The sequence below is a fragment of the Aethalodelphis obliquidens genome, unplaced genomic scaffold (genome assembly GCF_003676395.1).
Source record: "Aethalodelphis obliquidens isolate GAN/ISIS:26980383/991018 unplaced genomic scaffold, ASM367639v1 scaffold3, whole genome shotgun sequence".
Taxonomy (NCBI): domain Eukaryota; kingdom Metazoa; phylum Chordata; class Mammalia; order Artiodactyla; family Delphinidae; genus Aethalodelphis; species Aethalodelphis obliquidens.
In genome coordinates this window covers 8,880,650-9,169,007 of record NW_020837947.1, presented here as the reverse complement: position 1 = coordinate 9,169,007, position 288,358 = coordinate 8,880,650, and the positions used below count along the sequence as shown (strand labels likewise).

The 288,358-nt window shown below is 42.0% G+C and overlaps 4 protein-coding genes and 1 pseudogene across 20 annotated transcripts in view; 3 read left to right on the top strand and 2 right to left on the bottom strand.

The window, feature by feature from the left end:
* The window catches only part of SYNJ2 (synaptojanin 2), a 99,550-nt gene extending 57,770 nt beyond the window's left edge, over positions 1-41,780 (top strand). For 3 of the 6 annotated variants that reach the window (XM_027082488.1, XM_027082452.1, XM_027082493.1), the window contains 22 exons: positions 4,551-4,612; positions 7,330-7,426; positions 9,925-10,097; positions 11,464-11,545; positions 12,260-12,409; positions 12,490-12,655; positions 15,323-15,514; positions 16,801-16,882; positions 17,516-17,656; positions 19,311-19,503; positions 21,558-21,716; positions 23,431-23,587; positions 24,542-24,659; positions 28,049-28,267; positions 28,354-28,432; positions 28,990-29,158; positions 29,550-29,723; positions 31,630-31,764; positions 33,582-33,694; positions 34,825-34,933; positions 36,553-36,704; positions 38,260-41,780. In XM_027082488.1, the coding sequence (XP_026938289.1) occupies positions 4,551-4,612; positions 7,330-7,426; positions 9,925-10,097; positions 11,464-11,545; positions 12,260-12,409; positions 12,490-12,655; positions 15,323-15,514; positions 16,801-16,882; positions 17,516-17,656; positions 19,311-19,503; positions 21,558-21,716; positions 23,431-23,587; positions 24,542-24,659; positions 28,049-28,267; positions 28,354-28,432; positions 28,990-29,158; positions 29,550-29,723; positions 31,630-31,764; positions 33,582-33,694; positions 34,825-34,933; positions 36,553-36,704; positions 38,260-38,985 (3,648 nt within the window). In that variant the 3' untranslated portion in view covers positions 38,986-41,780. Of the gene's footprint in view, positions 1-4,550; positions 4,613-7,329; positions 7,427-9,924; positions 10,098-11,463; positions 11,546-12,259; positions 12,410-12,489; positions 12,656-15,322; positions 15,515-16,800; positions 16,883-17,515; positions 17,657-19,310; positions 19,504-21,557; positions 21,717-23,430; positions 23,588-24,541; positions 24,660-28,048; positions 28,268-28,353; positions 28,433-28,989; positions 29,159-29,549; positions 29,724-31,629; positions 31,765-33,581; positions 33,695-34,824; positions 34,934-36,552; positions 36,705-37,185; positions 37,336-38,259 lie in introns of all 6 variants that reach the window. The other 3 variants (XM_027082479.1, XM_027082461.1, XM_027082470.1) reach the window with 3 other exon arrangements.
* Positions 41,781-49,388: 7,608 nt separating this feature from the next.
* On the bottom strand, positions 49,389-50,047 carry LOC113606310 (40S ribosomal protein S6 pseudogene; annotated as a pseudogene).
* A 5,404-nt stretch (positions 50,048-55,451) lies between these two features.
* On the bottom strand, positions 55,452-141,569 carry SERAC1 (serine active site containing 1). 5 transcript variants are annotated; one of them, XM_027082422.1, is made up of 17 exons: positions 141,452-141,569; positions 99,327-99,425; positions 96,788-96,824; positions 94,050-94,186; positions 91,393-91,482; positions 90,007-90,138; positions 88,166-88,287; positions 87,041-87,169; positions 76,000-76,113; positions 74,001-74,163; positions 64,963-65,113; positions 63,516-63,657; positions 62,368-62,462; positions 61,038-61,135; positions 59,684-59,866; positions 58,403-58,546; positions 55,452-56,728 (listed from the first exon to the last, which is right to left on the bottom strand). In XM_027082422.1, the coding sequence occupies exons 2-17, from the start codon at positions 99,415-99,417 to the stop codon at positions 56,592-56,594; spliced, it is 1,965 nt and encodes a 654-aa protein (XP_026938223.1). In that variant the 5' UTR covers positions 99,418-99,425; positions 141,452-141,569; the 3' UTR covers positions 55,452-56,591. The 5 variants fall into 5 exon arrangements, with proteins under 5 accessions (XP_026938223.1, XP_026938228.1, XP_026938234.1 ...); XM_027082427.1 differs by lacking the exon at positions 141,452-141,569 and adding an exon at positions 116,809-117,053; XM_027082429.1 differs by having other exon boundaries at positions 56,611-58,197.
* Positions 141,570-141,766: 197 nt separating this feature from the next.
* Positions 141,767-161,087, top strand: GTF2H5 (general transcription factor IIH subunit 5). Its single transcript, XM_027082420.1, has 3 exons — positions 141,767-141,785; positions 142,587-142,659; positions 160,633-161,087. Exons 2-3 carry the CDS (start codon positions 142,625-142,627, stop codon positions 160,811-160,813), a joined length of 216 nt encoding a protein of 71 aa, XP_026938221.1. The 5' UTR covers positions 141,767-141,785; positions 142,587-142,624; the 3' UTR covers positions 160,814-161,087.
* Positions 161,088-194,191: 33,104 nt separating this feature from the next.
* The window catches only part of TULP4 (TUB like protein 4), a 224,290-nt gene continuing 130,123 nt past the window's right edge, over positions 194,192-288,358 (top strand). For 3 of the 8 annotated variants that reach the window (XM_027082407.1, XM_027082412.1, XM_027082358.1), the window contains exons 1-2: positions 194,192-194,291; positions 251,320-253,548. In XM_027082407.1, the coding sequence (XP_026938208.1) occupies positions 253,297-253,548 (252 nt within the window). In that variant the 5' untranslated portion in view covers positions 194,192-194,291; positions 251,320-253,296. Of the gene's footprint in view, positions 194,292-207,730; positions 207,952-210,018; positions 210,146-220,373; positions 220,540-251,319; positions 253,549-288,358 lie in introns of those variants that run through there. The other 5 variants (XM_027082380.1, XM_027082365.1, XM_027082371.1 and 2 more) reach the window with 5 other exon arrangements.

The window sequence follows — 288,358 nt, the reverse complement described above, 5'->3', positions numbered from 1 at the left end:
TCCCAGTTACATCAGCACGTCTGCAGGTGGGAGCAGGCATCAGTACTGTTCTGAAGACCCTTAGATGACTCCAATGTGCAGAAGGCTTGGGAATCACTCAAGGTTATGCTGGTAAAACGGTTTTTTGGGGGCCAGGAGGGAGAAGTTTTGGTTTGTAGCATTTGCCCGTTTCCGTGGTGTAAATACTCCCATCAGAGCTGATTTCAAGCCAACAGCTTGAACTCGGAGCTGGGAAGAGGTGTGCGTACCATGGCTTGTGAGCCGGGAGGAGCTGGCTCTGCGCGCTCCGGACGCTGCGCCAAAGGGTTCAAGGGGTGGGTGATGAGGCCTAAGTAAGCTTTGGAGTTTGGAGGAAGAAGATGGAAGGTAAGGGCACCAGGTAGGACGCTGGCATGGATCCAGGTCAGAGATGCTGCCGGCTTTAACTAGGGGAGGCCGTGGAGGGGGAGGGAGAGGTTCGGAGATGCCGTCTGTGGCCCTGGGACCCTCTCAAGCGCTCAGGGAGGCTCTTGTGGACTCAGCCAGGCCTTCTTCTTCCAGCCACTCCCTCAGGCTCAGGCTGGAATCTTGGGATTGAACCTCTGACTTTAGGGACCAGACAGGAGTGAGTGGCTGATGTCCACCTGGCCGGGGGAGGAGGGAGACTAAAAAAAGCAGCGTGTCAGTTCCTGAGTGCCGGGGCCAGCAGCGGTTTCATTTCAGCCCTGCGTGAAGCTGCTCCCTGAGGCTCTGACAGACTGTGGCCTCAGGACTAGGTGACACCAGAGAGGAGAGATTCAGGTCAGCGTCGGGACGTGCGGCCTTAGGCAGCTGGACTAACGGGTTGTCGAGCTGATGGACGAATGACCTCCCGGAGAGTGTCCGAGGCCCCCCTTCTGCCCACGCCCCGTCCACTTAGGAGGCGGGGGGACATGGCTGTGGGCAGGGTGCCCTGTGTGCGGGTGTAGACACAGACCCCCGGGCTGCTCTCGTCCCGCTGCCTTGTCCCCTCACAGGCATTCAAACCCCCAGCAAAAAGGGAACGACGACGATTAGGTAGAAACCAGCACCTCTCAGACTGTAGCATGGGGGGCGTGTGTGTGCATATGTGAGCTACCTTGTGCAGGAGTCACCTGGGTACTTGTTAAAACACAGGTTCCTGGCCCCACCCCCGGAGACCTTCATTCAGTAGGTCTGAGGTGGGCCCTCATATCTGCATTTCTAACAAGCTCTCAGGGCACACTGACGCTGCCGGTCCGGGGACCACACTTTGAGAACCACTGGAGTCAGGGATCCTTTCTGCCCATTTACTGCCCTGGTCATTCACTGTGGGTGGTGCCCTTAGTGTCATCAGCAGTGACGTTGGACTGACTGCTGTGGGGATGGGAACACGCCTCCAAGGGTCCTTCCTTGCCCTGTCCACGCAGAGAGTCTGGGTGAGGGAGAAAGGGCCGAGGCATCCGAAGGGCCGTGCCCTGTCCCGGGGCTGGGCCGTGTCCTCTCCTGCTGTGGGCTGCTGCCTCCTGACTGGCCCCCAGCTTCCCTGAGTCCTGCAGATGCAGTCGTGCAGACTCGTTAGAAACACGTGTGTTTTGGGGTCTTTGCACAGCGACCCAGTTGGTGGGAGTCAGCCAGGGACGGGAATTCAGGGTCTCCCGTCCCTTTGCCATCTCCACAGCACCTGGTGCCGTGTGGACCCAAGGTGTCAGGCTCACTAACTCAGGCCTGCATGGGTTATGCAGTTCGTAACAGGACTTAGGTAATTCTTATCTCAGGGGAAGTTTAGAGCCAGAGATGAAGCTTCTGAGCCCCGAACCATTTCCTGATTCTCTTACTTGCTCCCATGGGAGTGAGTCTAACAACAGCCATACCTTCTTCCTGAAGCCAGGGGGGGTTTCTTGCGGTGACTGACAGGCAGACGTGGAGCAGGTGGCCCCCGGGGCTCAGGGTCCCCTCAGAGGGTGTCTGGAGGAGCGTGGACTCGCTTTCCACCGGCACCTTCCTTGTAAGTTCAGAAGAAAGATGGGCTGACCTGCCTCGGGTGCAGGACGTGACCGTCTTCTGGGAACTCAGGGGCTGTGATGGTTTTGGGGGTTAAGTCACTGGCATTTCGTCAGCCAGGTGTCAATGGCCATCAGGAAGGGAGGGCAGAATACACACAAGATGAAGGTGTTTGGGTTGAGCCTTTCTTAGGAGCACCCACAGTTAAGAGCAAGATGCCTCCTTTTCGATGCCTTACTTTACTGGCTCATTTCCTTCGTGACCAACGTTTCTTAGGACCAGAAGGGACTACAGACTTTATTTGTAGAGTCATTTATGTGGACAAACCCAATCCCAGTAATTTCTAAATCTATTGCTGAGACACTAGTTTTCTAGATGGGTACTTTCCTCACGTATGGAGAGGGACAGAGGTATTATCTGCAGTGTTAAGGGTCACAAAATAATGCTTCTCCCATGTTCAGTAATATCTACATCTGATGGTATGGATGAATCCAAGGACACCACTTTTACAACCTTCAATACCAAGCAAAACTGAGCAGTACATTTGAAGAAACTTTTTATCTTGAAATGATTTCAGACCTACAGAAGAGTTGTAAGAACGGTGTTGAAAGGACCCTTACACATCATTACCCGGATTCACTAAATGTTAACATCTTGCCACACACACCTATGCTTTATTTATTTCTGAATCATTTGAGAGTAGGTTGCATACATCTATTTAGTCTGTTTACTTGTTAATGTTTCAGGATGTTTTCCCAAGGAGCAAATATATTCTCTTACATCACCACAGGGTAGGTACACATTCAGGAAATTTAACGTGGACACAGGACTTTAATCAGATCTGCAGCCTATATTCCAGGTTTATCAATTTTCTCAGTAATTAGTGTCCATCGTGGCTCCTTTCCCCCTTCAGTCCGGGATCCAGGCCAGCATCACATCCTGTATTTAGTTCTCACGTTTCCAGTCTCCTTTAATCTGGACCAGTTCCTCTGCCTTTCTGTCTTTCCTGAAGTTGATGTTTTTGGAGAATGTAGGTCTTCTTTTTCTGTAAATTGAATGTTCCTCATTTGGGGGTTTCCTGATATTTCATTATGACCAGGCTCGGGGTACTGATTCCTGGCCAGAATGCCGATCGACCGTGTCCTTCTCAGAGGTCCTTCCCATCTGGAAGTCCCCAGTGTCCCTCTGCCCCTCATTAGTGATGTTAGTTTTGAAAACTTGGGCAAGGTGTTCTTCAGTTTCTCCACTTATGCTTAATATGTGTTGTTGTTGTTGTTGTTTTTGTGGTACGCGGGCCTCTCACTGTTGTGGCCTCTCCCGTCGCGGAGCACAGGCTCCGGACGCGCAGGCTCAGCGGCCATGGCTCACGGGCCCAGCCGCTCCGCGGCATGTGGGATCTTCCCGGACCGGGACACGAACCCGTGTCCCTTGCATCGGCAGGCGGACTCTCAACCACTGCGCCACCAGGGAAGCCCAATATGTTTTACTTTTCAACTAACAAGTGATTTATGGAGACACTTTGAGACCATGCAAGTGCCCTACTCCTCATCAAATTTCCCCCCAAGATTTATGGCCAATGGATGATTTTTGCTGAATAATTTTTTACTATGATTGATATAAGATGATGATTTTCCACCACTCCCTCCATGTTTATCAGTTGGTATTTTCCGTAAGGAAGAACCCTCTCTTCTCCCTGTCCCACACATGCCCCCCGGCTAGCCATCTACCCAGGCAGCCACCTACCCAGGCACCTGCCCACCCATCCATCTGTCCATCCACTCATCCACCCATCCATCCAGCTCTCATCTGTATAGATTCATGGATTCCTATTTTATTCATCAGGTTATAATCCACTGCTGTCCTTACATTATTTATTTATTTTTTAACGTTTTTATTGGAGTATAATTGCTTTACAATGGTGTGTTAGTTTCTGCTTTATAACAAAGTGAATCAGTTATACATATGTCCCTGTATCTCTTCCCTCTTGCGTCTCCGTCCCTCCCACCCTCCCTATGTCCTTATATCATTCGATGTTCAGATTGTCCCAGATCTGTTCAGAGAGAGTCCCCTCAGGCAATAACAATAAGTAGTTTTAAGTTTGTTTTTTAAGCTTCCAGTGTTAAATAGGTAGTTCTAAACAATAAGGCAAGGTCGTTTGCAGGTAGTCATGACAGCTCAGATTTTAGGGGCAGTCAAGATCCCTGGAGTTGCAGAAGAGGCTGGAAGCGGTTTCTTTCTCCCGGTTGGCTTAGCCTTACCTCTGTACCACAGAAGGGTTTGTGGATCTGATGTGGGCCTCATGGTCTTACCCTGAAGTTTGTCTTCTGTTTGTAGAAGAGCCCAGCCGGCGTGGTCCATGCTGCAGTTAGGACGGGGCTGAAGCAGAGCTAGACGCAGGCTGCAGGACCTGCGTTCAGGGCCCGGCCGTCCTGAGCTGTACATTGGCCATGGAGGGGCCGAGTGGCTCCTGCTTGTGGCCTGGCTGGCAGCAAGAGGGCGAGTGGGAAGGCCATCGCGTACTGGGTTCGCAGGGCGGGAGGAGTCACCGGTGTCCTTTCTCTTTGATTTAGGTGGGTTCCCATCATCTGAGACTCAACAGAGGCCTGGAAGCCAACGCCCCTGCTTTCGACAGGTAGGGTCCTCCGGCCGCATCCGAAGTCTGTTGTCCTTCCTCCCATCAGACAGTAGTACAGGAGCCAGGGTGCCATGGGAAATGGGAGACCCCAAATCTGGAATCTGAATCTGCTTTTTACTTTGGTTCTTTATACAAAAAGGCAGCTTACAAAATTGAATGTTTACTTGCTTTCAGTTTTCCGTGAAGGTTCATTCATAAATGCTCAGGTAACACTTTGCAATTATTTTATCTTATCAGTTCCTTCTGCATTGAAGCTTTATCCATTTGTCCTGGTTAATAAGGGATCATCTAAACTGTAGGATATTTCTAAGCTGGTTTGTTTGTGTTTTTAAGGTAACATATTCCCAGGCTTTAAAAAGTCACAGTGTGGAAAGGTATAAAGGAAGACGTAGAAGTACCCTAACTCCCAATTCCCACTGTTAGTTAGTTTTCTATGTATAGTTCTAGAAAAGATTCTGACTTATACATAGTTCTTTTTTTTTTTTTTTTTGCTTCATTGGGTCTTCGTTGCTGCGCGTGGGCTTTCTCTAGTTGCGGCGAGCAGGGGCTACTCTTCATTGCGGTGCACAGGCTTCTCATTGCGGTGGCTTCTCTTGTTGCAGAACACAGGCTCAAGGCGCACGGGCTTCAGTAGTTGTGGCATGTGGGCTCAGTAGTTGTGGCTCGCAGGCTCAGTAGTCGTGACGCACGGGCTTAGTCACTCCGCAGTATGTGCAATCTTCCCGGACCAGGGCTCGAACCCGTGTCCCCTGCATTGGCAGGCAGATTCTTAACCAATGCGCCACTAGGAAAGTCCCCATAGTTCATTTTTTAAAACACAAATTGGATCATTAAACACTTACTGTTTTACAACTCGCTTAAGAAAAGCCATCGCTAACCTGAACTCTTGGTAATTTGTACTTGAAATAGTTAATAGCTTTTTAAAATATTTGTTTTTTTACTCTAAATGTTAGTTTTAAAATAATCTTAATGGGTATAAAATACTTGTCAAAGTAATTTTTTTTAAATTTACTTTATTATTTATTTACTTTTGGATGCGTTGGGTCTTCATTGCCGCGCACAGCCTTCTCTTGTTGAGGCGAGTGGGGGCTGCTCTTCGTGCGGTGCGCGGGCTTCCCATTGCGGTGGCTTCTCTTGCTGCAGAGCATGGGCTCTAGGTGCGCGGGCTTCAGTAGTTGTGGCTTGTGGGCTCTAGAGCGCAGGCTCAGTAGTTGTGGCGCATGGGCTTAGTTGCTCCGCAGCATGTGGGGTCTTCCCGGACCAGGGCTCGAACCCATGTCCCCTGCATTGGCAGGCGGATTCTTAACCACTGCACCACCAAGGAAGTCCTCAAAGTAATTTTTTAAAATGTTTGAATCATTCTAGCCGAAGCTTCATTTGGACTTTAAATTTGCTTGCAGCCTTCTTATTTACCTTAAGATTGGTGACACCAGCCCCCCTAATTAGCATGTTACACACAGGGCACACTCAGTGCTGAGCAGCTCAGACTCCCCACCTGAGCAGGGCCTGCTCTGTCTGCACCTGTCAGACCTCAGGCCGGGATGCACCTTCTCGGGGAGGCGGAACCAAAAGAGCCCGGAGGGGCCAGGCCACACACGTTGTTTCTTCTGGCACCTTCCCCCGGGGCTTCCACATAGCATGGCTCCAGGGGCCGTGCACAGCCTACCGGCTGTGAGGAGGCCCTGATCTCCCAGATTTGACCCAGCCCTGCATCCTCCCCCTGGGAGGGATGGCAGACAGGGCAGGGCTGCCAGGAGCATGGCCCTGGGAGAATGCTTCTTCATGGGGGCGGAGCTTGTCTTCAGCTGTCTGCAGAGGGACATAAACTGCCCACTTCAGGATCCACATTCGTCTGCGCAGTGCTGTCCCTCCGAGTTAGTAAGAGAGTCCCTTTTTCTCTTATTGGGCTAAAAATGGTTCTTTTGTGATAATTAACTTTAAAAAATTCCATTTATGGGACAAACATGTTACTGTAGAAATTTGGAAAGTACAAAAAATGTTTAAAAGAAGGAAAGAACTTAAAATCACATAAAATTCTACCACTTTTAACATGGTGGTGTGTTATTTTTTTCTCGTGTTAGATATTAAGATTGTAGTATTAAATTAATTTTACATTTGCTTTTTGCATTGTGTATTTCCCCTTTTTAAAAAAACTACATTTAAATATTTCTAACAGTATTAAAATTATAAAGTTACTTTTCAAAAGCTGCTGGTAAAAGACAAATATTAGAGTCTCTCCCTGCTATTTCAATGTATGTATTTAAAAATAGTCTCTGGTATACAAAGAACTTTCCTAAGACCGAAATTTCATTATACCTTCTGGTTGAGGTTAAACATCACGAAATGCAGCACTTAGATGAAAAAATTGGACCCTGAGGTTGATGCTTCTCCCACCAGTTTTTCTAGTTCTTAGGAGGTACCAAGTGAAGTGGATTAACTTCAGAGATACGCACGTCACATTTCTAAGGCCCTGTTAATGAAAGGCCAGGTTAGCTGTTCTGGGTTTAATGGAGGACTTTACAGAAAGTCCAGCGTATCCTCCACCTGATACCACGTGTGTTTAGAAGTTTGATGTGCTGTGTACTCTTGGCCAGTGCCTTTCGTGGGGAACAGCTCATCCAGGACCTCCAGTGCCTGGCAGGTCCCCTCAAGGGCGGGGCCGTCAGCGTGTGTCGCGGGGACATGGCATCATGCGTGGCCCTGCTCTGTTGCAGGCACATGGTGCTTCTCAAGGAGCAATATGGGAAGCAAGTGGTCGTGAACCTGCTGGGGAGCAGAGGCGGAGAGGAGGTGCTCAACAGAGCCTTCAAGGTACCTGGCTTCCCCGCCTGGGAGGGCAGGGAGTGAGGGAGCCGAGGGGCCCCTGCTCAGGGTGGGCTTCCATGGGGACTGGGGACAACAGCCCTGCTTTCCCCACGTCGGGGGAGGCTTTTTCCATCAGAGCTTCCGCATCAGGTGATTTGGGCTACTGACAAATGCAGTTTAATTTTTGTACAGCAATGGTTGGGAGAATTTGCTCAAAATGAAAACAGAGCATCTCCCATCTCCAGCTGCATTTCCTCCACTGCTCCCCACTGGGGCATCGACCACTCAGGATGGCCGGGCCTTTCCCTGGCTCTCTTGGACGGACACACACACGTGTGAACGCACACATGCATGCACGTGCACACGTACGTTTGGGCTTCACCCCACGCATCCCTGACCTGCTCGGGGAGCCAGAGTTCCCTCTTCCCTTGTTGGTCTGGCCCCGCTGCTGGCCAGCACCTTGTGGCACGTTCACACAGACACCCTCAGGGCACTTGTGCCCACGTGGCTCTTCAGAGCCCCTGCTCGCTTTAAAGCAGGCAACCCTAGATAATTTCCTCCGGGGAACATGGAGCCTTCAGGTCATCCATCCTTGTGTGGGCTGCCCCTGAGAGCTGCTTCCTGTGTCCAGCTTTCCGTGGGCTCCCCGCGGCTTCCGGCACACGTTCAAGGGAGATGCGTGGAGAAACCCTGGGCGGGGAGGGAGCCGTGAGCAAAAGGCTCCGCCCACCTCGCCTGCATCTCTCCGTTCCCAGTGCTCCCACGTGTATTCGGTCTACTGTAGGCCAAGCTGCAGAATGAGCTGTGGGCTGTGGGCCTCCACAGTCCTTTCCCAGCAGTCCATGTTCCCTGCTGAATGGGAAAAAAACCCTGTGGTTGTTCAGAGCTCAAGGAAGCCCCTTACGGAGAGAGTTTGAAGTCACACCTCCCTTCACGGGAAGAGTGTTCCCTGTGGTCCTGGCCCCTGGCCAGTAGAAGCTGAATCCAGCTGGGCGCTCATTTCCCTCTGTTTAGGGAAGCCATGTGCTTGGAGCTGAGACTTGCTGGTGGCCAGTTTCACTTGGCCAGACCTGCTTTTCCTGTTTGGTTTGTTGCTACTGGCAACAAGCTCGGGAAGCATCTCCGCTGCCACCCATCTTGGCAGCCGTGCGGGCAGTTTATTTTAAGGAAGAAGAAGGGGAAAAAAAACCCTCAAGAATTTTTCCCCTTTATGCCTTGATTTTGGGGAGAAGGTGTCCTCAGCACGCCCCCATCAGCTGGTGGGCCCCTGCGCTGGAAAGGCAGGAGGTGACTGCAGGCCTCTGGCCCAGCAGGGGAGACCAGACCCCTGGGCAGGTAGGAGGTAAGAGGTGGACCTTACCTGGAGAGACCTGGGTCATGGTCCCAACTGGGGTATCACATAGAAGGCGCTCCCTCAGCCTGTCAGCTCTGCCACGCTGAGGGCCACGCACAGGCAGCCGGCCTGTGACCCGTGGTTATCAGGCCACAGGGGCCCAGGCACTTGCTCCAGATCCTGAAGCCACCGAGTGTGAATGCTTCAGCTTGGCCGACTGCTTCCCAGCAAGACTTTCTTGATGACGGCAGCGGAGCGCTGACTTGCGTTCTAGCGCAGGAGGGACGGGCGCTCAGAGTCCTCGGGACCAGATGGCCTGAAGCCCTTCTAGTCCTTCAGAGTCACTCGTCTCTGGCTGGGCAAATGCTGGACAAGGCTGACCTGAAGCCGCATGGGAGGGTGTGGTTGGCAGCCCGAGGCTGGGTGCGCTGGGAAGGCAGTGGTTCATCCCTCGCCCCGGGGCTGCCTGGTGAGGGTGCTGAGGAGTTGCTGGCTGGGGCTCCTGGTGTGGAAGGCAGACCTCGGCCAGGGCACCATGCCTGCCAGGCACCCACCGGCCGTGCTTCCTCACGTCTGGCTCCGCCTTCAGTCCAGCTCACGTGCTGGCCCCGGGCCCGAGTGGGCCCTGAGCCCCTGTCTCCCCCACCCTGGAGTTTCACTGGGCTGCGCCTCCCCTCACTGGGCGGCCTGGAGGCCTTGCCGAGGGACCTGGCCGCCTCTGAGCACACCCTCGCGGAGTCTTGCCTTGTCAGGGCGGGACTGGTTACCAGGGCAACAGGAGCTGGATTATGAGCTCCGCAGCCTGCTGTGCTGCCCTGTACCTGGTGTGCCTGTGGCACTCGGGTGCCTGCAGAACAGAACAGTCCTTCCCCGTGGGCATCCTCCAGAGAGCCCCCTGGGAGGTGATGTTGGTGCAGGGCCCTGGGCTGCCCCGGGGAGCCACACCTACTCTGGCTGTCTTTTGTCCAAGGTGGACCTTGTGCCCTTCTGCAGGCAAGAGGCTCTTTGTGGTTTTGTCCCCAGGGCCTTTGTTCTGTGCTGCCCTTTCCGGGTCGGGGCTGGTAAACCACAGGGTCCACCGTAAGCCTTCAAGCTAAGCCCTGCACCGTGTCGAGTGACACAGTTGGCCGCTCAGATGCCCTGCCACCCTCTCCCTTCCGTCCCTTTTCAGAAGCTGCTCTGGGCTTCTTGCCACGCTGGCGACACGCCTATGATCAACTTTGACTTCCATCAGTTTGCCAAAGGCGGGAAGCTAGAGAAATTGGAGAACCTGCTGAGGCCACAGTTGAAGCTGCACTGGGATGACTTTGATGTGTTTGCCAGGGGCAAGAATGTAAGTCCACGGTGAGTCTCACCTGCATCTTGTCGTCCCGCCGGGTGAGCTGCTGAGTGGCAGGGGCTCTGCCGGGAGCACGCCCTCCCTCGCCGCTCCTACACTTGCAGTTTCTGGGGCCGCGGGCTCGGTGATATCGGGCACCTTGGATTCTGGCCTTCTCCTTTCCCTTCCCACAATCGGAGATGCTTGTGAATTTTGTGAGCAGATGATAAATCATGGTTTTCTGGCAAAATGTACTGATGGCGGGGACCGGGTTAAACGGTGGAGCCGTGGTGACCGTATAACTTATCATCCGAACTGTGATGAAAATTAGCAGGAGTGAAGGGGGGCAGCTGGCATAAACCCGATTGCCTAAGGGAACTGGGATGTGGATTCCCTGCTCAGAGTGGAGGAGAAGGAAGTCCGGTTTCCGCGATTCCATATTTGCAGATTTGCCCACTTGCTGAAGTTTATTTGTGACCCCAAAGTCAAACTCCTGGAGCGTTCACGGTCACTCACCAGGCCTGCTCAGAACAGTGAGAAAGTCGAGGCGCCTGCCGTGCACGTTCCCGGCTGAGGTGGGGCCGGGCCCCGCTCGGCCTTCTTGTTTCAACTCCCCCTGCAAACAGGTGTTCCCGTACAGTCTGCAGGGTGCCACGTCTTCGCTATTTTGTGCATCTTGTCGGAGATTTCACTGTTTAAAATGCCCCCCCAGGCGTGGTGCTAAGTGCTGTCCAGGGTCCTAAGCCCAGGAAGGGTGTGACGTGCCTCAGGGAGAGAGTACGTGTGTTCGTTCAGGCACGAGTTACAGCGCTGATGGCCAAGACTTGATTGTGGATGAATCAACAATATATATTAAATTAGGTGTCTTTAAACAGAGACACACATAAAACAAGGTTATGTATGGATTAGTCGATGAAAATACGCGAGCAGTGGCTCACGGGAACATAGCCCCCCAGGAGCAGTGGCTCCGCGGCTGCTGCTTTGCTGACAGTTCAATTCGCTAACGGTTCACGCAACTTTCTAGAACGTAACTAGGGTGACGAGATTTGACCGTCTTTGTGACGGCCCTGGTGTGCAGGCTGCCGAGAGCGCGCTCTGGACCCGGCCACCCCTCCAGCAGCGCTGGGACCCACCGCACCGCGTACCGTTGGGGAGCCCCCGCTGGGGTTTCCGTGGGGAAGACAAACAGCTTAGGATCCACCGGGCTGAGTAACTCTGGTGGCTTTGGGCTGCCCGGGTGGGCTCTAGTTGGCAGGCGGCCTCCCAGGGAGGAGGTGAGGGGTTCTTTCTCAGGACGAGGCTCCTTGGGGGCCTGCAGTCAGATGGGCCGTTGTGCCACGGGCAGTGCTCCTTCCAGCAGAACTTGTAACTTGTGTGTGTTGTTTCCCGAAGTTTTCAGAAAGGCACTTTGCGGATGAACTGTCTCGACTGCCTGGACCGAACCAACACGGTGCAGAGCTTCATCGCCCTCGAGGTCTGTCTCTCGGGCCATCTGTGTCCTGTCCTGTGCCTTCAGGGGGATGGGCTGGGCTCAGCACCCTTGTCGGCAAGATGAGGGAGGCCTCACTGGGCTGACGTTCCCACTGTGGGGAGGGGACAGTGACGTGTCCGGCATCTAGAGAGAGGTCTCCCTGGGTAGCTGGCTTGCCGATGCCGTGAGATGCCTTTGGCCTATCACAGGCACGCTTTCGCACACTCTTTGGAATGCACCCCGGACATGGTGGCCCAAAGGTGCTACCATGGCCCAAAGGAGAAACGGTAGCCATGGGTAGTGATTATCGTGAACGTTCCCTTAGAGGAAGGCAGGGTGAGACCGCCTGAGATGAGGCTGGGTTTGAAGCCTGGGAGGGAGTTTGAAGCCTGTGGTCTGCTGCCTGGGTGGCCTGTCCTGGCTGACCGCTGGGAGGAGGAGTGGGGTCCGCGCTGCCTGCCGTCCATCCCTTGCTGTCCTGTTTTGCGGGTAGTATGGGGGAGGGAGGGGGAGGGTGTCAGAGGAGGGCTGGGTGAAGTATAAAGTTGGGTGAGCCGTAGAAGCCCCATTCTCTGCTGCGAGGGTGCCCTGTCCTCTGGGGGGCACAGAGTCACCCACAGCAACCCTCATGGGGATGGTGCCTGGTGGTGTCCCCTGGGTGTCTGTGGGGGTGCTTTCGGGTGAGAAGTTAGTGACCACTGTCCGCTCCTCTCCCAGGTCCTCCACCTGCAGCTTGAGAGCCTAGGACTGAATTCAAAGCCCATTGCCGACCGCTTCGTGGAGTCCTTCAAAGCCATGTGGTCTCTGAACGGGCACAGCCTGAGCAAGATGTTCACGGGCAGCCGGGCCCTGGAAGGGAAGGCCAAGGTAAGGGCAGGCCGCGGGGGCGGGGGGCGGGTGGTGCCCGTGCGGGCCCCTCTCACGGCCTGTCGTCCGGCCTGTGGCAGGTGGGGAAGCTGAAGGACGGGGCCCGGTCTGTGTCTCGCACAATCCAGTCCAACTTCTTCGATGGGGTGAAGCAGGAGGCCATCAAGCTGCTGCTGGTCGGGGACGTCTACACTGAAGAGTCTGCGGACAAAGGAAGGATGCTGCTGGACAACGAGGCCCTGCTGGGTGAGGGGCTCCCGCTCTGCCTGGGGAGATCCAGAGGGCGGTGGTTGGGGGGTGCTAGCCAGCCTTCCCACCCCTCACGTCACCCCAGATGGTGGGTGGCAGGCGCCCCCCTGAGCTGCGGGGCAGCGGGAGGGAGCTGCTGTGCTCAGATCTGATCCTTGACTGTTCTCAGAGTGTCCACGTCTTTGAATGTTAACCCATCCAGGAATCTTTCTCAGCTTGAATGCGTTCTTGGTCCCATTGCCAACTCTCATTTGTGGGGAGTCTTCCACGAGGGTGGCCTGCTGTTTGTATTACGGCCCCAGCGTGATCAGTCTCATGGTCTGACCAGCTGATCTAAGCAGCTTGCCGCTGTGTTTCGTATTTTAGGAGATGCTCAGCTGGGTGCAGCCCCACGAGGAGGCAGAGGAGAGGCTCAGGAAAAAACAAAGTTAATACACTCACAGGTCCTAGAAATGCCACTCGGGACCACATGGAAGATGCCAGGGTGGTCAGGAGGCAGAAGGGCACTTAGGCCACAGCCTTGATTGGGGTTTCCATAGGGAAGGCCGGGCAAGGTGTAGGACTGGCTAGTTTGAGTAACCGTGGGGGCTTTGGGCTAGGGATGGGCTCTAGTTGGATGGGACGTGGTCCTAGGATGATTGAGGCAGAGGAACGTCCCCTCCGGGGTATGCGGCCAGAAGGAGGCGGTACGGCTCTGGGTGGCTTGTTTGCGTGTAACAGGCTCTGGCTGGGTCTGAGAGTTGGCTTAGCCCCGGGAGGGGCAGTCTCTCCCCAGCCAGAAGGTCAGACACCACAACATACAGAAGATAAAAACGTGTCCCCAGGGCTTCCCTGGTGGCGCAGTGGTTGAGAGTCCGCCTGCCGGTGCAGGGGACACGGGTTCGTGCCCCGGTCTGGGAAGATCCCACATGCCGCGGAGCGGCTGGGCCCGTGAGCCATGGCCGCTGAGCCTGCGCGTCCGGAGCCTGTGCTCCGCAACGGGAGAGGCCACAACAGTGAGAGGCCCGCGTACCTCAGAAAAACAAACAAAAAACAAAAAAATGTGTCCACAATACCAGCTGTCACTGTGGTTCCCGGTGCTTTCTGGACTCACGTGAGAGCTCACTCTTCTACTTTCTTAATTTGCACCATTTCCAAACCGAGAGGCGGGGAGAAGTGGAGAAGGGTCCACTGGGGTCAGAGTCGATGTCTTTGAGTGTTAACTCATCCAGGAATCTTTCTCAGCTTGAAAGGGTTCTTGTTCCCATTGCCAGGTATCATTTGTGGGGAGTCTTCCATGAGGGTGGCCTCCTGTTTCTGTTCTGGCCCTAGAACCCTGTAGAACTCTCCCAGGGATGAGGACACCTTCCACTCTCAGGGGCAGGACTGTCATGATTCCCTCAATAGCTAGAGGTTTCCTTTTTTCTTTCTTCTTTACTTGAGATATATTTGATGTATAGCATTACATTCGTTTCAGGTATACAACATAATGATTTGATATTTGTATATGTTTCAAAACCATTAGCACAGTAAGTCTAGTTAACATCATCACCACACACAGGTAGTTTTTTCTCTTGTGATGAGAACTTTTAAGAACGACTCTCTTAGCGCCTTTCAAATATACAACGCGGTATTGTTAACTGTAGTAACCACGCTGTACGTTATATTCCCAGGACTTGTTTAACAGGAAGTTTCTACCTTTTGACCACCTTCACCCACCTCGCCACACCCGCACCCCAACCTCTGACAACTGTTCTCTGTATCTATGAGTTCAGTGTGTGTGTGTGTGTGTGTGTGTCTGTGTAAGATTCCACATATAAGTGAGCTAGAGGTTTCTTTGGGGACATTTTAGGGGCATCTTATCCCGTAGAGCCTGTAAACATTAAAGGGCTCGTGGAAAAGAAGGGGAGACCCGGCATTTTTCCTTAGAAAAATGTATAACTCTTGGTTTAGAAATTTTTGGTGTTTTTGAAAAATTAGTTTGCCCGTGCTTAAAATGACTTCACACCCCTTTTCTACTTTTTTTACTTTTTATTATTTTATTGGGGGAACTCCTATTTGGCTTCTGGCAGCCCAGGTGACATTTGTGTCAGCCCTGGAAATAAGGCCAGCTCAATAACTGTGGAAAGAAGCTCTGAGTAGGACAGTGAGTCTTGTTTCATAGCAAAGTAAATGTGATAGATATTTGGGCTAAGCCCCTAGTGTAAAAAATGGACTGTATTTCGGCCATCTAAGAGGATGGACTTGGCTCAGAGTCATGATTTTTTAAAGGCTTAAGTCTGAGGTAAAACATTTCAGGCATGCGGATTGGTCGGTGGAAAATGCAAAGATGGTTGTCAGACCCTTAAAGTTCCGTGTGTGTATTTAATATGGAAAGTTGCAGTGTCCCCTTGATTAAACTCCCACGGGATCGTGCGTGCCCGCCGAGGATGAGATTCCCTGTGATCTGATGTCGCAGCCTCTGTGGCTCTGTTGGGGGAAGGGTGCGGAGGGGACATTATGGCAGAAGTGCTACAGGAACGTGTTCGTGGGTGGCTTTTAGCCTCTTAGCACCTTTATAAGGAGCACCCATTGGTCCATATAGATGGGATCGTGCATCCCCCTCTGATGGAGAGCCTGGCCATGTTTCGGGGGCAGATGCGTGGGGATAGGGGTGCAAACATGGCCTTTCTGTGCCCCCAGCAGTGACTCCCAGGATCCTGCAAGCCATGTCGGAGCGCCAGTCGGAGTTCACGAATTTCAAGCCGGTGCGCGTCGCCGTGGGCACCTGGAACGTGAATGGAGGGAAGCAGTTCAGGAGCAACCTGCTGGGCACTGCCGAGCTGGCTGAGTGGCTGCTGGACGCGCCCGTGTCTTCCGGAGTCTCTGGATCCCAGGGTGAGTGTGGCCGGGACAGGGCGACAGGTGCAGACCCCCGGCCGCCGTCTCGCCTCGTCCGCAGGTGGACTTGGCAAGTTGGGTATTTGGCCTTCTCACTCCTTGGAATGTTTAGAAAGCTCTGTGGAAGGTTAGATCACAGACACGGTTGGTTGGTTTTTTTTTTTTGGCCGCGGCTTGCACGATCTTAGTTCCCCGACCAGGGATCGAACCCAGGCCCTTGGCAGCGAAAGTGTGGAGTTCTAACCACTGGACTGCCAGGGAATTCCCTGTGTACCTTTTAAGAATAAAACAATTCCAAGGTTGACACCTCACCTTTTGTCTTATATCGTGCAAGGTAATATTTAGTGGCCTGAGAACTCAGGATTTGAACGTACTTTTTCTCCAGTCAGCGTTTGCGTAGGGGTTTCGCTTTTTCCCCGCTCGCTTGGATTCTGGAAAGACTCGTGGTCCGGTTCCCTGCCTGTTGATGTGCGCTGGAGGGCGGGGTCAGCTCTGCTTAGGTACCTTGATCGACAGCCGTCCGGGTCGGTGCCCAGAGCCCCGTCCCCGCTCTCTGTGCGCTGTCCGCATGTGGCAGGGGCTTGGGGGCAGCGTAGCTCGAGGACCTTGTTCCGAGTCCCTGGGATGCCTCAGGCAGCTAAGCATCAGGACACATCGGCAGGCAGGCAGCAGGTGGCTGCAGGGCTTCTATTAACCTAAGATTCCCTGTTAAAGGGGACAAAGAGAGAACGGATGAGCAACCCTTCTGCTCGCTGTGCTTCCTGTAAACCAGGCATTTCTGGGGCAGATTTCATCAGAGCGGGTCCCAAGCAGGGCTGGATGTCCCCTTCTCTGACCACCGGGACAACAGTGCCCTGGGACAGGACCACGGTCAGACATGATCCCAGCAAGGCTGGCCCAGCGCTGTGAAAAGTACTGAGGGACACAAACAAGTATGAGCCAGTTCTGCCCCCTGGCAACTTAGGGTCTGGTTGGGGGGGGGGGGGCGGTGTCTGCTGCGTGTGGGAGTTATTGGTCCAGGCACTCTACACGTGTTCTCTGATTTACGCTTTACGACCACCCTGCGAGGTGGCCGCTACCGTCCCTTTTGCAGAGCAAGCAGCAGAGTTTGGAGAGGTTAGTGATACGCCCAGGATGTAGCCAGGGAAGAGCCGTGGGCACAGTGGGAGCTGGAAGGAGGTTGGCGCGTGGAGCTCACCACGTGGTCTGAGGGGTCCCCCAGGCCGTGGGCCAGCACAGGCCTCCGTGGGTCTGACTTCCCTCGTCTTCTGCTTGTTCTGCAGATGACAGCAGCCCAGCTGACATATTTGCCGTGGGGTTTGAAGAGATGGTGGAACTGAGCGCAGGGAATATCGTCAATGCCAGGTAGGCGGCCAGGCGCGGTGGGGTGGGATCCTGAGCCGGGAGCCTCTGCATTCTGACTGTGCTCCCACCACGACCTCACGGACATACGCCTCTCCCTTCCTCTCTCTTTGCTGATTAAGGAAATAGAAGGAAGGGTGGGATAGGCTCAGTGCTCCCTGGGTGCTGCTGCCTCAGGCTGATTCATGCTACGAGGTGGCATGTGTGAGCCCCGAGGGCATGGGCCGGGCTGGGCGGGGGCTGACTCACGTTTCCTGTGTGTGAGTGTAAGAAAGAAACAAAGGAAAGAAAACCACTGGATTAACATTAGGTGTGAGGTCAGCAGGACTCTCTCTTTCCTAGTCCATTTCAAGGTACTTTCTGAACAAATAATAAAACCTGGTTCTATGGAGGTCTTATGAGCAAGGCCCTGTGCTGGGGTTCAGGTGGCAGGGGTTGGGTGGGGCACATGTTTGATGTGTACAACACAACCAGAAATATGCGGATAGCCCATTGCGGGGATTAAGGCTCACATGGCACTAGTGCAGGAGCGCAGGCAGCATGACGTCAATAAAGACCCAACTAAGGGCTAGAGGAGTTTATAGGTGGGAGGGCCTGCTTCCAGCTCACACTCAACAGCATCCTTCTTCTCTCCAGTACCACCAACAGGAAGATGTGGGGGGAGCAGCTTCAGAAAGCCATCTCACGCTCTCATCGGTACATTCTCTTGACTTCAGTACAGCTGGTGGGCGTCTGTCTTTATATCTTTGTACGTCCGTACCACGTCCCCTTCATCAGGTAAGAACATTGCGCTTACGAACATCTGGGGGAACACGGGATTGTTTGATTCTGACTTCCTTCCCCCCACCCCCTTCCTGCAACAGGAATCAGGACCTGCCATGATTTGAGATAAATGTAGCAAAACCCCCAAGGAAAAACCAAGCTGAATAGAATATTGTCCAGCATTTAAAAAGCCACAGTGGGAACCTTCTAGCTCAGGAAGCTGGACCCTTTTAGAAAGACTGTTTCATGATCGTTGTTACCCAGGCTCAGTTTTGCACAAGGAAAGGGATTCCTTGCTGAAATGTTAGACAGGAAACCTCTGACCAAGAGCTGGGTAACTCAGCAGGAAATGCCAATTCTTTTGTCTCTTTTTAAAAGAATTCTAAATAAGATGTGTGGGCAGAAAGCTTCTACCACTGTCACCCCATTATTGGGTCTCCAAAGTGACAGTTTTGTGAATGTCAGAAAGGGGAAAAGCTTAGGAAAAGCGTGTCTTTTAGGAAAGCCCGTGTGTGTGTGTGTGTGTGTGTGTGTGTGTGTGTGCGCGCGCGTGCGTCTGTGTGTGTGTGCGTGTGTGCGTGTGCGTGTGCGTGCGTGCATGGGGATTTTAAGGTTTGGGAGGAGCACGCATTGCTCCCTGGTCTCATTCATGTTGTTGGAACGTCCTCTGGTCTTTGTCTGCCTGCACCAGACAGAGAGATACTTGGAGAGCAAGACCGTGCTCCGTGCTCATAATCCTCTTCTGTGGCCTTTGGGAAACGTTAAAGTCTTTGTGCCCCAACTGTTCGCTGCGACAGTCTGGCAGTGTCCACAGTGAGTGGCTAAAGTCAGTTACGGTCAGAGTAGAGGAGAGGTTAGGGTCGAGGTCAGAGATACAACATGAGGAAGGGAGTGAGGCCGAGGGGCTCCGGATTTCCCGGGTGCCAACGAAGGTCCCAACACCTGTGTCCCTTTAGCCTCAAGCTCGCACACTGTGGCAGGTTATCCCCATCCCTTGTCTGTTGGGTGACAGTCGCTTCGGCCCCTGGTCCCGTGGACCTACGCGCTCACCTGTGTGCATTGTAAGCTGGCATTTTAATGCCAGGCGTCTGCTTGGAAACCACCCGCCCAGCCCAGCATCGAGAACTGGGTGGTTCCTGTTGTTTCAAATGCGTCGATTACCTGATGGCAACCCCTGTACTTTGCAGAAGAGCCGTGTGGGATGGGGCTGGGGGCAGGGAACTCCACGCTGCTTCTGCCGCAGCAGCGAGACCGGCGGCGGATGGCCGTGTGGGATGGGGCTGGGGGCGGGGAACTCCACGCTGCTTCTGCCGCAGCAGCGAGACCGGCAGCGGAGGGCCGGGGTGGAGGTGATTCAGCTGCTTTGTGGGGTGCTCATGTGAGCACCTCGGAGCTGGGGCCGTGGAGAGGATGCTCCAGCCCCTCCCACGGGGCAGCTGCCCACGATGAGAGGAGGGTCAGGAGTGACGCGGAGCTGATGGCAGCCGCGCTGTCCCTGTGCGGCCTGGCCGCTGAAGATGGGATGAGCCAGCCTCTGAGCCGATGCCTTTGAGGCTCTCAGATCCGCAAGCCTCGCGCTGCCGCCCGGATCTTCTCTGTAGCAAAGCTGCTCGTGCTTTGCCTTCGGAGCCACTGAGAGGCCCCCCCGCGTGTGCATTCTCTGTTCCAGGGACGTGGCGATCGACACAGTGAAGACGGGCATGGGGGGAAAGGCGGGGAACAAGGGCGCCGTGGCCATCCGCTTCCAGTTCCACAGCAGCAGCTTCTGCTTCGTCTGCAGCCACCTGACGGCCGGGCAGTCCCAGGTGAAGGAGAGGAACGAGGACTACAGGGAGATCACCCAGAGGCTGAGCTTCCCGATGGTGAGCAGCGAGGCAGTGGCGTGTGAGGGCCCCCTGCTCGGGTCCGCCCCCCACACGGTATTCTGAGCTGCTGATACGGGCAGGCGGTGGCGATACGACCGTAGGAGGGTCCCTGCCCCTGGGGGCTCAGCACTGGTGGCAGGGAGATGACCAGGGGCGCTGCAGTAGCGGTGAGCAGGGAGTCCGGCTCAGGAGCGTTCTGCCTCCTGTAACTCTGTGCGTTTCCTGAATGTCCCGACGTGCCCTGCGTTTTCTTATTCTAATTCAACTGTATGCAATGGGGAAAGAAAACCAGTGCGTCCATGCTTTGTCCAAGTTGGTGAAGAACATTTGAATCCAACCAGTATAAGACTTGGTTTTCTTGAGACTCACGCATACATTCTGTTGTGGCTCAGAAGAGAATACACGTTTTTGAAACCAGTGAATTCTTGGCTCGGGAGCTCTGGGTCCCGGTACGGTCTCGCGGTTGCCAGTACCATGCGTCGTGCCGCCCTCTAGTGGTGGTCCAGAGGCTTTCATTCTGAAGCCGGGGGATCTTTTTGAATTCAGATTTGAATGTTTTCCTTTCTGTGCAAAGATGATGGTCCCGCACACCTTCACCCTGGTGCAGACACCTATTTCCCAGCAGTGAGGGTAGACTTTAGCCGTTCCTGCCACACATTCTGCACGTGCCTGAGACGAGGTTGGCTGGGTCACGGAGCTCTTCCCTGTGAGGCCAGATCCCTTAAAACTGACACCCTGTTCGTTGGGCTGCCCTCAAGGCAAAAATTCCTTAGTTTTCATTAAGAAGTGCTGTAATCCTTGTTGGGGGTTTTATTTCTTGGATTATAAAATAAATGAGTTGGGAAATTTGCAATTGTAGTTTTCCAGATTATGTAGGGCTAATATTTTCTTTCTGGGTCTATGTAGTTAAAAAAGAAAAGTCCAACCCTTCTCACTTAAAAAGTGCTGTTTCAAAGTAGCAAACATGGGACACATTTAAAATAATTAAAGGGTTTATACTATAGCTATTTTCCACAGAAGTATTGACGGTACCTATAAGTTAATACTCTGTACCTGTTCAGTAGAGTAGCCACTAGCCACAAGTAGCTATTTAAATGAACTCACATTAAATAAAACTAAAAATCCCTCGGTCACACTGGCCACATGTCAGGTGTTCGATGGCTACATGTGGCTGGTGGCTCGTGTTCTGCACAGCACGGGTAGAGAACACGTCCATCACTACGGAGTGTTCTGTTAGGCAGTGATGCTCTGCACATTCATTTTATTGGGCTGTGATCATTTCAGCCTTTTGTATAACGGAAACAGATTTTGGAGTTTGGCAGATCTGAGTTCATGTCTTATCTTTATCATGTACTAGCGGTGTAACCTTCAGCAAAGTTTCTGCACTTCTTTTTTTAATCTGTAAGAGCCATTAGTGTGTGCCTCACAGGGCTGCTGGGAGAACAGTGTGCCGCAGAACAGAGCCCAGCATTGTAGACAGCTGATATCGTGCTGCTGCTGTTGTCGTGATTCCTGGGGAAGGGAGGGGAAGATGCCACAGCTCTCCAGGGCTGCCCTGGGCAAGGTGGGGGAGGGGGAGAGAGAGAGGTGGAGGGTCACAGGATGAAAATGTATGAAATTCACCAGGTTTTACGAAGTTGCGTGTCCCGAGCGTTTATATTTATTTTCTTAAACCGCGTTCTCGTAACACTGAATGTTTGGGTAATGCGTCTTAGGATACAGACATAACAAAGCAGGGGTACATCCTGATGGCTGAGATCCACTCGGCAGAGTGAATACCAATATTGGTAGTCATGCTTCCTCTGTTACAGTTGGAGCTTTCTCCAAACCACTCGAAAACACTATTTAAAATTTGAAAATTAAGCCAATGGAAAGTCCCGCAGTAAGTTTATGGGATTAGTGAAAAATGAGATGCTCTAGCAGACTTTTCTTAAGTAACATTTTAAGAAAAACACATCTGCTTATCATCTGTAGGGTGAGTTTATTTTTCTCCCTTCTCCCACCTTCCTTGCAATGGGCCGAATCAGCTTTTTTTTTTTTTTATGACTTAGGGAAGAAACATTTTTTCTCACGATTATGTGTTTTGGTGCGGAGATTTCAACTACCGCATTGATCTCACTTACGAAGAAGTCTTCTATTTTGTTAAACGCCAAGACTGGAAGAAGCTCCTGGAATTTGATCAGCTACAGCTGCAGAAATCAAGTGGAAAAGTAAGTTGTGCTTTTAAAATAGTTTTTAACACCTGCTCCAACATGGAATAGCTTCTGCTAAATGTACACGCTAGCATTCGCAAATTAAGCTTCATGGGTGAATTTAACTGATTCTGATAATGGTAGAAAAAGGTGTCTGGCGTAAGAAGTTAGAGAAACGTGAGCGTCCATCCGCACTCACGTCCTGTTCCTCCTTTCGGTGGCCACGGTCAGGGTCTGTGTCTTCTCATGCCCAGAGGGGCCATTCCTCTATGAAAGGACACTAGACACACGTAAGCCACCGCAGGAGCTCAGGGTGACAGGAGCCTCTCTGCCCACGCTCTGTGGTTGGAGGGGGAGCCAGCTGTCCCTTCCTCCTTCGCACAAGCTGAGCCCTGGTCCAGCTGTGCTCAGTTTGAGTCCAAGCTGCTTCAGACAGCCCCATGTCAGCATCTGAGCACATGGCCGGTGAGGCTGGTGGGTGTGACGTACGCAGTCCACGTGCCCGGTACGCAGGGTGACGCTCGTAGGGACGGCTGTGTGTCAGGTACACTAAACCAGCAAGTGACACGCTAGATTCTGCTCAAAACATTTTATTTTGGTGATATCTCTGTTTCTTGTTAGTGAACATACTAACAAATAAATTAATACACTAACAAGATCTAATACACTTTACACACCAATTTGTACACATAATCCTTAAGACCATCCTACAGATTAGGTATCACACCCATTTTATAGATAAGAAGACTGAGGCCAAGGTCAAACACCGTGTCCAAGGTCACACAGTCAGTAAACAGAGGCATGACAGAGCCCAAGACTGTCATGCTTCCGATGAGACTTCCCCTCCCTGACCTGGTGTGGTCTTCTAGTGCCTCCTTAGGCCATGATGTAATAGGGAAGATTCAACTATAGAATCTGTCCTCAGTTCTTCAGGGTCACACTGGCTAGCCCCCACATGACTGAAAACTTATCTTCTCTCCCACCTGAAACTGTTTGTTGTTTTGGTGCCTGTTTGCTTCCTAGCAGGACAGGCTGAGGGGAGGGAGGCACAGCTAAGTTCCATCTACCTGGTGAAAATGCAGCGGGTTAGATGGTGCAGGCAGGGAGGTTAAGGCTCCTCCTGCAGTGAGACCTGGATGTTCCTCGAGGTTTTCTGTCGTCCCCCCTCAGTGACACGGGTCGCTGGGGGTGGCCAGAGGGCAGAGTAGCCACACCACTCCTTCCTGCAAAGGGTCTCTCTCCCTCCTGCCAATATTCTCCACACCCTTCCCCTCAGGCGCTGAGTGAATGTCTGTTCCTGGGTCTTCCTGCAGCATCAGGGCTGGACCAGGGCTAAGTGAAGACGGAGGAGGGCCGGACTTCAGTTCTGGGCTGCTTTTTACCCAATTGGTTTTGTTAACAAATACGGATCAAGGCCTTGCCGGGGCTGGGCCAGGCGTTCCCCTCGGCCTGTGCCTGTCAGTGTCACCCGGGCGCTGACAAGCAGGCGTGTGACAGATGGGGTGCTGAGGTGGTGGGAGACCCAACGGTGTGCAAGTCAGCAGAGCAAAGTGATAATCATCATCATTTTTGCCAATTAAAAGGCACATATGTCCAGTTTTTGACATATTTGCAAATACGATACAGCTTCTGTTACTTTAGGAATAAAAAACACTCTGGAACGTGCCTTCTATTTGCATGTAATGTACATGATCTAGGAGAACTAAGAGGGTCCTGCGACTTCTTCCAACAGATTTTTAAAGACTTTCACGAAGGCACCATTGACTTTGGACCCACCTACAAGTATGATGTTGGCTCTGCTGCCTACGACACAAGTGACAAATGCCGCACCCCGGCCTGGACGGACAGGGTCCTGTGGTGGAGGAAGAGGCATCCTTTCGACAGAACAGGTGCCTGAGATGTGTGCGCTTTCAGAGCTGGAAGAGGGCAAGTGATCAGTACCATAGAAGGAAGATCACTTTTCTTTAGTCCAGCGCTCTTTGTTATATAAATAACAATTCTCTGGATAACCCAGAACTACTCAAAAGTCATCCCAGATGTTAGCCCTAAGCTTTGGGAGTTGCTCCTGGCTCCCGCAATCCCTGCCTCACGGCTGTCCCCCTACACCACCCTGCCACCTTCTGTTCCCGGCAGGGGTGAGGAGAGAGGCTACAGCTCTTCCTCTCCGGCGCTTCTGCCTCTCACACTCATGCCTTTTCTCCAGCCCATTTTGTTCAGCTGAACTCTATCTGCTTAAAGCCCTGATTCCAAACCAAATATGAGCGAGACACAGGAAAGATGAGAGGTTTTTTGTTTGTTTTTTTAATCAATTAGTGGTCTATCATGTTTTGAACAATTATTGATACCCAGCTAGGAAGTGCAGTTTGTTTAAAATTCGAATGCCTATAAACTAATACATAAACAACTAAGCTTTTCTGGCGAGATGGATGCTGAGATTTCAAGGCCCAGAAATCTCACCTGCAGATTGAGAAGATGCGTTTTTGTTCAGATCACTTTTGTGGACATCTGTGCAAGAGGCTGGATGCCCTCAGGTTCTTAGTCTCTGCATCTCCTGCTGTACAAAGAGCTGCACATCTCCTGTTTCCCATGGGCCTGAGGCAAAATCCCCGCAGCAGCGGTGTCTGTGTTCTCACCCAGTTTGCCCGCTGGGGTGGAGTTTTTACCCCAGGCCCCAAAGCCACTTTGACAGGGTTTCAAGCCCAGGGGGTTAGAACGACGGAGTCTGAGACAGGAGGTGGTCCGTTATGCAGCTCCCTGGTGCATGTGTCTGTAATCGGCATTCATGAATGTTGATACACTTTTGTGTTGTATGTGTGTCTCTTGATTGGAATCCCCGTGAGTAGCTGGAGAACTCAACCTTCTGGACAACGATCTGGACGCTGACACCAAAGTCGGACACGCCTGGTCTCCTGGTGCCCTCAAGTATTACGGCCGAGCAGAGCTGCAAGCGTCTGACCACAGGTACGGTCCTGGCTGCCGTGGGCACATCCTCTGCTGAGGAAGGCGGGGTCAGCCGCTCCCCGCAGAGAACGGCCCTGCCTTCCCTATCCGAATGCGTGTGTGTGCGTGTGTGACACACAGTAGAGAGCAAAGAACAGTATGACAAGTAGCTGTGTACTTGCCACTAAGAATTAATCACTGTTAACACTTTGTCATTGCTCCACGTCACAGGTAACATCTATTATGAAAATTGCGAAGACACAACCTGTGGTATTTTACGTCTTTTAAATTCTGATACATTATGTCATCGTGCAACTCGCTTTTTTTGTTACGTACCATTTTTGAGATACAGTCACGTCATTACTAGAGATCTGACTCTTGCATTTGTAACTGCTGTCCGGTATTCCGCTAACTCTATCCACGTGATTTGCCCATTCATCTACCGATGAATATTTTTCCCAATGTTTCATTGTTACAAACACCATAGGGTTTTACAGAGTTGCATTCAGGGTTTTGGATGCTCTGAGCTGTTGCTTTGGCCTAGTGCCTTGTGGATTAAGGATGGAACACAGCAGCAGAGGTCTGTCAGCTCGCCATGCACCGGGACTGGCCACAGAGGGAGGTTATTCTTGTAGAACACCTTTAAAGACAGAAGATGGCATTTGACCTTCCCACGGCTGCTACCAAAACTATCATGTCAGTTTCAACTTTTACAAGCAAAGAAATTAAGAAAGAGAGTTGGTGGTGAGCAGCTGGTCAGTCACTAGGTCGAAAACTTTCCATGCTTCTGATTTCTAGCTGCTGTTGCAAATACACACCTAGAGATGAGCGTGGGGAAATCTACAGATGTATGACTTTCAGGTTTGCTAGTTCAGCGAGTATATTTAGAAGCATTCATTTAACCAGTATTTATTGGGGGGCCTTATATGGATATATAGGCCCCGTTCCTGGCACTGAGGAAAAGCAGTGAACAAAACAGATGATACCGTGCTCTCAAGGAATTTTCTAGTGAGGACAGACAGACAAGAAACAGAAGTGTCATGAATGAAAAAAAAAGGAGTGGCCGGGGTCAGTCAAGGGGTTGGTGCTATTACACACCCGGTGTTCAGGGAAGGTGCCTCTGGTGACCTTGGAGCCGAGACCTGAAGGAAGTGAGAGTGGGAGCCGTGTGGGTATCAGGGAGAGAGCATTCCAGAGCGGGAGTGTGGAGTGAACATCTAGGAGTTCGGAGAAGAGAGAGGCTGGAGAGAGAAGAGTGAGGGGAAGAGTCATAGGAAACGAGGTGAGATGAACAAGAGTCAGCCTGCGTGGAACCCTGTGGGCCATAAAAAGGACATCGGGCTTCACTCTGAGCGCGGCGGCATTGTGTGGCCAGGTTAGAACAGAGTCACCTGAAGAAACTCCAGCAGGGCCAGCATGGAAGGAGGGAGGCAGGGAGGAAGCTAGGGACGGGGTGGCTTTGGGCCAGGGTGGTTGTGGGTTGCCATGGTGAGCAGTGGGGGGTTCTGGATAGGTTTTGAAAGTGGAGCCTGCAGAACTGGCTGATGGAGTGGATGTGGGGTGTGAGAGAGACGAGGTGAGGATGAGTCCAGAGTGTTTGGCCTGAGCAGCTACAAGGATGAAGTAGCATTTACTTAGCTGGGAAGACTGGGCAGTGCGGATCTGAGCATCCTGCTTTGAGACGCATCTTAGACATTTATTGATTTTTCTAATTACAAAACCAGAACATCTTGGTTCTTGACAATTAGGGGAAATATACACAGACAAATCATCCATAGTCCCAAGCCCTGAGACCATGTCTGGTGACAGTTCGTTATGTGTCTTTCCACTGCATTTTCCACGTACATTTTGCACCGAAACGTTAACCTGTGTGTAGTGTGTGCTCACGTGCATGCAAGCTTGTAGATGTTTAAATGTGGATAAGAAAATTAGGACTATGTTATGTGAACTGTTAGCATTTGCTTTCTTACTTGCTACATTAGTTTTTTTAATTAAGCTTTTGACTGTGAGGTAGTTACAGACTCGCATGCAGTTATAGGGAATAATGTAGGGATCCCGTGCACACTTCACCCAGCTCCCCACAGCGGTAAGGCCCTGTAATCTACAGCGCAGCCTCACACCCAGATGTTGACTTCCATATGGTCGGGACAGAACGTCTGTCACCACGGGGACCCTCGTTTCCCTCCCTCCCACACTCCTTCCTAACCCCTGTCAACCACTCGTCTTTTCTCCTTTTCCAGCATTTTGTCATTTCAAGAACGTTATAAAATGGAGCAGAACTGGGGCACCGGCTTTTTTCTCTGGAGCTTCTTCCAGTTGCTGGTGTGTCAGTAATTGATCCCTTTTCATTGCTGAGTGAGTGAGGCTGCCTTCCCGTGTCCGTACCCACTTTCATCAGAGATGCTCCGCTTCTAACACATGAGGCTCCTCGGGAAAGTTTTTCTCCCACAAAAAGTTTTTAAAAAACCCTCAGCGCATATTCCTGTGTCAGATTTTTCTCCGTCTTCTTTTTTCTTGCTTCTAGAGGCAAAAAAAAATCTAATAGTAGTAATATGAATTTGGGGGGGTACGACGGATTTACCACCCATATCTCTTCATTTTTTCAATGTTCCCTGGCTTTAAAGGTTGCCACCGTATTCTATGCTATTTTGTATTATGCTTTGTTTCCACCTGATATTGTAAATGTCTTCAATAAGATTACGTAATCTTCATAAGAAAGGATTTTCTAAATTTTTTGTAGAGTAAACCCATCCCTGTATAAAAATTACAACAAGGTTTGCATTATTTCCTGCTGATCTGTTTTTCTGTGTATGTCAGATTTCTACAACATTATTCGTAATGAGTGCATGGCATATGGTCGTGTGGCTGCATCGTAACCTAACGCATTCCCTATCCTGGGACAGTTAGATTGTTTCCCCTTTGTCCCTTCCATCAGCAGTGCTGTAGTGATCAACCTCGTGTATAAATCTTTGTCTGACCGTCTGGTCATTTCCTTAGAACAAAGTTCTAGAATTGAGAGTCGTTGGTCGAAAGATGAACATTTTTGAGTTTCCTAACACAGGTTGCCAAACAGCCCCCCAAAAAGCTTGAACCCCTAGCCCAGGGAGAATCCCCTCTTCTCGGCAGTCCTGGGGCTGCACGTAAAGAAGCTTTGCTCATGGCTGGTGTGGTTTTCTCTCACATCATCCGTAGATAGAAATGCCGAGAGAGTAAGGTTGGGGAAAGACAGACTGAAACCCCGGGACCGGAGAGCTTAGTTCCGGGGACCGTGGCATGGGGAGGGGGCCACATACACAGGCTGTGTCATGGTGTAGGTTTACTGTTGACAGTGGTGTCGGGACGGAGCCAGGGCTGGGGGATGTCTTGTCCCGAGTTAACGGTGCCCCGTCTTCCCTCCGTGTCTGACGCAGACCCGTGCTGGCCATCGTGGAGGTGGAAGTGCAAGAAGTCGATGTGGGTGCTCGGGACAGGGTGTTCCAGGAAGTGTCCTCTTTCCAGGGCCCCAGGGACGCCACCGTCGTCGTCAACCTTCAGTCGCCAACCTCCGAAGAGAAAAACGAATTTCCCGAGGACGTGCGCACGGAGCTCATGCAGACCTTGGGCAGTTACGGGACGATCCTGCTTGTCAGGTAGGGACGCGCGCATGGCGGGGCTGGTGCGCGCCTCGCTGGAGGGCACACTCCCGGGCTGACCTGGCGAATCTCATTTCTCCCAGGATCAACCAAGGGCAGATGCTGGTGACTTTTGCAGACAGTCACTCGGCGCTCAGCGTCCTGGATGTGGACGGAATGAAGGTGAGTTGTGCTTGGTCACCCGGGGAGCGGGGCTGCTTGTCCCCGTGGGCTTCTTGTGCTTTCACGTGGCCGGGTCTGCGGGTGTAGACGCCACAGGAGGGCGGGAGCTGGGCCTCTTCATGCCGGCATCTGATTCTGGTAGCTTCGTCGAGGTGTCTACTCTCCAGCCCTGGCTCCTCGCAGAACTGGGGAGAAAGAGCAGGTTTGGGAGCACAGCCCCGCCGTGTTACTGGGTCTGTCTGCGCTCGCACCCTCCCATGGGAGTGTTGTGAGCCTTCTCTTCAGAGCACGTGGTTTGGGACATGCAGCTCATAGGTAGTTTCCATTTTGATAATATCCTGGTTTTAAGTTCACGTGGAATGAAAAGTGACAGTTCAACTTTTCTTCGGGCCAGACGTGAGCTGTGCTGGGCCCGCCTGAGGTCTAGACCCTCGGCCTTCCTTGGCAAAAGTGAAGGTGGGCCAGGCTCCCGATGCATGCGTTGGAGCGAGAAGCGCTTTGGGGTCAGAGGGTCTGACGTCTGCGCTCATTCACAGGCGGCCTCTCTGTCCTCACAGGTGAAAGGCAGAGCTGTGAAGATTCGACCGAAGACCAAGGACTGGCTGCAAGGTTTGCAAGAGGAGATCATTGGAAAGCGAGACAGCGTGGCCTCTGCGTCCCCCACCGCCAACTCCTGTCTGCTGGAGGAAAACTTCGACTTCACGAGTCTGGACTATGAGTCAGAAGGTGAGTCATCCTGCGAGTGAGGACTTCCCGGTGCGTGTGGGGTGAGGCGGGCAGGCGAGACGTTCTCCCAGCAGCCAACACGAGAGCCCCAGGCTCCGTTCTAAGACCCGCCCTGGGGAAGGTCAGAGAGGATGCTTAAGTTCAGGCTGGCTCTCCATGCCAGAGCTGGGTGGTGTTCACACGTAGGAGTGGTGCACGCGATGACAAGTAAGATGGGAGGCGTCTAAAATGACACTGAAGGCAGTCTGGAGACGTCAGGGCTGTGGGCTTGTCCTGTGTCTCAGGCATCCGTGGAACTGGGGTCCCAGCCGTGCTGCCACGTGGGTGCCCTGGGCCGCTGGCGGCTAGGCCCTTTCCCCTAACTGTTCGCTGTGACGTTTCCTTCTCCGAGGGGATATTCTCGAGGACGACGAGGACTATTTGGTGGATGAGCTGAGCCAGCCCGGGGTCTCAGATAGTGAAGCGGGCGCAGACGAGCTCACCGACGCCCCCAGCTCCATGGCAGTGGCGCCGCCCAGCCGGTCACCGGCACTCACCAAAAAGAAGCAGCATCCAACCTACAGAGGTAGCTTGGACCTTCCTTTTCTAAATCGCCTCTGGTGTAGCGATCACTCTCTCAGCAGCCGGGCATCACGTAATGCCGATCAAGTATGCATGGCCCACGAACCAAGGGGTGAAAGAGGTCACAGCAAGGGGTGAAAACTGGGCTCGGAGAAGGAATCCAGCTGCCGCCACACTCATTTCCTCTAGTGATCTAATTTTTTTCCAACAACTGGTACCCCTATAACATACCGGATTCATGATCATTAGTTTCCTCTGTGCAATTTAAATTGTCATAGCTCTGAACTGGTTTTACATTTGTGATTTTTTTCCCTCTCCAAAACTTTTCTGATTCAATCCCATAAGAGACATATTCAATATCTATGTCCTGAGCTGCTGGTGTCTGGTTATATTCATATAACATTATATTATTATACAGTAATAGTACACCTTAGCATCATTATGTCATTTTAGACTTAAGAGGGACTGAAAGTCATTGGGATTGAACTCCAGGTCCCTAGATAATTAGAGTAGTTCAGATTCCACATCAGACTCTTCAGCTCAGTTTCAGCCACAGCCACGAGTGCCTTCCAGCTGCTGGACATTGTGTCTCCCCCTTGGAGGAGAGCAGGTGCAGGGGCTTAGCCACGTGTCAGGACCCTTTGAGCTGCGGCTGAGAACAGAGAACAGAGTTGACAATAAGATGCTTCCCAGGAAAGGTACTTCACTGGGACAGGTACAAAGAACCCCCAAGCGTTTTTGACTGTATTTGGTCCCAAACCCGGTCAGTAGCCTGGCTGCATTGAACCAGAGGGGCCTTTTAAACTTACAAGTGGCTGAGCCCCGTCACAGAGATGTGGGTTTGGCAGGTGTGGGCTGGGACCCTGGAAATCTGGCAACTCATGAAGCTCCGCAGGTGATTGGGAACACATGTCCAGGTTTGGGGACTGGATTCATCAGCAAATCCAGGGGGTTCTGCACATTGCACGTCCAGAGGGCTCCTGCCCCGGAGTGAAAGTGGCTGGAGGGATGTGCTCTTGAGACAAGAAGCAGTCCTCTTCTCCAGCGTGGCCATCATTCAGGCATCCTCTCAAGGGCTGGGCAGATGCGCCCCTTGGAATGAAGAATTCATAGAGCAGCATGGGGCTCTCACATGTGAGCAGCCTTGCTCCCTGGTGGACGTCAAGGGAACATCTCCTCAGTGCTGTAGGGCGTTCAGGCACTCCCTTCAGAAGGAGAAATCCTGCCTGTCCCCAACAGAACGCCAGAGACACATGAGGTTGAGTTATTGGATTTGAGGGATGGGGTGTATGAGCCAAAATAAAATGAATCAGAGTGTGTTGTAGTGTGGGAGAGAAGACCTACAATCGTCCTGAATTTAAATGTAACAAACGTACACGTAATAAAACAGAAGCCGTCACCTCCCCACACCCCTCTTAGCCTTAGAAGGATTTTGCAGGGCGAGTCAGGACGGCGAATGCTTGAGCAGTAGCTGGCATGGGCTGGAGGATTTGGGGTTGAATGAGCAGGGCCGCTCCATGCTGGGCCTTGGCAAGGGAGTGGCAGGCTGCCCTGCTGGCAGAGAAGTGAAAATATTCTCAAGTTCAGAACTCTTGTCCTGTTTCAGAATGAGGTATTAAGAGTGAGGGGCTCTGGTTTTCAACTGTCTACTCTGTGTGGAAGTCTTGTGGATTATTTCAGAAGGAAGCATGCCTACACTTTAAAATATTTCAGTGTCTCTCGTGTCTGGACAGCACACCTTGTCCACGGTTCACTGAATGTTCCAAGCAGGCATTGGGTACCCTCCCCCCGTCCCCCATGCCAGCAGAGAGGGACCCTGAAGCTGTCCTGTGGGAGGAGTTCCTGCCACTGCCGGGTCCCTGCAGACCTGAGTCTGACTCATCTGACTCACGCCCTGCCATGTCCTCCAGATGATGCTGACCTGGTGGTGGTAAAGCAGGAGCTGGAAGCAGTTGGGGACTTCCGCCACCGCTCTCCAAGTCGGTCTCTGTCGGTTCCCAATAGGCCTCGGGCACCTCACCCACCGCAGAGACCCCCCCCTCCAAGTAAGACTTCGCTTGCTTTCCGCTCACCACGATGCCTGCTGGGAATAATTGCGTACTTCCTGCTACTGCACAGATGGCTCTAAATCTAGCCTTTGAGTTTCCACAGTGCTTTTTTCCCCTCCTCGGGCTCCTTTTTGTCTTAAATCCATGGCAAGTTTGATATCAGAGATAGCTGTGTTTCTCACGGCAAATCATGTGAGTCCTTTAGAAAGCTGTTCTTCGTCCTCCCGTAGCTGTGCTTTTGCTTTAAGCTGCTTTCAGTTTGAAACCTTATGGGATGGAAAACTTGGGGCCACACACAAGCTAGGGACATTTTGAGCTCCTTCATCCGCCACCCACCATGGCTTCTTTCCACGTCTTCTCTCCTGGACTGCTGCCCACCCTCTCTCTGCATATGAGGACTCGAGTAAGCCCAGGTGCTCTGACCCATAAGGTGACCACACGCCCACCTCTAAGCAGGAGCCGTCCCGTCTGTGAGCCCGAGCCTGCTGAGAACAGCACTTCCTAGCCCGGGTCTCAGGATAGCACTTTTCTTCCTGGCTCCTCAAAAAAAGCAGTGCTTTGTCCCTGAGACATTCCTTGGCAATCTGAAATAAAGTCATGCCGTGCTTTTGATCAGTTTCTGTTTACCTCCACTGTTCACTTCTCCCCCTCCCCCACACCCCCAGTGTGACCGTAAACATTTTTCTAAGACTGTACTTTCAGAATTGGGTTCATCTTAGCTTACATCACAATAGTAATCAATGGCAAGCCAGAAACACGTGACTCGTTAAGCATGTTTTTTTTACTTTTCTGAGTTGATACTCAGAAAAGAAAATATTAAATAAATAAAAAACAAATTTACGTCCTATATTATTGTAGAGATTTACAAAGAGATAAATCTAAACAATAAAAGTTTTAATTTTACCTGTCTAGAGATAATAGTTGTTAACCAAAAGATTTCCATCCTTTTTCCAATTAGATATATCTACATCTACACACAATTTTTAAAAATTAATTTCTGGCTGCATTGGCTCTTTGTTGCTGCGCGTGGGCTTTCTCTAGTTGCGGTGAGCGGGGGCTACTGTTTGTTGCGGTGCGCGGGCTTCTCATTGCGGTGGCTTCTCTTGTTGCGGAGCATGGGCTCTAGACGCGCGGGCTCAGTAGTTGTGGCTCGCAGGCTCTAGAGCGCAGGCTCAGTAGTTGTGGCGCACGGGCTTCGTTGCTCTGCGGCATGTGGGATCTTCCGGAGCAGGGCTCAAACCCGTGTTCCCTGCGTTGGCAGGCAGACTCTCAACCACTGCACCACCAGGGAAGTCCTCTATACACAATTTTTCTTTCTTTCTTTTTTTTTTTTTAACGAATTAGTGTCCATTTTGTTTGGTCATTTGTGTTTCATCTAATGTCTCTGAATTAACTGTTGTTGTAAAACATGACTTGTTAATGGCTGCAGGTATTATTTAATCTAGCTTATTCCCCTGCTTTGGGATTTTTTTTGTTAGATTTTGCCCACGAAGTCTTTTAAAAATTTGGTCCTAATAATAGTAGTGTATTTTAAACCACTTAAAAATGATTGATCAGAGTTTATATCAGATTTAACTCCTCCAGGATGTTAGATTAAAATTTTCATTCAAACAGTGCTTCTCCAGAGAATCTACATTAAGAAGCCCAAGTTATTAGAGAATCACAAGAGAAACTCAGTAGCGCCTCTGAATCCCCAAAAGCCATGGATGTACTCAGACCCTAACTGTGACCTTGCTCTCAGTTGGCTGGGAATTTGCATCGAAGCAGCTGCGACTTCACTGAGATTGAGACTCTGCCCTCCTTGGTCTTTACAGCTGGTCTAATGGTGAAAAAGTCAGCCTCGGATGTGTCCATCTCCTCTGGCACCCACGGGCAGTATTCGATTTTGCAGACAGCAAAACTTCTGCCAGGAGCACCTCAGCAAGCAGTGAGTTCTCCTGTATTCAGATCATAGTGAAATGGGTCAGCATTTCAAACCCAAGAGATTTGCCCCGTGGTTCATCCTCAGCCCCTAACATTATGCGGGATCACCTCTTTTCAGTGAATATATACATGTCTGTCTCTTTAACCCTCTGCCTGTCCACCATTCATCCCCAAACCCCATAACTTAGTACCAGGCCCTTTATAGGGTTTTTAAATGGTCGTACAGAGCACGAGAGAGAAAATCACGTTTGATGAAAACTCCCAAGTGCCCCTTCAGGGAGGGACTGTTGGTTTCCAGACCCACCTGCTTCTCTCCCCTCCGATGCTTGCCTATGACCTTGGTGTATAGAGCAGGGGCTGACAGAAGGGGAAATAAGAGAAGTTCAGATCAGTTGTCTTGAGAGAAGAGGCTAAAAAGAGATCTAATGGGGCCTAAATAACGCAGTAGGGACATTACTAATCATAACAGTCGTGTAGGGTTCTGGATGGCTGTGAGACCTAAAGAAGACGGTAGGTGGTCAATGGACTAGAGGTGAGGGAGGGGGGAGGTGCAGCAGGGGGCTGGGTGGAAGCTAACGTGTCCCAGGACAGTGTGTAGAGCTGGGCCAGCCGATGGTCACGGTCACTGCAGGAGTAGGCGGTTGACTCCACCTCAGTGGTTTGTAGTAATGAAAGCAGGTTCTCAAAGGCGACCTAGAGGTCACAGTTAAGAGGCGGCAGAAAAGCGAAGAATCGTAGAGAGAGCACTTTTGAGAAAACATCTGGAAAAGTGTTTTAATGACTTCGCTGGACCATGGAAGGAGTAGCTTCTGACTGTTTTCTGGCTTTTACCTGATTATTGAAATAAAGATAGAGGATGGTTCGTTCACGTTGCAAAATCCTGGAATCGTCCAGTTTAGGAGACGAGGGTCATCTAAACTTTATTGTGTTCCCCCCACGCTTGATATGTGAGTGCTGGGCGGGGGGAAGAGGCTTGAGGGATGCGGTTTGGGTTGAAGTTGTGTTTTAATCACCGTCTGAAGGAGCTCTGTCAACTTCACGCTCCTGTACAGATGGGTAGGCAGAGAACTCACCAGGTGAGGCTGTTTCCTACCTGTGCTAATACGCTTTTTTTTTCCTGATTTTGTCCTCAAGCCCAAAGCTAGGACTGGGATAAGTAAGCCTTATAACGTCAAGCAGATCAAAACTACCAACGCTCAGGAGGCGGAAGCAGCAATCCGCTGTCTCCTGGAAGCCAGAGGAGGTGGGTGTTCCCCTGGGGCTCTCCTGCCAATTCTGCTTTTCTATTCATCTTCCTACTAAAAGGGGCCTAGAAGAGAAAAACACTCTTTTTTCTGGAGGCAGTATTCAATGAAAGTACCCTTGAGCAACATTTTATAAAATTCAGCTACTAAGACTTATTGTCCATTTAAAACTATATATTTAAAATTCAGTAAGTATGTAAAAATAATCCCAAAATTATTAGGCAGCACTTAAGGGAGAGACTGAAATAAACAAGGAGAGACTGAAATAAACAAAAACGAGTTTTAGAAGAGGTTGGTGCCCCAGGCACTAACTCATTCTGCTGGCTCTGTAAATAGAGATAGGTAGGTAGGCGTCCTCTTTCAGGCAAAACATCTGTTTTTTTAAATGGCCAGCAATTGTAGATTCTCTCAGGCAGGGACACTGTCAGGCAGGGACCTATTCGTTGCCGTACTGCCTATTAATTTTTTGTTGCTGTTACTTCACCTAACCCATGTTAACCATGTTTTAACTTGGAATCTCCTCTGTGCATTCAAAATCACTGGTTATTAACATATTTTGGTTTTTTGTTCCGATTTTATACTAGAATCTCTTTTGCAGAGGGAAAATTATGCCCTCTGAAAAGCCAGGTGCAGTTACAGTTGCCTGATTTGCTTATAGCGCAGGTATTTAGTTTATTTGGAATTCCCAAACAACATTTAAGGAGGGCATGGATTAAGAGACTGAGAAACACTGTTGTAGGATTAACACCGTGGTTTCTTTTTTATTAAAAACAATAACTCAAATTGTATGGATGTAACAACCCAAGTGTCCATCAACTGATGAATGGATAAAATGGGGTCTATCCATACCATGGAATATTATTCAGCCATTAAAAGAATGAAGTACTAACACATGCTGTATCATGGGTGAATCATGAAAATAGTGTGCTAAGTGAAAGAAACCAAACACAAAAGGCCACGTATTGTGTGATTCCATTTATGTTCAGTGTCCAGAGTAGTCAAGTCTATACAGAGAGAAAGTTATAGTGGTTTCCAGAGGCTGGAGAGAGGAGGGTGTGGGGAGTGACTGCTATGGGAATGTGCGGGGTTTCTTTCTGGGGTGATGGAAGATATTCCGCTGATTAGATAGTGGTGATAGTTGTACAACTTTGTGACTACACTAATAACCACCAAATATATCCTTAAAAAGCGTAGATTTTATGGTATGTGAATTATGTTGTAGTAAAGGTTTTTTGTTTTTTGTTTTAAAGTCTATAGATGCAGAGGTTTGAGGTTTGAAATCTACCCAGGGTCCGAGCTTAACATTTTCGTGGTCATGGGCCCTGCTGAGATTTTGAGTTTTGCATCATCTACCCTGAGAAACACAGGGACACGTTAAACTTTGCACGTGATGTCAGGGCCTCACTGCTCCTCCCCTCCACAGACCCTACATCACCATCCCTGTTGAGAAGGTGGGAATGAGAAGCTGGGGGCCAAACCTAGCTGGTCAGTCCTGACAACCTTGAAAGATTTATTTTTAGATAGCAAAGAAATACATTGCATTAGTAAATTATCCTTAGAATAAGGATAATTCGATGCCTTGTCCTTTACACTTTAGCCGTGCAATTGTATGTTTCAGGCGCCCCAGGAGAAGCCCTAAATGCCACAGCCTTGACGGACCAGGGATCTTCCAAACCAGAGCCCACAGCGGGGGTGGCCCCACTCCTGCCCCGTCGGCCCGCACCCAGAGTTCCTGCCATCAAGAAGCCAACCTTGAGGAGGACAGGAAAGGTAAGAACCTGGTTGCACAAGCCTGTTGCTCCTGGGTTGCTCAAATGTCTTGTTAGGTAAGAATTCCGTCTCCGATGGGTCTGGCCTCTTTACACATGTTCACGAGTCCCAGACACAGCCCCATCCTTGAGGAAAATGCCCAGCAGTTGCTTTCTTCTTCGCATTCCTGCTGCTTCTTGGCTCAAGCTGAGCAGAAACATTGGGAATTTCTCACCAAGACAGGAAGAGCTTGGTGGTATCACGCCGCCCAAATGTTCCATTTCAGTTCGCAAACCGAACCACCGTGGGGTGCTTTATTCCAGGTGTCCCAGTGATTCCCATTTGTGTGTGGTCTGTGTCCTATGCCCACGGTTTGACTTGTACAGACTTTTATTTGCATTAGAAAAACGATCACCGGTGCCTGGATTGGCCGTGTTGACACGCGCTCGTGCGGTCCCGGACCCTGGAGGCTCGACAGCTTTTCTTGCCACTTTCCTTGCAGATTGTTTTCTGCTCTCGCTCTCAAGCTTCTCAGCCTTGCTTGCTGCTTCAAAGACATGAGTTTGTCAGGACAGTAGCAGCCCAAAGACTGGCACCTCTAGAGGCATCTGGATCTTCCGTGTGAGCTCAGTGTGCTAGTCACGGACACCCGGTAATCCCTCGGCTGGTCATTACAGAATGGCTGCTTTTCCACCTGTACAAAGCATGAGCGTGGTTTGGGCGTGTGGTTCCTACAGAGCCTGCTCTGTGTTTTCTGGGTTGCTCGCTGTCCCACGTCTGCACATGCATCTGCCTATTTTCCATGCCTCCTTACACAACACACCTCTTTCCTCCTCTTCTCTATTCTCGCTTTGTCTTCAAAGCCAGGGGTAGAAACGGATTCAGTTTCCCCACCCACTGCCCAGGAGCTGCAGTTAAAGGCCGTCAGAGAAAGGGTTGTTTCTGCAGCTAGTTTTCTAAAGAACCAGCGGAAATACTGAAATGCGGATGCTTAAGCTACCGACAGCCGTGTGTGTACAAAAGCTTCCTCTGGCCTCGTGCAGTTGTTTTCTTTGTGATCCTTTTGAATCAGAACCAAGGAAGTGAAGTTCCTGTATGAAATTTTCCATTCTTCTATATTTAAATATCAAAGATTCAAGGAGCAAGTGTACCCATGAGTCCTTCTGTTAGCTTAATGCCGTGACAGAAGCTACTTCATCTTAGTGTGGTACAGACTGAATTATCAAAGCTGCGGCCTTGAAGAAAAGTTTTCAGAGGTTCGCTGTTAATAAAGGAAGAGCATCACCCCGTTTCCTAGGTAACAGAAACTTGTTTCAGATTGTTCACGGTGGCCCTGGTTTGAAAGCTCCCACTCATATTTCATCGGACCTGCTGGTCCTCCTTGATACGTGTGTTTCTCCCATGCTCCTTCCTGCCTGGTCACACTCGCGCATCCCAGACATTCTCAAATCCCGAATTTGCTAGAATGTCCGCTTGTCCCCTCCTCTGTTCGCCTGTGGACAGCGTCTGTGTGCTCTGATTCCCAGCTCCCGGGGGCGGGCTGCTTATTGACGCTCTTTGTCGTGCCTTTTCTTAGCCCGCGTCACCAGAAGAACAGTTTGGGCATCAAGCTGTCCATTTTACAATCGGGCCCCCGGAGACGAACCTTGACACCCCTCCTCTAGCAACAGTCCCTCCCGTTCCCAAACCGAGAACACTTCAGCCCGGGAAAGGTGCCGCTGCCTCCGGGAAGCCAGCGCCAGATGAGGCCCCGACCGCGGCCGCCCCGCCCCCTCCGGAGGCCCCGCCCCTCGTGCCCCAGGTGCCCCCGCGGAGGAAGAAGTCGGCGCCGGCAGCCTTGCACCTGCAGGTGCTGCAGAGCAACTGCCAGCTTCTCCAGGGGCGCCCCTGCAGCAGCCCCAGCAGCGACTGTCCGCCCGCACCCCTGCCTGCTGGGGGCGCGGTCTTCCCCCAGCCGGCTTTCCTTGGCCCTTCATCACTTGCAAGCCCTGAGGCTGATGGCACCAAGGACACGAAGTCGGAGGCCACGCCCCTCCTCGGTGATTATCAGGACCCCTTCTGGAGCCTTCTCCACCACCGTAACCTGTTGAATAACTCCTGGCTTCCCAAGAGCCCTGACCCCCTGGACTCGGGGAACAGGAACCTCGGAAGAGCACACGCAGCCCCTCAGCAAGTCAGTGCCTCACCTGCCCAGGAGCCGCCACTGGAGCACAGAGAAAAAGACTTCGGTCACTGGGTGACAACCAGTGACAAGGACAAGAGGACGGTGCTGCAGGTGTTTGACCCACTGGCGAAATCATGACTGGGAAACTCCGACAGCAGCTCTCCCACAGGATGTGTGCCTTCTCCCCCTGGCCTCACCTTAACAGGGGAAAGCCCATTGGTCTCAACTCCCCAGTTGAAAGAGACATCTAGTTAAAGGCACACTGAAAAAACATTGATACTCTTGTGTAGTTTACAAAAATTGCGTCTCTTATTCAGTAAGATTATTATTCAGTCACCAAAATATGTTTTATTCCAGACTTGTGCATGTTAAGTTTCCTCTCAGGGTGTGAGAAACCTCCGGGTAGATTCAGTATACGGATTTTAGGAAAGAGAATCTAGCCGATAATGCTCAAGAGGTTCCCTCCCATTGAATTTTAAACGGTTGTTCAAGTTATGTTTGTATGTGGTGAGTTTGTTTTTAAATATTGTTTGTATTTTACAGACTTGGAATAACTTTTTGGTGACCCACCTGAAGGTTGATGCATAATGTAAGGATTCCACTAAAAGGTGGTTGGGACCACTAAGAGCTGTACCTGGCCGCTGACACCAGGTTAAAAAAGATATCAGAGTAGGAAGCAGCAAATAGGTCAACCAAAAGATTAGACTGTACATTCCTGGGAGCCCTTGTGTTTATTTATGTACGTGTACATTAGCCGTGATTATGTGTGCGTCCTGGGGGAGATGGTGTCATTCCCTGCTTTGGTTCCGGAGCATATACCATTAGCTTCACCTGAGCTCCAACTGCCTACGTCTCCTGTACCATGTCTTAGACTTTGCATGTCCCGTAAATGGCTACAGTCCTGAGCTCTGGTGTGCTACCAGTTTTTACACACTGTCTGTTCCCTATTAAATAAAACCTCATGGCTTTCTTTTTCTCCTTATATTCCATATTCAGAAAAAGCATAAAATGTGAAAACTCATACTGGTACATACAAGTACTGATTTTCATTATTATAATTTGAAGAATATCTGTTCTAGTCTGGTCTACCTAGCTGTGGCTTCAGGAAGGAAAGTTACCACATGTCCCCATATATAAGAAACCTCAGGCTATTCTGAGTTAGCTTATCTACATTTTTATTAGGTTTTGTTTTCCTGTACATTTCCAACACCACTTCTTACCTATTCAGTCTTTAAAAAAGACATCACCATACTGCTTTACATTTTTAAAAGAATGTTATAAGGCCTAGAACTCATTTGGAGCAGATATCATAATTTTGCTGATAAGAAATTTACTGGCAAAATCTCAGTGTGCCACTTACTATGTTTAGGAGTCTTTCATGTCATAGAATCATACAGCAATGGTTCTGTGTTATCCCTAATGTGACCAGCGAACTCCTGTACTCAAAGCTAATGGTTAGGATGGCAGGCTCCTTTTACTGATCAGACCTCTGGGATTTCAGAATTAACTCTCATTGCCACTATCAAGATACATTACAGGTTATACAAAAACAAAACTGTATCTCACTTCATCTGAAAACTAATAAAAGAAAAAGATATTAGTGACCCATAGAGATAAATAGATAATACGAGTAGTTAACCAGTAGTAAAAGATGGTGTTTTTAGCCTTAGCTGATTAGGACACCTTCTCTAGCACTTACATGCTTTATATCATTTTTACCTCTCTGAGAAATGCAAGAAGTAAACAGCGTGATCCTTGAAAGCGTTAGGAGGAGAAAGGAAGCAAGATGGGTAAGAGGCTCTGGAAAGGTAAATCATTTACTAGGATTCGCGTCACTTCTAAAGGGCATAGTTGGGAATGGAATCGAAGATTTCTTAATTTAAACACTCTTTTCTCCATAACCTCTTTTCCTACTAAAAAGGAGGTGAATTTGAAGGCATATCTATGTAACAGTGAGTCAGAAAAGCAGGGGGAAAGTAAGCACCACAAAAGTTGCTTCCAGTGCTTAATTTTCAGGTTTCTTCTTTGTTCTAGATAGCGAATAGCCAATAAATGGTACACAGAACAGAATTTCATTTAAGATAGCTGTTCATCACACAAATAGTTCTTAAGAATCTGACAGTAAGTATTAACACACAGAACTGTATTGAGGCAGGTCACAGGAAAAATTACAAGTAGTTTAACATTAAGAAATGAATATTATTTGCTCACGGCTGTTGAGGTTTAATGAATAACAGAGACTGGATTTTGAGTTGATAATATGTAAGGTTCTTGTACTAACATTCACTTTTTTTTTTTAAAAAAAAAGGACAATTGGAATTGCCTTATTTTTTTAAATCAGTGCTTAACAGTGGGTATCTTTCCTAGGTTAGCAGTAGAGTTGGTTGAATAATCTCGACAATGAGCAGCTGCTATCCTGGGGATTTCATTCCGTGGTTTTTATTTTTAATCTTTCTCTGATGTTCCCACACCAGCCTTTTTATTGTGACCTTGCAGTTTATTTCATTACTGTTGTGTAAGGTGTTACAGTTCACCACAGTATTTTAGGCACAGACTTTACAATTCGGCATTGTCTCCCTGACCCCAATTAGATTCTCTTTTTACAGTATAATCTTCCTGGACTTCTTGCCAATTTAAAAATATTTGTTCCAGTAAATTATTGAAACAAGGACATCTGCCCAAGAAAGTCCTGTAAAAGTTTAAAGGTGTTGAAGTTCACGACACTTAAAATTCTCCTGACCCGTGTATAAGCAAGGTAATGTATTAAAACATTTGCTTTATAATGAAGTAATTCTATTAGAAAGGACTGCAGAAATTACTTATTGGATCTTACTGGATGACTAGCAATGAATAAAAACCCTTATGTTTATTTGAAGTGATAATTTGTACTGAAATTGTAAAAAAAAACATTAAATGTTTTATCTTTTTTTTTTAATGTGGCTTATTTCTTTTCAGATATGAAGAGAACCTTGGGATATCTTCCTTGGCTAGCCTTTTATTCTGGATGAAATGCGATTACTAGTTATTCCTCTGAGTTTTTGGTTTTGTTTCTTTTTTCAACCATCCAATTAAGTTGAAGCAACATAAAAGTAATAATTTGGTTCAGAATTTATGAGTTGAAGGCTGCTGGCAGGGACCACAGCCATAACATATATAATAACTTTATGCTATAATGTTGAGAGATGCTGGGATTCATTTTCTATAGGATCTTATAGCAAACTTAGATTGCTGGGGTGGCTTGAGTACATTACTTCATAGAAGACTGGAGAAAGGAGTAAACAATCTTCCAGTTCTGTCTAGGTTTGTTCTTAGCTAATTAATAGACAAAATTTAGGTCATAAATGTTCTCTGATGCCTTTCAGGAATAAGAATATACTGACAGTCTCCACATCATAAAGATGCCCAGTCCTTCCTGACCAGTAAGGACTATATTGAATTCATTTAATCTGAGTGCCTGGGACTTGGATGGAGAAGAAGGAAAGGGCTGGTTACGGTACCTTGCTTTCCCAAGGTCATGGATTGAAACTCATTCTCATACAGGGCAAACTGTTTGCAGTTATATAATCAGCTCTATCTCGATGAGGTAGGAGAGTACAAATGAGAGAGTGATTACTTGTGAACAGAGGGCCAGGGGAGATTTGAGAGAAGAGGATTAAGAATATGACATGTAGTAAAGTGGATTTATGTACATGGAAAGAATGAGCCGATGGGAAAGAATTTCAGAGGAATGGTGTCCGTACAGGGGATGCAGCCTGTCACGGAGGGTCAGAGTCCAGAGGGCGGTCCAACATCCTCCTCAGTGATAGTTATACTATACCATTTATTAAATAACAAACCATTGCTCTCTCTTTCTTAATTGGGTTTCTCTAGGTGTTACCCAGTTTTTATTGACATTTTCAAATAACAGCATTGGTAATTTGTATATCCTTTATATTGTTTATTTTTATTTTGTTATGTCGGTTTTTAAAACATTTTTCATTAACTTCAACTTATCTTTAATTTGCATCCTTTTCTACTTTTTGTTTAGTTTTGTTATTTTCCTAATTTCTTAATTAAAGCTAGCACCAGGTTTCATTATTTTTAGTCTTGCTTAACAATAAAGACATTTAAAGTTATATATTTTCCCCTGATTGTAACTTTAACTGCACCCTACACATATTAGCATGAAATAGTCTTTTTCATTAATCTCTAGACTGTAATTTGCTTTTAGTCTCTCTTTGATTCAAGGGAGACTGTGCAATTTTCCGATAGTTAAGAGTTTGTTTGGCATTTTAAAATTGTTTCCTCCTAATTTTATTGGATTATGACCTGAGAATATGGCCTAGATAAACATCTGCTTTCTAAAATTTATTGAGGTTTGCTCCATGGTCAAGTGCAGGATTGAGTTTTCTAGTGATTTCATCAATACAAAATAAAAATGTTTCTTAGTTGTAGGGTAAAAAAGTGTGTGGTGTGTGACATACAACGTGTTCGTTCCACTGTCCCCCAATGGAACAGGTCTTTCTGGAAGGCACTTCTGTCAGGGGATGGGTGCAGGCTCTAGTTCTAACTCTAATACAGTGGCCTCCCATTGTTCTTACTGAGAATCCTTACTTAGATTTTGTTGAATAAAAGGCTTCTCAATTTGTTGTAAGTCTTTTGATCAATCTTTAGACATCTGAATGATTGCCTTTGCTACCCTTGACTAGTTTAATAGATCTCTTTCTCTGGGGGAGAGGTTTCCTTAGCTGCTCACACTGCCATTACAGTCTCTGCTTCCTGGGCTCTCTGTTCTTGTGCCACTGGTCTACCTGTCAATCTCTGTGTCAATATCATGTTGTATTATTTCTTAGATATCTGGTAAAACAAGCCTTTCTATTCTTGATCCTTAGCATTCTCATATAAAAATTTTGGAATCAAGTCCTATTTAAAAACTAAAACCTATTGGAATTTTTTACTAGGACTTCACGAAATAGAATGGACATCTTTACAGTATTGACCCTTCAATCTAAGAACATGGTATATTTCTCCACTTAAGTATTTCATTAATGTTTCTCAAAGTTTTTAACTTATAAAATTTTTCAAACATACATGAAATCAGAGTGAATAATTTGAACTCTCATATATCCATCACCAGGATTTAATAGTAATTTAACATTTTGCTATATTTGGTTTATTTTTTTCCTTTGCTGAAATTTTTTTAAAAATTCTGCTATCATATTTGACTCCTAAATACTTTCTTATCTCTAAATAACATTTTCTTTTATAACCTTAATACCATGGTTTTATCTAACAGTTAACAATAATTCTTACTTTAAAATTCATTTGCTATTTTTTGCTAGTATACTTAAATATAAAAGTTTGTGTATTGACTGCATCAAACAACCTTGCTTTTATATAAACTGTCATAAAAATCTAACAATTTACTGTATTTCAATATACCATCAATTATGAGATACACATTTACATGCTATTTTTTAAAATTTTTATTGGAGTATAGTTGTTTTACAATGTTGTGTTAGTTTCTGCTGTATAGCAAAGTGAGTGAGTTATACATATATCCACTCTTTTTTTGGATTGTTTTGCCACATAGGTCTTAAGAAAGTGCTATGGTCTGAATGTTTGTTTCCTCCCAAAACTCATATGCTGAAAACTTAACCCCTAAAGATGATAGTATTAGGAGGTGGAGCCTTTGGGACGTTCTAAGTCATGAGGATAGAGCCCTAACGAGTGGGATTAGTGTTCCTATTAAAAGAGACCCCATGAGATCCCTCACCCCTTTCACCATGTGAGGACACAGTGAGGTCCCAGCTGTGAAACAGGAGGAGGGCCCTCACCAGAACGTGACGATGCTGCTGTCTTGTTGTTGGACCTCCAGCCTCCAGAACTGTGAGAAATAAATGTTTGTTGTTTGTAAGCCACCCAGTCTGTGGTGGTTTGTTATAGCAGCCTGAACAGACTAAGCCAGAAGGCTTCCAACTTAATTATGACTCATCTATTGTGAGAGGTAGCCCACCCACAGAGATGTTAAATGTATTCAATGTATCTTTAAATTGATAAAATATGGTGTATGTGGATTCTTTGGATTTCCTTTGTAGACAGTTACCTGCAAATAATGAGTTTTGTTTCTTCCTTTCCCATCCTTGGAACTTTTATGTCTTTTTCTCGCCTTACAGAGCTGGCTAGGACATTTAGTACAACGTTAAATAAAAACATTGGTAATAGGCGTTCTTGTGTTACTCTTCTTCTCTAAGGGAAAATGTTACTATTTTTGCCATTAAGTATGATGTTTATCGTTTTTTCTTTAGACACCCTTTACTATATTAAGGAAGTTCTGTTTCTGGATTACTAAATTTATCTCATGAATGGTGGTTAAATTTTATCGAAGACATTTTCTACGTGTACTGACATGATTGATTTTTTTCTCCTTTTGTTTGTTAATATGGCAAATTACACTGATCAATTCTCCAGTGCTAAACAACCTTGCATTCTTGGTATAAATCCAACTTGGACAGATTACCTTTTAAAATATTGCTGCACTTAGTTTGTCAATATTTTTGTTTAGGATTTTTGCAACTATATTATTGAGATTGGCCTGTAACTTTCTCTTTTTTCTGCTGACTTTGTATGGTTTAGGTATCAAAGTTACACTAACCTCAAGAGTTGGGGAGTACACTCTTTTCTATTAATTGAAAGAATATGGTAACATTGAAATTATTTCCTCCTTAAATTTTTGGTAGAGTTCACCAGGAAAGTAAACTGTGTCTATAGTTTTTATTTTGAACCTCTTGGTGCCCTCATGCTTCAGATGGTCTCTTATAAACAGCATATAACTGAGTGTTGTTTTATTATCTAGCCTGGCATATTTATCTTCTAACTAGGGTATTTAGTCCATTACATTTAATGTAATAATTGCTATATTTGGGCTTAAATTTAACATCCAATCTTACGCTTTCTCTTTTTACTATCTGTTTCTTGTTTCTTTTCCTGTCTTTTCATGCCTTCTTTTGAATTTTTGTCATTCCTCTTTTTGTCCTCTCCTAATTTGGAAGTCATTATACCCTAGTTTTGTTGGTTACATTTTTATTGGTTATTTTAGAAATTACAACATGTATTATTAACATTATACTTTCAGAATTTAATCATTATTTTTACCTTCCTCCTGAATAATGTGATGACTTTGGAAGACTTTAACTCCATTTATACCATCCCAACTGTAGTTACTGTATATTTTAATTTTACATATTTTAACACCTACTCAAGACATTATTATTGTTTTATACAATCAGTGTTCATTTATTTTATCCAAATAGTTGCCTCTTTTTTCACTCTACATTTCTTGAATCTCAGCATCTCTGGCTAGATCATTCATTTACCTTCTACCTGAAGTACATCCCTTAACATTTCCATTAATGAAGGTCTGCTGGTAGTACAGTTTTAATTTATATAAAATATCTATTTTATTTTAATATTTTAAATGACTTATTATTTTTACTGAACGTATTATTCTAAGGTGGGAGTGGTTTTTGGCAATACTGCAGGTGGTGTTCTAGCTTCCATTGACTGATGACTTCTCAACAGTAGCAATCTTAACTGTTATTCCTTTACACTTTTTTTACTCTGACTACTTTTAAGGTTTTCCTCTTGTGTTGGCTTTTCTGCCGTTTCACTGTGCTGTGTATAGATGTGAATTTATTTTTATTTGCTCTGCTTTGAATTAGTTGAACTTTTTGAATCTGTGGATTTGTGCCTTTCATCAGTTCTGGAAACTTTTTAACCATTATCTCTTCAAATATTGCCTCTGGGACATGCTTTTTTCTTCTCCTTTTGGTACTCAAATGAAACATAGAATTTGTTATCATCTTACTTGACAATATCCTTAGTCTTCTGTATTTTCCATCTTTTTTGTCTCTCTGTGCTGCATTCTGGATAAATTTTTCTGACCTCTCTTCCAGTTCACTAATTATCTTTGGTTGTAGCTAATCTAATTTCAGCCTTCTTTTGAGAAGCTATTTTTGGCACTTTCTAAAATCTAAGTCACTGAATATTTTCTTATTTCTGAAGATATTTCAACCTTGTATTCTTTTTTTTTTTATTTTTATAAATTTATTTATTTCTTTATTTTTGGCTGTGTTGGGTCTTCGTTGCTGCATGCGGGCTTTCTCTAGTTGCACTGAGCAGGGGCTATTCTTCGTTGTGGTGCATGGGCTTCTCATTGCGGTGGCTTCTCTTGTGGCGGAGCACAGGCTCTAGGCACACGGGCTTCAGTAGCTGTGGCTCGCAGACTCTAGAGCGCAGGCTCAGTAGTTGTGGAGCACGGGCTTAGTTGCTCCGCGGCATGTGGGATCTTCCAAGACCAGGGCTCAAACCCGTGTCCCTTGCATTGGCAGGCAGTTTCTTAACCACTGTGCCACCAGCGAAGTCCCTTTTTGTCAGTTTTTAAAGTTAATGTGTGAAACTTTCTGTGACTATATTGCAATGCACATGCATAGGTTTTAAAATAAAACCTGGGTTTAACCTTAACTCTCACTAGCTTTGAGACTTTGGGCCAGTTTTATGAATTTTTTTTTAATGCTTGGTTTTTCTATCTCTGAAATATGGCTAATAAAGCTACCTTGTATTCTTCTATAAAGCAACACTTGGTGTGTAAGTACTCAAAATGTGTTCACTGAATTACAGTTCTGTTTTATCATTAGGATGAGGAACCAATTAGGAGGGTATTACAGTCCAGGCCAAATGTGAAAATCTGAACTGGAGTCTGAGCAGTAGAAATGGAAAAGCATTCTGGGACCTTTGGAGTAGAGTGGACAGCATTTGGTAATTAATCATATGTGGGGAGGAGAAGTCAAAACTACTGAAAAAGGTCCTGCTTGAGTGAAATGTAATGAATTACCTGAAATAGAGGAGAAATGGACTTGAGGGAGAATAAACAGAATACAATTCTTAGAAGCTATCAATGTGTTAAATTTTTTTAATTAAAATTTTAAAAATTTAGCTTCATTGATGTATATAAAACTAAGATATTTAAAGTATACATTGTGATGATTTGATATATGTATATAGTGTGGAAGAATACTTCCCATCTAGTTAACTAACACATCAATCACCTCACACATTTTTTCTTTTTCTTTTTTTGATAAGAACATTTAAGTTTTATACTCTGCTAATTTCAGTTATACAATAGAATATAGTGTTATCAACAATAGCCACCATTTCACCATGTTTTACATTAGATCCTCAGACCTTATTCAACTTCAAAGTTTTTGTACCCTTTTATGAACCTCTCCCCACTTCCCATCCCGCCCCTCACTGAGGCCCTGGCAGCCACTCTTTCTGTTTCTATGTGTTTGACTTTTTTTTTTTTTTTTTCCAGATTCCGCATATAAGTGATACTATGCAGTATTTGTCTTTCTCTGTCTGGCTTATTTCACTTAGCACAATGCTCTCAAGGTCCAACCATGTTGCAAATGGCAGGGTTTCCTTCTTTCTCATGGCTGAATAATATTCCACTGTATGTATATACTACACCTTCTTTATCCCTTCATCCATTGATGGACACTTAGGTTCCATACCTTGGTTATTGTGAATAATGTAGCAATGAACATGGGAGTGCAGATATCTGTTCAATATCCTGTTGGCATTTCCTTTGGATATATACCTAGAAGTGGGATTGCTGAATCATCTGGTAGTTCTTTTTTTAATTTTTTGAGGAACTTCCATACTGTTTTCCATAGTGGCTGCAACAATTTACATTCCCACCAACGGTGTGCAGTGTTCCCTTTTCTCTACATCCTTACCAACACTTAATATCCTTTGTCTTTTTGATGATTACCATTCTAACAGATGTATTGGGGTATCTCATTGTGGTTTTGATGTGCATTTCCCTGATGATTAGTGATGTTAAGCACTTTTTCATGTACCTGTTGGCCATTGTATATCTTGTTTGGAAAAATATTCAGTTCCTCTGCCCATTTTTAAATCATATTGTTTGATTTTTGCTATTGAGTCGAATGAGTTCTTTATAGTTTTAAAATATTAACCCCTTATCAAATATAAGATTTGCAAATATTTTCTCCCATTCTGTAGGTTGCCTTTTCGTTTTGTTGATGGTTTCTTTTGCTGTGCAGAAGCTTTTTAGTTTGATGTAGTCCTACTTGTTTATTTTTGGTTTTGTTGCCTTTGTTTTTACGGTCAAATCTAAAAAATCATTGCCAAGACTGGTGTCAAGGGGCTTACCTTTGTTCCCTTCTAGGAGTTTTATGGTTTCAGGTCTTAAGTTCAAGTCTTTAATCCATTTTTAGTTGATTTTTATGTGTGGTGTAGCATAGTTGTCCAGTTTTATTCTTTTGCATGTGGCTGTCCAGTTTTCCCACCCATCCTTTTCCCACTGTGTATTCTTGGCTCCTTTGTCATAAATTAATTGACCATATGTGCATGAGTTTGTTTCTGTGCTCTATATTCTGTTCCATTGATCTATTATCTGTTTTGATGCCAAACCATAGTGTTTTGATTACTATAGCTTTGAAATGTAGTTTGAAATCAGGAAGAGTGATGCCTCCAGCTTTTTCTTTTTCAAAGTTGCTGTGGCTATTCAGGGTCTTTTGTGGTTCCATACAATCTTCTTCTGATGTCTGATCTTATTTATTCATTACTCTCAGAACATTGCATTTTTGACTGGACTCAAGACTTAGAGGTCAAAACTCTCAGAGACATCAGCTTCCATCTCTTGGCAATCTGTTCCTGGCGTTTTGCTTTGGCTTCCTTCATTCTCTTGGCCAAAGGCATAGTGTATCCTGCAGCCTCTTTCTTATTTTCCTTAGTACACTGTTTCTTCAGAGCAATACACCAATGTGTGTGTTGCACAACATGTGGAGTAACAAGACACTGAATCTTGGGTGCTTTGGTCCCAGGTTTCTCACCTTCTTTGTTTAAGGGCTTTCTCCCAACATATGGGCAAACGCTATCCTCTTTAGACAGACTGAAAAGTTTCTGGATTCCACCAACTCTTTTGGGCCCCAGGTGACAAGGCACAGTAGTATTAATGAGTCCAGGAATATCCTTCTCCCTATTTTTTTATGATGACCAAATTGAGAACACTCAGATTGACAACTGCAGTGCAACCCTGTACAGATCTGTGCTTTCTTTCTCCAGTCCTCCTTGATCTGTAATAGAAATGCCTCTTACTTAGTAGCAGGCCAACATGGCCATGGGTCAATGTATGATGGGGTTACATCCTGATAAATCCATCGTAAATTGAAAATATTGTAATTTGAAAATGCATTTAAAACAGGTAACCTGCTGAAAATCATAGCTTAGCCTAGCCTACCTTAAATGTGCTCACAACACTTACATTAGCCTACAGTTGGGCAAAATCATCTAACACAAAGCCTATGTTATAATAAAGTGTTGAATATCTCATGTAATTTATGGAATACTGAAAGTAAAAAACAGAATGATTGTATGGGTACAGAACGGTTTTAAGTGTATCAGTTGTTTACCCCTGTGATCATGTGGCTGATAAGAGAGTATCGTACCATATATTGGTAGCCCAGGAAAAGATCAAAATTTGAAGTACGGTTTCTACCGAATGCACACCACTTTTGCACCATCATAAAATCGAAAAATCATTAAGTTGAACCATTGTGAGTCGGAGACCATCTGTATTTACATTTGCTAGTGAGATTTATGCTTTCATATGTTTTCCTGTTACTAAATAGTGTCCTTTCATTTCAGCATGAAGAAGTCCCTTTAACATTCCTTGTAAGTCTGGTCTGGTAGTGATGAACTCCTTCAGCTTTTGCTTGTCTGAAAAACTCCATCCCTTCTTCCACTCTGAAGAACAACTTTGCCAGGTAGAGTATTCTTGGTAATATATCAGCACTTGTAATATATTGTGTCACTCCTCTCTGGCCTGCAAAAGTTCTGCAAAATATCTGCTGGTAGTCTTATGGGGTTCTCTTGTACATAACAAGTTGTTTTTCTCTTGCTGCTTTTAAGATTCTTTCCTTGTTTTGACAGTTTAATTATAATGTGTCTCAGTGTGGGGCTTTTTTTTTTTTTTTTTTGGCCCTGCCATGCGGCTTGTGGGATCTTAATTCCCTGACCAGGGATCGAACCTGTGCCCCATGCAGTGGAAGCACAGAGTCTTAACCACTGGACTGCCAGGGAATTCCCTGGGGCTTTGTTTTTTTGTTTTTCTAAAAGTTTTTATTGGAGTATAGTTGATTTACAATGTTGTGTTAGTTTCCAGTGTACAGCAAAGTTTGTGGGGCTCTTTGAATTCATCTTATTTGGAACCCTTTGGGATTCCTGCTTAGGAAAGATTTTACCCTTTATTTCTTTGAATAAGCTTTCTGACCCTTTTTTCTCTCTTCTCCTTCTGGAACCTCTATAATGCAAGTATCAAGTCTGCTTGATGGTATCCCATAGGTCCCTTAAGCTATCTTCATTCTTTTTCACTTTTTTTTTGGTCCTCTGGATGCATTCCACTGCCCTCTTTTTGAGTTTGCTGATCCTTTCTTCCCCATGATCTGGTCTGCCATTGAACCCCCTACTACGTTTTTCAGTTAGTATTCTTTAGCTCTGTGATTTCTGATTGATTCTTTCTTATATTTTCTATGTTTTGGCTGAAATTCTCATGCTATTCATGCATTACTCTCCTGACCATGGTGAGCATCTTTATGACCATTATTTGGAACTTATTTATCTCTATTTCATTAAGGTCTGTTTTTGGAGTTTCATCTTTTTGTTTGCAACATATTCCTCTGTTTCTTCATTTTCCTTGACTCTCTGTGTTGGCTTCTGTGCATTAGATAAAATAGCCCCTCTCCCAGTCTTTTTTTTCTGGATGGGGGTCTTCATTACATGCAGGCTTTCTCTAGTTGTGGTGAGCGGGGGCTACTCTTTGTTGCAGTGCACGGGCTTCTTATTGCAGTGGCTTCTCTTGTTGTGGAGCATGGGCTCTAGGCACACAGGCTTCAGTAGTGGCAGCATGTGGGCTTCAGTAGTTGCAGCGTATGGGCTCTAGAGCGCATGGGCTTCAGTAGTTGTGGCACGTGGGCCCTAGAGCACGTGGGCTTCAGTAGTTGTGGTGCATGGGCTCAATAGTTGTGGCACGCGGGCTCTAGGGCATGGGCTCAGTAGTTGTGGCACACAGGCTCAGTAGTTGTGGCACGTGGGCCCTAGAGCACGTGGGCTCTAGGGTGCGCTGGCTCAGTAGTTGTGGCACACGGACTCAGTAGTTGTGGCTCACAGGCTGTAGAGCACAGGCTCAGTAGTTGTGGCGCACAGGCTTAGCTGCTCTATGGCATGTGGGATCTTCCCAGACCAGGGATTGAACCCGTGTCCCCTGCATTGGCAGGCGGATTCTTAACCACTGCGCCACCAGGGAAGTCCCCAGTCTTGACAGAGTGGTCTCCTGTAGGAGATGAACCTAGGATTCAGCCCATCAAGCTCTTGGTTATCTCTCAAACTCTGTGACTGTCTGAACCTCCTTCTTTGTTCTTAGTGGCTCCCGGGAGTTGAGGTTCTGCTAGGACCTCTCAGTGTTCCAAAGGGAACATTCTCAGTCAGTACCTAGATGCAGGCTGATTGGAAACTGAACCCTCAGGCGGCAGCTTTTCAAGTATACAGATAGACCCTTCCAGGGAAAGACTGGAAGATGGGTGTTTCTGTCTGCTCCCTCTGTGCTGAGCAATAGGGGGATGGAACTGTTTCTTTGTACAGTCCTGTGGGATCCACAAACACAAGGCTTGCTGGCCATCAGAGGCAAGTAATCAAGCAGTGCACTCCCTGGGTAACAGCCACAAAAGACAGGGCGCTAGAGATGTGTCGAAGCTCCTTCCAGGAAGACACCAGCAACCTCGAGTGGGCAAGAGGGAGAATGCAGAGACAGAACCACCAGCCTCCCTGGTCCCCAGGGAAGATCACAGTCATCCTCTAGATGTGTGCTAAATTAGAAGCCTGACCCTCAGGCCGCAGCTTTTAAGATAAGCAAATGGGCATCTTTCAGGAAAAGGCTGGGAGATGGGCATTTCTGTCTGCTGCCCTTGTGCTGAGCCATGCGGGGAGAGCCACTGTGAGTCCTTGCAAGCCCATTTAGAGCTGTTTTTTTCTTTGCTGTAGACTTGCGGGTCTTGTGGATGCAAGCCCTGCTGGCTTTCAAAGCTAGGTGTTTTGGTGTGGCGGGGGAGGTCCATCCTTCAGGTGGAAGACTTGAAAGTTGGGGCACTGGATGTTGGGCCCAAACCCTTCACTCCTCAGGCAGAAGCTGGGAGTTGTGTGTTCCCTCCTGATTGTATCTCACTGTGCCAAGGGTGAGATTTATGGTGACAGTATGTCTGTCTTTCTTATCCATTTCAACATGGGCATTTTCTCGTTCACCCAATGTGTAAGAGTTGCTCAGCTAGTTTCTGAACTTCTCTCTGAGGGAACTGTTCCGTGTGTAGCTGTAAATTTGGTGTCTGTGGAGCAGGTGAGTTCAGGAGCCTCCTATGTCACCATCCTGGTCCAGAACTCTCAAAAATGTTTTAATCTGGTAATCCAAGATGTCAAAATATTCTAAAACCCATCGATGTATACATACCCAAAGCTTTTTATAGAGATTACATTCATATCCAGCACTCTCTAAGGATCATAGGAATCAGTGCGTGTCCAGCTTTCAATACAAACTAGCTTTAACAATCCTGAAATAGTTTGGATTAAATTAAAAATCAAAGGTTCTAGTAAGCTTAGTGTTTTCAAACTTTGGAACCAGGTGTTGAATTCCATGACACTGTTTCTAAACTCCAAGGCCAAGCTAAAAGCGGATTAAGAACTGGAATTTTTACAAGAATGGCTTTTTCTAAATTTGGGAACTTCTTGGATATTAAACTGCCTTTTTATGTCTTCTGCTTTATTAAGGCAATTTATAATTATACAATGAATTTCTAATAGATTTTAAGTGATTAGCTTTGGGGAGTGTTCAACATCCAATATAAGGGCACAATCAGTTTTACTGAGTACGTTAAAATTGCATTTATTGAACATGTTTAAATTTTTTTCATGGACATAATTTTTATACCAAATGTCAATAAAAGCGAAACCATACATTAACATATTTAATATAACAAAGAGATGAAAATTCAGGAGGGTATGCCTAAAAGTCAAATTCTAGGACTTAGAAATAATTTGAGGGGCACTGTAAATTATGAGCCAAGCTCAAAAGAGATACACGTGTACGTCACTCTGTGACTGTGCTGTCTTTCTCAACAACAGGAAACCAGTGCTGGCATCCACTACCATGGGCGCCCCGACCTGAGCAGAGGGCCGCGTCCTCCACCATATTATGCCTGTTGCTGTGACCTTGGGTGAATGGTTGAGATGGAGTCAAGAAAGGCATCACGATCCTCCATTTGTAGTCTGACTCTCTCTATGGTGACATTTAAACAGTGGAGTAAAGGGGGGGACTCAGTGCCCTTAACTTTTAGGGTTGACAACGTAATCAGAAAGAAGTAAAGGGCTTATAGATAAGGATAATTAATTTTTCATCTGAATTTTATTTACAGCTTGCTTTCAGTAGTCTGCTAACACCTGTATTCTGTTTATTTCCTTCCTGGATAGATCATTTAGAGACTTTTCCCATGAGGGGAAAGGTAATAGGAAGCTTCATTTGAAATTTTTTCCAGAAAGGGTATTTAAACAAGGCTGATTGAACTAGGAGAACCATTTTACTGATGGTCTAAGTTTAAAACTATTTCAAATGTGTATGTTTTCATACTTTGTGTTCTTAGAGTTTTTCAGGTGATGATTATTTTTAAAACATTATTGACTTAAATCTTGCAGGACTGATGAAGTGAATCTGTATACATCACATCCATTTCATAAACAGAATGAACAGAAATGGTAAGTGACTTGCCTGAAAAGCTATAGTCATTCAGAAGTACACTGGATCTCTCTCCCAGACCTTATTTTCAAAGCACAGCTATAATGGCTATATTGAGATTTTATGAAGTGGGGTTTCATTTCATTACTCTAAGTTAATGAACAGATATTCCAGCCATGGTATATCTGCCATGGTTCACGGAAAACAGAAAAAGAAAACAAACCAAGCCTATCTACACCCCTCTCCCCACGTGATCCCATTAGCTAGAGTTTATTGTTGATAGCTAACTAGCACACTCTATAGCTACATAACAAAACAGGTAGTTAAGTCACTTGTTAGGTTTTTGCATAATTAAACAATTAGATGTTGTTAAGGTTCACTGATGCCCCCAGTTTACCTTCAGATGCTGTACTCCATTCTACAAATGTCCATCATTTTCAAAATGGTAGACATAAGCTTAACATGACCCAGCAATTCCACTCCTAGTATATACCCAAGAGAATGGAAAACATGTCCACACAAAAACTTGTATGTGAATGTTAACAGCAGCATTAGTCATAACAGCCCCAACATTGACAGAACCTAAATGTCCCTCAAATGATGAATGGATAAACAAATGTGGTACATCCATACAATGGAATATTATTTGGCCATAAAAAGGAACGAAGTCCTGCTACATGTATACATGCTACACCATGGATGAACCTTCAAAACATTATGCTAAGAGAAAGAAGCCAGACACAGAAGGCCACGTGTTGTAATTTTTTTAAAACTTGTCATTCATATGAAATGTCCATAATAGGCAAATCCATAGAGACAGAAAGAAGATTAGTGTTGACCAGGGGCTGGGGGAGAGAGGAGGAGGAGTGATTGCTGATGGGTGTGGGGTTATCTGGAGGGATGATGAAATGTCCTGAAACTAGATAGTGGTGATGGTTGCACAACTCTGTAAACACACTAAAAATCAATGAGCTGTACATTTAAAAGGGTGAAGTTTATGGTATGTGAATTATATCTCAATAATGCTGTTACTTAAAAAAAAAGTCATCAGTATGATTTCCTATTTCTCACATGCTGGAGACCAATTAATACCATTTCCTAATGAGCAAGAAATAATGGTATACTTTAGCTAAAAAGAATCTGCGAATCTTGATATTAAGTATTGCTAATATATATATAATAGCTTAGAATAGTTTTAGTTCACACTCTGATCAATAATGGATTTATTATTCTTATCTGGGAAAAATTAAAAGTATAGGTAGCTACAGTCTGGAAAGAATTATTATAGGCTAGGAATTTTTTTAAAAGAGAAATATTTGTTCTCAGCAATATGAAAATAAAAACTTACAAGGAAATGACCCATGGATGGCAAGGCGTGTAACAAAGCTAACATGTTACACAAAGGTTTACACTGACAAGTTTTAAAAACTTACAGCACATGGAAACCCTGACCCAAAACAGAGTCTTTATGTTCTAGTTCATTCTCTCTCCATTTTAGGCACCCTCCAACAGGCATTTCTGTGGTAAACTGGTGATGGCTCTCCCTTCAGAAGCCATCAGCGCTGCTCCCAGCATGAGCCAGGGACAGTCACAGATGACAAACGTCACAGATCACATCCTTTAGCCATAGCAGCTTGCTCCCTATCACCAGGGACAACACTGCAAAACATAAACTGGCACATATGGAAGTTTTTTAAATCAGAAGAATCCAGTCTAGCCCTTCTTTCTTTGATTGACACTTCTGGGTTTGTGTTTTACAGAACAATATTCTGTTGCCTGCAACATACTCCAGGCCACATTAATGCCATAATGACTACATTTGCATGATTGCGTAGAGCTTAAAAAGAGAGAACACCACGTTTCTTGCACTGTGTTCATGTGTGAAAACAGAAAAAGACAATTGTCAGTTTTCCAGGTCTTTGGCTAAAGTGTCACGGATGAATTGTAAGGTACGTTGGTACAAAAAAGCATCCTTTTTCTTTGGCTTACAAATGTTCAAATGGTTAACATCCACAGGAATTAGATCTCCAATGCCTAGATCTGAAGAAAACAAAAATGTCAATAAAATTTAAGTAAAAATATAAGCTGCCCCCTGTCAACAGTGAAAGAGGCCAAATGCGTAGTGGTAAATGTTGATTTGGTCGTGATCGAGAACCGCTTTTCAGAGATAAAGGAACTTAAAGTTTGACTGTAACTAAACTGCATTTGACTAATCACGTGAGAATGGAGTCTCAGTAGGTGTAATTATAACTTTATGCTTTTCTCATATATTCTGTGTGTGTGCTGCCGATTTCCTAATTCAATAGTGAACAGAGCCTGAGCACTGTCACCTTCAAAACGTTTACACACTGCAGGTTATTACTAAGTTATTCCACACTTCTCTGAACCACTTCTATTCCTAGAGCTAATATTAGAAACTTGATAATGAGCTCCCGTGCCCTGATGAAACGAATGGGAACGTCTCACATGGAATCCCTTCTATACCCGACCCTCCATGCTCACTCTACCAGGGAAGGAGATGATGTGGTGCTTGAGAGAGCTGGTTGAGTTTTTGATGTTTCAGCCTAACCAAGTCCACCTAGATGGAAGTGACAGGAGGTACTAGTGAAGCCAGCCAGGTGAGGAAGTGCAGCTGGTGGTTATGAAGGAAGACAGGCCACCTGGTGACACAGAAGAAGGGGTGGACAGAATGATGACAAGGCTATGTCACTACCAGCAGCTGGTCCACAATATTAATTTTGCTTTAAGCTCCCAAATTCATCTTAAAAGAAAACAAAAAACAGGCCACTGTTCTTTGAACTCTTCAGGTTCTTCAACTACCAAACAGCAGTTCCTCACCCTATGGCATATTGCTTTAAGGTAAAGTCTCTTCAGATTCCACTATAGGATATCAAGCCTTTTTCATTTTATATAGATAATAATGAAGTAGAACAAAACTTGTTACACAGACAGAAGAACCATCTGGCAGGCGCTCCAGATATGCACCATGCCTGGCTGCCAGGAGCTCTCAGTAATGGCAGAGTGCTACCAGGACAGCACCTGACCCAGCCCCCGAAGTGATCAGAAAAGGGTCTGACAAGCAAACTAAAGAGTTAGCCAGGTTGAGGGGAAAGCCTTTCAGGGAGTGAAATGTACGGGCTCTTTACTATGCTCAGAGTAACACAGGAGGCTATAAGGAGAACTGAGATGTGGGCTCTGCCCTCAAAGAGCCTACAGTAGACTACAGTGCTCTGCAGTAGCAGGTATTGGTCATTTCCCTCAGTCCCAGGATTAGGAAGACACTGAACTTTAACACTAGTTTTTTCCTTCACAATCTCTGTTGCTTGAATATTACTAAGCTTCCACACCTTTAGCTGATTTCTTTAAGGTTCCTGCAGGCGGCTATCAATCTGTGAAATGAAATGCTCCTTTTAATCTAGCTGATGATAGAAAAGCTCTGATTCTTACCTTAATGCAGCAGATTTCGCTGTTGAGAGCTAATGCAGAGTTAGCCGATTAACCTTTGCTGTCTAATCAGTTAAATAAAAGGAGGGAAGGGGAATGCCAAGGTTAAATGTTTGCAGAGAAGTTTTAATCTATGGCTTAAAAGAATAACAGAATCTAAATCTTCATAAAACTGTCCCCTAAAACTGAGAAACTGGATATCAAAGTTGACGTTTATGATTACCACCAACCAGGAAACTAAGGACAAACAAGTTTCAAAAGAGTGAATACCTGCTGATTCCAGGGGCACCACGTGGAGTTTAATCATGCTACCAATGTAGGTTGGTAGTGTTTCTACAAAACTCAGCACCTGGAAGTTTCTATCTTTTGCAAACTCCAGAAAGTCATCCTGTAGTGTTTTAAGTGCAGGAGAATCTGTAAAATTATAGAGAGCGAGACTGTAACAAGATCTGTTTATCTAGTTCATAATAAAATGCATCAACCTTCCAAATTTAGAGAGGAAATTAGGGTTCTGATTCAAGATGGTGGCTTGTTTATTTTCTCTTCTTCCTAAGAAGCCATTAAGATGAGAGAAAAGGGCTAAAACCAATCTAGAACTCAGAGGCCAGTGTCAGCGGGAGAGTTTTCTCACATTGCTGGCTGACCAGAAGCAGTACCCAGGGCAGTTTGGTGTGTGGGACTGAGGGGTCCCTCGGTGTGCTGGCTGGCACTTCCACGTCCACTCTGAAGCACAGCCTCCCATCAGCAGAGCCTGTCTATAATCACAGAGCACCCATCCCCTTCCTGTCCCCCATCCTCAAGTATCAAAGGGCGACCAAGAAGCACCAGGTCTGAGAGCGACAGACCAGGTGAGCAAACAGAAAACCTGGGCACAGAAGACACTTTTTTTAAAAAAAAAACCTCTAGTTAGTATCTTTAGAATGATTTCAAAAGAAAATGGATCACAGAACAAGAAAGAGCTTGTGGAAGATAAAGTTTGACTGCAAAAAAAATCAAATTCAACAAAAGGTTTGAAGATAAAGTCCAATTACTCTCCATAAAGCAGAACAAAGAGCATATGAGCAAAAAGACAATGGTATACTAAAGCTCAAGCCAAGGGTCCCAAAATTCTGATTAACAGGTGTTCCAGAGAAAGAGAAGATGCTTATTAACCCCAAACAAATATAGTGCCTTATAATTAATATGAATATCTGTAAAGCTCGTGTATATTTTAACAGTTGATGATTTTCCAAACTTGTGGAAAAGAGCAGTTCTTTGGTAATTTGGAATAATACTTAACGCAAAACATTATGTAACTTTAAAAATTTTAACTAAGATAGTGTTAAAATTATTGTTATATTTCTTAAGCAGATAATGGCTTAAGAACAAAAAGGGAATGTATCAAAGAAAAGTTAACCCCAAACTAAAAAGTTTCCATGATAGTCTAAACACAATTGATGTACAAATAGTAAAATGAGGTAATACAGCCAAGTTAGTCAAAACTGTTCTCCTCCTTCTCCTGTATAACTGGTGTTAATACAATGCCAATTCCCTTTAGAAAAAAAGTATTACCCTTGCTGAGTTCTTTGACTTCCAAAGAGGGAAAGAGAAGATAACGAATATTAACAGAGTATTCAGCCAGGTGGGATCCATGATGAGGGACACTATAAAAAATTATTCCTCTGGTATTGTTTATAATAGTACTCATTTCTGGCTTCTTAGAGGCTTCCAACAGCATCTTTTTGACAAGAAGACCTAGCCATAGAGAAGAAAAACAATGCATAAGCTATTTTCCTTCCCTTATTAAAAAAAGAAAAAAAAGGCAAACAAGAAATACAGAAAAAGAGATGCTTTCTTTAAAAAAGTTTAAACAATAATTCTCTGTAGTCCAACAAACAGGGCCTTAAAATATTAACACTTAGTAATGCGCCCAATCCTCTAAAATATATAGCACAAGACTACAAACAGGTAAGATTCTAGAAACTCATTTATAAAGCAGATGTTACATCACAGGATGCACTCTCCCGGAGAAGAGAGTTAGGCACTGCATGTTGGGTGTCCATCAATGACGTGCATAGGCAGCAGCCAGCCTCCCCACCTACCCGCAGCAGCCCACTAACGACCACTCCGTTAGGACAGTACTAATATTTAAAAAACACATAGTCTCACATATCCACTGGGGAGAAAACAAAGCTGCTGTGGGAAAATCCACCTAGGAAGGCACCTTCTTTTCTGTCCCCCAACCTGGGCTTGGAGCTGATAGGGAAACACAAAGGTAACATGGATGGTAACAGTCGGTCTCTGAGGATATAAAGGGCTACATCCACCTTTCTCTCAGCAAAAAGCCCAGACTCAAGAGTCAGCAGTCCTGAGCATTTCATCAGCTAAACTAGGCCAAGGGCTGCTGAAAGGCCCTCTGCAAGGTGGATGGTGAACATTTAGCACTGGACTGGGAGTGGGTTGGGAGAAGCAGGGGATGTGGCTTACTTAGCAAGCAAGCACTGGGACCAAAGAGGGGACACCTGTGATCACACCGCCACTTCTGCAGGCCTTGGGCGAGGGGTAAGCAGGCATGCTGGGGCTGTGGGCACAGGAGCAGTGACGGACTCTGTGGTGGTTGGAGAAACAGGGAAGAAAGGGGGGGGGCCTGGGACCAGCCAGGAATGCTGAGAGATTTTTACAAGCTGGGCTTACATACGCCATGGACAGCTTCTGATATTTACTCATTATCAAGCGTAGTGCTTAACTCATTTTCTTTTTATATGGTTTTTTACTAGTTGTCCCCTCTTAGAAAAACAAATAGCATGGAAGGAGCCATAGCCAAAAACATTAATTTAGGGGGAAAAGGGCTACCAGTAAACAAAACAGAGAGCTCCATGGCTGACAACCTCACAATGCTTGCTTGGCAACAGTGAAACATACTTACCTCCCATGCTATGTGATACCCAAATCATTGGCCTATCCCCAACACCAGCAGCTCTGAGCTTCCTCAAAAGTTCGTTGCTCCTGAATGCAATGGACTTTCTGAACAAAATGAAAACAGCGAGTATGACAGAAGGCTACTGATTCCCCCTGCCCCAATTTTGCTATCCACGTTTTAAGGCAAGATCTTTTGTTTATTGGACCAATTCTACATGCTACATTTTGGAGTCAGGAATACCTCAATTCTCTCCGGTTGATTCCTGCAATTGCTCATTCCCCATTTCTAACTTAGTCACACTGGCATAGGTGGGAATATTTATGAAACAAGCATTGTTTAGGCATCTAAAACGTTATTGGGCAATTTTCACGGGTCAAACTTGGGTCTTACCCCATTGCCTCCACCACTTAGGGTGTGCGTCCCTCCTCATTAGGTGGCCTGAGAAGACAAGGATCAGCGGAGACCATGCTGTCCTTTGCGAGTTCACCTGTCGAGTCAGCTGTCATTGCTGTTTAGTTCTATTTGTATTTATGTTACACTAAGCTTTCATCATTTTGGTTTGTTACTTAGAAACAGCACAAAGCTATTAGAATCAGACTTCAGATAAGTAATTTTCAAACTAAAAGGGAACTCTAAAGCTGTCTGGTCTGGTAGTTTTAAACTGTGTATGTGGAGAATCCTTTCTTTGAAATAAAGGTTTATGCGAGCTCCTCTGGGTGACCTGGGGAAGGAGCCCTGGGGTCTCGCCCGCTGACCCTCAGCACCATTCCTCTGGCACCTAGGTGGGGGTCATTCATATATAACAGTTTGATAACACAGATCAGATCAACTCCCTCCATTTGCAGACCAGACTTCCCAGACCAGTTTAATGACCTAAGATGGCTAGTGAGTCAAAGGCATAATTGGCTATAGTCTAGGTCCTGAAGTCCAGAAATTGAGCGCTCTCTCCTGTATATACAATTGGCACATACGATGTACAAGTGACATAAGGAGCCTACGTTGCTCAGCATCTCTCTTGGCTTCCTTTAGGTGGTATGCTTGTGAACACAAAAGCCAAAAGCCCCATGTTTACTTCCAGGAATTAAGGAAACTTTGCTCTCGAATCCATGGTCCTTACTATGAGAATAGTTTTAAGCGAACCATGTTAGGAGCCCAACATTGACACTATATCTAAGCCTTATACAGTTTCATTATTTATAGCTAACTTCCTCTATAAGGAAGAGAAGAAAGGTTAGGTTAGTTTTCCATAAGAAAATCCTGTCTGTGGCCTCAAAGATAAAACCCCCCTCCATCCCAGAGGGCCCACTTGTGGCCTGGACCCTTCCCCCTCTGTTACCTTTCCATAGGGCACCTTGCTCTCCAGTCGCTAAGGCTGGTGTCATACTCCACAGATATAATTCGGAGAGCGGGACAGTCTCTTGCTAACCACGACTACGTAAAATAAAAGGTGCAAAAGGGAAGATATGAATTTCCACTGTTCCACTTATTTCCTAGCAATTGAAATTCGTAACTAAAGGACCTTTGTAATACTGACAACTAGTAAAAGACTGCATTGGAGTAAAGTATAAAGGTGACTAGAAAAATAACTCCAGCATTTTATCTTTTTATATCTCTGCTCATAAGGTGATATTGCATAAGGTCTATGCAGGTTTCAAGAGAATATTCTCAATTTTAATCTGCTATAGCCAAAAGCAGGGCCTGTTTTTGGAGTCTAGATCAAATTGGCTTTTTGAAAGCATTTAATAGAAAGCTGTGATTTCAGGACAGACAGAAGAGTGTGACGGAGGTTAGAGATTTGACCTGAGAGCTCAGATACTAATTACAGTTACAGTTCTGTCTCTGTGGAGCCGAGGTTTATCGTCATCTCCATATTTCAGTGTCACCAGAGAAAGAGTGCCAGCCACTCTTTCTGCTGATACGCCCTTGTGAAGGTGGATAAGCGGAAGTGGGACAAAGCCCCAGGAACTATTTATACATATTTACAGCATCAGTTTTCACTGAGCTTTAGATAAATTTCATTCAATAAATTAATGCCAAAGTTTAGGCTCTTTAGAAGAAATAATGTCAAAGAAATCCAAAGCAGAATTACTTCTTCAAAGTCTTTCCATTTTATAATTATTAAAATCACAGAACTAGCCAGCTGTTATTAATATATTATTTATTGAATTATATATATATGTTTTTTGAATTATATTTTTAACGGAAGTGGACTATTTTACTGGCCCTTGCCCTTTGCCCATTTTTTACTTAACAGAATACTCTTTTAGAGTCATAGAATGTACCGTAAATTATACAACACAGAGTGATAAGCCCAGTTGTTCATGTAACATATTATAAGTGTCCCTAAAGAAAAGAAAAACTGCATGGAAAAAAAATCCCAGTAAAAAGAGAAAAGTAAGCATGTCACAGTGAGGACTCTAAAGGCCGGTGACACAGCAGTGTGTCGGGATAAGGGTGGCCTACCAGAGGTAGCCGCTTCCTTACCTTGGGCCAACATGTTGTATACTTGGTTTCATCCTCTGAAACCTTTCCAGTTAAATTCTGATCATTGTCCTGCTGGCGCCACGTTTTGAATGCTGCTCCCATAAGGCCATGAATAAACAGGACATCTGCTTTAATGGGCTGACTAACAGGGGAGAGAGTTTTTAAAAGAAGCAGAAAAAATGCATTATTACTTTGATAAGAATCTACACAGCACTCTCTTTGGATGGTGCTTATTTTAGCAGGTTTATATGACATAAAATAAACTTAATTAAGGCAAGCTTTATAAGCACAGGTTTGCTGAGGAGCCCTAAAGGAGTTCTGGCAAAGACATATATGCAGTGTGCTCACTGCTCTCTCTGTAAGGATGGAAACACAACTAGGCAGGCAGACCAACCAAAATCAACTGTAATGCGCTTAGTGATCAATGAAGTGACAGATGTCATAGATTACCCTCCAAAGAGTTCCATGAGAATATTACACAAATCAATAAAAGTATTTAAGAAATTAAATCATATGCTAGTGTAGTTTCAAACTCAGTATGCATGAAAAAGATTGTTTTTATCAAGGAAAATGATGTTTATCAGAAACAGAGCAAATGAGATTTTAAAGTAACATTCTTTCTTTGTATATGCCATTTAAAAAAATTGCAATAGTATATTACTTGCAAGCTATTTATAATACACACCCAATTATGTAACACATATAAAATACATTACCATATTATTTTATTTACAAATTAGAATTAACCAGGAAATCTATTTTTCAAGTTAAAAAAAAGTTCTTGCTATTTTCTGAGGTATTAAAGTGCCTGACAAAAATCTAAGAAATGTGTAATTTTTTCATTGTGGTATATTTATTGTCTTAGCAACGATACGACTGGAAATAGTGACCAGAAATAACCTTAAGAAAACAAACAAACAAAAAAAGAAATAACCTTAAGAAGGAGTATGAGTCAAATTTATTACAACTTATTCCTTCCGATACATGCTTTTATAACCTCGCCTAAGCTTTCTCTAGTCCCTTGAGTTCTAGGCCCAGGCTGATTTGGTCGCCTGCATGTAATAATGTCCTAGCTCCTTCTCATCCAGATCAACCTCTACAACCCTAATCAGTTAATAACTTAGATTTACATGAAAAATGTAATGAAACAAAGAAGAAATATGCATTACAGAGTTTATGTGAGACATGTTATAAAAGGTGAATGCAGCCTTCCTGAAGGTAAGCCGCTAGTATAAAATAACCCTGGTAATTTAGCTAGTTCCATACTTTCACGACAGCTTGCAATTCTTCTGAGGTTATTAGGGGAAAACTGTTTCAGTAAATAAGGTATCTGACTTATTTGTAAGGTATTTAACTTATCTAAATTATGCAGAAAGAAGTTAGAATATTAAGCCCTTGAAGCATTACGTCCCCACAGGGACAAAGCGGCTCTACCCTGCCTTCTTACCTTGTGCGGTACTGGGGGTGCAGCACGTACACGCCGTCCTGGTACTTATCTTGCACAGTCTCTCGGTCTAGATTAGCCAGGGTTCTGGCGGCGTGTGAGGCCTCCATAATGTGGTGGGACTTTATTGCTTCTACCAGTATGGAAACCCAGCCTGGTGAAAAGAACACATTCCCTAAACACCAGCACTAATCCGTCTCAGACTATTGAGAGGTTTTCAGGCTGAAAATGATGGGAGGAAGGCAAACCTCAGCATCTGTCTACGAGAAAAAGCCCTACCACCACAATTACATTCTTCCCTAAGGCCCCCTGGGTCCCACAACACAATGCCATGATGTCCCCAGCCAGGTACTCCTTAGGGATCTCAACGAAGGTTAAGAGCCATTTTCTTTATTTAGAAAATCTAACAGAAGTTGTAATTACTAGAGATGAGGCCATAAATGGTAAGAAAATGTCATATTTTGCTTTAGCAAAAATTATTAAACTCAGTGAGTTAACACTAGTTATTTCATTCTGATTGGCATATTAGCAGCCCTTAATAATACACGAGTGAGTAGTTTCTTAATAATTAACTTGTTTGACAGACAAAAAACTTACAAAACCTGAGGTTCAGGAAGGAAAAACTCATTTTTTTAAATTGAAGTATAGTTGATTTACAATGTTGTGTTAATTTCTGCGGTGCAGCAAAGTGACTCAGTTATACCTACATATACATTCTTTTTCATATTCTTTTCCATTATGGTTTATCTCAGGATATTGGGTATAATTCCCTGTGCTATACAGTAGGACCTTGTTGTTTATCCATTCTATATGTAACAGTTTGGAAGAACTACTTCTTAAAGGGAGACAAAGAAATACTTTGTGCAGTACAATTTCATTTATTTTTTATGTTTTTGTTGTTTAAAACAGTGTATTGCTTTATGAACATAAATATGTAGGCAAAGTTTATGCTTGTGCGTGCATGCACACACACACACACACACACAAACACACAAAGATCTAGAAAGAGGCACCAAACTATTAAAGTCACTGCCTCTTAGGAGGGAGTTGGGGTTGTGGAGGGCTCTGTATAAAGCTGGGTTTAATTTTTTGCTATATCTGTGTTCTCCGAAGTATTTACAATGAGAGTCTATTCATGTATTATTTAATTTAAAATAAAACAAAATATGGGCTTTGAGGTCAGAGAGACTTGAGCTCAAATTTCTGTCCCTTGCTTACTTGCTATGGAAACTCAGTAAATAACGTGGTTCATTTGACCTGAAGGAAGGTTCTAATAAATTAATCTATATAAAAACTGCCATTTCCAAGCACAGCAGGTGCTCAACAGAGAGCAGCTTGTCCTCCCTCTTTCATCCTCCCACTTTCTGTGGCAAAAGTGTTGAGAAACACTGTGATGATAGGAGGCCATTATTTAATAATCCAAAAGAAATTTCAGACCCAATAATTCTTTAACAATACTCTAATTTGTAATATTAGAAAATCCCTCTTCAAAATCTCTTATAGAATGCTTTACAATACTTAATGTTTTAAAATTCTACCTATAGAGATATACAAGTATGTTATTGGTATGTACAAAAATATGGCTTTATTTTTAACGGAGTCACAAGAAAGGAAACGCAAGAGAAAGCACGGCACAAGCCATTTCTACAGCATTTTTTAGTTGGCAAAGTATTTTTACAATGCCTGAGATGCTTCACCTAATGCTCCTTGGAAAACTTGTGTCTTTCTTAACTATTTACTCTTTTTTAATTACATAACTTCTGAATACATTTTAATTGTAAAAATAAACAAAAATAGCACTTAATAATGAACATCCCACTTTAGCACTCCCATCATTTCCCAATTCCCACTTATATCCTCAGAAGTAATCAAAGTTAAAAGTCTGGTGGACACCCTTCCAAACCTTTTTAAAAATTCAGTTACGTACCTATAATTTATACATATACACTATAGCTCCATATGCTGCTTTTTTTTTTTTTTGCCTAAATGGAATTATACTATTCCTACTGGCCTGTGACTTGATTTTATACTTCAGCCATGTACACAGACCAGTTACCAATAATGAAATTGAATCAGTAATAAAAAAAAAACTCCCAACAAACAAAAGTCCAGGACCAGCTGGCTTCACAAGTGAGTTCTACCAAACATTTAGAGAAGCATTAACACCTATCCTGCTCAATCTGTTCCAAAAAATTGCAGAGGAAGGAACGCTTCTGAACTCAAGCAAAAAGGCCAGCATCACCCCGATACCAAAACCAGACAAAGATATCACAAAGAAATAAAATTACAGACCAATATCACTGATGAACACATAGAAGCAAAAATTCTCAACAAAATATTAGTAAGCTGAATTTGATGACACATTAAAAGGATCATACACCATGTATCAAGTGTGATTTATCCCAGAGATGCAAAGATGGTTCAGTATCTTCAAATCTATCAGTGTGATACACCACATTAACAAACTGAAGAATAAAAACCATACGATCATCTCAAAAGATGAAGAAAAAGCTACTGACAGAATTCAACAGCCAGGGGACTTCCCTGGTGGCGCAGTGGTTAAGAATCCACCTGCCAGTGCAGGGGACATGGGTTTGATCCCTGGTCCAGGAAGATCCCACATGCCGCAGAGCAACGAAGCCTGTGTGCCACAACTACTGAGCCTGTGTTCTAGAGCCCACAAGCCACAACTACTGAAGCCCACATGCCTAGAGCCCGTGCTCCGCAACAAGAGAAGCACCTCAATGAGAAGCCCATGTGCAACAAGACCCAACGCAGCCAAAAATAAATAAATTTATTTAAAAAAATAATAAAAATAATTCAACATCCATTTATGATAAAAACTCTAAAAAATGGGTATAGAGGGAACATACCTCAACATAATAAAGGCCATATATGACAAGTCCACATCTAACATCATACTCAATGGTGAAAAGCTGAAAGCATTTTTTCTAAGATTAGGAAAAAGACAAGGATTCCCGCTCTCTCCACTTTTATTCAACATAGTTTTGGAAGTCCTAGTCACACCAATCAGATAAGAAAAAGAAATAAAAGGAATTCATATTGGAAAGGAAGAAGTAAAACTGTCATTGTTTGCAGATGACTTGATACTTTATACATAAAAAAATCCTAAGGTGCCACCAAAAAAACTACTAGAGTTCAACAATGAATTCAATAAAGCTGCAGGATACAAAATTAATATACAAAAATCTGTTGCTTCTATACACTAACAATGAACTGTCAGAGAAATTAAGGATTTACCACTTACCACTTACCATTTACCACTGCATCAAAAAGTATAAAATACCTAGAAATAAACCTACCTAAGGAGGTAAAATACCTGTACTTGGAAAACTATATATAAGACACTGATGAAAGAAACTGAAGATGACACATACAGATGGAAAGATATACTGTATTCATGGATTGGAAGAATTCATATTGTTTAAATGACCATACTACCCAAGGCAATCTACACATTCAATCCAATCCCTATCAAAATACCAATGGCCGTTTTCACAGAACTAGATCAAATAATTTAAAAATTTGTATTGAAACACAAAAGACCCTGAATAGCCAAAACAATCTTGAGAAAAATAAACAGAGCTGGAGGAGCCATGCTCCCTGACTTCAGACTCTACTACAAAGCTACATTAATCAAAACAGTATGGTACTGGCACAAAAAGAGACATACAGATCAATGGAACAGAATAGAGAGCCCAGAAATAAACCCACACAATTATGGTCAGTTAATCTACAACAGAGGAGGCAAGAATATTCAATGGACAAAAGACAGTCTCTTCCATAAGTGGTGCTGGGAAACTGGACAGCTACATGTAAAAGGATGAAATTAGAACACTTTCTTACACCATATACAAAAATAAACTCAAAATGGATTAAAGACCTAAATGTAAGACTTGAAACCATAAAATCCCTAGAAGAAAACATAGGTGGAATACTCTTTGACATAAATCATAGCAATATTTTTTTTGGACCTGTCCCCTAAGGCAAAGGAAACAAAAGCAAAAATAAATAAACAGCACCTAATTAAACTTAAAAGCTTTTGTACAGCAAAGGAAACCATCAACAAAACGAAAAGACAGGGCTTCCCTGGTGGTGCAGTGGTTGAGAGTCCGCCTGCCGGTGCAGGGGACACGGGTTCGTGCCCCGGTCCGGGAAGATCCCACATGCCACGGAGCGGCTGGGCCCGTGAGCCATGGCCACTGAGCCTGCGCATCCGGAGCCTGTGCTCCGCAATGGGAGAGGCCATAACAGTGAGAGGCCCACGTACCGCAAAAAAAAAAAAACGAAAAGACAACCTACTGAATGGGAGAAAACATTTGCAAATGATATGACCCATAAGGGGTTAATATCCAAAATATATAAACAGCTCATACAACTCAACATCAAAAAAACCCAAAACAACCTGATTAAAAAATGGGCAGAAGACAGCAATAGACATTTTTCCAAAGAAGACGTACAGATGGCCAACAGGTACATGAAACAATGCTCAACATTGGGAAATGCAAATCAAAACCACAATGAGATTATCACTTCACACCTGTCAGAATGGCTACCATCAAAAAGAACACAGCTAACAAATACTGGCAGGGATGTGGAGAAAAGGGAACGCTTCTAAATTGTTGGTGGGAACGTAAATTGGTGCAGCCACTGTGAAAAACAGTATGGAGGTTCCTCAGAAACTACAAACAGAATTACCATATGACCCCACAATTGCATTCCTGGGTATATATCCAAATAAAACTAAAACACTAATTTGAAAAGATACATGCACCCCAATGTTCATAGAAGCACTGTTTACAATAGCCAAGATATGGAAGCAACCTAAGTGTCCATCAGTAGATGACTGGGTAAAGAAGATATAGTGTGTGTGTGTGTGTGTGTGTATATGTATATATATATATATATACATATATACACACACACACACACACACACACACACACACACACAATGGAGTACTACTCGGCCATAAAAAGAACAAAATTTTGCCATTTGCAACAACATGGATGGACTTGGAGGGTATTATGCTTAGTGAAATTAGTCAGATAAGAGAAAGACAAACACTGCATGATACAACAGAAAGACAAACACTGTATGATATCATTTATATGTGGCATCTAAAAAATAAACTAGCGAACGTAACAAAAAAGAAAGAGACTTACGGATACAGAGAACAAACTAGCAGTTACCAGTGGAGAGAGGGAAAGGGGGAAGGGCAAGATAGGGGTATGGAATTAAGAGGTACAAATTACTATGTATAAGATAAATAAGCTACAAGGATATATTGTACAGCACAGAGAATATAGCTGATATTTTACAATAACTATAAATGAAGTATTATCTTTAAAAATTGTGAATTAGTATGTTGTATACCTGAAACTTCAGCTATACCTCAATTAAAAAATACATTAAAAAAAGAAAGGTAAAGCACAGAGAAAAAAAATTTTGGGAAAGACATGGACAGAGTCTCAATGACCTGTGGAACAGAATCAAGAGATTTAATATACATAATTGAAGTCCCAGGAGGAAAGAAGAGAGAAAAAGGGACAAAAAAAGAATTCTAAAGATAAACAAGCTGGAAAGTTTCCAAATTTGCTCAAAAACATCAACTCACAGATTCAGTCAGCTCAGTAGACCCCAAGCAAGATAAATATAAAAATAGACTAGGCACTTCATAGTCAAACTGCTGACAATCTAAAAAGAAGACAGGAAAAAAGACACATTTCATATAAGAGAAGAAAAGTGGACATAAGAAGAGACTTCTCATCAGACAATACACACACACACACACACACACAGCATGGGTACAGAAGCCTGCTCTTGGGTGTCTTGGAAACATGCCCCCAAATTGCTGCTTTGTTATCAATAAAAGGTTGATGTTCGGCTTGGGTCAAAAAAAAAAAAAAGAGAGAGAATGGAATGATATTTTTTAAGTGCTGACAGAAGAAAATAACACACTGTCAACAAAGTACTCTTTATCCATGGAAAATAACCTTTCCCTGGATAATAAAATAAAGGCAAAGTCAAGACATTTTCAGAAAATGAAAGGTGACAGAATTTGTTGCCAGCAGATCCAGGTCTTTAGGATGAAGTGAAATAATATCGGACACAAATTTAGATAGAAAAGAAGGAAGAGCGCTGTATATTATAAACATGTAAATAAAAAGTTTTCTTATGTTCTTTAAATACCACTTGACTGTTAAAACAAAAATAACAACAATATATTGTGAGGTCTATAACATGTGGTCTATAACATATTACGGTCTATAATTATGACAATACCACAAAGGATGGCAGAGTGTATAAACTGAATTATACTGTTGTGAGACTCTCACGTTATATACAAAATGGTATAATATGCATTTAAGATAGACTGTAAAGGAGAAAAAAAGAAACAAAAACCAGAGAGGGGACAAATTGCAAGAGCAAGACAACAGACACATCCAAACTATCAATAATTACATTAGAGCTAAAGAGACAAAACACTTCAATTAAACGGGATTATCAAGCTGAACTTTTTAAAAAAGACGCAAGTATGTGCTGTCTTAGAGACATACTTATTTTTAGTCGCAGAAAAATGAAAGCAAAAGAAGGGAAAAAGACAAAAGATATGCAATGCAAACAGCAAGCATAAAAAAAAAGCCAGTATGGCTATTTTAATACCTGACAAAGCAGACTTGAAGAAAAGGAGTATTACCAGTAATAGAGACAATACTTAATAATAAAAAAATGAACATTTCACAAGGAAGAAAAATCTGATAGAACTAAAGGGAGAAACAAATTCACAATCACAGTTGAAGAATTTAACACGTCTCAGTAATTCATTAAACTAGACAAAACTCGGTAAAGATCTGGAGAAGATTTGAATAATATGATCAACCAACTTGGTTGAACTGTTATGTATAGAACACTTCATCCAACAACTACAGAATATTCCTTCATTTCAAGTGCACATAGAACATTCACCAAGATAGACCATAAAATGGGCCATCAAATAACCGTCACATTTCCAAAAACTAAAATCTTACAGGGTGTGTTCTTTGAATGCATGGAATATTAAACTAGAAATCAAAGACATACGACATCTAGAAAGCCATTAATATTTGTAAGTTACGCAGCACACTTTTAAGTAACCCATGAGACAAAGAAGAAATCATAAGGGAAATTAGAAAACATTTCAAACTGAATAATGATGAAAATACAATATATCCAAAATTTGAGGGATGCATCTAAAGCAGGTTAGAGGAAATTTACAGCTCTAAATACCTATATTAGAAAATAACTGTAATGACTTTAAAACACGTCTTCAAATTCTTTTGACACCATTCTCATCAAGAGGTGATGGGTCTAAACCCCTTCTAAATCCCTTCTCCTCAAATATGAGCTAGCCTTGGTGACTAACTTTTAATCAATAGATCATGGCAAAACTTACTTCCAGTGCTTGACTATAAAAGGCAAAAGAGCTTATACCTGTCTCTCTCTTGGAACATTTGCCCTTGGAACCGAGCTATCAGGCTTTAAGGAAGCCCAAGGCGAGTGTTGAAAGAAGCCAGTGCCCCCAGCCCCGGCTGAGCTCCCAGCTGAGAACCAGTACCAATTTGCAAGCCATGTGCACGAGCAATCTTCAAAATGTATCCTCCATCTCACAGCTGAGCTGCCCAGCTGATGCTGCATATAGCACATAAAGGCCCTCTCTACTGAATCTTGCCCAAATTTCAGATTCATGAACAAAATATATGGCTGCTGTTTTAACCAGTGAGTTTTAGGGTGGTCTGTTACACAGCAACAGATTAACTGAAACAAGAAAAAAGGTTAAAATCAGTGATCTAAGTTTCTACCTTAATAATCCATAAAAAAAGAGGAACAAATTAAACCAATACAGTAAGTGGTTCTTTATAGAAAAGTCTGCTGATCCCCGAATCAGATTTCAGCAAGTTAAAAACTTCTGCTGATCAAGACACTCTTAAATGTAAATTAAAAAAAAAAAACAAAAACAGAGTGATACAAGAAAAAAAATGTAAATTCATCGTTTCTAATAAATATTGTTGAACATATGCATGTATATGTGCACATAGGTATGTATATTTATTTGTGTATATGCATACATATATTTGTATATATCACCCTGCTTTTTCCACTGAAAGAGCCCAGAAGCAAAGACACCCCAGGAGCAATAAGCACAGCTAGACAGTACCCAGATCTTGGTCTCTAAAATTCATTCTCTACTGAAAGGAAACAGCATTCTTTGAACAAATGAGCCTAGAACATCTTGTTATACTGGAAAGTAAGGAATGCCTCCCAAAATGATGTGGGCATATCAAAGGACACAGGAGCCAATTTGCCGGGCTCCTACTAACCAAAGCTGAGACAATCTGGCATCAAATTTTTAAGTACAATAGTAAGTTGTAAACTATTAAAAAATAGGAAACCATGTGCCCATACTGATAGGGAGGGAGGGAGGGAGAGAGAAGGAAAGGAGGGAGGAGAGGGAAGAAAGGAAGGAAAGAGAGAAGGAAGGAGTGACAGGGAAGAGCTCTTGCTTACAGTAGAATGCCAGATGCTGAAAAGTAAACGAGGAAGGGATGCTGCAGTTGGAAAATCACCATTGTGCAACCATCATGATAAAGACTGGATCAGGCAGGAATTTTCATCTAAAGTACTTCCCCACAGGTGGTTTATTAGTTGCAAGGGGGAAAATCAATTATACAGTGGACTTCTTTTTAGTCTTACTATGCCTCTTGGTTAACCAGATCATATAAAAGATACTATAAACAATTAGATGGTCATCATGGCAAAAACTGCTCTCCTGTGACTGTCCACACACTGATTATCTTAGGTGTGGACTACCCACGTCTCAAGCAATTCCTTGCCCTTCTAAAATGACATGCTCTAAGGACCCAAAACTAACCCTAAGCAAAGTCTTAAGCCTATTGAAAAATTAGCGTAGCATGAATGGGGTGGAGGTGGGAGAAAAACAAAGGACTGGATCCAAAATACTCGGTATGTAAAGTTGTTACCTGAGCGAACTATAGTAGAATGAAGATGTTCATTCAAAGCCATATTTCCAAGGATACGCATTATATTTCTCTGTACTTTAGGACAGTCCTTGTGAAGTTGGTACAGCCTCTGCAGCAGTTGTAAGCCTCCATTTGCTTCAATTTTATCACAATGTGTGGGTATCTAGCACAATAAATTAATGAAAGCTCACTTTATGTTGCACAAATTCACTAACCAGGTGACACAGCATGCTGGGGGGCAGCCAGGTGGCTCCTGCTCAAGGAAGAGACCCAGAGAGACCCCCCCAAAACTCTCAGCTCAGCTCAAATAAATAAGCAAACCCCTATCTGTGTGGGAAGTGCTTTAAAATCACTGAAAAATTAAGGCCACTAGGACTTGTGACATTTTTATTCTTAAAGTTATTCTGCTTAGTTCTTGGTTGGATGTAACTACAATGTCATTATTACAGAATTGTTTCAATTTATACTGATACTTTGACTGGCTTGAAACTACCTTAAAAGGTTCTCTACCTTGAGAAATCTGCCACCTGATAACAGGAAATAATCCCCCTGTGTAAGTGGCACATTTTGCTTCTGCCTACAAGAACTCCCATATAGAGATAAGCAACATCTGTGGCCCTACACACTACCCCACACAAGCCCACAGCTATGGGGCTCTCCTAAAATCCAAGAGTTGGAATTTTCTTTTAAAGAGGAAGATCAAGTAAAAATTAAAAAGAAAGAAAGAGGGATGTGAATTTTTAATGGAGAAAAGAGATAAAAGAAAGCCAAAGGAAATATATACATTAAGGTAAGGTGACATAACTGATCAACAAGCCATTACAGTCTGCCAGCGTCACCAGCACAGCCTTGCCTCTCCCCAGCACTTAGTTTTATCACTTATATCACTTATGTGATACCATGTCATGTATATGCAATGATTTTCACTCTCTAAATTTTTATTAGATTTTACCACATTTTATATGCATTTAAAAAGTATGCCTTTTAGACATATATCAAGTGAGATATTAATATGTTGAGAAGTTTCTGGAAAGGTAACTATTACATTCCATGCACTGGATATTCTACTGCAGAGGCACCTATTGTTTCGGAAATCAGTCGTAAGTCACAAAAAAATCAAGCTTACTTTCCCACATTCCCTTTTTAGTGTGTTACCACACTAACGACTCTGCTTTGTGCTCGATTCCTGATTCCACCCGAGGGAACTGAGATGACCAGAGAGCACCATGCTTTTGTGCCATGTCTAATGGTTCCCAATTAAACTGGAGCGTTTAGAACCTCTAGGATGGTGTTTCTCATGATGTGGGACGAACCAACTACATCGGCCTCACCAGGGATGCCTGTTACAAACGCAAGCTCCTGGACTCCACCTCACATCTACTAAATTACAACTGCTAACTGTGAGCAGGAATGTGCATTTTAACATGCTTCCTGGATGATTTCTATGCACTGATGCTTGAGCACCACAAAGTTTGTTGCTTTTTTCTTTTTAAAATCAAACTATGATGATAGAAAAGTTGTCATAATGCCAATTTTTTTTTAATCATTGACATATGTATGCTGTGGTTAAAAATCAAGACTATGGTCAAATAAATACTTTTTCCAAGTATTTACCTTTTTTCTATCTTAACACATCTTTTGCAGATATTTTACTGGAAATTAACTCCCTGGTAATATTACTTGTAAAAATTATCTGAGAAAGGTAATGCAAGACAGCATAACACAAAGGTAAATGCCATATTTAGACAACAGGTTGCTTTATGAGCAATTAAGATTAAATCCATTTTTAGAAATACTTAGCAAAAGTGAAATTCATGTATTGGTGCTAAATCATGATTATCAATTCTGACAATTGAGAAAAAAGCAGAAATTTAAAAACAAGCGAAAAGTTTTTTTTCTTTTATAAAAAATGAGAATTATTTCCCTTGAATGAACCAACATGTATAATTTTTTCAATGTGATCTTAAAAAGTAAACCATATTTTGAAAATGTAAATTACCTCAGAATGTTTTACTAAAGCTTCCAAACAGAACATTTCCACTGTAGCTGAAGGAACTTCTCCAAAACTTTCAGCATAAGGAAGTCCATTTCCTCCAAAACACCATAAACCACCCTGAAAGTGAGATAATTAAAATTCTTAGTGAAAAAGGTGTCTAATATTTTTTGTTTGACCAAAAAAAAAAAACCTCTGTACTATATACAGTATTAGAAAGAACTAATATGTAAGACTCAAAATATTCTGGAAACTTACAGGGAACTTTCATTATGCAAACTGTTGCTAGACTAGAAAACATATGGAATTATTCTTAGAAGAGAGCAGTCTTTGAGACTTTCTCAATTCTTTCCTCTGTGTCCTCTTATCTGAAAGTATGGAGACTAACACATAAATCTTGACCAGAAAGAAAAGCCCAGAGCCAAACAATGTTCTAGTGTCAGATTATGCCAGTTGAGTCTACTTAAAAATCTATCAATCAAAATAACAGAAAAGGCATTACTGGAAAAATTTAAAATAAAGACAATGATAACAATGATCAGAGAGCTTTTAATTTAAAAAAAAAAGGGAATTCCCTGGCAGTCCAGTGGTTAGGACTCGGAGCTTTTGCTGCCATGGCTTGGGTTCAGTCCCTGGCTGCGCAGCGCGGCCAGAAAAACAAGAGAGAGAGCTTTTAATTTTTCTTAAATTGAAATTCAAGTTCACATGGAAGAATAAACAGAAGAGTTAGGAAAATTATGAAACAGAATAGTGGGGACTAGTCTTAATAGATGTTAAAACATATTATAAGAATAAATGGGGAAAAGAAAATTTCAACTATTAACCACAGGTCAGTAACATGCAATAATCTCCTAAAAATCAGTGAAAAATACCAACAAGGCTATAGAAAAATGAGCAACAGTCATGTTGCTCTAAATGCCTCTAAAATAGATAAGAAAGGATATTTTACATCTATCAGACAGATGGGGAAATAAGACGTTCTCATTACCCTGCTGCTGGTAATATCAACGGGCTACTTCTATGGAGGACAATTTAGCGACAGCTGTCAAAATTACAAGTGCCCATGCCCTTCAACAATTTATCCTACAGGACACTCACACACTGGCAAAGTGATATAGGTACAAGTTTGTTCATTGCAGCTTTGTTTGTAAGAACAAAAGATTGAAGCTCCCTAATGTCCTTCAATAGGGGGTTGGTTAAATAAAAGATGGTACAATTATACAATGGAATGCTATGTGAGTCTCTTCATATATTGATATACATCACTCTCTAAGATAAACCCTTAGGTGAGAAAAAGAAGGAGCAGAGAGTGTGCACCATATGCTACCATTTGTGTAAAAAGGTGTGTTAACTACATGTGTATATTGGGGTGGGGAGATACAAGGGAAGATTTATTACTGTATCTTCTTTTGAAGCGCTTTGTATTTGAACTAGGGGTCATAATTGTGTGCACACAGACCACCTGCTGGCAAAAGAGGACAACTACAAGGTAGTGTCTTTCAAAAATGTATATATAAAGCCCAGTGTTTCCTGTAGGAAATACAGTCCATAAGTTTCTGCATTCTGAGTTAATTTATAGGGTTCATGGTTCAGTAAACCTAGTAAATGTTCAAAATGTTTGGCCACTCTATAATTCTTATTCATGCTGTCTTCTCTGATATAATAATCTTCTTTTTTTCTGAGTTTAAACATGCTTGGATCTCAAAGATTCATGCTATTTAAATGGAGGACTGGGGGCTTCCCTGGTGGCGCAGTGGTTAAGAATCCGTCTGCCAATGCAGGGGATACGGGTTTGAGCCCTGGTCCGGGACAATCCCACATGCCGCAGAGCAACTAAGCCCATGTGCCACAACTACTGAGCCTGCACTCTAGAGCCCATGAGCCACAACTACTGAAGCCCACGTGCCTAGATCCTGTGCTCTGCAATAAGAGAAGCCACCGCACTGCAATGAAGAGTAGCCCCTGCTTGCCGCAACTAGAGAAAGCCCGTGTGCAGCAACAAAGACCCAATGCAGCCAAAAATAAATAAATAAAATAAATAAAATTTTAAAATAATAAAATAAAATAAATGGAGGACTGGGAAGGACTAACTCACTGACAGTCCTTGCCTCCTCCAGCAGAGATAAGGGTAGAATGTGGACTGGTGGGCTTTGGGGGGTGGGAAATTTTTCTTAAAAACCTACCACCACAACCTGCCTCCCCCAAACCCCTCTCCTTACATCACAGCTTCAAATCATCTGACCTCTTTCCAACCTAAATGTTCCAAGGAAAGAACAGGGAGAAGGAAGAGAAAAACGATCCAGGATTTTCCTTTTTCTTGATCATTTTTAAAGTGGGATATAAGAGTGCAGTTCAATTTTATCCTTGTTGGCAAAGCTTTAAGTTATTTATGAACTGCCAAATTGTGTGGCAGTAGGAAGCATACGCAAAAAGCAATAAATAAAATGTATAAATTCATAGTGTGATCATACAAAGTATTTTCTAACTCCTAACACAAAAGTCAATATACATGGGTACTGCTTCTTTATCACTGGATTAAGATATACTGAAAAACAATTTCTTAAGGATCAAAGAAATCCAGAGGAAGAGGTGGAGAGAGTGACAATGTTAAAAATAATAATAATGGGTAAGGCATAAAAATTAAAAGGAAACGATAATAATAAAAGCATAAAAGGAAATGTCAACTAATCAAGTTAGTAAAGAACTTATATCCATATTATATATGAATTATAGGTGTATAACAAAGCTTTTTACGTATCATTTTCTTATTATGATACTCAGAGACACAACGTTACTATGAGTTAATGTGGTATTTTTCCAATGCATTTCAACAGGTTTATACCAGCCAAATAATTTAATACATAATAGGTATTTTCTTACCATATAATCTACCTTCCAATTAAACATAACCCTTAGAGCTATCTCTGTTTTTTCTTTGTCATACACAAATGCTTTGACTCACAACAGAAATGTGCCAGTTGTTATTTAAGTATATATAAGTTTGTGTACAGCTGGCTCTTTTAGCAATGTCATGATTCATCCATTCATTATTCAGTAAATATTTATTGAGAGCATATTGTGTCTGAGGTACTGTACTTGGTACTGGGGAGATTATAAGAGAAATCAGAAGAAGAAAGAGAAAAACAGAAGAGAAAAACAAATAAGCAAGCAAATAAATATATAAAATAGTTACAGAATGGGAATAATGCTATGAAGGGCAATAAATGCAACAAACATTTGAGATAAAGAGGAAGGTCTCTCTGAGGAGCTGACAAGCAGAGATCTGAAGGACAAGAAGGAGGCAGCCATGTGACAAGCCAGTGGCAAAGCAGTCCAGGCAGAGGGAACACAAGTAGATACACAATGAGCAAGTTTAAGGAATGGAAAGAAAAGGCCAGTGTGGCTGGTGCAGTGTGCATGAGGGAGGGAGGGGAGGGGAGGGTCAGAAAGGTGGTAAAGAAACAGAGTCAGGCAAGCTGACGCTGAGGGCTGCTAAGAGACGCAATGTCTGAAAATAATGATCTATTCTCCTACAAACACTTAGAAATGAGCTGGGTTTGCTTTGTCTCTGTACTTACACCTGATGAGCAGATTTACCCATAACCAAAGTCGGAAGGAGGGAAGGTACAGGGAGTTCGCAGATGACAATGATGGGTTCATCCCAACAGAAGGAATCCTTGATCTGCGCAGCTGTACATCATGAGGAACTTGCAGAACCTTGGAAGCCTATCCATCCCTCTGAAAGCAAGCGGCATAGTCTCCTGTTTTGTGTAAGCATCTCTGTAGGTTTCCAAATCCTCTGGCATTAAAGAAATCTCCCATCCTTAAACCCCATCTATTGGCATCTTCCTCTCAATCACAACCCATTGCTATACTTATGCAGATGGATGTTAGAAGTGTCTTGATGCAAGGACTTCAGACCTTAATGGCTTAGCTGATTTCAGAGAGACTCTGGGAAATTACAAGGGAAGATGATAATACTAGAAATGCAAGATTTTAGCTGGATTGTCCTTAGCCAAGACCACAAAAGCTTTATGATGGGAAATCATTTCAATGCACCATACCCACTGTTCTCTTGACTCCAGGCAGTTTGCCACATTAGATCAAAAAGAAATCACAATCTAAAATGTCCAAACTTCTGCATCCCTGGTTGCATCCTTAGGCTCTAGGTCACGTTCACCTGAGGTCCTCTAACCAATGTTGAAACTGGAGACAAGCTGGCTGATGGGGAGTGTCCAGATGGTAACAAAAACCAAAACAAGACTGAAACCCGGATCCTGACATCAAAGAAGGAGCAATCTTGATAGTTATATCTGGGATAGTAGAAGACCAAGGACCACCCTGGCCTGTCCCCCGACCTCCCACCAGAACTGCAGTCAACAAATTCCCAGGCAGATCTTGGACAGCTACCAAGGCTTTAGATGTGGGAGGAGGTGACAGATGTGGGAGAAGTGCTTTCACTCTCACTGACCCAGTTCTCCCAATGAACAGAAAGAATAAAAGGAGGGAAGGCAAATCACTGCCAGGGTGGGTGGGGCGCAGGGAGGATGGGGAGTTTTGATACTGCTTCTAGCTGTGGTTGTGGGTCCCTTTGTTTTAATATGTGTGAGAGCTAATCTCTGCGTTTCTTCATAAAAAATTACAACCTTAGAGCTCTGCAACTTGTGCAAACTAACGGCGTAAATGACGTTCACTGTAAAGCATGAGTTTGTAACCCAAGTCATCCTTAAGGGTCTCGGTAGATAGAATTCAGGGGAGAGAGGAAGTAAGCTTGGCTGGGAAAAAATTACATCTTTATCTTCCTAACACTTAACTAAAATTTTTCATTGTATTCAATTATAAACACAGACAATAAACCACAGAAACAGCTGCAGTCTGTGTGACTCTCAACAGAAAGCGCAGCTATTTCCCCACCGCATGTCACTTGCTGCAGCTATCTGAAAGGAACATTATGCTCATCGTTCCTTTGCATGCCAACTGCACATTCTCACACTGGTGACCTAAAATCGACACTGCATCTAACTCTCAAAAGGTTCAGGGTGGAAACAGCAAATGTGTGTAAATAGACATATAAAAATATATCTATAGAAAGAGGGAGAGTAAATGGGGAATGATAAAACAAATGGGATAAAATATGAATAATTGGCAAATCTAGTGAAATGTATTATTGTTGCAATTCTTTAAGTTTGAAATTGAAGTACATGTATTAATTATATTACAAGTTTTTTATTTTGATAACAATATTTCAATATAATTGGTCTCCCACGTAATGCTATGAATTGTATTTTATGCATCTAGAAATGCGTTCATAGACTTTACCAAATCACCAAAGGGATGCAACTTTGGGAGTACAGAGATTAAGAAGCCCTGCTCTAAACCCGATCATAACTGTAGGCTATCTGCCAAAGCCCAGAGGAAGCTCTTCACGTGAGCAGTTTTGTACAGAAGCAGCTCACTCCACTTGAAGGGAGCCTGGGGATTATCACGGGACAGGTTTGTCATAAACTGATCAGATCACTAAAAGCCAGATGGATGCCCCTCCCACTCCTTCATCCCCAACTTACTGGCATATAAAAAAATCCAGAGCCTGACTCAACTGGGGAGGGGGTGGGGAAATAAGAGTAACTACGATGGAGTTGCTTACTGATCTGATGAGATGGAACCTCAGAATGGAAATTAAACATTTATTTCAATATTAAACTAACTAAAGATGTGCTCCTTCTTTAAACTGCAGGCTGAGGCCATGACTTCTGAGCAGAAAAGAAGTGGCATAGTGTATTCAACCACTCTCCTCTTCACTTAGCAAAAGGTACGGAAACACTGTAGAAGGTGACAGAACACTATCAAAGGCAGAGGGATGGTAACTGAATAGTAATGAGCAGAACATCTTCTGTGCTGAAAATGAGGAACATCAGGCCAGGTACCAGGAGCTCTGGCACGGGAGTGAGGAGAGAAGTGAGTGACAGCAGTGGGAGAGGGCAGTGGGTGGGATGCCTTGCAGGAGCAGCGGACGCTCTTTGCAGGGCAGGAGAATCAAGAAGAGCCAGGGACATCTTACTCTCAGAAAACAAAGGTGCTCTCACTGCCACCTTGGGGATGGAATTTAAAAGGATAATGAGGTCAGCCTAAGGAACAGGTTCTGGTGGCCAGGCAGTGGCGCTCCGAGCATCAAAAGGAAAACAATGACTACACTTCACTGGAGCGACTCCAAGACATGGTCGAAAGGAGGAATTATAAAAAGTGTACTAGAGAAGTCATATCTACTGATATGTCCCGAATTTTTCATAAAAACAGAGATGAGGAAAAGATAAATCATTCTGTTGACTGAAAAAAATGAACAACGTGAGAGTTGTGAGTTACGTTTTATTTGGGGCAAAATGAGGACTATAGCCCAGGGAGACAGCGTCTCAGACAGCTTGGAAGAAGTGCTCCGAAGAGGTCGGGGGAAAGGTCAGTATTGTGTATGATTTTAGAGAAGGGGGACGTGCTGTCAAGCACACATGTTGCCCGAGGCTTGCTGCTCATCACGAGGAGCAGTTGTCACCAATAACGATTTCAGTGCTTTTCTAGATACGAGGAGATGCAAGAACCTGGGCTCATAAAATCTTCTCCTGAAAATGTCTAACTATCTGAAGGCCTGTTCTGCCAGTTTTTCCCAGAGCACCGAGCACCTCATTCCCGATCTCCGCCCTGAACTCCTTTCAGGGTGTGTTGATGGTCAGTGGCTGCAGTGGCCAGTGACTTAATCCTTGTAGAGGCAGATGGTGAGTGCCAATTTTTAGTTGGCAATTCAATTGGTAAAAGAATGTAAAATACTATGATTTGTTTTGCTGATAAAATACTTTCTCCTCACTGAGTTGATTAGTTATTATAGTAATAGTGATTATAATTTGTTTTGATTTCTCTTAGAGATATAAGAGATATTTTACGAAGACAAAAGTCTTGCTGAAATGGTACCACAAGAATAATGGCATTCAGTAGTCACCCTCGGGCGGGCCGGAGTTGGAGTCTGTTTAGGATGCTACGCCTAGGACGCTGCTTTGATTCACTCAGAAGCCCTCTGCTGTGTGTGGGTAGTTGTCTGCCAGGTATTTACATCTAGTCAATGGGAGTAAGAGATGTGGGGAGAGAACACCAACACCTCCATCAGAAGGGGCGCCTTTTCCCATCTGAAGGCAGCCTTATTCCAAAGGAGTGGAGCTTCCCCGTGGAGCACTCAGAGCTCTGATGACACTGCAGACACTGCCTTCCTCACCTAATGCATGGTTTCCTTCAGTTTTCACACTCCTTGCCACCAAACAAACTTTACACTCTGTAACTGTGCCTAGGGGCACCTTCCTGTCAATCTTCTCACCACCCCCAGGGGCAGGCACAGCAGTAAACAAGGGCCAGTCCATGCCTGGATCACAAAAAGTAAAGGGCTCAGACTTAACATGTAATGGGAAGCCATTGGAGGGCTTCAAGCAGGAGTATGACTGGATCTAACTTGTGTTTTTAAAACGTCACCCTGGCTGCTGTGAGGACACAGAACTGGAGAGGTAAACTGGAGGCTAGAGGTTGATGTGGTGTCTGCAGCTCACAGAGGTGATGGAGACGCGATAAGGAAGCTTTCTGGATCCAGCAAGATGGTGAACTTGGCTTCCAGTTGTGGACAAAGAACGTAGCCTGCCATTACAGAAAACAAACAATGCGCCCGCCATCAAGCCTTCAGCCACGGCAGCACCCCCACCCGCTGTGTGCCTGAGGGGAATTCAGGACGGAGGGAAACGTGAAAGATTCTGTGCTCAATACTGGCCCTAGATGGTTAAGGTACATACCTAAGGAATAATTTCAGTGAGCCCAGATTCTTGCATCTTCCCCTACATAAAATCATTAACTTGAGATGTCTGTTCTTTGTGATTAGCAGTAATCTATGATGTTCAACTACGTGGCTTTTTTTTCCAACAAAATTCAATATTTCTGGCTCCTTCCTTACCTCTATGGAGCAGTTCCTCAGAGTTATATGAGACGCTGTTTCCTGGGCTACAGTCCTAAGTAAGGTCCCCTGAATAAAACTTAACTCACAACTTTAGGTTGTGTGTTTTTCTTTAGTTGACATGGTGAGCACCTCCCATGACAAACATGTTTAATAAAATATAACAAAAGCTGGGCTTCCCTGGTGGCGCAGTGGTTGAGAGTCCGCCTGCTGATGCAGGGGATGCGGGTTCGTGCCCCGGTCCAGGAAGATCCCACATGCCGCGGAGCGGCTGGACCCGTGAGCCATGGCCGCTGAGCCTACGCGTCTGGAGCCTGTGCTCCACAACGGGAGAGGCCACAACAGTGAGAGGCCCACGTGCAGCAAAAATAAATAAATAAATAAATAACAAAAGCTATTTTAAAACAAAGTCAAGCGCAGGGACTTCCCTAGTGGTCCAGTGGTAAAGAATCCGCCTTACAATGCAGGGGACGCGGCTTCAATCCCTGGTCAGGGAACTAAGATCCCACATGCCGCGGGGCAACTAAGCCCGCGCGCCACAGTTACTGAGCTCGTGTGCCTCAGCTAGAGCCCACATGCCACAAACTACAGAGCCCATGCGCCCTGGAGCCTGCATGCCACAACTAGCGAAGAGAAAACCCGCACGCCACGACTAGAGAAGAAGCCCACGCACCTCAATGAGAGATCCTGCATGCCTCAACGAAGATCCCGCGTGCCGCAACTAAGACCCGATGCAGCCAAAAATAAACAATAAATAAATCTTTTAAAAAAATGAAATAAAACAAAATCAAGCTCTAAAGAAAATAAAAATAAATAAAGGGAAACCCTTGGGTGCTAGAATTGAAAACAGAACATTCAGCAGAAGCGATAAGCACATAGCTGATGATGTAAAATTCCTGCAGGCACCTCAGGATAGGCTTTTAACACTTGTTCAGTGCAGAAGGTGTGGTTTTGAGTCTCACATTCTATGGGAGCTAGATTTGAGATCCCTATATAAAGGCAGAACCTTGGAAAGATTGCCTCCTTGTTTATAAGAAAGTCTAGAAAAACTCTGCCTAGCAGCCCATGAAAGCAACAAGAAGCCTGTTTCTGCTTGGGGCTTTGAGTGAGAAATCACAATCCTAAGACTCTGCCATCCATAGATATATCTGAATTTATACTACCTATGTGCTACAGAAATTCCAAACTAAGGAATCAATATAAAAAACTAGTCCCTAACAGTGAACTCCTAGGGTATCCAAAAGAAGCAAACACAAAAACTGCTCTGTAGAGATAAATTTAGAATCTGAGGTGCTTGGGACTCCCATAGAAAACAATCAATCTGGCTAAAGATAAGCTCACAGTAAAAATGATTAACACATGTTAATCTACAATGTAACATAAGGGGGAGTCTGTGCCACCACAAACAGGAATTAACCCCCAATAAACTGAAATAATAAAAGACTATGAAAGAGACTCTAAAATTATTTTTAAATGAAAGGAAGAAGAGAAAGCAAGATGAACAGGACACTACGAAGAAAAGATGATGGTGGCCAGGAGTAAGTGGCTACAGTGAAGGTGGTGAGACAAAGGGATTCAAGGTATACTTGAAGGAACAGCTCACAGTAACTGCTGATTAGGTGAACCTGGAAGAAAGGAATCCAGAATTCCTAGGCTTTAGATTAAGCAACTAGGTGGGTGCTCTGCCCTCTACCAAAATGAAAAAGACTAGAGGAGGAAGAGCTTTGCAGAGTGCGGTGGGTTTGGCATGTAAAGTTGGGATGCCTATTACACATCCAAGTAGAGACGTCAAGAAGGAGGTTGAATATTCAAATCGAGAGCTTAGACGAGAACACAGGGCTAGAGATACTGAATTTAGGTATCACCAACATAGAGGTAATATTTTAAAGCCTTGTCAATTACTATTCATTCTTCAAGATGCGACTTCAGAGTACTTCCTATGAAGCCTTTTTTTTTTTTTTTTTTTGTGGTACGCGGGCCTCTCACTGTTGTGGCCTCTCCCGTTGCGGAGCACAGGCTCCGGACGCGCAGGCTCAGTGGCCATGGCTCGCGGGCCCAGCCACTCCGCGGCGTGTGGGATCTTCCCGGACCGGGGCAGGAACCCACGTCCCCTGCACCGGCAGGCGGACTCTCAACCACTGCGCCACCAGGGAAGCCTCCTATGAAGCCTTTTTAAAATGGTCTTTTTTTTTTTTTACATCTTTATTGGACTATAATTGCTTTACAATGGTGTTGGTTTCTGCTTTATAACAAAGTGAATCAGTTATACATACACATATGTTCCCATATCTCTTCCCTCTTGCGTCTCCCTCCCACCCTCCCTATCCCACCCTTCTAGGTGGTCACAAAGCACCGAGCTGATTTCCCTGTGCCATGCGGCTGCTTCCCACTAGCTATCTACCTTACGTTTGGTAGTGTATATATGTCCATGCCACTCTCTCACTTTGTCACAGCTTACCCTTCCCCCTCCCCATATCCTCAAGTCCATTCTCTAGTAGGTCTGTGTCTTTATTCCTGTCTTACCCCTAGGTTCTTCATGACATTTTTTTTCCCTTAGATTCCATATATATGTGTTAGCATACGGTATTTGTCTTTCTCTTTCTGACTTACTTCACTCTGTATGACAGTCTCTAGGTCCATCCACCTCACTACAAATAACTCAATTTCATTTTTTTTATGGCTGAGTGATATTCCATTGTATACATGCGCCACATCTTCTTTATCCATTCATCCGATGATGGACACTTAGGTTGTTTCCATCTCCTGGCTACTGTAAATAGAGCTGCAATGAACATTTTGGTACATGACTCTTTTTGAATTATGGTTTAAACAGAGTGATGGGCTCTGAGAGTAACCTGTGTCTCTCTCACACACTCTGTGACTTTGTTTATTTACCTGTCTCCCCATTATCCTGAACACCTAGCCCATTGTGTGGCACACAACCAGGAATCAGTATGTTTATTCAGTTCATGGATGAATGACTATTCTGAAGTTCTAAGTGTGAGTCCCTGGCACAATATCTTGGAAAAGTGGGCACTCAAAACTATTTACTGAATGAATAAATGAACTAACCTTCTGAGCAGCTAGACTTTGACTGCTTTCACTCAGAGCCAAAGATGTAAAATACTGGATACACTCATCTAGGTCTGTTTGAGGTAAAGAAGCCAGCAACTGTCTGAGCTCTTCTTCAACGGAAGAATCCTGAAATAAAGGAAAAGAAATTCTTCATAATTAAACTCCACAATTGAGTATAACAAAAAGTACCCAAAGAATAAAGCCAAAACAAAACAGGAGAGGTAAATCAGTGCTTTTAGTCTTGAAAACAGTCACCACCCTGGTAAGCAGAGAATCATTTAATTTTGAATTCTATACTTTCATGTCTGCTAACTCAATCTGAAAGACCTATTGCAAAGCATAGCTCAAGATTTTCACCTCATAGGCTACTTCACATCTTGACTCAAAATGAATTATTACATTCTTTCTAACTAAAGCTGGCTTTTTAATATGCAGAACTTGTTCCTATCTGATTTTTTCTAATAACTAATATCTAGAATAATTTGTTTTTCTATTTTTCAAAAACGCATTGCAAGTTTTCAGATTTTCATTTTCTAGAAAAGTCTGAGAAAAGCACTCAAGGAACATGCTCTAATATCTATATTAGTAGTTAACAATTAATATCCATGTATATTAGTACATTAATATCTATATGTAGTAGTTCTCCAGAGACTGTTTTGCACCCCAGGAAATATTCAGCAATATCTGAGACATTTTTGGTTGTTACAACTCAGGGGTGCTACTGTCATCCAATGAGTAGATGCCAGGGATGCTGCTACAGTGTACAGAACAGCTTCCAACAACAAAGAATTATTTGGCCCAAAATGTCAGTAGTGTTGAGAAAAACTGTTCTATAGCAACCTTAGAACAAAGGACCAATTTATGGATGCTGATATGCTAAGAAGCCACCCTCTGGTGTATAGAGACTCCCGACTCCACATAGGGGAAAATAATTTAGGAGAAATAGCACCTCCTGTGGAATCAAGAAATCTTGGAATGGAAACTACAATTGCAGGTTTAAACCCTAGTTTACCTGCTTGTGACAAGTAGCCAACAAACTGCTTTTTGAATGGTTATTTTGCACCCAAAGTGAAGATGATATATTAAACATTTTTTACTCACTGGATTATTTTATTTACTTACTTCTTTTAAAGATGGCAAAGGAGGTGGGCAGAGAAAAAAACGAAGATCACTATCTTTGCTTCGTGCCAGACCAATAAGAGTTCTCAGATCACAGGCTTGAGCAATTATCCTATACTGGTAATCTATTGTAAAAGTATATTGCGAGTACCCAAATTAGCTTATGGCTGTTTCAAAGGTTAAATGAACAACTTAACTTTTAAACGACAAGTTTGTAATTCAAAATTTCCCAGTTTTTTTTCTAACTGCAACTGCATTTACAATACCATAAGCTAAATAGCCAACATTTCCATGACTGATCTCATAATCCTCAACCTATATCTAGATATATCACAAACTAACCTTTTTGAGAAAAATAAACCTCAAATGTGAAAACTGATAGGTCAGAACCAATTTAACTTCTCCTTAAAAAAAAATTTCCATCATCCAAAAGCTATTTTGATCACTACTCAAAAAACCTGAGTTCTGTTTAAATCTGTCATCCTCTGGTACCTACATGGTGCTTTGACATTCCATGAAGCCCATGAATAATCTGAGGTTCCAGACAGTAGTACTTTGTTTTAGCCTTCATGATTTCACCATTCCATTCTTACGTATTGCTATAGACTGAATGTTTGTGTCCCTCCCAAATTCATGTGTTGAAACCTAATCCCCAATGTATTTGGAGGTAGCACCTTTGTGAGGTGATTAGGTCAAGATGGTGGAGCCCTCATGACTGGGATTAGTGCTCTTATAAAAGAGACCCCAGAGAGCTCCCTCAGTCCTCACCAGACACAGAATCTTCTGGCACCCAGATCTTATATTTCCCAGCTTCCAGTAAACTGTGAGAAATAGATTTCTGTTGTTTATAAGCTACGCGGTCTAAGGTATTTTGTTATAGCATCCCAAATGGACTAAGGACATGTATCAAAAAAAAACTGCAGCCACTGAAGGAGACATTTTTTAATAATAGCACTATATAACTTGGGTGAGTTCTTCAGAATCAAGTGGGGAACTTTTAAAAAATCTACATGCCAGGGCTCCAACTTTGATTTTTCTGATACAGTAGAAGTCTGAAATGGAGTCCTGGAAGGCAGATTTTGAAACAGATCAGATTTTTATTCTAAGTCTCCACTCGCATTAAATAAGCTTATTTTTACATTACAAATTATTATAGCCACCACTCAATCAAACTAATTAACTTGTATGAAGACAGAGATCTTATTCTGAGACTAAATTTTTCTTTGAAAACATTCTTTTTTGTTTACCCATTTTTACAAGATGACTCTACTAACAAAGTGTACTTTAGCCCCTGTACTCAGAGCAGATCTGATCTCTTGCTCATGTACTTTTACTGCAGAACTTGCGATTTTAAATACAACTAAATATTTAAAATCTTCCTTAAAAAACAAATATACACACGCAAATTAGGCACATTTGACCAAGTATTAGTATTAAAGCCAAACAGACTGTCAAAGTGAATGCAAATGTAACTTTGATGCAGCCAGCAATTAAAATATATTTTATTAAATAGGAACCAAAAAAAACACAGACACATTAGGCCATAACTATCAGAATCAAGAGTTTCTCCAATCAAGTAAAAGTTCATTCTGGTAGAAAGTTATACAAATATATCTACCTCAGTTTTGAGGGTGTTCTTACCAAACACAATATGACTACCAGGCCAGCAGGTTTTACACTTTCTCTATCACTAGAGTTTCTTTTAAATTTTTTTGAAAATATTTTTTACATATATTAATATTTCCTGAATTATTTTCCTTCCTTAGTATCTCCTTCCCTTCTCTTTTACATCAGAAATCAAGAGCTAGCTGACGGTGTGCCATGTGTTCAGATGGTTTCATTACCATGCCAGTGACGGGTCTCTGCCATTTCCTGCACAGCCTGCAGTCGTGCTGCTCTGTCATCGGACTTACTTTTCCTCAGGAGCAGCCACACAGCACATTCGTGATCTTCTATGTCAATTGTACTAAAGGTGTCTTTGTTAAAAAAAAAAAAAAAAAAAAGACAATGTGAACAGTTAAAACAACATTTTCATCCTCATGTTTAAGACAGTAATTTATAAATATTTTAAATCTACAATAGGAAAGTTATATCCATCTCCAGGTGTTGATAATGACTGATAGGTTTGTTCTCAGTTCTGTCATATTATTTTGTTTTATTTGTTACATATATTTTGTATGTGCTTTTGTTTTATATATTATGTTGCTTTCACAATGAGATCTTTTTTTTGGCTCCTTTTCCCTAAAAAACTTTTTATTATGAGAAATATCAAGCATATGGGATAGATTAAAAGAATAATTGACATCCAATTGACATTGACATCCACATGCTTACCACAACTAGATTTAATAAATGTTATTATTTTGCCATATTTGCTTAATCTATATGGAAGTGTGTGTTTTTTTTTTTTTTGCCATGCTGCATGGCTTGTGGGATCTTAGTTCCCCAACCAGAGATCGAACCCAGGCCCTCAACAGTGAAAGCGTGAAGTCCTAACCACTGGACTACCAGGGAATTCCCCAGGATGATTGTGTATTTTTTTCTGAACTATGTGAAAGAAAGGCGCAGAAATAATGACATTCCACCCTTTCACAGTTCAACATGCATCTCCTAAGAATAAGCCTACATTCTCCTATATAATCACAATGCCATTTTAACACCCAAAAATACTAACAAAAATCTGCCAAATCATCTAAAATTCATTCCAACTCCATATTCAAATTTTTCCAATTGTCTTCAAAATATCTTTAGAGCTGGTTTTTTATAAAGCAGGATTTGATTAAGTCTCTTTAGTATCTTAATTCTAGAAAGTTTTCCCACCTTTTTTTTTCATGATGCCAACTTTTTAAAGAGATCAGGTCAGCTCTTTTATAGCTAGCTTCACAATGCAGATTTGCCTGATTGTGAAATCTACATTTTTGATGCAATATTCTCATTATGAGAAAGCGTGGGAGTGATTTTCTAACAAATTTTAAATTTTGAAATATTCATCAAGAGTCTCAATATTTATTTACAACTATCTAACAAACAACAATGCATCCATAAAGATAGAAGGAAGAAAACAGTCCAAGGCATCAAGCTCTTAAATATAGCCCAACAGAATAATGTTCCTCAATTTTCCATAGGTATAATAAATGTTAGTATAAGAAATGGGAAAAAAATCTCAGGTTGATCATCAAATGACTTTCAGATTACTGATAAGGAGTCTCAGTTAAATATGTGATACTTACCAGCAAATGGACCCCGTAATATCCTGGCTGATGTTGCCAATACTTTTCTTACTGCTTTGTGAAGCTCTTTTCTTGCCTGGTAGGTGATTCCTAAAATGATTACAAATTTAAATAATACCAGGTAGGTACTCTTAATGCTAAGTATGCTCCAATACTTCAAAGAAAAAAATGTATAAACTAAACCCCCATTTTTTCAAAAAGAAAACATAAAACAGCATCTTTCTCTTTTTACTGTCACTATTTAAAGCAACTAAAACCATTATGGGAACACAGAACTCTAGATCCCCCAAAAAACACTGCTTTCCTAGTCAGCGAAAAAGTAAAAACAAATCAGAAGCAAAAACACTAACTAAAACTAACAAAAATCCTCATATACAACATAGGATTAACTACATTCAGGAAAATGTCACTTAAAAATACCACTCTCAAAGTGAAATTTAGAGATACCTTACTAATGAGATTAAGCTTTACTATATAGGTAAATTATATGCTATAAAAATTATCTGTGTAATTGAAATTGTAACACACGATAAAAGCACGTTGAAATAGGAAGGTGAAATAACAATAAACACAAACAGGAGAGAGTGGTGATACATATAGCTGTAGACAGGGGAGCAGCAGAACCTGCCCACTCAGGGAATGTAAAGTGCTCACAGGCATGCTTATTCTGGCTGACAGTGTAGAACAGGCAGCTGTAAATCTAGTGTGATGACTCCCCAAGCTACCCATATCCTGATGAAAAGACACTCCTCTGCCCCAAAATCTCATGTTCACCAAGCAATCATCTGATTACTAATTGGGTTTCCATGTGACCAAAATATGGAGAAGGGGAGTGTTCTGACTAGTAAAGACAGGTTTTCCAGCCTTAACGACAGATTTTTTCCCTCTGTAAATAAGTTGGTATTCATACTTGTGAATCCATCTCATGAGTTTAGTGTGCATGAATAAATGCCTTAGAGCAAAAATACCTCTGAGCTAAGTGACAAAATCATGTTTTTATGCTTGCTAAACTGAGGACAAGCCTCCAAACCGACAGGTCTCATGAAGGTGAGGAACTCCAAGTTTAGATTAAAAAAGCTGGCTAGGGCTTCCCTAATGGCGCAGTGGTTGAGAGTCTGCCTGCCGATGCAGGGGACACGGGTTCGTGCCCCGGTCTGGGAAGATGCCACATGCCTCGGAGCAGCTGGGCCCGTGAGCCATGGCCGCTGGGCCTGCGCGTCTGGAGCCTGTGCTCTGCAATGGGAGAGGCCACAACAGTGAGAGGCCCACGTACCGCAAAAAAAAAAAAAAAAGCTGGCTAGTCTTCACCTGACTTAGTTATAGGAGAGCTGCAAATACGGGTTAAATATGAAAGTCCAAAATTTTATCTTCAATTAATTCTTTAGGAACTTGGTTCTCATAGGGTTTGGTGATTCGTAGAGTTAGCTGAACCTATTTTATTAATATTGTGCTTTAAATACTCATTTTTTATTTTTCATAGTTTTTTCCTTCCAGTTTTCCTGAAATACAATTGACATACAGCTCTGCATAACTTTAAGGTAAACAGCGCAATGATTTGACTTACAAACATCATGAAATGATCACCACAACAAGTTTAGTGAACACCTATCATCTCACATGGATACAAAATCAAAGAAAAAGAAAAAAAATGTTTTCCTTGTAATGAGAACTTCTTAGGATTCACTCTCTTAACAACTTTCATATATAACATACAGCAGTGTTAATTACATTTATATTTATTAATATTATACATGACATTCTTAGTACTTATTTACCTTATAACTGCAAGTTTGTACATTTTGACCCCCTTCATCCAATTCCCCTTCCCCCACATGCCCCACCTCTGGTAACCACAAACCCGATCCCTGTTTCTATGAGTTTGTTTGTTTTTGAAGTATAATGACCTACAACACTGTGTTAGTTCCTGGTATACAACACAGTGATTCCATATTTCTATACATTTCAAAATGATCACCATGCTCAGTCCAGTTATTATCTGTTACCATACAAAGGTATTGCATAATTATGGACCACATTCCCCACACTTCATACCCATAATTCATTTATTTTGTAACCAGAAGTCTGTACCTCTTAACCGCCCTCACCTATTTCTCTCCTCCCCTCACCCCACCCCTCTGGCAACCACCTCTTTGTTCTCTGTAGAAACGATTCTGTTTCTGTTTTGTTATGTTTATTCATGTTTTATTTTTAGATTCCACATATAAGTGAAATAATACAGCATTTGTCCTTCTCTGACTTATTTCACTTAGTATAATATCCTCTGGGTTTATCCACGTTGTTGCAAATGGCAAGGTTTCATTCCTTTTTATGGCTGAGTAATATTCCATTGTATATATGTACCACATCCTCTTTACCCATTCATCTACTGATGGGCACTTAGGTTGCTTTCATATCTTGACTATTGTAAATAATGCTGCAGTGAATAGAGGGGTGCATAATCTTTTAGATTGTCTTTGGATAAATACCCAGGAGTGGCATTGCTGGTTCTATTGTAGTTCTATTTTTAATTTTTTAAGGAATCTCAATACTGTTTTCCATAGTGTTTGTACCAATTTACATTCCTAAATACTCATTTTTAAATTCAATAAGTAGCTTCCATTTTTCACGAAGATGGGATTACTTTACCATAAACTTACCGTGATTTTCTCTTTTATCTAAAGAAACTGTGTGCACATATATATATGACTTCATTTTTTCTTTTTCTACCACTTGAGTATCTAATGTCAAAGACTTCTTCAAGGCCAGAACTTCATATGTAATAAATAAAGAACCTCTTAAAAAGAAACAAAAAATTCATCATAAATATATGCTCTAAATATAACACAGGAGCCACTCTTTTTTTAATTAAGCTTTTTGTAGAACTTTTTCTTTCTTTTTTATTGGGAAACATAACGTATATACAGTAATGTGCATATAACATACATTATACATATATATGTATAAATGTATACACACATTTCAGCTTACAAATAATAATAAATAGCTGCAATACCATACCCAGGCAAAAAAAACATTAATAGTACCTAGAAGCCCACAGTGCATCCCTCTCTGATCCTGACCCACTCTCTCATCTCTATAGCTAACTATTATTCTGGGTCTTATTATAGTAATATCCTTGCTATTCTTTACAGTTCACCACCTAAACATGAACCTTTAAACAACAGGGCTTAGTTTTGTCTGTCTGTGAACTTCACAGGAATGAAATCACACTGTATGTATTCTTTAGTTCACCTTCTGTTTGTGAGATTCATCCATGTTGTTACATGTATCTGGAGTTCATGCATTTATATTTTCACATGGTATGTGATTCATCCATTGTATAGCTATACTACAACTTATTTATCCATTCTACCACAGACGGGCAATTTAGGGAATTTCTATCGATAGCTTGAGTCTATTACAAATAATACTGTTACACATTGTATACATCTACACTGTATGCATGTGTATATGTTCCTCTAGGATACATATCTAGAAGTAAAACTGCAGACTTTCTGAAAGTATATATATATTGTTCAACTTTACTAGATAGTGCCAAACTGTTTTTTTCCAAAGATTAGCCAATTTGTACTCCTTATCACCAGCATATGAAAATTTCTCCTCTCCTAAGAGTTATACCTAAAATCAAATATTAAAAGTGAAATACAGGGGACGCAGTGGTGTCTCAGTGGTTAAGAATCCACCTGCCAATGCAGGGGACACGGGTTCGAACACTGGTCTGGGAAGATTCCACATACCACGGGACAAGTAAGCCCGTGCGCCACAACTACTGAGCCTGTGCTCTAGAGCCTGCGAGCCACAGCTACTGAAGGCTGTGTGCCTAAAGCCCATGCTCCACAACAGGAGAAGCCACCGCAATAAGAAGCCCCGCGCACCACAAGGAAGAGTAGCCCCCGCTCGCCGCAACTAGAGAAAGCCCACGCACAGCAAAGAAGACCCAACACAGCAAAGAAGACCCAACACATATATATTATTTATATATAAATAAATAAATATTTTTTAAAAAGTGAAATACAGGGAATTCCTGTATTACTGCACTGTAATTCCATGCAGTGGTTAGGACTCCGCACTTTCACTGCCGAGGGCCCGCGTTCAACCCTGTTTGGGGAATTAAAATCCTGTTAGCTGCAAGGTGCAGCCAAAAAAAAAAAAAAAGAAAACTGGAAAGAAAAAAAAAGTGAAATACAATGTTGTGTATCCTAAAATGAAGGATTTTCCCCTAATCAGATTGACCTACACTAAATCCAGACACAAAGGCTGCACTCTGTCCGGATTCACAACTTAGAAACACACAGTTTTATGAAGTCTTTTTCTGAGCCTCCCACCCTAAAGCAAAAGCAAGTAAGACAGAAAGGCCAGACACTGGCCAGTACCAGAAGAATAGAGAGAAAGCTCTCAAGAATCATCACCTCTCCTGGGGAATCTATCTGAGCAGCCAAAAAGAACAAATCTATTCAGTATTTTTATCATGCTTTCCATGAAAGACAAAACTCTTTACCAGAAATTGTGATTAATTTTCACTATATTCCTGAATATAACTGTGATATAAACAAAGAAATTGCACTATAGAAAAGAATATACATTTATCTTTTGCCTGGAATGAGTCAAAAGAAAAAATCTTCTAAATATATTTTGTCTTACCTTACAATGTCATGGAGAAATGTACGTATTTGGATAAAATGCCAAATATATTTCCTTTATCATTTTAGCATCTAAGAGTTGATTTTATATTTATACTAATGAAAAAGAATATTATTAACAAAAACACTAGAACAGTATTAGACATAAACTTAACATATATATCCTCCGCCCCCCCAAAAAAAGGAAAGAAAAGAGAATGAAAAATAACGATTTTGGGGAAGACAGTCACTCCAATCATTAAGCATGTGCCTCTGAAACAGCATGAGATGAGAGTGTCAATCTACTGGTTTTCTCAGTCAATCTCAATTTCCTTTCATAAGAGCTTTATGGTGACTTAAAGGATGTTCAAAAGTAATTCTGACTATAGTTGATTTTTACCTTCTTCACCCTCTTTATAACCTAACACAAGATGTGATTTTAGGTGTGTGAAAGCTAATTAGTGAGTGCCTGCTCTGTACATGCCAAGTGCTTCCCTCAGAGAAACAGTGCCAGATGGGCAGAATCCCCATCGTACACCTCGATCCAAGAGAAAACACTCCTCAGGAGTTAGAGTAACCGGATCAAGACAACACTGAAGTGGTAGAACCAGTGATTAACCAGGGATGAATCCATATGTTTATAGATTCCAAAATCTGTACCCTTTCAGTGCCCCATGCTACTTGTAAATCACTTCCACTGAGATTTCAAACAGTAGTATCATAAAGCCAGTTAATATTTCACAGTTGACACTTACCCTAAAATAAGTGATCCAGTAAACTTTATTATATTTCCTTCAAAAAGAAAGGGGAAAAAAAGTTAATGTGATGAATATCAATTGGAAAAATTGATATCTTTCCGTTAATATAATCATTTACTATCAACACATGGCTTCCTATTCCCAGATACAAAAAATGAACCAATAAGCACTGAGTCCAAAATATAATCTATATTTCATACTAATTCTCCCCTTCCTCCACCTCTTCTTATTCTGCCATCCTCCACACTAAATCAGTAAGAAACCCTCGTTTTGCTGCACTACTGATACTGCCAGGCCTAAAGTGCTTTCACTGAATGCAATGTCCAGGGAGCTAACTGTCCTGACTTTTTTTTAGCTCACAACCAGTTAAATAAGGGAATGGGAAGAATTCTCCATATCACTACCTAAGACTATATTAAGGGATTATGTTTGTGAAGTGGGACACAAAGTGATTCTTCCCAAAGAAATTATGTTATAATTGGTGGTTAAGTGCCATATATATATAGGTAGTCCCATTTAAAATATAGGTTAGGGACTTCCCTGGTGGTCCAGTGGTTAAGACTTCTCCTTCCAATGCAGGGGGTGCGGGTTTGATCCCTATTCAGGGAGCTAAGATCCCACATGCCTCACAGCCAAAAAACCGAAACATAAAATAGAAGCAATATTGTAACAAATTCAATAAAGACTTTAAAAATGGTCCACATCAAAAAAACCTTTAAAAAATATTTAGGTTACTTTCTACAAGTTTATTTATAAATTTTTTGTTTGGAACTTGGAAAAAACTTTTTAATATTAAAAAAAAAAAGTCCTAGTGGCAGACACAGCTAGCTGCCTATTCAATACACATAAGCCCCTTAATTCTTACTAACACAACCTGATTACTACCTAAAGATATTCAAATTTCTTTACTACCTAAAGATATTCGAAGATACCTGATTACTACCTAAAGACTCCTCTGCAGGTAGGGCTGGCTGTGCAACACAGCTGTAGCCAATATATATATACACATAGAGAGAGAGAGATGTAATACATCTATATAAACATATAGATGGAAGTCTATAGGGAGAGATCCCTCCCCAAATAAAAAGACAAAGCCTCGTAACATGGCTTTTGGTCTTTCTGCCTTCTTGATGTCCTGGGATTCAGCAACAACTTGTGACCATGAGGACAATAAGATAATAGAGCAGGAAGACGAGAGAATTGCTAAACTGTGATTCCTGCCCTAAATTGTCTCCATCTTGACTTCCTGTTATGTAAGAAAAATGAAAACCTTACTAATTTAAGCCATTATAGTCTAGTTTCTGTTATATGTACTGAACACAATGTTAACTAATATTACCCATGACGGTTAGGGACTGCAGGCAGCTCATGAATATCTATGTAACCTATAATTTGTTGGATGTATAGAAGTAGGTAGCCCTTTGTTCAGACCTTCAACTTATGCTGCCAAGAACACACTTCTCCTCCATACTGAGGGATAAGGAACTTTCCTCCGTCAACTTCCCTATGCATCAGCCAAGGGAGATGGAAATTCCTCCCAAACTCTAGGACCCAGTGGTTCCAGAACAGGAAAGAGGGCAGTTCCAGAACCTCTGCAGGGATGAGATCCAAAGTTGTGACACACAGAGTTTCTTGACTGTGCAGCCCCTCTGGGACCTTTTTCATTCCAAGATGGCTTCCTGGACTTCCCAGGGAACGGCCAGTTTATTTCCTCCTATACTGCTGCCATCTGTTTCTTCTTACTAGGATGTTTCCTTTTCACTAAGCCCTGGAAACAGAATACAGACTCACAGCCTTTTCTCCTACCTCAAACAGTATTTACTACTCTTGAGTGTGTTTTGCTAGAAATGATGAGAGAAGAAAAGCTCCCTTCTCTGTCCCACTCCTCTTTTTATTTTTAAAATACAAAATCACAGAATTTTCTAGATGAAAAAGATCTATCCTAAAAACTGATCTTTCTTACCGATCAAAAGGAAGCTCCATGAGGACAGAGACTTCATCTTATTCAATACTGTATCCTCTGGGCCTAGTAATAGGACCTGGCACATAGTAGAATGAATGAAAGATGGCCTAGGCCAATATTCTCATTTTACAAATAAAGATTAGTAATAAGTAATGTAAATAAAGATTTACAAATAAAGACAGTAGATTAGTGCTAAATCCTAAGTTCCTGTAGGGCAAGCAAAACATCTTCCTGGTTCACCACTGAATTCCCAGAACCTAATACATGTGTCTGGCACCATGTTTTACAGAAGCTTAATAAATGGCTGCTGAAAAAGAATGCAGTGACACTTGAGTTTAAAAGGATGAGTATGAATCTGACAGGAAACATAGGGGAGGGAAAAGATTCCCAAGAAAAAGGAGTATGCATGGCTCTGGGCGTACAAATTTGGGGTGAACCTTTAGTACAGAAAAGACATAAACAACTTTGAGATTTATCATGGATTAAGTAAGTTTTTGTGGACAACCCTGGAAAGTTAACCACAATTCTATCACTGTTTCTACAAGAAGATATTGTTGTTTAAACTGTACTCACTGACATCTCTCCAATATGTGTTGCTTTTTGGTGGAGGAGTTGAGGTTCCCATTCTTCTGCAACAGATGACGCAATAAGCAGCCAGGGACATTCTGTGTGCTTAGAACAATTATAACACGTTTAATTTAGCATCTAATTAAAAACATTTCTCTTAACTATAAGAACATGTCACAATCACAGTAGACTGCCCACAGAGTTAGATTTTTCAAGACCTGGAAAAAAAGTTTTCAATTAAAGAAAAAAAATTTCTCCCCTAAAAATTTAAAGCAGACTTATTAGAATAGTATTTTGCTAGTACCTCAATGATTATTCTTCAAACTGTGTCCAACTGTGAACAATGATTAGTAGGAAAAAGGAAAAGAGATTATTAATCAGAATATCAATACAGGAATCAAAAAATGTTAATGCCTTCTAAAAATATATATATGCATATAGATAGATATATTTATCTTTAGTGACTGAAGTCCCTACAGAAATGAAAAGCAGCTCTGAATGGAAGATATACTTAGGACCCATAGAAGTATTTAGCTTTTCTCCAAGGCCTTCAAGAGGGTACCCAACATTGTTTAAAATCTTTGAAATGTAATCGTTACTTGTTGGCATCCTGTCAAAGAAGGAGATGTTGCCCAACTATTTAATCACTATTCTTTTGCTCAACTATTTCATCAACTGAGTAAAGATGATCTAAATATGATGCAATGGTTTCTAGAACAACTCAGTATTCTAGAATCATAGATTGTCTTTGGATGAGACGTTTCTTTCTTCTTTTTTCTTTTGCAATAAGAGAAAAGAAAGAAGATGCCTTGAGGAACTCATGTGAGAAATGGTCTTTGGTTTAATACATTAAGAACTTCTGGCAGCTTTACAGGGATTAAGGGGAAAATTGCTTGGTGTACATGTGTAAGAAAATCTGTTAGCAATAACACAAAATAAAAAGCTTAAACATTTTTTCTTGTAATTCTAGTACCTCAATTGATGACTAAGCAAACTAGTTTAGGCAACAGATAAACTTGTAAAGGTCACTGTTTTAAAGGTCATTGTATCTTATTTTCTCACTGTTTAAAGGGTTGCTGCTACTTCTCTATGAGACACAGGATAATGGTAAAAATGATACAAAGACAGCAACGAAGTAGGTGCTTATAAAACCAAGGCAGAATGCGATGTAAACTAAGAGTTTACGTATAGATTTTCATTTTAGTTACTACATGAAAACTTCTGACTAAAACAAAAATGCAGAGCAAAAATATACTGCTTCCTTCAATCCCAACATCTACTATGAAAGTGGTCAACTATAAAACATTATACGAATATTGTTTACTATTACTTCTCTGGCCTAAAAACCTTCATGGTATTAACTTAAACAAACCACCTGCCAGCAGGTTCCCCTCCCACCAAGTCCTAGATCTGAATGAGTATAGTGGAAATATACTTCCTCATCTTATTTCCCTCTAGATTTCCTCAAATGACATCACTGGCTCTTTCAGCTTTTTCCAGAATAAACTAACTCTAACTCTCTTTCAACTCTCTCAGCGTCTTGACTATTTCCAGCTCACTGCTCTCCAGTCTCAATAAACCATCCATCCTTGCTTTCTGGGGGTGAGCATCCATCCCATGGTTGTACTTCCTTCCCCACCCAGCCTCGACTCCAGGGTGTATCACTGCAACCTCTCTCTCTACCTGCTTCCTCAACATACCAGAGTCCTCCTCCTACTATCCTGCAGCCCCAACCTGAAACATGTGTTTTCTCTGTTCTTACACTTGGACAGCCAAAATTGGGGGCAGGGGGACAAAAGGCAAACTGGGAGTGTGCTCTCAGAATGCCTTTGCCTGTCCTTAATCAGTTTTCTTCTCATCCCCATGATGACTGCTCTAAATACCCACATACTCTGCCAAGCATCCTACCCTGCCTGCATCCTTTTCAAATGATCTTGTCTCTTATTTCACTCAGAAAATTACGACTCTGAACCCCCTCAACTTCTGCCCCCATACCTACAAGCAGGGATTGATCCAGGTATTGAAGGAATCAACATTTATTCAAATAGTGGGGAGAGGGGAGGTTCCTTTAAAAAAAAAAAACACCACAAAACCACAAATATCAAATTAGGTACTAAAATGAAAGTGATTCAGAATGAGAAAAGATATCACAATAAATTACTGGAGTCTTAGAAATTTTGATACCTTTCTTCTGGGATTTCATTAGCTAATTTGTCAGAAATGCTTACATAGAAATACTTCAGGATTACACTCTGGTGTTCCTCCCTCCCTAAGACATTACAACTCCTAGTAACTCCTAGCACTCACAGGGGCCCATGCAAGTAAGGCACCCTCAAGCCTACGCTTCCTAATATCACAGGAAATCTATGCTGGCCGACTTGCATATCTTTATCTGCATCGCCTTTTCCAGATTCCAAATGGATTTTTATCTGCACTGTTCTTTCCTGTTTCTGAGGAAAAGGTCTCATCCCTTTTTCAAAGGGAAGTGTACCATCTATGTTCTAGATATCATTTTTTCCCTTCCATGTGGACCTTGATTCATTATCTGTCTTTCTCTTCTTAATTTTCACACACGCCCTATCAGTTCTTTCTACTCCTCCCCACTAAATACTGGATGTCCAATATGCTCCCATCAAAACACAAAAACAAACAATTGGAAAAAAAAAAGTAAAACCTCAGTCTACCCAAGTGCCCTCCAGCTATTGCCACTTCTCTCACCTCCCTTTCCTAAGATTCTTTCCCCAGTGTGTCTTCCTCCAGCGCTGAAACAGCCCTCCCCAAGGTCACCAGTCAGTGACATCTTTGCTGCTAAATCCACTTTTCAGTCACCATCCTACTGTCTTTGTCTAAAGCATTTGACTACTCCCTCCTTGTCTCCTCTAGCTACTATGACACCTGGTTTCTAGTTTGATTCCCCTATTACTGGCTGCTCCATCCCATTACTCATTCAACAAAGAGTTATTCAGTTATTGAGCACCTACCACCTGTCAGTGATGGACACCTGAGATGTGAATAAAGCAGCACAACTCCCTGCTCTTACTGAGCTTACAGTTGTCTCTGCTGCCTCTACCCAGCCCTTAAATATTAGTGTTTCAGTGGGTTCCACCTGTGCTCTTCTTTTTTCCTCATGTTATATTCTCGTGCTAAATAATTTCAGTGTTTTCATCACAAAGCTTTACCTGTAAGCTTTTGATTCCCAAGTCTCTATAACTAACTCAAGTCTCTCTGCTAAGCACATATATTCAACTGCCTAATGCATATTTGCACCTTGAAGCACCACAAACACCTAAAACCCAGGATGTCTAAAGTCAAATCATCATACTCTAGAAATCAAATATCCCAAGACCATTTATTACTAAACCATAGTTTCCCTATTGATTAGAAATGACTTTTCCCTACACCAAGGTCTAATCTACCTAGGGTCCCTTTCTGGAGAATTCTGTTCCACTAACACATTTGTCTAACCCTGCATCAATAATATAACACCTTTCTTAATTATTATACCTTTAAAATAAGCCTTGATAGGTTCTAGAGTGAGTACCCCTGCCCCCATTCTTGGCAGGATTATCTTGGCTATTGGGAATTATTTTTTTTGGCAATCTCCTACATTTTTAATTTTTTTTAATTTTTAAATTTTATTTTACTTATTTTTTTATACAGCAGGTTCTCATTAGTTATCCATTTTATACATATTAGTGTTTATATGTCAATCCCAATCTCACAATTCATCACACCAACACCAACACCCCCCCACCGCTTTGCCCCTTTGCCCCTACATTTGTTCTCTACGTCTGTGTCTCAATTTCTGCCCTGCAAACTGGTTCATCTGTACCATTTTTCTAGGTTCCACATATATGCATTAATATACGATAGTTGTTTTTCTCTTTCTGACATACTTCACTCTGTATGACAGTCTCTAGATTCATCCACGTCTCTACAAATGACCCAATTTCATTCCTTTTGATGGCTGAGTACTATTCCATTGTATATATGTACCACATCTTCTTTAACCATTCGTGTGCCGATAGGCATTTAGGTTGCTTCAATGACCTGGTTATTGTAAATAGCGCTGCAATGAACATCAGGGTGCATGTGTCTTTTTGAATTGTGGTTTTCTCTGGGTATATGCCCAGTAGTGGGATTGCTGGATCACATGGTAATTCTATTTTTAGTTTTTGAAGGAACCTCCATAATGTTCTCCATAGTGGCTGTATCCATTTACATTCCCACCAACAGTGCAAGAGGGTTCCCCTTTTTCCACACCATCTCCAGCAGTTATTATGTGTAGATTTTCTGATGATGCCCATTCTAACTGGTGTGAGGTGATACCTCATTGTAGTTTTGATTTGCATTTCTCTAATAATTAGTGATGTTGAGCAGCTTTTCATGTGCTTCTTGGCCATCTGTATGTCTTCTTTGGAGAAATGTCTATTTAAGTCTTCTGTCCATTTTTTGATTGGGTTGTTTGCTTTTTTTAATATTGAGCTGCATGAGCTGTTTATATATTTTAGAGATTAATCCTTTGTCTGTTGACTGGTTTGCAAATATTTTCTCCCATTCTGAGGGTTGTCTTTTCGTCTTGTTTGTAGTTTCCTTTGCTTTGCAAAAGCTTTTAAGTTTCATTAGGTCCCATTTATTTATTTTTGTTTTTATTTCCATTACTCTAGGAGGTGGATCAAAAAAGATCCTGCTGTGATTTATGTCAAAGAGTGTTCTTCCTATGTTTTCCTCTAAGAATTTTATAGTGTCCAGTCTTACATTTAGGTCTCTAATCCATTTTGAGTGTATTTTTGTGTATGGTGTTAGGGAGAGTTCTAACTTCATTCTTTTACATGTAGCTGTCCAGTTTTCCCAGCACCACTTATTGAACAGACTGTCTTTTCTCCATCCTATATCCTTGCCTCCTTTGTCATAGATTAGTTGACCATATGTGTGTGGGTTTATCTCTGGGCTTTCTATCCTGTTCCATTGATCTATATTTCTGTTTCTGTGCCAGTACCATATTGTCTTGATTGATGTAGCTTTGTAGTATAGTATGAAGTCAGGGAGTCTGATTCCTCCAGCTCCGTTTTTTTCCCTCAAGACCGCTTTGGCTATTCAGGGTCTTTTGTGTCGCCATACAAATTTTAAGATTTTTTGTTCTAGCTCTGTAAAAAATGCCATTGGTAATTTGATAGGGATTGCATTCAATCTGTAGATTGCTTTGGGTAGTATAGTCATTTTCACAGTATTGATTATTCCAATCCAAGTACATGGAATATCTCTCCATCTGTTTGTATCATCTTTAATTTCTTTCAGCAGTGTCTTATAGTTTTCTGCATACAGGTCTTTTATCTCTCAGGTAGGTTTATTCCTAGGTATTTTATTCTTTTTCTTGCAATGGTAAAAAGAAGTGTTTCCTTAATTTCTCGTTTAGATTTTCCAGCATTAGTGTATAGGAATGCAAGAGATCTGTGCATTAATTTTTTATCCTGCAACTTTACCAAATTCACTGATTAGCTCTAGTAGTTTTCTGGTGGCATCTTTAGGATTCTCTATGTATAGTATCATGTCATGTGCAAACAGTGACAGTTTTACTTCTTTTCCAATTTGTATTCCTTTTATTTCTTTTTCTTCTCTGTTGCCGTGGCTAGAACTTCCAAAACTATGTCGAATAACAGTTGTGAGAGTGGACATCCTTGTCTTGTTCCTGACCTGAGAGGAAATGCTTTCAGTTTTTACCATTGAGAATGATGTTTGCTGTGGGTTTGTTTTTTAATTCTTCTAGGTCTCTGTTAAACATTTCTTGCATCTTCTCGATCTTTGCCTCCATTCTTTTTCCAAGGTCCTGGATCATCTTCACTATCATTTTTCTGAATTCTTTTTCTGGAAGGTTGCCTATCTCCACCTCATTTAGTTGTTTTTCTGGGATTTCATCTTGTTCCTTCATCTGGTACATAGCTCTCTGCCTTTTCATCTTATCTATCTTTCTGTGAATGTGGTGTTTGTTCCACAGGCTGCAGGATTGTAGTTCTCCTTGTTTCTGCTGTTTGCCCTCGCTATTGGGTTTTTTATTGGAACTGAATTGAATTTACAGATTAGTTTGGAGAGAACTGGTATCATGTGGGGTGCCTCCATTCATGAAAGGTGTATCTTCAATTCTTCTTTTAGATCTTTTGTAATTTTCTCCACAAAGGTCATGCATGGTTTTTCTTTGTTTCTTCTTTTCATGGAAAATTTCAAATATATACAAATAGAGACAGAATAATAAACTCAACCCCATCACTCAGCTTCAAAAATTGTCAACACATGGTCAATCTTGTTTCATCTACACCTGCTCTATCCAATAGAACTTCTGCATGATAGATATTTCCTATTTATACACCACTAGTGTGAAAATATGCTAATGTGACTGAGGAACTGAAATTTCAGTCTTTTAAGTTTTAATTAATTTTAATTTAAATACCCACATGGTTAGTGGCTATGGTACTGAACAGTGAAATCTATACTGTAACCCACATTCACTTTCCACCACCATAACACTCAATTATTTTGAAGCAAATCCATAATGTCATGTAATATATAACCTGTAAATACTGTAGAATGTTACTGATGGTTAAAAAAAAATTAACCATCATTATGTCCCCCTTGAAAAAAATTCCTTAGTATCATCAAATATCCAACAAATGTTTCAATTATTTCATAAACTTCTGTTATGCACTATTGGCCTGTTAGAATTAGGATCTAAACAAGGTCCACATATTGCATTTGGTTGCTAATGTGCCTCTTTTTTTTTTTCTTGCGGTACGCGGGCCTCTCATTGTTGTGGCCTCTCCCGTTGCGGAGCACAGGCTCCGGACGCGCAGGCTCAGCGGCCATGGCTCACGGGCCCAGCCACTCCGCGGCCTGTGGGATCTTCCCAGACCGGGGCATGAACCCGTGTCCCCTGCATCGGCAGGCGGACTCTCAACCACTGTGCCACCAGCGAAGTCCAATGTGCCTCTTTTTAGAGTCACTTATTTTTACTTTTATTTAATTAATTAATTTATTTGTTTGTTTGTTTATGGCTGCATTGGGTCTTCGTTGCTGTGTGCAGGCTTTCTCTAGTTGCAGCGAGCCGGTGCTACTCTTCCTGTGGTGCGCAGGCTTCTCATTGTGGTGGCTTCTCTTGTTGCGGAGTATGGGCTCTAGGTGCGTGGGCTCAGTAGTTGTGACTCGTGGCTCTAGAACACAGGCTCAGTAGCTGTGGTGCACGGGTTTAGTTGCTCTGCAGCATGTGGGATCTTGCCGGATCAGGGTTCGAACCCGTGTCCCTTGCATTAGCAGGCAGATTCTTAACCACTGTACTACCAGGGAAGTCCCAGAGTCACTTATTTTTTAAATTACTAGTTTAGATTTTCTTTTTTCTTGAATTAGTCTTGATAATATCTATTTTTCAAGAAAATGGGCATTTAAGTTTTCAAAATCATTAGCATAAAGCTGTTCATGCTATTCCTATGATCTTTTTATCCCAAAATTGCCTACCATTTTGTTCCTAGCATTATTTGTGCCTCTTCTTTTTTACTCTTGAGCAGTCTTCTAAAAGCTTATTAATAGAAAAAAAATCATTTATTAATTTTTATCATCTACTGCTTTTGCTGAGCATCTCTATTTTATTTTGTTTTTTTTTCTATTTCTGCTCTTCACTATTTTCTTCTTTCTTTGGATTCACTCTGTTCTTTTTGCATCTTCTTCAGTAATACTTAACATATTATGAGCATTTCCTGCTGTTTCATAAATGCATTTAAGACCATAAATTCCCCTCTAAGTTTTGCTTTACTTCAATTTCACAAGTCCTGATACTTCCACTGTGATTTTCTCTAATCCACGGATTAGTTTGTTTTTAGTCTCTAAACATACAAAATTTCTAAAGATTATCTTTTTATTGTGCTATATGACATAGATTCTTTGGAATTATGGAGACTTGCTTTGTTACCTAGTTGCAATCAATATTTATAAATGTATCATATAAACTTACTCTTCGTTATGGGCAAAATTTAGTAAATCCATTATATCAAGCTTGTTAACTATGTTGTATAAAAAGGGATTCAACCCTACCCATTTGGAACCCAGAATGCGGCTGGTTAATAACCAAGTAAAGGTTTTGATTCCTGAAAGCTTAATGGAAGAAGTGTTTAGCTCTTTCCATCAGAACACCCACTATGGGAGGGACGCCACCCTATAATGGATACAAGATTTTATGCAAGGACCTATTATGTCCAGGACTGTTCAAAGGGTTATACAGAAGTACTTGACTTGTGTTAAAAATAACACCAGAAATAGGCCTCCTCCCCCTCATATGGAATTCAGGAGGTTGGGGGTGGTGAGGGGGGAAGCCCAGGGAAAGACTGGCAGGTAGATTTCATGGTTATGCCCAAGACTAAAGGAAACTTTCATTATCTACTGGTAATGGTAGACACTTTTACAGGCCGAGTGAAAGCACTCCTGTGTCAGACAGAAAGGGCTTCTGAGGGAATGAAGTCCTTACTTAAAGAAATAATTCCCAGGTTTGGACTCTCCAGTTCAATTCAGAGTGACAACAGATGAGCTTTTGTTGACAGTAGTACACAAGGGGTTTCAGAGCAACCTGGAATAAAATGGAATTCCCAGTCAACTGGGAAAATGGAGAAGAGGAATTATACTTTGAAAGGACTGTAGACAAAATCTGTCAAAAAACTGATTTAACATGGGACAAAATATTGTCACTTGCACTGTTTAGAATCAGGGTGGCCCCTAGAAGCAGACTCCAATTGAGTCCTTATGAGATACTGTACAAGAGACCATTCCTCTATTCTGAGTTGCTAGGCAGACAAATTTCTGATCAGAAGTAAAAGAATTAGATACTATGAGGTATGTACAAACACTGGAATTAGTTTTGAATGCTATTCATAGATTTGCCAATAACAGGATGAAGTACCCTACAGATTTCCCCCATCATCAGATAAAACCTGGGGAAGAGGGAGCTTTGAAAAACCTGGAAAGAAGTACTCCCAGAAAACCAACCACAACCCCAGTGGGTGGGGCCTTATCAGGTTTTGCTAGTAACTAACTCTTCTGTCAAACTTGAAGATGTTAAGCTTTGGATACACTCCCCACTGAAGGGGCGATCCCTCTTGCCCATCACCACAATAAAGGAGAAAACTGCTGCTAAAAGCCATTAACAGATCTTGAAGTCCTCTTTAGAAGAAACAGTAAGAAACAAAGGGGATGGCTCCTTACATTAAGGTAAGGACTGTAATTTTTCTGTTGCTGGAGGAAAGTCATATTATCTGTGTACCAAAACCCTGCCTTTGTTTGATCCTGGAGGCTAGTTCTGACTCCTTCTCAAGATAAAGTTACTTTACTCCTTCACTATAATTACACTACTCTGGAACTGAAGTACCCACTTCTTTCACACTTGCATTCAGACCCAGAAAATAATGGCGAAAAGGCCAAGTACCTCCTCTGGGAACAGGCCTATGTAAACCCCCAGCAAAGCTTGTTGAGCATGCTGATCCAACTGGAAGCCAAAGTGGCAAGTAAGCAATGGTCCACTATACTGGGGTGCAGAAAGCCAGAAAGCCAAGCTTTGGAAAACCTACGGCCCCACCCTGGGCGATGGGATATTTTGAGCAGTAACTGTAAGTTACACCACTGCGCCTTGATGGCCTCAGCTCCCTGGATTAATAAAAAGGGGCTATATCAGGTAGTACAACTGGTAGGCAAAGGGGACAGGAACATTTTCCAGAGACAGCACATACTGCCTATGGGAAGCCACTGGGCCCTGGTGAATAATGAAGCTGTGCCCCACATTTGGACGCAAGTCTCAATGTTGAGCTGCACTTTGAAAAGCAACATTTGGTTCTGCCCTCAAACCCAGTGGGACTCAGAGACCACTCTGACTTGGCCTACAAGAAAGACCCCCATACAAGATAACATATGGTGGGCTTCCCTGGTGGCGCAGTGGTTGAGAGTCTGCCTGCCAATGCAGGGGACACGGGTTCGTGCCCCGGTCCGGGAGGATCCCACATGCCACAGAGCGGCTGGGCCCATGAGCCATGGCCGCTGAGCCTGCACCTCCGGATCCTGTGCTCCGCAACAGGAGAGGCCACAACAGTGAGAGGCCCGTGTACCGCAAAAAAAAAAAAGGTAACATATGGTATATGGGAAAAGGAACGTTCCGCTGAGAAAGAGTCAGTAATGAGACAGGCGTTCTATCTGATGGGTATTGTAACAATAACACCTTTAGTATGAATGACACAGGAATTTGGTGCAATTATGGTACAGTCAGGAAACTGTAATGTAAAAAAATAAATGTATGGTAACACTGATGTAGGTGACTATATATACAGGAACTGGAACTAACTCCCCCACCCCCCACTCTACTGTGTAAGTTGAGGACAGTTGGATTGGAGGAAAAATCTGAACTAGTCCAGCAGGTCTTGCAAGAGAGTGCTAAAGAATTCCACTGAGTACAGATAATGGTAGACAAGGGAGAAAAGAGAATAGTGCAACGAACAAGAGACTATGCAAACACCGTTCAGGAATCATCGGTTGGTTTTCTTCCTTTCCAGTCCGTGGGAAATTTTTATTACATTAAAGAGAAAGCTGCTCTCTTTCTGACAGTCGTTCTCTCATTTTTCTTACAGAAATGTTATTGTAAAAGAAGGATATGGCAAGCTAAGAAAAAGAAATTTTAATGTTAAGCCCTGAGGCATCACCTGGTCACCTCACCACCTACCAAACAGAAAATTGTGCACAAGCTGATCACATTTCCCAGGGCCACCTCCCTCACCTTGCCTTTAAAACCCCCTCCCTGGACTTCCCTCGTGGCACAGTGGTTAGGAATCTGCCTACCAATGCAGGGGACACGGGTTCAAGCCCTGGTGCAGGAAGATCTCACATGCCATGGAGCAACTAAGCCTGTGCACCACAACCACTCAGCCCACGTGCCACAACTACTGAAGCCCACACGCCTAGAGCCTGCGCTCCACAATAAGAGAAGCCACTTCAATGAGAAGCGCACGCATTACACTGAAGAGTAGCCCCCGCTCGCCGCAACTAGAGAAAGCCCGTGCGCAGCAACAAAGACCCAACACAGCCAGAAATTAATTAATCAGTTAATTAATTAATTAAAAAAAAACTTTTTTTTTAATGGCTTCCCTGAAAGCCATCACAGAGTTAGGGTCTTCTGACCATTAGAGGCGCCTGTACTACTTTCTTGGTATCTCACAATAAATGCTGTACTTTCCTTCACCACAACCTGGGCCAGCAGACTAGGTTCGCTGTATGTGAGGTGAGTGGACCCAAGTTTGGTTCAGTAACACACACTTAAACAGCACATACAAAATCTCATGCCCTCTGGGACCCAGGGCAGAAGCAGTAATTTGAAGGGAGCCTGGGTCAGACCTACATGCTGATCTTGGAGAATCTCCCACAGAGGCAGGAGAAATATAATATAATATAATAACCAGAAAATATAAACCAGCTTTACAAAAAATGTTAAAGTGACTTCTCTAAGCGAAAAAGAAAACTCCACAACTAGAAACATTAAAATTATGAAAGAAAAAGCTCATTGGTATAGACAAATATACAGTAAAGGCAGCAGATCATCCACACAAAAAGCTATAGGAAGGTTAAAAGACAAAAGTAGTAAAATCATCTGTATCCACAATAAGCAGCTAAGGGATACACAAAACAATTGGATGTAAAATATGATGTCAAAAACAGTAATCATAGGCACAGGGGCCTATGATTAAGCCCTGGGGCGTCACCTGGTCACCTCACCTCCTACCAAACAGAAAATTGTGCACAAGCTGATCACATTCCCCAGGGCCCCCTCCCTCACCTTGCCTTTAAAACCCCTTCCCTGGACTTCCCTGGTGGTGCAGTGGTTAAGAATCTGCCTGCCAATGCAGGGGATACGGGTTCGAGCCCTGTGCTTAATCATAGGCACATCTCTTGAAATGAAGAGATCAGCAACTTGAAACAATCACACACTATATATAGATTGTTATACATAAACCACATGATAACAACAAACCAAAAATCTATGATACACACACAAAAAATGAGAAAGGAATCCAAGCAAAACACTAAAGACAGTCATCAAATAACAAGAGAATAAGAAAGGAACAAAAAACAACTACAATAAACAAGCTAAAAATAATTACCAAAACGGCAATAAAGACATACATATCAATAATTACTTAAAATGTAAGTGAACTAAGTGGTCCCATCAAAAGACACAGAGTGGATGAGTGGATTCAAAAACAAGACCTGTATATATGTTGCCTACAAAAGACTCATGGCAGATCTAAAGACATGCAAAGACTGAAAGTGAGGGGATAGTAAAAGGTATTCCATGCAAATGGAAAGAAAAGAAAGCCAGGGTAATGATATTTAAATGAGACAAAATAGACTTTAAAACAAAGACTGTTACAGGAGACAAAGAAGGACATTACATAATGAATAAGGGAATCAATCCAAGAACATTTAACATTTATAAATATATATGCACCCAACATAGGAGCATTTACATACATAAAGCAAATATTAACAGACATAAAGGGAGAAATCAACGGTAATAATAGTAGGGGACTTCAACACCCCACTTCCATCAATAGAGAGATCATCCAGACAGAAAATCAATAAGGAAATACTGGCCTTAAATGACACATTACACCAGATGGGCTATATATACATATATAAAACATTCCATCCAAAAGCAGAAGAATGCACATTCTTTCCAAGTATACATGGAACATTCACCAGGATAGATCACACACCAGGCCAGAAAACAAGCTTCAGTGAATTTTTAAAAAGATCAAGCATCTTTTCTGACCACAACTCTGAGACTAGAAATCAACTACAAGGGACTTCCCTAGTGGTGCAGTGGTTAAGAATACGCCTGCTAATGCAGGGAACATGGGTTCAAGCCCTGGTCCGGGAAGATCCCACATGCCACAGAGCAACTAAGCCTGTGTGCCACAACTACTGTGCCTGCGCTCTAAGAGCCCACACAAGCTACAACTACTGAAGCCCGCACGCCTAGAGCCCATGCTCCACAACAAGAAAAGCCACTGGAATCAGACACCCGTGCACCTCAATGAAGAGCAGCCCCTGCTCGCCACAATTAGAAAAAGCCCACGCACCTCAATGAAAAGTAGCCCCCGCTCTCCACAACTAGGAAAATCCCGCATGCAGCAACAAAGACCCAACACAGCCAAAAATAAATAACTAAGTAAATTTATTAAAAGAAAAAAAATCAACTATAAGAAAAAAACTGCATAAAACCTCCACAAATGTGTGGAGGCTAAACAATATGCTACTAAACAACCAATGGATCGCTGAAGGAATCAAAGAGGAAATCAGAAAAATACCTGGAGGCTAATGAAAACAAAAACACAATGATCCAAAATCCATGAGAGGCAGCAAAAGCAATTCTAAGAGGGAAGTTTATAGCAATACAAGATTACCACAGGAAACAAGAAAGAAAACAAATAAACAACCTAACCTTACACCTAAAGGAACTAGAAAAAGAAGAACAAACAAAACCCAAAATTAGTAGAAGGAAAGAAATCATAAAGATCAGAGCATATTTAAATGAAATACAGACTAAGAAAACAATAGAAAAGATCAATGAAACTAAGAGCTGGTTCTTAGAAAAGCTAAACAAAATCTATAAACCTTTAGCTAGACTCGTCAAGAAAAAAAGAGGGTCCAAATCAATAAAATTAGAAATCAGACGCTACAACTGACACTGCAGAAATACAAAGGATCATAAGAGACTACTATGCACAACTGTATGTCAATAAAATGGACAACCTAGAAGAAACAGACAAATTCCTAGTAATGTACAATCTCCCAAGATTGAACCAGGAAGAAATAGAAAATATGGACAGCCCAATTACCATTAATGAAATTGAATCAGTAATTTTTAAAAAAACCTCTCAATGAACAAAAGTCCAGGACCAGATAGCTTCACAGGTGAATTCTACCAAACATTTAGAGAAGAGTTAACACCTACCCTTTCAAACTATTGCAAAAAACTGCAGAGGAAGGAATGTTTCCCAACTCATGCTACAAGGCCAGCATCACCCTGATACCAAAACCAAACAAAGATATCACAAAACAATGTTACAGACCAATATCACTGATGAACACAGATGCAAAAATTCTCAACAAAATATTAGGAAACCGAACCCAACAGTACATTGAAAAGATCATATACCATGATCAAGTCGCATTTATCCCAGGGAGGCAAGGATTTTTCAATACCCACAAATCAATCAATGCGATACATCACATTAACAAACTGAAGAATAAAAACGATATGATCACCTCAATAGATGCAGAAAAAGCTTCTGACAAAATGCAACATCTATTTATGATTAAAAAAAAAAACTCCAGTAAGTGGGTATAGAGGGAACATACCTCAACATTTCCTCTAAGATCAGGAACAAGACAAGGATGCCTGCTCTCTCCACTTTTATTCAACATAGTTTTGGAAGTCCTAGCCACAAGAAAGATAAGAAAAAGAAATAAAGGGAATCGAAATTAAAAGGGAAGAAGTAAAACTGTCACTGTTTACAGATAACATGACACTTCAGACATAGAAATTACTAAGATGCCTACTAGAGCTCATTAATGAATTCAATAAAGCTACAGGATACAAAATTAATATACACAAATCTGTTGCATTTCTATCCACTAACAATGAACTGTCAGAAAGAGATATTAAGGAGACAATCCCATTTACAATAGCATCAAAAAGAATTTAAAACCTAGGAATAAACCTGAGGTAAAAGACCTGTACTCAAAAAACTATAAGACACTAATGAAAGAAACATAAGATGACACAAACAGATGGAAAGATATACCATATTCATGGATTGGAATAATTAATATTGTTAAAATGACCATACTACCCAAGGCAATCTACAAATTCAATCCAATCCCTATCAAAATACAAATGGCATTTTTCACAGAACTAGATCAAATAATTTAAAAATTGTATAGAAACAAAAAAGACCCCAAATAGCCAAAACAATCTTGAGAAAGAAAAACAGAGCTGGAGGAATCACATCCCTGACTTCAGACTATACTACAAAGCTACAGTAATCAAAGCAGTATGGTACTGGCACAAAAGAGACATAGATCAATGGAACAGAATACAGAGCCCAGAAATAAACCCACATACTTACAGTCAAATAATCTATGGCAAAAGAGGCAAGAATATACAATGGGGAAAAGACAGTCTCTTCAATAATTGGCACTGAGAAAACTGGACAACTACATGTAAATGAATGAAATTAGAACATTTTCTAACATCATATACAAAAATAAACCCCAAATGGATTAAAGACCTAAATGTAAGACTTGAAACCATAAAACCCGTAGAAGAAAACACTGACGGAATACTCTTTGACATAAATTGTAGCAATATTTTTTTTGAATCTGTCCCCTAAGGCAAAGGAAACAAAAGCAAAAACAAACAATTGGGACCTGATTAAACATAAAAGCTTTTGCACAGCAAAGGAAAACATCAACAAAATGAAAAGACAACCTACCGAATGGAAGAAAATATTTGCAAATAATATGACCTATAAGGGGTTAATATCCAAAATATATAGACAGCTCATACAGCTCAACATTTTAAAACACTCAATTAAAGAATGCAGAAGACATGAATAGACATTTCTTCCACAGGAGATACACAGATGGCCAACAGGCACATAAAAAAATTCTCAACATCACTAATTATGAGAGAAATGTAAATAAAAACCACAATGAGATATCACCTCACACCTGTCAGAATGGCTATCATCAAAAAGAACACAAATAATAAATGCTGGCAAGGAAGTGGAGAAAAGGGAACCCTCATACACTGTTGGTGAGAATGTAGATTGGTGCAGCTACTGTCGAAACAGTTGGGAGGTTGCTCAAAAACTAAAACAGGGGCTTCCCTGGTGGCGCAGTGGTTAAGACTCCATGCTCCCAATACAGGGGGGTTGGTTTCGATCCCTGGTCAGGGAACTAGATCCCACAAGCATGCCACAACTAAGAAGCCCATCTGCCGCAACTAAGGAGCACACGGGCCGCACCTAAGGAGCTGGTGAGCAGCAACTAAGGAGACTGCCTGCTGCAACTAAGACCTGGTGCAATCAAATGAATAAATAAATAAATAAATATTTTTTGTAAAAATCTAAGAACAGAACTATCATATGATCCATCAATTACACTCCTGGGTATATATCCAAATAAAACTAAAATGCTAATTCAAAAATACATGCACCCCAATGTCCATAGCAGCATTGTTTACAATAGCCAAGATATAGAAGCAACCTAAGTGTCCATCAACAGATGAATGGATAAAGAAGACGTGGTATATATACAATGGAATAATATTCAGCCTTAAAAAAGGATGAGATTTTGGACTTCCCTGGTGGCCCAGTGGTTGGGAGTCCGCCTGCCAATGCAGGGGACGTGGGTTCGTGCCCCGGTCTGGGAGGATCCCACATGCCACGGAGCAGCTGGGCCCGTGGGCCATGGTTGCTGAGACTGCATGTCTGGGGCCTGTGCTCCGCAACAGGAGAGGCTGCAACAGTGAGAGGCCCACGTACCGCAAAAAAAAAAAAAAAAAAAAAGGATGAAATTTTGCCATTTGCAACAACATGGATGGACCTGGAGGGTATTATGCTTAGTGAAATAAATCAGACACAGAAAGACAAATACTGCATGTTATCACTTATATGTAGAATCTAAAAAACAAAACAAACTAGTGATTATAATAAAAAAGAGACTTACAGATATAGAAAATAAACTAGTGGTTACCAGTGGGGAGAGGGAATATGGAGAGGCAATATAGGGGTAGGGGATTAAGAGGTACAAACTACCACATATAAAATAAATAAGCTACAAGTGTATACAGTGCAGCACAGGGATTATAGCCAATATTTTATAACTATAAGTGCAGTATCCTCTAAAAAATTTTGAATCATTGAGACTGGTTCAAGTTGGTGGAGTAGAAGGACGTATGCTCACTCCCTCTTGTGAGAGAACCGATCACAACCAACTGCTGAATAATCATCGACAGGAAGACACTGGAACGCACCAAAAAAGATACCCCACATCCACAGACAAAGGAGAAGCCACAATGAGACGGTAGGAGGGGCACAACCACAATAAAATCAAATCCCAAAACTGCTGCGTGGGTGACTCACAAACTGGAGAACACATATACCACAGAAGTCCACCCACTGAAGTGAAGGTTCTGAGCCCCACGTCAGGCTTTCCAACCTGGGGTCGGGCAACAGCAGGAGGAATTCCTAGAGAATCAGGCTTTGAAGGCTAGCGGGATTTGATTGCAGGACTTTGGCAGGACTGGGGGAAACAGACTCCACTCTTGGAGGGCACACACAAAGTAGTACATGCATCGGGACCCAGGGGGAAGGAGCAGTGACCCCACAGGAGACTGAACGAGACTTACCTGCTAGTGCTGGAGGGTCTCCTGCAGAGGCAGGGAGTGGCTGTGGCTCACTGTGGGGACAAGGAAACTGGCAGCAGAAGTTCTGGGAAGTACTCCTTGGCGTGAGCCCTCCCAAAGTCTGCCATTAGCCGCATCAAAGAACCCGGTAGGCTCCAGTACTGGGTCGCCTCAGGCCAAACAACCAACAGGGAGGGAACCCAGGCCGACCCATCAGCAGACAAGCAGATTAAAGTTTTATTGAGCTCTGCCCACCAGAGCAACACCCACCTCTAACCACCACCAGTCCCTCCCATCAGGAAACTTGCATAAGCCTGTTAGATAGCCTCATCCAACAGCCAGCAAACAGCAGAAGCAAGAAGAACAACAAATCTGCAGCCTCTGGAAGGAAAACCACATTGACAGAAAGATAGACAAAATGAAAAGGCAAAGGACTTTGTACCAAATGAAGGAACAAGATAAAACCCCAGAAAACCAACTAAATGAAGTGGAGATAGGCAACCTTCCAGAAAAAGAATTCAGAATAATGATAGTGAAGATGATCCAGGACCTCGGATAAAGAATGGAGGCAAATATCGAGAAGATGCAAGAAATGTTTAACAAAGACCTAGAAGAATTAAAAAACAAACACCTAGAAGAATTAAAGAACAAACAGAGATGAACAATACAATAATTAAAATGAAAAATACACTAGAAGGAATCAATAGCAGAATAACTAAGGCAGAAGAACAGATAAGCGACTGGGAAGACAGAAGGGTGGAATTCACTGACATGGAACAGAATAAAGAAAAATGAATGAAAAGAAATGAAGACAACCTAAGAGACCTCTGGGACAACATTAAATGCAACAACATTCACATTACAGGGGTCCCAGAAGGAGAAGAGAAAGAGAAAGGACCCAAGAAAATATCTGAAGAGATTATAGTTGAAAACTTCCCTAACATGGGAAAGGAAATAGCCACCCAAGTCCAGGAAGCGCAGAGAGTCCTAGGCAGGATAAACCCAAGGAGAAACACGCCGAGACACACAGTAATCAAATTGACAAAAATTAAAGACAAAGCAAAATTATTGAAAGCAACAAGCAAAAAACGACAAATAACATACAAAGGAACACCCATAAGGTTAACAGCTGATTTCTCAGCAGAAACTCTATAAGCCAGAAGGGAATGGCATGATATATTTAAAGTGATGAAAGGGAAGAACCTACAACCAAGATTACACTACCCGGCAAGGATATCATTCAGATTCGATGGAGAAATAAAAAGCTTTACAGACAAGCAAAAGCTAAGAGAATTTAGCAACACCAAACCAGCTCTACAACAAATGCTAAAGGAACTTCCCTAAGTGGGAAACACAAGAGAAGAAAACAACCTACAAAAACAAATCCATAACATTTAAGAAAATGGTAACAGGAACAAACATATCGATAACTACCTTAAACATGAATGGATTAAATGCTCCAACCAAAAGACACAGGCTCAATGAATGGATACAAAAACAAGACCAATATATACGCAGTCTACAAGAGACCCACTTCAGACCCAGGGACACATACAGACTAAAAGTGAGGGGATGGAAAAAGATACTCCACGCAAATGGAAATCAAAAGAAAGCTGGAGTAGCAATACTCACATCAGATAAAATAGACCTTAAAATAAAGAATGTTACAAGAGACAAGAAAGGACACTACAAAATGATCAAGGGATCAATCCAAGAAAAAGATATAACAATTATAAATATATATGCACCCAACACAGGAGCACCTAAATACATAGGGCGGGTTTCCCTGGTGGTGCAGTGGTTGAGAGTCCGCTTGCCAATGCAGGGGACACAGGTTCGTGCCCCGGTCCGGGAAGATCCCACATGCTGCGGAGTGGCTGGGTCTGTGAGCCATGGCCGCTGAGCCTGCGCTCTGCAACGGGAGAGGCCACAACAGTGAGAGGCCCGCGTACAGCAAAAAATAAATAAATTAAAAAATTAAAAATAAATAAATACATAGGGCAACTGCTAACAGTTATGAAAGAGGAAACTGACAGTAACCCAATAACAGTGGGGGACTTTAACACCTCACTTACACCAATGGATAGATCATCCAAACACAAGCTTTAAATGACACAATAGACCAGATAGATTTAATTGATATTTATAGGACATTTCATCCAAAAACAGCAGATTACACTTTCTTCTCAAATGCACATGGAACATTCTCCAGGATAAATCACATCCTGGGTCACAAATCAAGCCTCAGTAAATTTAAGAAAACTGAAATCATATCAAGCATTTTTTCTGACCACAACGTTATGAGATTAGAAATCAATTGCAGGGAAAAAAACGTAAAAAATACAAACACGTGGAGGCTAAACAATACGTTACTAAATAACCAAGAGATCACTGGAGAAATCAAGGAGGAAATCAAAAGATACCTAGAGACAAATGACAACGAAAACATGACAATCTAAAACCTATGGGATGCAGCAAAAGCAGTTCTAAGAGGGAAGTTTATAGTTATACAAGCCTACCTCAAGAAAAAAGAAAAATCTCAAATAAACAACCTAACCTTACACCTAAAGGAACTAGAAAAAGAAGAACAAACAAAACCCAAAGTTAGTAGAAGCACAGAAATCATAAAGATCAGAGCAGAAATAAATGAAATAGAAACAAAGAAAACAATTGCAAAGATCAATAAAACTAAAAGCTGGTTCTTTGAGAAGATAAACAAAATTGACAAACCATTAGCCAGACTCATCAAGAAAAAGAGGGAGAGGACTCAAATCAGTAAAGTTAGAAATGAAAAAGGAGAAGTTACAACAGACACTGCAGAAATACAAAGCATCCTAAGAGACGATAACAAGCAACTCTATTCCAATAAAATGGACAAAGTGGAAGAAATGGACAAATTCTGAGAAAGGTATAACCTTCCAAGACTGAAGCAGGAAGAAATAAAATAACAGAACAATCACAAGTAATGAAATTGAAACTGTGATTAAAAATCTTCCAACAAACAAAAGTCCAGGACCAGATGGCTTCAGAGGTGAATTCTGTCAAATATTTAGAAGAGCTAACACCCATCGTTCTCAAACTCTTCCCAAAAACTGCAGAGGAAGGAATACTCCCAAACTCTTTCTATGAGGCCACCATCACCCTGATACCAAAACCAGACAAAGATACAAAAAAAGAAAATTACAGACCAACATCACTGATGAATATGGATGCAAAAATCCTCAACAAAATACTAGCAAACAGAATCCAACAACATATTAAAAGGATCACACACCATGATCAAGTGGGATTTATCCCAGGGATGCAAGGATTCTTCAATATACGCAAATCAATCAATGTGATACACCACACTAACAAATTGAGGAATAAAAACCATATGATCATCTCAAAAGATGCAGAAAAAGCTTTTGACAAAATTCAACACCGATTAATGATAAAAACTCTCCAGAAAGTGGGCATACAGGGAACCTACCTCAACATAATAAAGGCCATATACAACAAACCCACAGCAAACATCATTCTCAATGGTGAAAAACAAACCATTTCCTCTAAGATCAGGAATGAGACAAGGACGTCCACTCTCACCACTATTATTCAACATAGTTTTGGAAGCCCTAGCCATGGCAACCAGAGAAGGAAAAGAAATAAAAGGAATACAAATTGGAAAAGAAGAAGTAAAACTCACTTTGTAGATGACATGATACTATACATAGAGAATCCTAAAGATGCCACCAGAAAACTACTAGAGCTAATCAATGAATCTGGTAAAGTTGCATGATACAAAATTAATGCACAGAAATCTCTTGCATTCTTATACACTAATGATGAAACATCTGAACGAGAAATTAAGCAAACACTCCCATTTACCATTGCAACAAAAAAAGTAAAATACCTAGGAATAAACCTGCCTAGGGAGAAAGAAGACCTGTACGCAGAGAACTATAAGACACTGATGAAAGAAATTAAAGAGGATACAAACAGATGGAGAAATATTCCATGTTCTTGGATTGGAAGAATCAATACTGTGAGAATGAATATACTACCCAAAGCAATCTACAGATTCAATGCAATCCCGATCAAATTACCAATGGCATTTTTTACAGAACTAGAACAAAAAATCTTAAAATTTGTATGGAGACACAAAAGACCCTGAATAGCCAAAGCAGTCTTGAGGAGCTGGAGGAATCAGACTCCTTGACTTCTGACTATACTACAAAGCTACAGCAATCAAGACAACATGGTACTGGCCCAAAAACAGAAATATAGATCAATGGAACAGGATAGAAAGCCCAGAGATAAACCCACACACCTATGGTTAAGTAATCTATGACAAAGTAGGCAAGGATATACAATGGAGAAAAGACACTCTCTTCAGTAAGTGGTGCTGGGAAAATTGGACAGCTACATGTAAAAGAATGAAATTAGAACACTCTCTAACACCATACACAAAAATACACTCAAAATGTATTAGAGACCTAAATGTAACACTTCTCCAAAGAAGACATACAGATGGCCAAGAAGCACATGAAAAGCTGCTCAACATCACTAATTATCAGAGAAATGCAAATCAAAACTACAATGAGGGAGGGGGGACCTTGAAGATGGCGGAAGAGTAAGACGCGGAGATCACCTTCCTCCCCACAGATACACCAGAAATACATCTACACGTGGAACAACTCCTACAGAACACCTACTGAAGGCTGGCAGAAGACCTCAGACCTCCCAAAAGGCAAGAAACTCCCCACGTACCTGGGTAGGGCAAAAGAAAAACAAAGAAAAAACAGAGACAAAAGAATAGGTACGGCACCCGCACCAGTGGGAGGGAGCTGTGAAGGAGGAAAAGTTTCCACACACTAGGAAGCCCCTTTGGGGGCGGAGACTGCGGGAGGCGGAGGGGGGAGCTTCGAAGCCGTGGAGGAGTGCACAGCAACGGGTGTGGAGGGCAAAGCGGGGAGATTCCCGCACAGAGGATCGGTGCCGACCGGCACTCACCAGCCCGAGGCTTGTCTGCTCACCCGCCGGGGCGGGCGGGGCTGCGAGTTGAGGCTCTGAGGCTCGGGTTTCGGTTTCGGACGGAGTGCACGGAGAGGACTGGGGTTGGCGGCTTCAACATAGCCTGAAGAGGTTAGTGCACCACGGCTAGCCGGGAGGGAGTCCGGGAAAAGTCTGCACCTGCCGAAGAGGCAAGAGACTTTTTCTTCCCTCTTCGTTTCCTGGTGCGTGAGGAGAGGGGTTTAAGAACGCTGCTTAAAGGAACTCCAGAGACGGGCGCGAGCCGCGGCTAAAACCGCGGACCCCAGAGACGGGCGCGAGCCGCGGCTAAAACCGCGGACCCCAGAGACGGGCGGGAGACGCTAAGGCTGCTGCTGCCGCCACCGAGGGGCCTGTGTGCGAGCACAGGTCACTCTCCACACCCCCCTTCCACGGAGCCTGTGCAGCCCGCCACTGCCAGGTTCCCGGGATCCAGGGACAACTTCCCCGGGAGAACGCACGGCGGGCCTCAGGCTGGTGCAAAGTCACGCCGGCCTCTGCCGCCGCAGGCCCGCCCCGCACTCCGTGCCCCTCCCTCCCCGCCGGCCTGAGTGCGCCAGAGCCCCCGAATCAGCGGCTCCTTTAACCCCGTCCTGTCTGAGCAAAAAACAGATGCCCTCCAGCGACCTACACGCAGAGGCAGGGCCAAATCCAAAGCTGAGCCCCTGTGAGCTGTGAGAACAAAGAAGAGAAAGGGAAATCTCTCCCAGCAGCCTCAGAAGCAGCGGATAAAAGCTCCACAATCAACTTGATATACCCTGCATCTGTGGAATACCTGAATAGACAACCAATCATCCCAAATTAAGGAAGTGGACTTTAGGAGCAAGATCTATGATTTTTTTCCCTTTTCCTCTTTTTGTGAATGTGTATGTGTATGCTTCTGTGTGAAATCTTGTCTGTATAGTCTTGCTTCCACCATTTGTCCTAGGGTTTTATCCGTCCATGGTTTTTTAAAAAAATTTTTTCTTAATAATTTTAATAACGTTATTATACTTTACCTTCGTTCTTTCTTTCTTTCCTTCCTTCCTTCCCTCCTTTAGACAATGAATCATCCCAAATTGAGGAGGTGGTCTCTGACAGCAAGATTTATGATTTTTCCCCCTTTACCTCTTTTAGTGAGGGTGTATGTGTATGCTTCTGTGTAAGATTTTGTCTGTATAGCTTTGCTTCCAACATTTGTCCTAAGGTTCTATCCGTCCCTTTTTTTTCTAAATAAGAATTTTTTAATTCAATAACTTTCTTATACTTTATTTTATTTTTACTGTATCTTCTTTCTTTCTGTCTTTTTTCCTTCTTTCCCTCCTTCCTTCCTTCCTCCCTCCCTCCCTCATTTCTTTCCTTTTTGCCTTCTTTCCTTCTTTGCTTCTTTCTTTCTTTCTTTCTTTCTTCCTTCCTACCTTCCTTCCTTCCTTCCCTCCTTTCCTTCTTTCTTTCCTCCTACTAATTCCCTCTACTTTTTCTCCCTTTTATTCTGAGCTGTGTGGATGAAAGGCTCTTGGTGCTCCAGCCAGGAGTCAGGGCTCTGTCTCTGAGGTAGGAGAGCCAACTTCAGGACACTGGTCCACAAGAGACCTCCCAGCTCCACATAATATCAAACGGCGAAAATCTCCCAGAGACCTCCATCTTAACACCAGCACCCAGCTTCACTCAACGACCAGCAAGCCACAGTGCTGGACAACCTATGCCAAACAACTAGCAAAACAGGAACACAACCCCACCCATTAGCAGAGAGGCTGCCTAAAATCATAAGGCCACAGACACCCCAAAACACACCACCAGACGTGAACCTGCCCACTAGAGAGACAAGATCCAGCCTCATCCACCACAACACAGGCACTAGTCCCCTCCACCAGGAAGCCTACACAACCCACTGAACCAACCTTAGCCACTGGAGACAAAAACAGCGGGAAAACAGCGGGAACTATGAACCTGCAGTCTGCAAAAAGGAGACCCCAAACACAGTAAGATAAGCAAAATGAGAAGACAGAAAAACACACAGCAGATAAAGGAGCAAGATAAAAATGCACCAGACCTAACAAATGAAGAGGAAATAGGCAGTCTACCTGAAAAAGAATTCAGAATAATGATAGTAAGGATGATCCGAAATCTTGGAAATAGAATGGACAAAATGCAAGAAACAGTTAACAAGGACCTAGAAGAAATAAAGATGAAACAAGCAACGATGAACAACACAATAAATGAAATTAAAAGTACTCTAGATGGGATCAATAGCAGAATAACTGAGGCAGAAGAACGGATAAGTGACCTGGAAGATAAAATAGTGGAAATAACTACTGCAGAGCAGAATAAAGAAAAAAGAATGAAAAGAACTGAGGACAGTCTCAGAGACCTCTGGGACAACATTAAACGCACCAACATTCGAATTATAGGGGTTCCAGAAGAAGAGAAAAAGAAAGGGACTGAGAAAATATTTGAAGAGATTATAGTTGAAAACTTCCCTAATATGGGAAAGGAAATAGTTAATCAAGTCCAGGAAGCACAGAGAGTCCCATACAGGATAAACCCACGGAGAAACACACCAAGACACATATTAATCAAACTGTCAAAAATTAAATACAAAGAAAGCATATTAAAAGCAGCAAGGGAAAAACAACAAATAACACACAAGGGAATCCCCATAAGGTTAACAGCTGATCTCTCAGCAGAAACCCTACAAGCCAGAAGGGAGTGGCAGGACATACTGAAAGTGATGAAGGAGAAAAACCTGCAGCCAAGACTACTCTACCCAGCAAGGATCTCATTCAGCTTTGATGGAGAAATTAAAACCTTTACAGACAAGCAAAAGCTGAGAGAGTTCAGCACCACCAAACCAGCTTTACAACAAATGCTAAAGGATCTTCTCTAGGCAAGAAACACAAGAGAAGGAAAAGACCTATAATAACGAACCCAAAACAATTTAGAAAATGGGAATAGGAACATACATATCGATAATTACCTTAAATGTAAATGGACTAAATGCTCCCACCAAAAGACACAGATTAGCTGAATGGATACAAAAACAAGACGCTTATATATGCTGTCTACAAGAGACCCACTTCAGACCTAGAGACACATACAGACTGAAAGTAAGGGGATGGAAAAAGATATTCCATGCAAATGGAAACCAAAAGAAAGCTGGAGTAGCAATTCTCATATCAGACAAAATAGACTTTAAAATAAAGACTAATAGAAGAGACAAAGAAGGACACTACATAATGATCAAGGGATCGATCCAAGAAGAAGATATAACAATTGTAAATATTTATGCACCCAACATAGGAGTACCTCAATACATAAGGCAAATACTAACAGCCATAAAAGGGGAAATCGACACTAACACATTCATAGTAGGGGACTTAAACACCCCACTTTCACCCACGGACAGATCATCCAAAATGAAAATAAATAAGGAAACACAAGCTTTAAATGACACATTAAACAAGATGGACTTAATTGATATTTATAGGACACTCCATCCAAAAACAACAGAATACACATTTTTCTCAAGTGCTCATGGAACATTCTCCAGGATAGATCATATCTTGGGTCACAAATCAAGCCTTGGTAGATTTAAGAAAATTGAAATTGTATCAAGTATCTTTTCTGACCACAACGCCATGAGACTAGATATCAATTACAGGAAAAGATCTGTAAAAAATACAAACACATGGAGGCTAAACAATACACTACTTAATAACGAAGTGATCACTGAAGAAATCAAAGAGGAAATAAAAAAATACCTAGAAACAAATGACAATGGAGACACAACGACCCAAAACCTATGGGATGCAGCAAAAGCAGTTCTAAGGGGGAAGTTTATAGCAATACAAGCCCACCTTACGAAGCAGGAAACATCTCGAATAAACAACCTAACCTTGCACCTCAAGCAATTAGAGAAAGAAGAACAAAAAAACCCCAAAGCTAGCAGAAGGAAAGAAATCATAAAAATCAGATCAGAAATAAATGAAAAAGAAATGAAGTAAACGATAGCAAAGATCAATAAAACTAAAAGCTGGTTCTTTGAGAAGATAAACAAAATAGATAAACCACTAGCCAGACTCATCAAGAAAAAAAGGTAGAACACTCAAATCAATAGAATTAGAAATGAAAAAGGAGAAGTAACAACTGACACTGCAGAAATAAAAAAGATCATGAGAGATTACTACAAGCACCTCTATGCCAATAAAATGGACAATCTGGAAGAACTGGACAAATTCTTAGAAATGCACAACCTGTCAGACTGAATCAGGAAGAAATAGAAAATATGAACAGATCAACCACAAGCACTGATATTGAAACAGTGATTAAAAATCTTCCAACAAACAAAAGCCCAGGACCAGATGGCTTCACAGGCGAATTCTATCAAACATTTAGAGAAGAGCTAACACCCATCCTTCTCAAACTCTTCCAAAATATAGCAGAGGGAGGAACACTCCCAAATTCCTTCTACGAGGCCACCATCACCTTGATACCAAAACCAGACAAGGATGTCACAAAGAAAGAAAACTACAGGCCAATATCACTGATGAACATAGATGCAAAAATCCTCAACAAAATACTAGCAAACAGAATCCAACAGCACATTAAAAGGATCATACACCATGATCAAGTGGGGTTTATTCCAGGAATGCAAGGATTCTTCAATATACGCAAATCTATCAATGTGATAAACCATATTAACAAATTGAAGGAGAAAAACCATATGATCATCTCAATAGATGCAGAGAAAGCTTTTGACAAAATTCAACACCAATTTATGATAAAAACCCTGCAGAAAGTAAGCATAAAGGGAACTTTCCTCAACATAATAAAGGCCATATATGACAAGCCCACAGCAAACATCATCCTCAATGGTGAAAAACTGAAAGCATTTCCATTAAGATCAGGAACAAGACAAGGTTGCCCACTCTCACCACTCTTATTCAACATAGTTTTGGAAGTTTTAGCCACAGCAATCAGAGAAGAAAAGGAAATAAAAGGAATCCAAATCGGAAAAGAAGAAGTAAAGCTGTCACTGTTTGCAGATGACATGATCCTATACATAGAGAATCCTAAAGATGCTACCAGAAAACTACTAGAGCTAATCAATGAATTTGGTAAAGTGGCAGGATACAAAATTAATGCACAGGAATCTCTGGCATTCCTATATACTAATGATGAAAAATCTGAAAGTGAAATCAAGAAAACACTCCCATTTACCATTGCAACAAAAAGAATAAAATATCTAGGAATAAACCTACCTAAGGAGACAAAAGACCTGTATGCAGAAAATTATAAGACACTGATGAAAGAAATTAAAGATGATACAAATAGATGGAGAGATATACCATGTTCTTGGATTGGAAGAATCAACATTGTGAAAATGACTCTGCTACCCAAAGCAATCTATGGATTCAATGCAATCCCTATCAAACTACCACTGGCATTTTTCACAGAACAAGACCAAAAAATTTCGCAATTTGTATGGAAACACAAAAGACCCCGAATAGCCAAAGCAATCTTGAGAAAGAAAAAAGGAACTGGAGGAATCAGGCTCCCTGACTTCAGACTATACTACAAAGCTACAGTAATCAAGACAGTATGGTACTGGCACAAAAACAGAAAGATAGATCAATGGAACAGGATAGAAAGCCCAGAGATAAACCCACACACATATGGACACCTTATCTTTGATAAAGATGGCAGGAATGTACAGTGGAGAAAGGACAGCCTCTTCAATAAGTGGTGCTGGGAAAACTGGACAGGTACATGTAAAAGTATGAGATTAGATCACTCCCTAACACCATACACAAAAATAAGCTCAAAATGGATTAAAGACCTAAATGTAAGGCCAGAAACTATCAAACTCTTAGAGGAAAACATAGGCAGAACACTCTATGACATAAATCACAGCAAGATCCTTTCTGACCCACCTCCTAGAGTAATGGAAATAAAAACAAAAATAAACAAATGGGACCTAATGAAACTCAAAAGCTTTTGCACAGCAAAGGAAACCATAAACAAGACAGAAAGACAACCCTCAGAATGGGAGAAAAGATTTGCAAATGAAGCAACCGACAAAGGATTAATCTCCAAAATTTACAAGCAGCTCATGCAGCTCAATAACAAAAAAACAAACAACCCAATCCAAAAATGGGCAGAAGACCTAAATAGACATTTCTCCAAAGAAGATATACAGACTGCCAACAAACACATGAAAGAATGCTCAACATCATTAATCATTAGAGAAATGCAAATCAAAACTACAATGAGATATCATCTCACACCAGTCAGAATGGCCATCATCAAAAAATCTAGAAACAATAAATGCTGGAGAGGGTGTGGAGAAAAGGGAACACTCTTGCACTGCTGGTGGGAATGTGAATTGGTTCAGCCACTATGGAGAACAGTATGGAGGTTCCTTAAAAAACTACAAATAGAACTACCATATGACCCAGCAATCCCACTACTGGGCATATACCCTGAGAAAACCAAAATTCAAAAAGAGTCATGTACCAAAATGTTCATTGCAGCTCTATTTACAATAGCCCGGAGATGGAAACAACCTAAGTGCCCATCATCAGATGAATGGATAAAGAAGATGTGGCACATATATACAATGGAATATTACTCAGCCATAAAAAGAAATGAAATTGAGCTATTTGTAATGAGGTGGATAGACCTAGAGTCTGTCATACAGAGTGAAGTAAGTCAGAAAGAAAAAGACAAATACCGTATGCTAACACATATATATGGAATTTAAGAAAAAAAAATGTCATGAAGAACCTAGGGGTAAGGCAGGAATAAAGACGCAGACCTACTAGAGAACGGACTTGAGGTTATGGGGAGGGGGAAGGGTGAGCTGTGACAGGGCGAGAGAGAGTCATGGACATATACACACTAACAAACGTAGTAAGGTAGCTAGTGGGAAGCAGCCGCATCGCACAGGGATATTGGCTCAGTGCTTTGTGACAGCCTGGAGGGATGGGATAGGGAGGGTGGGAGGGAGGGAGACGCAAGAGGGAAGACATATGGGAACATATATATATGTATAACTGATTCACTTTGTTATAAAGCAGAAACTAATACCCCAATAAAGATGTTAAAAAAAAAAACTACAATGAGGTATCACCTCACACCAGTTAGAATGGGCATCATCAGAAAATCTACACACAATAAATGCTGGAGAGGGTAAGGAGAAAACGGAACCCTCTTGCACTGTTGGTGGGAATGTAAATTGATACAGCCACTATGGAGAACAGTATGGAGGTTCCTTAAAAAACTAAAAATACAATTACCATGTGACCCAGCAATCCCACTACTGGGCATGTACCCAGAGAAAACCACAGTTCAAAATGACACATGCACCCCAATATTCACTGCAGCACTATTGACAATAGCCAGGACATGGAAGCAACCTAAATGCCCATCAACAGACGAATGGGTAAAGAAGATGTGGTACATATATACAATGGAATAGTACTCAGCCATAAAAAGGAACGAAATTGGGTCATTTGTAGAGACGTGGATGAATCTAGAGACTGTCATACAGAGTGAAGTAAGTCAGAAAGAGAAAGACATATATCGTATATTAATGCATATATGTGGAAACTGGAAAAATGGTATAGATGAACCAGTTTGCAGGGCAGAAATAAGAGACACAGATGTAGAGAACAAACATATGGACACCAAGGGGGGAAAGTGGTGGGGTCATGGTGGTGGTGTGATGAATTGGGAGATTGGGATGGACACATATAAACTAATATGTATAAAATGGATAACTAATAAGAACCTGCTGTGTAAAAAAATAAAATAAAATTCAAAAAAATTTTTGAATCATTATGTTGTACACCTGAAACAAATATAATATTGTAAATCAACTGTACCTCAATAAAAATAAATAAATTAAATGTTTTATATTTCACTCTGTCCTAAAATATAGTTAGCTGGGTTTAGAATTCTAAATTAATAGGTTTCCTTAAGCATATTCATGCTACTTCTAGTGACATTTCATCTGATACTTATTGATACTCATAAGAAATCTGTTGTAAGTCTACTTTTTGTTTCTTTGCAGGCAAAATATAAAGAGGTTTATAATATTCTTTGTAGAACCACACTGCCTAGTTTCAAATCCAGTTCCGCCAACAACCTATATTAGTTGTGTCTTTTATGATGCTCTGACACCTTGGGGCCTTGAGGACCCAGGAGGTGACTTCCCCTTCCAGGGTTACCTAATTCTTAGAAACTGTGAAGAATTTTGCTTCTAAGCACACCTTTCACATGCAAACCAACCAATCCTTAGGCTCTACTCTGCAATGCCTCCTTTATTTATCATACACCATGCCAATATTCCCCTTACCCTGAATCAACCCAGGGCCAGGTATCAGACAACTAGGGACCTCCCGTACAGCCCAGAGGCTGCCAAAATTATTCAATCTATCCAACCCTAAACTTGTTCAGCTTGCCTATCCTGTCTTATCCATTCCTTCCCATGAAAATCACAACAAAGGCTCTGGCCCATGGTTTCCCTCTAACTCCTTCTACACCGGGGAACCCTAATGTTTCCCCAGGTGGCTGTGCATGGCATGGCACATCCCTCCTCTTGGAAACAACACTAAACTTTTCTTTCAAGGCAGCTGTCTTTGTGTCACCTTACCATCCATGATTAAAAAGAAATCCTGAGTACATTTTAAAACACAACTAGACATATGATTATGGACTAACTAACCTCTCTGTGCCTCACTTTCCTCATCCACAAAATGGCAGTAGCAATAGGACTACTTTAAAGGGTTATTATAAATATTATATGAGTTGATACATGTAAAACACACAGAATAGTGTCTATTCCAAGTTAAGTGCTCAATAAATTTTATCATTATCATGATTATTTTATTTCGTCCACCAGTTTTAAGATCTTTTATTTCTGATGTTCTTAAATGTCCCTATTTTATGGGTGTTTTACATATACTGCTCAGGATTTGGTGTGCTCCATTCTATTTTTTCCTTCTGGTACTCCTATTAGATGTATGTTAGACTTTCTTACTCTGTACTCCAAATATCAGTTTCTTCCATATTTTCTACCTTTTTCTGTCCCTGACATGCGTTATGGATTGTTTCCTCAAATCTATCTTCCAATTCATCCTTTATTTAGCTGTATTTAGCTTGCCATTCAATCTATCTACTGATTATTTCAGTTACTTTCTTTTATTTCTAAAACTTCTATTTGGCGTACTTTCACACTTGTCTGCTCTTTTTACACACTATTCTGTTTCTGTCTTAAATTATGACAGATTGTAAAAATGGCCACAAGTTATTCCTTTTCCTGTGTGAATGTTCCTTGCTAGTGCCTTCCCATACTGACTAGGGACTGGCCTTACAACTGACTTTGGCCATAAGACAACAGAAACATGATGCAGGCAGAGACTTGAGAAGCACTTGCACACTGAGGCTTCTGTCTTTGCTGCTCTTGGGAACTGTGTGACCTCCACCATGAAAAGATGCCCAGCTTACTCTGCTGAATGAAAAGAGAAATGCTGCTGAATATCCCCATTTGCCCAAACACCAGTACAAACTGACAGCCAGCACCAGCTGACAGGCATATGAGGTAATCTCTAGCTAACTAGCCCCTAGCTGACCCTACAAAACCCATATTCAACCCTTAGACTTATAAGCAATAATAAAATGGTTGTTTTAGTAACTGAGCTTTGGAATAGTTTACAGTGCAGCAAAAAGCTAACTGGTACATGTGGTTTCTAAACCTTCCTTTACACTTGAAACATACTTATTTTAAAGTTTCTCTGTTGTACCACTATTTGTCATAATTAGGGCTGGCTATCTTTCACAGTGGTTTGTCTATATGCTTTGTAATCTTTGAGAGCTCATCTTCAGTGGGAATATTTTCTGTGGGAGTCCTATGTGCTCTGGGTCAACTGTGCACACAGCAGTTTTAAACTTTCTTGGTCAAAGTATGACAGGTATTACAAATTTCTGGATATCTCAACCTGGGTTCCCAGCACTATGAGGACAGTGTGAATTCAAACCCCACAACCATAAGTGGTTTTAATCAGAGTTCCAATTTCCACTCTTTAATGCTCTTGGTAAAAGAAAGTTTTCATGCTGTTTCTATAGTCTAATGGAAAAAATCTGCTAGTCCCTATTTCCTTGAATGTGTACACCTTCAAGACAATCACCTTTAAGCTAGGCTGACTTTAACTCTGTTGCACATAAGGTCCAAGTAATTAAGGTCTCTTATCAGTTTCTGATAATCCAATAACTTGCTTCAAGCTTTCCCTCAGTGCTACAACTTTTCCTGAGTTTCCTCTTCTCTTCCTTCTCACAATTCCAAGTTCTTTCACTGCATCCTAACTAAAAGGTTTTATATGTATGGAAGGAGCAGAGGATGCTGCCTGGAAGTAAAAGTAACTTCTTAAATCTGAGCACGTTATTCCCCTGCTTCAAATCTTTCAATAATTCCCCATTGCCCACATCAGTGTTTCTTAATATCTAGAAAATTAGTGGTCCTAAGTTGTCTATTAAGAGTGCTACAGGTTTGCCTCTCAGTTTCAGAGGAAAAAGTGATAAAATAATTTTTTTTTTTTTTTTTTGGCTGCATTGGGTCTTCAATGCTGTGCATGTGCTTTCTCTGGTTGCAGCGAGCGGGGGTTACTCTTTGTTGCGGTGTGCAGGTTTCTCATTGTGGTGGCTTCTCTTGTTGCACAGCACGAGCTCTAGGCATGCAGGCTCAGCAGTGGCGGCACACAGGCCCTAGAGCACACGGGCTTTAGTAGTTGTGGCATGTGGGCTCAGTATTTGCGGCACACAGGCTCAGTAGTTGTGGCTCGCAGGCTCTAGAGCGCAGGCTCAGTAGTTGTGGCACCTGGACCTAGTTGCTCCATGGCATGTGGGATCTTGCCAGACCAGGGATTGAACCCATGTCCCCTGCACTGGCAGGCAGATTCTCAACCACTGTGCCACCAGGGAAGTCCCTGATAAAAAAATTTTGTTCATATACTTTTTTTTCCATTTTTAAGGTGTTTTAGACATAGTAATATTAACCCTTTAAAGGTACAGCTCTAAGGTTTTGATAAATGCCATCAAATCAAAATTTAAAACAGTCTTATCAACCCAAACAATTCTTTCCCCTTTTGTAGTCAAATCTCTTCCACACCTAGCTCTTGAAACCGCTGATCTGTTTTCTGTCACTATAGTTTTGCCTTTGCAAAGATGCCATGTAAACAAAATCATACAGTATGTAGCCTATGAGTCTGGTTTCCTTCACTTAGCAAAAGGCAACTGAGAATCATCCGTGTTGTTGTATTAGTAATTTATTTTTTTTATTGCTTAGTACCATTCCATCGTATGGATATACTAGTTTGTTTATACATTCCCCAGCTGAAGGATATTTGGCTTGTTTTCAGTTTCTGGTGATTATGAACAAAGTAGCTATAAACACTTGCATACAGATTTTTTTGTGTTAATATAAGTTTTCACTTCACTTGGGTAAAAACCTAGATGTGAGTCATAAGGTAATGTATTTTAACTTTATAAGAAACTGCCAAACTTTTCCAAAATGGATGTACCATTTTGTATTACCACCAGTAAATTATTAGAGATCCAGTTGTACTGCATCTTCATTCACACTTGACAGGGTCAGTCACTTTAATTTTATGCATTCTAATAGGTGTATAATATCTCATTATGGTTTTAACTTGCATTTCTGTAAGATATATTTTTTTATGTGGATCATTTTTAAAGTCTTTACTGAATTTGTTACAATACTGCTATTTTATGTTTTTGGTTTTTCGGCCACGAGGCATGTGGGATCTTAGCTCCCCAACCAGGGACTGAACTTGTACCTCCTGCAACAGAAGGCAAAGTCCTAACCACTGGACCACCAGGGAAGTCCCACTTTCATTTTTTTTAATGACCAGTGATGTTGAGCATCTTTTCATGGGTTTATCTGCCATCTCTATTTATTCTTTGGTGAAGAGTCTGTAAAAAAATGTTTGCCCCTTTTTTTGGCTGCACCACATGGAATGCGGGATCTTAGTTCCCCGACTAGGGATCGAACCCTTGCCCTCTGAAGTGGAAGTGCAGAGTCTTAACCACTGGACCACCAGGGAAGTCCCTGACCATTTTTAATAAGGTTGTTTGTTTCCTATTTATTGAGTTTTGGGAGTATTTTATATATACTCTGGATAAAAGGTCTTTGTTAGACATGTGATTTGTAAATATGTTCTTCCAGCCTACAGCTTGTCTTTTCATTCTCTTAAATGTGTTTTCAAAGAGCAAAAGTTCTCAATTTTGATGAAGTCAAATTAATCAACTTTTAACTTTATGGATCATGATTTTGGTGTGTCATAAAAGAAATCTTTCCTTCATCCAAGGTCACCAAGTTATTCTCCTGTACTTTTCTCTAGGAGATTAACAGTTTTAGGTTTTACATTTAGGTTTATGATCCATGCTGAGTGGATTTTTGTATAGAGTGAAAGTTATAGATTAGGGTTCTTTTTTTTGCATATGCATATGCAATTGTTCTAGAATCATTTGTTGAAAGGACTGTTTCCCCATTTAATTGCCTTTGCATCTTTGCCAAAAATCAGTTGACTGACCACATGTATACATGTCTATTACTGTTTCATTGATCTATACGTTGACTCAATCTTTGTTCCAATGCCACATTCATCCTGACTACTGTATATTTACAGTAGACTTGAAATCAGGTAATGTGTATCTTTGAACTTTGTTGTTTTTTTGTTTTGTATTGTTAATTAATTTATTAATTAATTTATTTTTGGTTGTGTTGGGTCCTCATTTCTGTGAGAGGGCTTTCTCTAGCTGCAGCAAGCGAGGGCCACTCCATCACAGTGTGCAGGCCTCTCACTATTGTGGCCTCTCTTGTTGTGGAGCTCAGGCTCCAGACACGCAGGCTCAGTAGTTGTGGTTCATGGGCCTAGTTGCTCCGCGGCATGTGAGATCTTCCCAGACCAGGGCTCGAACCCGTGTCCCCTGCATTGGCAGGCAGATTCTCAACCAATGCACCACCAGGGAAGCCCTGTTGTGTTTTTTCAAAATTGTTTTTGCTACTCCAGTTTGCCCTTCCATATAAATTTTAGAATCAGCTTGTCTATTTCTACAAAAAAATTCTTCTGAAATTTCGATTGAGTCTTCCAATCCATTAATATGGATTATCTATTTGTTCAATCATCTATCATGTTTTTCACATATGTTTGGTAATTTCCAGCATACAAATATTGTATATACTTTTAAAGAGTTATACCAAAGTATTTTATGATTTTTAGTACAATTATAAATAATTATTTGGGTTTTAATTTCAATTTCCAGTTGTTCACTACTAGTATATAAAAACGATTGAGTTTTGTGTATTTCCTTGTATCCTGTGACCTTGCTAAGCTCACTTATTAATTTTGGGACCTTTATTTGTAGATTGTTTTGGATTTTTCTACATAGACGGTTATGTTGCCTGTGAATAGAGACAGTTCAATTTCTTCCTTTCCAACCAATATGCCTTCTATTTCTTTACCTGGCTTTACTTCACAGGCTAGGACCTACAATACAATGCTGAATAAAAATAGTGAGAGCAAATATCCTTGTATTGTTCCTGACCTTAGGAGAAAAGTATTCAGTCTTTCACCATTAAGGATGATATTAGCTGTAGACTCTTTGTAGCTGTCCTTTTTCTCTTTGAGGACATTCCCTTCTATTCCCGAATTGCTGAATTTTGTCAGAAGCATTTTGTGCATTAATTAAGGGGAACATATGATGTTTCTGTAGTCTGTTAATATAATACATTTCCCCAATTAATATTTCCAGAATAAACCTAAGTCACGATACAATATCCTTTTTAAATATCATTTTGGATTTGCTAATTTTTTTTTTTTTTAATTTTTGGCTACATTGGGTCTTTGTTGCTGTGCACGGACTTCCTCTAGTTGCGGTGAGCAGGGGCTACTCTTCATGTGGTACGCAGTCTTCTCATTGCGGTGGCTTCTCTTATTGCGGAGCATGGGCTCTAGGCACGCAGGCTTCAGTACTTGTGGCTCGCAGGCTCCAGAGCACAGGCTCAGTAGTTGGGGCACACAGGCTTAGTTGCTCCACGGCATGTGGAATCTTCCCAGACCAGGGCTCAAACCCATGTCACCTGCATTGGCAGGCGGATTCTTAACCACTGTGCCACTAGGGAAGCCCCTGCTAGTATTTTGTTAATATTTTTTGTGTCTATGTTCACAAGAGATACTAATATCTAGTTTTCTTGTGATGTCTTTGGTTTTCACGTCAAGGTATTGCTGGTCTCATAAAATAAGTAGGCAAGTGTTCCATCTTCTTTTATGTTCTGGAACAGTTTATGTAGAACTGTATTCTTTCTTCCTTAAAAAGTTTTAAGTAGGATTCCCACATTATCTTTTTAAGGTCTTAGGGTCTAAAGTGACATGTTCTCTTTCATTCCTGAGTTTTGACAATTTGTGTCTTATTTTTCTCACCATTTTCTTTTTTTTTTTAATTGGGGTATAGTTGTTTTACAATGTTGTGTTAGTTTCTACTGTACAGCGAAGTAGAGTTCCCTGTGCTATACAGCAGGTTCTTATTAGTCATCTATTTTATATATATTAGTGTATATATATCAATCCCAATATCTCCCAATTCATCCCACCACCTCCCCAACCCCTCTGCTTTCACCCCCTTGGTATCCATACATTTGTTCTCTACATCCGTGTCTCTTCTCTCTTTTTTTTCTGGCAGTCTAGCTAGAGATTTCTCAATTTCATTGATATTTTCAAAGACCCAGGTTTTAGTTTCATTGAATTACTCTCCTGTTTTTCCATTATCAGTTTCATTACTTTGTGCTCTTAATAGTCTCTGCCTTGTGCTTATTTTGATTTCAAATAGCTCTTTTTTCTCAAGCTTCTTAAAACTGAAGCTTAGATCACTAATCTAAAATTTCCGTTTTCCTAATGTAAATATTTAATGCCAAAAATTTCCCTCTAAGTATTGATTTGACTGCATCCTTCACATTTTGATATGCTGTTTTTTTTCTTTCATTCAATTAAAAATATTTTCTAATTGCACTGTGAGTTCCTCTTTGACCCATGGGATATTTAGAAGTATCTTAATGTCCAAATATTTGGGAATTTCCAGGTATCTTTGTTATTGATTTTTAGTTTAATTCCATTGTGGTTGGAGAACAGGCTTTGTATACTTTCAATTCTTTTAAATCTTGGCTTGCTTTATGATACAGAATATGGTCTCTCTTGATGAATATTCCATACTCACTTGAAAAGAATGTATATTCTGTTGTTGCTGGGTAGAGGGACCTACAAATGACTATTAGTTGATGGTGCTTTTCAGGTGTTTTCTTTCTTACTGATTTTATGTCAAGTCATTTTGTTGATTACTAACAGAGGAGTGTTGAAGGCAGGGGCCAGTCAATCATGAAAGTCCTTTTTAGCTAAATTAAGGAGTATGAAGCTTACCCTGAGTTATGGAAGCTGACAGGGAGATTAACTTTAAGAAAGGGAATAATAAGATTAAAAAACTTTTTTTAGAAAACTTGACAAGATTGAAAATAGGTTGGAGGAGAGCTAAAGTAGAGACGGGGAGAACCGGGGAGGCTTTTAACAATAATCAAGGAGAAACATGTACTTGAATTAAGGCAGTGGCTCTGAGAATAATCAAGAAAAAACAGACTTAAGGAGATAATAAGAGAGAAGAATCTGATAAACAACTGGGTGAGAGATGGAGAGGAATGGGTAAAAGGGAAGAGGCAATTATGATTCTCAGTTTCTGGTTTGGATTAGTTAGTATATAAGGGATAACATTTACCAAAATAGAAAAATACAAGAAGAGAAATGGATTTGAGGGAAATTCCCAATTTCAACATGCTGAGATGAAGGTTCTTGTAAAATATTCATGAAAGATGTCAATTAAGCTATGTGGGCTCGGCAGAGAGGTCTACACTATAGATATAGATTTATGTCATCTATTATAGATTTATGTCATCGGCACATATTATTAATTGAAACCATAGTTTTGGATGAAGTTATTGAAGATCAGCATATAAACCAGTGTTTCTCTAAATGTCACCCTAAAATTATCTGCAGATTATTAAAACTCAGATTCCTAGACACCATTTTAGATTAAATTTATCTAAGACTCATAGGCTGAAACCAAGGTGTTAGCTGGGCTGTATCACTTATTGAAAGCTCTGAGGGAGACTGCACTTCCAGGCTCATTCAGGCTGTTGGCAGAATTCAGTTCTATGGAGCTGCAGGACTGAGGTCCTTGTTTCCTTGCTAGTTGTTGTCTGAGTGCCACCCTTCACTCTCAGAGCCTTCCCTCTAGTCTTTGCAGGTAGCCCCTTACATCTGAGAACCAGCAGCAGCTTATCCTTCTCACGTTGCCACATCTCTTGACTCTTCTGCTTTCCTCTTCCACTTTAAAGGGTCTGTGTGATTACATTAGTCTCTCCTAGAACATCTAAAATAATCTCCCTACCCTAAAATCTGTAACCTTAATTCCATCTGCAAAGTCCACTTTTCCTTGTAATGTAACATATTCACAGGTTCCAGGGATTTGGGAATGGACATCTTTGGGGCGCCAGTATTCTGCCTACCACAAGCGGTCTGATACAAGTCATTTTGTAGACATATATTTTCATTTCTCTTGGGTAAATATCTTGGAGTAGAATTGCTGGTTCATAGTGCAGATACATGTGTAACTCTATAAAACACTGGGCACACAGCTGAATAAAGACTACATCACCTATCTTTCCTTCTTGTTAGTGTGTCACTGACTAAGAACTGGTTAATGGGTTGTAAGTGGATGTGTCATATGCAACACCTGAGAAGTGTCCTTAAAGAGAAAAGTATGTGCCTTTCCATCAAGCTTCCCTCTTGCTATGAGCAGGTGGCATTTGGAATTAAAGCAGTCATCTCAATCATGAGGTAGCATGCTAAGGATGGCAGAACAGCAAGACAGAGGAATCTGAATCCCTGATGATCACAGAGCTGCTGCCATACCATCCGTGGTCTGCCTACCTATAGAATCATATGCATATTTAAGCCATTATTATATTTTCTATGTAATGAAACCAAATCCAATTCTAACACATCACAGTTTTAAGTATCTATATGCTAGTGATCCCAAAGTGGTACCTTCAGCCACAATCTTTCCAGACTCATGTATCCAACAGCTACTGGAACATTTCCACTTGGATGTAAAACAGGCCTTTCAAACTTAACTGTCCAAAACAGAATTCTTTATTTTTTCTCCCTGAACTCTTCCTCCTCTCATTCTCCTTATCAGCACCAAACAAATAGTAAATGGTTTTTTATGATAAATGGTGAATGATCTACCTCAGAGCTCAAGCAAAAAACACATATGTTGGCCTTGATTCCTTGTTTTCCCCTCACCTTGTATCCAAACCATGCACAATTCTTGTTCTCTGCCATCAAAATATAACCCAAATCCTGCCACTTTTTTCCATCCTCACTGTTACTACTCTAGTGCAAGTCACCATCATCTCTCATTTGCAATGGCATCCTCAACGGTGCTTTTGTAGCTTAAAAAATCCTTCCCAGAGAGATGAAAAAGTTCTGGAGATAGGTAGTAGTAATGGTTGCATGATAACATGAATATCACTGAACTGTACACCTAAAAGTGGCTAAAATGGTAAATCTTATGTTACATGTATTTAACCCAAATAAAACAAACAAAAAAGAAATCTTTCCTAGAGACAACATAGCCTCCTATATTTCCTTTTTTTTTCTAAGTATTTTTCATGTGTGTCTTTCACACTTAGGTCTTCAATCCATTTGGAAATTACTATTGTGAACGGTGTGAAGTAGGAATATAATTTGTCTTCAATCTATGTGGATATCACATATCTCAGCATCATTTATTGAATACTCTGTGCTTTTGTAATACCAAAGCTTACCAAAGCTAACCTTATACTTAGCTTCCATATGTATGCGGACGTGTTTCTAAGCTCTCTATTCTGTTCCATGAGTCTACTTACCTGTCCCTAAACCAATACCAGTAATTAAGACAGTAGTCTCAATTATCATGGCTTTATATTGTTTTGATATCTGGGAGGAAGAGACTTTATTTTTCTTCAAAATTGAGTTAGCAATTCTGGGTGCTTTGCCTTTTCATATACATGTTAGGTTCAGCATATCAAGTTCCATGAAAAACTATACAGCAATTTTAATTGGAATTGCAGTGAATCTGTAGAATTGGAGAAAACTGACATCTTTATGATACTGAGTCTTCCTATCCCTGAATATGGTATATCTCTCCATTTACCTGGGTCTTCTTTTATGTGTTTCAGTAGAGCATTATAATTTTCTCCTTAAAGGACTATGCAGCTTTAGTCTGATTTATTTCCAGATACCTTCAGTTTTTAATACAGTTATGAATAGTATCTTTTTTATTATTAAAATTCCTAGTTAGTTATTGCTGGTGTGTAGAAGTTACTGTTTTACTCAGAAATCTGCTTGAACTGAAGGCCATTTCTGATGACCTCCTAACCAAAGAAGCCCTCCCAGTCATTCTTTATAACTTCACATCAGTTACCCCTTCTTGTTAACTGATTTTTAGTGTCCCTCTCCCCCACTATAATTAGTTGCTTGTTCACCATTGTATAGAATAGGGTCTGTGAATACATAATTGTGCAAAATCTCTGCTGAATAAATAAATGAGGTCTTAAATCTGGATGATTTGGAAAAATACAGGAAGAAAAGGAGATTTTGAAGTGAGGGTGGAGTGAGAACTAGTTCAGTTTGAGAGGCGGTGTTTAGAGTTCTCACAGGTCATTAATGTGCAGGCATCAGGCCAGCTCCTGGAGCACAAGAATGGAGGTTTGATGTGATGGAAGTGATGAGACCGTCAAGGAGGAGAATGCATTCAAGAAGGAAAAAAAGAAAATATACTTGAGAAGAACTATACCTGGGTCAGATTAAAGAGAGAGGGAGCGAGCATGCACAACAACATGGAAACCAACCGGACGGGAAAGATTTGAAGCACAGGAAGAGGGAAATAAATGGAAGAGCTAGGTTCGTAAATCACATGAACACACAATTAGAGAAGTACAATTTCATCTAAGGAACAGAAAGCAAGAACCTCATTTCTCCATTGGTAAAGCCAATTGGAGAAAGAGACCGCTCTATTAGACCACAGATCCGAATTTGGGGAGGAGAGTAATTTTACTTTACTCTGGGTCTTTCACTTTAATATGACAATTACCGGGCTTGGAGGACCTAGCAGCATTCAATCTATTCAACCTCTCGGGTCACAGCTAGACGATGCCTTCTGAAAGGTTCGGATTTAAACGAGGAGACTGTTTCCTCCTCATTTTCATCGTCTTGCCGTGACCACCGCGCCCGGGCTAATGGTACCGGCAGGTGCTCTTTAGGCCTTGGATTGTAACTAGAGAAGAGTGGCAACCGGGAAAGAAGAGTAGGGCTGCCGAGGCTGCGAGAGAGGCCCTCACCTCACGCCCAGCGGCGGGTCAGCGGGTCAGTCAGGGGCCGCGCCCCGTCGCCGCCCTCCCCACTCCCCGCCGTGCCCGGCTTCGCCAGGGCCCCAGCCCGCCCCCACGAGCCCAGCCTTCCCTTCCTACCTGCCGGCACGCGGACTCAGCCAGCCCCGAGCTGTTCACCCGGGACCTGGTCGGCAGGGAGACCACCACTCTCCGCCGCTCCCTGCCCGCGCGCGTCCCCAACCAGCGGCTGGCTGCACGTGACCCCGCCCTCACCGCACGCCGCCCCGCCCCCTCAGCCGAGCCCGCGCCCCGCCTCCCGCCGGCGTGCTCCACCCACGAGCCCGTCGCTGTCGCGATGACGTAATCGGCGCAAGCGCACTCTGTCGGCGACGCTGAAGTGCTGCTGCATCTGTGGGCGGAGGTTCGTGGCTTTGGCTCTTGGCGCAAGAGGGGAGAGTGGGGTGCCTGGAAGGTAGAGGGGTCTCAAAGAAAAAGAGGAGGAGGGGGAAAGTCCCAGAAGCTTGTCTTTCAGGTGCGGGGGTATAGGGCGGTGTTCTGCCCCCTTTCTGGGCCCTTTCTGACGAGGCCGGGCGGCTGCCCCGCGGGAATTGAACGGTGGATTTCCTTCGGGGAGGCACTGCCCGGTACCCAAGTGTAGAAATTTAAGAAGGGTTAACTTCGCGTGCGCTGAGTGGTTTCTTTTCCTTCAAGCGCACATCATTGGGGAACATATTTTGTTTGGCAGAGAAACACAAGATCTGGAGACATGGATTGTACTTTTTTTTTTTTTTTTTTTTGTCGGGAGCTGCGGCTTAATCTTTCGCTCCTTTTCGTCTACAAAACGAGGTGGTCGGACTCACCATGTAATTTTTAGGTCCCCTTTCAGAGCTACCATCCTGTGATTCCTGTCTCCAAGGATATTACCTTTTATCATACTCCTGAGTAGGAAAAGAAATCGTTTGATTAGTGGACATGTTTTAGACCTGGATTGGGCACACTGCTGTGGAGTTAGGGCCCATGCTTTCATTAGGTTTGACAGCGGGCAGAATTTTTTGCAAGTAAGATTTATGCGTTGTTAATATTCCAAATAGACTCATTTTAATTTTGCTAAAAGATCAGAATATCTGTATGTTTTCCTAATGTTAGCTTTATGTCTTTCATAGACTTATATGTTTAGTCTTGGCATTTAATTTTTTGCCTCTTTTCAGAAGTAAATCACCAAAGGATATTGAAGTTGATGCTTTTGTGTTTTGTCACCTTATCCTTTTATTAGCATTTTTAAGGTCATCTGCACCTTCTGACTTGGAAAAGATGGTCAACGTCTTGAAAGGAGTGCTTATAGAATGGTTAGTAGTTTTGATACTTAACAAATTTTAAATCTGCACATTGAATCTTGATTTGTATGTGTATCCCTTACAAAGTACATTTTTTTCTTTTGTTCTTAAGATTTGAATGAATCAAGTTTTTCAGCTTTCTCAACTGCATTTTTCTTACTTAATAACAAGTGGGACAGATGGTGGGTTTTTTTGGATTTTTAGAATTTTATTTTTTTATACAGCAGGTTCTTATTAGTTATCCATTTTATACATATTAGTGTATATATGTCAATCCCAATCTCCCAGTTTCCCGGTTCATCAAATGGGACAGATTTCGTTGCTAAGTTTCTTCCTGGTGCCAGATTTCAATGTTTCTGTTGAATAGATGCAATTGGCATTATTTCCAAGAAGTTTTGGTCAGCGGTAGCATGTTTGTTACATTAACCCTCTTTAGGGGAACAGTGCTTGTATTCTCAAATCGTCAGGGATTGACTAGAATTTTAGGGTCTGCCTAAGTCACACAAACTTTGGTCTTTAAAAAAGAGAAAAAAACAAGAGAGCGAGTTGAAGGTTTCTTAAACTAGGCACACATTCCAAAGGAGAAACTAGAAACTATGGGTAGAGTTGAGCTCCTCAAAGCTAATGTAGGGCTTAATTATCCCTAGTCTGAAAATCTGAACTGTTGGACCAGTCTTGCTCAGTCTCCACTTGTTTGTTTGCCCCACCAAACAATTCTGTCTCATCTGGGAGTCCTGCCCAGTGGACACTCGCATTGTTTGAAATTACTACTGTCTACATTTCTCTGCCTCTAATGTGAGCCATTATGTGGATGACCGTACTGTTTCTGTGATGGCAAGGCTGGGGGAGGAGCAAGACCAAACCCTGGGGATCTCTGGCATTTAGAGTAGCACTGTCCAGTAGAAATATAATGTGAGCCACGTATGTAGTCTTAAATTTTCTAGTAGCCACACTAAAAGGTAAAATGAAACAGGTGAAATTAATTTCTTAACTCTATACCCAAAGTATTTTACCAGGTACTAAAATACACATTGGATTTTGAAGCTCTAGTATGAAAAAAGACAATACAATAAATTGTATTGTCGGTGAAGCCAGTGAAGTAGGAGGGAAACCAAGGGAATGGTTGATGAAAGCGAGTTGGCTGTGTCAAGTGCTGATGAGAGGTGGGGTAAGATGAAGACACACTGGAGGTCATCGGTTTTTTATGAGAGCTTTTTAATGGAGAGGTGGGACAGATGCCAGATTGGAGTACTTTGGAAAGGGAAAGGGGGGCAAGGAAGTGTAGAGACCAGGTGGAGGAGTTTTGTTGTGATAATCAGCAAAGGAATAAAGAAGTGGGTCGGTAGCTGAAGAAGGATATGTTAAGGAACTCTGGTTCTTGTTATTTTCATTGTTTTAAAGTGAGAGACTACAATGTATGTTGATAAAAATAAACCGCTAGAGAGGAGAGAGGTGTTCACTTGGGAAAGCCAAGAGGCGGATTGAGATCCCAGAAATTCTAAGCATGCTGTGCTGTTGTCTTTTGGAAAACACTTCTAAGCTAATTTTTGTATTTTATTTTTCTTATTACTTTGTCATAATTAATAGAAACATTTTCCTGGTTGGTCTTTTTTTAATTATTTTATTTATTTATTTACTTATTTTTGGTCAAGTCGGGTCTTTGTTGCTGTGCGCGGGCTTTCTCTAATTGTGGCAAGCGGGGGCTACTCTTCGTTGCGGTGGCTTCTCTTGTTGTGGAGCGCGGGCTCTAGGCGTGCGGGCTTCAGTAGGTGTGGCTCGCGGGCTCTAGAGCGCAGGCTCAGTAGTTGTGGTGTACGGACTTAGCTACTCCGCAGCATGTGGGATCTTCCCGGACCAGGACTCAAACACGCGTCTCCTGCATTAGCAGGCGGATTCTTAACCATTGTGCTACCAGGGAAGCCTCTGGTTGGTCTTTTAACATTATTTTTAACACAGAGGATACACACACACACAGTGTCGGCTATCAGTTTTTTCCCTTTTGTTTCTTCTGATTTTTCTAAAGTTAATCTTCATTCTGGATTTGATCAATATTCACCTCTGTCCTAGGGTTTTCATATTTTTATTTTCATTGATATTTTGAGTTTCATTCATCTAGAATTTATTGAGAGGAGGGGCATATTATGAGGTGAAGATCTAAATTAGCTGCCTTTTTTTTGGTCAAATAGCTGAACAATTGTCCAACACCATTTATTTCCTTCCCTAATGATGTGTGATGACTCCTTTATCACAGAGTTTCACTCCCCTTGCTACTCTCCCTAATCCCATCCCACATCCATTTTTTTCTTTGTCATTGTTACCTATTCGAGAATATCCTTGGAATAATTTAGTCTAGTTCCAAAATAATCCTTTTGGAATGATGGTTGGGATTGTATTACACCTATATTTTATTTTTTTTTAATAATGCTAGGCTGCATTTTAAGGAGCAAAACTTTGGGAAACTCAAAATTTTGGTGGTAGACTTTCAATTTAGCCATAAGAACAAAGAGTACAGATTTGTAAGAGGAACTGAGGTTTAGTTTTCTTTCCTGATCCGGCAAGGTCTCTGCTAGTTTGCTTGTTACCAGCCTCTGAATTCTGCCTGGGTGCTAAACAACTTGCTTTTCCATGTATTCTCCAGACTAGCAGCAGCAGCAGCATCTGGAGCTTGTTAGAAATGAAAATTTTCAGACCTCACCCCATTTCTACTAAATCAGAATTGTGCATAAAAAAGGATCTTGACACAGTGCATTTTAAGTTTGAAAAGCACTTAATCAGCTTAAGTTTGATAATTAGTTCCCGTATGGAGAATGGTTTTGCAGCAAGACTACAGTGTACTTAAATTTTATTTTGCAGATGGATACTATCCTTGCAAAACTATTTTTTCCCTTCAAAGTGAAGTCTAAAGTGTAGCCTGCACAACTTTTCAAAAGGGTAACTGTCTTCCCAAAGATACAGATCTTCCAAGAAGACTCCAGGCCTAAGCAATAATAGATTCATAAAGGGCATGGCCAGGGCCTGTGGGTCCTCCTTCATGTGTAGGTGCACATGTTGGGATGATGGTAACTAAAGTCCTTCAGTTTCCCTCATGTCTATATTTGATTCCAAAGAGAAGAGTGTTAATAATACAGTATCAGCATAAGTCCGTTCTTATCTCATAATATCCATAGATTATACGAAGCATTTAGGTGTATTGGAATGCAGATCTACATTAAAACAAATAAACCAGAGTATAATGTTGGCCATTTAGGCCCAACTATCAGTGAATTGAAAAATCAAAGTACTTGGATATAATAAGGTTCTCTCCTCCCAAGGCTTATCAAATACCACAAACTAAAGTTTTTTGGGGGTTTTTTTGTGGGTTTTTTTTTTGCGGTACGCGGGCCTCTCACTGTTGTGGTCTCTCCCGTTGCGGAGCACAGGCTCTGGACGCGCAGGCTCAGCGGCCATGGCTCACGCGCCCAGCCGCTCCGCGGCATGCGGGATCTTCCCGGACCGGGGCACGAACCCGTGTCCCCGGCATCGGCAGGCGGACTCAACCACTGCGCCACCAGGGAAGCCCAGTTTTTTGTATTTTTATGTCAAAATGAGATTGTTGAAAACTTCCTCTTTGTTGGGATCCACCACTATCGACTGCCAGCCTCACACCAAGTGTTTTCCCGAGTCTAGCCAACCATAGCAGTTACCGAAGCAAGCAGCATATGCTCAGCAAATGTCTGCGTCCAATTCCAGGTGCTAGAGCAGACCTCTGGTGTGACATTTATCACAGTTGGTTTGGCAAGTGCTTCAGCCAGGAAGATTTGTTGTACAGCTGCAAATTGCAGCCAGTTTATAGCACAACAGCAAAGAATCTGGAGAAACAGGTATTATTAGACCAGTCTTGTCCTTATGGGTTTGGCTTCCAAACCTCTACTGTATATGAAAAGCAAGTAAGAACTAAGGCAAAACCAGTCTAACTGCTGTCCTGTTCTTTAACAGCATTTATATATCTTTTGTGAGCCTTTGCTTCTTATTCTTTGCAGGGCTGCATTCACTGAAGTTTCTTGGGCACCCAGAACAGTGCCTGAGATACATATAGAGGTGCTTAGTAAATATTTTTTACTGAAAGAATTTTGTTAATAAAATTGAACCAAGGAGTGTAATCTCACCCTAAATTCCAGGTTATTAGTTAGAGCTCTACTACCACAGTGAGAAGCAGAGTGGATAAGAAGAGATTCTTGATAAATTGAATTCAAATTTCAGTACAGAAAAGGTTCATACACTAGGCCTCCTTTTTGGCAAGTTACATCAGAGTAGCTTTTATTTTTTACTTTTTAAATTTTTATTGTATATAAAATAGGTGATTTACAATGTATTAGTTTCAGGGGTACAGTAAAGTGATTTAGTTATCCATGTATCTATTCTTTTTCCGATTCTTTTCCCATATAGGTTATTACAGAGTATTGAGTAGAGTTCCCTGTGCTCTATAGTAGGTCCTTGTTGATTATCTATTCAGTATTTTGTATATAGTAGTGTGTATATGTTAATCCCAGCTTTCTAATTTATCCTTCCCCACCCCCAACCAGAGTAGCTTTTAAATGAGGTGACTGTTATCTTCCAGTCCGTAGCTTTTAAAAAGCAGGCTCTCACCAAGCTGCTGACATGGATGATGGAAGTGCAGTCTTAAGAAGCAACTGATCTAGGGCTTCCCTGGTGGCGCAGTGGTTGAGAGTCCACCTGCCGATGCAGGGGACACAGGTTCGTGCCCCGGTCCGGGAAGATCCCACATGCCGCGGAGCTGCTGGGCCCGTGAGCCATGGCCGCTGAGCTTGCGCGTCCGGAGCCTGTGCTCTGCAATGGGGAGGTCACAACAGTGAGAGGCCCGCATACCACACACACACAATAAAGAAGCAACTGATCTAGAAAGTAATTTGTGATAGGTCTTTTGAGCTTTTATATGCTTTAACACAATAATTCCATTTCTAGATGTTTATCTTAAGGAAGTGATCCAAGCTGCAGATAAAATTGTAGGTAGTTGATTATTCTAATTAAACAAAGTGTTGTGACATTTTTATCATCAAACAATATAGCTATTAAAATATTTGAAAATATTTTACGTGATATGAACAAAGGCATTTTCACATTCAGTAACAATTTTCTAAAACATTCCACTATCAGGACATAACAGTATTTATGGAGAAATACTTGTAAATTTTTAAAGTAATTATATCTGTTAACTAATTACTATCAGGAAGGATAGTTTATTATTGACTAAGACAAGATTATCATTCTGATTGGATAGACAGTATTGACAACTTTATCCAACTGACCGATTAATTTTATGGTCTCTTTCATAGCTAACTGCATCATTCTAGTAGGCCTCTCATGGTGTAATACTTTTTTTAACAATCATATTTTATAGGAGCTATACCAAGGTTCTTTTTTTTTTTTTTACTAGATCTTTATTGGAGTATAATTGCTTCACAATACCATGTTAGTTTCTGTTGCACAGCAAAGGGAATCAGCCATATGCATACACATGTCCCCATATCCCCTCCCTCTTGAGCCTCCCTCCCACCCTCCCTATCCCACCCCTCTAGGTCATCGCAAAGCACTGAGCTGATCTCCCTGTGCTATGCTGCTGCTTCCCACCAGCCAACTATTTTACATTCGGTAGTGTACATATGTCGATGCTACTCTCACTTCGCCCTCCCACCCCATGTCATCAAGTCCATTCTCTATATCTACCTCTTTATTCCTGCCCTGCAACTAGGTTCATCAGTACCATTTTTTTTTCTGAGATCCCACATAAATGCGTTAGCATGCAGTATTTGTTTTTCTCTTTCTGACTTACTTCACTCTGTATGACAGACTCTAGGTCCATCCAGCTCACTACAAATAACTCAAGTTTCTTTTCTTTTTATGGCTGAGTAATATTCCATTGTATATATGTGCCACATCTTTATCCATTCATCTGTCAGTGGACATTTAGGTTGGTTCCATGTCCTGACTATTGTAAATAGTGCTGCAGTGAACATTGTGGTGCATGTCTCTTTTTGAATTATAGTTTCCTCAGGGTATATGCCCAGTAGTGGGATTGCTGGGTCATATGGTAGTTCTATTTTTAGTTTTTTACCAACAGTGCAGGAGGGTTCCCTTTTCACCACACCCTTTCCAGCATTTATTGTTTCTAGATTTTTTGATAATGGCCATTCTGACCAGCGTGAGGTGATACCTCATTGTAGTTTTGATTTGCATTTCTCTAATAATTTTTGACATTGAGCATCTTTTCATGTGCTTCTTGGCCATCTGCATGTCTTCATTGTTGAAATATCTATTTAGGTCTTCCGCCCATTTTTTAACTGGATTGTTTTTTTTTTGATATTGAGCTCCATGAGCTGTTTGTATATTTTGGAGATTAATACTTTGTCTGTTGTTTCATTTGCAAGTATTTTCTCCCATTCTGAGGTTTGTCTTTTTGTCTTGTTTATGGTTTCCTTTGCTGTGCAAAAGCATTTAAGTTTAATTAAGTCCCATTTGTTTATTTCTGTTACTCTAGGTGGTGGGTCAAAAAAGATCTTGCTGTGGTTTATGTCAAAGAGTGTTTTTCCTGATTTCCTCTCAAAGTTTATGCTGTCTGGTCTTATGTTTAAGTCTTTAATCCATTTTGAGTTTATTTTTGTGTATGGTGTTAGGTAATGTTCTGATTTCATTCTTTTACATGTAGCTGTGCAGTTTTCCCAGCACCACTTTTTGAAGAGGCTGTCTTTTCTCCATTGTATGTTCCTGCCTCCCTTGTCGAAAGTTAGGTGCCCATATGTGCATGGGTTTATCTCTGGGCATTCTTTCCTGTACCATTGATCTATATTTCTGTCTTTGTGCCAGTACCATACTGTCTTGATTACTGTAGCTTTGTGGTACAGTTTGAAGTCAGGGAGGCTGATTCCTCCAACTCCGTTTTTCTTTCTTAAGAGTGCTTTGGCTATTCGGGGTCTTTTGTGTTTCCATACGAATTGTAAGATTTTTTGTTCTAATTCTGTGAAGAATGCCATTGAAAGTTTGATAGGGATTGCATTGAATCTGAAGGTTGCTTTGGGTAGGATAGTCATTTTCACAATATTGATTCTTCCAATACAAGAACATGGTATATTTCTCCATCTGTTTATGTCATGTTTGATTTCTTTCATCAGTGTTTTATAGTTTTCTGAGTACAAGTCTTTCACCCCCTTAGGCAGGTTTATTCTTAGGTATTTTATTCTTTTTGTTGCAATGGTACATGGGAGTGTTTCCTTAATTTCTCTTTCTGATTTTTTGTTGGTGGTGTATAGGAATGCCAGAGATTTCTGTGCATTAATTTTGTATCCTGCAACCTTACCAAATTCGTTGATTAGTTCTAGTAGTTTTCTGATGGCATCTTTAGGATTTTCTATTTATAGTATCATGTCATTGGCAAATAGTGACAGTTTTACTTCTTTTCCAATTTGGATTCCTTTTATTTCTTTTCCTTCTCTGATTGCTGTGGCTAGGACTTCCAAAACTATGTTGAATAAGAGTGGCAAGAGTGGACATCATTCTCTTGTTCCTGATCCTAGTGGAAATGCTTTCAGTTTTTCACCATTGAGTATGTTGCTTGCTGTGGGTTTGTCATATATGGCCTTTATTATGTTTAGGTAGTTTCCCTCTATGCCCATTTTCTGGAGAGTTTTTATCATAAATGGGTGTTGAATTTTGTCAAAAGCTTTTCCTGCATCTATTGAGATGATCATATAGTTTTTATTCCTTAATTTGTTAATGTGGTGCATCACATTGATTGATTTGTGTCTAATTTGGTATCAGGGTGATGCTGGCTTTGTAGAATGAATTTGGGAGTGTTTCTCCCTCTGCATTTTTTTGAAAGAGTTTGAGAAGTATCAGTGTTAGCTCTTCTCTAAATGTTTGATAGAATTCACCTGTGAAGCCATCTGGTCCTGGACTTTTGTTTGTTGGAAGATTTTTAATTACAGTTTCAATTTCATTACTTGTGGTAGGTCTGTTTATATTTTCTAAATCTTCCTGGTTCAGTCTTGGAAAATTGTACCTTTCCAAGAATTTGTCCATTTCTTTGTGGTTGTCCATTTTATTGGCATATAGTTGTTTGTAGAAACCTCTTATAATCCTTTGTATTTCTGCAGTGTCAGTTGTGATTTCTCCTTTTTCGTTTCTAGTTTTATTGATTTGCATCCTCTCCCTTTTTTTCTTGATGAGTCTGGCTAAGGGTTTATCAATTTTGTTTATCTTCTCAAAGAACCAGCTTTTAGTTTTTTTCGTCTTTGCTATTGTTTTCTTCGTTTCTGTTTCATTTATTTCTGCTCTGATCTTTATGATTTCTTTCCTTCTACTGACTTTGGGTTTTCTTTGTTCTTCTTTCTCTAGTTGTTTTAAGTGTAGGGTTAGATTGTTTATTTGAGATTTTTTTCTTGTTTCTTAAGGTGAGATTGAATTGCTGTAAACTTCCCTCTTAGAACTGCTTTTTCTGAGTCCCATAGGTTTTGGGTCGTCCTGTTTTTGTTGTCATTTGTTTCTATGTATTTTTTATTTCTTCTTTGATTTCTTCAGTGATCTATTATTTATTTAGTAGCGTTTAGCTTCCACGTATTTGTGTTTTTTACAGGTTTTTTTCCTGTAATTGATTTCCAATCTCATGGCGTTGTGGTCAGAAAAGATGCTTGATACAATTTCAATTTTCTTAAATTTTCCGAGGCTTGATTTGTGACCCAAGATGTGATCTATTCTGGAGAATGTTCCTTGTGCACTTGAGAAGAAAGTGTATTCTGGCACTTCTGGGTGGAATGTTCTATAAATATCAATTAGATCTATCTGGTCTATTGTGTCATTTAAAGCTTGTGTTTCCTTTTTTATTTTCTGTTTGGATGATCTGTCCATTGGTGTAAGTGGGGTGTTAAAGTCCCCTACTATGATTGTGTTACTGTTGATTTCTCCTTTCATGACCTTATGTATTGAGGTGCTCCTATGTTGGGTACATAAACATTTATAATTGTTATATCTTCTTGAATTGATCCTTTGATCATTATGTAGTCTCCCTCCTTATCTCTTGTAACACTCTTTATTGTAAAGTCTATTTTATCTGATACGAGTATTGCTACTCCAGCTTTCTTTTGATTTCCTTTTTCATGGAATATCTTTTTCCATCCCTTCACTTTCAGTCTGTATATGTCCCTAGGTCTGAAGTGGGTCTCTTGTAGACAGCATATATATGGGTCTTGGTTTTGTATCCATTCAGCCAGTCTGTGTCTTTAGGTTGGGTCATTTAATGTCTTTACATTCAAGGTTATTATCGATATACATGTTCCTGTTACCATTTTCTTAATTGTTTTATGTTTGTTTTTGTGGGTCTTTTTCTTCTCTTGTGTTTCCTGCTTAGAGAAGTTTCTTTAGCATTTGTTGTAAAGCTGGTTTGGTGGTGCTGGATTCTCTTAGCTTTGGTTTGGCTGAAGAGCTTTCGATTTCTCCACTGAATCTGAATGAGATCCTTGCTGGGTGGAGTGATCTTGGTTGTAGGTTTTTCTCTTTCATCACTTTAAGTATATCCTGCCACTACCTTCTGGCCTGCAGAGTTTCCACAGAAAAATCAGCTGATAACCTTATAAGGATTCCTTTGTATGTAATTTTTTGTTTTTCCCTTGCTGCTTTTAATATTTTTTCTTTGAATGTAATTTTTGTTAGTTTGATTAATACGTGTCTTGGTGTATTTTTCCTAGGGTTTATACTGTATGGGACGCTCTGTGCCTCCTGGACTTGGGTGATTATTTCCTTTCCCATGTTAGGGAACTTTTCCAGTATAATCTCTTCAAATATTTTCTCAAACCCTTTCTTGTTCTCTTCTTCTCTGGGACCCCTATAATTTGAATGTTGTTGCGTTTAGTGTTGTCCCAGAAGTCTCTGAGATTGTCTTCAATTCTTTGCATTCTTTTTTCTTTATTCTGCTCCTGAGCAGTTATTTCTACCATTTTGTCTTCCAGCTCACTTGTTCGTTCTTTTGCCTCCGTTATTCTGTTATTGATTCCTTCTAGTGTATTTTTCATTTCAGTTTTTGTGTTGTTCATCTCTGTTTGTTTGTTCTTTAGTTCTTCTAGATCTTTGTTAAACATTTCTTGTATTTTCTCACTCCGTGCCTCCATTCTATTTCCGAGATTCTGGATCATCTTTACTTCATTACTCTGAATTCTTTTTCAGGTAGATTGCCTAGTTCCTCTTCATTTATTTGGTCTTATAGGTTTTTACCTTGCTTCTTCATCTGTGACATATTTTTTTGCTGTCTCCTTTTTTTTTTTTTAAATTAGTGGGATTGTTTTCCTGTTTCACTGATCGTTTGGCCTGAGGCAGCCAGCAATGGAGTTTGTAGGCTGTTGGGTAGAGCTGGGTCTTGGTGCTGAGATGAGGACCTCATCTGATGAATATTCATGAGACCTCACTCCTATGAATATTCCCTGGGGTCTGAGTTTCCCTGTTAGTCCACTGGTTCGGACTCGGCGCTCCCACCGCTGGAGCTTCCGCCTGACCCCAGGCGCGCAAATCAAGATCCCTCAAACCACGTGGGTGACAAAAAAAAAAGAGAGCGAGAACACTAACAAAGTAAAAAATAAAATTAGACTAGGAAACTAACAGATATGTTAAAAAGAACGTAAAAATAGAAACATAGAGAATCAACAACCGGAAGGTACATCAGTACCACAATAGTAAAAAGAGGAGGAGGGAAAAGAAAAAAGGGAGGGGGGAAGGCCTTGGATGTGGAGAGCAGGGCGTAAGCAAGGGCGAGGTTTGGGTGGTGGGCAGGGCCAATGCTCAGGACCCACAGGTCTGGAAAAGGCCCTGGGGACTGTGGGGGGTGGGGCTTAGGCTCAAGGAACAGAAGGGCTCCAGGCGTGCCTCCCATCCCTGGTCTTAGAGGGCAGGGGACCTCACCTGGGAGCTCAGCAGGCTCCCTGGGCCTGAGTGGGCAGGGCAAATGCCCTCTGCTCCTCTCACACTCCTCCTGCAGGGCCCCTCCTGCAGGGCCCCTCCCGCCTGCCTCTCCTGATCTCCCTGGCCTCCCTCCTATGCCTCCAAGCACCCACGCAGCCTGGAGGGGGCTTTGGATCGCAGGGGACCAGCCTGGGAGTTCAGCAGGCTCCCCAGGGCCCAGTGGGCAGGGCAGTCGCCCTCCATTCCTCTCCCACTCCTCCTGGATGGCCTCTTCTGCTTGCCACTTCTGGTCTCCCCAGCCTCCCTCCTATGCCCCCAGGACCCACATGGCCTGGATGGGGCTTTGGTGGGGGGGAAAGTGGTTTGGGAGCTCAGCAGGCTCCCCAGCTTGAGTGGGCCAGGCGATTGCCCTCAGCTCCTCTCCCGCTTTTCCTGGAGAGTCCCTCCCTCCTGCCTCTCCTGATCTCCCCGGCCTCAGGGACCCTGATCTTGTCTGGCCTCCACTTTTCCTCCCCACCTCGGTCCCCCTATGTTCTACCGGTTCACTCTGGGATTCCTCCTGTCTCCTTGGGGGTCAGAGTCCCCCACCAGCGGCCGCCAGGCGTCCTAGTTCTATACTAAGTTTCTTTAGGAGGGGGTTAATAATACCTCCCCTTTACGTTTCCAGGACAGAGACATTTTTTCTTGCTCACTAGCCCTGATCCCAGGACTTTAACCAAGTATGTACATGGGCACTTGGTTTTGGTTTTTTTGCTGCCAGCAGGTTCTCCCAGAGAAACTCCCATGTAGAATAGTCCTGTATTCAGGCAAGATATTCTAGGCCCTCAACATATGCTAGCAAAGTGCCCCTTAAACTTTGAGTGTCTTTTTGAATCATTACAGATTATATTTCAAATACATGCTTGAGAATTCATTCTCAAATTGACTGCTTTCCATCTCCTTTCAAAAACTTTAATTGAAGCAATTGATATTAGAAGCAGTTATTTCAGTGTGTCACGGACCGTTTTCTAAGTTCTCATCTCATTTGTGTTAGCAGTGTTTCCTCAGGTATAAGGAGTACAGTTTGTGTACCTGATGATTTGGAGTAGCACAGATTTTGCAGCAGTAGAACACAGAAATACTTTTTCTATGACCATCTTAATTTATCTGAGAAAAAAATAAAACTAACATCAAGATGACTGGTGATTTTGTTCCAGATGAAGTTAAGGTGAAAAGTTAATTTAAAGGCAATTTAAAGAAAAAAATTGAGTAATATGTAGTGCAGATGTTACAAGAGATGGCTAAAATGGCAAGGGTAGTATGCAAATGGTAAAAATTTTGAAAGCACTGACCTGTTGGTTAAAAGCACAGGTGTGAGTCCCCTGGCACTTCTTGGCTTCAGTTGTTCAGCTTTTACTTAATTGAAAGTATGTAAATTTATTTTATTTAGAGAGTTGCTGGAGATAAAAGTCTTCATAACCACTTAACCCTTGCTATCTCTAATACCTCCTAGTAGCAGCCAATTACTAGAGTAAATTGGTGTCATCTGTGAACACACTGCACTCAAACAGCAACAAGATAACATATCACAGTTGGACAGCAGATTTTATAATGTCCTTGTTTTTTGTCATTATTGTTCCATTTAAACCCAAAATTTATATTAAAGGGTTAACAAAAAAACTATCATTTGTCCTGTCACCTAAAGTATATGTTTCTAAGCAACCTCTCTGAGAGTGTGATTTTTGTAGAAAGTATTGAAATTCTTGTGGGGTCTAAGACAGTGCAGCACAATAAAGGTTGTGAGGGTAGAGTGGGCACCACACGAGAGTCAAAGGCAAGTCCCTCCTTGCAGGGAAGGGAGGAAGCAGCGTGGTTGTAGAACAGTAAAGCAGAGGGGTTTTTTCTGTCCACCACACCTGTGTACTGTTAAATTGCTCTCCTTTTATTCTCCACCCCTGTCCCACCCAACCCCCTTTTATTTGTATAGACACGGAGCAATATAGGGAAACAACTGAGGTTTCAAAAAGAAACCTTTGAGAGCAGGAACCTGTTCAAAAGAACCTGTTTGAGCAGGAAAACGATAGTTTTAAAGATGCTGAAGCTTTGTTTTCCTGTCCTATGGGCCTCCCCATTTTCAGTTCTGTAATATCTGAAAGAACCCTGTTCAGCCTGCTTCATTACCCCCAGATTCTTTCTAGAATTGCTCTTTAAACTCTTTTTCTTGGCTGCATTGGGTCTTCGTTACTGCACGTGGACTTTCTCTAGTTGCTGTGAGCAGGGGCTACTCTTCGTTGCGGGGCGTGGGCTTCTCCTTGCAGTGGCTTCTCTTGTTGTGGAACCCAGGCTCTAGGCATGTGGGCTTCAGTAGTTGCAACACACTCAGTAGTTATGGATCGCGGGCTCTAGAGCACAGGCTCAGTAGTTGTGGCACACGGGCTTAGTTGCTCCATGGCATGTGGGATTCTCCCAGACCAGGGCTTGAACCCGTGTCGCCTGCATTGGTAGGTGGATTCTTTTTTTTTTTTTTTTAAGTATTTATTTATTTATTTATTTTTGGCTGCATCGAGTCTTAGTTGCAGCATGCGGGCTCCACAGTGCATGGGCTCTCTAGTTGCAGCACCTGGGCTTAGTTGCCCCGTGGCATGTGGGATCTTAGTTCCCTGACCAGGGATTGAACCCATGTTCCCTGCTTTGGAAGGTGGATTCTTAACCACTGGACTACCAGGGCAGTCCCTGGCAGGTGGATTCTTAACCACTGTGCCACCAGGGAAGTCCCTCCATCGACTTTTAAATTCACCCCTACCCCATCATGTCACACTTTGCCCTTAGAACCTAGTAAGATAGCAGCAGAATGCCTTATATCCTCAGCCTCTTCTCAGAACCTTCCCTCTATCTTCCCCCAATACCCCTTTTTTGTTGTTGTCATAATAAAAACCTAGCTTTCCCCTGAGCCTGCTATGTTGACTTTTCTCTAATACCTCTTGTACCACTGGGCCAAGAAGTGGGATGGGTATCTACCTTGTTCCTCATTGCCACTTCCAGAAATCCTCCCTCCCTCTTCCACAGAAACCCCCCAGTTCTGAATCTGACAAGACCACCCACTAATCCTCCTCTTTGTAACCATCTACAAACACCCAAGTCTTTCCTTGAAAGTTATTCTTTGAAGGCTACTTGTCACTCTTTAAGAGTTCTCCACAAATTCTTAACGATTTCGTATGTATAGTCCTTTCAGTACCCTGGCCTTTTCTTCCAATGAGCTTTTCTCTGTCCTGTCATAGTCATTCATTCACATTGTCACACCTACCCACATCCCTACCAATACTGCCATCTCTTCAAAATCTCCATTTTAGGCATCTAACTGACCACTACCTCCTCTTTCCAGTTCACTCCCTCTAATACCCTACCTCTATAATTCCTTTGATTCTACCAGACCTGCAGTCTGTTGATTCTCCCAGCATTTCCATCCTGACTCATCCCAGCATCCTCACTTTCCTCCATACCCAGTCCATCAGTATACTCATTCTCTTAAAGACACTCAACTCCCTGCCCATCTCAGTCACACCAACCAGGTCGGGTTCAATCTGGCTCTCTACCTATTCTGAACCTTTACCTCCACAACTCTAATGGCTGGAGAAAAACATACAAACATACTGATTGGTCTCACTTTAAATTCATGACTATTAAATTCATGTGAGCCTTAATGCTAGCCTGCAAACCAGCTAAATTTCCTAGTCCATTTATTGTCCCACTTTCCTAATAAAGCTGTTAGATTTCATCAAATTAAGATTTCATCAGTTTTAAAACTTAGCAGTATTTTATGTACCTATAAGAAAAATCACTGCCAGTTGTACTGTAACATGCCATGAAATGTAAGACCCATCCCAATTTTGGAGATGGTAAGATGTGGGGGGAATGTGCTTCTTAGAACGGGTGGAATATGGTATTCCATACCTTCACCTTCTCTTAGCTCAGAAAACGTCCCTGTCCTCACTTCAGCTGATTTCTTTGTTCCTCGTTTCCCTGAGAAAACAGAAGCAACCAGAAGAGAACGTCCACAGTCTTCATCGCCTGGACCTGGGCCCATACACTCTTCCCTTCCTCACACTTACTGTGGGTGACTCGTCTATTCTCTTGTCTCAAGCCAGCCTCCCTCCTTGGGAACCGGATCCCAGCCTCCCTGGCCTATTTAAAGACACCTTTTCAGCAGTTTTCCTCTTTTTCTCCCGCATTATCCACTTTTCTTTCTCTACTAGATCATTCCCAGCAGAACTACAAACATGCTGTAACACTACCCCTCCCCAGGTGGGCGGCCCTGTGGGGCAGAAGCTCTTGCTTCCACATCCGTCTCCAGCTCCCACTTGACTTTCCTGCTCTTTGTAGCAGGATTTCTCAGATGTGTATGTAGTCACTTTCTCCGATTTCACTCCTTGCAGTCTGAAAACCACTCCAGTCAGGCCCTGTCCTCTGTAGTCATAGTCCTGAAGCTGCTCTTGGGAAAGTCCAGTAACTTTCTGAACCCAGTAGTCAGTTCTCAGTCCTTCTCTTGCTCTTCCTCTTAACGACATTTGGCCCAGCTGATCTCTTCCTCTTCCTGGAGATCCTTCATTTACTTAGCTTCCGGTCTCTTCAAGTTCTCTTCCGACCTCAGTGGTCATTTTATAGGCTGATTTGCCGGTTCATCCTTTTCTTCCTAACCTTTTGATATTGGGGTATCCAGGGCTTGGTCCTTGGACTCTCCTCTGTAGCTCTGCTCACTCCTTTGTCATGGCTTTAAATGCCGTCTATACATTGATGACTGACTGACTCCTCATTCTGGACTTCACTGCTGAAATCCAGAATTGTATATCCAGCTTCCTGCTCAACTTCTTCACTTGGGTGGCATCTCAGATGTAACTTGCCTAAAGCCAGACTCTCGATCTTAACTACGCACCTGTTCTTCTGTGTTCCTCCTCATCTCAGTGAAAGACAACTCCATCCCTTCATTTGCTCAGACCAGAAATCTTGGCGTCTCCTTAATTCCTCTCAAAGCTCAAGTCCAGTCTCAGCAAGTTATGTGGGCTTTACATTTGGTGTATATCTAGTGTTGAGCCACTGCTCAACTTCCCTGGTACCACCTAGGTCCAAATCATTGTGTCTTGTCATTATTACTGCATTCACCTTCTAATTGGTCTCCCTGTTTCCACCATTGCCTCCACCACCCACCAGCCTCCTCTCAACCCAGCAGCCAGTGTGATCTTTACATTTAAAATTAAAGTCATTTTGTAAGTTAAATCAAGATGGAGTTCTAACCCATATCCCACTGCTCTCCCCTCCACTTTCCCCTCTCCAGCTCTGTGGCCTTGCTGTTCACTCTGCGTAGGATGTTCTACCCCACGTCACTTCATGGTTTGCTCACTACCTCCTTCTGATGTGTATTCAGACATCACCTGCTCAGTAAGGCCTCCCCTGAGTCCCCTGCTTAAACTTGCAAGATCATATCACTGTCCTCACTGCCATTTCTCATTCGCTTCCTTTGTTTTCTGTGTTTTTGTCATAGTGTTACCACTAGAATGTAAATTTTCTTCACTGCTGAATCCCCCAGACCAGAATAGCACCAGGCACATGATGGGTACTCAGTTTATTGAATGAGTGAATAAAACTTAACAGAGCAAGTTTACCACTGCTGAACAAATCAATTTCCCACATTAGTATGGTCATTATAATGCTGCAACTATAGAATTTAACTGAATTTTGCCAAACTTAAGTGGATCAATAGAACCTAACTTTTCTGAACCTAAGATAACAAGCATATTAGAAACTAAATTTAAAATGTGTCCCTTCTGGGCTTCCCTGGTGGCGCAGTGGTTGAGAGTCCGCCTGCCGATGCAGGGCACACGGGTTCGTGCCCTGGTCCAGGAAGATCCCACATGCCGCGGAGCGGCTGGGCTCCTGAGCCATGGCCACTGAGCCTGCGCGTCCGGAGCCTGTGCTCCGTAACGGGAGGGGCCACAACAGTGAGAGGCCCGCGTACCGCAAAAAAAAAAAGTCATTTCTGACATGGGCAGACCTACTTATTTATTCACATTATTTTATAGCATAGCAAATTGTCAATAAAATTATTTTAAAAGTAAGCTGTTGAAAGTAAGACAATCGTTTTTTCAGGAAGGCTTGACTTTATTCATAGTTAATATATACCATAAACCATACTCATTTAGCTATTGAAATAAATCCTTTACTTTGTTAGCTTCACTTGTACCTATGTTTGTACTTGAAAGAAATAAAATGTATATGGTTTTCAGTAAATTACACTGACCTCTTTTGAATTAAATTATTATCTTTGTAATTGATGTTGACATCCCTCAAGAAACCAAAAGATTGTGTAAGATTATGTTTTCTCTAAGAATTAAAAATATCTGTATGCAACTTGACATTTTTATATTCATCTTTTGCTGAACACAGTATTGTATATTAGATCTAAAGTGTGCCTTTGTTATGATTCAGGTTTTTATTAAAAAGACTCATTTCTATAAATCTAGGAAATTTTATCTCTTTCCCCTATGGCTGTCCTATTCATTCCAAACTAAAAACCACAAATAAATAGAATTGAATTTAGATCTCATTTTGAACTCACTGTTCTCAAAGAGATTTGGTTAGAATTTCCTTTAAAGATTCTGAATGTTAGGAGGTTCAGAATTTTAAGGAAGGGAAAAAAAGTTGAATATTTACTGCAAGCCAAAGACTATTGTTGGCATTTTTAAAATCAGTTAACAGGGCTGTGCTTCGAGTCCCTATTACAAAGCTGTGAACATTGCTTTACTTTTTCACTTGTCGGTGACAAATTATTCTTTTAAAATCTCATCATTGGCCTCTTTCCTCTAAACTTGCACTAACAGTTCTAAAATGAAGCTGTTAATCATCAACACTGTGTCTGTTAATCATCAACACTTGAGGCAGAGAAGGAGTGAGGAATTGGTTAACAGTTTAGAACTTTTAAACTTATCCTAAAACTCTCCATGCTCAATTCTAATTGTTCAGGTCTCTGGTAATTTGACAGTAAGGTGTCTCATCATCATGTGTTTATCTCGACAGTGACCCTGCCATGAAGCAATTTCTGCTGTACTTGGATGAGTCAAATGCCCTAGGGAAGAAGTTCATCATTCAAGACATTGATGACACTCACATCTTCGTAATAGCAGAGTTGGTTAATGTCCTCCAGGAGCGAGTAGGTGAATTAATGGACCAAAATGCCTTTTCTCTTACCCAGAAGTGAAAATATTAGATAATAACCACTTAGGAATTAAAAGTAACAAATGTGAGAGACTCACCATTCGATGTCTTGTGTGACTGATTAGATTTACAGAATTGCTCGGAAGCATGTGACAGGGAAGACTGTGATATCATTTGTTTATAAGAAAGCCCCTGAACTGACTTTCTTGTTCTGTTTTTTTCAGTGTGTGTACCCTAGAATTTAAAAAAAAAAAAAAATGCTTTAACAGTTGGCTATAATTTGGCTTTTATTAACCTTTATTAAAATATAAATGTAATTGGTTTTCCTACTTCTTAATGCCAATTTAATACATTAAGAATATAATGGAATATGCTTTTAAATCATCAGTCTAACCTACATACCACCTAGATATTTATCTTTGCTTATTCGTATTAGTAATTGGGGGTTTGCTAGTGTAGGTATGGTTTGTTTTGTTTCCACTAGAAACTTCACAGACAGACTGTTTAGATAAATATGCCAAGGTGGGAACTTTAGTAATATTTATACCTTACAAATAGTATCTGCATGCCAGCCAGCTCTGTTGGTGAAGAAGATGTGGAAGAGAAAGAACCCTGTAACATTAACATAAACTGCAGTTTGCATTTCCCTAAAAATGCAGTTTTTTAAAAGCACAGAGGGTTAGAAACAACCAAATGGGAAAGGTACGTGCTGCTTTGCAGCTTTCATCTTTCCTTGTTCAGGCTTTGTTGGTCACATTTTCCTATCAAGGCAAGTGCTCTTTTATTGAGAAGTCAGTTTTCCTTGGGCCTTATTCCCTATGAGAATCCCTGTTTAAATTTGTCTAAAAAAGAAAGGTAGGAACAGATAGAAGCAAAGTCAATCTTGGGGGAGGTTAAGATGTGTTGCATCTATGGTTGATCAAGGCAGAAACAATAACACTGATGGGGGCTTTGCTTCCCTTCCTGAACATAGTGGTACTAGGATGGGTTCATGGGGTGGGAATTTTCCAAGAGAAAAGATAACTTTCATGATGTTAAGTGGAATCGTATCAAACCCACTTTACCTGCCTCCTTATGGTGTGTTTATTCAGAGCATCTGTGTACCATAGTCACTTACTTACACATGCGTTCCCTAAAGCTGGAAATTTCCATAGGTATATTTATCATGGTTCCCACCCATGTAACTCAAGCCACCCAATTTTGATTTTCACATAACAATGCAAACAATTTTGATGAGTTATTGGTACATCTGGTACTAAAACTTGCTCAATACAGTACATTTCTTTAGGATTTCCAGCGGTACTGAAGTGTTACTGACTCTTGTATTTCAGGCATGTCTAAATCAATTTCTAACATGCCTCAGGTGTTTGTCACCTAATACCTTTTAACATGAAACTTAGAGAAAATTTTTCTTACAATCTCAGAGTTTAAGAGGTACTGGCAAGACTATTGGACAGTGAGTACAAAGAGTGTTAAGTGAAGGAAAATCTTTATTTCATTAGCCCTTATTGTTTAAAAGTTGAGTTAGGGCAAATGTTCGATATCTTTTTCTGGAAGTACATTAGAAAGATGGGACAGTGTGGTGCTGGGAGCCGCACTTGGAGCCACTGAGTTGGCTCGTCCAACTATGAGAGAAGCTGGGAGAGAACAGGAAATATCCAAGTGACATTTTCTCCAGGCTCTGCTGCTTGGCATCTGCTTGACATTATTCCATTTAGCACACTTTAGATGTCTAGAACAAGATATGTTGGCTGCTGAGTACTGGAGAAATTTACTACTGTCTTTTTATTTTTAACAAAGTCCTTAATACTGTGAAAAGCTAGTATTAACTTAAATTTTCCTAATTGCATAAAAGAGTCTATTTTAATTTATGAGATAGTTGACCAGTCACAAATATCCATGTACTAAAATTGTGATATTTAGAATTATATTAACTTCTTGAGAAAGGTTTTTTTTTTTTTTTAATACCATATAAGGTCAAAACTTCTGTATTCGGGCTTCCCTGGTGGCGCAGTGGTTGAGAGTCCGCCTGTCGATGCAGGGGACACGGGTTCGTGCCCCAGTCTGGGAAGATCCCACATGCCACGGGGCGGCTGGGCCCGTGAGCCATGGCCGCTGAGCCTGTGCTCCACAACGGGAGAGGCCACAGCAGTGAGAGGCCCGCACACAGAAAAAAAAAAAAAAAAACTTCTGTATTCTTTGAACCCCAATTTCCTTGTGAAATTTAATGTGATTATTTTAAAATTCCAGGCATCCTAAGTATGCATAAGAGTTAATGTAAAAATGTTTATTGAGACATCGTTTTTGATGAACACTAACTAAACATTACTGATAATAAGCAACAAAGGCTACTCTCTTTTATTTCTGATAAACACTATAGGTGGCAGTCAAAGTTATTAATGATTATATTGCTCTTAACATTATGTATAATAGAGGTGATTTGACATAATTGTACTTCTTTTCTGGAAAGATGGTAAATAATGTGCTTACTCTATTTTGTAGTTACACATTAAACCTCACTTAGCTCTAAAGAAACTAAATAAAACCTTTTTTTTTTTTTTTTTTTTTTTTTGCGGTACGCGGGCCTTTCGCTGCTGTGGCCTCTCCCGTTGCGGAGCGCAGGCTCAGCGGCCATGGCTCATGGGCCCAGCCGCCCCGTGGCATGTGGGATCTTCCCAGACTGGGGCACGAACCCGTGTCCCCTGCATCGGCAGGCGGACGCTCAACCACTGCGCCACCAGGGAAGCCCTAAGTAAAACCTTTGATATAATGCCTTCTGATTTAACTAGTATACTGGGATCATTCTACCTCTTAACCATCTTAACAGATAGGAAAAGGGTATGTTTTAAAAATGAAGAAATGGTGCAGCTTGCAAATATAGTCAATAAATATTCTCAAGTGTGCATAGCTCTGCTTCATTTGTAGCGGAGGTCACTGAAAGATCTGTTGGTAAGATTATTGGATAAGCTTTTGAAAAACACTGTTCTCACTATAGAAAAGTGATTAAGAGCCTGACTGAGTCCAGACTGCCTGGGTCCAAATGTCAGCTCCCTGCTTGCTAGCTCTGGGATCTTGTACACGTCATTCAGTTTTTCTGTGCCTCTGAGCTTTCATCTGTGAAAACAGGAATAGTTACCCTCAAAAATTGTGTGGATGATTGTAAGTTAAAATATGTAAAGCAGATGGTTCTGAAATTTAGTTACCTTGAATCTAGAAGAGCACAATGAAAAAGGGAGAAAAAAGACATTTCAGCACACACACACACATATTTTGTTTTGTTTTGCATGATCACAGTCCAGTGAGAACAAGCAGCTGAGGGAGGAAGGGAATTCCTTGTAAAAGAATATTAGGTAGATAGTTTAACAGGGAACCCCTACCTTCATTGATCTCAAAACTGTCTCTGAGCAACATTGTCAGGAAATACCTGAATAGTTAGCTTTTCTGAGACCATTCCTTTCTCCATTCTTAAACGATGATTAGTCTTATATAGAATTCCTGGGTCACCATCCATTTGTATTAAAACTGAGCCATTTTTCTCATCATCCTCAGGCATTTACTGAGACCAGTTTGGATTTTATTCTTTTGAATAACTTTTTCCACTTGGTTTGCAGGAGTTTCTTTGAACTCCTCTCTTTCTTACCCAATGTTCTTTTTCTACTTGGCTTTCATTCTTAACCAATCCCTCCCTCCATCCTTTTTGTTTGTTTGTTTTTATTTTGTTCCGCTATAGTGTTTATTATTTCTTTGAAATTTTAAAAGTTAACTAAGGTGTATATCCCTTGTTAATTTTGCCTGGAATATGTGTGTCTTCCTGAGCTCTCAAAATTCAGGTGGTTTGTTTATTTACGTTGTGGAGGATTCTGTTTAAGTTTTTAAATGAACAGATTTTCTGTAGGAACTTTCATACCTCTATTCTGTTTGTTCTTTAGAAACACCTATTCATTAATTGATTCTCCATGATTAATACTTGTTGTTTTCTCATCATTTTCATTGCTTTTATTCTCTGTTACAGGAAATGCTTTTCAAATTTGTCACTAAACTTGATTTTACTTTAATGAAAACCTAAACTCGATTTCACTTTATGGAAAACCTATTTCCTGCTGCTTCCAGCTTAGACTTTATCTTGGCTGCTGCATTTTTGGTTACATTATACTTTTTTTTTTTTTGGTACGTGGACCTCTCACTGTTGTGGCCTCTCCCGTTGCAGAGCACAGGCTCCGGACACGCAGGCTCAGTGGCCATGGCTCACGGGCCCAGCCGCTCCGCGACATGTGGGATCTTCCCAGACTGGGGCATGAATCCGTGTCACCTGCATTGGCAGGCGGACTCTCAACCACTGCGCCACCAGGGAAGCCCTACATTATACTTTTTTAAACTATTCCTTGTCATAGCCTGTTTAATGAAGATAAGGTCCACTGGTATCTTTATTTTTAATTGAAGTTACCTTTTTTATGAGCGATACACTTTCATTGCAGGTAGACTGGAAAAGGGAAGCAAAAGAAGAGAAATATAACTCGTCCACAATCCCACCATTCAGGAATAACCACAATTAAAATTTTGATGACAATCTTCAAACCTTTTTCTGAGAGTATAAAAAATGGTCTCCACTCTCCCATCCCAGTGAGATCACACTGCTTTTACACTTGCTTTTCCACTTAATCTTTTTTTTTTTTTTAAACATCTTTATTGTAGGGCTTCCCTGGTGGCACAGTGGTTGAGAGTCCACCTGCCGATGCAGGGCACACGGGTTCGTGCCCCGGTCCGGGAAGATCCCACATGACGCGGAGTGGCTGTGACCGTGAGCCATGGCTGCTGAGCCTGCGCGTCCGGAGCCTGTTGCTCCGCAACGGGAGAGGCCACAACAGTGAAAGGCCCGCGTACCGCAAAAAAAAAAAAAAAAAACTTTATTGGAGTATAATTGCTTGACAATGGTGTGTTAGTTTCTGCTTTATAATAAAGTGAATAAGCTATACATATACATATATCCCCATATCTCCTCCCACTTGCATCTCCCTCCACCCTCCCTATCCCACCCCCAGGTGGTCACAAAGCACTGAGCTGATCTGCCTGTGCCATGCGGCTCCTTCCCACTAGCTTTTACAGTTGGTAGTGTATATATGTCCATACCACTCTCTCACTACGTCCCAGCTTACCCTTCCCCCTCCCTGTGTCCTCAAGTCTATTCTCTATGTCTGCATCTTTATTCCTGTCCTGCCCCTAGGTTCTTCAGAACCGTTTTTTGTTTTTGTTTTTTAGATTCCATACATATGTGTTAGCATATGGTATTTGTTTTTCTCTTTCTGACTTACTTCACTCTGTATGACACACTCAAGGTCCATCCACCTCACTACACATAACTCGATTTCTTCTTATGGCTGAGTAATATTCCATTGTATATATGTGCCACATCTTCTTTATCCATTCCTCTGTCGATGGACACTTAGGTTGCTTCCATGTCCTGGCTATTGTAAACAGAGCTGCAATGAACATTGTGGTACATGACTCTTTGAATTATGGTTTTCTCAGGGTATATGCCCACTAGTGGGATTGCTGGGTTGTATGGTAGTTCTATTTTTAGTTTTTTAAGGAACCTCCATACTGTTCTCCATAGTGCCTGTATCAATTTACATTCCCACCAACAGTGCAAGAGGGTTCCCTTTTCTCCACACCCTCTCCAGCATTTATTGTTTGTAGATTTTTTGATGATGGCCATTCTGACTAGTGTGAGATGATATCGCATTTTAGTTTTGATTTGCATTTCTCTAATGATTAATGATGTTGGAGCATTCTTTCATGTGTTTGTTGGCAATCTGTATATCCTCTTTGGAGAAGTGTCTATTTAGGTCTTCTGCCCATTTTTGGATTGGGTTGTTTGTTTTTTTGTTATTGAGCTGCATGAGCTGCTTCTGTATTTTGGAGATTAATCGTTTGTCAGTTGCTTCATTTGCAAATATTCTCTCCCATTCTGAGGGTTGTCTTTTGGCCTTGTTTATGGTTTCCTTTGCTGTGCAAAAGCTTTGAAGTTTCATTAGGTCCCATTTGTTTATTTCTGTTTTTATTTCCATTTCTCTAGGAGGTGGGTCAAAAAGGTTCTTGCTGTTATTTATGTCATAGAGTGTTCTGCCTGTGTTTTCCTCTAAGACTTTTATAGTGTCTGGCCTTATATTTAGGTCTTTAATCCATTTTGAGTTTATTTTTGTGTATGGTGTTAGGGAGTGTTCTAATTTCATTCTTTTACTTGTGCCATCCAGTTTTCCCAGCACCACTTATTGAAGAGGCTGTCTTTTCTCCACTGTATATTCTTGCCTCTTTTAGCAAAGATAAGGTGACCATTTGTGCATGGGTTTATCTCTGGGCTTTCTATCCTGTTCCATTGATTTATATTTCTGTTTTTGTGCCAGTACCATACTGTCTTGATTACTGTAGCTTTGTAGTATAGTCTGAAGTCAGGGAGCCTGATTCCTCCAGCTCCATTTTTCGTTCTCAAGATTGCTTTGGCTATTCGGGGTCTTTCATGTTTCCATACAAATTTTTTGTTCTAGTTCTGTGAAAAATGCAATTGGTAGTTTGATAGGGATTGCACTGAATCTGTAGATTGCTTTGGGTAGCAGAGTCATTTTCACAATGTTGATTTCTTCCAATCCAAGAACATGGTATATTTCTCCATCTGTTTTATCATCTTTAATTTCTTTCATCAGTGTCTTATAGTTTTCTGCATACAGGTCTTTTGTCTCCTTAGGTAGGTTTATTCCTAAGTATTTTATTTTATTTTTTGCAATGGTAAATGGGAGTGTTTCCTTAGTTTCACTTTCAGATTTTTCATCATTAACGTGCAGGAATGCAAGAGATTTCTTTGCATTAATTTTGTATCCTGACACTTTACCAAATTCATTGATTAGCTCTAGTAGTTTTCTGGTAGCATCTTTAGGATTCTCTATGTAGAGTATCATGTCATCTGCAAACAGTGACAGCTTTACATCTTCTTTTCCGATTTGGATTCCTTTTCTTTCTTTTTCTTCTTTGATTGCTGTGGCTAAAACTGTCTAAACTATGTTGAATAATAGTGGTGAGAGTGGACAACCTTGTCTTGTTCCTGATCTTAGTGGAAATGCTTTCAGTTTTTCACCTTTGTGAAAGATGTTGGCTATGGGTTTGTCATATATGGCCTTTATTATATGTTGAGGTAAGTTCCCTCTGTGCCTACTACTTTCTGGGGAGTTTTTATCATAAATGGGTGTTGAATTTTGTTGAAAGCTTTTTCTGCATCTATTGAGATAATCATATGGTTTTTCTCCTTCAGTTTGTTAATATGGTTTATCACATTGATTGATTTGCATATATTGAAAAATCCTTGCATTCCTGGGATAAACCCCACTTGATCATGGTGTATGATCCTTTTAATGTGTTGTTGGATTCTGTTTGCTAGTATTTTGTTGAGGATTTTTGCATCTATGTTCATCAGTGATATTGGCCTGTAGTTTTCTTTCTTTGTGATATCTTTGTCTGGTTTTGGTATCAGGGTGATGGTGGCCTCATAACATGAGTTTGGGAGTGTTCCTCCCTGTGCTATATTTTGGAAGAGTTTGAGAAGGATGGGTGTTAGCTCTTCTCTAAATGTTTGATAGAATTTGCCTGTGAAGCCATCTGGTCCTGGGCTTTTGTTTGTTGGAAGGTTTTTAATCACAGTCTCAATTTCAGTGCTTGTGATTCATCTGTTTATATTTTCTGTTTCTTCCTGGTTTAGTCTCAGAAGCTTGTGCTTTTCTAAGAATTTGTCCATTTCTTCCAGGTTGTCCGTTTTATTGGCATAGAGTTGCTTGTAGTAATCTCTCATGATCCTTTGTATTTCTGCAGTGTCAGTTGTTACTTCTCCTTTTTCATTTCTAATTCTGTTGATTTGAGTCTTCTCCCTTTTTTTCTTGATGAGTCTGGCTAATGGTTTATCAATTTTGTTTATCTTCTCGAAGAAGCAGCTTTTAGTTTTATTGATCTTTGCTATTGTTTCCTTCTTTTCTTTTTCATTTATTTCTGATCTGATCTTTATGATTTCTTTCCTCCTGCTGACTTTGGGGGTTTTTTGTTCTTCTTTCTCTAATTGCTTTAGGTGTAAGGTTAGGTTTTTTATTTGAGATGTTTCTTGTTTCTTGAGCTAAGATTGTATTGCTATAAGCTTCCCTCTTAGAACTGGTTTTGCTGAATCCTGTAGATTTTGGGTCATTGTGTTTTCATTGTCATTTGTTTCTAGGTATTTTTTGATTTCCTTTGTTTTCTTCAGTGATCTCTTGGTTATTTAGTAGTGTATTGTTTAGCCTCCATATGTTTGTGTTTTTTACAGTTTTTTTCCTGTAATTCTTATCTAGTCTCATAGGGTTGTGGTCTGAAATGATACTTGATATGATTTCAGTTTTCTTCAATTTACGAAGGCTTGATTTGTGACCCAGGATATGATCTATCTTGGAGAATGTTTCATGAGTGCTTGAGAAGAGAGTGTATCCTGTTATTTTTGGATGGAATGTCCTATAAATATCAATTAAGTCCATCTTGTTTAATGTATCATTTAAAGCTTGTGTTTATTTATTTTCATTTTGGATGATCTGTCCATTGGTTAAAGTGGGGTGTTGAAAGTACCCTACTATGGTTGTTTTACTGTTGATTTCCCGTTTTATGGCTGTTAGCATTTGACTTATGTATTGAATTTCTCCTATGTTGGGTGAATAAATATTTACAATTGTCATATCTTCTTTTTGGATTGATCCCTTGAACATTATGTAGTGTAGTGTCCTTCTTTGTCTCTTGTAATAGTCTTTATTTTAAAGTCTATTTTGTCTGATATGAGAATTGCTACTTCAGCTTTCTTTAGATTTCCATTTGCATGGAATATCTTTTTCCATCCCCTCACTTTCAGTCTGTATGGCTTTTTCACTTAATCTTTCATGACCTTTTGTTTGTTAAAAACTTGAAGCAGAACTTCTATTTCAGAGGAAGGTTTTTCTTCTGCTTTCTTGAGCAGAATAGAATTACATGGGGAGCTTTCAAAAAATACTGATACCTGTCCTTAGTGCCCCCCTCCTCCCTTATTCAGATGTAATTGTTCTGGCATGGGACCCAAGTTCAGCATTTTTTAAAGGCTCCCTTCTGTGGTGTGTCTAATGCAGTCAGAGCTGAGAGCCCCTGGCCAGTGTGTATGAAAGCGACTTTGGGTAGGAGGTTTTGTTTTTGTGTCTCATTTGGTTTTCAGTAGGCTAATCACCCAGCACAGCTGTTTCCTTTTACTGCCAAGGAAATGGCTCGGCCTATCAGCAAGGAACCAGCCTTTGTTAAAATCCACTCATTAGATTCCCGAAGTAGTTGCAGAATCTTACTTATTGATGGTAGTTCCTTTGGTTTAGATCCTTTGGTTGGATTGAGGAAAGTAAAGGCAGCATTCTTAATTGGTTAAATATAAATTCTCTGCAAGATATTTTAGTCATTATTTACATTTACATGTGGCAGAATTTTTTTAGTGAAACAAACTATTAAGCTGTGTCAGTGTATCAGCTCTCAGGACGCATCTTGCTGAGGGGGAACTCCAATATTCAACTTTATAATAGTCACTCCTCTGTCTCCCCAAAACCTTTAATAACATCTTCACCTACCACAAGCTCTCTGGATGTATATAATATATATTTTGTTAAATTAAGAAGAGAAGTTGAGTTTCTCATTCAGAAAGGCAGGGAGAGCAGAGGCAGGACTGTGAAAGATGTGTAAACAGAATTGATTTAGTGACATGAAGAAATCACAGAAATCTTGATGAACTTCCCATAGGAGATATTTCAGTCTTATAAAGCCATTACATCATACGGTATTTACAGCTACAATTTGCAATTAATACATCTTGGAAATTTTAGTAGAAGCTGCCTTTGTCTAAAAGTAAATGTTCTTTGAGTGCTTAAAGCTTTAACTATGGCTGTACTAGGTGATTGGTTCAAAAGCTACTCTGAAAATTTTCCAGAATAAAATTATCTTGGTCATGATCTAGACAGATATGCTATTGAGAGCTGCTGCTTCTGTATGAGGGCTTTTCAGACCTCAGTGTGCCATCTGGCAGTCTTGTTAAAATGCAAATTCTCATTGAGCAGGTCTGGGCTGGGGCCTGACATTCTGCGTTTCTAACAAGCTCCCAGGTGGCGTCAATGCTACTCCTTTGGCAGGTTGCACTTTTGAGTGCCAAAGCTCTATCCCACAATAGCTGAAGACCCAGAAGAGGAGAAACCTCTCAATACTTCGCAAGAGCAAAAGTGCATTCCTCCTAAACTATTTTATTGCTTTATTTTGTTTTTTAATCTTGCAGATACTGCTAAAGAACTAATTAGCTAACTGTCCCTGGAAACTATATAGGTCTTATAATATGCATCTCAGTGTGTTAATTTAGCTGAGGCTTTTAATTTCATATCCTGACTTTTCCTTCATTCCAAATTCCTCATTTCTTTTATTCTTTGTATGAAAGCATTCAAACACACATAAATATATTGAATCATATAAGAATATATGTACTAGTCAATGTTAACATTCATATTTGATTCTGATTTTTTTAAAGAAATAAAACAGTAGAGAATTGAATTCCCTTGTGTGCTCCTCCTCAATCACAGTCCTCTATTTTTACTCTCCCAATACGAGTACAACAGGAAGCTGATGTATCATCGTTTACATTTCTTTAATTTATATTACTTAGTAAGTATCCATAAAAGATATCTACTATCATTTTTATACATACATGATACATAAATGGTATCACGGTGGAAACCATCATTCTATAATTCTTTTCACACTAATTTTGAGATCCACATTATACACGTGGTTTCAGTTCATTCATTATAGCTATTATTTACTGTTCAGTTATGAATACATACAATTTACATGTCTCTTCCTTTTTTGATGGACATTTAGGTGTTTCCAAATGTTAGGAACAATAAATTCTGCAGTAAACATCTTTTTTTATATATGCATACACACACATATATAATATATCTGTCCTCCTGCACCTGTACAAGTGTTCTTTTACATTATTTCCCAGAAATGGAGTTATCGAGTCGGAGGTTAGGCACATTTTCAACTTCAAGTAATCTTGCCAGAGTATTCTCCAAAATAGTTGAATCAGTTAGCACTGACCAACAATAGGTGAAAATTCCTATTTCTCTACATCCTTGCTAACACTTTACTTTTACTAATCTGATGGATTTAAAATGGAATATAATCACAATTATGTTTTTATCTTTTTATATCTTTGAAAGTTGTTTCAGTCTTGTGTACGTGTAACAGGGGTAATTATATGCCTGTATTTAATGGGAAATATATAGCATTTCTACTTCATTATTCTTACCAGTCGGCATTTACCCTAAGCGTTATTCTAACACTGAACCTATGGGAAAATATTGTTTATAACAACTGAATTACAAGTGAGCTATTATACATACAAAGACATTCATAAATTGGGGACTTCCCGCAATAAGCTAGTCCCTTCCACCCCAGTCTAAATTTTACTACAAATAGTGAACCATTTTGTGCTGTTTGTAAATAAGCATTGCTTAAGAGGTTTATCTGCTCCCAAAGTTGATCAATAAGATGCTAGAGATAGACATTTTCAGGGTGAATTTTTTTTTTAATTTTTTTAATTTATTTATTTTTGCTGTGTTCTGTCTTCGTTTCTGTGTGAGCGCTTTCTCTATTTGCGGCAAGTGGGGGCCATTCTTCATCGCGGTGCGCGGGCCTCTCACTATCGTGGCCTCTCCTGTTGCGGAGCACAGGCTCCAGACGCGCAGGCTCAGTAGTTGTGGCTCACGGGCCTAGTTGCTCCGCGGCATGTGGGATCTTCCCAGACCAGGGCTCGAACCCATGTCCCCTGCACTGGCAGGCGGACTCTCAACCACTGCGCCACCAGGGAAGCCCAGGGTGAATTTTTAAAACAAACTTTATTGAAGTATAACATACATACAGAAAAGTGCATGGCATAAATGTACAAATCTCTGAATTGCCACAAATTGAATACACCTCTATAACCAGCGCCACGATCAAGAAGAAGGAAATTATCACCATCCTAGAAGCCCTTTCATAGAAAGCCTTTCTGTCACTACCCACTCAAGGGTAAACACTGTCCTGACTTTGACCAGTGATTAGTTTTGCTTATTTTTAAATTTTGTATCAATATAATCATGCAACATGTACGTGTGTGTCTGGCATCTATTACTCAACATTATACTTGTGAGATTCGTCCATGCTGTTGCATAATATAATAGTATTTTCATTCTCATCGCTATGTGGTAGGCATTCCATTATTTGCCTCAATCATACTAGCAATATATTGGTTAATAAATCCTAAAAATTAATAAATATATGTGCATTAAACTTCAATTTGAACTTGATAAACATCAAAAATTTTTACTGCTGTCAACTAGTCATACTAATAAATTTTTCCCCAGTGACAGAATGCATACAACTCTATTGTATTTGTTTGAGAGAAGAAATAGAAGTATAGAATCTAATTGCCAAGTGTACTGGCATTAAAGACATTGATATTTTATGGTTATTATAATAGCTTCTTCATTTAGTCCTTCACTTGCTCATTTAAAATGAGTAAGATGTGGAGGAGACAAGTCCTAGATGTAGAGGATAGCTACAATTGTAAAAACAAGATGAGGCACCTGCATCAATTGGAAATGCATTTGACTTCAAGTAACAGAACAGCAACTAAGTGACATAAACAGTAAAGAAGTAATCGTCCATATAACAAGAAAGCTGGAGGTAGTTTCAAGGGTTTCAGCCCTCTTCTAACTCTGCCATCCCAATAACTTTGGCTTTCCATCCCTGGCTTATCGCCTCATGGCCACAAGATGGTGGCTGCCACTCCAAGGATTGCATGCTCATAGCAGCAACCCACACAAGGAAAGGAAGCCTCCACTTGCCTGCAGAAACAAGGAAGAGCTTCCTCCTGGTATAATTATTTTTTTTTTATCATGGAGAAAAATCTTTCCTAGAATTGTCACACATGTCCATCCCTAGACCACTTACTGGCAAAGAAGAATGGAATAATCATAACTGGCTTAGATTGGTGATTCTCAACTCTTAAAATCACTTGGGGCCTTTCTTACAGAAGAAATCAAAATTTATGTAGGCACTGTCCAGTCCAGGTGGAGCTGATTCCCTATCATGAGTGTGGGTTGTACTTAGTGACTTGATTCCAAAGAATAGATTTGGACAGGGTGAAAAAGTAACTGTACAGTGGAGAAACCTGGACAATATTGCCTTAGCCAGGTGGTCAGGATTAACATCAGAAATAAAGTCATGTTGACACCATGTACCCCTACATGTGATGAGACGGGCACATCACCTCTGTGGTTTTCTTCCTTAAAAACTATAACCCCAGGCTTACCATGAGAAGAGCATCTGACAAACACAAATTTAAGGAAATGCTACAAAATACCTGATCAGCACTCTTCAAAACCATCAAGGCCAAGAAAAACGAGGCAAGACTGAGAAACTTATAGACCAGGAGAGACTAAGGAGACACCATGACTAAATGTGAAGCAGTATCCCTGATGGGATCAGGAAACAGGAAAGGGACATTAGGTAAAACCTAAGAAAACCTGTGTAAAAACCTGCAGTTTAGTTAATAAAATGTACCAATCTTGATTTTTCAGTTGTGACAAGTGTACCCTGTTAGTGTAAAATTGTAAGACATTAACCATAGTTAGAAGGTGGGGGTGGGGAGGGTTAGATGAGCCAAGATTGGCAAAATGTTGGTAAATGTTGAAGCTGGGCCATGGATCAGTGGGACTTACACTGTTTTGTCTGCTTTTGTATATCTTTGAAGATTTCCATCCTTGGAGTTTTACAATGTGAATATTTTGTTCTAGTACATAATATGCCTATATTTGTTTCAATAATCTATAAAGTACAGCATAATGGTTAATAGCATAGGTTTTTGTATCAAAAATTCTGTTTGAATCTCAGTTTTGCCATTTAATAGATGGTGATTTGGGACAAATTACTAAATATTTCTAAATCTTGGTTGTTTTATCCATAAAATGCAGGTAATAATAATCATGATAATACCTCCCTCATGGGGTTAGTTTTAAGGATTAAATAACATAAAGCATGCGTTGTACAGCGCATGACACATAGTAAGCACTGAACAACTTGAAAGTTTCCTCACCAGCATATAAATTTAGTCTCTTTTAGTTCTAATTAACAGAAATACAATTCAGTTAGATTAAGCAAAAAAAGCGGAATTTATGGGCCTCCCTGGTGGTGCAGTGGTTGAGAATCTGCCTGCTAATGCAGGGGACACGGGTTTGAGCCCTGGTCTGGGAGGATCCCACATGCCACGGAGCAACTAGGCCCGTGAGCCACAACTACTGAGCCTGCGCGTCTGGAGCCTGTGCTCCACAACGAGAGGCCGCGATAGTGAGAGGGCCGCACACCGCGATGAAGAGTGGCCCCCGCTTGCCACAACTAGAGAAAGCCCTCGCACAGAAACAAAGACCCAACACAGCAAAAATAAATAAATTAATAAACTCCTACCCCCAACATCTTCTTTAAAAATAAAAAAAAAAAGCGGAATTTATTATCAAGGTGACTCACAAAACCCAAGGACAGGGATGCAGCTGAGCTTCACAAATAAGCTAGAAACGGAGACCTTCCAGCCCCTCTCCAAGCACATCTTCCTTCTAGCCGAGGACCAACTTTCTCTGCTTCTTACTCTTGACTTCAAGAGGGAATGTTGTGTCCCATAGCTGTAAGGTTCCTACCTGTCCATTCAGAATGCCTGTTAAAATTGATATTTTGATTTATGTATCAGTATTGGAAATTTTAAAATGAAAATAGAAGGCTAGCAGAAGCCGGAAAGGAAGAGTATTCAATAATGAAGTAGGTCCAGCCAAAAATATTAACACAGGCTTAGGATTCTAATTCTGATGAAGTGAACAGGTCACATTTTCTAAATAATATCCTTAGGAAGGATTAATGAAGAGGGAATAATATAATGAAGGCATAATGTGGGAAAATATAACTCCTTTGTAGATCTTAATGTTTTTTTTCCTTAAAACCCAGATTAGATCCAATTAGGTACTTAATAAAGTTTGTAAGAAAAATAGAAGTTTATTCTGTTTGGTGATTATTCTGCCATCCCCAAACATACAGTGGGTTATTTCTTCACATGACACTTCTATTTGGGAAGAACAAAAGCAGCTTAGCACATTAGTTCTTACAAGCCTAATATTAGCTCTAACAGCTGATCTTGAGATCCACACATTGCCAGTTTGGAAAGCCCTGTAGAAGGGCTTCCAAATGCACAAGAAGTTAGGCAGTGGGGTTATTTTTAAATAATTATTCCTCAGGGACAGGAAGTGTCTGGTCTTTTTCTCTCTTGTGGTCTCCAGGTGAGCACCCCTTCTTAGGAATCCTCAGCACTTCCAAAGCCCCCAAACTCTGCAACCTTAATCTGATGAGCAGAACGCTTTCTCTCCCCCTCCCCCTGTGCACCTTCCTCCCTCCTTGTGAAGACAGGAGCCTCAGAATCACCACCGCAGGGGCCTCTTCCTCCCTGGAAAGCCAAGTCTGGGTGGCTGCTACACTCGTGTTCTGTGATGCCCCAAACACGAGTCCATAGTCTGCTCTGAGAAGCAGAGGCCCCCACGGGGGAAGTACCCTCTTTGTCCAGTAACCAGACTTCGGGGAGCCCCCAGTTCCTTTCCAGCCTCTGCCCCAGATGTCTGGAAGGCCCTGGAGCCCCGATAAACCACGGTGATGCACAGACGAGCAGCATCGGCCGCACCTGGCAACGCACTCCAAACTTACTGAATCAGAATCACACTCTAATGAGTTTCCAAGATGATTCTTACACACATTGAAGGTGGAGAAGAACTACCCTGAAGGAGCCACCCTGGGGCCAGGGAGAGAGGATTCGAACACCCCCTTGGGCAGCCAGAGGGGTAGCAGATAAGGGATCAGATGAGGGTCTTCCCAGCACACATTATGTGGCTGTTAATCATCTCGGTATGATACAAGCTGTGGCCCGACACGCTCCCTTCTGCTCCCACCCCAATTCAGGGGAGAAACCTGGGGATTAACGACAGTGATACGGCTATGGTGTTCTGTGAAGAAGCTTCATAATATCACCCGGTCCAGACAGGGGCAAAGACACCTTCCCCAAAATAAAATCAGCCTCATTACTTCACAAGAAATAGGGTCAAATTTCTATTAGTAAAAGAAATACAGATTCTGAGATGCCCCACTTTGCAGATGGGAAGCACAGAACTGCCCTGCCAAGTGCCTTTGTGCAACTCAGAGAAAGGTGGCAGGTACTGGCTTTGCTACTGGTCAGGGCCTTTGGGTGAAGAAAAAGACACCTCTCCTTCCACAGGACTTCAGCCCTGGCTTACCCTGTCAGCAGGATGTCACAGTAAGCAATGACCTGGAAACCCACAGCACAGAAAAGAACTGATGCTGTGACAGGGTGACAGGGCAGCTGACTCCTGCCTACCAGATCACTCGAGTTCCCGCAGGCTGTGCCGGTCAGGTAAACTGCTTCATTAGCTGATCTTACACGACACTGGGACAGGATTTAGCCTGTTACTGCATCTAGAATCATTAGATGTCCACTTCTTATTTTTAAATGTTAATTTTGTCCTTTTAAAAGCTGTATATCATATTACAGAAAATTTTTTTAAATATTAGCCAACACCTCACCATCCTCACCCCAAAATTAGCCTTTTGGTGTATCTCGGGCAAATCTCAGGTGTGCTCTACAGCTCTGTGGATGTCCCCTGGCTCAGTGAAACAGCCCAGGCAGTCAACAACTTAGGCTCCCATCCCAGCTTGTGACACACACACCCTCCACCTCCTGGTTGCCAACTTGCTTTCTCCCACATAGCCCAGTGCCTCTTCAGACCTGGAGACCTGGAGAGAATTACCATTTGGTTCAATCCAGAACCCAGCTCACCATGAACTCTACTTTCTTTAAATGGTATAATCCAGAACCATTCCCTCCGTGCCTTGAACCCAGAGGGTGGAATCTGGATCCTTTTTCCCTTATGCATCTATTGTCTTACTTAATTCAGAACCATTCCCTCCGTGCCTTGAACCCAGAGGGTGGAATCTGGGTCCTTTTTCCCTTATGCATCTATTGTCTTTACTTAATTGCTGTTTGCCTTGGCTCTGTGCTTTAACTCATTTCAACTTCAGCGCCTCAGAAGACCAACAGCTTTCACAGCAAGTACCCAGACTCTCCTGTTTTTACCCACTCTGCCTTCATTGCAACCACTGATTCTCTTTTTCAAGATTGCTTTGTTCTGGGACTTCCCTGATGGCACAGTGGTTAAGAATCCGCCCGCCATGCAGGGGTCACAGGTTGGAGTCCTGGTACGGGAAGTCCCACATGCCGCGGAGCAACTAAGCCCGTGTGCCACAGCTACTGAGCCTGCACTCTAGAGCCTGTGAACCACAACTACTGAGCCTGCACTCTAGAGCCCACGTGCCACAGTTACTGAAGCCTGCACGCCTAGAGCCCATACTCCGCAACAAAAGAAGCCACCACAATGAGAAGCCCGTGCACTGCAACGAGGAGTAGCCCCCGTTCACCACAACTAGAGAAAGTCTGCGCGCGTCAATGAAGGCCCAACGCAGCCAAAAATAAAATATAAATTAATTAATTTTTTTAAATGCCTTTTCAAAAAAAGAAAAAAGATTGCATCGTTCTTTTTGAACTTAGCAATTGTGCCTAGTTTCTCTGGCTTCTGACTTTCAGCTCCCTTTGAAGGATTTCGGTTTGGACTCAAGTTACTCAAGTTGATTAGTTCTGCCTGTTGCAGACAATCCTGGAAGCAGACCTAAGTCTTAGCTAGGTCCTGGGGCAACTGTAATTGTAGTGTCTAGTGATGTTGTAATATAAGCAGTTTTCTATGTTGCCCAGTATTTACCTAAAAATCACACATTTTAATGACTGCACTTTGTCTTAATATGTCATAATTTACTTAGCCATCTTCCTATTGCTGGAATTTAGGTGGTTTCCAGTATTTTGAGTACCTAAGTAATACAGTGATGAATAACTTGTACAAAGAGTTTTGGGTTATTTCCTTAAGAAAGATTCCTAGATGTAGATTCACTGGGTTAAAGAATATCAATACTTTTATGGTCCTTCATATATGTTTCTAAAGTGTCATCAGCTGTGTCTAAGTGTACCAGCTCCACAGCACCCTGACCAGAATGTCTTCATTTCATTATACGACCAAGTGTTGCGTTAGGTGCAGGTTAGGGTGTGGGGAGATAGACATAATACCCTTGCTGCCACAGAGCTCAGATTCCAGTGCAGGAAAGAGAGGTCAACGTGATAAATACAGAAAATGTAAGTTATTATAGCATGCCATGTGAAAGAGGTGGGAACACCTAATTCTGCCTGAAACGTCACAGAGGAGGTGACATTCATACTGAAACTTAAGGATGAGTAGTTCATCAGGAAACAGGACAGGAGAGGGATTTCAGGCAGAAACGGCAACATGGGCAAAGCAGTGGAGGTGTGCAACAGTGTGCCACATTCGAAGAGCTACAAGCTATTTAGTAAGGCTAGAGGACAGACAGGATGTGTTTGGGAGAATGGCAAGAGAGCAGATCCCGTAGAACTTTGTAGTTTTCTGATGGAGTATCTGCATTTCATCCTGGAGGCAATGGGAAGCCCCAGAAAAGTTTTAAGCAAAATAATTTCATGATTTGCCTTAATTTATTTTGATAAATGAATATCTGGTATCTGTTTAGAAGGCTCAAGGAACAGTTGGCAGGAGTGTGAACTGGAGCGGGAGTGGACCAAAGGCAGAAGATCTGGGTAAGAAGTTGTCTCAACATACCAAGTGAAAAATGAGGGGGTCTCAACTATTGAGGTTGCAATGGAGATGGAAAAGAGAAAAAGGCATCTAGCAGGTTGAGTTGACAGGAGCTAGTAAGTGGTTGTGGTTGGGAGGAGAGAGAGAGGATTTGTTAACCCGTTCACCGAGACAAGCAAGAGAAGAGGGTTACAGAGGAAGATGTGTTTGACTTCGGAATGTAGAAGTTGAGTCCATGCAGGTGGAGAGATCCAAGGGCACTAGGTTACATGTTTTACTATTCAGGAGGAAAAACATGGGTTGGCAATAGAAATTTGGACATTTGTATGGGACGTAGCTATAGCTTTGACTACTCCCTCTTATGAATTAATTGGCATGTTCTTTGCCTATTTATCTTTTGGGGGGTCTTGATATTTTTCTTACAAATTTGGGTGAATTATTTTATAATATTGTCTCTCGTACTAGCCCAAAACTAGATGTCCCTTTAAACCTTTCGTTTCTATTTTAATCCTTTCATGTTGAGTGAAAATAAAGATATGATAAATTAATGTTGTCTATGGGGACAATAAGTAGTGTGAGCTGCAAATACAGAGACAGAGATAGGAAATAGCTATTAAAATATTTTAGCCAAAAACATGAGAGATGAAGATTTATAGTACACATCTTACATTCAGCCACAAAAGAGAAAAAAGCAATGTGGAATGATACCAGTTCAGGGCACAGAACCATAGGTGTTGTCTGTCAGCAAGTTGGATCTTGTGTTCTTAATCAAGGGGTAGCATATGAAGACAGGGGTTTATGGAGCAAAGTCCTAGACAACACAACAACCCACAGCTTGCTCCCCTGACCCCACTCCTCCTCTTACGGTATCACTGGCTCCACACAGCCGGGAGCTTTGGACCTTTGCCTCATTTTTATTCCCCTGCTCCAGTGGATGCATCCCTTTGCTTCTCTAATGATGTGAAAGGTTTGGACAATAAGGAGGTAGGAACAAGGACTTCTTGTATTTTAACAAAAGATTCTTTTATGGGCAGTTTTAATCTGAATCTGATATATTATATATACACATATATATTAATTCAAAATAAAATTTGTATCATAAACTTTTCAGATCAAACAAAATTTCAAGATTAAAAACATATTTTAACTTCTAGTTCCACTTAGTAAAAGTTGTAAGACAACATCACTCTCACTCTAACAATGAGGAGAAGCTAGCTAAGGTAAAAAAAATCATTTGTTTCATAAACTCATCAGGCAGCTGAGGTAACAAAGAAACCTAAATGAACTAAATTCCGGAAAGTGATGAGCCCTTCCTAGGACAGAAGAGATCTACAACCACTTTCACTCTCTGCGTAGTGACATGAGTAGGAGGAACCTGCTATGGATGGAGGTATGGAGAAAGCAGCCTAACTTTTAATAAACTTGATGGCCATGTGTGGGCTGGCATGAGGGATTGAGCTCCAGTCATCCAGCAAGTCTGCACCCATTCGCCAGCTGTCTTCCACAGGCCTTCGCCAAAGTGCACAAGGGTAGTATGTTGGAGGCTGGGGGCAGGGCAGGAAACCTGAGAAAGATCCTGCTGAAACATCTGGGCCTGTGCCTAGTGAACTCCCGTGATCCTCCAAAGTCTGGGGGCAAGCAGCAGAGCAGAAAGCAATTCCTGTCTGGCCTTCACCAGGTACAGTATAGTGGCCTTGTGAAAAACTGGGCTTAGGGCAGCAGGATGAAGAGAGACCTCCCGAACACAGAGAGCCAGGAACAGGACTTGAGAAAAAAGAGAACCCTCTAGCAGCCACAAAGCTAGCAGCCAGGCTATTATTTAACTATAAAGCACACAGAGCTGCAGGTCAGGGAGCCACTGGCTGGGTTGCAAAGCATAGAGAGATCTCTGGAGTCTCACTGGTGCTCAGATTACAAACCCGATCAAAAGGAAAGTCCTAATTCTGATCTCAAAACATTGAAGATAATGGAAAATCTAACCAAAGCTGCAACAAAGCCCAGACCTAGCTCAGCTACAGATTATTTTCACTCAGTCTCCTCCCTCATTCGTGGCATGACAGGAGAAGGGCATATCCCTTTCTGGGACTGAATATTTTTTATTTCAGTCTCTGTTGTTCTTTTGCTCATACTATCAATCATACAATATGACACATGTAAATGAAAATGTGACAGATGTTACAACACATGTAAAGAAGCAAGGACATGTGGCTCATAGTCAAGAGAAGAAATGATTAATAGAAATAGACATAGAAATGCCTGAATGTTAGAATTATCAGACAGAGAACTTAAATATATTATCATAAATATGTTAAAAGAGCAAGTAAAAAATGGACAACATGCATGGACAAATGGGGATATACAGCAAAGAGATGGTAACTGCAAAAGTGGAAATGCTAAAAATATTTTTTTAATATCAGAAACTAAAATTCAATGGGTTAATAGAAAACTGAATACAACAGAGGAAAGGATCCATTAACATGAATACAGATTAATAGGATGTTTCTAGGCTGAGATACTAAGACAAAAAGAATTAAAGAAAAAAAGGAACAGAGCCCGTAAGATCTGCAAAACAATATCAAATGGTTTAACAGATGTGTAAAGGAGAATGAGAAGGAGAGGAAGGGGAAAATTGTGCAGAAGAAATATTCGAGCACAGAAGGGCTGAGACTTTTCAAAAATTGTTGGAGGACATCAACTCACAGATCTAAGAGTTTCAAGGAACTCCAAGCAGGATAGGTGCAAAGAAAAGTCATACGTATGCACAATATAGTCAAAATGCTGAAACCAAAGATAAAGGAAAATAATTTAAGTAGCCAGAGGGGAAAAAAATATTTATTACATACATCATCAGAAACAATGGAAACCAGAGGACAGGAATGTTGGATTGGAATTGGAAATAGGATATAAACTCATGATATGTATATATTATATACATCCACATAGTTCTAGAAATAATTACAGATGTTTGTAGAGAATTTCCTATCTCTGTCTCCAGAAACAGACTAGAAGCAATGACATCCTCATAGCAAAAGCACCAGATCTTGGTTTCTAAATGCTATCCTATACTAATAAGTTCCTTGAGAAATGGCTGATTCTAGAGTTGAAGTAAAGAAAGTATAAGATGAGTAAGGGGGCTTCCCTGGTGGCACAGTGGTTAAGAATCCACCTGCTAATGCAGGGGACACGGGTTTGAGCCCTGGTCCAGAAAGATCCGACATGCTTCAGAGCAGCTAAGCCCACGCACCGCAACTACTGAGCCCACGCACCACAACTACTGAAGGCTGCATGCCTAGAGCCTGTGCTCTGCAACAACAGAAGCTGCCACGAGAAGCCCGCACACCGCAACGAAGAGTAGCTCCCACTCACTACAACTAGAGAAAGCCTGCACGCAGCAACAAAGACCCAATGCAGCCAAAAATAAATAAAATAAATAAATTTTTAAAAAAGAAGAAAGGATACAGAAGATTTGAATAACACTCTCAATCTGTTTGATATTTACAGAACATTTCACCCAACAAAAGCAGAATACACATTCTTTTTAAGTATGTACACAACATTCACCAAGATACAGCATATGCTGGTTCATAAAACAAGTTTTAATAAACTTCAAAGGATAAAAAAAGAGAGGAAACAAATTAGAAATATCAGGAGTGAAAGAGGGAATATCATTAGAGATCCTACAGACATTGAAAGCTTAATAAAGAAAATTACAAAGAACATTATGCCAATCAATTTGAAAATGTAGGTGAAATATACAAATTTCTTGAAAAAATGTGATGGATCAAAACCAACACCAGATAAAATATGAAAGCTAAACAGCCCAATACTATTGAGAAAAGTGAATGTTTAATCAAAATCATTCCACAGATAAAACTCTAGGCCCAGTTGAAGTTCTATTAAACATTTAAGGAATAAATAACACCCTTCTTACACACACTCTTTGAGAAAATAGTAGAGAACACTTCCCATCTCATTTTATGAGGCTAACATAACCCTGACACCAAACCAGGACAAATATTACCACAAAAATGATCAATTAAAATCTTTCATGAGAATAGACACAAAAATCCTTTAAAAATACTACCCAGTGGAATCTAGCAATATAAAACAAGCATATTTATACATATGATATATGTATAAAATAAATAAATATATATATATAACCAGTAATATATAACGAGAATAATACATCATGACCAATTGAACAACATTTGAAAATCTATTAGTGTTGGAAATTCTCTGGTGGTCCAGTGGCTAGGACTCGGTGCTTTCACGGCTGGGGCCCAGGTTTGATCCCTGGTCGGGGAACTAAGAAAAACAATCAGTGTAACTCATAACTCACTACATTAGCAGAATGCAGAAGAAAAACCATATGATCATCAAATATATGTCAAAAAGTATTTGATAAAATTTAACACTCATCCATGATAAAAACTCTGTACGAACCAGGAGAATATGGGAATGTCTTCAACCTGATAAATGCATCTATTGACATAACTACAATTGACATATAATAGCAAAGACTGAATGCTTCCATTCTAAAATTGGGGACAAGCAAGAATATCCACTTGTACCATTCCTACTCAACATTATACTGGAAATCCTAGCTGGTGCAATTAGTAAGAAAAAGAAATAACAGGCATGCAGGTTGTAAAGGAATAAGTAAAATGGTTGTATTAACAGACAACATGATTATGTATGTTGAAAACCTTATGAAATCTTAAAAAGAAGACAATTTAGCAAAGTCATAGGATGCTAGATCAATAAACAGAAAACGTTTTTTTACATGCTAGCAATGAAACATTGGAAAATGAAACTTTAGAAATGCCATTTCCAATAGCATGAAAAATATCAGTTACCTGGGAAATAGAGCCATCCATGTATCTCAGTTTCCTCACCCATGAAATGAAGATGATAGCAGTCCTCCCTCATATAGTTGTGAGAATTAAATGAATACCTATATTTAAGTACTTAGAATACTGCCAGACAGGTCATAAGTCCCATGTAAATGTTAACCAAAGTCTCAATGTAAACATGAACTATGGGATAAATGGAAGATGTGATATGGACCTTTTAAATCAGCACTTAATGTGAAATTTTTCTCCCTGCCACACACAAAAAAATTTGTGACTTATTGAATATGCAACACTGTGTTAGGTTTGTTAAAAATTTGAATCTTAGGACTTCCCTGGTGGCACAGTGGTTAAGAACCGGCCTGCCAATGCAGTGGTCATGGGTTCGAGCCCTGGTCCAGGAAGATCCCACATGCTGTGGAGCAACTAAGCCCATGCGCCACAACTAATAAGCCCACGTGCCACAACTACTGAAGCCCGTGCGCCTGGAGCCCGTGCTCTGCAACAAGAGAAGCCACCGCAATGAGAAGCCCACGCACCACAACGAAGAGTAGCTCCTGCTTAACGCAACTAGAGAAAGCCCGCGCACAGCAACGAAGACCCAGTGCAGCCCAAAATAAATAATAAATAAATAAATAAACAAAAATTTGAATCTTGACCAGGAGTCTGATATCATGGTACTGAATAAGTTATTCCAGTAGGAGGAGCCCTGACCAAGAGTTTTAAAAGCACAGACACGTATTATCTCTGCTTTGAGGATCCAGACCTTCCATGCCCTAGAATTTGTCCTTCCTTGCTCCCTGTGTCACGTCAGTGAAATAAAATACTGCTGCAAACTATATATTTTTCTCCTTAGAAGCAGTACATTGGAATAAATGAACTCCATTTGGAGTTCAGATTTAATTTCTACCAGAGAAATAGTGCAATTATCTTGTTTTGCCAAAAAAGCATAATTTCCTACTTTAATAAACATCCACATTTGAGGATTTCAAACAGTATATATACTTATATATATTTCCTTCCTTTAAGATCACTGTATAGAAAATTTTACAAATGCTTTCTTGGCCTCAGACCTCAAATTTGTCCTTATGTTTCCACACTCCCTTTACTATTAAAAAAAAACAAAAACAAAAAACAAAGCCCCACACAGAGATTCTGGAGAAACACGCCTTCATCAGCAAGAGCCATTTTTTGTAGTTGTGTTTTAATTTTTATTAAATTCAAAATATTTTTCCTATTTTATTTTGACTTCTTAACCTATGTAGTCTTTAGAAGTGTGATATTTTTGTTTTTATTGAGGTGTATTTGATAATTAAGTTGTATGTATTTATGGTGTACAATTTGGTGATTTGATATAGCTATACATTGTGAAATAATCAACACATTCGAGCTAATTAACATAGTCAACAAACTCTTCAGATAGTTCCACTTTAGCAAGTGCCGTTTTAAATAAGTATAATCACTACAGGGAAAAGGGAGAGTATTCCAGAGTAAAATTAATATTTTCCAAACTAACCTCAATATCCTAACACGGTGACAACATAGGTAGTTTGTTCCTAACGATCATTGCCCTATGCTAGCATTATGAGTTCTTACATTTTTGTCGTTTATCTCATAGTTGCCCTTGAAGAGCCTGATTTAAAATCAAGTCAATGGGGCTTCCCTGGTGGCGCAGTGGTTGGGGGTCCGCCTGCTGATGCAGGGCACACGGGTTCGTGCCCCGGTCCGGGAGGATCCCACATGCCGCAGAGCGGCTGGGCCCGTGAGCCATGGCTGCTGAGCCTGCGCGTCCGGAGCCTGTGCTCCACAACGGGAGAGGCCACGACAGTGAAAGGCCCGCGTACTGTGAAAAATAAATAAATAAAATAAAATCAAGTCAATGAAAGAGGACATGTCCCATAATCTCAGGTTGCTAAGCAACAAGTCTACTTCTCCACAGCATCTCTTCTTTTGTTCAGGAGATTCTGGAAGGTTAGCAGAAAGTATGTACCATTTAAGACAAATATATATATGTATATATGTGCGTGTCTATATATAATATTAAATTATTATAATTATATTGAATATATATTATATTGATCATATTTACATATCACAAATATATATATTTTAATAGAATAATTTCTAGGAAAACTATCCAATCTGTGGACTTTGTGTTCTCTTATTTCTCCAAGCCAACTACCTATTCCATCTTTCAACCTTATTAAGACAAATAAAATTAATATTTAGAACTCTTCTTTAGAGAAATGAATGTCAATGCATATTTTCTCAGGACTTCTCTGGTGGTCCAGTGGGTAAGCCTCCACGCTCCCAATGCAGGGGGCCTGGGTTCGATCCCTGGTCGGGGAACTAGATCCCACATGCATGCTGCAACTAAGAGTCCACATGCCGCAACTAAGAAGCCCACATGCTGCAACTAAAGATCCCACATGCTGCAATGAAGATCCAGTGTGCCGCAACTAAGACCCTTCGCAGCCTAAATAAATATTTTTAAAAAATGTATATCTTTTTTCTCTCATCCTTTGAAAATTTTCATATAAGATTTAAGTTTTTTTGGGGTCCCCTGGTGACCTAGTGGTTAGGATTCCGGGCTTTCACTGTCCATGGCCAGGGTTCAACCCCTGGTCAGGGAACTGAGATCCTGCAAGCCGTGCAACACGGCCAAAAAAAAAAAAAAAAAGGTTAAAGTTTTTCTTAAAACTAATATCAAAACCAAACATTTTTCTTACTGTCATACCAGTTGATATTCATAATTGTCACTGTATGTGTTTAGGATTGCAAGGTCAGAACTCCAGAAGCTAAAGATTTCCTGTAGGGTAGCTTGCCTATAATTATATGTACTTAATTTATAATGATTTCTCATCTCGTATACTTTTACTTCTTAAAATAATAATTAAAAGACTTAAAATAGTACTCATATTAAAATAGATAAATACAGAATCTTTAACTAATATATCTAATCACTCATTTAAAAGATCAGAGAATAGCAAGATAAAACTCATCGTCCAATCACCTTTCCAAGCTGAACCTTCTCTATCACATCTCACACCCCTGCCAAGTGGTTGCCCAGTCTATTTATTCTTTAATACCTCCAGTTATTCCTTTACTCAAAATATCCAGAAATAAATACTAGTTAACGTGAACATTTCCCACAAATACTTAGTGTTATTTTTTTCCAAACTATTACAGTTTTCACATGAACACAATTTATTCATGCATCATCCACCCATCAATTTGTTCATTCATTCATTCATTCATTTAATCATCACATATTTAATCACTACCTGCTACCACTCTAGGCACTGGAGATGGGGATACAATAGTAAACCATGAGACTTGCTCTTTTTCCTCCTAAAGTAAAAAAATTTTCTGATGTCTACTTAGAGCTTCAACAGTTCAAGATAGCCGAGCATCTATGTTAACATTAGCTGCAGTTTTCAGAAGCTTAACAAAATGAACTTTATTTTGTACTCCTTTAGCAGTCCCACGTAGGTATTTCTTGTTGGCAGTCAGCTCTCCATCATGAGTGATTCAGAAATCCAGGCCCTTTCCATCTGGTGGCTTTGTTTCCTGGGGCCTCAAGTTCTTTGTGTTGAGCTGGCAGCCAGCGGAAGAGTTAGGGTGGAGAAGCACACCCATTTCTTAACTGCTGTGGCCAGAAGTGACACATGTTACTTCTTCTCACATTCCATTGGCAAGTAGCAGTCATATGGCCCCAATTAGGTAGAGAGGGGTTCTGGGAAATGTTGTCCCTGGCCAGGCAGAGACTTCCTAGTTACAGCCTTATCTTAGGGTAGACAACTAGCCACCTCTGCGACACTATCCTAAACTCTTGCATTATTTTTCAGGAGTGAGTAAGGTTACTTCACTGTGAGCAATGGGGATCACTTGCCTATTTCAATGTAATGTTGCTGGGATGCATCTCTTTTGTAGCCTGGTACTTAAACAGTACATAAATACTTAAATCTTTCAGAGCTTCTCTCCTTCTAATTTTTTTTATATAACAAAAATTATTGAGTATCTAATAAGTGATTCTCTTTGGAGCAATGCTTAATTATATAGGTATGACTTCATATTTGTATTCATTGGTCTTATTGGTAAACATCACTTTCATCAGAGTCTCTGATTCTCAGAATTATCAGTTACAAAATCTAAGTTTTACGGAGCTAAACTGAAAATGGCTAGCATTTACATAGAAGTTATCGATTTTACAACACAGAGACTGTAATGGTTTAATACATGGTCTTAATCAGAGATTTATTTTCCTAAATGTGTGTGGGTTCTAGTATATTTTCACTGATTTGGCTATATAGAGTGCTGATAATTTCCGTTATCTTTCATGAATGACAACTTTATCACATTTTATTCTCTATTCAATTTTTGTCTCGGGGCTTCACTGTCTTCATTTTGTAAGTAATGCCACTGATTTGTTTATGGAAACATAAGCAAAATGGATGTAAACGTCACTGAGGTCCTCAGAGCTAAATGTAAATTACAATGGTTGGGAAGACTTTTCAGCTAGCAAGAGGAAACCCAACCTAAAACTGCTTAAGAAGGGGATTTATCATCTCAGAGAACAGGAAGTTTAAGATAGTGAAAGACTGTAGAATACACACCAGGGTTGGATCTTCAGTGGGTCAAAGTGGCCTCACAGACCAGTTCTCACTACCCTGCCGTCCTGGCTGTGTGAGCTGACGCCTCTGGTGGTCACAAGATGGCAGCAGCAGCCCCAGACACTGCATCCTCGCCCAAAGGAGCAGCCTTCGGACTTTCTCAGGACTTCAGTCTTTACATTCTTAAGAATTAAGGGCCCCAAAGAGCTTTTAAAATATAATCATATGGGTTATATCTATCGATGTTTACCATTTTATAAATTAAAACTGAGAAACTTTAAAAAATATTTATTAGTTTATCGAACCCGTGTCCCCTGCACTGGCAGGCGGATTCTTAACCACTGCACCACCAGGGAAGTCCTGTAATGTCTTTCTTAATAGAGAACAAGTGGGTTCTCATATCTACTTCTGCACCCAATCTGTTGTGATATTGCACAGCATGTAACCTCTGGATAAGACCAATGTATATTCATGAGGGAATGCGAGTGAAAATGCAAATGACATCTTAGTATTATTAAGAAATCAGACCCACAACTTGCCTGGGAAAATGTCCTCATATTTTTTTTAGGAGCTAAAAAGCTGTTTTCAAAAGGCTTCCCTTGCAGACTATCACTCGGGTTTAATTGGCTAGAACAGGATCACTTGCCTATTTCTAAGAAAAGAGAATAGAATTGTCAAGATTGGTTTATACCAGTGATTCTTCCGTGTGGGTCAGAATCACCTGTGGAGTGTGTTAAAACACAGGATGCTCAGCCCCCAACATGAGGGTTTCCATCAGAAAGTTTGAGGTGGAGGCTAAGAATGTGTGTTTCTAACAATTCCCAGGTGCTGCTGTGGCTGGCCTGGGATCCACTGTGAGAACCAGTGGCTGAGACCCGGATGGGGGTGGGCAGTGGCCAGGCTTCCGGGAGCACTGGTCAGTGGAGGACGTGGACAGCTTAACACACTGGGGTTTGTTAGCAAGCAAGAGGGGAGAACGGTGGTTGGTCCAACCGTGTTTGCTGTACTTATAGCCTCAGAAAATTTATGGTAGATGCCTGCAAAATGGAGAAATACTTGAACATTGGTCCTGTTCGTGACCTCATACTGGTGACCAAGTATATTTTGGATTCATGGTCAAGGGAAGAAAAGGGTGAGTGAGGGAGGAGGGACAGAAAATAAGAGGATGGGGTAGAGACAGAAATTTGATTTTAAAATGCTCTTTCTTTCTTCTTCTACAGCTTTCCTAGCTTAAGAAATGTAAATTGGGTGAATTTGACATGGAGAAACTAAATGTTAGGGGGGAGGTCTACGCTTTGCAAACTCATTTTGGCACTTTATACTTTAACAAGTCCACTGAGGTCTACAATTGCGTGCAGCCAAGCCCCCACCCCCTGGCAGTTCATCTTGTCCTTCACTTAGCACGGCCAAGTTAAATGAAATATTCCTGACAGTGGGTTGTTATGAATATTCCAAACTATAGGGAAGCCACAGGTTAGGAAAGGGTCCTATGCATTTCTCCCTATTAACAAATCTCATTGAAAGAGTCATAGAGTTTTAGAGTGGGGAAGGATCAGGGACCAACACCCCCTCCCCCTTTTACAGGCTGAGCAGTGAAGATCGGAGAGGCGGAGTATGTGTCCAAGCTCACCCAGTCACCAAGTGATGGTACGGATGATAACCCTGGGCCTTGTGATGACGTCTGTTCTTCCCAAGTTCCAACTAGTTCTTCCACGTGGTGGCTAAAGCAAAGACAAAAAGAAGATCTAACAAGCAGGTTATATACGACAGAGACAGCTGAGACGCGAGTGCTTAAGGCATTTGATATTGGAGTAAAGTCGTTTCTGCTGTATTATGTTTTGGCTACCAGACTTACACCCTGATCATCTTCAGTCCCAACCGACAGCCCTCGGCTCTCAGCTCCACGACTGTCATCCCCAGCAGCTTCCTGGAGGGCAGCCAACCTTGTGAGGTTTGAGACCAAGCTGGTTCCAGCCCCGCCCCGGCTGTGCGCGCAGCTGCCCCTGGCCAGCCCCAGGTGAGGCCACGATTCCATCTTCTCTGCGCTCTTGGCACCTTCACCTCCGAGGCCTCCTGGCCGTGGCTGGCCTGTCATGGCCCTGACACTGAGCCTGGAAGAAGCTGTGTGTGTGGGGGGGGGCGCTGCTCTCCACTCACTCCTCCTCCTTCAAGAGTGAGGCAGTTTTAGGACCTCACTAGAAAAAAAAAAAAGTTTGCCCAAGACAACGATGTACTTTAAACACAACAAAATTAGAATTGTTGGACCAGGGGGTTTCAAAGGCCAGTGGTAGGGTGCGCATTGCCAAATCTCCTTCTTAATGGCCCCCAGCTGCCTCAGATTTCTAAATTATAGTCAATTTTTATTTCATAATTTGAAAGGTTTTTTTTAAGCTTAAAATACTGATTCACAACTGATTCAATAGATTTCTGTAAATGAGCCTTCAAGTTAAAATGGCTTAAGGAAACCATTTTCCTTCTGAAAAGGCAGAGAGAGGGAATAGGGAAGGGGTTGGTGGTGGTACGGCGGGGGATGAAGGGCACCCAACCTGAGTAAAAAGGAACAGAAAGAATAGTAAAAATAAAAACCAGCAAGGCACAGCATTTGGCTCATGGCAAGCATTTAATACACTGGAGCTCTTATTTTTGGTTGAGTACCTATTATGTATCAGGCACTATACTCAGTGCTTTACATAAATTATTTTATTTAATTCTTTCAGCAGCCCTGTGAGGTAGATATTGTTATTTGAATGTACTGTTAAAGAAGTGGTGTTAGGGGCTTCCCTGGTGGCGCAGTGGTTGAGAGTCCGCCTGCTGATGCAGGAGACACGGGTTTGTGCCCCGGTCCGAGAAGATCCCACATGCCGCGGAGCGGCTGGGCCCGTGAGCCATGGCCGCTGAGCCTGCGCGTCCAGAGCCTGTGCTCCGCAACGGGAGAGGCCACAACAGTAAGAGGCCCGCGTACCGCAAAAAAAAAAAAAAAAGACAAAAAAGAAAAAGAAGAAGTGGTGTTACGTATGTTGTTCTTGTTATCACTTGTTCCTAAGTGGTAGAAGCAGGACTTCAATGAAGATAGTTGCTTCGGAGACCATTCACACCACCGCTCACGCTGTGGGAAACTGCAGAGGTGGAAGACAGACCTGAGAGCCTTTGCAGTTTTGCTGAGAGTTGGCTGCATTTGTGCCAAACAGTGCTTGAATAAAAGAGAGTTTGCACATGTGAGCCATAAGGAAAACTATGGTATTAGGAGAAGAGTGGTTTCAAATTTAATATTTTTTCATTTTGCATTAGAAAGAACACCCACATTGTTCAGTCTTAATCGTATTTGTTAAATCATTTTTAGGCTGTTATATCCATTGCATTTGTTAGGTCAAGAAAAGTTCTTCAGGGCTTCCCTGGTGGCGCAGTGGTTGAGAGTCCGCCTGCCGATGCAGGGAACACGGGTTCGTGCCCCAGTCCGGGAGGATCCCACATGCCGTGGAGCGGCTGTGCCCGTGAGCCATGGCCACTGAGCCTGCACGTCCAGAGCCTGTTGCTCCGCAACGGGAGAGGCCACAACAGTGAGAGGCCCGCGTACCGCAAAAAAAAAAAGAGAAAAGAAAAGTTCTTCAACTGCATATTTTCATCTTTCATCAGTTTACTAACTATTTAAGGTCTAACAGTCAGGGTCAGATTTTTCAAAATTTGCTCCAGGTCCTGACTGCTGACCCCAGTTAATGCAGTTGAAGCAAAATACTCATTACATTGCAATGAGGGAGGATTATCTTTTATGGTTAAGGTACTCTAAGACTTGAATGTAGTTTTACTTCTGAAAGGTGTCAAAATTAATTTTAGAGATGTTATAAAATGCGATTAAATAATGCTCATATTAATACTTCTCTTGAACACATACTTATGTGCATATGTTAATGAGGCAAATATTATCGTTTAAAAACTTTTTAAAAATTAAAACAATCTAGGTAGTACTTGCCAACATTTGTGAAATTGTAGGTATGTAATTTCAGGATTTAAAGACTCTAGTCCAACTCTTTTATTTTCTTTCTGACAACCAGAAATTCACGGAAGCCGGAATTCTTAACTCTGAAGCTGAAGCTGATGTGAAAATTTTGGCAAATAGGCAAAACAGAAAAATTGCGGAACACTTGCAAAGATTAGCTGCTATACTTAAATATATAGGGCATGTTATGCCTCAAATCAAGAAAGGATGCTGCTCTTGTCTATTTTTTTAAAAATACACATACATAAACAGTCACACAATCAGCAGTGTCATTTCTGTGTACGTGATGGAAAATGAAGGACGGATGCATAAAGTTTCCATTCCTAGAAGGACATCAGTTTAATGGGAGGAAAAAGGCTGTGAATTCTTGTTCCTCTGTGTGAGTTAAAATGACGCTATCCAGTCCTTTCCCCATAAGATCAACTGAAAAAGATACGATATATCTGAGATCAGATCATCACCATCAAAGACACTTCAGTGACTGTCTTCATGCAGACATACGGTGGTTCACACTACAAGCAACGTGCGCTTTCTACAGACTTTCAACTTCAAGAGTGTGATATCCACTTCCGGCTCAAATTAAGTTCGGACCGCACACAAATCATTACATTACCGGGTAGGAAGGATTCCTCAACGGGGTGGGGTTCAGACTGGACTAGTTACTGTTTTCACTGTTGTCCAGGCTGTGTAGTTGCCCCGAGGGACGAAGACTGCGGGGTGCGCGTGTGTGACACGTGCGTGAGAACCGGTGGGCGCGCGAGTGGGTGCTCGGCGGTTGTGTGTGCGCTTTGAGGGAGTGCTCGCGAGTGTGCAGTGGCTGGAGGGTCTGTTTAGTTGGCGGTTTCGCGCGTGGCAGCAAGCAGGTGACGAGCGCGTCAGCAGCTCGGGCCGCGGCAGAGCGCGAGGCGAGCGTGGCGGGGGCCGCGACCCCAGTACGGAGCCAGCGGGCGTTAACTGACGGGACGCGGGTCCACGGGGGCGCGAGGGCGCGAGGCTGGCTGGGGAGGCGCCTGCCAGCCGCGCCGGGTCACGTGGCGCGATCACGTGGCGCACAGCCGGGCCCAGCGGCGGCGGCGGCGGCGGCGGCCGAGGGAGGCGGAGACTCCGCGGAGACACTGGGGGAGGCGGCGGCGGCGGCGGCGGCGTGGGGCTGCTGGAGGCGGAGGCAGAGAGGCGCGGAGGAGCGCGGGGCCGCCGCCACCGGCGCCCGAAGGTGAGGCGGGAGCTGGGCTCTTGTCACCGCCGTCCCGGCCCGGGCGCTGCCGCCCTCCCGTGGAGGAGGCGGCGGGCCCGACCGCCGGGCGGAGCGCCCTCCGGAGCCGGGCCGGGCGCCTGTCTCCTCGGGGCGGGCGCTCGAGCCCCCCAGCCCCGGCCAGGCCCCTCTGCCGGGCGCGGGCGGGGGTGCGTCGGGCGGCCCCCGGCCGGGGCTTGGGCGGGGGGCGGCGGGCGGCCCCCTCGGGTGGGCTTCCCCGAGGGCGCGGTGGGGAGACGGTGGCCGACACCCGGCTCCGGGCGGCGCTCGCTGCCGTTTAGCGGTTTTAGTCTTTTGTTTCAGTGTCTAAGAAAATGGGGCGATAGAGGAGCTTGGTGTGCGCGCGCGCGCGTGAGTGTATGTGTGTCTGTGTGTAAATCAGGAGGCGTTTGGCTTGGAGCCATTTTTTTTTTCTTAATTGTGGAGACAGAAAACGCCTTAATTGTGGAGACAGAAAACCACCTTAATTGTGGAGACAGAAAAAACGGTTTCCCGGGGGAAACTGTGCTCCTCCTCTTCCTCCCCGGCGTCTGGATGGAGTGGATTTCCCTCCCGGCCTCTGCCCACCTTCTCGTCCTCCAGGCTGTCCCCCTCCCGCCTGGCCTTCCTGCCGCCCCACCTCCGTGTTACCCCCGACCGAGCGGGGTGTCTGCAAAGCGGCCCGGTCACCTGTCGTGGCAGCTGCATGGAAATGCTGGCGCTTCTGCTGTTTGGTCTGTGCTGTTTCCTCTGGCAAATCACGGGGATTCCGCTCAGAATGCCAACCCTTCCTCTTTTCTCTCTGCTTAAAAACAAAGTGCATGATGCTGCGTCTGAAGTTTGACCGGCTCGGGCAATTAGTAGGGAGAGGTGTCTACTTTTTCTTGTCACACCACTTTAAGGTTGGAAAGGTGAGGTTCATCTAGCTTTGTGGAAGGAAATAAGGGTGACACAGTTCTGTCGGGGATGGATGTGACTTACCTGCTAAATTGCCATGGTGATCAGAAAGTCTTCTAACACTTCTCCCCTGGTGGACAGTCAGCTCCCCTTACAGGGAGCTCTGCCCTGGATTTCTCTATTTGGGGATTGTCCTCCTCTTTGTATTTTGCAGTAGTTTAGCAGCACCTTAAGGATACCCAGTAGGCAGATTCTTAAAAAAGCACAGGGAAAATAATTCATTTCTAAAGTTTTGAAGAATGTAAAAAAACATTTGGGAGTCCCTTTCTTTGTGCCTCTCTGTCTGTGTCTCAGGTTTGCATTTCTTGGAGTTTAGTTCTTGCAGGCAAGGCCACAGGGAATGGTGCTGTGGTCCTGGAGGATGCTCATCCCCAGGCCCTGCAGCACTGATTGCTGGGATTTGGGGTTGTGATGGATGGAAAGTGACAGGGCTCCTTGCACATAGCCACGCCGCAAACCAGAGGCAACTGCCTGGACTCCTGGTGATCTGGTGGGGCAGTTTGGAAGCTGATCTCAACATTGTACAATGATAGCCACGCTCAGATTGGGAGGAACTCAGCCGTCCCTTTCTATTTCTTGATAGTTTACTGTTGTGGAAATGAGTATATGAATAAATTGTGAATAGCTAAATCTAGTGTTTAAGCATAGGACTTAATTTGTGTGAGAGAGTTGCTAGAGGATGTGAATTTCTTTGGAGAATTTTAAGTGCTCTATTTTAGTAAGGGCTGTGAAAGTAGCAGTGTTTTCCTGTGATGGGGGGAGGTGTTGTTGACCTCTAGAGTTGGAAGTATGTAGTACTGAGTTAGAGGGATCATATAGGGAAAATTTTTTTTAACACAGTGAAGCTTTATGACATGGGAGAAGAATAGAAAGCCCAAGTTAACTTCCTGTGCCCGAGAAATAGTAATGTATTTACTACTGTTTATTTTAAAACCAACTTTTCATTTAGAAAAGATGTGTGTATCATATTGAACTTTCTAGTTTTCGTATGGAGCTATATGAGTGGTAGTTTGATTATTTACATTTTCCCCACCAAAACCCTGCATGGAAAAAAACTTTTTTAAGCCATAAAAGGGTATGTGGTTCATGAAACCTGTTTTATATCGAACCATCATCCAACATTGATGCTGAGATCCCCAGTGATGAAAGAACAATAAAGAGACAGCAGCCTTCCTTCAGTGCTTTCCATGTGCAGGACTAAGCTAGGACATTGTTCTTCATCTGTTTCACTGCATTTACAGTATCAGTGATCTCTTTCCTGTTCTCTTCTGTGGATGGAGAAAGATTGAAGATAGATTGAGTGACCCAACTATGCATGTGATTCATCAAATGCATTAAAAAATTGAGTAAGGGCTTCTCTGGTGGCGCAGTGGTTGAGAGTCCGCCTGTTGATGCAGGGGACACGGGTTCGTGCCCCGGTCTGGGAAGATCCCACATGCCGTGGAGCGGCTGGGCCCATGAGCCACGGCCACTGAGCCTGCGTGTCCGGAGTCTGTGCTCCGCCTCCGCAACGGGAGAGGCCACAACAGTGAGAGGCCCGCATATGGCAAAAAAAAAAAAAAAAATTGAGTAAAACTTCTGTTATGAAATGTCCTGATTTAGTTACTGCATTGGCTTCTATTGGTTCCTACCCTGTGAAGTATTTTCAGTATTATCAAAAGCTTTTCCCAAATTGTACATCTCTCCTTAGTGAGACTGCAGGGAATATGTAATTGAAATGTCGAATTTCTTTTAGTTTGGTTGGGATAATGTTAATTTAGTCAACTAAATTTTAACATATTAAAATACTAAGTTTTTTATGATAAAATATACATAACGTAAAATTTACCATGTTAACCATTTTTAAGTGTTCAGTTCAGTGACATTAAGTGCATTCACATTGTTATGCAACCGTCACCACCATCCATCTCCAGAACCTTTTCATGTTCCTGAACTGAAACTTTGTGTCCATTAAACAATAACTTCCCATTCTGTCCTCCTCCCCCCACACACACTCCTAACCACCACCTTTCTGCTTTCTACTTTCTATCTCCATGAATTTGACTACTTTAGGTCCCTCATATAAGTGGGATCATACAGTATTTGTCCTTTTGTGACTGGCTTATTTCACTTTGCATGTTTTCAAGGTTCATCCATGTTGTAGCATGTTTCAGAATTTGCTTCCTTTTTAAGGCTGAATAATATTCCATTGTATGTATACATTACATTTTGTTTATAAAGGTTCTAAATTTTAACATACTAAGTGTTAGCAACTGAGGTAGTCTCATGATGATCAAGAGCTCTCACTGGAAATTATTTAACTATGATTTGTTTAATTAAAACAGAAAATCAAATTAGTTGTTTTAAAATTTTATTTAATTTTATTTTTTAATGCACAGTACCTTTTTAAAAATTTTATTTATTTTTTATACAGCAGGTTCTTATTAGTTATCTATTTTATACGTATCAGTGTATATATATCAACCCCAGTCTCCCAATTCATCCCCCGCCCCCACCTGCCCCAACTTTCCCCCCTTGGTGTCCATACGTTTGTTCTCTACATCTCTGTCTCTATTTCTGCCTTGCAAACTGGTTCATCTGTACCATTTTTCTAGCTTCCCATGTATGTCTTAATATACGATATTTGTTTTTCTCTTTCTGACTTACTTCACTCTGTATGACAGTGTCTAGGTCCATCCACATCTCTACAAATGACCCAATTTCGTTCCTTTTTATGGCTGAGTAATATTCCATTGTATATATGTACCACATCTTCTTTATCCATTCGTCTGTTGATGGACTCTTAGGTTGCTTCCATGTCCTGGCTATTGTAAATAGTGCTGCAATGAATATTGGGGTGCATGTGTCTTTCTGAATTAAGGTTTTCTCTGGGTATATGCCCAGTAGTGGGATTGCTGGGTCATATGGTAATTCTATTTTTAGTTTTTTAAGGAACCTCCATACTGTTCTCCATAGTGGCTGTATCAATTTACATTCCCACCAACAGAATGCACAGTACCTTTTAAAAATATGGGAACCGTGGGGGTTGAAACTAATATGTATGTTATATCCTTTCTGGGGCCTGTAATTTCCCTTCTGCGTGGATAGTGACATATGGTACATCTTTCTGAAATTTGCAGCTGATGCAGATGATGTTTTTTTCCTCAGCTAATGTTATAATGGTGGTATATTTTGCTGTATGGAAGAGCATGAAGGACTCACCCTGAGGTATACATACATTGTGTAGGAATGTTTGATTATTTCCCTTTATTTGCCACTCTCCAAAATCATGAGTTGGTTCCCTGCCATCTTCCAATGGTAATGGAGCTAGGGTCTTTTCTTTCCTTTTTTTTTTTTTCTTTTTGAGGATCTTTATGAACTTCTCTGTTTTAGCATATATGATGCGTTTCAGTCCATTTCAGTTATTTTCCTTTTGATGCTCAAATTGCCATATCTTTGGGCAGATAGACTTATTCAGTTTGGCTCTGAGTCCTTATGACACAGCTCTAGTAGCCTGTAGTGGCTTCCTTGCTTTCTGGTGTGACAAGATGTTCCAGACTCATCCTGTAGCCTTCCTGTTCCAGGTTTGGAGTCAGGACAGACCATTTTTAAAAGAAAAATAAAAGAGAAAGTAAATGACCAATAAATATATTAAAATATTCAACTTTACTAGTAATTGAAGAAATGAAATTAAAAGCAAAAATAAGATACCATTTGTTATGAACCGAATGTCTCTCCCCCAGATTCTTATGTTGAAGCCCTATCCCCCAGTGTGTTGGTATTTGGAGATGGGACCTTAGGGAGGTAATTAGGGGTAGGGTGGAGCCTTCATGGTGGGATTAGTACCCTCATCAGAAGAGACAGACAACAGAGAGCTCTCCAACCCCTTCCAAAACACTTCCCCGCCCCTCACCATGCACAAAGAAGGGGTCATGTGAGCACATAGCTAGATGGCAACCACTTACAAGCCAAGATGAGAGGTCACAAAAGAAATCTGCCTTGTTGCCATCTTAATCTTGGAGTTTTCAGCCTCCAGAATGGTGAGAAATAAATTTCTGTTGTTTAAGCCACCCCAGACTGTGGTATTTTTTAATGGCAGCCTGAGCCAACTAAGACACCATATTTCAATGATTATATTGGCAATGTAATTTAAACTCAATTTAGACCTTACTAGATGTGAAACAATTTGGTAAAGCTTGATATAAAGTATTATGTTATTATGATTACTTTGGGTATCCATTCTCTTGGTAGTCTTAATATTTGGGCATTTCCTAATTTGGAGTGGGAATAAGGATGATAGTAATTCCCAGTGCTGGTGAAGATGAAGGGACATGTATACTCTTTGGTCTCAGTAGAGGTGTAAATTGATGCACTTATTCTAATCTTTTAAAAAAATTTTTTTAATTTGGCTGTGTTGGGTCTTCGTTGCTGCATGTGGGCTCTCTCTAGTTGCGGTGAGCAGGGACCACTCTTCATTGAGCCGTGCGGGACTCTCATTATGGTGGCCCCTCTTGCTGTGGAGCACGGGCTCCAGGTGCGCGGGTCTCAGTAGTTGCGGCCTGTGGGCCCTAGAGCGCGCGGGCTTCAGTAGTTGTGGCTCGCGGGCTCTAGGGCACAGGCTTAGTAGTTGTGGCTCGCGAGCTTAGTTGCTCCATGGCATGTGGGATCTTCCCGGAGCAGGGATAGAACCCATGTCCCCTGCATTGGCAGGCAGATTCCTAACCACTATGCCACCAGGGAAGTCCAATGCACTTATTCTAAATAGCTACTATTATGTGTCAAAACGTAAAATTTGCATAACCTTTAACCCAGCAAGCCCACATTTAGGAACTTATCCTAAAAAATAGTAGGAAAAGTTAGCAAAGGTATATGTATACAGTAAAGAACTATTTACTGTATACGGTTATTTAGTAAATAACCTTAAATAAGGAATTGATTAAATAGATTAGGGTACCTTCTTTGCATACAGCCATTGAAAATAATGATATAAATCTATATTAACCAATCTGGAAGGAGGCCCATTATATATTATTGAGTGAAAAAGAGGTTACAGAACTGTAGGCATAGCAATTACATATAATATAGGCATAGAAAATGCTGAACGACTAGGCTTTGCAGGCCAAGAATCAGACCTTCGAGGAGCTAGGCTTCAGGAACCGCCTAATGGGCAGTCTGTTTCAGGTGCCGTGGTCTTGAAGACAGCACCCACTGATTTCATTCTTGTGTTGAAAGATTTAGTTTTCCTGGGGAGAGACTATGATTGGCCTTGTTAGATAATTTGCCCTTTGGCTGTATGTGTGTGTGTGTGTGTGAGTGAGTGTGTGTGTGTGTGTGTGTGTGTGTGTAGGATTGCTCTCAGTTGACAGTCCCACAAAGATATAGAATGGAGGAATCACAAGGTGAGTTGGGGTGCTTTTAACTAAAGAAAGGGAAGACATTCCAGGAAGACAAGGCGATAGATGCCCACTACACATGCAGTTAAAATTAAATACATTCTTTGCTCATAAACATTGAATTAATTACTGCATCTCCATAAATTACTACACACTCTGATAAACTTGGGCTTGCTTTTCCTTTTAACTTCTGTTTTGGGCATGTTAGGACCTTTACCAGTGGGTCAACTCTATTTGATTTCTGGCTTTCATAGAAAATGGGTCAAAATTAAAATTTTGGATTATTCTTGGATTGTAAAAATTATGCTATTTTCCCTTTAAATGTGGTTAATTCAGAATCAAATATATTTCTCTGATGTCAGTAAGTAGAAATAGAAGTCTTTGGGCTTATGTGATGACAAGGATACCCACCTTTGAGAGAAAGTATTTTAAGAATAGAATGGAAAAGTAGTGTTTATGGAAAGCCTCCTAGTAATGGCGTAGTAGGCTGTAGAGTGTAGAAAATTATTCTGTAGGTGTGCAGAGGTGCTGTGCAGATAATACAGACTCACTTGAACATCTTTCTCACTGGTATTATTTCTAATCAAAAGCACAATTAGAGTCAAAATGGATGTGAAAGAGCTTTGAGAAAGATAACACACACTACAACTTAAGATTTACAGTTTCTCACTTTTTAAAAATTGAAGACTTAATTTAGACCTTAATGGATGTGAAAGGATTTGGAAATGCATAATATAAGTTATTATGTTGTTACAATTATTTCTGCTGTGTCTTTTTTTGGTAGTCTTAATACTTGGACATTTTCTCCCAGTTTGGAATGGGCATAGTAGAACCACTGGGTTATCGTTTTTCTTGTATCAGATCTGTTCATGTCTGGTTAAGGCTAAGAAGTTGGCCTTTTTCGTGAATAATTTTTATGACAGTCTCAACCTTTCCTCTTAAGCCTCACCTGTTGATCCCAAGCTAGTTACTGTGTGGGACACTTGGTTCTACAGGCTCTTTGGTATCTACTTTCTAAAACTGTTGCTCAGTGTTTTCAAATTCTCCTTTGATAGAGACAAATATCACTGGGTTCAGAATTTTTTCATCCTAACTGAATGTTTCTTTGACCAGTTTCTTGCAATCAGCAAGGGAAGATTAGTTTAAATTTTGGAGGCAGTTACACCTGGTGTGTGTGTGTGTGTGTGTGTGTGTGTAATTTTCAGTCTCTGGCAAGAGAAATGAAGAGTCTTGTGTAGAACATACTTTGAGTAGCATGTTGTTGGCCCCCTATGAACCTTTCCTTCATCTTTGGCTTTTAAGAGTATATGATACTGTCCTGGGGAAACACATGGCATTGTGTCAGAGTGCCAGAGGTCCTCCATGAGGACAGGCCGGTTAGTACTGGGACAGTTTTAATATTCCAGAAAAGCTGATCAGTAGTGATGTTATCATGTGCTGAGAATATACAGGATTATCTTCACATGTAAATCAGTTTCTTAAGCTTCAGACTGTCCTCTTAGCCACAACCCAGATGGACAAATTCAGCTCCAGTGGTTAGAATATCAAAACATGCGTGATAAGAAGTTAGCCTGATGCTGTGGATGAAAACCCTGGACACCAGAGCTGACATTTCAGGTGGCCATAGTTACTGCTGTGTTAAATCATCAGGAAGTATATGTATTAACATCTGTCATATTACACACGAATGCCTTCAAAAAGTCGTTCCTAGATTTAACTTACCTGAAAGAAAGAAGTGTAAGGAGGTTGGATCATGGGGACAGCTAGGTGGATGAATGTGGCTAAACCCAGGTCACATTTTCCAGTGCCTACAAATAGTTGGAACCCTTTTTGTTTTTGTGCTTGCCGTCTTTTCCCAGGAAATGAGAAACCCAGTCTGTGTTTCCTTTGTAGGAAGTTAACTTTTCAGAGTTTTCTGATATCTGAATGATGAAATAAATTCTGTAATATTTGAAATGCTTGGAATAAAATACAGCAACTCAGTAAAAGAAAGCTCACAGTTTGCTTATTTTATTCCAACAGTAGTAATTTTTAATACTATGACAGAGTGAGAATGAAAGTGGCACACACATTGTTCTGTCTCCTCACCCAGCTTTGATTTTGAGGGACTTGGGGATAAATTAAGTAGCGTGGGATCGGGGTCCCTCCCACAATCCATCCGTCATAGCTAACTGGAGCATCACTTCCCAGCCTTTGTGGATTTATGGTGTCCTGTTTGTGTTTGATTTTGCATCTGCTTCCTCCTCACCATTCTTACAGCTACGACAGCCAGGTCTCTGTTATCAGTGGAGAGCAAAGTGCTGATATATGAAGTCCACAAGTTATCACCATAATTCAGTTTTATCTAATTATGTCAACCTTTAATTTTAACTAATCAGCACCAAATCTTTTCTGGACCATTAACAAGCTGCACAATTACATTGCTGTATGGAATAGATTTATTTAAGTTTTTGATCAACTAATTAACGTTGTTTTGAAAAATTTCGTGATACAGTACAGTGAATAGGACTTGTACTTATGTGTATTTATGTGCAAGAAATGGGATAGAGAAACATTAAGTACCATTGTAGGTCCCTCCTAGGCTACAAATGCTTTTCTTCACAGAGGTATTCATAGGAGCAATAATGTTTATGAGGTGCTTTGACATCAGTCTCCTATGAATTTAATGTAATAAGTTTATTGTAAATAAGTAGAGAAGTCTCAGGATTAACCCATGGTTCAGAAATGGTGTATTGTTTTTAATTCTGAGAGCCTTGGGATATCCCATTGTCTTCCCTTTCTTTGCTGTCTGTGATTTGCAAACAACAGTGATCTCTGCTGATTAATGGTCATAGAAATGGAATCTCCTTGGCCGTCCTTCACCCGTGTTCAGATGGTGAAGTTTTTCTCTTTCATGTGACATAGAAGGATGTGCGTGTATTTGGCTTTGGGGAATTGAGCTATTTCTCTGGTGTATGTAAGACAGCTGAAACTTGTGGGAGAGAGGTAGGCACTGTCACGTGAACTATACCAATAATCACCGGAGGTCAATATAAGCCAGTTGCTTCAAACCTTTTACTAGATGGTTAATGACGAGCACAATTGGTTTAAGTTAAACCTCCTTTGGTGCTAATGAGCAGTAAGGTGGACCCAAGGTGAGATGTCTGAGGAAGGAAGCCTGCTGGGGAGTCTGGAGTTATTCACAAATTAGATCATGAATGAGCTTCAAGAAATTAAGATCGGGTTTAATTCTATTCTTCGTTTTGTGTCTACTTGGCCTTAAGTACTGTCTTAAATACTTAGAGTTATTTTAAGATATGAACTACTGTCTTGTAGCATAGGAAACTCCAGGTAAGTAGGGCAACAGAAAGTCTGCCTAAGGTTAATGGAAGAATGTAATCAGCTGGGGTGCAAACTTCTAGCTCCTGAATTTTTATCTAGTGGTTTTAATCATGGTCACACTATTCTGTGTGAAAAAATATTTTATCTTTTGACTTCTATATTGTTTTATGTATGGAACTTCAATGTTCTTTTTGCTTCTTAATTTTAATATAATATGACTAATATTAATTCTTAGTATAATTCTAACTGACATAAACTCTACATATATGGAGACACCTTGAAAGAAGTATATTCTTTCTTCAGATTCTTTGGTCCCCTTCTAAATTTAAAAGCACAGAAATAACAACAACCAAAAAATTACTAAGATTGGTTGGCTCTAATATAAACTGCTGAGTTAGTTGTAACTGTATTTTATTTTAAGAAGGTGCTTTTTCTCTGAATAGGTGAGTCTCTCTAGAAATCCAGGTAAATGGGGCTCCAGGTGGGAGGCGACTGCCCACCTGTGGTGAGTGCTTTTCTGCTTCCTTTTTTTCTGATTGGCTGGTGCTGAAATTTGAATCTGGTTTTGACCTGCGAGGTCTTCGCACACCTTAGTCTTTTCTCAGGATTCCCACTTCTGGTTGTGGTTTGACCTGTTTTCAGTATTGTGGGCACCAAGTAGGTAAGCTTGACATATTGCGCTCATAAAGAAGAAAAGAGTCCTAGATTCTAGAAGGAGACTTTGGTTAGGAGTGGTCCAACAAATTGAACAGGGTTAGCCGCTGTGGGGAAGGCTGCACTGAAGCTCTGCTTTCTCTAGCAGAGCCCCCAGGTGTGGGGGGCTGTCAGAGGCAGTGGGTGGAATGGGAAGAAACGTGGTTTAAAGGGACTGAATTGGAGTTTGGACATACAGATTTGATATGTGTGAAAGCAGTTGTAGCAGATGGAGTACCTAGGCATGTGGCCTTTTTTTAAAAGTTAAAAAATATATGAAGTTTGCTGTGTTATGTATATCAACCCCTTTTCTCGCATGTATATTATAAATATTTTCCCAGTTTCTTGGTTGCCTTTCAACTCCAACTCTGTTCATGGCATATTTTATGTATAAAAGTTTAAATTTTCTATGTAGTCAAGTCTTTCAATTTTTTTTCCGTAGTTTCTACTCTGATGGTTTGCTTAGAAAGTCTTTTCCCATGCAGTGTGTTTTTTTCCCTTCTTTTTTTTTTCCTTTTTTAAGCAGACAGGTGTTTTAAACTTTTAAAAATAAGCTTCGTATCTTAGAATAGTTTTGGATTTGCAGAAGGTACAAAGATACTTGGTACAGAGAGTCCTTCCGACCCAGCTTCCTCTAATGTTATCCTACAAAACTATAGAACATTTGTCAAGACTAAGAAATTAACATTGATACGTTGTCATTAACTAAACTCTAGACTTACTTCTGATTGCACCAGTTTCACTGATGTCCTTCCTCAGGGCACTACATTGCATTAAATGGGGTGGGTTTTGAAGAGTCAGGACCACACATGGCAACGTGCTCTGGGGAGAAGCTGAGCTCGAGACACTGCACTGGTGTGGGACATGGCAGCTTTATGGTTTACAGAATTCTTTCATACATACACATGATTTAGACGGAAAATATTCTTGATCATCGGTCTTGTTAGACACAGCTGCCCCTTGGAAGCGTGTGTCTTGGGAGTGGCGCTGTTCTGCATGTGTGCGACCACGGGGAACTTGGGCAGAGAAATACCTCTCAAACTGTCCAGACTGCCAGTTGCTGCCTCCGTTTTCCCTGCATTGTAATTCCCTAACATGTCTTTGCTCTCACACTGTTACCTGGTTCTTCTGCCTGGACTGGAGTGGAAAATCATACGTTGTTGATTTTTAAGTCTCGGAGAGAAAGGCACCCTCACCGTGAGGAAGCGTTTTAAGTTCCTAGACGTCAAAGTAAGCCCAGAATATCACTGCTTTCACCCTCTCGAATCACAGTACTAGGCACGGCCAGTCTTCTAACTTTATTGCCCAAATGAAGGGGGATGTATCTAATGAGAAAAAAATGTGGTTGGCGTAGGTGAACGCATATCTCACTCTTTAGATGGGTTTGAGACTCTCTGTGGCTCGCTTGCCCATCTCTACCCCACGGTAAGTGGAGACAGATGAATGAAGAGGTGGGGTGGGCAGGTGGGAAATTAGGTAGAACACAAGCCATGTTGGGTGGCTCCATGCCCACACTGCCTGACAGAAATAGCATTAGCAGGGAGGCCTTAGATACCTCTGCACTTACTATCTATAGGCATCGCGACTCACACACGTTCACGTGAGTTGGGCTGAGCTGTCTCCTGGGTAACCACTGGCTTCTACTTGTGCATTCAAATCCGTCTCCCCTCTCCTAACTGAAAACACTTAGGTTTTCTTAGCCTTTTCTGACTTGTAAACCACCCCCCCCCGCCCGCCTTTCGATTTAGAAGGCAGTGAGAATATGACTGCTGTGCGTGCCTGAGGAGGAGGGGTCAACGCAGAAGTGAAGAGGACCCTGGGTTGGCTTCCTACGGACCCCTAAGGCAGTTTCTGTAGAGTTGTTCTGTTCCACCTCAACCCAGAGAGAATCGGTAGATCATGTTGGAAAGCCTCCAACCAAGTCACAAGTAAATCAATAGAAATGTAATTTTTAAAGCAGAGATCCATTAGTAGATTATACCTGCTTCAGTTTGGCCAGACAGACAACTTTTTTTTTTTTTTGGAGGAGTTTTTCTCGGTGGCTTGTGACTTTTTACAAGTTTTAGTTATCATTGTTTTTATAAAGCCTTTTTCCACATCTACCGTTTTATCTGGTCTTCACAGTAACCTTGCACATTATGTCAAGCATGTATTTTTTTATTTTATGAGAAAGCTGAGGTTGGGGGTTTGCCCACGGTCACATAACTGTTGAGCAGACATCTTGGGACCTAAGTCTGCACCTGCTGATCGAAAGTCCACATCTCTTCTCTTACCCCCTCGTTTGCCCTGTGGCCTCCTGTCCAAGCTGCTGCTGCTGGTTTTATAGGTGCATGTGGGTGAAGCTAGTGGGGTTTTCTCTTGGCAACAACCAGCACGTATCCCAGATTGATAACTAGCCGACCCTGTTGAGTGCATTTCTAACATCCTTTCTTCCCTTCGTCATGGAATTGGGGTTTTGTTTAGATACCCTCCCCGTCTGCATGTGCTGTGGGGAAGGCGATCCATCCCCAGCACAGGGGTAAGTCCTGATCTGTTTCAGCCAGTCCTGCGGGTCCCACTCACCATCGGTGACTGCTGTAGGGATAAGCAAGAGACCTGGTTCTGGTCTGCCAGAGGTTCTGGAGTACTTCTCAATCTTAAAATGACAACACTAGGAAAGATAGTCCTTTTCCTCTGAGTACAGTCCTGTCTGGATGTGGTGCCTGGAGTTGTTACAGCCGCATTTCTACAATCTGAACGTGAAGCTGGTGCAGGGGAGAGGACAGAGCCAAGAAAAGAGCAGCGAGAACTCCTCGGAGCCAACCACGCACCTGCCTTTGGACTTATTTTGTGAAATACATTTACCTATTGTTTAAGGCAACCTGAGTTGAGATTATCTGTTACTTGCACTGAAAGACATGCTAACTCGTTCATTCATTCATACCACGAAGGAGAAATGCAGGGTATAAAGGTGGGATTTAATCTGGTCAGAAGGTCAGAGATGGTTTCCCTGAGGAAATGCAGAGGACTTGGTGAAAGAGATGCCTTTTCGTGCTGGGCCTTGTATCCCGTGTTTAAGGATTTTGGTCTTTATTGCAGGAGCAGAGCCCCTGAAGGGTTTCATCCCTGGAGAGTGGCAGGAGAACGTGGAGCTGTAGTTAACTTAAGCTGCCTCTGCTAAAGGAAACCTTGGCTTAGCATTCCAAAGAGTCCCGTTGGATCTGCTGAGCAGGCAAGGATCAGTCAGTGGTTCAGGCCCTGGTGATGGTCAGGTGTGTCCACAAAACGTGAAAGAACATCTCTGCTTGGAATCTGGTGAAGTAAACAATCTACTTTTCCTTTTCTTCCTCCTTGCCAGTGTGTGTGTGTGTACACACATGTACATATCCATGCACAGAGGCAGCTTTCATGTTTTCTAATTTAGGCATAATTTGTGAACAGTCTGTCGTTCTCTTAGTGTTTGATTATTTAAGTTAAAAAATGGTAGCTAAGAAATCTGTGTTGGAGTTATAAAAACAGGATAGATAGTTTCATTGTTAGTAAAATTTTAAGGATATATTAATGTGGCTGAAATTGAACTTTTAGCATCTCCAGAGGTTTTCCTCCAGGTTTGATGTAATGAGATCTGCTCTGATTCTCATACATATGGATATATTAGAAAACTGGATTCCGTCCCAGTGTAATCAGGCCGGGAACCAGCCTGAGCTGCAGAGTGGAACTGCAACGAAAGCTGCAGAGTCTCCTGTAATCATGTTAGAATGCGATGTGGTCCCTCCCTATGTTTATTAATTAGTGGAGTTGTAATGAGACTCCCCCCCATGCTTTTAAGGATGCTGATCAGTGGGCATCTGGGCGGGATTTGAGTTGTGTTTGGGAGCCTTCTGTGTGCAGGTGGGAGGGATCGGTGTTTCAGGTGGCGGCAGGTGAGCCTCCCGCCAAGTCGGCATAATGGGAACAGGACTCTTCTGGGTTGCCATCTGTTTGTGGCGGATAGGAAACCAGCAGTGACTTCTGAGGAGTTCATGTTGAAATACTTAGGAATTAGTAATGCTGAGACTATGCTGATCAGGTATTAGGAGGTGGGGGGGAGATAGCCTGTGGAGTGGCTTTTCATCACTGCTGGTTTCAGGACGTGGCTGCCTGGGCTCAGCAGCCCCCGCTCCCACCTCCCCCAAACCGCAGCTCTCTTGTACCCACCCAAACGGCCACTCACGTCGCCCCGGTTCTGTTCTGAGTTGCCCACGGCAAGGGGACACGTTATTGACAAGACTGTCTCAGGTAACACCGTGCATGGTGTTTGTTGCAGGGTGGGGGGCTCAGTCTCTGTGACTCTTGATGTATCATGTTTTTTTTGTTGTTTTAAATTGTGGAAAAATGTACATAACAAAATTTACCATTGTAGCTATTTGTAACGTGTACAGTTCGGTGGCAGTAAGTACATTTATGCTGTTGTGTGACTATCATGATGGGTCATGTTTTAACCAAGTAAAAATAGTGGATGCTTCTTCTCTGTTTACCAAATATATGTATAAAAAAATCATCAGCATGCTCTGTCTGATGGATGTCCCTGTGGTTTTTAAGCTGGGATTTCCTTCCTTTCCGCCTGGGAGTTGACTTGGTGGGATAGAGGTGCCGTGCCCCCGTTGTTCTGGGTTTAGTTTGCTGTTCCTGAACCTGGGAAGCTCTGCCCTCCAGGCACAGTGCTTTTTGACGGTACCCTGAAAGCTGCTCTGCCTCTCCTGTATTCCTCTTTAAAGCAAGGGTGTGGAATAGAGAATAGCTCACTCCCCTTTTAATCTAGCATTACTTGGTAGGTTAACTAGAGGAGTTGCCCTCGGGTGGCCTGCTGAGGATGAGTGAGGTTGGAGTCACCCTGTTCAACCCCTGCCGCTGCATCAGGTTCTGAGGTGCTGCCTGCCTTTCTGACTTGCAGACCCGGCTGGGTTCCATCTGCCACCTGCAGGTTTCTAGCTTGCCTCCTTCAAAACAATCAACAGAAAGGACCACAGAGCCCTCTGTTAGTTAGGGGACTCCTGGTTATAAGTTAGAGAGACCTAACTGAACTCGTTTATACACTAAAGGCAATTTATTGGAAGGATTCTGGGCTGTGTCCTAAAATCTCTGCAGGGATACAGCTGGGCTTCAGGCCAGGAGCCAGAGACTGGAATACTCTGTGGATGGGCCTGGGAAGCTCTTTCCTTCTCTCTGTCCCCATCTCATAGCTTCCTTCAGTGCTTCGAGTTCTTTGTTCCAGACCAGCATCCTCTGCTCCCTGGTCCATGTGGCACAACGTGGCTGCCAACACCCATGTTCTTCATTGTTATGATCCTGGTGTCTAGAGACTATTTTCTCTGTTCCAGAATTTCCTGGGAAGAACTCATGAGTGGTCACAGAAGATGGAACCAGGCTGTGAAAGCACCTAATACGCTTTGCATTAGAAATTACACAGAACAGTGAGACCCCAAACGAAATCAGAACGAAGTGCTACCATCTCCACTACCAACAAAAAATCCAGTGAGTTGAGGAGATGAACCTGCCAAACACATTCTGGAATCACCTTTTTTAAAATTAAATTTCTTTTTCAGTGAAATAAATTAGAGCCTATTTTTATGTCAGCATTGTTTGAACTCAGAGAAATTGTGGCCAAAGTTTCCTTGAGCAGGGTAGCTTGATGTGGGAGATAGATTCCTGAAAACCTGAGTATAAATACAATATTTTAAATTAAATTATATTTTAAATATACAAGGGGAGTCAGTGGTTAAGGCCCTGACTGCTTGCTATCAGAAGGAATCCTTCTGTAAATCTTTTTCTAAAATGCAGTAATTTTAACCTTATGAATTTGGATCTTCCTCTATCACATTTACCTAAGATCAAAGTGCACCAGTGGATTGTCCTTCCTTGCCGTCATTATCTTGTCGGGGTCACTGGCTCATTGGCAGATTGAACGCTCCACCGACTTCTGAGGTTATGAACAATAACAGTTCCTCTTTTAGTTGTTTGGTTACACCCGTAGATCCCCTGTAGGAATTTGAGAATTCCTCTGTGAGTTGGAATTAAGCTGGGATTGAACACTCTGTCTGAATTGTGAAGCTGTATGCAGTAATCCAAGCAGGTTTGAAAGTATCGCTTAGTGATTGCAAGGAAAAGAGCAGGCTGACAATTCTGGGGATTAGTGCCATCTGAGAATTTGGGAATTGGTCATGTTGTCAAATGTGCAGGATCTGTTGTATCTGCACAACAGCCGTAAAGGTGGTTTATTACCTATTTGACTTATTAGTGTATTTAAAATTGAAAACTCAGTTTCCCTCCTCAGAAAATGTGGGTTGTGTGGAAGTATGAGTATCTCTGGCCTTGAGGGGAAGGGCATGGTTAGCACCTGAGTAAATATTGGCGTAGTGGAAGATGACACCCTCTGGAAGGCTGCTCTCTCTGACATGCCCCTCACTGTACTAGATTTCCTGCCCTCAGAAGGATAGGAAACATTTCTGCTTTAAAGAGTTTAGAAGCCACTGGTATTCTAAAATAGTGCTGAAGGAGCCCTGCTGTTGGATGAAACCTGGGAGTACTGCATGTGGGTTATGGGAAACCCTTTATTCCATATGACCTTTCTCTCCTTGTGCAGGCCCCTTTCTACATACCATGGGGGATGCCTCTGACATGTCTTGTCTTAAATAGAATGCCTTGAACCGTCCTTCTGTCTCAAAAATGCAGAGCTGGGGAGCTCTGAGGATTGGGGAGACTCGGTGCTCTCAGAACGACAGAAGTTAGAAGTAATAATGGAAAAACAAAAGCATATATGAGGGGGCCGATTTCATGTGGTGCCTTATGACAACCCAGAAGAAATGAAATTAGTATTGTAAATGAGTATTGTAAGTTAGTACTGTAGATTAGTATTGTAAATGAGTATTGTAAATTAGTATTGTAAATTAGTATTGTAAATTTGATAAGGCACCACCTTTTAGTTTATAAAGCATGTTACATTCCTCAGAGCATTTTTATAAACGTTGTCACCTTTGATCTTTATAGTGTTGTCAGTAAAGGTGGTAAAGAGTGCAGCAAATCGACTCTCCATTTACGGATGGGAAGCAGTCTGTGAGCAGCTGTGCACCCCTGGCATGTCCCCGCCACTAACTAGCACAGCTGACTGGAGCTCCTCTTCCAATTCCTGCTCAGATGCTTTTCCCATTTCACTTTTTCTGACCCTCCTTTTTAAAAGAAATTTTATTTGATGATAACTTTATTTACTTACTTATTTAGAGCCCAGCCTTCTCCCACAAAAGAGTTAAGGTGGCTTAAAAGTAATGACTAAGAAGGAAATTATGTTGATAGAAAATATTGGCTCAAGTAAGGCCCGTTTTCTTCTTAAACTTTGAAAATGGGGATAAGAGGAAAACTGTTAGGTTAAAATTAAATCCTCTCTGTGTGCCGAGAGCTCCCCAGCAGTTGTTAGGTCATTGCACAGCCCCCAGATATTAAGCATATATAAACCTTTTTCGTGCCCCAAGTTTAGGATTGTATGAATGGAGAAAGGAGTAGTACGTGAGGGAGCTTTGTGGTTACAGACACCTGAGCTTCGCTCTTTTGGTGTTATACTTAGTGTCTTTATAAGTGTAAGTATAAAAAGCAGCAGTATATTACAGTACATTTATAAAACGGTGGAAAATCACCCGCGATCTCCACCATTATTATAACTCTTAAGCACAGCATTATATTGAATTCTCCTACAAACACCTTTGTATGCTTTTGAAAATTGAACATAGCACAAGGATTTTTCATGTTTCTATATAGTCTTCATAACTATAGCTTTTTATTGCGACAAAACATATAACATACAATTTACTCTTTTAACCATTTTTAAAGTGTGCAGGTCAGTGGCCTGAAGGACATTCACCTTATTGTGCAGCCATCTCCACCATCTGCCTCTAGAACTTCTCGTCTTCCCAGACCGGAACTCCGTACCCGTTAAACACTCGTTCCCCATTCCCCACTCCTGGCAGCCACCCTTTTTCTGTGTGTCTGTAGGAGTGTGACTACTCTAGTTACCACATTATATTCACTTACAGTGAAATCATACAGTGTTCGCCCTTTTGTGACTGGCTTATTTCATTTAGCATGATGTCTTCAAGTTTCATCCATGTCGTAGCGTGTGTCAGAAATTTCCTTCCCTTTTAAGACTGAACAATATCCCATTGTATGTACATGCCACGTTTTCTTTATCCATTCATCTGTTGATGGACACATGGGTAATTACACATTTTTGAGGACTGTATAATATCCCACCAAGTAGATAAATCATATAATGATATTCTTCAGTGTTTGCTGTTTGGGTTACTTCCATCTGGGGGCTATTTTAAAGTAAAGATGTAGTAAATATCATCGTACTTTTTTTTTTAAATCCTTCTGGGTTGTTTCTTTGCAATGATTATACAAATACTTATGTTCTGTTTTGTTTGTCATTTACTGAGTTAGAATTTAGGCTAAACTTTTAGATGAAAATAATTTAGGTGTATGCTAAAAATAAAAAGCATTACTGTGCATTTTATTGACTATGCCTTAGTTTTAATGAGGAAGGGCCACCTAAAGAATTCTTATTACGTCAGTCAGTAGAATGCCTCCTCAGTGAGAGGGCATGGCGCAGTGGTTTACAGATGCCAGAGATGACTGATGTTTCAGTAGTTAAAGAACTGATTTCAGGACAATATTCAAGAAGAGTCTATGGGCTGATGAAAAGATGATCAGATCTTTGAGAATTAGTCCAGTGGTGAAACTATAATTTTTACAAGATGGAGTGGTCATGTTGGGGAAGAATTGGTATCTTTGTTCCTGTTTTTGTTGTTATCAATCTTTGGCATGTCTGTGAATACAGAGCTGGAGTGAAAGATGTGATCCTTGACCTCAGAGATCTTACACCCAGGTTGTCATACCACCATGTCAAACAGTTAGAAAACCAAAGCAGCGAAGTGGTAAGAGAAGCCGGCATTGGGTTCCTACAGAGGAAGCAAAAGCAGGCTTCCCTTGCTTTTAAGATAGTTGTTAGACTGAGAGGAGGGTAGGCCCTAAGAGAGTTCCAGAAGAGGGTCTTCAGTTTGATATCCTGCCCTCCCTCCTGCACCAGCTGCTGCTACATTAGGCCTCTGCGTACAGTTTGTGGCCGTCTGACAGTAAGTCCTCCGATCACTGGGGAGCTTCACTTCTTTGCAAGGCTGATCTTCACCCTTTCCCAGGCAGCTCATTGCTGTGGCATCCACTGTGACCTGGAGTGTCGTTCCCCTGCCCATGGGTGCAATAAGAAGGCCTGTGCGGTCTCACCGACCCAGTGCAGACAGCCATTCTTTGGCCAGACGTTGCCTAAAGCGCTTCAGTGGTGTGCTTGCCTTTCCTGGCTGAATTAAGGCTCTTTGTTACTTTTCTGTCAGTCTAAACCTATCTGCTCCATGTCTTTTAGAAATTCCTCAAGGGCCTGTCAGTAGTGCCTATCTGTTTTGTGCAAAAAATTCTTGTGGCACTTTTATATTTGTTTGATCATTTTAAAGGAATTTGAGAGAGGGACTAGGTAAACACATAGGCTCATTCATCACTTTGAATTTATTCTTGTGTGTTTTGTTTTCCCATTTTACTGAACTCTCTTAATAGTACTAATTTCATTCAATTCTGTGTGTTTTGCAGATGGAAAATTATTTATAAATAAGGATTTTTTGCTCTTTCCATTTTTATATGACTTTTTTTTTCCCTGTCATAATATACTTCTTGGAATTTTTGCAGTGGTGTTGAACAATACTGTTGGTGAACATCTTTGGCTTAATCCTCACGTTAGCCAAACTTTAGCACTGTTGGTGTTTTTTTTGGGTTTTTTTTTTTTTTTTTTTTTGCGGTACGTGGGCCTCTCACTGTTGTGGCCTCTCCCGTTGCGGAGCACAGGCTCCGGACGCGCAGGCTCAGCGGCACAGCCGCTCTGCGGCATGTGGGATCTTCCCCGACCGGGGCACGAACCCGTGTCCCCTGCATTGGCAGGCGGACTCTCAGCCACTGCGCCACCAGGGAAGCCCAGCACTGTTGGTTTTAATCACTGTCTTGTGTATTGCCCAGTCGCTTTCTGGAAACTGGGACTAGTACTGGAGTGTACATGTCACCTACAGCCTCACTAGTGTTGAGTGCCCAGAGTATTGCCAAAGCTCTTCTTAATCTGTAGTTCTGTCATTTTAACATTAAATTTGAGTTTGGTCATTGGTTATTTCCTGTAGACATTCTGGAGTCCATGAGAACAGTCAGAGTTGGGCTTTATTCATACATCATTTTGTTCTCATCAAATACTTATACACAGCTTTCCCTTCCTATTCCAGAGCAGCTTGGGTGTGGAGTGGAAATTACTGGCAACACAGTTTGGTGGAGAAAGTATGGGCCTTGGAGTCAGGTATCAAATCACAGCTCTGTGGCTAATAGCCCGATGATTTTTGATAAGCTTAACTTAAACTCTGAGTCTTGGTTTAATCATTTGTGAAGTAGGGATTTTACTGTCTTACAGAGTGGCTTTGAATGTAGAGGAAGATGCAAGGAGGGCTCTTAGTAATGCAGAAGTCATTCTTGCTCCTTGCCTCTTCTCTCCCCAGTGGGTTATTAACATACTAAGGCCATTCAGCAAGAATTGGCCACGATTTTGGTAGACTTTACTTTTAATCAGAGATAAGTTTTACTTCTCCACCACTCCGATTCTTTGTCCTTAATTTTCCAGTTGAAATCAGGGTGAATGATGGTTGTTTTTACATATCTTTTTAGTAACTTATTTTATTCCAGTTTTTTAATTGCTTAGTGGGTATAATATAAATAACATTACAACAGCAATGTCTAGCATTTTTTTGAGCAACTATAACTATGTGACAGGCAGGTAATTAAAGTACTTTGTATTTATTTATTTATTATTATTTTTTTTGTATATATTTATTTAATCATCCCAGCAGTCCTTCTTCATAGGAAACTGAGGCTGAGACAGGTCACCGAGGTTGGGAGTGTGACCCAGGCTGCACATCCTGGCAGTCTGACTCTGGAGTTGTACTTCTGCTGCCTCTGGACTGCCATCGTGGTATTGAAGGGTTTGTTCCCTTTATTCTGTATTCCTGAAGCCCATTCTAGTGTGAATGTGTATACATATGTATGTAGAAAAAAAAATCTTAGTTTTTGAAAAGGCTAGTTATTATGAAGTTAGATAGCAAATGTCAAATACAGAGCATTCATATCTATTGAATATGTTAATTCTAATCGGTAGCGTTAAGGCTTTTTCCTTACCTAGGCAGTATAATTTGACTTATCCCCCCTTGAAATTGCCACTCAGATCTGAATCCCTCTACTATGTCTCTAGAACCCTGGTTTCGTTTTGTCCTAGATTATCATAAAGTCCTCGTTATTGGGATATTCTTAAAATTTTTTATTATAAAATATATCTAACATAGAATTTACCATCTTAATCATTTTTAAGTTACAGTTCAGTGGTGTTAAATACGTTTATAACGTTGTGCAACTGTCACCACCATCCATCTTTATAACTGTTTTCATTTTGTGAAACTGAAACTCTTTACCCGTTAAACATCCTCCCCCAAGCCCCTGTCAACCACCATTCTACCTTCTCTCTCTTTGACTAACCTAAATAGTTCATATAAGGAATCAGACAGTACTTGTCTTTTTGGGACTGGCTAATGTCACTTAGCACAGTGTCCTCAAGGCTCATCCAAGTTACAGCATGTGTCAGAATTTCCTTCCTTTTTTAAGACTAACATCCCATCATATGTATATACCACATTTTGCTTATCCATTTATCTGTTGATGGATACTTGGTTTGCTTCCATGTCATTATCTGGACAGTCTTGTCAGTATAGTTCTTGTCAGTATATTCTCCTTGCTTTGGCCCGTGGTTAAAATCTCTTTTTTTTTTTTGCTTTGCTATTGCACCATCTTCTTAAGATCTACACTGGCTTTATGTTTCCAGGATCTGTCGTTCAGTCACGATGCTCTCAGCTCTGCCCCAGTGCACTTGCTGGCCCTTGGTTATAGCTTATATCTTGTAATGTTGAAGTTTACGTGTTTCGCCCATCTTCTCCGACCATGCGGGGAGCTCCTCAGGGCAGGGACTGGATTTCACTAAACTTCGCAGTGCTGGCTCCCCCTGAGTGTCTGGGCCTGGGTGATGGGTACCCAGTGACCACACCTCGCTTCTTGTTTCTTGTTTGGGTGTTCCTCAGCTGCTTTCCTCATTTCATATCTCACTTTGGACTCTTGCAGCTAAAATTAACACACATGAGCCATTGATTTGATGCTTGCCCTTTTTAAAGCCTTCCTAAGCTTTCAAAATTGCTTCCTGAAATTCTGGATCCTTCACTGATGAAATGTCTCCTGAATTAGAGGTAATTTTTACCCCAGCCTCCATTGTGCCTAAATGTGGCATCTTTCGAGGCTGCCTTCACTTTTGTCTCAGCTTATACGCCAGCTTATTGTCAACATAGGCTGTAATAGGTTTATTTAATGTAAGCGGTTTTGTAGTAGTCTCTGCTCTGCCCTATTTTATTTTGTTTTCAGTTGTTGCTTATCATGTGGTAATCACGAAAGCATTTGAATCCTTCTCAGGTGGGTAGCTGTTTTGGTCCAGCTCCTCAGGGTTGTGTCATGAGGCATTGATGAGGAGGATGGGCAGAGAAATATCTAACCCACATATGCTTTGTCTCTTAGCGGAGAGAGATTTTTTTTTTATTGTATTGCCCTTTAGAAATTTTGAAAGGGAGCTTTGATTCAGGTATAACTATCCTCCCCAAGTAAAACAAAAAGTACTGAAAAGTTGGATTCTAAAGTGAGAAAGCACTGAGAATGAATCTGTGCCAGGGAGAGCTCATTGGAAGGCTGCATTTGGGAATCTGTAGGGTTGCGTTTAAGGCGAGGTAAGGGGTGTGTGTAAAGAGTTGGCAGGGGAGGGGGGAGCTCCTTGAAAGGATTTATTAGGGCACCTGAGCAGTGGAGACCTTAAAAGTATTTGCAGAAATAATGTTAGAATCTTTAATTTTTAAATTAGAAATTTAGGAGTGGAATTTAGGAGTAAAGGGGTTGAGTACCAAGAGATTAGCTCAATAACTGCTATCTCTGAGTCAGATGTGGATGCTGCCCTTGGTGAGGTTACAGTCAGGGGGGAGCAAAGCTTTCCCCACTAGATTTTTTAAAAAAATAAATTTATTTATTTTTGGCTGTGTTGGGTCTTCATTGCTGCACACGGGCTTTCTCTAGTTGCAGCGAGCGGGGGCTACTGTTCGTTGCAGTGTGCGGGCTTCTCATTGCGGTGGTTTCTCTTGTTGCCGAGCATGGGCTCTAGGCGCACGGGCTTCAGTAGGTGTGGCACGCAGGCTCAGTAGTTGTGGCGCACGGGCTTAGTTGCTCCACGGCATGGGGGATCTTCCCGGAGCAGGACTCGAACCCGTGTCCCCTGCATTGGCAGGCAGATTCTTTACCACTGCGCCACCAGGGGAGTCCCTCCCTACTAGATTTTAATTACAGTAAGATGCTGAGTTTCATGTGATAGGATGGCAGATGTATTTCAGGCACCCAGAATAAGAATGTTTGAGTTGGGAGTCACCAGTGGTCACCATTATATTCTTCTTTTCATTATTTTCCCTCTTTGTCCCCAGAAATGACTAATCTGATTAATAGCTAAGAACTTTTGCTCAGTGTAAGATAATGGTATTAATAGTTCTTACTCATTAGGTACTTAACAATGAGCCCTGTGGAACCCAAACATTCCAGGTCAGGCCAGGGTGGAGGAACCAGCAATGGAGACAGAGAAAGAACAGTCAGAAAGGAAGAGGAAAGCCAACAGGGAGTTCCTGCCAAGATCTTACAGATGAGGAGGCTGAGACTTTGAGTGGTTAAATGACACAGCTGTCTGTGGTCACGCCCTGAGGAGTAAGTGATGGAGTCCCCCTTCTTAAACACTGCTGCTTCCCAGGTGTACAGGTGTTTCCATACCCAGTTATAATTTCACCCAGAAACAAAGAAATGTGACAGTTTAGTTTGTATAACTTTATCTTAGGTAGATGCCTAGCTCTCAGTACGTGTTTTACATTTGTGGACTGAAAAAAAATGCACAACCTAAAAGTTGAGAATTTTGATTTATTTGGCAGAGAAAACTGAGGACTTAAGCCCGGAAGACAGCCTCTCAAATAGCTCTGAGGAACTGCTCCGAAGGGTAAGAGAGGAATCAGGGTATATAGGGGTTTTTGCAACAAAAACCAGATAGTTCGAACATCAAAGGATTACTGTTAATTAAAGAAAACCAGATACCTCAAGTTAATGAATTTAGCACTTGAAGATTCAAGAGTCTGGGCTCATTGACATTATTCCTTTGGTATGCGCCTTAACCGTCTACAGCCAGTATCCTGCTTTTCTCCATCTGGAATCCCGTGCTTTTTTCCATTTCGGGGTGGCTGCAGTGGCTGCAGTGGCCGCTGGCTTGATGCCGGCAGCATCCTTTGTTTACTGATATGGCAGGCGGTGTTTTTCGTCCACACACTTTATCTTAGCCAAAAGGCTGGGAAGTGATCAGTACATGTTTTAAATATTGAAAGCTAGCGAATGGACTTTGATTAGTGGGTTTTAGTGCTTAGGGTACTCATGACCTGTGATTGGGAATCTGGTCCAACCTTGCCATTTTACCTAAGGAGAGAACGGACACCCTTGTTGTTTAGGGACTTACCCAAGACCTCACTGGAGTGGACTTCAGTCTTTTGACTCCAGGGTCAAGTTTTTTTCACTGTACATGGCCTTTGGAACGCATTTTCTTTTACAGGTAGTGTTGTAAATGGAAGTTAGGTAGAGTTGAAGTGAACACATAAGATGCTAAAAATGCCGTCGTCAGAATCACTGGTGTCACCTCCACAGGACCACATCCAGTGTCTTCATCCACCCTGACGCCCCAGCTGACCTTTTTGCTACGTTGTGAAGACTCCACTCTTCATTGGCTTTCCTCCTCCTCTTGACTCTTCTTTCTCGGTCTGCCCTGCTGGCTTCTCCGCCTTGGTCTGTCCTGGAGTGTTGGGGTTCCATAGGGTTTACCACTAGACCCTCTTTCCTCCTTCGTCTTCATCCTCTCCCTCACTGACTCACCAGGTTTTGTACTTAACTCATCTTGATGTGGATGATTCTTAACTTAATACTTCTAGTCCAGTCTTCTCCTCTGAGGTTCAGGTTCATGTGTCCGGCTACTTACTTGACCTTGACATTTGGATGTTTCACAGACACGGCAAACTTAACATGCCAAATGGACGCTCTTCCGTAGGCCCTCTGGACCTGTTCGTAGCACCCCTCTCCCCCACCCTGCTCTTCAGTTATTGCCGCCACCAACTGGGAATCATCCATGATGATAACAGTAAGAGCTGACATTTATGGAGAATTTACTATGTGCCAGGGACTTCCTTACAGGCATTGCATGAATTAACTCAATCTGTTTTGTTCTAACAGCAGTACCACGAGGTAGGTGATGGTAGTCGTAGTCGTAAGGAGAATAGATGATTTAGCTCCTAGCGCATACTAGGCACTGTTGTAAGCGTGTTGTAAATACTGACTCGTGGAATTCTCAAATCACTGAGGTAGATACTCTTACTATCCTTCGTTGACAGATAATGTCGGAAACTGAAACACAGAGAGATTCCGTTCTTCCTACCACACTCCAGGTCCCCCAGCTAGTACATGTGGAGCTGGAAGTACAGTCCGGCAGAGACTGAGCATGCGCACTGGCGCTGGTGCTGTTTCTTACGGTGATTGTCCCCATTTCACAGACGGGAGGCAGTTCCTCCGTTTCCTCTCCCACATCTGGTGTGTCAGAATTTCTGTCGATCCTGCCCCCACACCTGTCTCCAGTTGTGCTCCACTTCGTCTGTCTGGTGAGTGTTGTAGTTTAGCTACTGTGGGCTCGCCCTGGACGGCGGCCACAGCCCCTGCCTGTGCTTTCTGCTTTCTCTCTGTCCCCTGCAGGGCTGCTCCACACAGCAGCTGCTCCGGCCTGAGCCTGAAAACCAGGACGTTTCCGCCCGCTGCGGAAAGCTCGGCAGGGGCTCCCACTGTGCTCAGAAGTAGACGTGCTCTCCTTTCTGTGGCCCTCAGGGCCCCCTAGACCTTGTTTATGCTTTTGGTCTCCACTCCCCCCGCCCCAGTCTTTTTTGTGTCCTCATGTCTGTCCTTGCTGCCTCTGGGGCCTGGCACGGCATCCCCTTGGCAGGGAAGCTCCCACCCGCCGCCAGCCTTGTCCAGCCTCCGCTGCAGTCTCTCCCCAGGCCCGTCCTCCCCGCTTCTCCGGAGTTCTCCTGGGCTCGGCACGTATCACCCGTGGCCCTAACTTCCTTATCTCTGCCCTTTTGCTGCTGTTTCTCCATAAGGATGTAAGCTCCCTAAGGGCCTAGAGTGCAACAAGTGTTTGTTGAAAGAAAGAAATGCAGATTGAACTTTGGCTGCCTTAGAAAGCTGGCTTTTTCCAGGTGCAGGTGTGTCCTGAGCCCAGCAGAGCTGCCTCTCCCGGAGCCCTGTGCTGCTGTCTCGGGGGGCGCAGGCGCCAGGGTCCCGACGTCCCACCAGCTTACTCACGCACCACAGGGTCTGAACCTTGTGGCACCACTGCTGCCGAAGCCTCAGGCACTTTGTGGCCGGGGGAAGGGAGCCAGGCGGGGGCTCTCACCAGGTGAGCTGGGCCTGCCTGCGACAGACCCCCGTCCCCTCCCTGCAGCTCGGGTTCTCCCACAGCCATGACCTCTCTTCGCTCTGTCTGGGTGGCCGCTCTGTCCCTTGGCAGCTCCAGGTCACTGTCCCTGGGGATTCTTCTAGAATGACCTTAAATGTGCATGTCACTTTAGCGGCAAGTTCTTTGACTTTCTTTAGTAACTCATTCTCCCAGGATGGGGTCCAAGGAAATGTGCCTTTTGAGAATTCCTGTAGTTAAGCAAAAAGATGAAATTTGGGCTAATATTAGTAAACAGGCAGTAACTGTTAGCAAATTAATTACAGTCTTGCTTGTAGTTCTGTTGTGGAGGACAGGAAGCGATCAGCTTGTCGAAGACCCTGTAACTTCCTAAGAACTGACATCCTGTGAGAGTACGGGATGCGGTGGGCCCCGGCGGGAGGTATAGGAGTGTGCTGGCGTACGGACTCCTAGACTGGGGCACTCACCTCTTCCTGAGCAGCAGTAGTGGCTGCAATGACCTGGGGAGACCCCTCCTCTGAAGGAACAAAAACATGTTCTTAGTTGACAGTGGAAGAGTAAACACGACCCTGATTAATGACTGCTTCAGCTGTTCTCTGGTCCTGAGCTCACAATTTACACAGGTAACAGCCTTCGGGTCCCCTTCCCACAGCACTCTTTTGATTTTAATTTGGAATAACTGGGAAGTGATGGGTGTAAATCAGCACTTTCTCTGCACATGCCCCAAGGTGTTTCTGTTGTGCAGATAGGGCCTAAGCTACTAGAATCTGCAGCTGTTCTTTTGCCTGGCTCCTCTTGGTCCCGAATGCCACCTGTAACCGCCCCGCAGCCAGGCAGGGTCAGGGAAAGGAGATGGCTTCGTGGATGGTAAAGCGTGCGGGGGCAGGTGCTGGTGTGTTAGCCCCAGTCCATTGTGGGGTGCGGGACTTATGGACTCGCCTGCGTAGCAGTGATAATGCTTGACTTTACTTCGTCAGGATCATTTATTCAGAGTTCCGAACAATCCACTCACAAAGACTGTAACCTCATAGAGTGTGGACTAACGGGGAAGTTTGCAGCAGGGCCACCAGAAGAGGGGACTGGCCTGGGCCACACAGGCAGCAGCAGCTCCTCCTTCCGGTCCTCTGCTGCCGCCGTCCTGGTCTGGGGGAGCTCAGGGTGGGCTGCGTAGGGTCTTGTTTCTCCTGTCACACTAGGCTCGGTGGCTCTGACCTCTTGGTGGCCTGGAGGGTAACTTCTGGCTTTCGTGTGGAAGCAGTTGCTGTGCACGTTGAGCATTAGATCTTATACAGGACACCTCGGGATGAGTCTCAGCTGTGGAGCGTTCGCGTCAGTGATGCACATATCCTGAAACCACTCACTCCTTCCTACAGAAGTCCCCGGTGTGTGGGCACCAGAAACATCCCTCGTTTTCTTTTTCTGACAGCAGTCATCTTTGTGGGCTCTGTGGGGCATCTCAAGCTTGGCTTGAGGCAGCTCTGCTTTCTTCACTCAGAGATCATCCTTTCAGCCCCTGTCTCCTCTAATTCCTGTTAAGTCCCTCCACTTCCTTTATACTGGGGCCTTCTCAGCAAGAGGCAGAGGCAGCTGTGGGCTCCCTCCCTCTCCTGCTAAATTCATCATCACAGTTGTGGAGTGACAACTTCAAGGGATCTTAAATCTGCCGATTGTCAGTCAAGTGGACTGCACTGTATTTGTTTTAGATAAAGTTCTGGGGGAAGGGTAGAGTCTGTTTTCACAGCTCCTTTCAGACTCTTCAAGGTGTCCAGTCTTGGTGGATGGTATAGTGAATTTTATTGACAACAACTTCATAAAGAAAGAGCCAAGTCCAGCCCCTGATCTCTCCCTTCAGTTGTTTTGATATAGTACATTTTGGAGTGTTTGGAGGGGGCAATGTAGAGTAGGCTACTGGGGGTTTTTTTGGCCTCTTTTGAATGTAAAATGATCCAGCATTTCCAAAATATGTTTTTATTATTAGAACCAAAAGACGGTGTTTATGCTCATGTTGATTGAATTGATTGAAATGCTTAATTTTATTGACATGCTTAACTCTTTTATTGACATGCTTAACTCTCTCCTAGGATGTTACTTTGATAATACTTTTTGGCTGAGAAAATTTTTACATCATGGATTTAGAAGAATTGTTGCTCTGATAGGAGTGAAAATTTCTTTTGATCATTCTACCTATTTTCTTTTTTAACAGATGCCAGTAAGTATTTATTTGATCCTCATTTTTCCCCCCTTTAAACTTCTAATTGAACAAATACTTTTGGAGGGTCTGCTGGCACTATGTTAGGTGATACAGACCCAAGTCACAGTCTCTGTATTAGGGAGTCGTTAGGTGAGGTTTAGCCTTCCTTTACACAGACTCTGGGAGGGGGTGTGGTCAAGAAGACTGGGCATAGTTTTAAATAATGTAGAACAATTAATCATTGTTCAGAGTTTAAGTCTTGTGTTTGTTTTCTACCATCTAGTTGAAACTTTAAAAAGATACTGTTAAATTTACACATAAACTGCATTAGTATATATCCATGCTTTAGCTCAGGTATGATAGAAGATGTTCTTTTCCTTTCTCTGTTACAATCTAATCTTTTTTAAAGTTTATTTTTCTATTGTCTTCTTTTTAAAAATACTTAATTAATTTATTTTATTTTTGGCTGCGTCAGGTCTTAGCTACGGCACACGGGATCTTCGTTGTGGCATGTGGAATCTTTCTTTGTGGCTTGTGGGCTCTTCGTTGCAGCGCGCGGGTTTCTCTCTAGTTGTGGCGTGCGGGTTTTCTCTCTCTAGTTGTGGCACGCAGGCTCCAGAGCGCGTGGGCTCTGTAGTTGTGGCACGCGGGCTTAGTTACCCTGCGGCACATGGGATCTTAGTTCCCCAACCAGGGATCGAACCTGCGTCCCCTGCATTGGAAGGCAGGTTCTTTACCACTGGACCACCAGGGGAGTCCCTGCTATAATCTAATCTTAATGTTGTGGGAAGATAATAATACAGAGTTTGGTAGTAATATGTTTAGAAAATGCTTCCTAGCCTAAGTATATGATATTCTGTATGCATCAGTGAGGAAAGTCTTCATTTAATATATGGCTCAAACTATGGAAAAATAAGTTTCAAATGACTTCATCAGTATTTAACTTCAGATAATTATGTTAAAAAAGGGAAGAAACGAAGAATCTCCCTCTCCCAGCCCGGTCATTTGATGCTAGCGTAACTGGGACAGTGTCCCTGGCCTGTCTCCTTCCCCTGCCCCTGGGATGGTATGGGCTACCCTGTGTTCTTGCTGAGACATACAGCAAGCAGACCTCTTCGTTCTCTTCCAAAAAGTTCTCAGATGCAGCAGACAACTGTGAACACTGGATACTTGCTTGGCTTGGAATTAGCATGTGAACCTCTCTACCTAGAAAATCATTCTCCAGAACATAGGGCTGTTGCTTCAGAATGGTGTTTGAAATTAGGAGATGCCTCTGTATGAGCAGGCTGAACGTTGAGGCATTAACCATGTGGACAGCCGGGAGATGCATCACAGTAGATGAAAGGGTTTGGCTTTCTCAGTAACTGGAGAGTCAAAATAGATAATTCAGTAAGTGAGAAAATGGCATATTTTAAAAATATATTCTCTCTTCATTTCCTTTTATAGATCATCTTCAATGTTTGTTGTTGAGAGGTAGACCTTGGTGTGAATTTTAATTAGAACTGTGGTACAACATTAATCTTGTGGTAGCAAGCCCAATGTGTTATGAATGCATTTAAAAAAAGGAATGGTTATACATTATAAAATGAATAATTGAAGGCATGCCAAGTGCACGGTACTATGCTTTTATGCCATTGTATCTTTTTTTTTTGGTATTGCTTTTTTATTTTTAATTCTTTCTACTGGTCACTTATCACCTTATCCTCCCTGGTTATTTAACATTTGTTCATTTTCCTTCACCAGGAACCCATTTTCTTGGCTTCTTGGAGTAAGTGGCTGCCTGAACGTAGATTTTATTTTTACAGTGAAGATTAGTTTCTTACAGAAATTCTTCAGTGAGATTAAAAACTGCTTCACACCAAAGGAGAAAACCATGGTCAGGAAGAGTCCCTGCACAATTTGATCTCCCCCTCAAATGGCTGCCTCGGTGCCTCTGTAGCCGGGAAAGCTCTTGGCACAGTGCCTGCTGGCTGCGGGCACAGAGCTGAGAGCCCAGCTGCACAGTGGCCCTAGTCGGGTGATTTTGTATTTGAGTCCCCGAGCCATTATCAGGTTTGCAGGAGACAGTCTTACATTCTAATGCTATTTGAAAGGTGCATTCTTATCGTGCAGTACACATTTTAACCATTTAAATTGGGAGAGGGAAACACTGTCATTTGTCATCTAAGTTAGAAAGTCAGGGATGTGTTTTATTGATAGTTTCTTCACTGCTTAGCACAGAGGCTGGGGTGTAAGGTGCTCAAGTTGTCGACTGAAAAGAAATGCTCAGCCTAGAAGTTGAGAATTACGGATTATTCGGCTGATTTTCTGAGGGCTTAAGCCAGAAGACAGCCTCTCAGATTGCTCTGAGGAACTGCTCCCAAGGGTATGGGAGGAGCCGGAATATATAGGGGTTTGTGCAACAAAAGCCGAGTAGTGGGGGCTTCCCTGGTGGCGCAGTGGTTGAGAGTCCGCCTGCCGATGCAGGGGACATGGATTCGTGCCCCAGTCCGGGAAGATCCCACATGCCGCGGAGCGGCTGGGCCCATGAGCCATGGCCACTGAGCCTGCGCGTCCGGAGCCTGTGCTCCGCAACGGAAGGGGCCACAACAGTGAGAGGCCCGCATACCGCAAAACAAAAAAACAAAAAACGAGTAGTGGGAACATCAAAATACTAGTGTTAATTAAAGAAAACCAGACATCTCAAATTAATAAATTTAGCACTTTTCTATGTATGGAAAGGTGCAAGAGTCTGGGCTCATTGAAATCATTCCTTTGATATGCACCTTAGCTATCTGGGGCCAGTATCCATCCTGAGTTCCCTCAGGACTCACTGTGGGAAGGCGGGGAAAAGGGGGAGCCTGTAGTGGCTGATGGCTTGATGGCTGCAACATCCTTTGTTTGCTGATATGACAGGTGGCATTCTCAGTCCGCAGGTGTTTGTTCAGTGAACTAATAGAGGGACAGATGTATGGATAAATAAATTTAGTTGATTTTTATTCTTAAAATATTTTATTTAGGAAGAAATAGCAGATACGTTATATCTGAGAAAAAAGAGCCACTTTGCATCCTTCGTGCCCCCAAGTTTTTGGGCGAGTGGCTGGGAGGGGTATGGATGATCACACAGGGCCTGGCAGAGCTGGCTGCCTCAGCTTGGGAATGTTCTGGGAAGGATATTCAAAAAGGCAGGAGAAAGAAACGGAATTTCGTCATTAGTTTCCATGCATTTTACTGGTATCTGAGAGAGTTAATTGAGACTTTGGGCTCCCTGGGCTGAAGTCCTTGCTTTAATATCCTTATTTACAGAACCAGCCTAAATAGTGGGGTCTTTTTTTCCCATCCTGGCGTTTAATCCTTCCATCAGCTCAAAGGGATGAGGCACTGAAGTGGCAGCACTTCACAGGTGACAGAGGGAAACGGGGAGATGGAGTGTGAGCCTTAGGGCCCTTATCTTAATTTGTAACTAGTCTGATTAAGAGTCATGCATTTGTTTATGGTTTCCTTGCTGTGCAATAGCTTTTAAGTTTCATTAGGTCCCATTTGTTTATTTTTGTTTTTATTTCCATTTCTCTAGGAGGTGGGTCAAAAAGGATCTTGCTGTGGTTTGTGTCATAGAGTGTTCTGCCTATGTTTTCCTCTAAGAGTTTTATAGTGTCTGGCCTTACATTTAGGTCTTTAATCCATTTTGAGTTTATTTTTGTGTATGGTGTTAGGGAGTGTTCTAATTACATGTAGCTGTCCTGTTTTCCCAGCACCACTTATTGAAAAGGCTGTCTTTTCTCCATTGTATATTCTTGCCTCCTTTATCAAAAATAAGGTGACCGTATGTGCATGGTACCCTCAGAATGGGAGAAAATATTTGCAAATGAAGCAACGGACAAAGGATTAATCTCCAAAATTTACAAGGAGCTCACGCAGCTCAATATCAACAAAACAACCCAATCCAAATATGGGCAGAAGACCTAAATAGACATTTCTCCAAAGAAGATACACAGATTGCCAACAAACACATGAAAGGATGCTCAACATCACTAATCATTAGAGAAATGCAAATCAAAACTACAGTGAGGTATCACCTCACACCAGTCAGAATGGCCATCATCAAAAAATCTACAAACAGGGCTTCCCTCGTGGCGCAGTGGTTGAGAGTCCGCCTGCCGATGCAGGGGACATGGATTCGTGCCCCGGTGCGGGAAGATCCCACATGCCGTGGAGCAGCTAGGCCCGTGAGCCATGGCCGCTGAGCCTGCGCGTCCGGAGCCTGTGCTCCACAACGGGAGAAGCCACAACAGTGAGAGGCCCACGTACCGCAAAAAAAAAAAAAAAAATCTACAAACAATAAATGCTGGAGGGGGTGTGGAGAAAAGGGAACCCTCCTGCACTGTTGGTGAGAATGTAAGTTGATACAGCCACTATGGAGAACAGTATAGAGGTTCCTTAAAAAACTAAAAACAGAACTATCATACGACCCAGCAGTCCCACTACTGGACATATACCCTGAGAAAACCGTAATTCAAAAAGAGTCATGTACCACAGTGTTCATTGTAGCTCTGTTTACAATAGCCAGGACATGGAAGCACTAAGTGTCCATCAACAGATGAATGGATAAAGAAGATGTGGCACATATATACAATGGAATATTACTCAGCCATAAAAAGAAATGAAATTGAGTTATTTGTAGTGAGGTGGATGGACCTAGAATCTGTCATACAGAGTGAAGTAAGTGAGAAAGAGAAAAACAAATACCGTATGCTAACACATATATATGGAATTTGAAAAAAAAAAAAAGGTTCTGATGAGCCTAGGAGCAGGACAGGAATAAAGGTGCAGATGTAGAGAATGGACTTGAGGACATGGGGAGGGGGAAGGGTAAGCTGGGAGTAAGTGAGAGAGTGGCATGGACATATATACACTACCAAATGTAAAGTAGATAGCTAGTGGGAAGCAGCCACATAGCACAGCGAGATCAGCTCGGTGCTTTGTGACCACCTAGAGGGGTGGGATAGGGAGAGTGGGAGGGAGATGCAAGAGGAAGGAGGTATGGGGATATAAGTATTTGTATAGCTGATTCACTTTGTTATAAAGCAGAAACTAACACACCATTGTAAAGCAATTATACTCCAATAAAGATGTTAAAAAAAAAAGTCACGCTTTTTAGGAAGACTGGGACGGACATATTCTCTGTTCACCTCATAGCACATTTCAGTCCACAGTACCCTAGCCCTCAAAAAACTGCTGTACCTATTAAGGTTAAGTTTTTATTTGTATTTCACTATAGGAAATAATTGTAAATCCTCTTCTACATTTGTGTGAGATTGTTACAGACATTATCTTTTCCATCATCTGATGGCCATTCTGTAGTGCTTTGATATTGAAATTTTTTCAGAATACAGTAATAGGGAAAATGTTTCTTTCCTGGGTAATAGACAGTTTCCTCATTTCTGATAATAAGATTTATGTAAGCCATCCTGAGTCTCCTTCTGCCCTGGTTGCAGGCATGCTTATGGCCAAGATTTTTGTGCTCAGTGTTGACATTTTTTGTCTCCTTTTTCTTAACTTTTTTCTTTTAAAACTGTTTTAAAGGTGATAAATAATCTTATTTTGTATGCACTTTTTAATCAGGTGCTTTAAATTCTTTCTGGAGAGATTTGTGCTTTTAATAGACTCATTAAAACAATGGTGCATGTTTATTATTCATTAAGTACTTGCTTTGAGTTTACGCTTGTTGTACTCCAGCCCTCTTTTCTTGCTAACTCCAGTCGACTTTTCTTTCTTGTTTAGTCCTGGGCCAGGCTTAGTATCTCCATATTTAGGTATACTTATACTATTTTATTTAAGATCTTAAGGTTGTGGTATAAGAAGTTGAAGGAAACAGAACTGATCTGTTTCTTCTGAAAGCTTAAGCTTTTGATAAATTACTCTGAATCCCTTCTGAGAACCTGGGTGATATAAATCATTGCCCAAACCCAAGACTTATGTTCATTATCTCCAGCTGTGATTATTGCCCTTAATTGAAATGCAGTTTAAGGGAGGATTTGGATCATTATCCTTTTTCCTGCTACCCAGTGACTTCTCTTTTGTTTGAGGTGATGCTGTTTTCTGGGAAGAAGGGTTACTCCAGTGATTAGAGAACATCATAGTGGAGATTTAAATTCTGCACTTCATTTTCTCATGTTTTATTTGCGCACTTGAATTAACTGAATGAATTAGCCTATGAATTAACTGAATTTTCCCTGACACTTTTCATTCTTGTTAGTGTTACTGTAACAACGCCTGTAGGAAGCAGGTATCTGGATCCTACAGGGACACAGACGCTTTCCTTGATGAATCCCATTTCATATCAGCTTTTTCTCAGTTTTGAATTCTTTCAGCTATTTCATATACAGAATGTTATATTATGTGACAAGCTACAGAGTTGTGTGCCTGTAAGTGCTAAGATGTGGTGGTGTGACACTGGATCTTTATCCAGCTTCTTTGAGCTTCATTTTGCTAATTATGAGTATCTCCCATGTATGGTTATTACAAAAAAAAAATAATAAAAAAATCTTGAAGCAGTATGCTTGACTACATTCAGTAATAATTGAATTAAAATAATAAGCGTTTCCAAGCCCTTGGTGCTGGTCCACTTATTCCCCAGTCTTTATAACCAGATTCCTTTGTAAAGCAGCACCTTAATGTGGAATGTGACAAGGTTTGGCTTGTGCTGTGAATCTCATGATTTCACAGTAGCATAACACAACTGACAGTTTGCTTCCAATAATGGAACATCCACTTCATTTATCTCATTTCCGGTACATGGGGTTTCCTATGCCATATCTCCTACTTGAATTAACTTTATATCTGTGTGCTTGTCTTGAATTTTTTTGATAAGTTATATATACAAACGACAGAGTTATATTCCCAAATTGTCCTTTTCAACTGGTGGAAGTACCGGTAAAGATAAGCATTGTTTTCTTTTTCTTCCAGTCATCCTTCAGAACTGATTTCTGAAGCTCACATTGGTCTCCTTATCATTATGAAGTCAACGCCTGCGTTTTGTCTTGTGCCCTCCAGGTCTTTTGTGCCACACCCTGGGTCCTGCTCTTGCCCAGCCAGCCCTAGCTGCCTCTCACGTGGCCCTGCGCGTTTCCTTCGCCTGCGCTGGGCATATCCTGCTTTGACTGCTCACCTTGTTTCAGCTCCTGCTCACCTTAGGGATGATTTCTAAACCCACGTTGGAAGGTGGTAGGTGGTAGTGTGTGAACCCCTCCTGGAAGTGGAAGCTGACCAGATGTTATGGAAACCTTCCTGCTAGAAACACTTCCACTAGAAATACTGGAGAAAATAAAACAAACACCCTTTTATTATCTTTATTATAAGAAAGTGAGAAACCCACAGGTGGGGAAAAAGATAAAGAGGAGTAAACATTTCTGAGAGAGAGAGAGAGAGAGGGTCTAAAACCAGAGTGGGACATGACAGTGAGGGGACTTCTGCTGATTCTGGGAACCTAGATTTCAGGGAGACGGTTTCATCTGGACCTGTTTGAAGGGCTAGTCTGCGAGTATGCGTGGGGTGGGAACATCCATTAACAAAGGGAGGAGGTGTCTTCTTAGCTTTAAAAAAACAGTCTCTTTTGAATCTTGTTGGATTTGGGATTTGAATTTATGCCCTCTGCATGGTCTGGAAAACCCAAGATGGGAAGCTCATCTCAGTGCATCTGGGTTGGAAGTGCCCAAGGGCTTGGCAGAAGTAAACACAAATCTCCTCTGGAAGAATGCCACCCTCAACCCACTGATTAAGAGCTCTGAAATTCGGACAAACAACAAAAACTAGATGTATAAGGAAATGAGTCACCATAAGGAGAGTCACCTCGGAGCCCATTGTGATGTGCCGTTTGTTCATCCATTCATTCCTCGAATTTTTAATCTATCGGTCATTGTATACTAGGTGCGCTTCTCAGTGCCGAGGTTATAACAGCAAAACGTTCTGTGGGGAAGGGGGTATTGCTGTTGACCCGAGGCGAGGCTTTGGTACGTTTGCCCCAGAGTCCTGCCCACTTCAGGTTTCTGAGTCACTTCCAGGAAACTCTGGTGCTTTTTCATCCCCAGTTTGAAGACCTTTATTTTACAAGTGAAAAAACTGAGACCACTGTGGTTAAGTAACCTGCCCAAGGTATGAACCTCAGTTTCCTTGTCTGTAGAATGGGGATAATACCTACCTCTTGGGTGCTATCATGATGAAAGGTTAACCTACACGTCACCTGCCACAAATACGCCTGTTCTTCCTTTTCTGTGCCACTGATAGTCACACATGGTACGGACTCGGTTCTCCTGACTTTCAGGCTAAATGCTTTTTTACTACTGGTTCAACTCCATGAGATCTTAGACTGTTGAAGCCCGTACAGAGTCCCACACTTTCACGCTTAATTGTTCTCTGATTATTTCATGTTTGTGAGTTTTGTTTCCATTAGTTAGACTGTGAACTGTTTAAGGTCAGGGACCAGATCTTGTATTTTTTTTTTTTTTTTTTTTTTTTTTTTGCGGTACGCAGGCCTCTCACTGTTGTGGCCTCTCCCGTTGCAGAGCAACAGGCTCCGGACACGCAGGCTCAGCGGCCATGGCTCACGGGCCCAGCCGCTCCGTGGCATGTGGGATCTTCCCGCACCGGGTCACAAACCCGTGTCCCCGGCATCGGCAGGCGGACTCTCAACCACTGCGCCACCAGGGAAGCCCAGATCTTGTATTTTTATATTAATTTTGTATTATCTAGTCTCAGGCTGGTTACTTGGTAGAGGTTTTATAATATTTGTTTATTGTTGCTTGATTAAGCATGTAATGCCATTGTTATGAGGAAATGAAAATATTTCTGTCCAAAAAAGTTATTACGGTCATAATGTGAGAGTTTTGGCAAAGTAAGAAAATACTTTCGCTGGCCTTTATGACGTAGACATCTGTATTCTGCACTCTATCCCTGACGGATAAGATGATTCCCACCTGGCTTCCTGCTGCAGTGTCCTTTTGAGTCCAAGACTACTCATTCATTCAGGGCCAGGCACGTGTGTAAGTGCTGCTCACCAAGCTTGGACTCTCTGTGTGTTGGAAATTACTGAACACCCCACAGCCATTTCTGTGTAGTCCTAAGCACATGTTCAGGATTGGAAATGTGTCCACTTGTATGGGCACTGGGCCATCAGTCAGCTCTGGTTCCCTGCCTTCCTGCCCTGCCCTCTGCCCCAGGACATGGCCTCGATGGACAGTCGGGCGTGCTCTCTGTGTCTGCCCTGTCCATCTGTTGGCTGCGGGTCAGGCGTTCCTGCTCACCATTGGAACCAAGAAGGAATCACTTGGAAGTTATCCCTCCCGTAGAACCCAACTGAGGCTGGGCAATAGCCCGGACTCTGTTCTCGTTCAGTTGCTGGCTGCATTTCAGCAATACATTTGAGCCCCTTTTAAAAAAAATTCATTTATTTATTTATTTTTGACTGTGTTGGGTCTTCGTTGCTGCACGCAGGCTTTTTCTAGTTGTGGCGAGCGGGGTCTACTCTTCGTTGCGGTGCGCGGGCTTCTCGTTGCGGTGGCTTCTCTTGTTGCGGAGCACGGGCTCTAGGTGCGTGGGCTTCAGTAGTTGTGGCTTGTGGGCTCTAGAGTGCAGGCTCAGTAGTTGTGGCGCATGGGCTTAGTTGCTCCATGGCATGTGGGATCTTCCCGGACCAGGGGTCGAACCCGTGTCCCCTGCGTTGGCAGGTGGATTGTTGACCACTGTGCCACCAGGTTGCCTTTAATTTTTACTCCTGTACTCTCCATATCTGGTTTTGGTATCAAAGTATAATAGCCTCATAGAATTAGTTGTGGGTGTTACCACTTTTTCTCTTCTCTGGATGAGTTTATCTAATACTGCAGTGGTGTTTTCCTTGAATGTTGGTGGAACTTATCTGGAAAATATCTGGACTTAATGTTTTCTTTGTGGGATGATTTTAAACTACTGAGTCATTTTCTTTAATGTTTATGGCACAGCTTAGACTTTTATCTTTCTTCTTGAATTAGTTTGATTAAATTATGTTTCCTAGGAATTTGTTCATGTTATCAAATATTTAAGCATTCAATTGTTGATGGTATTCTTTTATCTTTTTAATCTTCACTGTATCTATAGTTCTACCCCCCTTCTCATTCCCAGTATTGTTTATTTGTGCTTCCCTTTTCTTCATCTGTCTAGCCAGAGGTTTGTGTCTTTCATTACTTTTTTGAAGGGTCAACATTTGACTTTGCTTAGCCTCTCTAATGTTATTTTTTCTCTTTTATGAATTTCTCTTCTTATCTTTATTATTTCCTTTACTGTCCTTTGGTTTATTCTGTACTTTTAAAATGAACATTTATCTTCTTAATTTGTAACACTTTTTCTTTTCTGTTATAAGCATTTAAGGAAATAAATTTCCCACAAAACACTGCTTTTTCTGTAGATGACAAGTTTTGGCATGTAGTATTTTAATTCACATTGAGTATTTTACATTTTCCATTATAATTTCTTCTTTGTTTTATAAGTTATTTAGAAATGTGTTTGTTTAAAATTTTCCAGTATATAGTTTTATGATCATATTTGTGTAATTACTTTTAGGGTATTTTTTTTTTTGTGGCCGCATTGGGTCTTTGTTGCTGCGTGCGGGCTATCTCTTAGTTGGTCTTAGTTATGGCGAGCGGGGGTTACTGTTAGTTGCAGTGCGCGGGCTTCTCATTGCGGTGCGCAGGCTTCTCATTGCGGTGGCCTCTCTTGTTGCGGAGCACGGGCCCTAGGTGCGTGGGCTTCAGTAGTTGTGGCCCGTGGGCTCATTAGTTGTGGCACACGGGCTTAGTTGCTCCGTGGCATGTGGGATCTTCCCAGACCAGGGCTTGAACCTCTGTCCCCTGCATTGGCAGGTGGATTTTTAACCACTGCGCCACCAGGGAAGCCCTGTGTAATTGCTGTTAACTTATTAGCTTTGTAGTCATATTTCATTGACACTTATTCTTTAAAATATGTTGAGACTCAACCTTACATGGTAATTTTTTTTAATGTTCTTTTGTGCTTGAGAAGAATATGCATTCTCTGAATAGGATACAAGATTCTCTATTTGTTCATTAAGACAAAGTTTGTTAATTGTGACATTAACATCTTCTAAATGTTTACTTTTTTTTCCCCCCAGCTTGATTTATAAGTAATTGAGGGAGCTAATTGAACTCTTGTATTTTGATGGTGGGTAACTAATTTCTCCCCATCACTTTTTGCTTTGTGTATTTCAACGTTATTTCATTTTGAGTTTTATCAGGTTAGAGTTGTGATGTGCACCTGGTGAATAGGACTGTTGATCACTCTGTGGCTAGGTCTCTTCTTTGCTCCATGTTAACTACTTTTGCCTTAAAATGTATTTTGTTTGATATTAATAGAGTAACCCTAGCTTTCTTTTCGTTTCTGTATACATAACATATCTTCTTTTAAAAATCCTTTTCTTTGGGCTTCCCTGGTGGCACAGTGGTTGAGAGTCTGCCTGCCAATGCAGGGGACACGGGTTTGTGCCCCGGTCTGGGAGGATCCCACATGCTGCAGAGCGGCTGGGCCCGTGAGCCATGGCCACTGAGCCTGTGCGTCCGGAGCCTGTGCTCCGCAACGGGAGAGGCCACAACAGTGAGAGGCCCACATACCGAAAAAAAAAAAAAAAAATCCTTTTCTTTTTTAAATTATTATTATTATTTTTAACATCTTTATTGGAGTATAATTGCTTTACAATGGTGTGTTAGTTTCTGCTTTATAACAAACTGAATCAGTTATACATATACATATGTCCCCATATCTCTGCCCTCTTGCATCTCCCTCCCTCCCACCCTCCCAATCCCACCCCTCTAGGTGGTCACAAAACACTGAGTTGATCTCCCTGTGCTATGTGGCTGCTTCTCACTAGCTATCTATTTTACATTTGGTAGTGTGTGTATGTCCATGCCACTCTCTCACTTTAAAATCCTTTTATTTTCATTCTTAACTTGATCTTAGGTTTTGGGTATGTCTCTTGTGAAAGCATTTAACTGTTTTTCTGGGTTTTTTTCCCTTTGGTGTAATCTGATACTCTTTGAACTGGCAAGACTAGGTCTTTTAATCATTGATGTGCTGTGATGACTAATATATTTGCATTTAACTTCTGTCTCTTGTTTTCATTTATTCTGCCTTTTGTTTGGTTTTCCTCTTTTCAGAGGACTGATTTGAATCCACTCCCACCTCCTCCATTTTTTCTGTCTTGTGACCCGGGATGTTGCATACTTTGTTTCTGGTCTTTCAGAGATTGCCCTTTACAATTCACCATGCTTACCTAAGCTAATCAAGTGTAAAGTTAACTAGTGTTTTAACTTTCTGAACATTATAAGGGCCTTAGGGTATAGCTCTGATCATTCTTCTTTTCACCCAATTGTCTTTTTTTTCTTTTTTTAGTTTTCTATTTCCCCCTTCAAATAGACACAGGTCAGTGGTTAATCACAGGGGCTAGAAACCTACAGCCTGTTTGAACCCCAGTTCTGCCACCTACCAGATGAGTGAAGTTGGGCAAAGTGCTTAACTTCCCTGTGCCTCAGTTTCCTCATCTGTAAAGTATGGACAGTAAAAGGACTTTTTTCCTGAGGCCAGGGGTTTTGAATGAGAAATGCAGTACCTATAGAGCGTTTAGAATTGTATCTGGTGGTTAGCAGGTGCTGTGTAAGTGTCTGCTATTATTGTTCTTTTTTGAAAAGACAGTGTTTAATTTTACCTACGTGTTTAACAATTTCTTTTTCATCATTTCTTCTTCTATCTTAGACTTTCCTTCTGAGTCACTCTCCTACCTGAAAAATATTCTTTAGAATTTATTTTGTGAGTTCAGCTGGTTTTAAAATTTAGCTTTTCCCCTTTTTAATCATCTTTGTTATTTAACTTTTAATTCTTAAAAGACAGTTTTTCTGGGTATATAATTCTGTGTTACATATCCAGAGTAGAATTCTATATTTTCTGTCAGTGCTTTGAAGATCTTAGTTCATTGATCTCTGCCATTGTTGCTGTTGAGATGTCTGTTCTCAGTCTGTCATTGCTCTGTAAGTCCCTGTCTCTTTGGCTCTGTGTTTTGCTAAAATGTACTCAGGTGTGGATTTGTTTTTTATTTATCTGCCTTGGTGTGTGTGTGTATATGTGTGTGTGTGTGTGTGTGTGTGTGTGTGTAGTGCTTCTTGTATCTGTGGATCTTTCATCAGTTCTGGCAAATTCTGTCATTATGTCTTCAGATATTTCTTTTCCATATTCTTTGTACTATCCTTTTGGAATTCCACTTAGATCTGTCCTCCTTTTCTCTTTATCTTTCCTTTATATTTATATCTCCTTGTGCCTCTGTACTACAGAAGCTTTCATGGGAGATTTCTTGGAGCTGTTAGATACAGTTCATTAATTCCTTTTTTGGCTGATGTCTCATATATTGCATTCTGTTTTAGTGATTAGGCTTTCCTTTTGTCTCTCTCTGGTCAATTTAGATAGTGTCTTATTGCTTGCTTTTTTATTCCTTTAAACATTTAACTATTTTATTTCTCCCTTCCTAATCTGGTGAGTTCAACTATATTGTTATGGATTTTCTGCCTGTTGGATCTGTCCATTTCTGATAGAGGGGTGTTGAAGACTCCAACTATGATAGTGGACTCATCTCTTTTTCCTTGCAGTGCTGTCACTTTTTGCCTGACGTAATTTGATGCTTTCTTGTTAGGTACATACACATTAAGGAGTATTACGTCTTCTTGGGGAATTGACTCCTTTATCATTATGTAAAGCCATTATTTATCCCTGATAATTTTCCTTATTCTGAAGTCCGCTGTGTCTGAAATTAATATTGGTTCTCCCACTTTTTAAATTTGTGTTAGCCTGGTATATCTTTCTCAGTAGATGTAGCTTTTAATCTATATGTGTCTTTATATATATATATATATATATATATTTTTTTTTTAATTTACTTGTCTTTTTTTAACATCTTTATTGGAGTGTAATTGCTTTACAATGGTGTGTTAGTTTCTGCTTTATAACAGAGTGAATCAGTTATACATATACATATGTCCCCATATCTCTTCCCTCTTGCGTCTCCATCCCTCCCACCCTCCCTATCCCACCCCTCTAGGTGGTCACAAACCACCGAGCTGATCTCCCTGTGCTGTGCAGCTGCTTCCCACTAGCTATCTGTTTTACTTTTGGTAGTGTATATATGTCCATGCCACTCTCGCACTTTGTCACAGCTTACCCTTCCCCCTCTCCATATCCTCAACTCCATTCTCTAGTAGGTCTGTGTCTTTATTCCCGTCTTACCCCTAGGTTCTTCATGACCTTTTTTTGTTGTTGTTGTTAGATTCCATATATATGTGTTAGCATACGGTATTTGTTTTCTCTTTCTGACTTACTTCACTCTGTATGACAGACTCTAGGTCCACCCACCTCACTACAAATAACTCAATTTCATTTCTTTTTATGGCTGAGTAATATTCCATTGTATATAGTGCCACATCTTCTTTATCCATTCATCTGTTGATGGTCATTTAGGTTGCTTCCATGTCCTGGCTATTGTAAATAGAGCTTCAATGAACATATTGGTACATGACTCCTTTTGAATTATGGTTAGCTCAGGGTATATACCCGGTAGTGGGATTGCTGGGTCATATGGTAGTTCTGTTTTTAGTTTTTTAAGGAACCTCCATATTGTTCTCCATAGTGGCTGCATCAATTTACATTCCCACCAACAGTGCAGGAGGGTTCCCTTTTCTCCACACCCTCTCCAGCATTTATTGTTTCTAGATTTTTTGATGATGGCCATTCTGACTGGTGTGAGATGATATCTCATTGTAGTTTTGATTTGCATTTCTCTAATGATTAGTGATGTTGAGCATTCTTTCATGTGTTTGTTGGCAATCTGTATATCTTCTTTGGAGAAGTGTCTACTTAGGTCTTCTGCCCATTTTTGGATTGGGTTGTTTGTTTTTTTGTTACTGAGCTGCATGAGCTGCTTGTAAATTTTGGAGATTAATCCTTTGTCAGTTGCTTCATTTGCAAATCTTTTCTCCCATTCTGAGGGTTGTCTTTTGGTCTTGTTTATGGTTTCCTTTGCTGTGCAAAAGCTTTGAAGTTTCATTAGGTCCCATTTGTTTATTTTTGTTTTTATTTCCATTTCTCTAGGAGGTGGGTCAAAAAGGATCTTGCTGTGATTTATGTCATAGAGTGTTCTGCCTGTGTTTTCCTCTAAGAGTTTTATAGTGTCTGGCTTTACATTTAGGTCTTTAATCCATTTTGAGTTTATTTTTGTGTATGGTGTTAGGAAGTGTTCTAATCTCATACTTTTACATGTAGCTGTCCAGTTTTCCCAGCACCACTTATTGAAGAGGCTGTCTTTTCTCCACTGTATATTCTTGCCTCTTTTAGCAAAGATAAGTTGACCATATGTGCATGGGTTTATCTCTGGGCTTTCTGTCCTGTTCCATTGATCTATATTTCTGTTTTTGTGCCGGTACCATACTGTCTTGATTACTGTAGCTTTGTAGTATAGTCTGAAGTCAGGGAGCCTGATTCCTCCAGCTCCATTTTTTGTTCTCAAGATTGCTTTGGCTATTCGGGGTCTTTTGTGTTTCCATACAAATTGTGAAATTTTTTGTTCTAGTTCTGTGAAAAATGCCAGTGGTAGTTTGATAAGGATTTCATTGAATCTGTAGATTACTTTGGGTAGTAGAGTCATTTTCACAATGTTGATTCTTCCAATCCAAGAACATGGTATATCTCTCCATCTATTTGTATCATCTTTAATTTCTTTCATCAGTGTCTTATAATTTTCTGCATACAGGTCTTTTGTCTCCTTAGGTAGGTTTATTCCTAGATATTTTATTCTTTTTGTTGCAGTGGTAAATGGGAGTGTTTTCTTAATTTCACGTTCAGATATTTCATCATTAGTGTATAGGAATGCCAGAGATTTCTGTGCATTAATTTTGTATCCTGACACTTTACCAAATTCATTGATTAGCTCTAGTAGTTTTCTGGTAGCATCTTTAGGATTCTCTATGTAGAGTATCATGTCATCTGCAAACAGTGACAGCTTTACTTTTTCCTTTCCGATTTGGATTCCTTTTATTTCTTTTTCTTCTCTGATTGCTGTGGCTAAAACTTCCAAAACTATGTTGAATAATAGTGGTGAGAGTGGGCAACCTTGTCCTGTTCCTGATCTTAGTGGAAATGGTTTCAGTTTTTCACCATTGAGGACGATGTTGGCTATGGGTTTGTCATACATGGCCTTTATTATGTTGAGGAAAGTTCCCTCTCTGCCTACTTTCTGCAGGGTTTTTATCATAAATGGATGTTGAATTTTGTTGAAAGCTTTCTCTGCATCTATTGAGATGATCATATGGTTTTTCTCTTTCAATTTGTTAAAATGGTGTATCATGTTGATTGATTTGTGTATATTGAAGAATCCTTGCATTCCTGGAATAAACCCCACTTGATCATGGTGTATGATCCTTTTAATGTGCTGTTGGATTCTGTTTGCTAGTATTTTGTTGAGGATTTTTGCATCTATGTTCATCAGTGATATTGGCCTGTAGTTTTCTTTCTTTGTGACATCTTTGTCTGGTTTTGGTATCAGGGTGATGGTGGTATGGTAGAATGAGTTTGGGAGTGTTCCTCCCTGTGCTATATTTTGGAAGAGTTTGAGAAGGATAGGTGTTAGCTCTTCTCTAAATGTTTGATAGAATTCGCCTGTGAAGCCATCTGGTCCTGGGCTTTTGTTTGTTGGAAGTTTTTAAATCACTGTTTCAATATCAGTGCTTGTGGTTGGTCTGTTCATATTTTCTATTTCTTCCTGATTCAGTCTCGGCAGGTTGTGCATTTCTAAGAATTTGTCCATTTCTTCCAGGTTGTCCATTTTATTGGCATAGAGGTGCTTGTAGTAATCTCTCATGATCCTTTGTATTTCTGCAGTGTCAGTTGTTACTTCTCCTTTTTCATTTCTAATTCTATTGATTTGAGTCTTCTCCCTTTTTTTCTTGATGAGTTTGGCTAATGGTTTATCAATTTTGTTTATCTTCTCAAAGAACCAGCTTTTAGTTTTATTGATCTTTGCTATCGTTTCCTTCATTTCTTTTTCATTTATTTCTGATCTGATCTTTATGATTTCTCTCCTTCTGCTAACTTTGGGGGGTTTTTGTTCTTCTTTCTCTAATTGCTTTAGATGCAAGGTTAGGTTGTTTATTTGAGATGTTTCCTGTTTCTTAAGGTAGGATTGTATAGCTATAAGCTTCCCTCTTAGAACTGCTTTTGATGCATTCCATAGCTTTTGGGTCATCGTGTCTCCATTGTCATTTGTTTCTAGGTATTTTTTTATTTCCTCTTTTATTTCTTCAGTGATCATTTCGTTATTAAGTAGTGTATTGTTTAGCCTCCATGTGTTTGTATTTTTTACAGATCTTTTCCTTTAATTGATATCTAGTCTCATAGCATTGTGGTCAGAAAAGATACTTGATAGGATTTCAGTTTTCTTAAATTTACCAAGGCTTGATTTGTGACCCAAGGTATGATCTATCCTGGAGAATGTTCCATGAGCACTTGAGAAAAATGTGTATTCTGTTGTTTTTGAATGGAATGTCCTATAAATATCAGTTAAGTCCATCTTGTTTAATGTGTCTTTTTTTTTTTTTTGCGGTATGCGGGCCTCTCACTGTTGTGGTCTTTCCTGTTGCGGAGCACAGGCTCCGGACGCGCAGGCTCAGTGGCCATGGCTCACAGGCCTAGCCGCACCGTGGCATGTGGGATCCTCCTGGACCGGGGCACGAACCCGCATCCCCTGCATCGGCAGGCGGACTCTCAACCACTGCACCACCAGGGAAGCCTGATGTGTCATTTAAAGCTTTTGTTTCCTTATTTATTTTCATTTTGGATATTCTGTCCATTGGTGAAAGTGGGGTGTTAAAGTCCCCTACTATGATTGTGTTACTGTCAATTTCCCTTTTTATGTCTGTTAACATTTGCCTTATGTATTGAGGTGCTCCTATGTTGGGTGCGTAAATATTTACAGTTGTTATATCTTCTTCTTGGATTGATCCGTTGATCATTATGTAGTGTCCTTCTTTGTCTCTTGTAATAGTGTTTATTTTAAAGTCTATTTTGTCTGATATGAGAATTGCTACTCCAGCTTTCTTTTGATTTCCCTGTGCATGGAATATCTTTTTCCATCCTCTCACTTTCAGTCTGTATGTGTCCTTAGGTCAAGTTGGTCTGTTGTAGACAGCATATATATGGGTCTTGGTTTTGTATCCATTCAGCCAGTCTGTGTCTTTTGGTTGGAGCATTTAATCCATTTACATTTAGAGTGTAATTATTGATATGAATGTTCCTATTCCCATTTTCTAAATTGTTTTGGGTTTGTTATTGTAGGTCTTTTCCTTTTCTGGTGCTTCTTGCCTAGAGAAGTTCCTTTAGCATTTGTTGTAAAGCTGGTTTGGTAGTGCTGAACTCTCTTAGCTTTTGCTTGTCTGTAAAGGTTTTAATTTCTCTGTCAAATCTGAATGAGATCCTTGCTGGGTAGAGTAATCTTGGTTGTAGGTGTTCCCCTTTCATCACTTTAAATATGTCCTGCCACTTGCTTCTGGCTTGCAGAGTTTCTGCTGAAAGATCAGCTGTTAACCTTATGGGGATTCCCTTGTATGTTATTTGTTGCTTTTCCCTTGCTGCTTTTAATGTACTTTTTTGTATTTAATTTTTGATAGTTTGTTTAATGTGTGTCTTGGCGTGTTTCTCCTTGGGTTTATCCTGTTTGGGACTCTCTGTGCTTGCTGGACTTGATTAACTATTTCCTTTCCCATATTAGGGAAGTTTTCAACTCTAATCTCTTCAAATATTTTCTCAGTCCCTTTCTCTTTCTCTTTTTCTTCTGGATCCCCTATAATTCGAATGTTGGTGTGTTTAATGTTGTCCCAGAGGTCTCTGAGACTGTCCTCAGTTCTTTTCATTCTTTTTTCTTTATTCTGCTCTGCAGTAGTTATTTCCACTATTTTATCTTCCAGGTCACGTATCTGTTCTTCTGCCTCAGTTATTCTGCTATTGATTCCTTGTAGAGAATTTTTAATTTCATTTATTGTGTTGTTCACCATTGTTTGTTTGCTCTGAAGTTCTTCTAGGTGTTTGTTAAGTATTTCTTGTATTTTCTCCATTGTATTTCCAAGATTTTGGATCACGTTTACTGTCATTACTCTGAATTGTTTTTCATGTAGACTGCCTATTTCCTCTTCATTTGTTAGGTCTGGTGGGTTTTTACCTTGCTCCTTCATCTGCTGTGTGTTTGTCTGTCTTCTCATTTTGCTTAACTTACTGTGTTGGGGGTCTCCTTTTCACAGTCTGCAGGTTCATAGTTCCCATTGTTTTTGGTGTCTGCCTCCAGTGGATAAGGTTGGTTCAGTGGGTGGTTTAGGCTTCCTGGCAGGACCGTGTCTGGTGATGTGTTTCGGGGTGTCTGTGAACTTATTATGATGTTAGGCAGCCTCTCTGCTAATGGGTGGTGTTGTGTTCCTGTCTTGCTAGTTGTTTGGCATGGGGCGTCCAGCACTGGAGCTTGCTGGCCGTTGGGTAGAGCTGGGTTTTAGCATTGAGATGGAGATCTCTGGGAGAGCTCTCGCCTATTGATACTATATGGGGCCGGGAGGTCTCTGGTGGACCAAAGTCCTGAACTCGGCTCTCCCACCTCAGGCTCAGGCCTGACAGCCGGCCCGAGCACCAAGACCCTGTCAGCCACATGGCTGGGGAAGATGGGCTATGAGTTGGGTGTCAGCCACTGCCCTGTTGTAGCTCTGTCTCAGCTGTCTCCAAAGGTCAGCCAGATACATTGGGCTATTCCACCATTCCTCAGAACTTGCACCTGCCAGTCTGGGATCTCCTGATACTCTTCACTGAAATATGCTGCATTCATGGTGGTGAGAGATATGCTAGTAGTGTTGGTTATCTTCACTTCAGAGACTGGGACAGTCTGAGCCTTCATGTGGCCAAGTCAGGAGCACCTGGCCAGTGGTCCCAAAGGGATAACATGTCAGAATCCAAGAAGGCTTTTTGCAGCTCCCGAGCAGTGGTCCCAAGCAGCCACTCCGCTCAGGTGCAGCACTCTGACCAGGGGACTCGGTGGGACCCTCAAACGAGGATTTCTGCTGGCCTTAGAGCCTGACTCGCCCACCCAGGCAAGGAGCTGAGGAGAGCGTCTCCCGGCCCCGTCTCACCAGAGGAGCGGACACCTGGAAGCTCACCACAGTATTTTAACGTCTAAGTTTCCAGTGTGGATTCATTCTCAGAAGTATCTAGTTCCCACTCTTTTAAACTTGTAATCAGTCTGTTTGTCTTGCAGCCTCCATGCTCTCCTGTCTCTGTACAGATAATTAGATGTTCATGTTCTTAGAAATGGCTGTAGAAATCAGGCACAGAGAGTAAATAGGAGTAACCTTCCCTGAGAATGTATCTCTTTGCTGTTCTCTGAACACAGCAGTGGACCGCAGTCCTCTCCCTGAATTCTTGCAGTTGCATGGGCTGCAGTGCCTGGGGGCCTCAGGCTTTCAGAAGGCCCAGATCTGAATGGTTGGTGTTGGTGACCACTTGGTGGTTTGTGAAGAGAACCTCATTCAGTCAGCATTCAGTTTCCCTTTTTCGTAGGCGCCTGTTTGGGACTCTGAACCATACTTAATACAGTGTTGAACACTTCATTAAATGCATTACTGGTGGGTACTGCAGGTGAGATAAAAACTGGAGTTCGGGTGTTTGTGGTTTAGTAGGTATGGTGGGTTATACTGAAAAATAGCTGTACTATGAGCAGAGAAGACCCTTGCCATGTGAGTCTGGGCAGTGCTTCTGTGTACTACGAGCATCTAAAGGAGCTAGTGCTGTTCGGAATAGGACAGCTTTTCTGTGGGAAGCGTCTCTAAGATTTACAGTCAACAGGAAAGTGATGTGACACTCACACAATTGTAGTAAGATTGCATCTTTTGAATAAGCCTGGGTATCACCATGCATATGTGTCTTTAGTTATTATCTCACTAGCATGTTTTGAGAATTAAGATCTAGAGAATACCACGATAAAATATGTTAAATCATTATTAAACTCCATTATCTTTGCAGTGGTGTTGTAGATGTTTCATGTGTGTAGCTGTTTCCCTGCATATGTAGGTAGTAGCCAAGTGACAGTTGATTGCTGGCAGTGTCCGGACCTTCTCGCCCTCTCTTCCTGCCCCCTAGGCTGTTTGACATTGATTTTTTTAAAAAATAAGTGTGGTTGTTTTATAATATTATATTAGTTTCAGGTGTACAGCATAGTGATTCAGTGTTTTTATAGACTATATTCCATATAAAGTTATAAAATAATGGCTGTATTTCCCTGAGCTGTACAATATATCCTTATTACTTATCTATTTTATACATAGTGGTTTGTACCTCACAGTCCCCTACCCTTCTTTTGCCCCTCCCCCTTACCTCTCCCCACTGGTAAATAGTTTTCTATATCTGTGAGTCTGTTTCTGTTTTGTTGTACACATTCAATTGTTTTATTTTTTAGATTCTGCTTATAAGTGATAACATACACCGTATTTGTCTTTCTCTGACTTATTTCACTAAGCGTAATACTCTCTAGGTCCATCTGAGAATATCCCTACCTTTAAAGGCAGTCTTGGAAGGCAGATTTGAACTAGCCTCCAGGCAGCTATCGAAACTAATTAGGAGCCAGTTAAAACTCCCTTGATGTTTGTGGGTTGTGGAAAATTCCCCAGGGAAAGGAGTGACTGTAATTAGAGGCAGGTCAGTGTAGTTACTTTCAAATGTGGAGGTCTTCCCTGGTGGCGCAGTGGTTGAGAGTCCACCTGCCGATGCGGGGGACGCGGGTTCGTGCCCCAATCCGGGAAGATCCCACATGCCGCGGAGCGGCTGGGCCCGTGAGCCATGGCCACTGAGCCTGCGCATCTGGAGCCCTGTGCTCCGCAACGGGAGAGGCCACAACAGTGAGAGGCCCGCGTACCGCAAAAGAAAAAAAAAAAAAAAGAAAAGAAATGTGGAGTTCAGGACCTGTTGTTGTCTGTGGAAAGGAGGCATCAGGGGAGCCCCGGTGCGGCAGCAGCCACCCTCCCTCCACCCTCACGTGGAGCCCAGCCCAGGACAGCAGGTGTGCTTAATTTACATTACCAATCAGCAAAACTCATGTTTATATCCTTTTCTTTGCTCAAACCTGCAAACAACTCTGTAGTCAAAAGCTTAGATTGTTGGGAATATTTTATTCAAAAGTTTCTACTTTGTTTTTTTTCCTGTTTTGCATTTATCTAACAACATCTATGTATTTTTTCCTAAAATCTACTCTCCGCTTCTCATCTCAGTCTTCTGCCTAACTACTGTATAAATTTTTATCCTTTAGAAAGAAATAGAGCTTTATTCTGAAATTTTCTTATATCCATTTGTTACTCCTAATATGTTTTTTCCTTGTGGATACTTTCTTAGCTTGAGAATTAAAATAGCATTTTTGATACTTTTTTGGGATTTTCTAGATTCAGAGAGTACTCATTAAGGTTGTATATAATAACTACAAAAACTCTCTTAATAATTGATTTAAATTATCAAAAAACCCCAGAGAACTGATGCCTAATATAGTTCACAGTGCGTTAAACCTGCTTATTGTGAGATGTACCATCCATGTAGAAGAATATGTCAGACATAGAGGTGTAGTAAAGAATAATTATGGAGTGAACACCCCATAACTACCACCCAGATCAAGACATGGAATATATGGAATATTGCTAGCGTCCCAGCAGTACCACTGTGTGCGCCCTCCCCAGGCACAGTTTCCAGCCCCCTCTCCCCTTTCAGGTGACTACTAAAACAAGTGACAAATGCATTTTTATTCCCCCCAATAGTAAATTTTATCCATGTTGGTGGAAAGTAGGAATCAGGTAAAACAGAATAACCTGTAGTGAAATAACTTTAGTTAGAAAACAGAATATCTAACCGGGGGCAAGAGGGGCAGCAAGTGCAGCACAGGGGCCTCCTGCATAATAGATGTTCAGTTAACATTTGTTGGTCGATTAATCCAGGAGTGCCTGTAATTAGTACAGAATTTTCTTGATGATGTACAATTCTGTCCCTAAGTTGTACTTTCCCAAATTCTCGGGCTCCTAATTTGCCATTAGGACTGGATAGTATGGGAAGTTAGAGTGTGAGGCATCTTACATGTTTACTGTCTCCTAGATCGCTGTCAGGTTATTAATTCAATCAGGCACATGTATTATTTGCTTTAAGATTGTAATCTTCTAAAAGCAGATTATAGTAGAATTGATAGAATAGAATAGATTTTTCAGTGATTTACTATAGGAATAGTCTGAAAATAAGCTGTAATTAACAGAAGCAGGTTTGGGCCAGAATTCAGAGGTTAGCATTGTTTCTTCCTAATGAAAGCCTCCAAGGATGGCTCATGGGCCTGTATTACAGTTTTAGGGTAAAAAACATCATAATGCCAAACTGAGTATTTACTTTCAGTCTGTTATCAAAAAACTTTGTATGAATAGTTGCTTTTCTCACCTGATTTTAAAAATTGAGGTGAGATATACGTAACAAAATTTACCATTTTTATCATTTTTAAGTGTACAATTCAATGGCCTTAATAGAAGTACATTCACGTTATTATGCAGCCCTCACCACTGTCCATCTCCAAAATTTTTTCATCATCCCAAACTGCAACTCTGTACCCATTCAATAATGACTCTCCTGTCTCCCCGCCCCCAGCCCCTCACAGCCACCATTTCTGCTGTCTCTATGAAGTTGGCTACTCTAAATACTTCATATAAGTGGAATCATACTTACATGTATTTGTCCTTCTGTGTCTGGCTTATTCCACTCAGCACAATGTCTTCAAGCTTCATCCATGTTGCAGCATGTGTCAGACAGAATTTCAGTTTTTTTAAGGCTGAATAATATTGTATGTTTTTCCACATTTTGTTTACTCATTCATCTGTCTGAGGACACTTGGGTTCCTTACACCTTTTGGCTATTGTGAATAGTGCTGCTTTGAACATGGATGTGCAAATATCTGTTCCGAGCCCTGCTTTCAGTTGAATAGTTGCTTTTTAATCTTTTTATACCAAACACCTTTACTAGTGTTGATTTGACAGTCAGCTTCCCTCAGAAACTAGTTAATCAGTTAGAGCCTTATTTTCTCATCCTCATGAGAAAATAAGACAGAAGGGAAGTATCCAACATCACCTATTTCTATTAACGGTAGCACTAAGATAGGCACCAGCCTTTCAGTAATTAGGAGACTATGATGGTAGTTTTTTTGTTGTTAGATTTTTGTGTCTGTTATCCATTTGAGAAATAATAAAGGAGCATGTCATTTTTCCTTAAATGATCTGCCTTATTTTGTCTAGCGTATATGGCACTCTGTAATTTTAAAAGTTTGATTAAAAACCATTAGCAGCGTATATAAAATGAAATACTTTTGTCTATGCTTTTACTATGGAAATTTATCCTACATACTTTATTTCAACAGTTATTTAAGGCTTATATTCTGGAGAGTTAGCATATGTCAGTGTTTTGTAACCTTTCTGGTTTTAGGGCCCCTTTGTAGTCTCAAAAATTATTGAAGTCCGAAAAGAGCTTTTGATTATGTGGGTGTTAGCTCTTGATATTTACCATATTAGAAATTAAAACTGAGAAATTAAAAAAAAATTACTAATTCATTTAAAAACAATAAACCTATAAATATTATAAATAATATATTTTTTATGAAAAATGACTATTTTCTGACTAAAAAAGTTACTGAGAAGAGTAGCATTATTTTACATTTTGGTAAAATATCTTTAATGTCTGACTTATTGAAACGATAGTTGAATTCCCATTATGCTTCTGCATTCAGTGTTACAATATGCTGTTTTTGTTGAAATGTCTGAAGAAAATCTGACCTCACACAGATACGTAGCTGGAAAAGGGAAGAGTATTTTAATAGTCTTTTCAGCTAATCATGAATATTTTTCTTTGATACTGTACTAAACTCAACAAATGGTAGTTTCTTAAAGGTTAGTAGCAATGTAGAATTTTAAATATATCAGTGACTTTTTTGTACTTCGTTATATTAAAATCCATTTGTCTTTCTTGCACCTTGAATGGCTCTGTCAAGCATAATTGGTATCATCATTCACTGGTCATTTGAAGAGTATTGCTTCAGCAAATTATGCGAATCTTCCGACTATTGACACACTATGAAATATACTGTCAGAAATTCACATTTATTAATATCAGCTTCTGTTGCTTGCAGAGTGTCTTTAAATCTTGGGGAGCTATCAAGCTCATAGTGATAGATGCTGGTTTTCCCACAATTCTAATTTTAACTTGAAAGCTCTACTTTTATTATCAGCAACAAATACCATCAGCTGTTTTCTTTAAAGTGACAGCTCACTTTGTTCACATTAGAGAGAAATGTCTGCCAAAGACCCAAGCCTAAATGACCATAATTTGTCATTCATTCTTTCCAGTAAACATGGCATTTCATGAAAAAGCAGTTTGCTCAGCCCATAACTTAAACTATAGCACAAGTGCTTTTTCTTAGGATTACCACTGTGGTGCTATAGTCAGCAGAAGTGCTATGTGTGTATTTACTGTTTGAAACACAGAATATTAAACAACCATGTCCTCAAGGGGTGAGATTTAATAAATTAATAATTTTTACTGCTGCACTAAGAACTTTTTTTATTTTTAATATTTATTTATTTACTTGGCTGTGCCGGGTCTTAGTTGCGGCGTGCGGGATCTTCAGTTGCGGCATGTAGGATCTAGTTCCCTGACCAGGGATCGAACCTGGGCCCCCCTGTTAAGACTCTGGGAGCGCAGAGTCTTAACTGCTGGATCACCAGAGAAGTCCCAAGAACATTCTTAAGTGAAGCTGGCATTTAAAAAACTCTGATGAGCACTGGTGCTGGCTGGTGCTGGGCCTTTATTTGTGTCACAGAGCTGGCTGATAGTTTGACCCACTGTTGCTGTCGCACCGTTGATAGAAATTGTCAATGCAGTGAAGAAGACAAATAATGTCTTAGTTTTATTTTGAAAATAATTTTGACGTTATAGACCCCTCTCCCTCCAGGACAGCGTGAGGGAACTGATGGTTCACATTGTCGTGTGTAATGTGGGTGCTTTAGTAAGCGTGGCTTATGCTCTTAAATAGTTTAAACCCTGTGTATATATTGCTGGGTCTTGAGAAGTCGCTTTTGCTTTTCCCCTCTGTGGTGCTGTCCCCAGGCCAGGGTAGAGACTAAGGGAGTATTATACAGTGACATTAGAATTTCAGGAGGAAGGACATGGCACAATTTGAATTTTATAGCATTTGTTTTCACTTTTTCCACTCGGGTACAAGTGCTTCCTGAGAGAATCTGTTTTGATTTTAGACCCATAGGAAGTATATGTCCTGTGACTCATCTGAATTAGGGTATCTCCAGGAAATTATCTGTAGCTGCTGCCTTGCCCCCGCCTGCATCCTCTTACAGACTTTTACTGAGTAACTTGTTTGTGCTAAGCTCCTTGCCAGGGACGAGAAGGGTAGGCTCCCAGCCTCTAGACGCAGCGAGAGGAAGACTGTTGCACGGGTTAGTACGGAGTCTCTGGGAAGCTTCATGGGAGAGGGGGTGTTCGGTGGGTGTTAGAGGGGGTGTGGGCTGGCTGGGCAAAGGAGCAGCAGGTGTGGAGACATGAAGGAGAGGGGGCGCTCAGTACTTGGGGACATGGTTCAGGGAGTGGCCAGAGGGCGACGGCTGCAGCACAGGCTGGACGTGGAGGCTGTGGCAGAAGAGGACAGGTTGAAATCACATCCTAAGGGGTCTTGCTGGGACTTGATCTCATAGGCCAGTGGTTCTCAAAGCTGGTCCCAGACCAGCAGTGTTAGCGTCTCTCAGGAGCTTGTTAGAAATGCAAATACCGAGGCCCAGCCCTTGACCTTCCGTGTCAGGTATTTGGGGGTGGGGGTGGGCTGTCCGTTTCAGCTAGCTCTCTGGGGTGGGGGTGGGGTGGGGGTGGGAGACTGCCTGGGCGGGGCGAGAACAGTCCAGGCTCTCGGGGCAGCCTTGAATTTTAGAAAGATCGCTCTGAGGGTCCTCTGGAAGGTGGGGTGGTGTGGGGAAGTTAGGGATCAAGTTGTCCAGTGTCTTTGCGGATGTGATGTGGGCCTGGACTGAAGGCAGCAGGAAGGAAGAGGGGGTGGGTTTGCTGGAGGTAGATTCTCTAGGACTGTATTCTGGTAGACGATGTAAAAGCCGAGAAGACAGCTGTGCCTTGCTGTGACCTGCCGGCAGTTAAAGGCCTTTGCTGCCTTGTGTCTTCAGGGATTATTTTTTACTGAAAGTGAAAACATCAATTCAGAGAACTTGCCTGAGGCTCTCCTGCCTCCTCTTTGAAGATGCCTGCCGAACTCAGGCTGATGACCTCTGGGTGGTAAAGGTGCACCTTCAGGGCTCACGGTCCTAGGAAGGACAGTCTTAGGTGTTATTTCATGCACTATGCACAGCTGCGGGCAAATTTAGTAAATGGTACCTGGCGCTCAGACGCCTCATGTTGCCTGTTGTCTGTAAGTTGGCGAGGAGCACCCTTTTACTATTCGAATTTTACCAGTCAGTTGCTCCATTTGATATATGTAAGTGTCCAGACGGGTCTCTGATTTCAGTTACAGTGATTATGATGTTATTATATGATATTCATATGTTCATGCAAAAAGGTGTATTAGAACCGTTATTCTTCAATATTTTAAAGTTCTTTTTTTTTATGTCCTATTTTGTTTTACAGATTTGTAAGACTCCAGGGCCTTCAAGCTGTGATTAATCCCATGGTTCCTGAAATGACTGGGAAAGCAGACGTTTTGTGTGCCAGTTGAAGAGTGTATGTCCATGTATATTTAAAACCTTCTTTCTGTGCACACACCTTTACACGAGAAGGCAGGCTCATTCTTGTGTGCACTTGAAGAGTTTTACAACTGATGAAAATTAATTTAAGAATCAGATGGAGCAACTTGACACCACTGGGCTTGGGAGCCCGGGGAGAAAAATACATCAGTAATGGCCAGTTTTCCATATGGTCTTCACGGGTGAAGAAGGTTTGCAAAAAGAAGAAAAAAAAACTTGCACAGATTAGGCCTCAAAAATACCTCTCCAGTTTAAAGAAGGAACTAAGTGAGAAGGTGACTGAGGGAGAAGTGTGATTTCAAGCATCGCAGAGGGGAGCATGCAGTGCTTTTTGCACTTTATTTTTCAGTGGGTCTGGTGATTTGGACAGAGGTGAAAATTCTGGACCGAAGAGTGGCTCTTACTGTGTGGTTATGACTGGAGGGAAGCCAGTTAGGGTATGATGGGACAAGTTTGAACAGTGAACTGATTCCTTTGCCTTTTTTCAGTTAACTGTATTCCAGAAATTTTAATTTATTACTTCCCTTTTCCTTTCCTATACCTATAGGATAATACCTTAAGGTAGCAGTTGAAACTGATAATTACAAACTAATTATCAAGGAGCATCCGAGTAAAGCTTCTTTCCCTGGACTGTGCACGTGGCATTTGGAGACGGTCTCTGGAGGTGATCAGGAAGGTGCCCGTCAGCCGAACATGGTCGCTTTGTAGGGAGACAGTGGGGAGGAAGCTGACTCTCACCTGTGTTTTCCGTTTTAAGGGATTCTCTTCCGTGTTGAGGCTAGGAATCTTTGTATATAAGAGGAAGGCTACTTGATGGACTTAATTCTGAGATTAGTTTTTTTCCTTCAAGATGGAAAAGTATGTAATCTTTACGAGTGGAAAGGGGAGAAGTGACTAGGGTAGGAAGGGAGGAGACACAGCCTGCAGCCCAGCTTGGCTCCCATTTGCCAGCAGGAGTATTTAGGATTCGCGGGGGGCCCACACTCAGACTCCCTCCCGTGAGAGCTTTAGAGCCTTCTGGCTCTGCTGAGGGAAGGGGCTTTCTCACCCGCCTCTATGGCACCGAGGGGTGCGTCGGCCTGCAGAGGGGCCCTCCCCGGGGACGCAGCCACCTGCTGGGAAGCCAGGTTGGCCTTCAAAGTTGGAGGTTTCTGGTTCTGAACAGTGGGGAAAGAGTCCTTTTTTCTCCTAAAATTTGGACTGCTGTCTGCACAAACTCTGGTCTGTTTTGCACGGTTTGTGTGCCTTTTTTTCCCTTTATGCAATCTTTTTCAGCTTTAGCAGCAGAGATTTGTCTAGTTGCGAAAACAAGCCAGAGGGTGGCTTCAGAAGGAAGATGATCCCCATGTATTCTGTCTCTGCATCTGAGCTTTTGAAGAGAAGATTCCAGCTCGAGGGATTCTCAAAGCCTTAAGTTACTTGAAATCTATGTATTTGCAGCCCTTTGTCTCTGGAATCACATTACACTAAACTGGAATCTCAGGCTGAATAAGAAGAACCAAGTTGAGTGAAAAGAAGAACACTCAGTTTCTTTATCACCACTTGTTAACAATGCTCTTTCTCCAAAGGGTCAGCCCCCTCTTCCTCTGAGGACTTGAACATAAAAATGGACCCCACGTTGTTTTTAAGCATTACCTTTTCTTAGCGGACTGCCGTCATCTTTTCTAGAGGAATTTTTTCACTATGCATTTGGTGGATCTTTATAAAATACTGACCTTCTAATTAGAACCGGGTCAGTCTTAAAAGGGGGTCAGGGAAAACAGCGCAAGCCAACCACAAAAATAACATCGATCTGTCAGTGGAAGCAATTTTTCAGCATTCAGCATTACTTTTTAAGTAAAACGGTTCTTCAAAAAAAAGTATGTATGCAGCGGTGGAGCATGGGCCTGTCCTGTGCAGTGACTCCAACATCCTCTGCCTGTCCTGGAAGGGCCGCGTCCCCAAGAGTGAGAAGGAGAAGCCCGTGTGCAGAAGGCGCTACTACGAGGAGGGCTGGCTGGCCACGGGTAACGGGCGCGGCGTTGTTGGCGTGACCTTCACCTCCAGCCACTGCCGCCGGGACAGGAACACTCCGCAGAGAATCAACTTCAACCTTCGGGGCCACAACAGCGAGGTGAGCGGGCTTCTGTTTCCCTTTTGGTCTGGTCACTAGCAGTGGATTTGAGCCCATCCTGCATGGATTCCAGTTTCTCAGACTTGCTGCTGAGGGAGACTTTTCAAACGTGAACCCTGTCTTGTGTGTGTGTCCCAGTCGGAGACACAGTTCCCGGCGGGCTGTGTCACCTCTCCAGCGTCCCTGGTCCTCCTCTCCCTGCGGTGGGTGGGCTGCCCCCTGGCAGGGACACCAGGGCGGCTTTCTGACCAGGTGTGAGGTTGGATGAGACGATCCTAACCTGCCTGTCATGCTCTGAGCCTTTATGGTCGCCTGTATCCATGGCAAAGAGTCACTGCCCCAGTGTCAGATGGGGAGTGCAGGCCATGGAAGTGGTGCTGGCTTGGCCGTGCACAGTTCACATCTGCATGCTTTGTGATGGTGTAACACCTAGCTTGTATTCTTGTAGTGGGAGGTAAACAAATGAATTAATTGGACAGAGGTGAAAGGAGTAATTGGACAAGAGTCATGGTTTTTCACATCTATGGGGTATATTCTGTTGAGGACATTATATATATATATGTATACATGCGTATAGATTCCTCTGGGCTTCTGAAACATAACCATGGTCATTATCTTTGAAATTCCTTCAACCAGCATTTAGTGAGCAGTGTGTTTACAAGAAGAGTTGTACTTGCATAGCGTGTTAACCATATTCATGCTTCACTGTTCACTAGTTTCTTATGAGGAATCCACCTTAAATTGTCACTAGATGGTTTTTGGTTAGTCGTTATAAAGGGGAAGAGTATTTTTGAAGGGTAGCATACAGTAAAGTGCATTAACCGTACGCATACGTACGTCTCAGTGATTATTTACATACGCAGTCACCCATGTAACCTTCCCCCAGATCAGGGTGTAGAACATTTCCAGGACCTCTCACAGGTACCTGCTGCCCCTTCCCAGGCCCTACAGCCCACTGAGAGGTGACCCAGACTCTGGCTGTGTCATCACAGATCAGTTGTGCCTGTGCTTGAACTTCATGTAAGTGGAATCATTCATTTTATTCTCTTTGTGTCTGGCTTCTTTCACTCAACATTGTGTCTGTGAGATTCATCCTTGTCGTGTGTGCTGTTAGTTTGTTCCTTTTAACTGATGTTAGTTTTCCACTGAAGGAGGACACCACAGTTTTTCCATTCCTCCATTCTTCAAATGGTGGGCATTTGGAATGCTTCCAGTTTCTTGCTGTCTTGGTGAAACCTGCTCGGAACATTCGTGTGCGTGCCTTCTTGTGGACCTGTGCACTCATGACAGGTTTCCAGGTTGCACAGTGGGCATGCATTTAGGTGTAACAGGAATTGCCAGGAACAGTTTTCCAAAGTGATTGTGCCGTTTGATACCCCTACCATGGATGTATGAAAAGTTTCAGTTGTGTAAGAAACTTCTTTTGGATTTGAACTTTTCATATTAAAAAAAGGTAGTTTCATGCAAGGAATTTTGGTTTACAGATTCTTCTGTCCTTACTACACACACACACACACACACCCCTGTAATTTTGAACTGGATGCTCTCTTAAAAGACATATTTTTCTTTTTCTTTTTAATAGATCTTTATTGGAGTATAATTGCTTCACGATACTGTGTTAGTTTCTGTTGCACAACAAAGCAAATCAGCCATAGGCATACACATGTCCCCATATCCCCTCCCTCTTGAGCTTCCCTCCCACCCTCCCTATCCCACCCCTCTAGGTCATCGCAAAGCACCGAGCTGATCTCCCTGTGCTATGCTGCTGTTTCCCACCAGCCAACTATTTTACATTCGGTAGCATATATATGTCGATGCTACTCTCACTTCACCCCAGCTTCCCCCACCCCCGCACCCCATGTCCCCAAGTCCATTTTCTATGTCTGCCTCTTTATTCCTGCCCTGCAACTAGGGTTCATCAGTACCATTTTTTTTTTAGATTCCATATATATACGTTAGAATACGGTATTTGTTTTTCTCTTTCTGACTTACTTCACTCTGTATGGCAGACTCTAGGTCCATCCACCTCACTACAAATAACTCAATTTCATTTCTTTTTATGGCTGAGTAATATTCCATTTTATGTATGTGCCACATCTTCTTTATCCATTCATCTGTCGATAGACACTTAGGTTGCTTCCATGTCCTGACTATTGGAAATACTGCTGCAGTGAACATTGTGGTACATGACTCTTTTTGAATTATGGTCTTCTCAGGGTATATGCCCACTAATGGGATTGCTGGGTCATATGGTAGTTCTGTTTTTAGTTTTTTAAGGAACCTCCATACTGTTCTCCATAGTGGCTGTATCAATTTACATTCCCACCAACAGTGCAAGAGGGTTCCCTTTTCTCCACACCCTCTCCAGCATTTATTGTTTCTAGCTTTTTTGATAGTGGCCATTCTGACCGGTGTGAGGTGATAAATACCTCATTGTAGTTTTGATTTGCATTTCTCTAATGACTAGTGATGTTGAGCATCTTTTCATGTGCCTCTTGGCCATCGGTATGTCTTCCGTGGTGAAATGTCTGTTTAGGTCTTCTGCCCATTTTTTAACTGGATTGTTTGTTTTTTTCGTATTGAGCTGCATGAGCCATTTGTATATTTTGGAGATTAATCCTTTGTCTGTTGTTTCATTTGCAAATCTTTTCTCCCATTCTGAGGGTTGTCTTTTTGTCTTGTTTATGGTTTCCTTTGCTGTGCAAAAGGTTTTGAGTTTAATTAAGTCCCATTTGTTTATTTTTGTTTTTATTTCCATTACTGTAGGAGATGGGCCAAAAAAGATCTTGCTGTGGTTTACATCAAAGAGTGTTTTTCCTATGTTTTCCTCTAAGAATTTTATAGTGTCTGGCCTTACATTTAAGTCTTTAATCCATTTGGAGTTTATTTTTGTGTATGGTGTTAGGGAGTGTTCTAATTTCATTCTTTTACATGTAGCTGTCCAGTTTTCCCAGCACCACTTATTGAAGAGGCTGTCCTTTCTGCATTGTCCCTTGTCGTAAATTAGGTGCCCATATGTGCATGGGTTTATCTCTGGGCATTCTATCCTATATTTCTCTTTTTGTGCCAGTACCATACTGTCTTGATTACTGTAGCTTTGTGGTACAGTTTGAAGTTGGGGAGGCTGATTCCTCCAACTCCGTTTTTCTTTCTCAAGATTGCTTTGGCTGTTCGGGGTCTTTTGTGTTTCCATCCGAATTGTAAAATTTTTTGTTCTAATTCTGTGAAGAATGCCATTGGTAGTTTAATAGGGATTGCATTCAATCTGTAGATTGCTTTGGGTAGTATAGTCATTTTCACAATATTGATTCTTCCAATCCAAGAACATGGTACATTTCTCCATCTGTTTATGTCATCTTTGATTTGTTTCATCAGTGTTTTATAGTTTTCTGAGTACAAGTCTTTCACCCCCTTAGGCAGGTTCATTCCTAGGTATTTTATTCTTTTTGTTGCAATGGTAAATGGGAGTGTTTCCTTAATTTGTCTTTCTGATTTTTAGTTGTTGGTGTATAGGAATGCCAGAGATTTCTGTGCATTAATTTTGTATTCTGCAACCTTACCAAATTCACTGATTAATTCTAGTAGTTTTCTGGTGGCATCTTTAGGATTTTCTATGTATATAATATCATGTCATCGGCAAATAGTGAAAGTTTTCCTTCTTCTTTTCCAGTTTGTATTCCTTTTATTTCTTTTTCTTCTCTGATTGCCATGGCTAGGACTTGCTAAACTATGTTGAATAATAGTGACGAGAGTGGACATCCTTGTCTTGTTCCTGATCTTAGTGGAAAAGCTTTTAGTTTTTCACCGTTGAGTATGATGCTTGTTGTGGGTTTGTCATACATGGCCTTTATTATGTTGAGGTAGGTTCCCTCTGTGCCCATTTTCTGGAGAGTTTTTTACCATAAATGGGTGTTGAATTTTGTCAGAAGCTTTTTCTGCCTCTATTGAGATGATCATATGGTTTTTATTCCTCAATTTGTTAGTGTGGTGTATCACATTGATTGATTTGCGAATATTGAAGAATCCTTGCATCCCTGGGATAAGAGAGATTTTTCTAATGCTGTGCAACAAATCACCATGGACTTAGTGGCTCACAACACCCACTTCTTATCTCACAGTTGTGTAGGTCTGAAGTCTGGGCTGGGTCCTCTGCCTGGGGTCTCATGGTGGCATCAGGGACTGTGAGCTCCTCTGAAGCTGGGGTACCCCTCAGACGCATTCAGGTTTTTGGCAGAAATCAGTTCCTTGCGGCTGTAGGACTGAGGCCCTCAGCTCCTAGAGGCCGCCCACCACTCCTGCCACATGGCCCTTTCCATAACGTGGCTGTTTGCATCTTGAAGGCCAGCAGGAGAGCATCTGCTGTAGCTTGGAGTCTGACTTTCCATCTCTGAAAAAGGGTACATCTGATTAGGTCAGACCCACCCACACTCCAGGTGAGGGAATCATATAGGGTGTGCACACCAGGGGCTGCTGTTTTAGAATTGTGCCTACCACAAAAGAGGTGATTATAATTCCTAGTGACATGGATATTTCACTACTGAAGCTATTTCATGTGATTTTTCCATTTCGTATTTTTACTTTTAATTTTTCTTTTAATTGAAGTATAGTTGATTTACAATATTGTGTTAGTTCCTGATGTACAGCAAAGTGATTCAGTTATATATACATACATACTTTTTCATATTTTTTTCCATTATGGTTTATTACACGATACTGTAATCGTTTCCTGTGCTAATTTCTATTCTTAACATTAGAATAGTTCCTATTTATTGAGTGCCTGCCAAGTAGGGTGACCAGCCATCCTGGTTTCCCAGCATGTGTGACTGTCAGTGCTAAAACTGGAAAATCACAGGCAAACTGGGATGTTTATTCATCCTACTGCCAAGGGCCAGACATAGTACCAGGTGCCTTGCAACCAAATTACTTCATGTGGTTTTCACAGTAGACTTAGGGATAGATATCACTTTCCTATTTTACAGGTCAGAAAGCTAAGGTTTATGGATGCTAACTGGTTTGCCTAAGTTCATACAGCTCGTATGGAGGAGAGCTGGAATTGGATCCCAGAGCTCCGCCATTCTCCTTCAGTGTACCTTTATTTTCTTAAAACTTGTGTTAGGTGTAAGTTCTCAGTCCCTTAACCACAGTTGTGAAATCTAAGGACTCTGAAAATGGAAAGTTTTTGCATGACTCATTTAATGGCAAGACATGAACTGATGTGAGGCTATTTTTTGTCCTCATCCTGTCATGTCGGCTGCAGAAATGTTTATGTTTTTATTATGCGTGCTGCCCAGACCCTGCTGGGGGTGTTGTGTATTGCTGGTATCTCCTGTTTTCAGGCCTAAAATTTCAAAAACTCTGAATTTCAAAACTTACCTGGCTGCAGGGATTTTGAGTACATGATTATGAGTCTGTATCTTCCTTTAAGGGAATCATGAAAAGCAACCTCTGAAGAGTTTTATGTTTTTTCATTTTCAGGAAGGCTGACGTTTAAGTCATCTCTGTCCATTGCTTAGTTACCTTATCTTCACTGGCCTTCCACTCGAGGAGCCAAGTCCCCCTGCCCCCACCCTGACATACCCTAAAAACTCTAGTCAAGAACTGTCGCAGGATTTTACTGTCTTCTGGCCATGGGATGACCAAACTGCGCACGTCAGGTCTCGTGATCTGCTGTTTCACAGCTGAAAAACTTGGGAATGTTTTTCTTTTAGAAAACAATTCATTACGGTTATTATTGATGACATGCAAGTTAGTCACTGATTCTTCATTTAAAGAGATTTTCTTCACTTAAGTGCGGACAGGCATCCATGCGTGTTTGGTGGGATTTGTTTCATTACAGGGACACATCCACTGTAGGAACGGTGTCTCCTGGGTTCCTGGATCTGGTTACTTCTTCTCTGAGAAGCTTTTTCTGACCCTCTGCCCACCCCCACTCCCCATCCCAGGCTGTACACTGTACACCGAACAGACTTCTGTGCTTGCCCTGGTAATGCCTTATAACAGTTACCTGCTTGTGTAGATTGGTAAACTTAGTGAAGATTGTCTGTTCTCGTGTCTTAATTTCCTCACCTCCTACTATTTAAAATGTCATTCATTTATTTTAATTTCCTTTAACTTGTTAGCCCACTTCAGTGGGGCTTCTTTTCCCACCACTCCACTGAGATGGTCACATTCCCAATGACCCCACGTTGCTAAACCCGTAGGCCACTTTATTGCACTTGCTGTCTTGGAAGCCTTCAGTGGAGTTGAAACGTTATTTTCTCTTGCTTTCCAGGACACCAGGCTCTCCTGATTTTCCTCTTACCTGTCTGGCCTCTACTTTCCACCCTTTTTGCTGGCTCTGCCTATTTTCACCTCATTGTTAATAAATGTTGGAGGGCCCCAGGGATGCATCTGTTTCTAGATAATCTCTCCAAGTTGGTGCTAAATCTACCTATATGCTGATGGTTTCCGAATTTATATCTTCCACCTGACATCACCTTCTAGTTCCAGATTCTGTTCTACGATTTGTTATATGAGATACAGAATTGGACATCAGTCACTAGGCTTCCCAAACTGTAGGCCCTCTAAGAGAGAACTCCTTTTCCCCCTGCCCCTTTAGCCTCCATCTGTCTTCTCCATCTCAGGAGATGGCCCCATGGCTGGCCAGTGAGTCACACCGTACGCTGTACGCGCAGCAGCCTCCCTGCCGTTTCCTTTTTCCCAGATCCAGTTATTAGCAAGGCCTCCCACTGTATTCGACTTCCAAGTGATGTCTGAAACATGCCTTCCTCTCTCCTTCACACCATGCTGTACAAGCCTACTCACAGATCTTTTGACTTAAACTCTGTTGTTAACCCATTGTGGAAGGCTCTGCTTACCAGGTTATATTTAGTTTCTCAGGTGTCGTTAAAGTATTCTGATTTATATCTGATGTACTTTAGTTTTCTTTTCTCTTTCCTAAAAATACTGTATGACATAGGTCACAATACTGAAAAGAATGAGCACTTCTGGATTATAAGAATGATCTCCCCTTGTAGTTGAATCTCAGGTTTCTGTTATGCTCCGTGGTGTGTCTAGTTCACCCTCCTTTCTAGAAGCCCCAGGGCTCCGGGTGCATTGCCGAGCCTGGGCTTGTTTTTGCATCACTGTGCGTGGTGATGGTCAGCTTTCTTAAACTTAAAAGAGATTTGAAAACTGCTTTCGATTTGTAAACATTTGTACAGGATTCAACATATTTAAGGGTCATACACTAATGCCAGAGAGAAAATTCGACAAATTCTGGATTAAAGCCAGTGAGAAGACACAGGGAATCTTTTATCTTCCTTCTAAATTCTTCATAAAAAGTGACTTTTGGTAGATTTGTGGTCACCGACTGTGGTATCACAGTGATAGATGGAAGGGAGGACGGTGATTTACTTCCTGTGGTGATGGCCTATTCCGTTCCCCGCTCTGTTCCTGTTTTTCTATATCTCTGTTCCAAGAAGTTCTAGCTCTACCACTTAACTAGCTGGTGTGTCCAAGCTGTTCACATCCTTATTTTACTCATGGTTAAGTTGAAATAGTAATTTCTTTCTTTCAGAGTTGTCGTGAGAATCTATGAGAGTATATTTCTGAAAGGACTTCTGGTTTTTTTTTGAAGAACATTTTATTAGCCTAATCACATAAGTTTCTATTAATTTTCATTTCCATAATTAAACTCATGATTTTATGTAGTTCTCCTGATCTGCAGTCATACTGTAAGCTATTGCAGCACACTGAGCAGTGGAACCCTGTGAAGCCAGCTATGTTCTTAGCAATTAAGAAGTTGAACATTCAGATACAGGAAGGTAAATATCCACAGAGTACTGCTGATATCTGTGTCAAGCCTGTTGTCGTTCATCCCTGCCTTTGAAAGGACTCTGAAAATAGTGAGCGCAGTGTACACACGTGGTGATGTTGAAGTATTTCATACTCTATTTACTTACTCACTGGGGTCTGTAAGTACTTGAGGGGCCACGCTAGGCTGTAAGCTGCTGGACTTCGGCTCCGCGATGATGAAAGAAGAGCCATTCCTGCCCAGATGACCTGCGCGTCAAGGTTTGTAAGGAAATAATGTTGCTACTGCTGATGACAGTTGCCGCATATTATATGGCCACGATTTTTTTATGTGCTTCATGTCCACTGTTTAACCCTCAGAACAACTCTCTACAGCTTTGTTTTACTATCCCTGGTATACAGTTGAAGAACCTGAGGATCAGAGGTGTTACGGAAGTTGTCCAAAGTATAGAGCTAGATGATGACAGTGACAGATCTGGGATTTGAATTCATGCGTGTGTGTTCTTCCTTCTGTAAGACACTGCTTCGAGAAGAGGCGAACCACAATGAGCAGAGAGACAGTTATGAGTGAGACGGGAGTGCAGCCACTTACACACTGGAGGTATTTGAGAAGCAGCTCTTTTAAATGTTCTTATGAATTCTTATTTTGAGCAGAGAACTGTTCTAGCAAAGAGGCAGAAATAGGCATGTTTCTGGATCTTTAGGTCAGAATTTCCTGAGACAGAATTCGTAAATCATAAATTTTAAGACTTGTATGTCTGAAAATACCTCAATGTTGCCTTTACTCTTGATGCACAGTTTGGCTAGGTATATATTTCTAGGTTGGTTCCTTCAGAATTTTGAAGGCATTTTTCCATAGTCTTCAAAGTTGCAGAGTTATTACTGAGAAGCATAATAGTTAAGAGTTCAGGCCCTGAAGCTGGATGCAGTTTGAGTCCCAGCTTTATCACGCAGTAGTGTTGTGACTTTAAGGGTGTTGTTTAATTTCTGTGTACCATAATCTTCTCATTTGTGAAATGTGTTTGTTGTAAGGACTAAATGAGCTACTATATGTAAAGCATTTACAGCAGTGTCTAGTACATCATGGGGACTTGGTGAAATTGGCTCTTATATTATTATTCTAAGTCAGTTATAGGTGGCCTTTAAAAAAACTGACATCTGCTCATTATCCCAGCTATGCTGAAGTTTCATGATGATGTTTAGAAGTCATGTATTGGAAAGCTTTTCGTCACCTCTGTGTGTGTGGGTGGGGGGCGCGGGTAGTTCAGCTGATGGGCTTTACTGTGGAATAACCTGGGGGAGAATCAACTGTTCTGTTGGTGACTGCTGAATGCCAGCAGCCAAGCATATTCACTGGGGCTGTTCAGTTTCTCTACATAAGGCCCCTCTGGTTGCCTGCCTGTGAATTTACTCCTGCTGTCAGCATTGTGAGAGCCTGAGGAGGGGGTGTGTGTGTGCTTGCGTGCGTGCGTGCGCTGGGCGAGAGGTCGTGATAGTAGAAGTGGAGGGGCAGGAGGAGGAGCTGATGCTTACTGAGTGCTTGCTGTGTGCTGGCCCCACTGTCAGAGCTTTACCTCGTTTAATCCTGACATCGGCTCTAGGACTTTGAACCTGTTTATTATCACCATCTTATAGATGAGGAAACTGAGGTGCCGAGATGCTGAGCAGCTTGCCTAAGGTGACGCACCTTTGCTAATCGATGGAGCTGAGACTGAGCCTGGAGCCCCTCAGATTCCACACACTTTTTTTTTTTTCCTATGATTACATTTATTGGAGTTACTTCCAGTGGTCAAATTCATAGAGACAGAATCTAGATTAGAAGCTACGAGGGGTAGGGGAAGATAGATTCCACACTCTGAACCTCTCGGAAAACGCCCAGTTGTCAGGCCTCGTTTTTGTCTTCTCTGTGCCCAGTGTCCCCGAGACTGCTTCCTGTGGTTCACTCTGCCAGGGGATTAAGCCTTCAGGCTCTGACGCTGCGGTGAGGATTGCCTGGCGACGTCTCTGACGGCTCCGGGGTCGGGAGCATCATCTGGCTGCGTGGGCGCCTGCGCTAACGTGCTCACGCCGGCCCTCTGGCTTCAGCCCAGCCTGCACCTCTCGCAGTCCCTGAGCCTCATTCCTGAGCCTTTCCGGGCTCCCTTCTCCCAGGCACCTCTCTGCAGGCGCCCTGTTTGGCCTTCCTCAGTTTTGTGCAGCCAGTTGCCACGTTCCTTATCCATTTCCTGTCTGCACATGCTGCGGTCAGGGCACCTCGAAGGTGGCTTTTGTGTGTGTTCTCATGCTGCTTGTGTTGAGGTGATTTCTACGGGATGGGTTAGGATCGTCTTTATTTTGACGTCTTAAATCTGAAATCTCCTGTTAACATAGTTTTTAAAGATTCTTAAAGGCATTAAATGCAGATTTATTTTCCCTAAACAAAACCCAGACTATAATAGAATTATATTTTATTAAGAAAATAGAATTTGTCAAAATAATGGCATTGTTCATTTTTTTCCTTTAGCACTTTGGTTTGTCTAATTTTTTTCTCTTAATGAAAATAAATGATCATATCTGAAAGTACTTTAGACTCATGGCAAGCTATCTTTTGGGTGTTTTTTTTGTTTGTTTTTTTTTTTGCTATGTTGTGTCTTTGTTTCTGTGCGAGGGCTTTCTCTAGTTGTGGCAAGCGGGGGCCGCTCTTCATCACGGTGCACGGGCCTCTCACGATCGCGGCCTCTCTTGTTGCGGAGCACAGGCTCCAGACGCGCAGGCTCAGTAGTTGTGGCTCACGGGCCTAGTTGCTCCGCGGCATGTGGGATCCTCCCAGACCAGGGCTCGAACCTGTGTCCCCTGCATTAGCAGGCAGACTCTCAACCACTGCGCCACCAGGGAAGCCCTGGGTGTATTTTTGCTAGAGAGCGTGAGAGAGGGATGTGAGTACAGGACAATAATTTTTTTGGTAGTAGCCTCCTAGGGAAGCAGCTTCAAGCTTCATGATGTCAAAATGAGAGCAAATGAGAATGAGATTGTTACTGAATTCCTGGGCAAAGAAATACTTCCTGAACTGTGGAATCTGTGTTCATGATTTATTAATAGCTGAACCTATGCATTCTTGAGCCAGACTGTTTGGGTTTGAGTTGACCCCCTTTTGGTGTGATTTGGGGCAAGTACTTACCGTCTGTGTGCTGTGGTTGCATTATCTCTAAGGGAACATAACACCTGCCGCCTAAAGTGGTTGTGCTGACTGAAAAATGTGACCCACAGACAATGCACGTAGAAGAGCTCATTAAGTCTTAGTTCTTACTTAATTGTTGTTAGACTCACTGTCATCCTTGGGTGTTTCACCCGTCCGCATTTCCTTCTGAAGCTAGAACAGTGGACCCATGGCCTCTTTTCTTAGACTGCATGAGTTGGCCTCATGATGGCAAAACACAGGAATGGAGCGTGAGGTGGGAAGCAGGTGAGGGGTTAGGAGCAGGATGGGAGTGTCCCAGCCGCGAGGGAGGCTGGGCTCGTGCCAGTAGTTTTATTATAGGTTTGGGATTCTGGGACTAAGGGCGCCTCACCTGTGTTGGTTCCTTATCTGCAAGGCACTCTTGACTTCGTCTTAAGCAGAGCTCATGCCTGCTGTCAGCTTCTGTCTGAGTCCACGGGGCCTGACTCGTGGCCTCGGGGGTGCGTGGCGCATCTGTTGATCCTTCAGCAGGGAGGCTGTTAGAGGCTGTTAACGCAGAAATGGATCCATGTGCGCTGGCAGCGGGTATCGTATTCTAGTAGGAGATTTTTGTCTAGAGTTGATCGAAGTCTTCTTTCTGGGATATGGTCTGGGGTGGGTGGGGAGATTGTGGGTCAGGAGAGAGAGCCCGGGATCCTGTGCTGTGAGTCAGTTTGGTGATTCTAATTGGTTCCGTCCACATGCTTGACTCCGAACTTCCAAAACAAACACACCTATGCACGTTGCCTAAGACGGTACTGCTGGGTGTTCTTATCGTACGTTCTGGCAACCCACGTTTGGTTTCTCTCCCTCGTTGTTGCTGTTGTATAGAATTCTTACTGACATTTGTTGTTTTCTCCACTTGGCCTGGTTAGATTTGGATAACTAAAATACAGAAGAAATTGTCTGGCCCAGGGACCTTTTCGTTATCCTGAAATAATCCTGTTTAAGTTCGTGCCCGACCTTCCTTTCTCCTCCCTGTGTATAATCCCTAAAATAGTGTTTCAAACAAGAACCAGTTTTGTCCGTCTTAGCTCAGTTCTCCTCTTTATGTCCTTCTTAAACCTTTAGAGTTAAGGAAGAGTTTGTCAGCCAGAACCTTAAAACGGAAAAATAAGTAACGTTGTAAATAACATCGTTGTCAGTCAAGTTTATTTCATAAACTCCTTGGTAGCAGAAGTAACTGTTTAAAGGCTTTGTTTATAAGATACTATAAGTTAATGTTTAGGATTTGGGAAATTGATGTTATTCATACAGAGTTTGAAAACAGAAGTGTGAAAACCATCTATTTGTCTTCCCATTTGCTTGGTATTTTCATGAGTTTAGATTTTATTTTTTCTCCTCTTCAGGAAATTTGCTACAGATTAGCCACAAATCGGGCAATTACTTAAACAACATGACCAGAGAGCTCTTTCTTGTCTCCTAGGCCTTAAATTTTTCTTTTCCCTTAATTATGCCTTAAAAAAACCTAATTATCTACTTTATTTCCAAGATTGAAATCACCTTAGGGGAGTCAGAATCTGTAATGTTCCTTGACATTTTTCTCTAGTAATGAAATACTTGTTTAAGAGATCAACAAACACCTCTTTTCAAAAAAAGGTATTATTATATTTTAGATCAGCATTGTAAGAGAAATACAATGTGAGCTACATGTGTAATTTTAAATTTTCTAGTAGCTACATTATAAAGTAAAAAGGTGAAATTTATTTTAATAATATATTTTATGTAACCCAATATGTCTAAAATATCATTTCAATATGTAATCAGTATAGAAACTCTTAATGGGATAATTTATATTCTTTTTCATATCAAGTCCTAGAAAGTTGGCACGTCTCAATTTGAATCAGCCACATCTCAAGTGCTCAGTTGCTACACGTGGCTCGTGGCTACCATATTGAATGGTGTCATTTTGGACGATTCTGCTTCTTTTTGAGGATTATGGCAGAGCTGCATGCTTACCCCAGAGAGCTTATTAATGTACCATTTAAAAGGCCTTTTGTCCAAGGTCCTAAAACCTTTTTATTTGGAAACAATTTCAAACATACATAAAAGTTGCAAGGTTAAACACGCAGTCTTTCCACAGATTGACCTGTTGTTAACTTGTGCTTGCTTGTGTGTGTGTGTGTGTGTGTGTGTGTGTGTGTCTGTGTCTGTGTGTCTGTGTGTGTCTGTGTATTTCCCCTCCCAAACCATTTGAGAATATATTTCTTGATTTTTTTACCCTGATATACTTCAGTGTATAAATCCTAAGAATAAGGACATTCTCTCATATAACCACAATAGTACAGTTATCACCTTCAGAAGATTTATTGATAACATTGATTCGATGCTTTAATGTACTGTCTATATTCCTTTTTTTTCCCCACTAAATGTTCATATTTATTGCTAACTTGGGGCCTATTAACATTTAGAAAATACAGTTTCTAAGAGGCAGCTGCTAGAGATTGGCCAATTATAATTCACAAGTCAAAGAGAAAATCTTATTTGACTTTAAAATTCTGTACTTGTTTTCTTCTTTCATGAATTATCGCACAGCCAAAGCACTGTGTCTGTGAGAGGAGGGATACAACAGTCTTGCTTCCCGACTGTCTGCAAAAATGCATCACCTCAGATGACCTTGGTTCTTTCTACACTAAATAAGGAATTTCCTTCTTCTGATTTTACAACCGATTTAATTACAATAAAAACAATTGTGTGAATAAAATAGATTGTGATTATCTATCTCTGTTTTCAGTTCCTGTGAGGAATCTTGAAATGTCAACAGTTCTGTAGGAGAGCGTTTGTGTCATTTATTACAGTGTGCCTCCTGTATCGTGATACATCCAAAAGCCATACCAGACTGATGCTTGGTCTCCCAGACAGGTGGTTTTCAGAGCTGGGTTAAAATTCTGAGTATATAATTGCTCTTTTTTTTTTCTATATTTATTTTTGGCTGCGTTGGGTCTTTGTTGCTGCGTGCAGGCTTTCTCTGGTTGCGGCGAGCAGGGGCTACTCTTCGTGGCAGTGCGTGGGCTTCTCATTGCGGTGGCTTCTCTTGTTGCGGAGCACGGGCTCTGGGCGCACAGGCTTCAGTAGTTGTGGCTCGCAGGCTCAGTGGTTGTGGCACAAGGCTTAGTTGCTCTGCGGTATATTCCGTTTTTTGTCAAAATTGTTTCTCCAGTACAGAATCTAATTTAGGCTCACAGATTGCATTTAGTTATTATGTATGTTTACACCCTTTTAATCAGGAACAGTTCTTCAGTCTTTTTTCTTTTCCCATGTCATTGGCATTTTAGAAGAATACCCTTCCCCATCTCTAATAGAACGTTTCTGTATTTGGGGTTTAATTCAGGTTAATTGTCCCCAGCTGAACACCCTGTAAGTGATACTGGATGTTGCCTTCTTCTCAGATACTGTGTGGAGGCTCATAGTATCTATTGGCCCCTCATTGCTGATGTTAATTTTGATCACCTGGCCAAAGTGTTGTCCAGTTTCCCTGCTGTGTAGTTACCATGTTTTCCCCTTGCATTTGACAGGCATTTTATGGGAGGACACTTTAAAACCACGCAGATAGCCTTTTCCTTATCAGGATGTTCTCCATAGGTTTATCATCCATTAATGATTCTTGCTTCAGCCAGTTTTTATTATGATGGTTGCGAACTGCTGATTTTCAGCTGCAGTACTCCCTCCACAGAATGTTCCCAGCGGACATTCTATGTAAGCAAGAGCTCCCCATTCTCCCCATTCATCCATTCATTTACATATTACCAGTATGAACTTATGAATTTCAATTTTTTTCTTCAGTGCTCATTGTACTAAATTGCTGAGACCCAGTTTTGCTCAAATTATTCCATGTTTGGCCAGTGGAAGCCCCTTCAAGCTGGTGTGTCCTTTTGATGCACTCCAGTCATTGGGGGTGCCTCTACTTTCTGCCACAACAGAAGAGAGCATATTATGTATTTTTTTCTCCTGTTTTATTGAGATATAATTGGCAACATTGTATTAGTGTTAGGTGTATATATATGCTTTTTTGTACTTTTGCTTTTCTACTTAGCATCTGGAAGTGGCTCTATGTCAGCTCATGCAGAATGTCCTCATCTTTTTTTTATAGCCCACGGTGCTCCATTGTGTGAAGGTACCAGAGTTTATTTGGATAGTGTCCAAATATTTGGGTAGTGTCTCTAAATATTGAATATTTAGAGAGTTTTCTGTAGTTTGTAATTATAACTAATGCTGCAGTGAATAACTTGTACATACATATTTTCATATTGGTTTTTTTTTAATATTATTTATTTAGGCTGTGCTGGGCCTTAGTTGCGGCATGTGGACTTCTTAGTTGTGGCCTGCAGACTCTTAGTTGCGGCATGCATGGGGGATCTAGTTCCCTGACCAGCGATCGAACCCGGGCCCCCTCATTGGGAGCACCGAGTCTTACCTGCTGGACCACCAGGAAGTCCTGTATTTTTGTATTGTTGGAGGTGTATCTTCAGGATAAGTTCTTAGAAGTGGGATTGCTGTGTTCAAGTGTGAAAACATAAGTAGTTTTGTTGGATTTTGCCAGACTCCTTTCCATGATGATTGACCCACTTTGCATTTCCACCAGAAAAAGTATTTTCAAGCTTTAAAAATTTTGCCAATCTTCTAGATGAGAAATGGTAACTCAGTGTAGTTTTGATTTGGATATCCTTTATTATGAGTGGATTCGAACATCTTTTTAAATATTTAAGGGTCATTTTTATGTCTTGTGGGTTGTCTAGTCACATTGTCCGTTTTTCCGTAGGATTTTTGATTACTTTGCCACCTTTACATTTTAAAAGTTCTTGGTGTATTGGGGATATTAGTTTTTTATTTGTAATATATATTGCAGATGTTTTCTCCCAGTTTGTTATTGATCTTTTAACTTTTCTTATTATATTTTTTGCCATACAAAAGTTTAAAAAAATTTATCTAGTCAAATTTATCAGTCTTTTATTGCATCTGGATTTTGAGTCATAGTTAGAAAGCCTTTTTATATACCTCGGTTATAGAGAAATTCACCCATATTTTCTATAGGTTCAGGAGAAGACTTGTAACAGAGTACTGCTCGAAGAAATCAACACATACTTTGTACTTGCTGTGTAATCTGTCATCCATGGCCTCCTTACAGCAGGACAAATGGTAATTATGAACTCTCGGACCTGCCAGGCTGTTGGGTTTTGAACTGCTTCTGCAAACAGATAAACTAAAGAACAGAGAGAACCATTCAGGTTAAGTTAGAATTTCAGTCAGTGACAGAATTGACAATGTAACTCATTTTTAAAAACTCTTTGTATTCTTCATCTATTTTGAGTTAGTCCCTAAGACCAATCCACTCGTTTCTGAGATTCTTGTTTGTTAACTGGGTCCTTTCGTTTAAGGTTATTTCCTGATTTCATAGAGCATCTTGGCAAGTCTTATCGACGTCTTAGAGCTGTGTTTGTCTTAGCATAGTGCTGAGGTGTGCCGAGGTTATCTGGAGAGCAGTTACAGGCCGTGACGTGTCGTTTCTTAGCCGTCCTTCGTGACCCCCACTGAGCAGAGGCTTAGGATGGTGATTAGCTCCGTGTGGGCGGGTGCAGAAATCAGTCTTCACACCCCTTTCTCTGGAGAGATTTGTGTGAAAGGCCCCTTCAGCAAATGAGCTCCCAGCAGTCCAGGGGCTGGGAGAGGGCAGGATCCCTCTGTTACTGAATAAGTGAAAATAATGTTGTAGTGATTGGTTTTCTTACAGTGAAGTATGAAAACGGGGGCCAGGGAGCAGCAATGAGTAGATGCTGAGCCCTGGTGTCTGAAACTGCCCGTGTGATCCGTGATGGATGGAACCAGTGGGAGGGAGTCCTGGGTTCTGTTCTGGCTGACAGTCACCGATGTATGACTGTCGGCCAGTACTTTCTGACCTTTAATTTTCTTTATCTTAAAATCAGGTGGTCTCCAAGAACCTTCCCAGCTCCAAGGTTCTAAATTCTTCTAGTGTCTTTTATTTTCTGCTTGTAATATGGTCCCCAAACTGCTAAGCACATTTGAGTCTTCGTCTTTTTTTTTTTTTTTTTTAAACCATTCACTTCTTTCTAAAATTTTCTTTTTGAACATTCTTGGTCTTAAGAGTATTGGTCAGATAAGTAGATTGGTACTTGATACTTTGTCATTTCTGGTTGAGTGTAAGCTCCATGGGAATGGGGACTTGGCGTTAGCACCTTAAACTAAAAGGTAAATAGTGTATTTCTTCTTGGTGTGGCTTAGGTTCAGAAGGGTAATCAATCCTAGGGGCTTAGTAATATTGAGGTAGGCCTTAATGTTTCAGGTTTTTACCATATAGACCAGTAAGCTATCTTTGTTTCATGGTCCTACGTTGTACCCTTGCATAATTATGGCCGGCGATCATGAAAGTTCATTGTTGGGTGCAGAAAGGTTGGGTGAAATTGTTGCTTGATCCTTGCAGATCCATCCTAGTGCCTTGAAAAACAATGCAAAATATGGTAATGAATTTATACTGAAACCACATTCAGTATTAGTTCCCCCTGCCCCCCAGCTTATGTTCTGCTGTTTCACTAGTAAAATTTCCTTCATGTCTGAAGAACGGAGAATTTAATTATTAAAAAGAAAATCCATTCCCAGTTGGAATGACATTTATTGAGAACATTTGGCCCTATTGTTGAGCAGCTATCTTATTTCTCTTATGTGGGAAAAAAAAGCCGATTAAGTTTTCAAAGTTGTGACCCAGAGCCAGATGTTCACTTGAGGTAGCCCATGTCCCTTTTGTAATGACCAAAGGTACAAAACAATTCATGTTGCCATCTAACAGTCAGTGGTTATCATAGAGTTAGCTTAATCAGGAAGGAAATGCCAAGTGTTTTGTGTAATATAAAATTCTTTTAAGTTCCATGGATTTATAATAATTACTGTAAATGGAAGGCTTCTTTTCCAATGTGGATTATGTCTGTAAAGTCAACTTTTCTTTTTTTTTTTCCTAGTGAAAGTGAATTTTGGTGGTTGTTTTACTGTTGAAATTTTAAAAGGTAAAAATACCCATGTAGAGAGTTCCCTGGTGGCCTAGTGGTTAGGATTCCAGGCTTTCACTGCTGTGACCCGTCATCAATCCCTGTTTGGGGAACTGAGATTCCATAAGCTGTGCGGTGTGGCTCAAAAGAAAAAAGAGAGAGAGGAAAGAAAAAAATAATAAATTATATATATAAAAAATACCCGTGTAAAATATTTTGACCCTAGGTTTTCATTCAGCTCATTTGAAAAAATGTTAAGCATCTTCTGTGTGCTAGCTGCCATACTAACTGCTATGGTGATAGGGGTGAACAGGATGAACATAGGTTTTATTAATTATGATATGTTTGGTTGCAAGCACAGAAAACCTACTCGTATTGGCTTAAGCAGTTAGGGAAAGGAATGTGCCGGCTCATGGAACTAAGAACATCCAAGAGATATCAGGTGTGAGTAGTGGCTTGAGCCGTTGGGACCTGGTGACTCTCCATCTCTCTGCTTCTGTCTATGTGGGCTTCGCAGGCAGGCTCATTTGACCTGGTTGCCCTTGGCAACCTAAGCTAATAATCTCCTAGTTCTCACTCTGATGAAAAAGAGAGACCGCTCTTCCCCAATAAAACGTTGGGTTTGACTCTTATTAATGTGGACTTAGTCATGTGCCCAAACCTGAACCGGTCACTGTGGCCAAAGTGAGGCAGTGCTCCGACTGGCCAGGCCTGAGCCAGATGGAGAGAGTTGTCCCTTTTCTAGCACGACGGCTGAGAGTAGGGAATAGTGGTCCCAGGGGGGAAATCCAGGCTCTGCCCTAGAAGCAGGGAGTGAATGGAGTCAGCAGTAACCATTGTCTACCTTATAGCCTAGTGGAGGAAGACGGAATTTCAACAGCAATGACTGTAAAGGGCGGTGGCGCTCTGAGAGAGGAAACACAGGCTGCCGTGGGTGCACCCGGCAGGAACACGTCAGTATAAAGCTTACTTTAAAATGTAACAAATAAGAGCAATCAAAAATGCACCCTTAAAATTACATGTTTTAAGGACACATAATATGGTGAAGGAACGTGGCAGTTAACCTTATTTTGGACATTCTCGGGCAGCAAACCGGTTGAGTCAGTGCCTGTCGGCTTTTTCTCTTTGGCCAGGTCTCTGCTGGAAGAGGACTGACTCAACCGTGAACTTTTCCCAGGCCGCCGGGGCAGTGACCTCTCATCCCGTGTTCCCTGCAACGGTGAACATCCTACGTTTCCATGTAATGAGGGCTGGTTCAGTATTGTGATAGTGGGTCAGCCACCTATGTTGCACCTTTAGTCAGAGAGAGGCAAGTGTGCTGCAACATGAGGTCTGCACAGGGACCTGAATCACTGCCCCTGTGATGGCAGAGGGGACTTTGGGGGGTGGAGGGGTGATCACAGAACATTTCATGGACAGCATGGCTTTGAGGTAGGCCTTGATTATGACCAAGGTTCCTCCTGACTGTGGGAGCCCTGCCTCACTTCATCTGCCGTCTGCCCTCTTTGGAGTCCCTGAGGATGGCTCTTCTCATGCAGGTGGAAGCATTCCTGGGTGAGTGAGCGTTCCCCATGCTCACCTGGAGGACTTCCTGAGAGGATTGCAGAGCTCAGGGAACGTCAGTCCAGTGGCCAGTTGAGTGCATTTGAGGTCCATCTGCTCTTGGGCCCTGAGTGGGGCTCACCGTGAGGACAGAAGCAGGAGTGTGGTCTGACCTGGTGCCTGGGGGCAGCTGCTTGTTCTCTGGAGGTGTCCCCCGCAAGACGCTGCTTCAGTGGCCACTAGCAGGCATGCTCAGAGATGTGTAATTTCATTTGGTGGTATGTACTTTGGTAATTCAGTGACTAGTGAAAATGTTATTTTTCTGGGAAGGGCGTTTATCAGAATTGTTTTGTATTTATTTAGCCATTATATTCAACAAACCTCAAATAGTAGTGTAGACATTCAACTATAGGGCTACTCATAACTAGTGAGTACAAATCATGTTTACTGAATTAAGGCCCCATTAATTCAGTTGTATTTTCTTAAGTTTGTCCCTGAGTTTCCGAGTGTCCTTCCCCACTCCTGTGTGTGTGCATGTGGGGCGAGTCGGGGCACGCACACAGCCTCAGGTGGGAAGGGCTTTGCTGGTACCGTCGCTTAGAGGAATGAGATAGCCTGGACTCATTCCCCAAACCATCCACCGCAACAGCACTGGGCCTGCGCTTCCTGTGGATGTGCTGTCCTGCTACCGCCTCCACCTTTCCTTGGGAGTTCCTCCTTAGGACCTGCCTTCTTTCTTTCATCACCAGGATACATGGTATCCGTTCTCAGGACTCCCGTTCATCCTGCTTTTCCCTGAAGCTCCAGACCATTTGGACCGACGGTCCCTGAGGGCCTCCCACTTTAGCGCTTGGTGACTTTATGGTCACCCATCGCTAATCGTGCCACTCGCTAGGCGTAGGACTCCTTGTCTTCTGTCGTGTCCAGGGGTGTGTGCGCGTCGGGCTCCTCTGGTTTGCACTGTCTGAGTTAGAGCCTTTGAGGGGTGGCTGAGCTGCTGGAGACGGCACACAGTCAGCTGGGAGAGTTAAGGAATTTTAAGGCTGCCTCTGTTTCTCTGTTTTTGTTTTTTTTTTTTCTTTTGCGATACGGGGGCCTCTCACTGTTGTGGCCTCTCCTGTTGCGGGGCACAGGCTCCAGACGCGCAGGCTCAGCAGCCATGGCTCACAGGCCCAGCCGCTCCGCGGCATGCAGGATCTTCCCAGACTGGGGCACGAACCCGCGTCCCCTGCATTGGCAGGCGGACTCTCAACTACTGTGCCACCAGGGAAGCCCAAGGCTGCCTCTGTTTTGAAAACATGTAGAGAGACTGCTGCACTTTGAAAACATTAATTTACATAAGCCCGTACTATTTATCACCATGAGTCACATCTTACCTTTGTGGTTCGTTTGTACACATTAGATATGAATCCTGAAAAACTAGCGTTTTGCTTATATAGCCTGGATTGTCAGTGGAGGAAAGTAGCTCTGAACGGCTGATTCATTCAGGGAAGTAACTGCATGGCCAGCTTGGTATCTTAAGCATGTAGGATTTCTAGAATAATGAAACAACTAAGTATATAATACGTGTTTTAGATTTTGTATTTGATACTCCTCAGTGAAAGTGCAAGTCCCTGTGCTCAGTTGCCTACAATGCTGACCTTTTGAAGGGTTGGATGAATGACACTGTGGTATAAAGATCTTAGGATCTGGAGTCAGATGGACCTTGCAGCAACTCTTGGTTCTGTCCTGTACTAGCTGTGCAGTCTCACCATGATTCCTTAGCTATGAAGCAGGGATTTTAAAAGCATATTGGGCTGTTGTGAGGATTAAATAGGACTGTGTATATTTATCTCACATATAAAGTATCTGGTATAGTGTTTGACCCTGAGAAGATGCTCAATAAATGGTAACCGCTAGGCTTCCTGTAGTGAACAGTGGGATGAAAAATAAACAGTATGTTTTGGGACCAAAACTTAAATTTCGGGATACTTCTTCACAATTGTCATCTGATAAAACCATCAATTTAGTGCTTTGCGGTGCAAACACATAAAACCATGTGTCTGCTGCCAGGCCCGCTTCCTCTAAGAGTGCTTCCTCCAGACCAGCCCCAGGTGATGGGGGAAGATGGACCCACTGCAGCAGGGGAAGAGGCGGGACTGGGAGTTTCTCTGTGATGGCCTGAGGCTCACACACAGCTGACCCAGGAGGAGTGCGTAGGTTGTGCTCTTATAGCTGTGCTTACCTTGGAGCTGTTTGTGAGGGAGTTTGAGCTTTATGCTTTGTCTGTGAAGGGGAGGAGCTCTGACTCCAAAAGTGAGGTTTGCTCTGGTTCCTGTCAAGGGGCTGAGCTGGAATAGAAGTCAGATTCTGATTGAAACTGGGTCCAAAATGATGTTGTGATCTAGCTTCTCCAAACTTTACCTGGTTAAATCATTGTACATATGCTTTTTCTTTTTGTTGTGTTTCTAACCAGACAAAACACAAGTCAAGTTAATGCTGGGAAGGGGAGCATGATGAAGAAGAGACTAAAAGCTCTTCACTGGCTTCCTTTTTCCTTTTCCTTTCTTTTTTTAATCTGTCAGGACAAGGAGTTTGACTTAAAATGAAAATAGTAATAAAATGAAGTACATAGAGAAAATCATAATAAAATTAAGTATGTGAATCATTCCTATCACTGTTGTTTAGCTTTCTGAATATAAAAAGAATGTGTAATATCATACCTGGGCTTCTTTTAGTACTAAAAGGTCCAGTATTTTGGGTTCTAAAGGTTCATTTAGGCAGAGTATTTTTATTTTATTTATTTATTTATTTATTTATTTGGCTGTGTTGGGTCTTCGTTGCTGTGCGTGGGCTTTCTCTAGTTGCGGCGAGTGGGGGCTACTCTTCAGTGCATGGGCTTCTCGTTGTGGTGGCTTCTCTTGTTGCGGAGCATGGGCTCTAGGCGCGCGGGCTTCAGTAGTTGTGGCTCGTGGGCTTTAGAGCTCAGGCTCAGTAGTTGTGGCGCATGGGCTTAGTTGCTCCACGGCATGTGGGATCTTCCCGGAGCAGGGCTCGAACCCGTGTCCCCTTCATTGGCAGGCGGATTCTTAACCACTGTGCCATCAGGGAAGTCCTAGGCAGAGTATTTAATGATTTAAGATTGGTCTAGAGTTTCAGCTTTTGCTAAAGCAAACCCCCTTCAGCCACTTCCTCCCTAAAATAGAAATCGGGCTTACATTTCTGCTCTTTCCTCATGACTGGAATAATCATGATTCATAATTCTCTGATCTTTGCTATGTGCTAACTTGACATTGAACTTTAACCTTAATGTGTGCATCTCAAAATTTGGATGTAAAATATGACCATAGCTGTAGCAAACGTGCAAGATAAAGTTCATTATGAAATTCCAGAATGTAAAAATGTCAGGTAGTTTTTTTGTTTTTTTTTTCCTTCTGGCAAATAATTTTTTGTTTTCCTTTTTTTGAAATAAGCCATTACAATAAAATACAGTTTATATAGCTTTTAACGAATTGGAAATCCTATTCTCCTGCGCTGCAAGGGTAGTTGATATTGATCATATGATCCTAAGGCATTACAATATTCCAAAGTGTCTTCTGAATCATTAAAGAAATATTATCTTAAGTATAGTTTTTTAGTTCATTGCATTTTATTGTATTATAATTGAAAAATAGAGATCTGCATATTTCATATATATGGGAACCTTCTCATTTAAAAAGTAATGCATGATCCATTAACATATACATAGCTATAAATATAGAAATATGAAATGTTGTGCATACATTCCTAATCCAGTCACTTCTTCTCATTCTGCTGCTAACCCTTCCAGAACTGTGCTGACCTAGCTGCTCACCTGCTTCTCCTCCGGACGTCCCTTTAGTCCACACGCGGCCAGAATCACATTTCTGAGCGTTAGGTGATCCCGTCACCCGTCTGCCTGTTTAGTGCCTGCTTCCTCCTGCCTTCCTGAGGTGCAGTCCTGCCGCTGACCTCCCTCTACAGCCCTGGGGCTGAGCTGAGCCACATCCGCCGCCTGCCCGCCTAGTGCTGTCTTGCACTTAGGTTCCACCTTGTTTAAGGTTGCTTCCTCAGAGAGGCCTGTCCTGACCACTGAGTCATGAGTTATCCCTTCTCTAGCTTTCTTGCCTATTTAATTAGATTTTTCTGACAGAACATTTGTATTATATTACCTCCCTGATTAAGAATCTAGAAGTGTTCTCTGAATTGTTTATCTCATCAAATGCAAACTCATACTTGGGTGTTCTTCTTGATTTGCTCTCTCATTCAAACGTTGATGTTTTATACAGTAAACCTAGGGCCCCTTTCCTTGCTGAGATGCTGTTTCTAACAGTTGGTCATTTAAACAGCATAACCCTGAATATAAATGTCGCAAGTGTCATTTGGGAAGGCTGGCTATATGCATGACTTTATGTTGTGGTCTTTCACTGTGTTTGGGGGCTGTCACAGAACTCAGGGGTATGGACTCATTCTCTGGTACGGAGCCACACGTGCTTGCACTTACATAGGCTCCTGAGAGAGAGGTGAAGAACGGATGCTTGCTTAGGCCGGTTCTGTCACTGTCTTGGCCTGCTGCTCAGCCCCGTGGACCCAGATGTGCTCACGCTGGCATTTACACCTACTTCTTCAGCGCCCTGTCGGGTCTGTTCTTGAGGCCCAGGCTGAGCACAGCTTAGTGAGTTTCAGCTCCTGCGTGGAGAAGGCTCAGCGACCTGCTCGGGGGAACCAGTAGCAGTGAGAGTAAGGCTGCTGTTACAGCTGTCACAATAAGGCTGCTGAAAACTGTGTTGTTTCATTTACAACTTATGGTCACACGTGTCGTGTTCTTAGGAGATGAGGAAGTGCTGGTGGCATTTCCTAGGAAGAACTCTTGGTAGATGTGCTCTCTTTTATAACTGTGACCTAGTGTGGTATTTATGGTCCCCCAGACTTAGCTACCCTGTGTAATTCAGGGATTGTTTGCGTTGGCCCAGCTGAATTTTGTCATTTGTGATAATTAAGTAACATCTTTTCATATGGCTGTACTGTGATTCGTTTAATCATTTCCTCATTGGGTGCATTTAAAAAATATTTTCAAGTTTTCCTTAGAGTAAATAGTGTTAACACACTCTTTGTAGAAGTTCCTTTGGGATTAGTTTCTGGAGATACAGTTTCAAAAGTGAGATTAATAAGATTAATGACTTGAGTAATTTAAAATTTTTGTTGTATATTCCAAGATGTTTTTCCAGAAGGATTGGCAAAATGATGAACACCAGATTTTTTTAAGACTTCTGGAGTCTAGAAGTTCTAGATCATATGGAGTCATAATTCTTTTTTTTTTTGGATAACTGAGGGGTAAAGTACTATATTATGGTTTTTGGTTTTATATTTTCATTTATTAATTAGGTTGAAATTTAACAATAATATCAACTTGCCATCTAGGTGGACTAATATTGATTCTTTAACTTTGCAGATATAGTGAATTTTTGTATGTTGTATTTTATTACTTTTCTCCACCCATTAAAATATTTTTATTTTAATTTAATTTAATTTTTTTTTATTTAAAAATTTATTTATTTATTTATGGCTGCATTGCGTCTTCACTGCTGCACACGGGTTTCTCTAATTGCGTTGAGCGGGGGCTACTCTTTGTTGCAGTGTGCAGGCTTCTTACTGCGGTGGCTTCTCTTGTTGTGAAGCATGGGCTCTAGGTGCGTGGGCTTTAGTAGTTGTGGCACGTGAGCTCAGTAGTTGTGGCACACGGGCTTCAGTAGTTGTGGCTTGCAGGCTTCGGTAGTTGTGGCTTGCGGGCTCTAAAGCGCAGGCTCAGTAGTTGTGGCACATGGGCCCAGCTGCTCTGTGGCATGTGGGATCTTCCTGGACCAGGGCTCAAACCTGTGTCCCTTGCATTGGCAGGCAGATTCTTAACACTGTGTCACCAGGGGGGTCCCTAAAATATTTTTTAAATTAAGAAAAGATTTTATCTTTAATCACACCCTTCATGTCTCTAACAATCACATTTAACTTTGTTTTAAAATAAATACGTAAATCTCTTCTAAATATTTATCATGATTTAAATAACAAAGGCAAATAAGATATGTTTCCTTTCAAAATGTTCTTTTGTATTTGTGCCAACTTAATTTTTCTGACAAATTTTACTGTCATTTAAAAAAAATTCATGATTGTCAGGGCTGCAGAGAGCAGGTTCTAGTTATGAAAAAAAATTGGTCCTCAAACCCAAGTAAGGATGAGCCAGCCAGAAATTTTTACATGGGATTGATGTTGATCTGTGGTGTGTGGTCTGTCTGCTTCCCAGACGGCTTGGCTCCAGTAATGCATCTGCTTCTTTCATTCCCACCTCCCGTGGCTCTGCCAGTAGTTTTCATCGCGTTTGATAATGCTTTAAACCTGTGTATTAAATGGGGCCATGTCTCCATTGCTGTATTTAGAATTCCATTTAGAATCCTCCAGTATCTCTCCATTTGTCTTTATCTCCCATTAGAGTTTTATAATTTTCTTTAAATAGATTGCTTATGTCCTACTTTAAGGTAATTCCCCCAAATTGCTCTTACTACAAATTATAATTGCTTTACAATTTCATTTCGGTCCTATAGTCATGTATAATTTCTCAAAAATTTGGAGCCATAGAACAATAAACATATTCGGTGTGTATATATATTTTAGTACATGCTCTTCATAAATTGAAAGCAATCTGCGTAGTAAAATTCTCAATGTGTTCTTTTTTTTACTCTACCTGAAAATACCTTTCCAATTTCCAGCTATAAGTTTACATCTTCTTTAATTGGTTCAGACATCTCTTTTATTGGGTGCTGTTTGTGGAGAGACAGGTAATGAGAGTGTTAAATTGCTGGATTGCTTGTTAGTTGGTATCTTCAAATACAGTACTACTTGTATCTTCTGTCTTTAAATTTTAGATCTCTGAGGATAGATCATTCTTAAAGTCCCTAACATTTCTTTTTTTTCCTGGAGGTTGAAATACTATGAATTCTCTAACAATAAAAACCTCCCAAGTAAAGCCTTTGACTTTGAGATTCTCTCAAGTGTTTTTTGTTTGTTTTTTTGTGTGTTTGTTAATGTGGACACTTGTTAAGGATGTCAGAGAACAGCATCCTCTCTGAAGTAGCTTCAGTGGTCGCTGTGGGAATAGGCTCTGGAATCTTCAGGGAGCATTTCCGTTGACCCAGAAGATGCTGCGTCCTTACCCTGAACACCCATCAGGGTTCTCCACCACCACTCTTTGCTAAGGAGCACCTTTGGAATTTGGGGGGTAATTATATACCCACTGTATATTAGGGATTTTATTAGACGATTGTTATGTCTTCATTTCCCCCAGTATTTGCACTTCTTCTCGGAAAAAGGTATTTAATAATTGTTAGTTGGCAGAAAGAACGAGTGAACTAATGAGGCTGGAAGCTAAAGTGTGAGTAACTTTTATGTGTTTTAACGTGTTTTAGTTCATCTCTAAGGCATCTGGAGAATGTCCAACTGCATGACAGCATCACTGAGCAAGTGCGACCATGGGTGCGTGCTCTGGTACCAACATTTTCTGTTACCGTGTTTGCTGACTGGTATCACCGTGAACAGGTACAAAACTCTGTCCTCTGACAGATTTGGAGTGTGTCTAATGGGCAGGCTTAGTAGAGTGTCAGTTTTTTCTTGTTTCACGGCTTATTTTTAAAAAACCCAAAATAGTTGTCGAGGCCACTTGTCGACAAGTGTGAATAAAGGATAAAATATTTGTCCTCAAGATGCTCATTGTCAAGTATAAGTAAAAATTTCCATACAGTGAAGTAGTTGGGTAGAGGTGTGTACGAGGTGTTGGAAGCTGTGAGGAGAATGTGAGGGAAGTCTTCAGGGGACGGTTCAGACCAGATGAACTATAAACAGTTTTGAAGGGTAAACAGAGGTTTGTGAGGAGACTCATTTGTCCAAGAGTCAGTGTAGCATGAGAGGAAGCGGACGAGGTGGGACCTTGTGTACCGAATGAGGGATCATGTCGTCCCCGTTGATGGCGGGATGCAGCTGAAGGATGGAAGCATTTGCGTTTACGCAAGCTCTGTTTGTGCAGCGTAGGTTCTGAACTGCAGGAGAAGAGGCACTGGGGGCTGGGACTTCGGGCTCCTGCAGGGATCTAGGCACAAAGGGGTGCTCAGGCCATAGCAGTGGGAGTGAAGAGGGCAAATTTGAAAGAATGGAGGAGATCAAATTACGGGGTTGCTGACAGGTTTGATGTGGATGGCAAGTAGGGTGGAACCCAGGATGACTCCCAAATTTATAAATGGATGTGATTGACTGAGATAAACAATGTAGACTTCATTTTGGGCCGTGTTGCATTTGAGGATCAGGTAGGATATGTATTAAAAATTCAGGTTCAAATTTATACACACAACAACAGGGATGAATCTCAGGAACATTATACTGAGTGAAAGAAGCCAGACACAGATAACTGCATGCATAGTGCGTGATTCCATTTATGTGAAAGTGTAGCAGAGACAGGTCCAATCTGTAGTGTCAGAAAGCAGGTCAGTGGTCGTCTGGGGGCTGAGTGAATGGGTGGGGTGCATTAGGAGAGCGGAGGTTGGATGCAGATGGACCCGTTTCCTCTTGGGGAGCAGGGTGGAGAGGCCGGCTGAAGGGGCGTGGAGCAGCTTTGGAATAGCTGCCTAGGAAGCGGGAGCGGGACGTGGCCCCAGAGGAGCGCAGGGCTGCTGAGAGGAGCTAAGCCTGCAGATTAGAAACTGCCGGGATTCGGGTTGGACGGGCTGTCGTTTCTCCCGCCGTGCCCAGCCCTTCAGAAACACAGGTTTCTCTCGCTAAGACACAAGGTGACTAGGTAGCCAGATTAACATTCCCTTTAATCTGGTTCCTAAGGGGCATTGCCTTACGTGCTGCAAAAGGTCATCTCCGTCTGCAGCCCCCGGCGCCGTCCAGGAGGGCATGTCCTGGGCCCTTTGCCCCCTCCCCATCTGTGACCACCGCGCACTGGACGTGAGACTGGTAGGGGTTGTGTTTGTAATTGACTTTGTGCCTCTCCGAATAAAGGTTTTGTTTGACTAGAAATGAGAGCCTTTTGCCTGAGGAGAGCATGCTCTTCCCCGACCCCCAGCTTTATTGAGATATAATTGACATGTGTATTGAGTTTAAGGTATGTAATGTACTGGTTTCATGTATATATTGTGAAATGCTTACGACGGTAAGATTAGCGAACGTGTCGTTCACCTCATGTAGTTACAGGGTTTTTTTTGGTGGTGAGAACTTTTAAGATCTACTCACTTAACAACTTTCAAATGTACAACACAGTTTTTGTTTTTTAATACATCTTTATTGGAGTATAATTGCTTCACAATGGTGTGTTAGTTTCTGTAGTACAACAGAGTGAATCAGCCATATGCATACGTATATCCCCATATCCCCTCCCTCTTGCGTCTCCCTCCCATCCTCCCTATCCCACCCCTCTAGGTGGTCACAAAGCATGGAGCTGATCTCCCTGTGCTGTGCTGCTTTTAACTATAGTTACCATGCTGTGCATCAGATCTCCCAAAGTGAAGGTTCACTTTGACCACCTTCAACACTGCCCCTCATGCCCCAAGAATATGCTTTCTTTAATGAAAATAGGCTGAAGGAGTAGCAGTTGGTGTTCCCTGGTAGAGTTGGCAGAGGGCTTATGTCAGGCTTAAAGCTGAGCCATCAGGTGAGAGTCACTTGTGCTGTCTTCTAACAGGCGTTTGAAATGCAAACCTTAGCTTCCGGTTGGAGGACCACCCTGAGAACATTCTCTTTCCCAGGACCCATGTTGGTGTATAAAGCACCTCTGAGATCCTATGTAGCCATGACCACAACAAGCTCACAGGACCCCAGATGCCAGCAATTCCATCAGCTTAGTGGAGAAAGTGCTGTGGTTTCTGCTGCTGTTGTTACTGGCAGGAGAGCTCCACCTTTCTCTGTGATCCTGTGCCCAGAAAAGGAAATGTTTTCTGGAACCAAAAATGTTTCTCTGGTTCGAGGCCTGGCCCTGCCCTGCTGTGAGCGCTGCATGGCCCAGTTTTACCAGGGACTCCCACGTGCCTGGCCTTTTCCAGTTGCTGAGTTCGTTGGGTGAAGCAAGGAGGAGAGCTTTCACGTCCACCTTTGCTTCTTACTGGACTGTAACCTCTTGATTCCTTTGTAAAACTTAGGACCTCAGTTATGTGCTAAATTCAGAAAGCATGGGTTTCTAAAGATACAGTGTAAGCGAGGAGGTGAGGTTGGGCATATCACTTCACCTTCTGCATCTAGTGTTCACCTCTGGGAGCTGGGTCGTGATTATGTCTGTCCCGCCCACCACATTGGGATGCCCTGGGCATTAATTAAGAGGGTTTAAGCAAAATGCTTTGAAAAATGTAAAGCACCACGCAAATGTTAGTTTTTAATGTTGTTGTAAGTCCAGAGAAGACCTTGACTTTCAGCCTTTCCGCCTTTCCTATGCCACCCAAAGACCTGTTTCTCAGAGTCTCCTCCTCAGAACAGCATGGGGGGCACAGGCGGGGGAGCGGAGAGCGATTGTGTCTGAGAAACTCTGACAATTTTTTAAACTAAAGACTCTGTTTAAATAAGATAATGATAGAGCTGTATGAACTCTTCTTTGAGGCAAAAGTGATTCTTCGTGTCAATTTTAAGTGTGCTTTGTCATCATTGTGTCAGAATTGTGCTCAGAATGCTCTACCCTTGCCCTACGAAGGTATTTTATTAATTTAAAAAATCTGAATCCATCAATCCTCGTGATGATGTCACTTTATTTAATTGAGTTGGTCCATTTGGGAAAAACTTGCTGACTCACATGGACTTATGCCTTACTTATTAGGCAGTTAGCACCTGTTTTACAAAGAGAACTTGAGGGTGAAGACTTTCTCAGTGTCATTCTAACAAGGAATAACAAATGAACTTACTGGTTCTTGCAGTAAAACCAGTGTCATCTGTAAGGCTAGTCAACACGTCCTTAGCAAAGGGTATAAAAAAGGCCTGTGTTTCTCTAATGATTAATGATGTTGAGCATTCTTTCATGTGTTTGTTGGCAATCTGTATATCTTCTTTGGAGAAATGTCTATTTAGGTCTTCTGCCCATTTTTGGATTGGGTTGTTTGTTTTTTTGTTATTGAGCTGCATGAGCTGCTTGTAAATTTTGGAGATTAATCCTTTGTCCGTTGCTTCATTTGCAAATATTTTCTCCCATTCTGAGGGTTGTCTTTTGGTCTTGTTTATGGTTTCCTTTGCTGTGCAAAAGCTTTTGAGTTTCATTAGGTCCCATTTGTTTATTTTTGTTTTTATTTCCATTTCTCTAGGAAGTGGGTCAAAAAGGATCTTGCTGTGATTTATGTCACAGACCTACTAGAGAATGCACTTGAGGATATGGGGAGGGGGAAGGGTGAGCTGTGACAGGGTGAGAGAGTGGCATGGACATATATACACTACCAAACGTAAGGTAGATAGCTAGTGGGAAGCAGCCACACGGCACAGGGATATCCGCTCGGTGCTTTGTGAGCGCCTGGAGGGGTGGAATAGGGAGGGTGGGAGGGAGGGAGACACAAGAGGGAAGAGATATGGGAACATATGTATATGTATAACTGATTCACTTTGTTATAAAGCAGAAACTAACACACCATTGTAAAGCAATTATACTCCAATAAAGATGTTAAAAAAAAAAAAAGGCCTGTATGAGAAATGGTTCTGTACTCACAGGGCTCTTACTTGACAGCAGAAGACATGCTTGTAGGCTAGTAATATACAAACCGTGAAAAATTCTAAGTAAGTGAAGGACTAAAGCACTGTGATAACTGAGGCATCATCTCTGATGATGTCAGAGAACACTTTCAAAAGCAGGACATTTGAGCTGGGTCTTGATAGGCAATGAGGGGGTTCCCTAATTGAAGAATGGAGAACAAGTGATGCCAGCCCACGGCCCTTGCAAGGGATGTGAGGAGACAGGCAACTGGTGTTGGCTGGGGCCTGGGAGGGCCTGGCCAGGCTGGAAGCGGGTGCTGGTCTGAGCTGTCGGAGCTGGGTTCATACGTGCACGTTCCTCTTCAGTTCAGCTGCTCTGATGTTAAATTAGGAGTAAGATGTGGTGTGCTTGTGTTATAACATAGCTTTTCATAGGAAGATTCTGCCCCAGTTTATTGTTTTTATTTGTGTAGGTTTGTGCCATCCGCCCTCCCCTCCCTCATTTACCTAGAACTAAACTGAGAGAAAATGGGTGTCTCACGGTTTACAGAGGAGGTGCATGCCCATGGAACTGGGGGAGATACTCCCTCTTCTTTTAAAAGAAAAAACATCTTTCTTTGGTAATTATTGCTCTGTTCCTTCATAGGTATATCAAAGGCAGATAATACGATCTTTAACTGGTAAGTTAAAAAGTTTTAAATGCCCAGAATTTGTCCTCTCTTCTCAGTTAAATAGACCTTGACACAGAAGGTTTATACTTTTGCTTATTATGTGATGAGCTTCTCTGTGGGCCTGGCCCCGACAGATTACCTTTTGGTTTCTATCCAGTTCTTGTCCTTTGCTTCATTTCATCTGGCCCTGGGGACTCGCTGATTATTTGGCTCCACTGGACTAAGGGTTAAAGTTACCGTTGTGATTTTGGTAAACTAAAGCAATTGAAGCTTTTTTGTGCCCTGCCCCCTTTTCCTCAAAAAGTGTGAGGTTAGGGTAATCATACATAACAGGAATTACAGTCTTCATGCCGGTTGGGGAGCAGCTCTGTGTTTTGTTCCTGTGCACCCTTGTCATTCTTGGTGTCCATTTGTCCATCTTGGAGTGCTTGACAGGGTCCAAGGGAAACAGAAACCTGCAAGAACTGACCCTTAATTCACCTTCTTCGGGGTTTGCAGCCTCTAATGAGATTATTAGTGTCTGCCCAAGAGGATTCTTATTATATAGCATATGCCTTAAGAATCATTCTTCCAAGTTGATGCTATTTTTCTGAGTGATGTAGAAGATTGATTTAAAAATATGGTTGGCCTGCAGTGGCAGCAACAAAGATGTGACATTTATAAAGAATTGGGTCCTATTACAAAATGAGTGAGTAGCAATAACCAGAACATTAGGTGGAAGGGGAAGAAAGACATCCAGTAATATTTATTTTACAGATGTTTGCTGCTCATACATTTACTGAATGCTGGAAGATGGAAGATTAGAAGAATACCCTCTCACAGGCTCTTAGCAGGTCAAATAGGCTCTGAGCAAGTGACTCCCTCCCCGATAAAGAAGTCTAGCAAAAGATACAGCCCATGTTGTCATTTTCCCATCAGAAATTAGCCTGTGACTGCATTTATGTTGCAGAATTACATTTAATGGAATTATCGGTACAGTCGGACTTAGGGCTGCTATTTTTCTATTTGTCTTACCTCCTTTTTCGATTCTTCTGATCCTCCTTTCCTGTCGCCTTTTGTGTTAACCAGAATGTTTTCCTATGTTCTTTTAACTTGTGGTTTTCAGTTGTTTCTTTGCTGTATATTTGGGTTTTTTTTTTTTAAGTGGTTGCTCTAAGGATTATAACGTTCATTTTTGGATTTGTCACAGTATACTTAAAGTTAATATGCAGTCACTTCTGGCAGATCCAGGCGCCCTGCAGCAGCGCCGTTCCATTTTCCCTCTCCTCATCCTTGGTGCTGTCGCCGTGGGGTCTTTCCTTTCCCTCTCAGTGGGTTGGGGCTGTTGGAGTTGGGAGCAGAGACGTGTCAGGAGGGGCTGTTGCTGCCAGGGGTGTGTCCACACCCGCTGATGACTTGAACAGAGCGGTGTTTAATTGTAGTTTGTTTCATGACGTTTTTTTCTTTTAAAAACCTATGAGTAGAGTGTTTTTCACTGTTTAGAAATAGCATGTGTTGCTCCTTAGCATTGAGAGAGATGCATCCCTGAAAGAGAACCTTAAAAGCCTATTTGATCAATGTGCCAGACTGTTTGGCTTTTCCTTAGTTTTTTCTGAAGTGGTGGATTAGTGTTATATTTCATTTAATTAGAAGTAAATCCCTATCTTATAGCTTGTTCCTCAAATCTGTTAGCTTTTTAAGTGTTTCTGACTTTTAGAGGTGCAAGTGGCTTATTTTCTTTTTGAAATTAATATGTGTACATTCTCACTGTAAAAACCTGGATGCTGTATAAACGTATGGAGTAAAATGTGAGTTTTTCTCCCTGAAGGGAAGTCTCGTGGCACATGGAGAGCTGCTGTCTCTCACCACTTCCATGTTCATTGCATCTTTTCTTTCTAACAAAGAGTGTGTACTCCTCCAAATAATACCAACTTCCTCCTGATTTTAGAGGTTAACTTATAGATGAGTCTGTCTGTTCCATCTACCTCCCCTTATAGCTTAGAACATTTCTCAGTCATCAACATAAAAGTTTTAGGTGGCTTATTGGTTTTGCCTCAAGAATATTCAAGTTCTGCAGCTTTGAAAACTTCTCTGGTAGTTGAAAGATTGGTTTGAGATTAGTTTTATTGGTTTCCACAGAGAAGGTCCCATAGCATCATTGAAATAGTGCTGTTGCATAACTGTCCTGTGTCTAAAAATAACGGTTGAGTAGCATCAGCTCTTGCCCAGGGATATGAACACACACTCTTTTGGTTATTTGTACTGACTCTGACCACAGACTGGCTTCCAGTGTGTCCTGCCAAGTGATCCTTTATCGGAAACACCAAGCTTGTTCCCATGCGGTCTGATGCTGTTGTAGTCACTAACGGCACGGCAGACGGACAGCACTTGGTGCTGCCAACATTGAGGGATTTTCATAATTGTTTTTATACTTCTCTGAGGTCTCGTTGCCTGGGGTTGAAGATTGTCTATATCTGCACTGAGCCGGTACACAGAAAGTGTCTTGAAGTGAACCTTCAAGTCAGATTCAGTGTCACAGTCTCTGTATTAGGTTCAGGGTGTGTTTTCCAGCTATACACTTTTGAAATTAATACTCCCTTTATTGCCTGTTTTATCACATGAAAAACTATTGACCCTCCTCTTAATGGCTGTCTGTACAAGGTTGTGAGTGATTTACAGAGCCTAAAATAGGCAGACAATTGCTCTGGGGTCCAGATGTGGAGATTGTGGGATGACTTTATTAGGGAGTGTGTGAATGTACCAAGGATTGCGCACAGGAACCGATGTTTATATGTGAAGTGCTGTTACGTCTTTGAGGGCATCTATTTTTTTATTCACCTAGAGTGCCAGCTAGATTTTTAACTATTGTTATTTCAACTCCTATTTCCCTTTGAATTAAGGATATGATAGTCACGTGTGTTTTGTTTTCATTAAGTCAG

Bases quoted from the DNA above. Each gene is read 5' to 3' on its own strand.
- SERAC1 (XM_027082422.1), bottom strand. From the start codon at position 99,417: ATGTCCCTGGCTGCTTATTGCGTCATCTGTTGCAGAAGAATGGGAACC. The intron at 90,139-91,392 runs GTAAGTATCACA...TTTTTAACAAAG, and splicing joins ATTACGGGGTCCATTTGCTG to ACACCTTTAGTACAATTGAC. The intron at 58,547-59,683 runs GTAATACTTTTT...ATAATTTTACAG, and splicing joins AGTCAAAGAACTCAGCAAGG to ATTCTCCTGCACTTAAAACA.
- GTF2H5 (XM_027082420.1), top strand. From the start codon at position 142,625: ATGGTCAACGTCTTGAAAGGAGTGCTTATAGAATG. The intron at 142,660-160,632 runs GTTAGTAGTTTT...TTATCTCGACAG, and splicing joins AAAGGAGTGCTTATAGAATG to TGACCCTGCCATGAAGCAAT.